This window comes from Galleria mellonella, unplaced genomic scaffold, assembly GCF_026898425.1.
Source record: "Galleria mellonella isolate WM207_F2 unplaced genomic scaffold, CSIRO_AGI_GalMel_v1 utg184, whole genome shotgun sequence".
Taxonomy (NCBI): domain Eukaryota; kingdom Metazoa; phylum Arthropoda; class Insecta; order Lepidoptera; family Pyralidae; genus Galleria; species Galleria mellonella.
This window is the reverse complement of record NW_026442025.1, coordinates 2,778,694-3,006,102: the sequence shown is the minus strand read 5'-3', so window position 1 is coordinate 3,006,102 and position 227,409 is coordinate 2,778,694. Positions and strand designations below refer to the sequence as shown.

The following is a 227,409-nucleotide window of genomic DNA, read 5'->3' as shown; positions in this document are numbered from 1 at the left end:
TATATCTTCCATATACAGATAGCTATCAGATATGATTTTTATGAATTATATGTATTGATTGATTTCGTACCCATACACATGTAATTTTTTTAATAAAATAAAACTACAATTGAAAATATATATATTTTTATTATAAACAATTGTTTTTGCCGGTCTTGGTAATATGACATTACAGAAATAAAACAGGTAGGTAGTGAAACAATTTTCTGATACATAAATTGTATCAAATTGATTTTGAGATTTTTATGTGTATAGACGACGCAATGCAGTTTCATAAATTTTATTAAGTATTCATTTAATCCATATTTACCAGTACTCACATTTTGCAAAAGATTTCTCTTTTTATTGATAGAAACTTCAAATGTACTGACAAAGAAATAAAAAAAAGCGAGACCAAAAACAATGATATTAGAGTGCGTATAATGTTACATAGTGTATTTGACAGTTCTATATTTGTATGAAGTTACAATTAAAAAATAATTGGAATAAAATTCAAATATTTGTTATAATTAAATGTTTTATTATTTTATATTATTTAATGTGCCAGTCTTGTGATGCGGGGCTTTCTTTCTATGTTTCTTCCCTGTTTTATTCATTTTTTGTTTTGGCATTTTTATTCGTTCCTTCATGGCCATCTTCAATCTTATGGCTCGTTTGTTTTTCTTCTTTTCGATTTTCAAATTTTGTCTATGCATCTCTGCTTGAGTTTTTAGTTTGTGGTTACTCCTCATCTTATGTTGACTTCCTTCTTTAGCGGTCAATCCAGTATATTCGTTAACATCATCTTTTGGCCTCCTAACAAATTTTCCAACATTATTTTCCATTTTATTAAATACATTATTATCTTCACCTTTCTTATCAAACTTTCGTTTCTTCATATAACTCTCATCGGGCTGTTCTATTTTTCGCTTCCTGTTTCTACCTTTTTTATTTTCCGTGTCCGTGTTCTTGGCTAATGGATTGTTGGCTATAGATTTTTCTAGACGTTTCTTTCTTGCATTCAAAGCTGTTCGATCTTCAATTGAGAAGGATACAATAGGGCGCTGTGGAAATAATACAAAATTATTTTAAATGTATAGAACAAAATACTTGAAATAAGTCACATAGCTGATTCATTGTCTACCTCTATATGGGTTTATCCAGCTACTTTTTCAATTAGTGTTCAGAAAAGCAATTAAGAGAATAAGGGCCAGTAAAAAGATTTTTTTTTAATGGATGATAATGGAATGGTAACCCACCTGCGCTATCGGTATACGCTGGCGGGGCACCAGTGAGCGATGATTGGTGAAAATAAAAAGGCAGGTCAGTTAGCCAATCGTGACGGATTCAACGATAAATTAGTCAAGATGGTTTTCAGGGGGAACCGCGCGGAGGTCGATCTGATATGGTATGATACCAATGGGGAGTAACCTCTTCATTATTAATAATCCCTTCTCCCCAGTGCAAGAGAATTCAAAAATACAACTCTATAGCAAGTCACCTAGATGGTGTGGTAATGACAGACTATATTTTGCTCTTGTGAAGGGAGAGCAAAGCCCAGCCATGGGATATTAATAGGTCACTATGATAATAAGACTAGCTTATTAACTAAATATTTCTAGTGGCCTTACATTGTTGGCGTCGAATATGTCCGGGTTGTTGTTCAGCTTGCGGAGGCAGGTGAGCGCGTCCTCGTGCCGCGTGAACATCACGAAACCGTAGCCCTTCGATCTGAAATACAAATGTGTCATCAATGTTTCACTCCGATTCATTTCGTTGAATACCTTTTTTTACCAGAGGGAGACTTTGTACAAAAGTCGATTGCTTGGGTACCTCTGTCCCATTCGTGTTTCAACCGTGAAGCAGTTGTGTTTGCATGACTGTGTTTCGGTTTGAAGGATGGGATATGGCGTGAATTTACAGGGTACAGAGGAATAACACCTGAATCCTCAGGAATGGCAACGCATGGGGGGTAACATGGGCGAAACAGTATACTCTGTTATGTCCATGGTACTGCTCATGTCTATAGGCGACGGTTACCACTTTCCATCAGGTGGGCCGTCAGCTTGTTTGCCATTCTAAGTTGTATAAAAAAAAAAAAAAAGAATAATGGCTGTAAGGAGACATAATTACTCGAGACATTTTTCAAGAAGGGAGCGTAAGATATGGGTTAGATTCCTATATCCTTAATGAGATTTTAAATAATTAAATTCATATTAAATATATGCATATATATATAACGAAGCAGAATATAAAATCGATGTAAAGTTTCTATTGAAAATGTTAGAGATAATAAATGGATACAAACAACTTGGAGCCAGGTCTAATGGTATTGCATGGGAAGACTACATTCACCAGTGGACAATAAATATCTGAAACTGTAGAACTTTGCATATAGGCAGAATACCAGTAAATGATGATAGGTGGGAATGAAGGTTACCAGAGGGAGACTTCGTACAAAAGTCGTTTGCTTGGGTACTTCTGTCCCATTCGTGTTTCAACTGTAAAGCAGTTGTGTTTGCATGGCTGTGTTTCTTTTTGAAAGGTGAGATATGGCGTGAATTTACTGGGTACGGAGGAATAACACCTGAGTCCTCAGGAATGGCAACGCATGGGGGGGTATCATGGGTAAAACGGTATACTCTGTTATGTCCATGGTACTGCTCGTGTCTATAGGCGACGGTTACCACTTTCCATCAGGTGGGCCGTCAGCTTGTTTGCCATTCTAAGTTGTATCTAAGTTGTAAAAAAAAAGGTCATCGTAACGAGTTAACCACGATGGTTGCCAGGGAGAACCGTTTGGAATTATTACTAACGGGTGCTTTCCGCTGCGGTCTGGCGCGGCGCGCAGGTCCCGCATGACCCTGGCCTCGGTGAGGGTGGCGCGGCGCCCCGCAGCCTGCACGCACAGCCGCCGCAGCCGCGCGTCGTCGCAGCCGGCCGGCAGGTTCGACACCACCAGCCGGTAGCGAGACACGAATCTGCCGGATACCAATACATGTGTTAATGAACAAGCCATTTGTTCATTTACTGTCATCCAGATGAACCGGTGTCAGATTATAAATATCTCATGCCACGAGTTCTTTTTTATCCATAATATATTCCTTTTTATCCTTAGGATCATTCTTTTTATTCTAATTTCGGAAATTCTTCCGTGAACGCTTAAGCTGTGGAATGAGCTCCGTGGCGTTTTCTCTGGAAACAACAGTATGTGGTTCATCTAAAAGGGTGTATGTATTAAGATTTCTTCTTAGGCAACGAGTACTACACATCACTAATTTTGTAGGCATCCATAGGCTACAGTGACCATTAAAATGGTTGTATGGTTTACCACCTTGGCGGTATAAAAAAAATATACCAGTGCAAAACAAAATGTTAAAACTCTATACTGTTTGTTCCAGTAAGGTAACAGTAGGCTCCTTCTTTTACTGAAAGAGACCTGCCTAGGATATTAATGCATTATTTAATGTCATATAATTTTATTACACAAAAAAAAAACTACTTTAATCATGTCAAAATTTGAAACTTATAAATTTATTAAAAAAATTTTATACTTCATGTAAAATTAATTATCATAAGAATATATTTCACTACATAAAAAATTGGTAAACTCACCTGTTCAGATTTTTCAACATTTGCGTTTTGCTGCGCTCTAACGCGAGCCGCTTCGCCATGTCAGCAGCTGACACGCCCACCGCCGCCTTAGTACCAGCCACCACCACTGTATATAATTTATTTATTTATTTTTACAGCAAAATCAGGGTTAGAGTATACTATTTACATACGGTCTAGGATTATAAAATGAGCTAATAATAAGTTACAAATAGTGGCAACGCATGGGGGGTATCATGGGCGAAACAGTATACTCTGTTATGTCCATAGTGCTGTTCATGTCTATTGACCATAGTTGCCACTTTCAATCAGGTGGGCCGTCAGGTTGTTTGCACTTCTAAGTTGCATACAAAAAATTATAATAATTAGGAATTAAACTTTTTTTTTTATACAACTTAGAATGGCAAACAAGCTGACGGCCCACCTGATGGAAAGTGGTAACCGTCGCCTATAGGCATGAGTAGTACCATGGACATAACAGAGTATACTGTTTCGCCCGTGATACCCCCCATGCGTTGCCATCCCTGAGGACTCAGATGTTATTTCTCTGTACCCAGTAAATTCACACCATATCCCACCTTTCAAACCGAAACACAGCCTTCCAGGGGAAGGATGATGGTAAGAGGTGGTAATTTAAGCATATTCTAAAGTTATTACAAACCTCCTTCTTTAACAAGGTACAAGTTCCTGTTGTCTTTGGGCTGTTTCTTGCTGCCCTTCTGCAGGTTCTCTTTCTTCAGCGCCGGCTTCACCTGCACTACTTGACCTTCCAGGCGGAGCTGGTCTGCGGGGAGAGACAGGAACTTGTCCGCATCTTCCTTATTCTATAATTAATATTTATTTATAGGAAAACCAGGGCTGCACCAGAGCTAGAGTAAACAGATATAGTTTAGGATTACAAACTAAGCCACTAATAAGTTTTCACAAATAGTAACAGGATAGATTAAAGGCACTGTACATGAAGCAACAAAAATGGGAATTAACAATACAGTACAAATCAAACAATATATATATATATATATATATATATATATATATATATATATATATATATATATATATATATATATATATATATATATATATATATATATATATATATATATATAAGGAATGAAAAAATATTAATAATGAATGAATGAAATACAAAGCAAAAATTACATGTAAATAATTGATTAAAATGTGGCCTTCTTAATATAATACATATTCAAGCAGTCTGTCTATAAGTCGGAAAATTATTTACTCAGTTGGTCAATATGAAGGAATGAACATTTATTTGCAAGAAACAAAGTGAATACATATATATATATATATATATATATATATATATATATATATATATATATATATATATATATATATATATATATATATATATATATATATATAGGCATGCAAAGCTTAAAAATACATTGAACATGTGAAAATTTTGAAATAATGAAAGTTGGAACCACAGCATAGCCAGTTGGAGCAGAAACACAAGTAGCACAGCAATATCCATGCAGACTGTGTAGAAAGTCTCCCTCTGTTATTCACTACTACAACTGCTTAACAATTCCAAACAACTAACCGTAAACTTGACAAAGCCAGAGCCCTTGGAATGCTCCGTCATCTTGTCCACGCAGACAAGTGCGTACTGAACGGGGCCGATCCGCTCTGCGAACTGCCTCAGCTGGTCGTTGTCCACAGAAAATGGTATGTTCACCAGGAACACCGTGCATCCGTCCTCGGCGTCGTTCAACTTTGTGCTATAACATTATGGTTACAAAATTTACCAGAGGGAGACTTTGTACAAAAATCGATTACTTGGGTACCTCTGTCCCATTCGTGTTTCTACCGCGAAGCAGTTGTGTTTGCATGGCTGTGTTTCGGTTTGAAGGGTGGGATATGGCGTGAATTTACAGGGTACAGAGGAATAACACCTGAGTCCTCAGGAATGGTAACGCATGGGGGGTATCATGGGCGAAACAGTACACTCTGTTATGTCCATGGTACTGCTCATGTTTATAGGCGACGGTTACCACTTTCCATCAGGTGGGCCGTCAGCTTGTTTGCCATTCTAAGTTGTATAAAAAAAAAAAATATTTCGGATGATTAAATGGATGAACAAGCAGCGTTTTTATAGTTAGTGAAAATTAAGTATTTTCAGTCCAGCAGTTTCAGCAGTCCACAACATAGACTGTAAAAAGAAAATATGTGATACAAACCGTTTCTTAACTGGTTCCATACTAGTTTCACTTTGTTGATCATCCATATCTTGACCATCATCTTGGTCTATTTCTTTATCATCATCATCATCATCCTCGTCATCACTGGCGTCACTTGCATCCGATTCATCATCATTCGATTCGTTACCATCATCTGAACTTTTATCATCTCCATCAGAATCTTCCTCTGTCTCGCCTATAAAAAGACAAATCTGATTTTATTACTTAATAGTAATTCGATCTATATTTACTTGGGAAAAAAAAAATCCATTTCACCAATAGACAACCACTACCTTATATTAATGCCAACGATTCAATTTTTACTAATACAGTTTACAATTGATATACATCCAAAAATCATGGTTGAACAATAGGAGTAAAATTTTTTTAAGGAGTGTTTTTTACGCAACTTAGAATGGCAAACAAAATGACGGTCCACCTTGAAAGTACGATTGAAAGTAGTAACTGTCACCTATAGACATGAGCAGTACCATGGACATAACAGAGTATACTGTTTCGCCCATGATACCCCCCATGCGTTGCCATTCCTGAGGACTCAGGTGTTATTCCTCTGTACCCTGTAAATTCATGCCATATCCCACCCTTCAAACCGAAACATGGCTGCTTCACGGTAAAAACACAAATAGGACAAAGGTGCCCAAGCAAACGACTTTTAAACAAAGTTTCCCCTCTGGTATATATAACATATTTAATATGTACTAAAAACAGATCTCACTTTTGATTTCTTGCTTCAAATCATCATTAGACAGACTCAGTGGTGGTCCACCATCGTCATCCGAGTCTGATTCCTCTTTCTTCACATCATCCTGCATCTCGAGCTGCTGGTTCACTATGTGCTGCATGTACTTGTCTTTAGCTACAGCCCAGTCCACGGAGATGGGTCGACCTAAATGTAAAGAAAGGAAGAAGATATTTTTAGTAATAAGGTTATATGGTTCCATTGCTAGCAATATACCCTATCAGGTTGACCTCCACACAGTTTCCTCTGAAAACTATCACAGATAACGCTAATTACATACTATCTATTCTGGCAACTGCATTTAGATAAGCCTAACTGCAGTTACCAATCCACCTGACAAGGGGAAAAAGGATTGTCAATAATGGTAAAATTAGTTCCCATTGCTACCAATATACCCCATCAGGTCGACCTCCACGCGGTTTTTTTTTATACAACTTAGAATGACAAACAAGCTAACGGCCCACCTGATGGAAAGTGGTAACCGTCGCTTATAGACATGAGCAGTACCATGGACATAACAGAGTATACTGTTTCACCAATGATACCCCCCATGCGTTGCCATTCCTGAGGACTCAGGTGTTATTCCTCTGTATCCTGTAAATTCATGCCATATCCCATACTTTAAACCGAAATTCAGTCATGCAAACACAACTGCTTCACGGTAGAAACACGAATGGGACAGAGATACCTAAGCAATCGACTTTTCCACGCGGTTCCCCCTGGAAACCATCATGACAAAATTATCGTTGAATTTGTCACAATGGGCTAACTAATCTGCCTTTTCATCCTCACCAGTCATCCCTCATTGGTACTCTGCCAGTGTATACCGATAGTGCAGGTGGAGTTATCATTCCATTAAAAACCCACCTGACAGCAACTACTGGCAAAACCTAATAGGAGGAGATCTATATTCAGCAATGGACAGTTAATGGCTGTTATGATGATGATGAAAGGGATAAAAATGTTCACATTTAATAAAAATAGTTACACAAGTTAAAGTAAAAATAACTTACCTAAAAATGGTTTCATATTTGTACTCAACAGTGCCTTCTTTGCCATTGGCACATTCTTGAAATGTACAAAAGCACAGCCGACCAGTTTCCCGTCAGGTTTCTTCAGCAATTTCACCTCTATCAGCGTTCCGTAAGGATCAAAATGTTCTCGCAACAATTCTTCTGTGGCTTTGAAAGACACATTGCGAACAATGAGGCGAGCATTGTTGTTGAGCCTCATTTTGTTTTTTTCTTTTGATAGTTGTGTACTTTCCGGTACTTCCTCTGCAAACATATATGCCCTCAGTCAGATCAACAAAATATGAAGAAGGAAAAGATCATACATGTATAATATACGAATAATCATTTATACATGAGACTCTACTACCAGGTACAAAGATCTAGCGAGGAATGGTGTTTGGCAAAGTTTTTTTTTTTTATTTATTGTGACTTTGGAGAAAGCCATCAGCTAAATTGGTAAAGAGTATATAACCAAGGAAAAGTGGTTTTTTTTTTTGTGATATATTTATGGCTTTGGATGTATCCTTTTATCCCATTTTTAATTTCTATTAGTTTCATTTCAGGGAATGTTTTTATTGAAAAATGTATACAAATTTAATCCATCTTAATGTAATTATAGTGTTTTAATAGTGTGAAGGATAAATTCATAGATAATTGAATATTTATCAGTGTTTTGAAGGATAGATGGCAGGAGGCGGGGTATCTCTTTAATTTTATATAAACTTATTAAGCCATCTAGCAGAACAAGTCTTTGTAAAGCAAAGGCAGGGCGTTCCATAACTATAGGTGGTAAATCTGCATTTTCTGCAGTGCAAAAATCACAGTTTGATGTAGTGCTCAGTTTAATTTTATGTGAAATAGTAGTGATGCGCGAATTTATTAACACAACTACTAATTATCAACTGAATAATTCATTCGAATTATTTTCAAATCATTTGACTGATAATTTTATTTATTTGACTACTAATTTCATCCGACTGCTAAAGGATCACTACCACTGGTAAATATAATCTCATCATTTGTATATGCTTTAAACATTTCCGAACGCAATATCCTTCTACCCTCCATGCCTATCCATATTTCCTATCAAATCTGGGATCACATTGGGGGGTAGATGGACAAAATTACACTATAATCCAACTGCGTGTCGAGCTGATCAAGTTCCGCCAAGATCACAAAAAATCTCCACCAATTGCGAATTAATCAATCAGCCGCGATCTCCGCGCAACATACAGTGGTACTTAAGCAAAATCAACAAAAATGTTAGATATTTAGAAGAGAGAACGAGTATGTGTACCAAAGACTTACACGCGGGGACTACGTGAACCAGGTTTGTCCTTTACCCTTCTTTTTATCCAACAACCACTTATAAGTTATGTGTCACTGATGATTGCTTGGATAAATCCATAGGAAGTAAATACATGAGGTTAGTGTCAATAAATAATCTTTGACAGCTGGTCGACAGATAGTTATGAGGTAACAAACATATAATAAAAATACAACTGAATTGAGTACAAGAAGGGAGAAAAAGGAGTTCTTTTTTAATTCAATTAAAAAGGTAACAGAGATAGTTTGAAATTCCCTAAATGAAATTACTAACCAACTGAAAGTGATTTGTACTGCTATTGAATATCTGTAGCGGCAGATATCTATCAATTATTTGTTTATATTTGCATTACTTAATTTCTTTTAAAACAGACTATAGTTATATACAGAGTGTAAGGGACAGGTTGGCAAAAAATTGAAACTGAGAATTCAGACCACTATTCTGAACTGAAAACTGGAGGAAATTCTTTCTTTATTTCCTTTTTTTTTAAATTTTAAATCATGCATCTAGTGAAATACTATGAAATATAAAAAAACAGCAATACATGTTAAAATCCTATCACGACATGCCCAATCAGATGTGTGAGATCAATGCCACAAGTATACGAAACTACCTACGAAGAAGCACCATTGACTGTGCGGTGCAGATATCACCTGTCTGTACATTGTAAAACTTAAAATACATTGTGCAGTGTAAAAACTAAGAATCTTTATTTATATGGCTAAGGTGAATTTCAGGTAAGATAATAATTTGCCATTTGCTTTAGACCATTCATCTGAATCAGCTGGTTTCATTTTGGTCAAACTGTCTATACAATTTGTATATTAATTAATACATTTTACTAATGACTCACTCCAGCTTTGCATGAGTAGAGAAGTAGAAAATTTCTTTTATAAAGTTAATTTAAATATATATTAAATAAAAGTTTTAAAGCAACACCTACTCTTCACAATAGGTTTTACATCTTCTGATGATGAGCTGTTGAATAATTTCCTTTGTTCCTTTTCATTCGCTTGGCTTGTATACTTGTGCTTTGCAACTGCCCATGACACATTTATGGGACGATCTGCAATAATCAATATACATAGGTATGTATTTTTCTACACAAATTTTAAATGAAAAAGAAAACAATAAATAAATAATAACTATAACATATAATTGTAAAATGTATAAATTGGACATAATTAGTGTACAATTAATTACCTTAGTTTTATACATTTTTCCAATTTGCCTTCAATACCTCACTGAGGAATCTATAGGAAGTTTATACCAGTGTCTAAACTGATCATAGATTCTTTTCATAATATAGATATTAAATAATATAAACTTTTCTAAAGGATGTTCTATTTTCTTTTGGAAATCCTATTACATCTTTGCTAGTATGACTATTTAAATGACAAAACTGCATGGATTTGAATTTTGTATTAATGTGAATTGTATTGTAAATGTAATTATTGTATTTTTTCTTAAATCAATATTATTTTCTATAGTAATTATTATAATTATAGATTGACGTATCATAAGTATCTGTAACAGATGTATATGAATAAAGATGATTGATTGATTGATTGATTAGCATATATTATTATTGTGAAAGTCAGCTCTTGGCCGCCCACAAAAAAAGAATTATACTAAGTTTATTAACTTTGGCAAAGTATTTGGGATGGCGAATAACATAGGCTGTATTTTATTTCAGACAATTTATATCCCAATCATACAAAACAAGTTAAAAATAATTACCTAAAAATGGCTTCTTGTTAGTGGCAGCGATGGCTTTATTAGCCATGGGTACATGTGTGTAATGTACGAAACCACATCCGACCAGTCTGCCATCTGGTTTCCTCAAGAGTTTCACCTCCTCCACTGTGCCATACTGAGAGAAATGTTCCTTCAACAAATCTTCAGTGGCTTTGAAAGATATATTCCTCACGATCAGTCTGGCATTTTGGTTTACACCATCTTTATATTTCGTATTGTCGTTGGCTTCCACTTCCATACTGTCTGGAGCCATTTATAATTATTATAATTATAAAAAACGTGACAAAATAACCTATATCATGTAAACAAACTGGAAAGGAAAAAATGTGACTAAATATATATTTTTAACTTTTTTTAATACTTTTACGTACAATGCAATGAAAATATTCACTTTAAGGAAATGCTACGTAAAATTTCTTAAATATATAAAATTTAATTTATTATGAAAATTGATAAAAATATAAAGTAAATGACACACTTTAGACTCAGCACTGTTCGTATAAGAACGAAATGAGAAGAAACTATGCAACAACTTGTATAAACGCAATGAACTAAATAAAAAAAAATCTATATTAATAATCTTGTAAACTGTTTACACAAAATTTACTTTTATTTAAAATTTTGGTATTGATAGGTACCATAAAAGATTTGCTTTACATAGAAAAATCTTTAATTCAAATCCATGAATTCAGTTTACATAAATTTGTTTTTGTTTGAAGTGACGTTCATCGACAATCGACATAAATTGTCAGACATAAAAAAAGCACTATCCATAATCTTTGGTAGCAGATTTAAGCTTAGATTATGAAGTATATAAATTCTATTTCTAACTTCTATTTTTACTTTAGTTTCAATTATCCTGTTATATATATATATATATATATATATATATATATATATATATATATATATATATATGAATACGTTTATAGTTGCAGTAGTTGTTTCTTCTAAATATTTATTTATTTATTACATCCTCTGGGTGAGCCTTACAGTCTTCCAATACGCTTACCCAGGAAAGCTTGAGTAGTAGCATAACTACTCTAATATAGAGATGCATGCCACAAAAGAAATAAAAAATGTATATAAATTGGAAATGTCAAAGAGAGAAAATATAATAACCTATATGTTAGACGAGATAGAAAATAGAACAATATGTGCTCGAAGCTGTTTTGGTGAGAGTACGAAAAAATATAATTTTAATTATTTTTACGTTTCAAAGTGGAACTAATTTTAAATGAACGTAGTTTGTTAAAATTAACTGTGCTGTACCTAAATATAACATAAATCAGGAAAATAAACTATGAAATTGCACATTTTCCAGTAATTACGCTGTAAATACGTATAATTTTAAACGCAATATTCTAGAACAATTAGAAATATTTTGTACAAGACTTGGTAAAAGAAAGTATCTAATTTAATACAAATAAATTTCTGAACCTACTAAAATCGCGCAGTATAGTGTTACAATTTTATTGTCTCTTTTTGTGATTGTGTTGAGCTGGTAGTGTGGCAGTATGAAGTATGATTACTTTCTACTCACAGACTTAGAATAACGTACTAACACTTTATAATTTAGGAATGGGGACCTTTAGGTCGGATACGGGTCATGAACACGACTGATCTTTATTTTTTTTGGGATTAAAACATTATTGCATGTTTGATTCAAAATTAACAAATTTAATTTCATAATTTTGAACATGTCATCATTTAGGGGGGAAAGGAATTGTTAGTAATGGAGACTAAAAATCCCATTGCTAACAATATACCCAACCAGGTCGACCTCCTCGTGGTCCCCTCTGGAAACTATCATGGTTAATTCTTGATGAATTCATCATGATAGGCTAACTGGCCTGTTTTTATTGGCATCAGTCACCCTTTACTGGTGTTCCGCCAGCGCATCCCGTTACCGTAGGCGGGGTTACCATTTCATTTTCACCCATAAAAAAAAACATGTCATCATTTTACTCATTTCTTGTTACATATAATTTTCTATGATTATATTTAGGCATATTTTTTTTTATTTATACTGTGATTATAGTACGTACTACGTCTATGATTAAAATTAATTTTAGTTTCTAAATATTTCTACAGAGGCGGCACAGGAACCGATAGCGATACATTATTTTTCGGAAAAATTAAAAAAAAAAAAAACATATTTTTGATTGTTTTTGTAATTCGAAGTAAAAAGATTTACATTATAAGTACAAAATATAACAGTATATAAAAGTGCTGTGGGCCTAAAAACAGTGTGTGAATTTCTTTTTTTTTGGACACATTAAAAAAATGAAAGTGTTACTTGGCAAAAAAATTGGTTAATATATAACGTAGTAATTACTTTCTCTATGGGTCATTTATTTATTTATTTATTTAACCGAAAACAACCGTTTATTGCACCGAAAACATAAAAATTTACATAAAAAATACATTTTATATAGATTACAATTGTTAATTATAGAGGTGTAACACCCTGTTTTTATTTTTTCAAATATAAACACGGGAATTTTGTAGTTTTTTTTTTTATTTTTTATTTCTTCCACTTGAATCGTTTCTGTAAATTGGGACACTTCATTACGACATTTAACTACCAGTACCTCCTAATTGACATTTATAAAATAGTTGCAGAGTTTATTTCTAACTGTACTTCCTCTTTTATGTTGTACAGAAAAATACTTTTTACATTAATATATACATTTACAATAAGGGTATTTTACATGTCATCTGTAAAATGTTATCCTTGTTTGGAAATACTGGCGTTTAAACGCAGATTAACCAGATACGTCGCGGCTCGTCTATAACCGAACGCGAGCCTTAGCCGACTGCGGCAGCACGTTGCACATCTCGAGATGGTCGAAGAGAGCGGCCAGGTACTCCTCCTTGTGGTACGTGTAATGTTGCACGTGGGGAGAACGGTCCCAGCACTTCCACGTACACTGAGAATGGAAAAGATTTTTGAATGCAACTTGTTAAATGAACTGATCCGAACGGGGGAGGATGTTTTTTTATTAAAGAATGATCATGGAATGGTAACCCCGCCTGCGCTGATGGTATACGCTGGTGGGGCACCAGTGAGGGATAACAGGTGAGATTAAAAAAACGAGTCGGTTTTGTTTTTGATTGGTGAAAATGAAATGGTAACCCCGCCTGCGCTAACGGGATACGCTGGCGGAGCACCTGTGAAGGGTGATCGAAGAGAATGAAAACAGGCCAGTTAGCCCATCATGATGAATTAATCAGGAATTAACCATGATAGTTTCCAGGGGGAACCGCGAGGAGGTCGACCTGGTTGGGTATATTGCTAGCAATGGGATTCTCAGTTTCCATTACTAACAATCCGTTTCCCCCAAACAAGTCGGTTAGCTCATCATGATTATTATACCTGGAATTCAGCACTATGCTTTCCAGGAGAGACCACGTGGAGGACGACCTGATAGGGTATATTGTAATGGAGGCACTAGTCCTCATTATCAACACTCGCGGAGGGGAGGAATTGTTAGTAATAGGGACTATCAGTTCCATTGCTAGCAATATACCCATATTGCTAGCAATGGAACTCAATGTCAAGTCGACACTTGCACGATACTCGTGGTGCCGCGTAGACAGCCTGGAAATCATTGTATGCTGGTAGCGAAAGGAGGTTACCTATACTTTTTCATCAACTTTAACAAAAAACTCATCCTGCCCCCACAAACATGTACTCTGTGTTCCAAACATTTAGTAAATACAAATATATGAATAGTACCCACTACTTTTTAACTTTATCTATGGCCAAATAACGAACCTTGATACCCAAATTGAGCCAAGACTGGTACACATTACGGTTGCTCCTCTCAGCACCGACCGGGTCGGTCTTTGAGAGAAGGAAGAGCGCAGGCGCACGACACGCGCTTGATATGAATGCGCTCGAACCGTTATTATAGTGCATTGTCGCTGCGTCGTGGAATTTCTTCAGATGGTATCTGTAAGCATTATGGTTTCAAATTATTTGTTTATTACTTGTTAATAGTGACAGCCTAACCAGAGAACGCTTGGCTGCACTCCGAGGATACCAAGGTGAAATCCTAGGTAATACATTTGTTTATTGTTCTTTAAATACATATAGACAGTGTAAAAAGGTGACTTAACACCACTATGATGTATACAACTTTAAAAAGACATCATTTGTTCGTAACATGCATATTATATTGTTATTTTGTAAAATATAAAATGGAAGTGGTAATACGTAATAAATAACTTTTTTTCCCCATTAGACTAATACAGAAAAAAAATAAACAAAATTATGAACGTGAAGGTTGAAATTCCAATCCGGCTCGAAGGACCAATGATAAATCTCAAGGTTAATGATTTCTCAGGGGTATGTATTAACATGTAGTTAACAATTAAAAGATTTATTGTTCAGTAAAGAGTAAAAGTAATAAGTAAATAATTTTACATTTGAATAGCAATTTTATAATTCTGGGGCGCGCAATTCGATTTAACAAAACTTTAGTCGCACACAGCGTTTACAGTTGAATCATGTAGATATATTAAATAAAATTCGATTTAACTTACTCAATATAAACTCTCATGGCGTTTTGCATGAATTTATTGTTGGGAAACACCGCGGCCGGGAAACCGTAGGGTATCTCTGTGACATCAGCAGCCGAGTCCCAGATCTGCGCAGCCACTCGGTCTAGAACGGGCATGTACCTGGGCAGAAGTATTGAAATATTATCTCTATATACCTCAGTCCCTCCTGGAAAACATAGTGGATAATTCTAGACTGATAGCGCAGGTGGAGTTTCCGTTCCATTTTTATCTTAATAAAAAAATCTAAATCCTTTTGAAAAGTGGGCCGAAAACGATCAAATTTTGCAATTTGAAAGCTGGACATACCCGTGTTATAAATTACTAACGTGTTCCACGAAAAATAAACTAATTTGTCAAAAAATTGATTCAACACGAGAGAGAGAAACAACTGCAAATAAAAAAAATACTTTTGTAAAAACGAGACCTTACTTTTCTTTATTCTTCATCGCGTAAACCAGACCCTCGCTCCACACATAAGCGCCGACCGAGAACCCGTGCACCACCAGCGGTTTGTGGCCATTTTCAGATATAAACTTTATGAGATCAGCAGCAATTAGCTGAAATGTTTTGTGAAAATAAAAAAAAAAAAAAAACTAAGTGAAGCTTTCACTAAATGGATGAGCAGCAAAGATGCGGCAGCAGACGAATATTTTTTGAATATATCACTTTATTTCCGATGTAAATTCCGATATAGCTTAACTTCTTTCAAAGCTTTACGTCTTACCAGAAGGAGACTTTGTACAAAAGTCGATTGCTTGGGTACCCAAGCTCTGTCCCATTCGTGTTTCAACCGTGAAGCCGTTGTGTTTGCATGCTTCAGTTTGAAAGGTGGGATATGGCATGAATTTACTGGGTACAGAGAAATAACACCTGAGTCTTCAGGAATGACAACACATGGGGGTATCATGGGCGAAACAGTATACTCTGTTATGCTCATGTCTATAGGCGAAGGTTATCACTTTCCATCAGATGGACCGTCAGCTTGTTTGCCATTCTAAATTGTATAAAAAAAAATTAGTATTTTGTTATTTTGAATGGTTTATAATTACTGAAATCAATAAATTGGTTCTAATTATTAACTATAAACAGCTATTTTATTAAGCTATTGCAAGGTCTGTTTAGTGACTATATTATTTTAATTAAATATAAAATATTTTAATTATGTATTCCACATAATTAGTTAAGATTCATAATAACTTAAACTGCTTGGATCGCCATTATGTCACAGACTATGTAGTACATTGGGCATCTACAATTTAATGATGGAGACTACGCCCTGATTACTCAGTTTTTGTATTATTTCGATTTAAAGATTTCAAGTGTAAAGGACTACAATATGTCTATGTCACAAATATTTATATGCAGAATTAAGCGTGCAATGTTCTTGAAAAACTTTTTTTTTATTTGTGATCAATATTTGTGAACCAACCTGTGAGCCCTTGAGCGGCCAAGTGAGTTGCCACGGTGTGCAGGATACGGAGACCACGTCGAAACCCTGCTCCAGGTACAGCCTGGCGTACTTCGTCACGTGGTTCGGACGCTGCAGCATCCAATTCATGATGACGCATAGTGGTTTATTCGTTTCTTTGTTTAATCTGAATACAAACATGTAGATGAAAAATATATATTTTATTAGGTCATTTTGTGTTATTCAAGTTACTCTGACATACAGATGAAAGAAAAAAGAAAAACTATATCTTCTTCTTTTTCTCAGACATTTGCCATTTTTATGGCCATATCGCCATTTTTATCTCAATTCCCTGGTATCAGTGGGAAATGATAGGATCATCAATACTCTGCATTTTCAACCATTAAAAAAGAAACCTTACTTCATAGTTTTAGGGTCCACGATGAGTTTCGTCTTCTCATTGCTTATGTACTGAATATTCTTGGTGAGGTGTTGAGTATGCGCTTCTCTGGTCGACTGTACAGCTACCAGCGACATCCATGATAATAAAACCTGTCGGACAGTTGAGGTATAAACATTCTATTATATATTCATATCAAAAAAAGATTATATATATATATATATATATATATATATATATATATATATATATATATATATATATATATATATATATTTTTTTTTTTTTAACGAGCTTTATAAATTTACCAATGCACTCACTAAAAACCAAAAATAAAACATTATAATAATGTATTATTTGTAAATAATACAGTAATTTTTTTTTATTATATTATAAAAACAAACATTAGAGATGAAACTCCGCGTAATATAGTAGCGCATGTGGCAGTACAGATAAATAAGTCTAGTTGTGAACTAGCATCTACCTCATTGAGCAGACGTAGTGACTTCGTGAGTGGCGTCTAATCAGCATGATCCAAGATCCACTTTAAATTATTCGTAATTAAACACTAGAAGGAAGGTATTGTTAGTTATGCGGACTACTAGTCCCATTGCTAGCAATATACCCTGTCAGGTCCATGTCCACGTGTTTCTTCTTGGAAACCATCGTGCTGGATTCCTGGTGTATTCATCACGATGGACTGACTGACCTGCCTTTACATCCTCACCTATCATCTCTCACTGGTGCTCTGCCGGCGAATACCGTTAGCGCAGGCAGGGTTACCATTCCTTTATCATAAATTAAAATAAAAAAAACTTACGATTTAAAAAAAGAGTTTTTTAGAAATATATTAATTATATCCTTTATTGAAGACTAGGCAGCATGGTCTCCGACCTTAGCCTGTTCCACAACGGAACAAATGTACTAAAAAAAAATTAGTTATATCCAGATGGATATAGCATAATATGTATGTTCCTGTCTCTTATAAACCATAGACCACGAAATACAAAAATCTAAATGTTAAATCTATAACATAATATACATAAAAAAATATAGGCGAATTTTTGAAATTTCTTACAAAGTGTATTCAAATACATTGTACTTACATTATGATTTCTTGTTGCATTGTTTGCATACGCCACCATAGTTCGTAATGCGGCCATGTTTGTTGTGACCTAAAACTAAAATACGAGTGAGTTAAATTTGAACGTATTAGAATGTTAATAATTTAATTTAAATTATTTATATACCTACTGTTAAAAGTAAAAATATAATTTAAAAGATAGTGTCATACCGGTTAGTAGTTATATTGCACACACACACATATATATATATATATATATATATATATATATATATATATATATATATATATATATATATATATATATCCTTATAGTGTTATCATACTGATATTATTAAATTGTAACTGAACTATGTCTGTACATGGGAGATATATAAAAAAACTTTAATAAGGGGTCTTAATAAGAGCAGTAGAAGCCAAAAATTGTTCTGACAATGTCTGTTTGGTTAGGCATCGCGTAAAAACTACTGCTCGAAATTGTTTTTACACAGTTTTTTAAATAAATAAATAACTTGAATACAGCATTTATAGCTGTGTTCCTGAAGATCTAATTTAAAATCTGGTGAAAGAAGTGCTTTATTTGTTTTTTTTTTATTTTTGAAATCTACATGTATTTACGAAATAGCGGGCAAAAGCTAATATATATATATATATATATATATATATATATATATATATATATATATATATATATATATATATATATAAATGTATGTGTGTACGCTGGTGTTATCATTCAGTTCGACAGAGATAACTCTACTAACGAATCAACAGAAAATCGAATACCTATATGTGACAAAATAATCAACATTAAAACATACATAATATGTATATAGTGAGTCCGCCTTGGTATAAAAATTTTTTTTTTAATATGTCAATAAAGAAAAAAATAAGTAGAGTAAAATATTATATAGCACAACTCACCACATATATTCCTATTTCAACGCCGGTTTTACCAAACTGTCAAGTCTTACGAGGGACCAACCAGGTAAGCAATGTCTATTATTCATGAAATACACAATAACACTACGCACAATCAGGAACAGAATTAAACAATGCTAGTTTATGTACATTTTAAATGTAATTTACGTAATAAAAACAGGTCAACTACACTGTTAAATGCACGAATAAAACGGTTCGTTTGATTCATAAATTAACTACATATCTAGAGACTAAAATGAATAGTGAAATGTGAACGATACAGTAGTGTGTATCGTTTGGCCATTGTAGCGCGCGTAGGTAATAAATATGAACTGGGGAACACGAGTATTGAACGTAGGTCCGTTCCATGCATTGAATTAAAACAGGGACAGCTGTCACGTACAAAGTTGGAGGGAAAACAGAAGGATAATTTTGTTTCGATTAAAGTTAGCTTAGTAGTTTATCAATTGCTAATTGTTATAAAAATAAATTATTCGAATAAAAACCATATTTTATTCTAATATTTTTTATGCGATAGAAAAGAAAAATTGGGGTGAGTAGGGTTTGAAGTCGTATCAAGTACGCCGAAATTAGTGCTGTTATCATTTGAGCTAAAGTCCTAGATTCTCGTCCTTTTAAATTATAATGGTATATCAAAATAAATGTAACAAAACGGAAGAGTTTGTTTGTTTGAACGCGCTAATCTCTGCAACTACTGGTGGAAGATATTGTTAGTAATGAGGTTTTTTTTAATGGGTGATAATGGAATGGTAACCCCATCCGCTCTATCGGTATACACCGGCGGGGCACCAGTGAAGGATGATAGGTGAGGATGAAGGAGGTCAGTTAGCCCATCGTGACGAATCCAACAAGAATTGTTCACGATGGTTTCCAGGGGGAACTACGTGAAAGTCGACCTAATAGGGTATATTGCTAGCAATGGCGCTGTTAAAGTCCATTGCTAACAATCCCTTTCCCCCAGTAATGAGGAGGTTAGTCCCCATTGTTATCAATAAACTCTATCAGGTCCACTTCCACGCGGTTCCCCTTGGAAACTATCGTGATTAATTTATCGTAGAATTCGTCACGATGACGATATCATCTATCACTGGTGCTTCGCCAGTGTATACCGACAGCGCATGCGGAATAGTTATTTCATTATCACCCATTAAAAAAAAAAAAGATACTTTAATACATATGAACTTTGCTATATATTATCAACCATCACGATATGATCATGGGAAAAGCCACGAGATTCAACTAGTTATTGACATATTATTACAGTAAGCAAATATTGAAACTACTCATAAAAACTGATCATGCATATAAGTTCGTCATCATCATCATCATAAAATAAAATAGAGAAGAGAAATGAGAATATCCGCGAAGGAAACAAAATAACCGACAAAATCCGAAGGATAAGCAAGCTGAAGTGGCAATGGCCTAGTCACATAGCTCGAAGAATCGACAACCGATAAGGTTTTTGAGTGGCGACCACGTATGCGCAAATGCAATGTAGGACGACTCCCTAGTAGACGGAGTGACGACCTATAATATATAGTAGGTAGTCAGTGGACGCAGGTGACCCAGGACCGTTTCTTATGGCAGTCTATGGGGAGGTCTATGCTTAGCAAAGGACAGATAACGCTTTTTAGTGCAATTTGATTTTAATATAGAATGGGGTGTCGTAAGACTTCTCGACGAAAGCTATCGAATGCAAACCGCTTGAAAGAATTAATTGTACAGGATGAAATAAAAATCAATTCCATCCCCAGGTATTGCGTAAAGACTTTGCGTCTCTTTGCGTCCTTGATCGCATATCGTCATAGTCGTAGAATACTGACGGATTTGACAAAGATTACATATAAAGATCCGTCAGTATTCTACGACTATGACGATATATCATACGGAGTGTCCAGAGGAATTGTTCGAATTAAAGCTAAAGTTTCATCCCGACCATACGGATGAGTGGCGGTCCTCCATCGTGCGTTTCTGCAGGAGTTTGCTTCCACGCACAATCAAAGTATGAAACCAACTCGCAGCAGTGGTGATTCCGAACAGATAAAAATTATATTTTAATTCCAAAAAAGAAAATTAAAAACGGCAAAAAAAAATGGGGGATAACACGACGTGCACCGTTGTCAAATAATGAAATTTTACAGAAATTTTAACTCACAATACTAAATTACGCTATCGAAATTCGTCTTGTTTACGCATACAATGGTTTTTAGTGTAGCAACACACTACCGAAATAACGTATTCAAAGTAAAAAAGCGTTGTTTGCGTAAACGTATCGAACTGAGATGGCGTAATTTTGAGTAATACAGTGAATGCTCTATATAAGCAACTCATTTGAACCAATTTCAATAAAAAAAAATTATTGGGAAAAGTTTGCTTTTAGGGAAAAAAAGGAGTATAAAAATACTTACCACTTGGAAAATAATTTTACTTATTTTTTTTACTAAGCTGAGTAGAATAAATAAAATATAAAGAATGTTACTTATATTTGATTGCGTAGAAGAGAGTTAAATAAATAAAAAGGCAAATTTATAAAAGACGTTTATTTATCAAAAGTAACTACGTGCATACAATCCTATGTTTAAAAAATGTACATTAAAAACTTGGTTCCGCCCATTATGACCGGTGATAACTAATACAAACAATATATAAGACATTAGTTATTATAAAACATGTATGTAATTAGTGATTTACACTTCAGCGTCATGGGATAACCTGTAATGTTCTAATGTATATGTATTTAAAAAAAAATTAAAAAAAGATACATAACGAACATTTATATATATTGCTACACATGCAATGCGTGTATACAACGCTTTTAAATTCATAACAACATTTAAACGACGTTAAAATAATATATTGGCGTAAAAATATTAGTCGATGTAGTAAAAAATAGGTACTTCAAAAATGCATAAGGCAATGAGTATTGGCATACGGAGTTATAACAATAAATAAGAAAAAAAAATGTGGTACACAGAGTATTTCATCTATGTAACCAAAGTTTTATTGTTTTTGTAATGAATATATATATATATATATATATATATATATATATATATATATATATAAAACCTCTAAAAATTAACAAAATCTATTCACAACTGGCGAATATTTAGTATACCTTATAAAAAAAAAAAAAAAAATTACACTCAAATTGTAAACCTCCCCCACAATTAAAGGTTAACATTTTTTAACATTTGACTACCAAACAAAAAAAAATCAGTACACCATATTTGTAAAATGAGACGAAAGTCTATCGCATGTAGAGCCATTTTTACTGACTTATGTTACTTATATTTATTTAATGTTTCGACCGCATATACCATTATTCATAATATAATATTCTAGTAACTGCACTTATTTATTACCCCTTGGCGGGTTTAAAACTTATTGGACAAAAATATTTTGTTCTTCGATCACGAATGAACAAAATATCGTGTCTACACATCTGCATGTTAATTTTATAGCAAATTATCACATATTTTTTACATTATGAGTACAAAGTAAATACAAAAACATAATATTTATGAGGATTATCTCAATAAAAAAAAAAAAAAACGCAAGTCGCGGTATCTTGCTAATTTTGTAATTTTTTTTATTAATATTTTACATAAGAGCATGGACAAGAAAAATTTTGTCCATGCATAAGACATTTTCAAATTATGTCTGTAGTGGACATAGTAACAACAATTTAATTTTTTTTTAATTGTCAAATAACAATAGACTATTTCTTTCACAACAATTTCAGGATAACTATCGACTAGAGATTTCAATGTTTTTTTTATAAAATATTATGAAAGACAGTCGACAAAATTTAATTAGGATATGGCGAAATTGCATTATAAACGTACATTTACTGTAGCGACACATTCACTAAAATTACGCGATCGAAATTCGACGTGATTACGCAGTTCCGAAAATACGTCGTACTGAGCGTTATGTGCGTAAAAGTATCGAATTTCGATCAAGTAAATTCAGCACAAGTATCGCTTGATACTTGTAAAAAAAAATAAAATAAAAAAAACGACCGCTTGAATAGTAATAATAGCCACTCAATATATTCTATTAAATACATGTTTTTTTTTTTATATATCAATAATTACTCTTTCTTACTAGTTGCGTCTGTGGCTTTGTTATTGATTCGAGTTCGGTTTGAGCTTAGACGCTTCCGTAGAATCCGTGCGTTTCTCGGATATTAGTTATAACTGGAGGCGCGCCTTATCCGACTGCGGCAGCACGTTGCACATCTCGAGATGGTCGTACAGTGCGGCCACGTACTCCTCCTTGTGGTACGTGTAATGCTGCACGTGGGGAGAACGGTCCCAGCACTTCCACGTACACTGGGGAAGGAAAAAATGTTTTAATCGTCTATACAACACTAATTTCGTATATGTAACCGATACGACAACATAACCTTCAAGAAAAGAGTATATTCCGTTTTAAAAGGCCGGCAGCACACCTGCAATGCCGTTGGTGTTATGGGTGACCATGGACGGCGGTAGTTACTTACCATCAGATGAGCCGCAGGCTTGTTTGCACCGTGTTGTAAAAAAAAAAATTCTTTGACAACACGGTTGTTGCGGGAAATTATATTTCAACCCTCTGCACTCCGTTGTCGCCGTATTTGCAACATTAAAATTCTAAAATTAAATCCACTGTCGCGGCTACGGCGATGCGGTTGTGTTACTGACTCGACACCCTTTATAAAACAGTTAAGCAATAAATGTTTTGTTTTATTGCAACGACTCCATTTTTCTTTCACACCACAGGTATGTACTTGGCACTAATATACGAGGTTTGTCCGGAAAGTACGTATAAAAGTTTTTTAAAAATTTTATTTTACAATTATTCAGGTAAATCAATTTTATCCCCTTCAAAGTACTCCCCCTGTGACATAATGCATTTGTGCCAACGCCGTTTCCACTGTGAGAAGGCTCCTTGAAAGTCCTCTGGTTGTAGGTTTCTCAGCTGTCCCGTCGTAGCTTTTTTTATCTCATTTATGTCCCCCAAATGCCGCCCCCGAAGTACCAATTTGGTTTTTGGGAACAAGAAGAAGTCACACGGGGCCAAATCCGGCGAATAGGGGGGGGTGTTCGGTCACCGTAATGGAATTTTTACTCAAAAACTCACGGACAACAAGAGAGGTGTGGGCAGGGGCATTGTCGTGGTGAAGAATCCAACGCCCCTCTCGCGCCAATTCTGGACGAACTCGTGCCACACGAGCTTTGAGGCGTCTGAGCACATCGACGTAGAATTTTCCATCAACTGTCTGGCCTGGAGGGACGAATTCTTGATGGACAATCCCCCGAACATCGAAAAAAACAATCAACATTGTCTTGACATTTGAGCGGGATTTTCTTGATTTTTTTGTTCGTGGTTCCCCGGATGTCTTCCACTCTTTGCTTTCACGGCCATTCTTGCCGAGTTTCGAGAGAAACTTGATTACGACGCGCTGCTCTTCAACGGAAGCGGGCTCCATGCCGACGGGGTTTCGTTAAGAGGTAACTTCACAGATGGCGTGACAAGCCAGTTCGCACCGCACGGCGGTCAGACCAGAACTGAAGCATTGTTAGGGACATAAGGAAGGGGTCCTGCGCTTACCTGGCCTCCCCACTCCTCTTTCTCGCATTCCAGAACACTTTTATACGAACTTTCCGGACAGACCTCGTAGTGCTGCAGTTTTTAGTATCCTTTATGAGATACTATTTTTTAATTTTGTTTGAATACAAATGAAAGGAAATGTTGGAAGGCAAAGAAAGAGATGGGCAGATGACATAATAAAGACAGCAGGAAAAAAACTGGACAAATATTGCTACAGATAAGGAGAAGTGGAAAAAGATGGAGGAGGCTTTTACCCTTGGGGACCACTGAAGTGGATAAAAAGCTATAATAATAATAAATAATGAGATACTAGGCTAGAGTGCAAAGGGAACGCTTTAATAAATAATTAAAAGAATAAAAAAATAATTGATTATACATATAATATGTTTTACAATAGAGGGAGAGGGGAGGGAGACTTTGTACAAAAGTCGTTTGCTTGAGTACCTCTGTCCCATTCGTGTTTTAATCGTAAAGCAGCTGTGTTTGCATAGCTGTGTTTCGGTTTGAAGGGTGGGATATGGCGTGAATTTACAGGGTACAGAGGAATAATATCCAAGTCCTCAGGAATGGCAACGCATGGGGGTATCATGGGCGAAACAGTAAACTCTGTTATGTCCATGGTACTGCTCATGTCTATAGGCGAGGGTTACCACTTTCCATCAGGTGGCCCGTCAGCTTGTTTGCCATTCTAAGTTGTATAAAAAAATCTATGTCGAAGTAAGTGGTTTCTATGTCAACCTGTCTCCTTAACAAACACTTTTTATCTTTCTCTTTTTTGTTTAGTGTTTTCGAACAAATTTACACATTTTGAATATGTACAGCGATGGTAATGTTATTGTAATTTATGTTTGATCAGTACTGTTTCCACCAACCTTGACGCCCAACTTGACCCAGCCGTCGTGAACGATGCGGTTACTCCTCTCAGCGCCGACAGGGTCACTTTTGGACAGGAGGATCAGCGCCGGGGCGCGGCACGGATTCGAGTGGTACAATTGTGATGAACGTATGTAGTGTGAGGTGGCCACGTCATGGAAGGTCCTCAGATGGTATCTGAAAATACAAAGTATTGTTGTTGAAAGGTCATAATCATAATCCACATTTCACTGTTGGGCAATGGATAGAAGTATAAGATTGTAAAAGGAGAATGTGTCATAAGGCATTAACCAGAGGAAGACTTTGTACAGTCATGTGCTTGGTTACCTCTGTCCTATTTGTATTTCTGCTGCGAAGCAATTGTTTGCATGACATATTTCAGTTTGAAAGGTGGGATATGGCAATGAAATTACTGGGTACAGAGGCTAGATGATGTACTCAAAAATGATATCACTCCTATAGTTACCCACTAGTGTTTTTAAATTTATTTACATATTCAAATAAAGATAAGACAAATTTAATTTTTTTTTAAATGTATTATATGGCTTCTTTAAAGCCATTACAAGAGGTATAACACCTTAGTCTTTGGGAATGGTAACAAATGAAGGGTATCGTTGGCGACACATTATACCCTGTTATGTCTATGGTATTTTACATATCTATAGGCGACGGTTGCCACTTTCCATCAGATGAGCCGTCAGTTTATATATATAACATCGTGACACGAAATTCCATTAGGGACTTTGTCCACGGAGATTAAAATTTGTAAATGCTAAAATAATGCATTTCTGTGTTTTTTTAATGGACTAAAAAAGTACGTCCAATATTTTACAGTAACTAACTAATACAAAAGTTTGCAGATTCTAACAGTTACTTTGAGAGGGGAAAGGAATTGTTAGTAATGAGGTCTAACTGATCCATTGCCAGCAATACACCCTATCAGGTCGACCTCCACGCGGTTTCCCGTGGAAACCATGGTTAACTCTAATGGAATTCGTTATGATGGGCTAACTGACCTGCTTTCATTACTACTTATCATTCCTCACTGGTGCCCCGCCAGGGTATACTGTTAGCGGGGTTACCATTCTATTATCACCCATTAAAAAAAAGTTACTTTGATGGTGTCCAAATTGATTAATCTAAAATATACATAAAGACACGACCTAAATATTATATTACTATATCTTACAAGTCCTTGTCATACAAATCAACATACAAATGTACCTCTCAGTAGATAACGTCTCCACACATTCTTATCAGTTGTCAACTATATTTTAAAACCGTAGAAATTTAATATCGAATCCGTCTTTTATATAATTATTTTAATGTTTTGAGATAGAATTGCTACACATTTAATTAACGGGCCAAAAATGAACGAGGTTATCATTTTTTATGTATTTTTTTTAATATATAAGCTAAAGAGGTTTGTTTGAATCGTAGCATTAGGCGTTCCATTGTTTCTGCCTACCCTAATGGGAGACAGGCGTGACAGATATGTATGTGTAAGGTAAAATGTTATCTTATACCCATCTTAAGACTGAGTTCGTTAATTTCCTGTTATATATATATATATATATATATATACCACAGAACAAAGGCTGAAAGTACTTTTTACTAGGTACTACAAAAAAGGAGGAATGTTTTCAGGGGACACGCTTTTTTATATTACTATAATGGCAAACAAGCATACCGGGTGGAAAAGGGATTGTTAACAATGGAGTTTGACAGCCCCATTGCTAGCAATATGCCCTATAAGGTCGACCTCCACGTGGTTCCCTCTGGAAACCATCGTGAACAATTCTTGTTGGATTCGTCTCAATGGGCTAACTGACCTGCTTCATCCTCACCTATCATTGGTGCACCGCCGGTGTATACCGATAGCGCGGGTGGGGTTACCTATTCCATTATCACCAATTAAAAAATAACAAGTATACGGAGGAAGACCCTGTACAAAAGGAGTTTCCTTGGGTACCTTTGTCCCATTCGTGTTTCAACCGTGAAGCCGTTGTGTTTGTATTACTATGTTTCAGTTTGCAGGGTGGGATATGGCGTGAATTTACAGGGTACAGAGGAATAACATCTGAGTCCTCAGGAATGGCAACGCATGGAGGGTATCATGGGCGAAACAGTATACTCTATTATGTCCATGGTACTGCTCATGTCTATAGGTGACGGTTACCACTTTCTATCAGGTGGGCCGTCAGCTTGTTTGGCATTCTAAGTTGTATAAAAAAACATTTCTTTTTTTTTTTACTATTGAGAGGGTCTTGCGATTGATTATAATCTCACTTGATGGAAAGCGATGATATAGTCCAAGATGGGGCTCGCGGGCCCACGAACGACCTATACACATTTGCCTTAAATTGTTGCGGATTATATTTGGATGGAAAAACATAACACATTTTATATTTAGTATAACTGTCGCAATGATCGAGTGCAAAGATCGCGGTCGCCCACACACAAAAATACTAAAAAAAACGCTGCGTTTATATTCTGAATGTCAAGTACATATACCAGTATAATTCTATTATTGGAATTTGGCGTTTTCACACAGTGTAAGGAACACACAGTTGTTCAAAAGGGATTATTAGTAACCGAGTCTAGTCTACTGCTTTTTTAAATGGATGATAATGGAATGGCAACCCCGTCTGCGCTATCGATATACGCTAGCGGGGCACCAGTGAAGGATGATATGTGAGCATGAAAAGGGGGGTCAGTCAGCCTATTGTGATGAATTCACATGGAATTAAGCACTATGATTATATTCAAGAGCAAATTAAAAGAGCATCTTCTGTCCTCATAAATTTATTATGTCTATGTATGTATATGTACCTATTTTGAATGTAAAGAGATATTTTATGTTTATGTATATATGTATATGTATTATTATATACAGATATGTATTTGATTTTATTTATATGAGTTACTTATATATGTATGTCAACATATTTATTATTTTTTAATAGAAACATCTATAATGTTTCCTTCTATTATTGTACGCGCACTGCCCGCTAGTAATTAATGCTCCTATCCACTCAGGGTTTGCTGGAAGAGAACTCTTACAGAGTTAAGCTCGCCTGTTGTACATCTTTATTTTATAAAGGTTGCCTGGAAGAGATTGCTTAGCAATAAGACCGCCTTTTGTACTACACTATACGTATTGAACATTGTTCAACAAATCATGTTATGTTGGTGCAATAAAGTGTTAAATAAATAAATAAATATGTTGTAATTTTTTTTGTGTACAATAAAGAATACATAAATAAATAAAATGATTTCCAGGGAGAACCGTGAAGAAGAATTGACAGGGTATATTGCTAGCAATACACTGCCAAGTCGACTAATACGCGGCCCCCTCTGGAATCTAACGTTAGCCACGTGCTTGATAAATTCGTTACGATAAGCCAAGTGATCTCCTTTCAATTTTCATCTATCATCCCACACTGGTGTTCCGCGAACGTACCAATAGCTTACGTGGGAATAATATATTCCTTTAACATATATTTAAAAAAAGCATTAGTTTATCGCATTTGGCATACATCCGAACAGTGACATGGCAATTCACTACATTTCTTTGTCTAGACGTGTCCGTTACACGACTGGTAATTTTTTTAGTCTGAATTAATATTGTATAAAAATGAAAGTATCTCATTTAGCAGATCGTGCTGATATCATCAAGAATTCACCACGACGAGTTTCCAACGGGGTTTAGGTGAAGTCGACTCGATAGATATTGTTAGCAATGGGGATCGTTAGTCCCCGTTAATTTTTTTATACAACTTAGAATGGCAAACAAGCTGACGGCCCACCTGATGGAAAGTGGTAACCGTCGCCTATAGACATGAGCAGTACCATGGACATAACAGAGTATACTGTTTTACCCATGATACCCCCCATGTGTTATCATTCCTGAGGACTCAGGTGTTATTCATCTGTATCCAGTAAATTCACGCCATATCCCACCCTTCAAACCGAAACACAGCCATGCAAACACAACTGCTTCACGGTTGAAACACGAATGGGACAGAGGTACCCAAGCAATCGACTTTTGTACAAAGTCTCCCTCTGGTAAAAACTTGACTAATACTTACTCCATGTAAGCCTTGAGAGTCTTCTGCATGATTTTGTTCTTAGGGAACACGGCGGGCGGCACTCCAATGGAGATCTCGCTGACATCGGCGGCGGAGTCCCACACCTGAGCTGCAATGCGATTCATCACTGGCGTATACCTAAAATAGAATAAGATCAAAGTTATCATTATTGTTTTTTTTAATATTTATAAATAATTAAAAAAAAAATTGTAAATTTGTCTTTTTGTTATAGTGGACTAACTACTAAAGTTAAATTAACTATTGGCGTATTTAAAGAATAGTCGATAGGCTGTGCTCCAGAATTCTTTGGTGCTCATCTCAGAGTAAGGAGCGTAGCTTTCAGTTATAGACAAAGACAGAACATATGTGTCTTTTTTAAGAGGCCAGAAAAATAATTTGAAAAGAAAAAATAAACAAAACAAAATTCCCTCCTTTTTCACCTATATTAAATAATTTTAAATATGCCAATGAAATCAATGAAAAAAAAAACAGATGGATAAATGCAACTAGGGTAGTTAAAGGTTAACTACTAATAATAAATCGTATATAAAAAATAAAAAAAAAAAAAAAAAAAAAACATTAAAGACATTGAAACATAATACAAGTATTTTAAATAATATCACATAATCTATGTAAATTATTATACAGTGAAACTTGATTAAATGGGACCTGGAAAAGTGAGAAACCTCCATAACTGGAACTCATGCTGAGGTGCCAACACTTTGGCACTGAATTACCTCTGTTAGTAGGACGAAGCAAACCTCTATATTTGGGATTCATTCTTTTTTTTTTATGAGATTTAAAATGACAAACAAGCTGACGGCCCACCTGATGGAAAGTGGTAACCGTCGCCTATAGACATGAGCAGTACCATGGACATAACAGAGTATACTGTTTCGCCCATGATACCCCCCCCCCCCCCCCACCATGTGTTGCCATTCCTGAGGACTGAGGTGTTATTCCTCTGTACCCAGCAAATTCACGCCATATCCCACCCTTCAAACCGAAACACAGCCATGCAATCTTTCGTTTTTACAGTCATAGATACCTCTATAAGTGAGACAGCGAGTAATTTACATATGTGTTGCAGTCAAAATTCTTAACCAGTCAAAACTACTATTGACTAGCAAAATCAGTCCAAAGAACTTTTGACCGTATGTTTTAGTCAACAATACTTTGGACTAAAATAACAGTCAAAAGTACCTAACTTAACCTAACCGCAAATTTGCAGTCAAAACCACTTATGACCAACCCGTTCAGTCAAAAGTACTTTTGGCTAATTTTGCTAGTCAATAGTAATTTTGACTGGTTAAGAGTTTTGACTGCAACATATGCATTAACCTCTGTTACAACATTAATTTATCACCTCTCTACCTTGGACTAGTCTGCATTTAAATTTATTACTTATTCTTATTCAACCCACAAATTCCGGGGGGAAGGGATTGTTAGTAATGGGGTCTAATGAACCCATTGCTAGCAATACACTATCAGGTCGACCTCCACGTGGTTCCCCCTGGAAACCATCGTGAACAATTCTTGTTGAATTCGTCACAATGGGTTAACTGACCTGCTTTACCCTCATCTATTATCCTTCACTGGTGCCCCGCCAGTGTATACCGATGGTGCGGGCGGGGTTACCATTCCATTATCACCCATTAAAAAAAAAACCCTTAAATTCCGCACTTAACGAATTTTGAGCCGCGATGACCTTTAGTTTTAGTTTTGCTTCACTATCATAAAGATGTTCATTTGAAAAATGCCGAAACGGAGGCTCAAATCGTTATCAGTACGTGAAAAACTGAAGTTAATAATCCGTATATGAAAGTGAGAAGACACGCGGTGAAGTCTATTAACGGATGCCTCTGTAAATAAGGCAGATAATAATAATAATTCTTTATTTGGAACAAAAACATTGGTTACAATATTATTGAAAAACGATGATATCCGCAGAAGTATAAAACTGTGTCGCGAATGTCAACGCCCTCCTCCACATTGCAGGATTCCAAAGCAGACATTTAAAACGTATGGTAGCTAGTTACATCAACGAAGACATTTTGTTATATCTAGCAACCAACTACAATACTAATAAACTACAATAATTTATAAATTGATAATTTAAATACAGTAGCCTACATGTTAACTTAAAAAAAGTGTGTGTGTGTGTGTGTGTGTGTGTGTGTGTGTGTGTGTGTGTGTGTGTGTGTGTGTGTGTGTGTGTGTGTGTGTGTGTGTGTGTGTGTGTGTGTGTGTGTGTGTGCGCGCTCGTGCGTGTGTGCGTGTGTGTGCGTGCGTGTGCGTATGCGTGTGCGTGTGTGTGCGTGCGTGCGTGCGTGCGTGCGTGCGTATGCGTGTGCGTGTGCGAGTGCGTGTGTGTGTGTGTGTGTGTTTGTGTGTGTGATATTTATTTATACCTGGATATCTGAGACACTGGGTAAGTGGGATACCTCTATAAGTAAGATAAATCTACTGGTTCCTTAATATCTCACTTAACCAGGTTTCACTGTATTTTACTGAACTAGGCGTTATCTTAAAGTCCTAATCACTGGTTATTTGATTACAACTATTATGTTTAATTTCACTACCATTCGTATGTGTGTAACTGCCAACACTCCAAGATTAATCACCACTATGGCTAACATGGGAGGTTGTTGTACTTCCGTTAGTAAAAATGGTGGTCACTCTTCGAATGTTGGCAGTCACACAAATACTAATGGTAGCGGAATTAAACAAAATAATTCTATTCGAATAACCAAGTATTCTATTATTATCTATTAAGTATGAGCAGTTACAATATCTGTATATTGGCTCAATATCTAATATATAATATTATCCCATTGCTAGCAATATAACCAACCAGGTCGACCTCCACGCGGTTCCCCCTGGAAACTATCATGATTAATTCCTGATGAATTCATCATGATGGGCTAACTGGCCTCTTTTCATTCTCATCGATCACCCTTCATTGGTGCTCCGCCAGCGTATCCCGTTAGCGCAGGTCGGGTTACCATAGTGTTTTCACCCATCAAAAAAAAAAAAAAATTGAAATGAAGAACGCAAACGAAATGAATATACATATACGAATGGTATGGATGATATCGAAATGGGCGATGCCTTTTTTCTATCATCAATGTTCAGACAAACCCAATATATAGGTATCGGGACGGTACCGATATAACTAAAGCTTATTATCTATAGTGGATACTCACAATTCTTTATTCTCCATAGAGTGGCCGATGACCTCGCCCCATATGTACCCTCCCACAGAGAACCCGTGCAGCACCAACGGGTGGCTGTTCACGTTCGTCGACATAAACTTCAGCAGGTCCTTGGCGATTAGCTGCAAAATAACACCTAAGGTAAAGATTATTTTGTAGAAATTCACTATATCGCTTTAATAGCTTCCGTATTCCTTATAATAAACTACAAATCGACTTCGTGTAATTTATTAATTAGACGTTCTGAACTCTCCTAGGAGGGTTTAGGTGGGGGCTTTGTTTGTTCATTTGTTAGTAAGTATTATTTGAACATATCAGACTGTCCCCAAGCGTATAACAAGCGACAGAATACAATACACACTATACTAGCCTTGATAATTATTAATTTTTTAGCTAAATTTTGAATTGGAGCATTATGGCTGGTATGCTCGCAGAAAATAGAGTTAATGATTTCTTTGCTCAGTATTCCACACTGCGTATCTGAGGACCAAGGAATTTATAATAAAATTGTTTTAATTAGTATTTTATTATTTAATTTTTGTATATATTATATAATACTACTCACTATTATATATGGGTTCCTTACATACATGTGCTTATATTACTTGCATACACCCACTCTAACTTGCCTACCTCGCTATGGAATCAAAATTTTTGTTTGTATAAGTAAAATCCTTTATTGGCTGTATTCATAAGAGACTTAGCATGTAAGTTATTTTTTAAGAGCTGTGGATTTTTGTATAAAATAAAATAAAAAATAATGTAAAATTTGTAATTAATTAAAATTAAATATTATAGTAATAATGAATATAAACTATGGATATATATATATATATATATATATATATATATATATATATATATATATATATATATATGTATTATATGAATTAAAAAGATTTATTATTATTATTACATAATGATAAGTTCATAGGAAAGTCACAATACAAACATTGAATTCTATTAATAATTCCAATGTTTTTTTCATGTGTTTTTTTAACAATAAGATCGTATCATGAACTTGAATAGATGCTATGAACACATGAATTATGCTAATAAAATCGAGATCGACAATCTATTTAGGGGCCCGCGGTCAAACGGGGAACTTCTAATTTCGTCGTGTTAGTACATATCTGACAATTACTTTATTAAATTTTCACTAGTATTATTATTTGTATATTTGTTAATAGGGTTTTTTTTTTGAAATCTAACATACTTAATTATAAGCATTTTTAATAGTTTTTTTTATGAAACTACCGCGTAGTTTGAAATGCAATTGCAGCTGAGAAAAACGCGTAACAAATTCAGCTGTTGCTTTTTAAAAAAAAAAATGAGTTTACAAAAAGTTCAGTTATAATAAAATTGTAACATTGTACATGGGAATATTTAAGAAAAATTGATATGTGGGGGTCTTAAACGGTGGCCAAAATAAAATATTTTTTTTAATTTTATCTGTCTGTTTGTATGTTCTGGCATCATTCCTCTGCAGTAAATTGGATGGGGTTTCCACAGTCGTTTCTAAAGCAGCGTTACCGATATCCGATAGTTAAAAGTTACACGAGACTGCTCAAAAAGTAACATTTTAATTGTAAAGCACTGTCATAACCAGCAATCCATGATGCTGTTCACGTCTATAGGAGACGGTCCTCGGCTACTGAACCTGCACTAATACGACACGTCATACTATTGACTAGTTATGTGCATCTGGTCGCGTGCAGAAAATTAACGCTCCAAGGACTCGCACTCGCACAGGCCGTCGTCTGCCGACAATGTACGTAGAGACGACAATTTGTCTCGTGACTTTGAATGTACATATGAACAAAACTATTCATATATCATTCACCAGAAGGAGACTTGGGTACTTTTGTCCCATTCGTGTTTCTACCGTGAAGCAGTTGTGTTTGCATGGCTGTGTTTCGGTTTGAAGGGTGGGATATGGCGTGAATTTAAAGGGTACAGAGGAATAACACCTAAGTCCTCAGGAATGGCAACGCATGGGTGGTATCATGGGCGAAACAGTATACTCTGTTAAGTTAATGGTACTGCTCATGTCTGTAGGCGACGGTTACAACTTTCCATCTGGTGGGCCGTCAGCTTGTTTGCCCTTCTAAGTTGCATAAAAAAAATCTTAAATTGTAATTAAGAAGTACATAGCTTTATACGTTTCCATACCTGGGATCCTTTGACGGGCCACATGAGCTGCCAGGGCGTGCACGACACTGAGAGCACATCGAAGCCCTGCTCAAGATAGAGTTTGGCGTACTTCATCACGTGTTTCTGCCGCGCCAGCAGCCAGTTGATCATCACGCAGAGAGGCTTGTCTGGCAGATTGTCCAGTCTGTTGGGTATTACATACAGGTGTTATAGTACGCATATACAAACACTAGTAACGCATGGGGGTATCATGGGCAAAACAGTATACTCTGTTATGTTCATGGTACTGCTCATGTCTATAGGCGACGGTTACCACTTTCCATCAGTTGGGCCGTCAGCAAACAAGCCATTCTAAGTTGTATAAAAAAAAAAAAAAAACTAGTAACCCAGCCCGGCTTCGCATGGGCAGATAGAATTTTCGACAATAACATATAGCCTATGTTTACATCATTTAAAGAGGAATAATTCTTTCATACATATTTTTTGGGTAACTTGAACCGTTTACGCAGCGCACGCAACGGAAGCCCTCAAATATGAATAATTTTCTCCGTTTTTGCAACATTTTTCACTGATGCTTTGCTCCTATTGGTCATAGCGTGATGTTTTATAGCCTATAGCCTTCCTCGATAAATGCACTAGTCAACACAAAAAAAAAATCAATTCAAACCAGTAGTTCCTGAGATTAGCGCGTTCAAACAAACAAACTCTTAAACCTTATAATATTAGTATAAATTATAATGCAAAACTCGGGTCAAATAATCTAGACCAGTGTTTTTCAAACTTTTCTATGGCGTGATTCTATTAGTATGTAAAAATGTTTTGCGACCTCCTACCCTATCCTAATGCAATTACTTTTTATTATAAATTATTTATTATTGTCGCATACGGGCAAACACAGTGTAGGACGACCCCCACTAGATGGAGTGACGACCTGAAATTTATTGCAGGGAGTCATTGGATGCAGGTGGCTCAGGACCGTTCTTTATGGCAGTCTATGGGGGAGGCTTATGTCCAGCAGTGGACGGATAATGGCTGAAATGACGATGCAGATAAATTATTAAATAATTAATAAGACATAGTATGTATGAATTTATCTATTGTAAAATCTATTGGTACTTAAAAAAAAAAAAAAACTATATTTTATATAATTTGCATGCTAAACATTAGCTGAATATGGAGTAGTCTACTTATTAAATGGTAACTTTGTGTCACCTATTCGAAGGAAATAAAGTATTGTAAGTATCCAACCTTGGTAAAACAGCAGAATATTAATGTAAATAGTGATATTTGAGAACCGAATGTAAAGTATCACACACAAGCCCAAGAGGTTTAAGTGCTACTAAAAATCCAATTTTTTTAATGTATTTATGTATGATAATTAAACAAAAAAAAAATTCTATCCTATATAGGATATTATTATTATCAACGAATTAGCAATGAGGAGGTCCTGCTTAGGGTCAAGGAAAAAAGACAAATTATTAGAACTATTAAGGACAGAAGGGGAAAAATGTTGGGACACTTGATACGACACGACGAACCTATGAATATTATAAGAGAAGGTAAGATAGAAGGAAGGAGGGGGAGAGGGAGACCGAGACATAGTAACATCAGGCAGATCAAGGAAGGAGATGGTGTTGTGTCGTATCAAGAGGTGAAGAGGCTCGCTGAAAATCGTGATTGCCACTCACTATTGAAATTGTAAGTGGCAAGAGCTCTACGGACAAGAGCGCAGTTCTTAAATAGGATAGATATATAGGCAAATACTATATCATATCTTTCTAATCTTGTCCCACCCGATTGTCCTCCATTCACTTTTAGCTTGGTGACTGTAGATGTTGTCAAGAGAACCATTCGTTCATTATCTACTAAAGCTATCGGTAGCGATAATGTGAGCCTTGATATGATCCTTCCCGTGTTGGATGTTATTTTGCCTGCGCTCACTCACATAATTAACTTTTCTCTCATGCATAATGTCTTCCCATCACAATGGAAAAAGGCTTACGTCATACCACTTCCTAAATCTACTAATCCGACTAGCTTTTCCCAGTACCGTCCCATATCTATTCTTCCCATTCTTTCAAAAGTTTTAGAATCTATAGTTCACAGCCAATTATTTAAATTTCTTTCCACCAACAACCTTTTATGCCCCTTTCAATCGGGCTTCCGACCCTCTCATAGCACTACTGGAGCGCTTCTTAATATTACAGAGGACATACGTCGGGCTATGGATAACACGAAATTGACTGCAATTGTTTTGTTGGATTTCAGTAATGCTTTCAATTCGGTTGATTTTGATGTTCTCCTTAGCACCCTTCGTGCAGTCAACGTTTCCACTCCAGTTATCGAATGGTTCTCTTCTTTTCTTTTCGGCCGCCAGCAGTGTGTTAGAACCAATGATGGTTTATCGAACTGGGCTTCATTAACTGCTGGCGTGCCTCAAGGCGGTGTACTTTCCCCTTTATTATTTTCTATCTTTATTAATAATATTTCTCGAGTCATTACTTCTCCCTTCCATCTGTATGCGGATGATCTGCAGTTGTATCGTCACTTTATGCTGTCTGAGGTTACACAGGCAACTTCAGCTCTAAACGATGATCTACTGGCTATTCACTCCTGGGCTAAATCATTTGGTCTTATTGTTAATCCAGCCAAATCTCAAGCTATGATTGTCGGTAGTGGCAGGCTGAGGTGTAAGTTGGAATGGTCTCAGATTCCTCCATTGGTATACGAGGGTACTAAGATATCTTATACTGATAAAGTGAAAAACTTAGGACTTATTATGGATAGTACATTGTCGTGGACCTCTCATATTAATGACATTAGTAGACGGATGTACTTTTCATATCACTCTCTCAAACGTCTCCAATACTTTCTCCCTTTCAATACCAAAATTATGCTTGCACAATCTATTCTTCTTCCCATTCTGGATTATGCCGATGTCTGTTTCTTAGATGTGACCGAGGAGCTGCTAAATAAGCTTGAGCGGTTGCAAAAATTAGCGATAAGGTTTATTTTCAGCTTACGAAAATATGATCATGTCTCGGAATACCGCACTCGTTTAAAGTGGCTCCCAATTAGACATCGTCATGAGACACATGTCCTAGCGGTCCTATATAATATCCTTAATGATCCCAATTCTCCTTCCTACCTTCGTTCCCGGTTCCAATTATTACCTCCTCCTTCCAGACCTAGACGTCTTTGTCTGAACCAGTCCAGGGTACTGAAGCTTCCCAACTGTAAAACCCATTTTATGGGTAACTCATTTGCATATCGTGCTGTACAGCTGTGGAATAAACTTCCCGTGAACATTCAGAATAGCCCGTCTAGCAGTTCCTTCAAAAAAAAAGATTAAAATCATTTTATCTTTCCAATTTAATTTAAATATAAAAATGATTAGAAGACTGTCATCATTGTGTTCTCTTGTATCTGATATTTATATGTTGTATTTAACGTGTGTATGTATGTGTGTATATGTATGTGTATATGTATATATATGTGTATGTGTATGTATGTATATATGTGAATGTATGTGTGTATATATATAATTATTTATAATTTATGTAAATATTTATTTAAATTTCTGTCTTGCACTACTACTGCCCACTCACTACTTCCTATGCCACTGCGTTAGGTTGACTGGAAGAAATCTCTTTTAGAGATAAGTCCGCCTTTGCTAACATTGTTATTAACTTATTGTTGTTACTGTATGTTTTTGTGCAATAAAGAATATATATATATATATATATATATATATATATATATATATATAGATTATATAGGACATGATAATACGACCTTTGATATTATATATCATCGCTTTATCGACACTAAAGTAATTCTCAATTCATAAAACCGAAAACAACAGGTATTATTTCATTTAAAAAAAACATTTCAATAAAGTAAAACTAACTCGCTCGGAAGAGATCGCTTTTAGCGATAAGGTCGCCCATTGTTTTCTCATTGTGATTATTTCTTGTAATTGTTTATATTTATAATAAGTTTACTATTATAATCTTTTCGAGGAGACAATGAAGAGTATCTATCGATCTATCTATTGGATCAAGGTAACATAAAAATCCTATTGTAGCGAACTATTCTGTATCATCATTTCATATATCGTACATATCGTACAATCAATCGATAAGAAATACGACGCACACGTAACTGTATCGACACTAAAGCGAGAGTATTTTTTTTATAAACATGGTTCAGGACTATTTCTTGCGGCAGTCTATGGTTTATAGTCTCGGATCCTGGGATGGGCATCAGACAAATCCAGGGGGCTGCGCCCACCCCAGTATTCTGGTACTATTTACGAACTGCGTACGCCTATGTTATTTTTTATGGATGATAATGGAATGGTAATCCCGGTTGTGATATCGGTATACGCTGGCGGGGCACCAGTGATAGATGATAGGCGAGGATGAAAGTCAGGTCAGTTAGCCCATCTTGATAAATTCCACAAGACGTAACCACGATGGATTCCAGGGGGAACCGATTGGAGGTCGAGCTGAGAAGGTATATTGCTAGCAACGGGGCTGTTGAACCTTCTTAAAACAACTCCTTTCCCTCCAGTACATCTATGTTCAGCAGTGACAAGAATGACGACAGTTTAAAAGAACTCCAAAGTATTGATTCTGGAACAAAGTTTTTTTTCTAAACCTAGTTGAAACACGATTAGCATTACTCAACTTAATTTGTAAATAATGGATAATTATCATATGTTAAACTATCGTTTGTTTTACATGCATAAAAAATAGCAGTCGATACAAGCAGATAACGGGGCCACGATCTGTTGGAAAATACGAGATATAAAACAATAAAAAAGTACTTTTACTTTTTGATGGAGTATCAAAATAAAACATACACCAGAGGGAGACTTTGTACAAAAGTCGATTGCTTGGGTACCTCTGTCCCATTCGTGTTTCTACCGTGAAGCAGTTGTGTTTGCATGGCTGTGTTTCGGTTTGAAGGGTGGTATATGCCGTGAATTTACAGGGTACAGAGGAATAACACCTGAGCCCTCAGGAATGGCAACGCATGGGGGGTATCATGGGCGAAATAGTATACTCTGTTATGTCCATGGTACTGCTCATGTCTATAGGCGACGGTTACCACTTTCCATCAGGTGTCAGCTTGTTTGCCATTCTAAGTCGTATAAAAAAAAATACTAAGAAGATAGAAAAACCAATCAAAAAGATTACTTCTTGATGGAGTATCAAGATAAAATATACACCAGATTTTAGAATCCCTTATTTATTTTATTCATAATCAGATGTATGTATATGATTTAACTTTTTTTTTGTTTAATGTGTGGAAAATCTTGAGTAAGACCGTCCCATCTGCCGGAGGGAGGGCAGCCGGGGTGTATGGGATTCGTACCCACTAAAAACCACACGACGTACCTCGAGGCGCGTATGTTGGATCCCGGGTTCCCGTTTGTACGACTACCGAGTAATGTATATGATTTAACTTAATTTTCTTTTGTCAAGTCTTGTTTTTACAACTTTTCGCTATCTACTTTTTAAGTACAAAGAGATCCACTGAAGAGATAAACCTGAAGCTGATACCTATGACTCTTAACTTTCTAATTAAAATGTCAAGCGAAACATAGTCGAAACCTTTACTGAGACCAAAAAATAAAGCAGTGGTAAATTCTTTTCAACCTGTCTTTTTTAAAAAGCCCTTAATCAAGGAGTAAGTAGCTAATGTAGTCGATTTACTTTTTTTTAAAGCCATATTGTTCTTTATTTTAGACTAGCGGTCCGTCCCCGCGTCGCACGGGTGGACATTTTTAACATTTCCCTTCACTGCTCTGCTCCTATTGATCGTAGCGTGATGAAAAGTATACTATAATCTGCCCAGGAGTACGAACAATAATTGTATCAAGTTTCTTTAAAATCCGTCGGGTAGTTTTTGTTTCTATAACGAACATACAGACAGACAAAATTTTTACTGATTGCATTTTTGGCAACAGTACCGATCACTAATCACCCCCTGATAGTTATTATGGAAATATATTTTATGTACAGAATTGACCTCTCTACAAATTTATTATAAGTATAGGTATCGTATTTAAAATAAAAATTTGTAAGTCGTGATAACATACATTTCTCTGATAGTTTGGATATCACCGGTTTTAGATTTATCGGTCGGTAGTTATTTACTTCATTTTTGTCTCCTTGTTACAAAGGCTTTACTACAGAATATTTTAACATACATATCTGGGTAACATCCTTGTTCAAATGATAAGTTTATCAGGTACGTCAGTACAGGAGTCATTTATGCAAGATTTTATTTCTTTTGTAGATATTTCATCGTTCCCTTTTTTTATTATTTAAAGATTTTGTTTGTTTTTTTTTTTATTTCATATTCCAATATAGATTTCAAATGTATAGAGTTTAAGTATATTAAGCTTTAAGGGTAAAGAGGTTTCTTCAGGGTCGGCAACGCATGCGTAATACCTCTGGTATTGCAGTTGTTCATAAGCTACAGTAACCACTGATCATCAGGTGGGCCGTATGCTTGTTTGCCACCTCAGTGGTATAAAAAAAAAGACTTTCATCAGTTGCGGCATTTACCTGGTGAACTTTCGTCAGAGTTCACACACATATCGATAAACGACGAAATGTTTTGTATTGGATGATTGTATTGAAAGTATTTGAATTTAAAACGAGAAATCATGTTTCCAAGTGGATTTTGTTTTATTACAAACAGTTTTTCGGCAAAACGACACATTGGATCGGGACAAAATTAATACGAGAACAACACGGGAGTATACTCTATCGATTATAGAAAGAATCATGAAAATCGGTTTAGAATTTGTGACGTAACATAAATAGATAAAAAAAATACGACTAATGGAAAACCTTCTTATTTCAGAAGTGATCCACTTAGTAACAAATTAATTTATTAATTAAAAACGAATTACAAACAAGTCCCTACTGGTATAACAGAAATTGCTTTGCGTACTTATGGCTTCGCTGTTATAGGCGAACGAATCCTTACTAATATTACAAACTAGCTTTTATTCGCGACTTTGTCCGCGTGACCCGGATATGTTTACTGAACGGGAGAAGCCTATGTCCTTCTTCACATATATGTGTGGAGTACGTGTTTAATATTAGAAGGACGTGAAATTGACTCTGTTTGTTTGTTACATTATAGCGCTTATTACAGTTTCACCATTCACTTTGATGAAATTTGACGTTTTATATGGGATGGAGAAAGATATAGATTATTTTATTTATATTTTATACTGTTTAATAGAAATATCCCTATCACGCGGACGAAGTCGCGGGTAAAAGCTAGTATGATATAGTTACTGAACGTTTTGTACTAGACAGATCGTTAGATCGTGTGATCCCTCAAACAAAACGTATGAAAAATAAACAACATCATTTTAATATTTTTTTGGGGAGTTCATTTCATGAATGCGGTCATCTATACGGGTAATGAGCCCATAACTTATTATAGATTTAATTAGCAGACACATAAAAAAATATTAAAATACAATTATTTTTCAATTATAATCGATATAACATTAGTAAAACATGATTATAAAGACTAAAAAGAATGACAGAACGACCACATTTTCTAATATAAGACCAGCCTGATGTAATGTCAGTTCAAACAAGTTACCTTTTCATATAAATGATAATTCCACAGATAAACTAATCTTTATTTTTTTTTATGCAACTTAGAATAGTAAACTAGCTAATGTGCCACCTGATGGAATGTGGTAACCATCGCCTATAGACATTAACAGTACCATGCACATAACAGAGCATATTGTTTCGCCTATGATACCTCCCATGCGTTACCATTCCTGAGGACTGAGGTGTTATTCCTCTGTACCCTGTAAATTCACTGCCATATCCCAACCTTCAAACCGAAACACAGCCATGCAAACACAACTGCTTCACGGTAAAAACACGAAGGTGCCCAAGCAAACGACTTTTATACTAAGTATTGAGAAATATAAAATACTTTACTAACATAATTCTCTCAATCCAATTGAGTTACCTACTTGGCCATAGCAACGATCAAAAATATACTAATAAATTATATCAATAACTAGTAAGTACATTTTTTGATTAGACTCGACAAATAACGCCACAACAATAACAGGTCTGAGCGATACTTATGTATGTAATATAACAATAGAGACGTATGATAATCCATGATTTATGACTGATAAACTGCTATATTATCCAAAAAGGGACATGTTATAATAAATTGCGTAGCACCAATTTAGTGCTTTTCTTTTTCTATATACAAAATGTTTTTGTTAGTACTAAATGCATAGTTTTTTTTTATACCACGAAGTTGGCAAACGGGCATTCAGCCCGTCGGATTGTAAACGGTCACTGTAGCCTATGGATGCTTGCAACACTAGTGGTGTCACTTGCGCATTGTTGATCTTGAAGAAACCTTAATGTACCCTTTTTGGAGAACTCCAAACTGCAATCTCTAGGGAAAGCCTCGGCAGGTAGCACATTCTATAGCCTGAGCGTTCGCGGGAGAAAATTACTTCGAAGCCGCACTAAATATGACCATTTAGGTTCAAGCGTGTGAGGATGAATTCCCCTGTCGATGACGAAATCAAGTGAAGAAATAAATATTTTTTTCTTTTTAAAGTTATAAAAAGTAGTTCAAAAATTCCATAAGAATATATTATTAGCTGGATCTCGCGAATATGGCCGCGTGAATCAGTACGTAAAGTATCTTATGTGCTGAGTTAGCATATAACTTATCCGTATACCAAATTTTATTCAAATCCGTTCAGTAGTTTTTGTATGAAAACCTTACAACATCCATCCGGGGGAAAGGGATTGTTAGCAATGGAGTTTGACAGCCCCATTGCTAGCAATATGCCTTATTAGGTCGACCTCCACGTGGTTCCCCTGGAAACCATCGTGAACAATTCTTGTTGAATTCGTCACGATGGGCTAACTGATCTACTTCATCCTCACCTATCATCCTTCACTGGTGCCCCGCCGGTGTATACCGATAGCGCGGATAGGGTTACCATTCCATTATCATCCATAAAAAAAAACAACATCCATCGATCCATCAATATTCGCATTTACAATATTAACAGGATCATCATATCAACCTTTAACTGTTCACTGCTGAACATAAGCATCCCCTTGGGGGGGTTTTGCCAGTAGAAGCCACGGTTGCCAGCCAGATTGATAATTGCAGTTAGGCTTTTGAGATGTTTAAGAGGGATGGGCATTCCTCGTCCTCCCTTAGTCACCCCTTACGACACCCACGGGAAAGGAATGGGTGGCCTATTCTATGCCGGGACCATACGAAGATTAATAGAATAATTGTCATTAAAGACTGTAACACTGTATCCCACAATAAAACAGACTTCAATTGTGATAGATTCTATATATAAAATGCTTTCATTTTCAATAAACTGTGTGTTCAAGTGTTCCTTTTTCTACTTCCTTCATCCGTACAAAACTTTATTGGCTGATTAATTATTTGTTCAATTGTCTTACGTGTTTTTTTAACCGACTTCAAAAAGGTGGTTCACAATTCGGCGGTATTTTGTTTTATATTTGTTATCTCTCAACTCTGTCAGTTCTAAATCGAAATTGGAAAATTCTTTTTTTTTTTTAAAGAATATGGTTATTGATTGGTCCTATAGTTTTTGCGTGAAAGTTTAACAAATATCGATGTTTATGATGATTATTAATAATTGGATTGTGTCCCACAAAAAATAACGACACCAATTTTTTTTTATACCACTGAGGTGGCAAACAAGCATACGGCCCACCCGATGGTAAGCGGTTACCGTAGCCTATGAACGCCTGCAATACCAGAGGTATTACGCGCGCGTTGCCGACCCTGAAGAAACCTCTTGAAGAAAACCCCCCTTTTGAAGAACCCCATGCTGTAGTCTCTCGGGAAAACCTCGGCAGGGAGCTCATTCCATAACCTGAGTGAATTGTGACGTAATCAGTTATTTTGATCTAAAAACAATATTAGTAATATTATAACTGATTTTGATAAGACCAATCTGTAAGTAGATATATCCTTCTAGATAAACAAAGAATTTTCCACATCGGTTTAGAACTGACGGATTTATGAGGTAATAAACATAAAAAATAGATACTAAAAACCTCCTTAAAATAACCAAGACTTATGGTCCGTTTGAATAGAATTTAATGAAAATGTTGATATCCAATACTACACAAAACAAAAATTGATTTACGGATTGAATTAGTGAAGGACCGCCACTCATCCAGATGGTTGGGATGGAACTTTAGTTTGTTACAGGTTGTACGGTGGGGAAAATCAACAGCAGGTACTACTCCGAACAATTCTTCAGAGCACTCCCCAAGATAAATTCGGTAGAAAATGCACAGAGATGCAAAATCTCTATGCAGTTTCAGTGGGTCAAGTCGGACAGTAAGGCGTTGACTATCGATAATTCGAGCCGCCCGACTTTGAATGCGGTCTAACAGACGGAGCTGGTACTGTGGCGCTCCTGCCCATAGGTGAGAACAGTATTCCATATGCGGCCTGACTTGATACAACTTCAAGCGGTATTCCGGCGTAAAATACCGTCTCACTCTATTGAACACTCCTAACTTTTTGGAGGCCATCATAGGCTTTTCTTTCAGATTACCGCAAAACTAGACGTCGCTGGATATATCAACGCCAGGGACTTCTAGACTCGATTTATTATCAAGGGAAGTGTCCTGAAAGTGAGGAGATACGACAAACGGCGTCTTTTTTTACGGTGAACGCGAAAACTCGTCTCTTCTTATGGTTGAATTGGGCTCTATTGAAATAGACTATACGTGTAATTGGTCGACAATGATTAGGAGCCCTAAAACCAGTCGAGCACAACAATAAACACACGTAAGACAAACTTGTTATTTTTCAAATTAAAATATAGTGTAGATTCAGCTTATCATTGTATATGGAGGACACATGGTACTGCTGAAATTGTACGTGATGGGAGGCTGTTACGTGGTTGAGATGTTACTCAAACTAGTAGGTGTGTGATGAATTGAAAAAATTAAAACACAGACCTATAATTCCGTAAATAAACAGCATAGATGATTTGTTTACAAAATTATATATATAAGCCTGCAGTAGATTTAAAAATAAATGACAATTTAAAAGTGCTTGTAAACAAGTCTATTTGAATAAAAATGATTTGAATTTAATAATAAGTAATTACTCCAAAAATTGTTTCCTAGTCAGAGTCTGTAATATGCATAACAATCATTGTTGCCATATTGATTTATAATTATAATTGTAACATTGGTACCATATTTTATCTGTAAAAATGAATAATTAATTTCATTGTGATTCGGGCTTTTGGAATTCGGTGTTTGCTTTAACTTTCCATTAACTGTGTGTTCAAGTGTTTCTTTTTCTGCTTCCTTCATCTGTACAAATTTTATTGGCTTATTAATTATTTGTCTTAGGTGTTTTACAACCGACTTCAAAAAGAAGGAGGTTCTTGATTCGGTTGTAAATTTTTTAAGTTTGTTATCTCTTAACCCTGTCAGTTTTAAACCGGTTTGGATTTGAACTCGTTTGCTTCGGCACCTCTGTCTTATTCGTGTTTCTACCGTGAAGCAGTTGTGTTTGCATGGTTGTTTCGGTTTGAAGGGTAGGATATGGCAGTGAATTTATAGGGTACAGAGGAACAACACCTGAGTCCTCAGGGATAGCAATGCATGGGGGGTATTATGAGCGAAACAGTATACTCTATTATGTCCATGGTACTCGTTTGCCATTCTAAGTAACATAAAAAAATCCTTTAAGACGTGCTACGAAATCTAACAATGATTATTGTATTGTATTGTAAAATCTCTATTGTACATAATTTACATTGGACACACTAAAAGATTTAATATACAATGGCGGTCTTATCCCATAGAGGGATCTGTTACAGGCAACCTTTCAGATAATTTTATTGATTTAAGATTTTAAAGACTTTCGGATGAATTCGAAACAGTAGTCGGAAATGGCAAACATAATAAGTTCACAAAATTCGCGTTATGCAGACATTAGATATAAGGAAGAAAGGGATTGTTAGTAATGCGGAATACCAGTACTATTGCTAGCAATATACCCTCTCAGGTCGACCCCTGGAAACCATCGTGCTGAATTCCAGGTCTATTCACCAGGGTGGGTTAACTAATCTGCTTTTTTATTTTCACCTATCATCCCTCACTGGTGCCTTGCCAGCGTATACCGTTAGCACAGGCGGGGTTACCATTCCATTTCTTTTAATGGGTGATAATGGAATGGTAACCCCACTCGTGCTATCGGTATACACCGGCGGGGCACTATTGAAGGATGATAGGTGAGGATGAAGCAGGTCAGTTAGCCCATCGTGATGAATTTAACAAGAATTGTTCACGATGGTTTCCTGGGGGAATCACGTGGAGGTCGACCTAATAGAGCATATTGCTAGCAATAGGGCCGTCAAACTCCATTGCTAACAATCCCTTTCCTCCTGGTTACCATTCCATTGTCATCCATTAAAAAAAAAAGACATCAGATATATAGACATCGTTAAAAAATGACCAGCAGTTCTTTAAAAAATAATGACACAGGTTTTTGTTTGTCGATGTAAATTTTATAGACTTGTACAATTTACACCTGCGCACAGCAGGTATGAATCGCTAATTCCGTGTATAATGATAAACAAACATAATATAACGCATCAAAAATTTCGTAGCGTACGCAGCGAGTATGAATTTATTGTTGCTTTAGACTTAGTAAAAAAATTGTGGTAAAAACCCGTTACTTGTAACGTATGGGGTTCTTCAAAAGGTGGGTAAAGAGGTTTCTTCAGCGTCGGCAACGCGCACGTAATACTCCTGATATTGCAGACGTTCATAGGCTACGGTAACCGCTTATCATCAAGTGAGTCGTATGCTTGTTTGCCATCCCAGTGGTATTAAGAAAAGATTTATATATTAAGTAGTAATGTAGGTTACAAAAAGTTTTCTCACTCACTTCAAGGTTTTAGGGTCCGCGGTGAACTTGACTTTCTCGTTGCTGATGTAGTAGATGTTCTTGGTGATGTCCTTGGTGTGCGCGCCGCGGTCCAGACTCATCATCGCCACCGGGGCGCAGGACAGCAGTGGCCGGTACGGTGACTGCACGAAGAAGAGCGTTACATTACCATCATATGCTATTACTCTTTGCCCGCCTACTTTGTACGCGTGGATTTCAAAGTTAGACAAAATCAATGAAACAGAAGATTTGTACAAAAGTTGTTTGCTTTACCTCTGTGCCATTCATGTTTCAACCGTGAACCGTGAATGAGAAAACAATGGGCAACATTATCGCTAAAAGCGATCTCTTCCAAGCAACCTTTGGATGGAGAGGAGTGATTATAAACAGTTTGATCGGAGGCACGATTAAATTTCTAAAATATAGAGATGTGATACATGTAATAATGTATAATTATATTATTGTAGTATACAAATTTTATAAATAGAACATGCTGAAAAGGGCCAAATTAAAAATATTTACTCGTAACCGCCGAGCGTGTATAAGTTGATGAACGTGGAAGCAACGAAAAAGGTCTGTTTGAACATTTGGCGTCCCTTTGTTTCTACATACGTCAATGGGAGACATATGTGGTTATTATTATTAACTATATTATTACTAGCTGGTTATTTGAAGTTGACAAAAGAGGTTTCTTTGAATTGTTGTATTTTGCGTTTCATTGTTTCTGCCTACCCTAATGGGAGACAGGCGTGACAAATATGTATGTATGTATGTTATTTAATGTTGAGGATGGGTATGAATAACTTGAATACTTCATCTCATTTGTTTTTTATATAGGTTATCAAAGTGGGAAGGCTTTTAACAGATTGACAGATCAATGGAAAAGTGATTAACGCCATCAGTCGTTATGTCCATATCAGCCGTGTATGGACAGTTAGTCCCTTACTAAACATAGACATCTCCCATAAAGGCGCGTTTTTTTATTTGGTTCTTCAAGAAGAAGGATGTGGCAACAGCATAACGAGGAATTAAAAAAAATCTTTTCACAAATTGGCGGCAATATGTTACTTTTTCCTTTTTTCGCGATTTGGAACTTTTAAATAAAAAAAATATAAAAAATTTTTGTAGTGCTATGCTATAAAGAAGCTCTGAGCCAAATTTCAAGTGAATCGATTAAGTAAAATTTGAGATATTATGCATATTATTTTTAAAAAAGTAATTTCGAGAAAATGTGTTTAAAGTTTGGTGATTAAAAGAAGACTTAACTAAACTGAGCACTAAACAATGTAATATTTTAAGAAAATGCATTAAAACGTACACCCAAGTTTCACAAAGTAAATTTTACAGAATAAATATCGTGTACAAAAGATTATTTATAACACGGAGTCCCTTCAGGTAGTAAGATTCTGCCTACTGCCTATTGTTGATATATTCGGTCGGTTGTGAAGCTCGACAAAAAACGGTCTGGTGGCAACAACCATATTTGTCGAGCGTCACAAAATGAGCTGTAACTTAGAAAATTATTAAAATTTCGCCAAATCCTCTTAGGAACATTTTTTTAACTCAAAGGATTAAATTATACATAAAATAAAAAAAAAATAAAAAAAGATTTGTATGAATTCGTAAACCAGAATACCCCCTAGACATAGAGAAGGCATAAGTGGAATGCATAAGATTGTGTTCCATAAAAAAAAAAAAAACTATATTAACTATGGCAAAACTAGTTATTTCGATTTATAAACTAAACTTACTAAACGTTATTGATAAAATTGACTAGGGGACCAATCTGTAAGTATATGATTTCAGATAAAAAAAAAAAACTAAATCCGTTTACACTGGACGGACTTGTGACGTAACAAACATAAATAACATACATATAGAGAACTTCTTTGCGATGTCGGTTTAAAACAAAAACTAAAACTCATTTTATATTTAGATTCATTCATTTATTATAATGTATTCATGTAAGTACATAACAATGTTATTATGTACCTATAGTAAGTACATGAACCCTGTTTGGATGTAGCAAAATTTTATTGATAGGTAGCTAATATACATGCATTAATGTCAATTTAGTTGTTAGATTATATTTAATTATTTTACACCGCCAGATTGGAAGAGGACTGGTCTTTAAATATTATTTATTGATAATATTATAATAATGACCTTATTTCAAATGCAAATAATTCATTTTAGGACAAAGCATTCTATTTGCAATGAAGTGTATAGGCATAAAGTCATCCGCCATAGCCACTGTTTTGTATTTTTAGAATTGCCACTGCATACAAATATGCTAATTGATGGATTGCAGTTCCGTCGATAAATAATCATGATCGTTAGGGGGGAAAGGGATTGTTAATAATGGAGACTGAGAATCCCATTGCTAGCAATATACCCAACCAGGTCGACCTCATCGCGGTTCCCCCTGGAAACTATCATGGTTAATTCCTGATGAATTCATCATGATGGGCTAACTGGCCTGTTTTCATTCTCATCTATCACCCGTCACTGGTGCTCCGCCAGCGTATCCCGTTAGCGCAGGCGGGGCTACCATACCATTATCACTCATAAAAAAAAAAAAAATCATATTCGTTATGGTTTAATATAATAAATACATTGGCAGAATGAAACAATACCCTAGTATTAAAAAAAAAAAGTATATACCTTTTTTTTAATACAAAGACATCGTTTCATTATACCAATATATTTATTATATTAAACTACAAGAAACTTCCAATTATACAAATAAAACCGGAGTCCAGACAAAGCATAAATACATATACAACAGATATTGTACTATACTGTATTTATTTATAAATTTATCTGGCAGAGTGGTAATAACCGTACTCAATGTCGGCACGAGGTCATGGTCATTTAATTGGACATTAGTCGTTTTTCACCTCCATATGTTTTTTATAGCTCTAAAAATTTCTACATATAACAGATTCCTTTATTTTTATCTCTTTTATACAACTTAGAATGGCAAACAAACTGACGGCCCACCTGATGGAAAGTGGTAACCGTCGCCTATAGACATGAGCAGTACCATGGACATAACAGAGTATACTGTTTCGCCCATGATACCCCCCATGCGTTGCCATTCCTGAGGACTCAGGTGTTATTCCTCTGTACCCTGTAAATTCACGTCATATCCCACCCTTCAAACAGAAACACAACTATGCAATCACAACTGCTTCACGATAGAAACATGAATGGGACAGAGGTACCAAAGCAATCGACTTTTGTACAAAGTCTCCTTCAGGTGACCTCCCTTCTTTATTCTTACGTATGTTAATTAATAGAAAGGAAATAGATCAGTTGGCTGATCGTGGCGAATTTAACAATAATTAACCAAAATGGTTACCAGGTGTAACCGCGCGGAGGCCGACCAAGTATTCTATATTGCTAACAATCCTCATTACTTCTACCTCTTACCCCGATCCAGGAGGGCCCAGTTCCATAACAAAGACACATACATACTCTAAACTAAGTCGTTAATTGTCTACTGCTGAACATAGGTCTCCCGTTAAGGGGGCGTTTTGCCAGTAGTTGCCACGCCTGGCAGGCCGGTTGGCAAATGCAGTTAGGCTTTAGTGATGTATCAAGAGGGACTTTGCCATTCAATATTCGACCTCTTACTATATTCCTTAATCGCCTGTTACGACACCTACAGGAAAGGAAGGGGTGGCCCATTCTATGCCGGGACCACACGCCACATGGCAAATGTTACAAAATTCATGTTTTTACGAAATTATCACAGATAAAATATTCGATATATGGTCACATATTATATATATTATTATAGATATTTGAGATTTGATGTTAAAACTGCATGTGCAGTTGTGGTACCTGTTTAAGTAAATACCTGTCTGAGATAGAGAAGGATACAGTATAACAGATAAGCAACGGAACGCTCAATAAACAGGAATCCGGTACAAAGTCCATTGCAAATTTGTAATACATTTATTCAAAAATGACTTGTACACATTAGAAGCGTACAGTACATTTTAGCTTGTTGCGGGATTAAAATGTATTTACTAACTGGCATTTGGTCCGCTACTTCGTACGTGTGGATTGCAGTTGTAGGAAAATCAACAAAATAAACTTGTATATGGAGGAGGAGCAATGCCCTACCTTTAAATGGAAGGACCCAAGAATATTATGGCTTCTGCCCTACCAAAAAGTTCTTTTGCCCTACCTTAGCTTCTGCCCTACCAAAAAGTTCTTTTGCCCTACCTTAAACTGGGTCTTGCTACGGCCCTGGCGTATTATGATCAAACATAGATATTTATATTAGACCTACAGGAACACAACAGAACAAAACTGCATACAATTTGGCGCAGTAGTTTTTGAATGATATCGGAAAAAAATATATACATGCAAAATTTCTAAAACTTATTGTTTTGGCTTCTATTGTTCTTATTAAGGCTCCTCATATCAATTTGTCTTCATCTATCTCTCATGTACAGACTTTGTCTACTTACAATTTTATTATAGTAAGATAAGATGGACAAACATTATTTAATGTTTGCCTATTAGTAAATAGATAAGTAAATAATTTAATATTTTATTTCACAAATAATAATACATAGAAATAAATATTTAGTTCAATTGCGACGAACACTAGTAAGATATTAGTGTTTTTTTTTTTGGATGGGTGAAAATGGAATGGTAACTTTGCGCTAACGGGATACACTGGCGGAGCACCAGTGAATAGCGATAGATGAGAATGAAAACAGGCCAGTTAGCCCATCACGACGATTCAATTCACAAGGAATTAACCATGATAGTTTCCAGGGAGAAACGTGAGGAGGTTGACCTGGCTGGGTATATTGCTAGCAATAGGATTCTCAGTCTCCATTACTAACAATCCCTTTCGCCCCAGATATTAGTGTTGGGAATTAGTAGTACTTAGGATTTAAAAAAAGTAACGAATATCGATTTAGACTGAATAAACGAACGACAAAAAGCAGCCGAAAGTATCTTAGATTATGATTACCATAATCAACTTGCAGCCTTGATTATAAAAACAGGTTATTAGAAACTGCTATCCGCAGTTTGACTGTTTTGCTGTTTTACCTACTAATATTCAAGGAGAAAATGCCATCGAAAGTGGCAAATAGGCATACAGCCCATCTGATGGTGAACGATTACTGTAGACTACAAACTTTTTCATTTATAACAGTATATTTGATTTTATAACCGGATGTTGAAAGTTGGTCTGTTGTTACTAGTTTTTTTTTTTTTTATATTATTACAACGACAACACCTTTAAAGTGTTATCGACGGTCAAGGGTATCTTGCTGGAGATAGAAACATTAGCTTATACGTCATAATTATCTTACGACGTATAATTACCTAGTAGTTTTTTTAATGGGATGATAATAAAATGGCAGCCTCGTCTTGCTATTGGCTTACGCTGTCGCGGACCAGACAAGGATGGTAGCTGAAGATGAAGTCAAGCTTATTCGCTCACTGAACTGCGAGGGTTTCCAGTGTACCGGGTGGAAGCTGATAGGGTATATTGCTAAAAATGCGAACTCTATTTCCTAAAACTAAGAATCTTTCTCTCTATTTACAAACGGTCACAATTTGTCGAATTCGTTTAGCGATGAAGTAAGAATGTATGAAGCATTGTTCTGTAACCACTCCCATACATCCGGAGGGGAAGGGATTTTTAGTAACAGGGAGGTTACTCGTCATTGTTAGCAATATAGGGTATATTGCTCAGGTTGTCTTTCACACCATCATCATGGACACCCTGACAACCATCGTGGTTAATTCCTAGTATATTCGCTACAATGGGCTAACTGACCTGATTTCATTCTCACCTATTACCACTCACAGTTAAGTATAGATTCTTTACGTTAACATGGCATGCCCCTCCAACTTTTTACTTCAATATACCAGTAGCAATCCGGCCGGAGGAGCATTATATACCGCGATCAAATCTAGTAAATATTTTTACACACACATTTTTAATTCTTTGGATTATGGAGAGACGTGAGATATTATTGTAGACGATCTATACTACCCAGCGTACTTATAGCAATAATACAAGAGGAGGGGAAACGTGGAGGGATTGTTAGTAATGCGGACTACCAGTCCCATTGCTAGCAATGCACCCTGTCAGGGCGATCTCCACGTGGTCCTTCCTGGAAACTATTGTACTGAATTCCAGGTGTATTCTTTTTTTTTTTTGATGAGTGAAAATGGTATGGTAACCCCGCCTGCGTTAACGGAATACGCTAGCGGAGTACCAGTGAAGTGGGATAGATAAGAATGAAAACAAGTCAGTTAGCTCATCATGATGATTTCATCAGGAATTAACCATGATAGTTTCCAGGGAGAACCGCGAGGAGGTCGACCTGGTTGGGTATATTGCTAGCAATGGGATTCTCAGTCTCCATTAGTAACAATCCCTTTCCCCCCTATTCCAGGTGTATTCGTCACGATGGGCCAACTTACTTGCTTTTTCATTCTCACCTACCATCCATCACTGGCGCACCGCCAGCGTATACCGTTAGCGCAAGCGGGATTACCATTCCATTATTATATATTAAAAAAAGTACAGGAGGATACCATTCTATTTTCGTCTCATTAAAAGGAAGCAAGAATACAATCTGATATCAGTCTCCCTTCACCCACACGATATCCCGTTCTAAATTAAAAATATTTTATCATGATGGAAGTCGCCAATTGTCGTAAAAAAAAAGCAAGTCATTTTCTTACTATAGATTTAACCACACATTTAGCGATCCATTTTTATAAATATTCATAAACTAGGTGTCGCTCGCGGCTTTGCAAGGGTGGTGTCGTGCTTTCTTTTAATTTTAAATTACAAAAAAAAATTTCTTAGTGATTTCTTACATTATAAAATAAACGTATGTTCCAAATTTCAGCTTTCTAGACTTAGGTGTTTTGGCTGTGTGTTGATAGTCACATTAAGAATAGTATCTGCTATTTATAGAGATCAGACAGTTGGCAATTTAGTAATATAATAGTATATAAAATAAATAATAAAAAAAAGATTTATTGCAGATATAAATATACAGTCATGGGCTACAGTGATTTCAAAGTGAAATATATAAGTTGTGCCCAGCACATCAGTGTCTAAACTAGGCCTAGCCTGTATCTTAGACACTAATGCCTTCAATTAGGTACATATTTTTGTGCAGTTGTACAATAGTACAAAATTCAGTAAACAACATGTTTTATATTATTAAAATAGGGTATTTTTTTTATACCACTGAGTTGGTAAACAAGCATACGGCCCACCTGATGGTAAGTGGTTACTGTAGATGTAAGTACATAGGTATCTTTAAAATAAATGATAATATAATAAATAATAATCTTTAAAATAAATTATAATATAATAAATAATAATTTTTAAATAAAAAATAATAATTAGTAATAAATGTTATTTAAATATAAAAATCATACTCCAATAATTTATAGTATGAATAAAAAACTTTGCAATTTCTAAACCCACACATGCTGCGAGCAGTGTTATAATCAGTTACACTACCAGTTTACCAGGCATCCATATTGAAGGGAAAAATTTATTTCGAGGAAATAAAATTTAATAATATTTCTAAATGAAGTTGCTTCACTTACATTTCTATTATTTTTCACACCAACTTTGGCATTGTTGACCGTCAAGGCCACCACCGTTTTGAACACACCCATCATGGATATGCACCTGCAACATATATCACCTTGTTAAAATGACGTTTTTTTATGGTATCATAATAAAAATTCTAATGAACTTAATATGCACATGTCTGTTTAATAATATTTATTGATTCATATAATGAATGAAATTTAAAACTAAAGAGAGTACAGAAAGAAAATTCTTGTTTTCTTAATTTAAATGGCTAAGAAAATTAAAAAATATTTATACATACACTTACTGCCACACTCGATGAAGTTAATTAAATTGAAATTAATGAGATATTAGTTAATGATAATTAATTAATTGTTAATCGATATGATAATGTAAAATCTATAATAAGTTGCACATGTCTACCATTAGAAAAAGTAACTATTGTAGCCCTAGGCATTGAACACTGACTGACAATGAATGAGAAGAGATTTTTAATTACTGGATTTTTTTGGATTGATTTAATATTATTATTGCTGATTTTTTCTCACATGAAAGTACATATGAAATTAAGACTTACTATTCTACAACTATGGCTCACTAAAAAGCAGATACAAAATATATCAAAAATATTTGTTAATTTCTATGAGGAAATATTATAAAAAAGATGATAAAAAAGTCTTCTGTAATTAAGCATGTCAAATATGCTTAATTACAGAAGACTGTGTTTATAAAAGAAAATACGAAAGTAGCAAAGCAAAATTTAATGCAAAATTTAGGAAGCATAAAACAAAGGCACTTGAACAATGTAGCATCATAAGCAGAGGATCATTTTATAATTATATCCATAAAATTGAAATACCTAAATACTAATTAACCTAATGATGTCTTATGGACTCAATTGGATGAAATATGTTAGCATTGAAAAGAATGGTATGTACAGGTCAATAAAGTTTTTTATTAATCTTTAAGTCTTTACTTTTAAATATTTAAAAAAAAATATATATCCTAGTCAATAGATATCCTTAGATGTGGGTGGTACTCTAAGTAAAGAGTAGATAGACTTCTATTAAATTTGAATATAAACTTAGATTAAACTGACCTTAAGTGATAGTTTCTACAAATCTAAAAATTTGTAAAGAAATAAGATAAAATTAAACAAATTCATTTATATTTATTGTATAAGTAGTCCATTAAGAATATCCACTGACCGATTAAATAATTGTATTTGTATTGCTATGCAAGTTTAAACGCGAAATGCGACAAATTTATATTTTTTTTTATTTAGTTACGCAAGTACATTTTGTTTAAATAATTTAATTAGGCATAGCTAAAACGTTCTTATACAAGCAGTGTACCCGAAAGCCGTCATTTCTATACGTTCTACAAAAATTAAAGGTCTATAATTTAGTTACAGAACAATAACTTACCCGCTTATAAACTGACGAAATAATCAGTATTCAATATTATCGTTTATTGTCTCACAAAGAAGTTTACATTAACAGTAACACGTTTATTTCGTATAATATTTAGAATGAACTGCCGTCACTGATTGCACGCACAGTATACAAAAACTACTTATTAATATAGTTCAATGATACGATTGGTTGATACGGCTCTTGGTTTCTCAACATATATCGCCCACGCACCGTTCACGTGAAACTATAACCACAGCAAAGTTAAAGTTAGCACTTAGTAGTAGCAAAAAATTTGAAGAAGCAATAAGCTACGGGAGACAAAAAAAAATATTGACGCGAATAAATGAGTAAAAATTTAATTCAATTTCCTAACAAATAAATTACAATGAACGAAGTCAAATGAAAGGAAGAAAAAATGTTATGATTTTGGTGTCAATTGTCAAACGAAAAATCTCTATTGTCAAAAAAACTAAGGCAAATTTCAAACTGTCAAATGGATACTTTCTTTTTAATATTAGCAAAGGGCTAGTGTAACCCATTATGATATACTAACAAAAAGAAAAATAAAAACAAATATAATAAAACATTACATTATATGTATTAGTAGTCAAATATTAGGTGGGTAGTATTTTTTGATAATTACTTGCTCAATCGTAGAAAGAGAATTCCAATACTATGTAAGCATCCTATTGCAATTCTCTTTTATCTATGTGGTCAGTGCTCTCAAGTAGTGACTTTGACGTGGTTTTGAATTTTGACAGTAAAATGTTTATTTTTGACAATGACATTACCTAATATAGATAATAACCTAACTTGTTAATATTTTTATCTTTACTGATTCAAAAATAAATACAATAAAATTAATTACTACACTGACTTTTCATAATAATTAGATATTTTCATGAAATGGATAATAATGAAGGCAAAGAATTTTCCGAGATCGGTATAAAGTCATGGCTTATAAAACAACTGCACACCCTTGGTAAGAATCATAACCTTATTTCTGTATTTGTATTAATGATTTTATTTATTATAACGTTTCTTTTATTCTAATGTACAATCGCAAATATTTACAAATTCTTATAAACTTTTTCTTTTAGTTGGTAGAGATAATTAAATGCTTAATGTCCTTTATCCTTATATATATTCCTTGTTTTTTAATCAAGCATAAACAATACAATGTCGTGTCTATGTTCGTGTGTGAATCATTGGCATAGAATGGGCTACATTTTCCTTTCCCATGGGTGTCATAAAAGGCCACAAAGGGCACTTAATGGTCGAGGGATGGCATCTCTTTTGATACATCACCAAAGCTTAACTGCAGTTGCTAACTTGCTCGTCAAGCTTGGCAACTATAGACAAAACCCCTCTTAGGGGCCCATGTCTAGCAGCAGACATAGGCCTCCCCACTAAGATGATAGACATGTGATTCTACTAGTTTGTTTTTATTTAAAATTGTATGATTAATGGAAGTTGATAATCTATTTAATTATATCTTTAGTACTTCCAATACAAGCTCTGCTTAATTTGAGATTGATAGTGCTGTGTTTTTATTTATAATTGAACAATTTATTTAAAATATTTTTTTTTGTTCTGTTAAACTGTTTTGTTTGTTTAGGTATTAGGACTCCTACACCTATCCAAAAGGGCTGTTTAAGTAATATATTGGCAGGCAATGATTGCATTGGTGCAGCGAAGACAGGTTCTGGAAAAACATTTGCATTCGCTTTACCTATACTGCAGCATTTGGCAGAGGATCCTTATGGCATTTTTGCTTTGGTTCTCACACCTACTCATGAGTTGGCTTATCAGGTATTGAACATTTAGTAAAGTCCTTTACAAATTTTTTTATTCTATAGAGAAACCCCTATTTGTATTTTCACATGTATCCTTATGTTTTTTATGTATATGAGTGTGGTTAGTCTAACCTCTTGAGAAGCTTCCTTGTAGGAAGTTAGTAATATATAGCAGTATATATATTTTAAATAACAATATCTATATATTGGCACAATTATAGATATATTGAATATCAGTTCTCCAATATGTAATGAAGAACACTATTGAAATTAATATATATTTGACCAGTATGGGTGATACTGAAATGTATAAGAACTTTTTTCCATTATCAATCTGTAAAGGAAATTGATATATAGATATTGGATCTGTATTTGATACAGATCTGTGTTATATATTATATTTAGTTTTCTATATAGTATATTTATTTTATTATACAATATGTTTACAAAACTAACTGAAGTAGTTCAATAATTTTTTATTAGGCTTGGAATAATTATCAAGATGGTTTACTTCATGGAAAGTTGGAAGTGTCACCTATAAATGGGAACAGCAACAGATACCTATGTGTTGTCACTTTTGAGAATTAAGATTTGCTTTTTTTACTCTATAATTCTCATATATCATTCTTCAATCCAAAATATCCACACAAGTGTGGCAGGTAGGAGAGATATCTATGTAGATAATTTTTATACAAACTTTTCCTTGTGTAAAATTCTAGTTCTGTAGTAGGTATCTTACAATAGACATGTCCTATGAAGCTAATTATAATCTAGATGTACTGAAGCCTCAACAAAAATTAGAATTTTGAAACAAAACTTCTTTTAGATAGCAGACCAATTCAGCATCCTGGGCCAACCATTGAAACTCCGAGTGTGCATTGTGACAGGAGGATCTGATCAACTCGAGGAGTCCTTGAAGTTAGCAAATAAGCCCCATATTGTAGTGGCTATGCCAGGGCGACTGGCCGATCATATAACTGGCTGTGATACATTCTCATTGAGGAAAGTGAAGTATTTGGTGCTGGATGAAGCTGACAGGTAACAGTTGCTTTGGATCCGTTCATTTGCATCATTATGGTGTTTATTTATTTGGGATATAAACATATAGATGTACAGTCAATAGCAAAAATAGCTGATAAAATCAGAAAGCCAAAATTAAATTTTATGTAGGTAGTTGATAGTTTAAATAGGTATGTTTTTGACATCTTGGTTTACATTATTGTTAAAAAAAATTGGAGATCCCTACGATTTTCGTATCTCCAATTTTTTTCAAATAATATAAATCCTATATTATTCACTGATAATGTAGCTTTTTATAAGTGAATTATTTTTTAAATTGGTTGAATTGATCTGTGTTTAGAACATTAGAAACAAACACATGAACAATTAAATCCTTTTTTATAGTATTAGTATAGATATACGTAACCATTTTAATTTAATTCAATTTAAGAAACAGATTAATTATCCAAAAATGAAATGAAAATTGTCACAATATTGTACACCACTCTATCCATTGACATTGATGCTCCATTCCACTTTGGGTTTGCTGGAAGAGAACCCTTTTAAAGTTAAGCTTGCTTTGTACATTTAATTATCTCTCATATTTATGTATAATTAGTGTATATAATAGAGTAAAATAAAAAAAAATAAAATTAAAAAAAAAAATTAATTTCTAGGCTGTTTAGTGAATCATTTCAAGATGACCTGGAGACCATTTTCAATGCTTTACCACAAAAGAGACAAAACCTTTTGTTTTCTGCTACAATTACAGAGGATGTGAAAGAGTCAAAAATACTTCCATTGAACAAAGATGTAAGTAAAATTTATTTTATCATTATCATATCAGTCTAAGGGGGGGGGGGGGGTTTGCTAGTAGTTGCCACAGTTAGTAGAGGTTGGCAAACATAGTTAGGCTTTTAGTGAAGTTTTAAAAGGGATGTTGTTGCCCATCTCTTGATTATTAGGTTCCCTTAGTTGCTTGTTGCAACATCCACGGAAAAGGATATAATGTAAAATAAAAAATATTATAAATATACATTTAAATATAAAATATGGAATTTGTATGTTTTAACATATTGATTTTGATTTGCAATATGCATCTAAAAATTGAAATGGGACTAACACAAATTAAATCCTATTAATTTATAATATGATGGAAAGTGGTAACCGTCGCCTATAGACATGAGCAGTACCATGGACATAACAGAGTATACTGTTCCGCCCATGATACCCCCCATGTATTGCCATTCCTGAGGACTCAGGTGTTATTCCTCTGTACCCAGTAAATTCACGCCATATCCCACCCTTCACACCGCAACAGCCATACAAACACAACTGCTTGAAAGTAGAAACACGAATGGGACCGAGGTACCCAAGTAATCGACTTTTGTACAAAGTCTTCCTCTGGTATAAAATATTCATTGACAACTTTCGTCTTTTGTACGTTGCTCAAAAACACGGTGTTCTCTTTCTCTCTAACGACTGCTTACTTATTAAGATGCTTTACAAAATCTTCAGAAACTTCACATTTGGCGGGAGATTGACGACCAATTGACAGTGTCGACGCTTGATCAACGCTACGTGGTGTGTCCAGCGTACGCCCGCGACGTGTACCTCGTGCAGACCTTGCGCAAGTACAGGGAAACGAAACCTAGTTCACATATTATAGTATTCACTGATACTAAGAAGTGAGTTCTGAGTATCATCATATTTTGTCCTTGTTCCACAATTATTTTTGGGCTTAGTGTAGTATGGTTTTCTCTTTCATTCATTTTGTTTCCTATCTCGATATTCTTGCATCGTTTACATAAAATTTGGAGCGGTAAACAAGCTGATGGTCTACCTGAGAGGGAGCAGTAACAGCCTATAGACATGAACAGCGCCATGGATATAATAGAGCCTACTGGGAAGTCTATGATACTCCAAAGATTTTCATACTATTTCAAGTTCGAAATTTTTTGTCGTTTATCAAGCTATATTTTTTTGGGAAAATGTTCAGTTTAGTGGAAGAACACTCCATAATTATATGATGAGGATTATGATGCAAAATGATTTCGATTTCACCCTCACTTTTTTTTTCTTGTATGTGACTAACGCGAGAGTAGTAGTAGTAGAGAGAATGCACGTAATATACATACATACATACGGTAATTTAAGATTGTGTTCTAGAAAAAATCGACTTTAGTTGTGGCAAAACTATTTTGATTTAAAAACTACCGAACCGATTTAAATAATATCTTTTTTATGCAACTTAGAATGGCAAACAAGTTGACGGCCCACCTGATGGAAAGTGGTAACCGTCGCCTATAAACATGAGCAGTACCATGGATATAACAGAGTATGATTCCTGATACAAGATACATGATGTTACCCCCCGTGCGTTGTCATTTCTGAGGATATTCAAATTTCAATAAGAAAATTTAAATAAAAAATGTAAAATTCCTATGGAACCAACATGGTAGCATATCCTTTTAGATAAAAAAAGAAAATTTCCCAAATTAGTTTATAACTGACATAGTGAGGACTTAATAAACATAAAAAAAGTACAACCAAATTGAAACTCCTTCTTTTTAAAGTTGGTTGAATATTGTTTTTGTGTGTATATTATGGTGTATTCTGTAAATTAATTGGAAAACATCTTTCTGAACTAGCTTAATTAATCTTACAGAGAATGCCAAGTGCTGTCCATGATGCTGAACGCCATCAGCATGGACAATGTGTGCCTACATGGCTTCATGCGGCAAAAGGAGCGCGTGGCGGCGCTCACGCAGTTCAGGAGCAACCTTAAGTGCACGCTGGTCGCGACCAACGTGGCCGCCAGGGGCCTCGACATACCCACTGTGGATCTGGTGATCAATCACAAGCTGCCGCTGGAGCCCAAGGAGTATATTCACAGGTATACTAAATGCAAGTTCTTTATTTTTTTTTATACAACTTAGAATGGCAAACAAGCTGACGGCCCACCTGATGGAAAATGGTAACCGTCGTCTATAGACATGAGCAGTGCCATGGACATAAGTTCTTTATTTAAGAACATTCTTAATTTTGGCTTGACAAAGTGTTGTAATATCATAGATATTTGTCAATTTTCAAGAAGAATTTCATAGTTTTTAATATTTCTGATTGATTATTAAAAAGAATACTACAAATCTATTTTTAGCGGATTTAAAAGAAGAAGGTTCTCAATTCGGTTGTATGTTTTTTTTTCTTTTTATGTTTGTTACCTCATAACTCCGTCAGTTTTAAACTGATTTGGAAAATTCTTTTTTTATTTGTAAGGACATACAGATTGCTCTCAGAATTTTTTTTTATAAAAATCGAGTTGTTTAGTTTTGAATCAAAATAACTGGTTTTACAACATAATATAACTGGTTTCTGTGGAATACAATTATGTTATAATTAGAATGTTTTGTCACTGTTTTTCAAGTTGAGAAATTAGTGCAAAAGAAAGAGACAAAACACTTCAATAGTTAAAATAGGCTTACAAGAGGTTTGATGTATTTATGAATAAAGTGCTAATTGTTTAGTGCTTATTTCTTCTGTCTAATAACCTGTAATGTAATTATTTCCCCATATATTGATTGTTATTATCGTGTTATTTGTAACAATTTATAATAATTATATATACGCACATTTTATATTTATATGTATATTTTTATAAAATATATTTTTGCGTGTACACACATATAAATGCTCAATCTAATTGTATATTATGCATGTATTTATATGTATATGTTTGCATCTATATATGTTAGTCGAACACACCAGAGGGAGACTTTGTACAAAAGTCGATTGCTTGGGTACCTCTGTCCCATTCGTGTTTCTACCGTGAAGCAGTTGTGTTTGCATGGCTGTGTTTCGGTCAGGGTACAGAGGAATAACACCTGAGTCCTCAGGAATGGCAACGCATGGGGGGTATCATGGGTGAAACAGTGTACTTTTGTATGTCCATGGTACTGCTCATGTCTATAGGCGACGGTTACCACTTTCCATCAGGTGGGTTGTTTGTCTTGTTTGCTATTCTAAGTTGTATAAAAAAAAACATAATATACCATACCATAAATCGTTTTTCTGAAATACATGATACAGGCTTGCATGCCTAGCGTGTAATTTGTAGAGTTAATCATCCATGTAAAAGTGTTTTGTCAAATAAATATTCATTCAATTTTCATATAAATATAGGGTGGGGCGAACAGCGCGTGCCGGCCGAAGCGGTATGGCTATATCTCTCATCACTCCGTACGACATACTGCGGCTCGGCGAGATCGAAGCTGAAATCAAGACGAAACTCACAGAATACAAGATCGATGGTAACTAAGGACATTGACAATATTTAAATATAATTAACATTTTACATACTTATAACCGTGTGGCTCCGGGGGGAAAGGGATTGTTAGTAATGGAGACTGAGAATCCCATTGCTAGCAATATACCCAACCAGGTCGACCTCTTTGCGGTTCTCCCTGGAAACTGTCATGGTTAATTCCTGATGAATTCATCATGATAGGCTAACTGGCCTGTTTTCATTCTCATCTATCACCCTTCACTGGTGCTCCGCAAGCGTATACCATTAGCGCAGGCGGGGTTACCATACCATTTTCACCCATAAAAAAACCGTGTGGTCCAGGTATAGAATGTACCATCTCTTTCTTTCCCGTGGGTGTCGTAAGAGACGACTATGGGAGCGTAATGGTCGAGGGATCGGTAGCAGTGTCACTCTTAAAATATCACCAAATCCTAACTGCGGTTGCCAATCTGCATCCGTTGCTAATCCACCTGTCAAGAGTGGCAACTACTGGCAAAACCCCCTAATAAGGGGAGGCCTGTATGTGCAGTGGGCTGTTTTTTTATGGGTGAAAATGGTATGGTAACCCTGCCTGTGCTACGCTGGATACGCTGGCGGAGCACCAGTGAAGGGTGGTAGATGAGAATGAAAACAGGCCAGTTAGCCCATCATGATGAATTCATCAGGAATTAAACATGATAGTTTCCAGGGGGAACCCCGCGAGGAGGTCGACCTAGTTGGGTATATTGCTAGCAATGGGATTCTCAGTCTCCATTACTAACAATCCCTTTCCTTCCCACAGGGGATACTAACTCGAGGACTAGGTGATAGGATTGTACGGCATTTATTTAATTTCATAATTCCCTTTATGTTTACAGATGATGAAGCGGTGAAGGTGTTCACCACAGTGAGCGTGACCCGCCGCGAGCAGGAGGCGCAGCTGGACAACGAGGAGTTTGAACAGCGCAAGAAGAACTACCGCATCAAGCGATGGATACAAGCGGGCGTTGACCCCGATGTGATGGAGGAGGGGTGAGATTCCAATACAATTGTAAATAGATCCCACCGAGCATATCGCACAGCGCCATCTAGTCAGAAACTAAGCAGAACTATTGCTATGGGTACTAGACAATTGATAGAAAGCCATTTTTCTCCGGAATCGTCAGTTATAAACAGATTTGGAAAATTTTTTTCTATCTGATAGGATATATTTAAATATTGGTCTCATAGAAATTTTATCAAAATTGGTCTAGTAGTTTAGGTATTAGATCGAGATAACTGGTTTTGTCACAACTGGTTTGTTTTTTGTTTTTAAATTATAAAAGCTCCTATTACATTCAATTATCATAATCTTGGGTCCTCAGGAATGGCAACGCTTGGGGAGTATCATGGGCGAAACAGTATACTCTGTTATGTCCATGGTACTGCTCATGTCTATAGGCGACGGTTACCACTTTCCATCAGGTGGGCCGTCAGCTTGTTTGCCATTCATTTAATTATTTGCACTTTATTGTACCATTTATAAATAAATACAGTATATTTTAATGAGATGTGATACAAAAAGGTGCCCATAAGTATCATATAAAAATATTCAAAAAAATTTCAACAGTTTGGAAGAAATGCGTCGGAAACGTATTAAAGCAGCTAAGAAGGCTAAATTGGCTAGAATAAAGCAGATTCAATCTAAAATGAAGGAGGATACGGAACAGAGAGACAACCGGTTGCAACAGAGCGAGACGGAAGATGGCGATATTGATGCATCAATAAAGGATGGAATGAAAAAAGTCAATAAAAGTTTAATGAAGAAAGATGACAGATTCAAGAATGTGATAGGAAAGATAAGTAAAATAAAGAGGAAAGCGAATACTGTTAAAGAAATAAAGACAGAAAACATGCCAAGAAAGAAAAAGAGGAAAAATGTTACAGTTAATTAGGTTTTATTAAATATTTATAGATTAAAAAAAAAGTAGTTTTTTTTAGTGCTACGACAACTAGATAACTGATATACTTATTTCTTTTTGTTAAATATAAAAATTTTTTTACAACATACGTGCATACATCTTACCACAGACTAAATAGTCGGGGGGGGGGGGAGATTGTTAGCAATAGGGCTGCCATTGCTAGGAATATACCTTACCAGGTCGACCTTCCATCATGGTTGATTCTTGTGGAATTTATCACGAGGAGTTAACTGATCCGCTTCCATCCTATCCATCTTCCACTGGTGCCTCGCCAGTGTATATCGATACCGCGGGTGGGGTTGCCATTCTATTTTCGCCCATAAAAAAATAGAGATACTACGTATTTTTGCTTAAAAAAAAATTCAGTCTTACTCAAACATATATACATATAAATACAAAAATAAACATTTATTCAAGTGGGCTATGAATTCGCGACCTTTGTACGTCTGCCACTGTTTATATAAGTACTTACTATAATTTACAGCAACGAGTGGAAAAATGAAACACCAATATTAAGGTTGATAATAATTTATTATTATACATTGTAAAATTACAAATAAATACAACAATAATATTTTGTTTATTACAATATAAGCAAATTTTGTCGATGGCAAATAATTTGGCACAAATTTAGCCGAGAAGCTGATTTGGGTTCGCTCTTAATCTGCTTCACTCGTGTGATTATCTTGAATAGTGTAAATTTTAATTGAGATCTTTTTATATGTAATATTAGATACTACTTTACACTTGATATTTGCTCTAAATATTTTACTCTGTAAACATTACAAGTGATAAAAATATTGTTATCATATATAGCTTAACAAATGTATGCACGGTATAGCTGGGGAGTGAGAGAGAGGTTGGGTTGTAAATGGGACTGTTTATTATTTTACCGGTGAAACAGAATGTTATTACCAAAGAAACGGGATGAAAAACAATGTCAAAATAGTATTAATATGCTCAAAACTTTTTATTTATTAGTGGCATAATGGGCAACACTAAAACCACAAAAATTAGTTTGGGGGGAAAGGGATTGTTAGCAATGGAGTTTGACAGCCCCATTGCTAGCAATATGCCCTACTAGGTCGACCTCCACGTGGTTCCCCCTGGAAACCATCGTGAACAATTCTTGTTGAATTCGTCACGATGGGCCAACTGATCTGCTTCATCCTCACCTATCATTCTTTACTGGTGCCCCGCCGGTGTATACCGATAGCGCATATTACTATTCTATTATCACCCATTAAAAAAAATTAAAAAAAATACCATAAAAATTATATAAAAAAAATCCACGTTTCTTTTGGAATAATATTCAATTACACTGCTAGAACACACCTTTTAAAAAGACGCTAATGAATCTGTCTACACTTATTTGTTACACAGTAAATAATTATTTTTCTTTTTCATTATTTGTTTACATTTCTCTTAAAATATCTTTTATAAACAGATAGAGAAGTAAAAGTGAGTTATTAACATCAAGTCAAAGCCAATGAAGTAACTTCACTCCAGCTAATTCAAGATAGTCACACAGTAACGACGCTGTTACAATTAACTTTAAGCCATTATCCAATAGATTTCGTCTACATCCGATAAGCAGGTGAGTCTACGTACCAATGCTAGCTTTACTATCACTACGTGCCAAAACATAGACCTGTGAAGACGAGAGATCTTCCATCAAACATATACATAGTGTATAAAATTGCAGATAATTTACTACAAGTTACATACATGTATAAAAGATTATTTTTGCTTGTTTCGAAGTCATAACCACCATCAAAATACATGTCTTATTTTATACCACGAAAATGGTAAACAAGCATATAGTCCGTCTGATGGTAAATGGTCACTGAAGCCTATTAACGCCTGCAACACTAGGGGTGTCACGTATTGCCGATTCTGAAAGAAAACTTAATACTTCCTTTTTAGAAAAATGCCATACCGTAGTTTCTAGATAAAACTTCGGCAGCGAGTTCATTTCTCGAGCGTTCGCGAGAGGAAACCCCTCTGAATGCGCATTCTGTGACCATTTACATTCTAGCGTATAAGAATGAATTGTCCTACCAATCAATGGCGAGCAATGCCATAATAAAAGGTGGCCGATCATATTTCACGACATGTATTTTGATGGACACTGTGATTAAACTTGTTACAGACTCTTATATAGTTATACAACGAAACTAGAGCCCTATAAAGTACGCCGAAGGTTGTCCCTCGTCATGTAGACCCTAAATTAAACTATACAGAACTGGGTGGCCGCAAACATAGCACCTCTAGGAAACTTATAGAATATAAATCAATACATAAACAATAAGCGATTTACATTAATATCACAATTTTTTCTTAATAGGGAGCAATGTTTATGTTATTGCACCAATCAAAAAAAAAAAACTTACATTGTTTTCATATCTGTGAACATCTGCTAAAAGCTTATAAAAATACTTGCATGCATTCGATACGTTATAAACGAGGGTAAGACCATAACATATAGCAACCCAGTATTTGGTGTCAACTATACACTTGTCTCTGATTTCTACAATCGGCTAAACGAATTCTTTAAACTATCGTTTATGCTCACTTTTATACTTTAACCGAGCAGTAAGTACTATATATTTGTCTCAACTTCGTGTACAATATAGTATATCTTATGTATGTGTAAGTATATTTGTTATTTATATATATTTACATACATATCTGCCACGAATGTCTCCCATTAGGGTAAGCAGAAACAATGGAACGCCAAATGCTTAAGTTTGCTTATATAAATATATATAAGTATTCGTTTATATATGTAATTTTAGTATGTATGTATATCAATAATTAGTAGTACCGCATTCGAGTATTCTGACACTTCCCTAAGGTTAAATGGGAGAGTATGCTTATAATGAATAAATAAATATACCCCCCCAAAGAAATTCAATTAATAGTAAGTAAAGCGATACAAGATTTGATCAACAACTTGCTAATAACACGACGATGAACGATGACGCGAACTTTTGGCCAATTTTAATAACAATAAAAATGTATTTGCCTGTTAATATTGCATTTTCAATTAACTTGGCTGTTTCGTCAAGGCGACGCCATGCAAATATACAATGTCTGTTACCATTCAAAAATTAATATTGAAAATAGTTCAGATAATAACTAAAAATTTAGTTATAATATGAAATAATAATTAAATTTGATCGAGTATTTTGAAATAGTTCTACAGTTAAGGAAATCTTTCATGTCGCAAAACTCTTTGTTGTTCAATACGATTGTTGCTAAATATGTTAAGCGTCATTTGTTACGCTTAATTTTTTTGCTGGTTACTTGATAAGGATTATTTTGTTTAATTCTTTTTTTTTTTATATAACTTAGAATGGCAAACAAGCTGACGGTCCACCTGATGGAAAGTGGTAACCGTCGCCTATAAACATGAGCAGTACCATGGACATAACAGAGTATACTGTTTCACCAATGATACCCCCCATGCGTTGCCATTCCTGAGGACTCAGATGTTATTCCTCTGTACCCTGTAAATTGACGCCATATCCCATCCTTCAAACCGAAACACAGCTATGCAAACACAACTGCTTCACGGTTGAAACACGAATGGGACAGAGGTACCCGAATATGGCGTGAATTTACTGGGTACAGAAGAATAACATCTGAGTCGTCAGGAATGGCAACGCATGGGGGGTATCATTGGCGAAACAGTATACTCTGTTACGTCCATGGTACTGCTCATGTCTATAGGCGACGGTTACCACTTTCCATTAGGTGGACCGTCAGCTTGTTTGCCATTCTAAGTTGTATAAAAAAAATATAGTAAACACTTTTCATCGTCGACCCGAGTCCCTTGTTGTAAATATTATTGCGTAGTGAATGCTTATGGCTAACTTAATCTAATAGTCGCGGTAAAGTCGAATCGTACTATTTGTTGAATATGTCTAGAGACATAAACAACATACTGGCCACCGAGTACTATATAGTTGGTAATAAAGATTTTACGCTGCCTTCAGATACAAAATGCATTGCGGACTCCTCTGGGCACTTATATACTGCATGGGTATATAAGATTATTTTACGGAGATTTATTTTGGGAAAATTATTTTTATCTATGAAATACATGATATAAAACAACGCTCGAAAGGATACTTGGCATCAAAACTCTAAAACGGAAATAATCTCTTTACTAGAAAGATATTGGTAGGCGTGATTGCTTTGTAAGCGAATTTAAATATTATTGTTATATATATATATATATATATATATATATATATATATATATATATATATATATATATATATATATATATATATATATATATATATATATATATATATATATTATATATTTAGATATATGTTTTGTATATTGTTAACATTAATGATTAAATATAAAAAACATGTTAATGTGGAATCTATAAAAAAATAAAGAGACAAAGTACATTGCTTTAAGCAAATTTAGGATATTATATTTTTCTAAATACGAGTCGTACTTGACTAGAACACAGGAATTCTAGTCTGAGATTATTTCAAATGATATTGAAAAATAATGATATACTTTTCAAACTGTATAATGAACAATATATGCGAAATTGTTCTGAAGTCAGCGTAAAAACCATTTTTTAAAAAGTTTACGCGCAACATTTGCACTTAACACTTTTTTTTATATTTATAAATAAATTGGCTAACAAGCATACGATCCGCCCGATGGTGAGCTGTTGTAAAAACGGTCGTATCGCTAGAAGTAATCTTTCAGTAAGACTATCTTTGGTCAGAAGCGACAACCGGTGGTATGTGTGTAGCGATATGGTATACAAATTTAATTCAGAAATATAGATTAATCGAAGCGATAAACCGCTCCGTGATTACGTTTTATGATGTTAAAATTTTGGGTCGCATTACCCAATATGATAGTATTGTTTAGTGTATTCCAATATACGCAATCTGTCGAAATAAATTATTTACCTTTAAAGCAAGAACAACTCTGGATCGTGGGCCCTTAACGCCATAAGGCTTTTATACAAAGTCCGGTTGAGTGCAAATGTTGCATGCAACAAAAATGGAGGACAGGCAATCAGAAATATTCAAACCTTCATTAAGTCATTGTAAGATTCGATAATTTTGATTGCTCGCCTATCTAAATCGTCTATACAGTAACAATGTAATTTAACTACAATATAATATGTAATGGAATAACAATTTTAAACTAAATGTTTGGTGTTGCCAATCGTTAAAAAAATCCATTGTGAGCAAACGAAATATAAATGTCAAATAATTAAAAATATCAATTGTAGGTATTACAACTCATGGTTTCAGTTATATTATAATTTTGAACAGCTCCCTAGACAATGTAGACTTCCAATATCGTGAAAGTAAATATATCTAGTTTTGTTATAGCTTTGGTCAAAATGTGTCAATTCTAATTTGAACTTTTGTACTTGCAATATTGCTAACAAAAATATACTTTGTTTAGAGAGGCAGCTACTGATTAGGGTAAATTTGATTAAGAGCCCTTATTGCTAAAAATAGGGAATCTTACACAGAGCTCCGAAAGATGGCGCCATTAGAAATCTACTGACAAAGACTGACTTTACAAAACAATTTTATAACGACAAAAAACAAAAAGTTTTTATATATATATTTTTTTTTAATAATTTAATTTTCCGCCCAAAAGTAGAGACAAAGATTGTTTATAGCACAGTAGCGCCCTCATCGGAATAAATTGGCAATAAGCTTCCGTATAGAAACGAAAAAGCATAATGAACTATCTCAGTCATAACACCCTAATGGCAATATTTCAAAATCTCAATGTATCATTTAATAAAATATAATATACGACTCCATTACACCGCGTGAAGACTAATACATTATTAATTTTATTTATATTTAAGTGTAAAATATGTTTAAATATTTTAAAATGCATTTCTCTGTACATAGATAAATGATTTTATACAATAACGCTTTGAAATGTAGTTTATGGATGATAACGAGGCTGGTAAGCTTACGATATTGAAGTACATGACATTTTACTGTGTTGTTATTTAGGGATATCCATTAATTATGTGAGGACTTTTCTTCAGGAAAGTGGGAGAACATGGTCCAAATATAAGGGTTGCCATTACAGAAATTTGTATTATGTTGGCAATTGTCGGCTTAATAGCTATAACCCTTTTGGACACACTTTGTCTTGTTAAACCCCACCTCTGCCCCTTACGGGAGTTTTACCAATGAATCATCATAAAATTAAGAAAACATGCTACTTCCAGAAGTCTCCAAAAACCCATGGAAGTGATGGGGGGAAAGAGATTGTTAGTAATGGAGTCTAAGAATCCCATTGCTAGTAATATATCCAATCAGGTCGACCTCCTCGCGGTTTTCCCTGGAAACTATCATGGTTAATTTCTTATGAATTTATCATGATGGGCTAACTGGCCTGTTTCCATTCTCATCTATCACCCTTCACTGGTGCTCCGCCAGCGTATACCGTTAGCGCAGGTGGGGTTACCATACCATTTTCACCTAGCAAAAAAAACCCATGAAAGTGTAGTTTGTTTCAAAAGAATTCAATGAAAATATAAACAAATGATTGAGTCAATTAATTGATGCTTCGATTTGTTAGTAAATTCATTTAAAAGGTATTTCTGTTTCTTGTAATTCTATTGAAATAAAGTATAAATAGAAGTGCTTTCTAGTTTGTAAAGATGTATTTCAGACTGCACTAATTGCCAAGAATTTACATCAACAGAATTACTGTAAAGTATTTAAATGAAATCAATTTGTTGCATCAATGTTTCATGCAACAAATGCATGTAACATTTGCTTAGTTCAATAAGTAATACAGTGAAATAATAGGTTTCTTTTTTTCTATACTGGCACGACATATTGACTCTACAGCCACCTGATGGTAAGTGCTTATGAAAATCATCTGTGTGGGCTGCAAGTCCAAATGCAAGATTGCATCTATCCTGCGGCCTATACTATGCTGGCTTATACACTTTTTCACGCCTCTTTTGAAGAAACCCACTTCTACTTGGTAGGATACACAGATCACAGAAGACAATTCCATAATTTGATGGTTTAACAAAGGTAGGGGCTGTAAAATTTTTTGGAATACAAAGTTGACAAAAAATTTTCATTGCCTTCCATCTTTATAGATAAGACAGGGTAAGTTCTTAGTTTTTGGACAGACCCCTCCCCTCTCCACCCACGTATTTTAAGTTCACGTTATAATGGATGCCCCTATACAATTATAATAATTAATGCAGCTGGGCACGAGTTTTTGTTTCCCATAGAAAAGCTTAAATGTATGACCGTACAAAGTTCTTAGTATAATATGAAAATCTGAAACGTAAATGTCATAGTACCTCTAAGCAATATAGGAGTGTAAACCGTCGCTGTACGCCATTAGTGTTGTTATTCTGACATTTGAAGCAGCGAGTTGATCGTGGCGTCTTTGTTGCCGTGGTTCGCCTCCAATACAGACTTTATCACCTCCTTGTCCATACTCGGGAACATTTCTTCGATCTGCCGATGCAAATTTTAATAATATTGAGGTTCATTTGCTAAGAATCTTTTGTCGCGCGCGTGTGGGTACGAGTGCGTGCGTGCGTGTGTGTAAGCGTGAGCGTGCGTGCGTGTGTGGATAAGCATGGATAGTGTGTCTGTGCATGCGCGTGTGCGTGTGAGAGCATACGTGTGCGTGTGCGTTAGCGAGAGCGTGCGCGTGCGTGTGTGTGTGGACAAGAATGGATAGTGGCGTTTTGATATTAATATTAAAAGGTTCTAATTTATTTATCATTTTTGAAATTATGATTCATAAATTCTCTGTACTGTATATTATCTGTAATCTACCCATCTTGTAGATAGAATATGTTCTATCTACAAGATGGGTAGACTATTTTGATAGAAAAAAATCACTGTAATAAAATGACGTATGATGGCCGTGGAGTTTTAGTTTATATGAGTGAAAAATAAGTTCAGTAGGTTACCTGTTGCAGTTGTTCCGCAGTGATAGGTGGTTGTTGCAACGGTTGCTGCTGCGGTTGCTGATGCGGCTGTGGTTGCGGGTACGCTTGTTGCGCGGGGTACATCGGCATCGCCGCGTATCCACCCATGCCCGTGCTGGGCACCACCAGGACTGGGGGGAACGCCGTCACGGGCGCAGGGCCAACCTAGTGTTTGCATATAGTTAGTTTTATGATATTTATATAGGCGAAGTTACCATTCCATTTTTTTCCCAAAAAACCCTTTGACCTGAAGTAGGCATCATATAGCATACTACATACATAAGTTCCTACACAGTTCTGCATAGGACGGAATAAGAATACCAATTATGCTAACCAGGATATTTCTAGAATAGATTTTGCCCAAAATACTTTATATCAACCGCATTACCGACCAGAATGGTATTAGTTGCTCATATATCGCAAGACTACTAGTGGGACGTTAATAGAACTTATGAACTCCGTAGACGGTCAAGCGATTTGGCTCAAACACTCATTTAATACCGCTTGCATGTTAAAATAAAGCAGCTTACTCTCTAACCTTCGAAAATAGAATACGTAATAAAAAGAAACGGCAATAGATATGATTAATAGAATAGTTGCGCTTAACTCCAGCCGCTTGATCGTCTACGGACCTCATTTTTGATGAAGACACACAAGTAATGTTCCACCACCGAAAATAAAAAAGACAACACAAAAACCATCGTCGAAATTAAGATTTACATACTATTCGCCTTTGCACTACACGTGAGCAAGCAGTCCTGACAATCTGTGAATAGATTTTTCAAGCTGGAGTTGCTAAGAACTTGTACACGTAAACTTTAGATTATATAGATAGAGCATCGAGTCTCAAAAACGGGTCAACTTTTAATTAACTAATTGTTAAATTAGCTGACTCGTTTTTTTTATCAGTGTTCTATATACTTACGCATACAATGTATCTTGACATATTATTTAATAAATAAAATAATTTTTTGCACATTAAAAAATTTTAGAAATAATAATTAAATAATTATATATAATTAAAATAATTAATAAAAAATAAGACAAAATAAATGTAGAAATTATAGAGGAATAACTACTAACTACTTATCACGCAAAATTGTATGAAAAAGTTGACACGCTTTTCTCGAAGCGTTTGTATGGAGACATTCTATCTATATAATCTAAGACGTAAATATAAAAAAACTACTCATATAAAAAAAATTAAAATATAGAAATTGACAATATAAAAGAACTGATAAAGTAACATGAAAGTTTTTTAAATATAAAAAATAACATATAAGTTAGAGCGAGATAGATAGTGATTCACATACACGTTAGGTGACTGTAGACAATTTGTGAAAGTTATAGATAAAAGAAATTCAGATTATTTTTGCATTATGTAATGTAATATAGTTAAAGTAAATTTAATTAGTTTTCATGTGGGTATTAGAATATAACAAGGGCGCGAAACGGACTCCCCACCCCCAGCCTCTGTTCTTGGGGGCCTCTAACATCTCTATTTTCCTCGCCCATAACAATATTCTATATATGTTTATTCAAGTCTAATTTAAATATAACTTGCAAGATTTTAACTAAATAAAACACAAATGAGAACTGTATAAACCGTATTGTAAATTTACATCAATTTCTTAAACTAAAGGCCTTATTTAGCTTTGCTTAACGCCGAGTCCCTGACACTGTTATATTAAGTTTTTTTTTTATACAACTAAGAATGGCAAACAAGCTGACGACCCACCTGATGGAAAGTAGTAACCGTCGCCTATAGACATGAGCAGTACTATGGACATAACAGAGTATGCTGTTCCGCCCATGATACCCCCCATGCGTTGCCATTCCTGAGGACTCAAGTGTTATTCCTCTGTACCCAGTAAATTCACGCCTTATCTCACCCTTCAAACCGAAACACAGCCATGCAAACACAACTGCTTCACGGTTGAAACACGAATGGGACAGAGGTACCCAAGCAATCGACGTTTGTACAAAGTCTCCCTCTGGTGAGTGCTCCTTAAACGTTCATCTCTTTAAATGCATCATTTTAGAACTAAAGTTTTAAACAAGAAATCCATTAAATGTCCTGAGTCGCCTCTTATGGCATATAGGGGAAAGGAAGGGATGGTTCTTTCTATGCCGGGACCATACGGCACTTGTATACTCACAGTGTAACTCAGTACGAGATTGATCATGCCCTCCATGCCGTCTCCTTGTTTACCATTGAGTGGAAACCAATCTTCGTGTGTCTCGCCCTGTAATTGTCAAATCCACGTTACCAGTGAAGTAATTATTATCTTGTTGTATTACCTGTCCACTGCTGGACATAGCCTCCCCCATAAGGGGGTTTTGCTAGTAGTTACCATGATTGGCAGGTGGGTCAACAACTTTTTTATGCTACTTAGAATGGCAAACAAGCTGACGGCCCACCTGATGGAAAGTGGTATATATATGAGCCGTCACTTATAGTATGAGCAGTACCATGGACATAAAAGAGTATACTGTTTCGCCCATGCGTTGCCATTCCTGAGGACTCGAGGTGTGATTCCTCTGTACCCAGTAAATTCACTGCCATATCCCACCCTTCAAACCGAAACACAGTCATGCAAACACAGCTGCTTCACGGTAAAAAACACTAATGGGACAGAGGCGCTTAAGCAAACGACTTTTGTACAAAGTCTGCCGTTTGTATTTCATAGAGCTTAGTGTATATTTATTGTATGCTCGTTCGAATTCAGTGCATGCGCCAGTGCACCAGTTGACCTCATTTCACAGAAAAACCCTTGCATTGAATGGTTAAATGCGGTTTTCACTGTTGTGTTCATGAAAATCTAACTTAATTAATGAATGAATGAATGAGTATACTTTATTTGCATTATACAATATAGGAAATAAACAAGACAATTTACAAACACAACGATACAATTGTATAAGTACAGTAAGGCGGTCTTATTGCTGAGAGCAATCTTTTCAAGACAACCTTAAGGGAATGGACTAATTGTTGTACAAGTAGGTATAATAATGCTTTATAATTTAAAAAGCATCTTTTGCAAATTAAAAATAATATAATATCTGATTAATGTTTTATCTTTATAAGCCATATATGTTTGTAGGAAGCTTTGTCTTTTTACGAATAAGGAGGTAAATGTAGAAATATATACGTACATTGAGCACCGCCGGTGGTATGGTGATGTGGGCCCACGCTATCAACTCGTCCATTGTGAAGGAGCACTCGTCGAAGATTTCCAGGTATATGGAATTAACTCCGGGTGGTAACAGACTGCAAATTGTTATTATTATATATAAGATAAAACTAAAAACTGTTGCTTCCTACCGCCACATACTGGCGCCTATGTAATTCTCCCCATCACCCGAAGGCTGTACTGCCTTTATTTTTATGTTACTAGTATCAAGTAATTATGTTTAAATAGCTGTTTCAGTATCTCTGTCCCATTCGTGTTTCAACCGTAAAGCAGTTGTGTTTGCATAGCTGTGTTTCGGTTTGAAGGGTGGGATATGGCGTGAATTTACTGGGTACAGAGGAATAACACCTGAGTCCTCAGGAATGGCAACGCATGGGGGTACCATGGACGAAACAGTATACTCTGTTATGTCCATGGTACTGCTCATGTCTATAGGCGACGGTTACCACTTTCCATCAGGTGGACCGTCAGCTTGTTTGCCATTACAAGTTGTATAAATATATATAGTATATGTTATATATGTGTAAGTATATTTGTTATTTATATATATTTATTCGTTTATATATATAATTTAAGTATGTATGCATATCAATAATTACTAGTACCGCGTAATTACTAATAGTGACTGAGGGAGAATGCTTTTAGCATTAAGTCCACCATGTACACATATATGTACTAATGAATAAATAAATAAATAGGCGACAGATGCTATTACAACTTGCATAAAATAAACCTATGAATATATTTCCATACACAACTGACGAGTCATACAATTGATGAATCAACACTAACTTATAACAATAGGCATTACGATAAGAGATATCACTAATGTCTCATTTTTATCAGTGACCGTTCCTAAAAACAAAGTTATCTAGTACTCACAACTAATATTTGATAAGTATTTTAATTTATCATAATTATGGAGCCATAACTATGTTTATGCGTACGGTACAATAAAATTGTTGGTTTACTAAGAAATTTAATTATTGTTAATTTAGTACTGCACGTACTAGGTCAATGTATCGCCCCATCAGAGGGAGACTTTGTACAAAAGTCGTTTGCTTGGGTACCTCTGTCCCATTCGTGTTTCTACCGTGAAGCAGTTGTGTTTGCATGGCTGTGTTTCGGTTTGAAGGGTGGGATATGGCGTGAATTTACTGGGTACAGAGGAATAACACCTGAGTCCTCAGGAAAGGCAGCGCATGGGGGGTATCATGGGCGAAACAGAATACTCTGTTATGTCCATGGTACTGCTCATGTCTATAGGCGACGGTTACCATTTTCCATCAGGTGGGCCATCAGCTTGTTTGCCATTCTAAGTTGTATAAAAAAAGAAAAAAAACGACTCCCAACAATTATCATCACTTCAAACTTTGATTGCTTATTTTTAAACAAAGATCTACTATGAAATATAGATAAAAAAATCTTTATTCTTTGTTGTACACAAACATAACGTTAAGGACAATTAATTTTCAACGTAATGTACATAGGCGATCTTTATCGTTTCTTCCAAAAGATTGCAGTAATCTTTATCATCATATCAGCCGATAACTGCCCACTGTTGAACACAGGCCACCCCCTAAGGAGAGTTTTGCCAATAGTAACCACACTCGGCAAGTGGATTGGCAACTGTAGTTAGCCTTTGGTTATTAGGCTTATGTAATAAGCCTAACTGCGGTTGCCAATCCGCCTACCGAGTGTCACAACTGTTGGAAAACCCCCCAAGGGGAGGCTTATTTTCAGCAGTGGACAGTAAAAGGCTGATATGATAATGACGATGTATGTTTTTATGATATATGTATATTTGTATATACATACATACATACATATCTGTCACGCCTGTCTCCCATTAGGGTAGGCAGAAACAATGGAACGCCAAATGCTTCGATTCAAACAAACCTCTTTCGTTTCTTCCACATTCATCAATCTTGTCATACACGCTCGTCGGTTACGGGTACTTGTATATGTAAACAATATTTGTTTAATGTACTCATGTATGTATATTTATATAATCATAATGCGCAGTAATTTTCCATTGTATATATCATATAATTTGTAAGTCAATATGGATACGTCTGTAACTGTTTAACTATAAAAATTTTGAAATTTTCACCAGCTAATTACATTTCTGTTTTGCCAAAGGTTGACTGCGAGATAATGCTATATAGTATTAAGTCCGCCTTTTTTACCAAACATATTTTTGTAATGTGGTCAATAAAGAATAAATTAATAAATATAAGTAATATATACTCAAAAAATCATTACACGTTTATCGTTTTTTTTTTCTGATGGGCGAAAATGGTATGGTAACCCCGCCTGCGCTAATGGGATACGCTGGCTGAACACCAGTGAAGGGTGATAGATGAGAATGAAAACAGGCCAGTTAGCCCATCATGATGAATTCATCAGGAATTAACCATGATAGTTTCCAGGGGGAACCGCGAGGAAGTCGACCTGGGTATATTTCTAGCAATAGGATTCTCAGTCTCCATTACTAACAATCCCTTTCCCCCCATACCTTTATCGTTGAATCTCGAATCAAAGTAAGAAGATGCAATTGCAGTTGTACCCATTTGCATTTTGTTAAGAGAAGGACTGGCTGAGAGCCAGCGCTGTACAGCTGTACACATTGCACTAGGACACTCATAGCATCAGCTGATCCGGTTCCTTTTTAACCGACTTTAAAAAAGGAGGAGGTTTCTCAATTCGACCGTATATATGTTTTTGCCTATTAAGAGACACTTCTTATATGTATGTATTTTCTTTTGTAATTGTGTTTTTCTGGCAATAAATATTTTCTTTCCTATTCTATTCTAAATACTCACCAGTGCACAACTTTATTCCACCTTGGCGTCTTCCCACCGCTGGGGTCAGTGTGGGTCTCGTATATACAGTGTCCAACTCGCATCCGTACGTATGGATCCATTCTGGTGAGTCCTATAATGAATTACATGATATCAGGTATATATATATAGCGAAACTACGAACATAGTTCTCTCCTTAACCGAGTGACTTTTCGTGATAGAAATGAAGAAATTCATAGAAGAAACAAAGTGAATTATATATATATTTTTATACAACTTAGAATGGCAAACAAGCTGACGGTCCACCTGATGGAAACTGGTAACCGTCTCCTATAGACATGAGCAGTACCATGGACATAACAGAGTATACTGTTTCGCCCATGATACCCCCCATACGTTGCCATCGACGCGGTACGGGTTGATCTTTTCTTATCGGGATAAAAAGTAACCTAATAATATCTCAAGTAGGTTGTTGCAAAAAATACACAATAATAAAACCTCATTAAAATCGGTTACGCGGTTTAGAAAATTAGTGTAAATGTACGTCGTGACATGACATTTTCAGCCGACTTCAAAAAGACAGAGGTTCTCAAATCGGCGATATTTATTTTTACGTTTGTTAATTCATAACTCCGTTATTGTAAAGTAGAATATATTTACAGATTGGTACTATAGAAATTATCAAAATACGTTCAGTTTATAAATCAAAATAACTGGATTATACCACGATTGAAGTCAGTTTTCTTCTAGCACATAAACTTAAATTGTGTATGTACATTATGTACATAAATTATTTACTTATTAATATTTTTGTTAAGTGCCAGTAAGTAATATTGTACAAAGCTAAAATAATTGCGTGCCACAATCTCCTTGTGTTCCTGCCGTTAAACAGTTGTACTTGCATTGCTGTATTTCAATTTAATGGATGAAATATGGTAATGACGTTTTCATTACGAAGGCATAACAATTTTGTCCTCGGTAATAGCAACACATTATGGGTACCACGGGAAAAAGGGTATTTTGTGACATCAATGGTGTTGTTCTATGCCTATAGACAGTCAGCTTAATTGGGGGGAAAGAGATTGTTAGTAATGGAAACTAAGAATCCCATTGCTAGCAATATACCCAACCAGGTCGACCTCCTCGCAGTTCCTCCTGAAAACTATCATGGTTAATTCCTGATGAATTCATCATGGTGGGCTGACTGGCCTGTTTTCATTCTCATCGATCACCCTTCACTGGTGCTCCGCCAGCTTATCCCGTAAGCGCAGGCGGGGTTACCATACCATTTTTACACAATAAAAAAAAACTGACTTGCCTTATCATTCTCACCTATCATCCCTCACTGGTGCTCCGTCAGCGTATCCCGTTAGCGCAGGCGGGGTTACCATACCATTTTCACCCATAAAAAAAAGTCAGCTTAATTGCTTATCAGCAAAAAATAAACTGTTTAAAAAATGTAAATTCCGGTACAAATACCAGAACTTAGCATTTCATAGCAGACCTACACATATTGGACTAACTTATTCGTGGGTAATACCATTCGTGGAGATGTTTTTTTAATGAGCGACAATGAAATGGTGACCTCGCCTGCGCTAACGGTATACTGTGGCGAGGCACCAGTGAGGGATAATAGGTGAGAATGAAAAGGCACGCCAGTTAATTTATCGTGATAAATTCACCTGGATCAGCACAATGGTTTCCAGACAGGGCCACGTGGAGGTCGACATTACTAACAACCCCCCCCCCCATATTTGACGAATTCCACTAGAATTAACTACAATGGTTTCCAGGGGAAACCACGTGGAGATCAACCTGACAGGGTATATTGCTAGCAATGTAATGGGTCAGTTAGACCCCATTACTAATAATATTGGAGGGAGACTTTGTACAAAAGTCGATTGCTTGGGTACCTCTGTCCCATTCGTGTTTCAACCGTGAAGCAGTTGTGTTTGCATGGCTGGGTTTCGGTTTGAAGGGTGGGATATGGCGTGAATTTACAGGATACAGAGGAATAACACCTGAGTCCTCAGGAATGGCAACGCATGGGGGGTATCATGGGCGAAACAGTATACTCTGTTATGTCCATGGTACTGCTCATGTCTATAGGCGACGGTTACCACTTTCCATCAGGTGGGCCGTCAGCTTGTTTGCCATTCTAAGTTGTATGAAAAAAAAATCCCTTTCCCCCAATTCGTGGAGGTCGTCACACTCACCATAGTTTTTAACTAGTTTCGCTTGCGCTATTGTGATGCTTAATCTCGCCGTGTAAGGCGTCCCGACGCCAGGCAGTTGCTGTAAATAAATAATAAACCAATTTTATGTATACTTACATTAATCATCGCCACTCATGTTCACGGGTCGTAATTCCCACACGCATACAATATGCATTAGTATGTTAACACCATTACACTGGTATCTACATTTTACTTGGCATAATTAGAAAATAACCTTAGCATGTCTTCTATCGAATTTAAAAATTTACATACATACATCTGTATATCTGGCATGGTTGTCTCCCAATAGGGTAAGCAAAAACAATGGAACGCGCCAAATGCTTCGATATAAACCTCTTTCGCTTTAAAAGTTTAACAGACAAAAACAAAAATATAATAAACACGTAATAAAAAAAACTTTATTACACGATAAACATACATTTGTACATAATACACATTTGGAATTTATTAATAAAAACTATATACAGTTAAAGTGCTATATTCGCGGTGTATGCGTTTCGTAAATATGCCGCGAATACAGAAACCGTGAATATAGAAAGCCGAACCACTTATACAGCGGTGACAGCATTTGACAACATACTTTAGGCATAGTTGTAATAAGGTGTGTTTTACTTTTTTATTAGTCTATGTGCCGACGTTATACCGAATCCATTTTAATAATATGTACCGATTAGATCCGGAAATAAAAAAAATGTTTAGCCGCGAATATAGGTATCGGGTCGCAATATTTTATTCCGCGAATAGTGAAAATGAAGCGTGAATGAAGCACTTATTGTATCTAAATATATTTTTTTAAATAAAGCAAAGCATAAGAGTATATTATTTTTTAAACTTATAATAATTTTTGACGACTTCTATAAAATGATTGTGTATATATATATATATATATATACATACTACTATAGTGTATATATATATATATATACTATACTGGTGAAAAAAAAAAATAAAGAACTTAAAAAATGGGTATGGTTACATACTGCAGTGCCAGATAGTTGCTGCTGCAATGCAAGAGCAGCCTGGTAATCAGCATCAACTGTCTCTGTTGCACCGTCAGTACGAAGGAAGCCTGCTGGGAGTGGTCCAAGCAGTACCTGTAAATAAGATAATATTTTTGTAATGGCCCATTGGTAAATGTCAAAAAAAAAAACTTTTTAGTGGTCCACTCCTCCTCAGAGAGTATTAAAATGGAGATCTTCAAAAACATGAATATATAGAAAATATACAATAAATGTGTCACAGATTAAGTAATTAAATAACCCTGGTACTACATGATAATAATGAATTAATAATTAGTATACTTTTTTTTAATTATAGATAATTTTCATATAATAAAATTGTAACTGGACCATGTATGCAAATGAAAGATATTTAAGAAAAATCAATAAGAAGGGTCTTATAAATATGGGGTCTTTATAAAATCAATAGATGCCAAAACAATAATTTGTAGAAAAATTTTTGTTTGTGTTTGTACTAGTGTCATTCAAAAACTATAATACCTAATTGGTTACAGTTTTGTTCCTGGTTTAACTTAAAATCTGGTATGTTTCATCTTCAAGAAGTTGGTCAATTTAATTAGTAACATATAAAAGAACATAAGCAATGAATGCAGATACATAATGATGAAGATGATTGACATGACTAAGCATATAACTATGACTTTGCAATACTAATAAGTTCTAAAACAAACAATGTCGCATCATAATAAAAAGTATATAAAATAATATGCATTAAAAGCAAGACTGTTTTTGTATGTTTGTTTGTTTATAATAGATTAACACAAAAACTACTCAACTGATTTTCAATATTTTTACTTATAGAAAGCTACATTGTCAGTAAGTAAAATAGGCTATATATTATTTACAAAATAATGCAGCCCACAGTATCAAAAACTTGACTATTAAAGCCAATATAAATTACTAATTTATCTTTGTCTGTCTACCCATGCAAAGTTGGAGTGGATCCCTAGTCTTAACAAAATGACTTATTGCTTTTTGTATTTCTGTGAACTGGAATTGCAATAGATATATACATATATTATCAAAATGTATATACATCAACATTACATTGGCATATTGATTAGTATTGTTTTTATAAATTACAATTAAAACTGTTTCAAAATATTATAAAAAAAAAAATCAGTAATCAAAGGACAAAGCATGACCGAAGTAATATATTGACAATGTATCTAGACATTATATTTTTAAAATTCCCCTATGTTTGATTATAAATATTTACTAGCAAATAAAAATGATTATTTGCAAAAGTTGTTAAAATAAATTGTACATTTTTGAATTAATACTAAAAATAAATTGTAATGGACGAACCATGTAAAGCACTCAACAATTTCTTTAACTTGCAGCAGCATGTAATATATGCTTTATTTTTATAATAATATAATATTTTTTTAAAATAATTTTTTTGGAAGTTTTATCTATATATGTGAAGTCGGGTTGGATCTCTAACAATAAGAGTGAGTTAGAGTATATGCACCTCCACTTTTTATTCTCAAATTTGATGATTAATAATGTAAATCCCTATAGAAATAATTCATAAGTACTTTTACAATTGCAATTCGCAAATATGAGAAAACAGCTACTGTATCTAAGGTAAAGGAAACGCTTTAGTTTTATCACAATAAAATATTTTAATTAGGTATATATTGGTTAAACTTAAATTAATATAAATTATGTATTTTAATGATAATTATAAGACTTTCATATCGAAAATGAAACCGGTCACGTTCTGTAGGTGTTCATAGACAGGTAAGGGGAATACATCACAACAAGCATGAATCACTAAACTTGTCTAAGTATACCGCAAATGGTTTTATTTAGATAATAACTCACCCTACGACGGCGCTCCTCATTTCTATCATCAGACAATGTTGAAGTCATAGCTATTTATTTAAACACTTTACAATATACTTCAAATTAAATGTTTCTAGAATGAGGTATATTATTGAATATATAAATCAAATCACCGTCAACAGAGAATGTATATTATGAGGTTTGTACGCGAACAAAACAATGAAAAGCAAGAATGACTTTTTGTAGTTAACTTGTGACTGATTGATTGACAATTAATTGTCCAACTGCATGCCAAAAGCATGACGTAGTAATATAGATTGAGGATAATACCAAAAAACACTACATGGCGCTACAAAAAGAATATTTAGCATTAATAACAAATTAAACCAAAAATTTTATCCGCAGCTTCTATTTCAATGAAAAAATTTAACAGAGGCGCCAAGCTGGTATGTCAAGGCCGATAGCGGTTGTTTGATTATTCTGCTTTAGCATCTGTGGTTCGCAAATTCAAAACTTGTCTGCTCTCATAGATTATGGATAGTTCTTTTTTTTTTTATTTCTAAATGTACACTTTCCTACGTGTCATTATATATATATCTGGTACTAGCTTAATCTATGTTACATGTTGTCAAAATTAAATGTCAAATCAAACTTCAAAGCAAGTTTTGCTTTGATTTCTTTCTATCTGTTGATGTTGATAATTTTTGCTGTTTTCTGAATCTTGTTAATGTTTTTATTGGTTCATTCAATTATTTTCCTATTCTATGCTCTAGTACCTAAAACTTCTTTTTGTTAATAATCCTAAAGTGTTATAATTTAAGAGACATATGCGAACTTGAAGTGATTTGGTTATTTTATCGATTTGTGTCTGCTTTTACCTGTTTTTGCTATGGATATCATCAAAACTCCTAAGGTATGTATAAATTACTAATTATCACATTTTAAAATATTGATCAAATGCTAATATTGTACAAGAAAATTTTACAGAAATTAGTTTCCACCTACCTCGACAAATTTTTTTGGAAAGTATACGGCACGTGTATTGTTCTTTTTTCGCAAATATTTCGTACTACTTTCAAAAGAACTTAACTAACTTAATTTGCTAAATGTTATGAATTTGTATAGTACACAATATTTTTTTATTTCTTAAAATATAATTTTATTTTAAACCTATTACTTATTTCTTTCCTCTAAGTGTGTTTACTACATCTATGCATGCTTATATATATGCAAGTATTGTTGCCAAATAAAATATGCATTAAAAATTAATATGTTGTTATTACATTACTGTTTGATTGAAAACTTCAATATCTAGTTTGTTCTTCAAATTTGTTAAAAAAAAAAAAATGTAAAAGTTATAGCTACTACTCTTTACTAATATATATTATAAATGTAAACATGAGTTTGTGAAATTTAATATACACATACTCTATGGGATGGAGAAGGATATAAGCTACTTATTATCTTTGTTAGGGAATCATGAATGAATAAATGGTTTATTTTTCTCTTTACAAAAGTAGTAAAAAGTAAAATAGATGCTGATGAGGTACAATAAAATGTGTAAGACCACATTTTGTCATTGTGAACCAGCACTCTTTTTGTTTTGTATTTTGACACATTTTTTTACTTAATGTATAAATGGACATACATAAAAAAAATATATGGTGGAACATAGAACCTCTTTTTTTTACAATATGCAAATGTAAAATCCATAAATGATTAGTAATCTAATAAGAGATGAATCTGGTATGGGGTATCTGTTGAGGTAAATATTTTGACATACTTGAGATCACTTGTGATTTTTTTTATATTCACACAATTTCACTACTTACAAGTATATGTTAAAAACAAATGTGGTTTCGCATTTAGTCTCTTGAATGCAAGAGATTTACTGACTCATTCATTTCATATTTGCACAAAGTTATCACATATAAGTACTCCCTATTTGGACAACCACCATATTTGAGAATATTATCAGGTTAGAGACCAGCCATGAAGTTAAAATAACCATCAATTGCAATTGAATAATTATTCTTGAATGGCAAACTATACAGGCAAATATAGTGTAGTTTGTACTCCGAACGAAATGGTGGAATAGCCTGAGTGAATTACTGAGAGCCAATGGATGCAAGTATAGTTTAGGGATGTTCCTGATGGTGGTCTATATTCAGCAGTTGACAGTTAAAGGATGAATTTTGTTTAATATAATTTTACCAGGTGTTATGTGGTTAAATATAACTTAAGAGAGTTTCTCCTCTAACTTTAAGAGTATGCAGTTAAACCAGTATTTATATCTAAGAGTTTGCTCATCAGTAATAATTTGAAATTGTATTATACCAAAAAAAAAATAGACTAAAAATGAGAATCGGTTTATAAAAATGGTATGGTTATGATTAAAAGAGGCTTAGATGTATGTAATATATGCATGTGATTATTTGCATACATAACAATTATATTAACATGAGCATTTTTTATTACATATACATCTTGTGCCAATAGCTTCCATCTTTTTCTTTTCTCCTCTACAAAAAGGTTGTCTGGAAGAGATTGGTTTAATGACTAGACCACTTTTGTACTTTATAAGTGTACCATTTATATATTTTGTATTATTCTTTAAGTGGTGCAATAAAAAGTGAATAAATAAATAAAATCTTTTAATACACAGTCGGTTTAAATATTACTGTTGGAGCACAGTTTTCCTAAGGAAAATAAGATTACTGAAGTTTCTTTGAAGTCAAAGTTCTCAGTCTGAAGTTTTAGCTTTGCATAAATAATTCTTAAACATGTTTTAAGAGCAAAAAGTATCACCCTTTCCAATCCTTAATTCATTCTAATAAAAAAAGGGCTAGGAGAAAGTGAAGCAACAAGACAAATGAATGTATCAATCATATTATCTATGGTTTCCCAATGATGGGCAAAGGCTAATATGTCAAAAATGAAAATGAATGTATCAGAGTTTAAAAAATGTGTGTATAGTTACTCTCCTGACTCTGTACTTAATTTCAATGAAGACAACTTTTCGCGAAATCGCAAATCAAGCTTCTAAATTATAAGGAATCAAATTGAGTACCTTGTATATTTTTTATCGGGTATTGGCTTTTATTTATATAGATTACAAAAGCCTATAAAATCAGGACTACATTTGCAATTTTTGCTGTAACCTAGATGTTCCGGCTTCTCCAGAGGTGCTTGAATTATGTATATATAACTATATAAATATACGACGACTGTTCCTTTACGGATAACAGTCGTGAATATATTATTATTTGCGTATTTTTGTCGTACGGCCACTTAGACACTCTATTTTCCGAATCTAAATAGATTAGAACTATCAACATAAAATTTTTATTTTAGAAATCTAAAATAAAAAAAATATTTTGATAGTTTAGCGAATGCACCATCATGAACCAAAATTGAAGTAGTTTTATCTAAGAATAATAGTGAATTATGAATTAAATTCACTTCACACAATCCTTAGTGCTAAGATTTCGCTGTGGCGTAAAATTGAACTTTTAGGATTAATCTCACTGTTGACTGAAAGAAGATAAATGATAGACGAAAACGAAATAATAATTTAAGGTCTCTCGAATATAATCGAAAGGGTATATTGGGATTTTGCATCGAATAGGAAAGTGCGATTAAGATGTGGAAATTGCTTTTAAAATGTGATTCCCAAATTGTAAATACGCATTAATGTATGTTGCAATGTATATATACAAATAAGTGCATTCGACCGGGACCATATTGATTGACCGAGATAAAGGAGTCCTATGTGCTTCTCTTATATTAAATACTATTATACTTGTACGCGATGCTGACCTTAGAAGGAGGGCTAGGTTCGGCGGCACCCCGAAGAATCCCAAGAGTAGCCAGGAGGAAAGATAAGGATTATTAGTAAGAGATATTAACAATCTCATTCTTATCAATCGCCTTCTGAAAATCACCGTAGTTATTTCCTAATAAATTTCTCAAAGAATGCACGACGACGTGGTATTGATTGTGGTTAAAATGATAGTTTTGATGGGACTGTCTCTCCAATAGAATCTTTCGTCAAATGAAGACTCAGTATCTCAATCGTGGTGGATGAGTTTACTGATAACCCTGCCGACTCACTATTCACCTGACCTTCTTTGCCATTTGGACGCCATCAAGTACTTTGCCAGAGGGCTTGCATGCTACATTTCTTGACAATTAGCTCAGTTGTTAAATATTCTGTTGCTTAAACAATCGACAAACAAACGAACATTGCTTGTTTTTCACTTTCACATCCTATCTTGCTAATAAAATTCTAACTAGATGATGACTGTACATAGAAGATATTTAAATATATTAAATATATATTATAGACAAATTATTCTGGGGGGTCTTAATAAGAGTAATAGAAGCCAAAACGAAAGTTTTTCGAAATTTTGTCTGATGTCCGTATGTTAGTTTCAGCATGACGCAAAATCTACTAAATTGGATGCAGTTTTTATAATTATATTCCTGTAGGTCTAACTTAAAATATATGTTTGATCTTGATACGCCATCTAGATATGACCTATTTTATTGGTTTTTCTACATCTGAAATTTACCCGTACAAAGTAGCGAGAAAAAAGATACTTTGTAATATTAGTAATTAAATTTATAATATTGGTAATTAATAACTGTATCAGAGGTCAACTTTGTACAAATTTGTCCTCTTCGAGCCTCTTCGTACCTCTGTTTATCACTTTAACTGCTAATTCAAATTAGATGTTGCCATTGCTTACATTGTTTCGTTTCCAAGGTTAGGAAATGGCAGTGGAATTACTGCATTCTGTGACTCAAGATTTTCATGTTGCAAGGGCCGGCAATATACGAACGATGCCCCGTATTTCGCAAGCATTCATGGGTTACGCTCTCGTTGCTTAGGATCATATATTGATTGCAGCAATCGTTGTATAAAAAAATGTATCTGACTGAATTGGCTATGAAAGATAGGCTAATTGATGGCGGACTTAAAGAATCTACCAAGGTTTCTCGTGTAACAGTATCCGATCCATATTAATTACAGAAGATGTTCAGCATTAGTGATTTCCAAATACCGATAAGTAACTCCATAATAAATTATATGTACATGTAATAACATAGATTTGGCCGATATTACGTCACAAATGCACGTGTGTTCTTCATTACGAATCGAAGTTTGCCTTTGGAAATAAAACTATCTCTGTCTCCTATATCCCAATTCAGATGCGCTTTCTCACTTTCACGCGCATGCTCACTGAAGGAAAATTCTTGCCCCTTGGCATTTTAAACTGGCACTTAATTGAAGACAATAAAGTGTAACATCGTTCGATGCTCGGGTTTCAGGTTCAAACTTGGGAATATTTCGACGATAAGGTCGAGAATTCGAGACTGTATCAGTCGCGAACGCGACGTCCTCCAGTTTAGGCGTATTTTCAAGTGATAATTTCTGTGGCCCATCGTTTATATGCCGGTCAAATTAATTGGAAAAGTTTTGCTAAATTTGGTCCATCATTCGTTCATTTTTAGGAACAACTGTCAGAGTTTTCATTTATTTTTCGTATAAATTACGTGGTTGTAATTTTGGGAAATTTGGTTATTAAATTATGTTCTGAGTTCCGATACAACTTGAACTTATTTGTAAAGTATTATCAATGACAACTTGAAAGAAGTATTTTTGGAGATGGCGATGACATTAAGTTCGTTGTCACCGTCGAACATGCTCGGCGAGCTCGGTCGCTTAGCAAGTTGGCTGAAAGGCGACTGCCTTGCGCCTGAAGAGTATGCTGGTTTGGCGGTCACCGAAAAGGTGAGAATTATGTCTAATTTCTTTTTTAAGTTTTGAGGCCACACTGCATTCAGTAAATTACTTTTTTTAAGTCACAAAAAGCATAAGTGAAAGATAAAAAGTTTCTTACTTTGATTTTTTTACTTTTTTACCGACGAAAAAATCTCCGTTAAGTCAAAGAAAGCGTCTCGGCAGAAAATTTATTTTAGTCTCTTCAATAAAGAATAGCTTTTCTTCAGAGATAACCTGAAATGTCCTCGGGAAAGCGTAGGTACTCCTTTATAGCGTGAGTTCTTAACACATGGATATTTTGTTACACCTAGCATGCTCATTTCACCACTACGTCTCTAATATAGGCCTCATTTTCCATCGCTTCTACCATATTTTTTCATTCATTTGACTGCTGAGTTAACGAGATCATACCTGCAGGAACACGCTCAAATTCTTTAGCTTATTTTCTAACATGTCTGTTGAGTTCCCCCATATGAGAAAATATTCTATTTATGAAGGAACTACTTATTTGTAACTTATATTTTGCTTTTGGATTATTCAAATACTATCTTGAAAATAAAGACCGAATATTCGAATATTAAAATAATCGAATATTAGTTAGACCTATATGTGATAAAGGTGATTGAATATCTATCTATGTATGTTTATCAGTTCGATTACTTATTGATATATGTGTCTATCAATTGTCTTAATAATACTAGCTCTGATTAATTTTAAATTACATGGTGCAATGTGATATCATGGTTGTAATGATCATCTCAGGCAATGATGATCTTCTCTGAAATCTCTGATCTCTGAAATCTGAAAATTGCTCTTTTTATTTTATATTTATTTTAATTATTATTTTCACGTACCCTCAAAAAGCTGAACATCAGTGTTTTGTTCCTTGAACAATGTTCCACGCTGAGCTTCGACCTTTTTGTATTGCAGCAGATCACACATAATAACACAATTTTATAAATCTTATGTTGTTTTATGTATTATCTATTCTTATGAACATGTTGTGTGTGATTAGTAACAAACAAATAAACGATATATATATCTATCTATCTATCTCAGCCATTATCCGCCCACTGCTGAACATAGGCCTTCTTCGTAGACTGTAAAGCGATAAGTCTAGGACTAATTATTATTTAATTATATGCGTTTGTATATTCAGTTATTGATTATATGGACATTAGGTTATAACAAAAATGTACATAGACAGACTTACCCCTTAAAAAGATTTCTTTCAGTCAACTTTAAGAAAAGAGAAATAACAAAGTATTTATAGGACTTCTATATAAAGCATAATATATATGGTGCAAAAAATATATTGAATTTATTTAAATAAATATACTTTTAGAATATCCAACTACAACTAATGGTACAAGATTTTAGATACAAAAGAAGTTTAAAATATTTTTGTGCGCATATTTAAAGCAATTGACAGCATGTATCCAAACGAATAGTTAGGTTCGGCAGGATTTTCTTCTGTCTATCGTATTATTTCTGTCTCTATTGCGTTGTTCGTATATTTCGTAAAACATTTTACTATTGTCCTAATTGCAGAATCATTACATTATGTTTTTTGGGTATTTGCATCTACCCTATAATACTATTCAAATACTGACTATAAATTCAAGTTTTTCATTACCAGATATGTGTTGAAGTTTTAATACTGGCTGTTGACACTGAGGTTTTTTAGAACAATGTATTATTCTTATTTGTTCTATGTCAGATTTTTATAAGACATGTCTCGTATTTTTTTCAATAAACTTATTATTTTATATCTCAAATACATGTTATATCTAAATATATGTTTTATTACCGCATCCTGCTATTTACAACAATATGATCTGTATTAAGATATTATCTATACTAGAGGTGTTGACGTCGTTTTCAATAGAATCATTAATAATGTAAAAATTTACACCCTCTTTTTATTTTAAATTACTCTACTTTTTATTTTAAACTACTCTCTTCGTAACTGTATCCGCCGCTTCACTACATTAATCTTATAACAGACAATATTCTGTTTGATGTTTCTTTCTTGCAACATTTACTCGAATATATCCAAAATCCATTCGCTAAAAATATTTGTTCATTTAGATTAAACTACAATAGCGTAGTAGTCTTTATATGCTTGCAAATATTGGATTTGTCGGGGTTATTCCGTTTGTGTATTATTTATGTATAAAAAATAAAGTATTACTTATTTGGGTCAAATTTCGTCGTCAGCATGTTGAATTTACTTATGTCAAGATTTTACCGTGTGGTTCCGGCATAGAATGAGCCATTCTTTACTTTCCCGCGGGTGTCGTAAGAGACGATGTCAATGGTCGAGGGATGGGCAGCTGCGTCCGTTTTTAAACATCACCAAAGCCTAACTGCGGTTGCTAACCTGCCTGCCAAGTGTGTCAACTACTGGCAAAACTCCTCTTTGGAGGAGTTCTATGTTCAGCAGCGGACAGTTAACGGCTGATATAATAATTATGTCAAATTTATTTTTTTATTTTTCAATGTCGAAAAATTATACAATTATGCGTTGATTAAAAACTGGAGCTATATTGTTTTGAATACATTAATAATAATAATAATAGAAAACATCTCTGAAACCGCGTTATACGCGAACATTTAGGCTGTAGGGTATAAGGGTGAACTCCCTGTCGATGGCGAGCCGTACGATGATAGAAACTGGTCGTAGGCATCATATTAAATAAGTTGAGTCTATAAATGTTGTTGTAAACGTATTGCCAAAATTAATATTTATTAAAGAAAATACAGTAATATCGGCTGACGAAAATCAATGGTAAAGGAAAATATACATCAAAAACTCTAAGTAATGGTATAATGAATAATCTATAACATCTCGAAACTTCTATGATAACCATTATAGATCAAACGATGAGAATCACACATATTCCATAACTCTATAGAATTTTATATACACGTACAGTTTACGCATTGGGAACATGAGCTTTTACTTGCTGGCCAATTAATATAGTATTAGTTCTTCAGAGAACGATTTACAACTATGAATACACAAAAATTCAAAATTAATTTGAGTTTGAATTAATGTCTCGGAGTCAAATTCTCAATTAAGTGCACGGTTAAATTAATTTAAGAATAAGAAGTGCCATGTAATCCCATAAATTGCCTGAACCTGAAACTGGTATAGCCTGGGATGAGGATTGAGGATTTTTGTCTTAAATAAATTAGGAACTTTTGTCCATTCATTAATCCCGTCGTACCTTAATAAATTTTAAAAAGCTACATAATGAGGTTTATTCTAATAAACAAAAGAAAACTCAATAAAGGCTGAGCTTAATAAAGATATTTTAGGCCTTAGTACGTCTATAATACTTTACAATGTATATAAGAAACCAGAGTATTTTGATTCCGAGTTAATGTAAAAAGGTTGAGATGTTGATCAGGGTTTGATCATGGACCTCGAAAGTAATTCATTCTTTTTCTTTTCATCATCTTGCTGTAGTTATATAATATTAAATGATATAACGAAAGAATTGTTTAAAATATTTTCTTTCCCTTTTTTTTCATCTAAAAACTTGCCTTTCTGTTTCCAGTGTAAATATTTATTTTGTTATTCGACGAAACTGTCGTCTTAATTGTATTTCAATATAAAATTCGTTTGAGTCAAACTTAAAATAAACTGTTCCTAAAATGGATGATAGTTGGAAATTCTTCGCTTGTTATTTGATTTGAATTATTTTGTTCAATTCCGCTACCATCACGTGTGTGACTGCCAACACTCGAAGACTGATCACCATTATTATTACCAAGAGCTCCACAACCTTCCATATTAGCCATCTACCTCCGTCACGCACGTTTTGCTACACGTGTTTCATCTTTAAACGAGGCATCTTCAGGCAAATTATTAGGTCGCTGCTCGGAGGCAAGTGTTAACTGTTCGGCAGCCAAATTGCGAAATTTTTTAATAAAAAAGAAATCTATTAATTCAATTTACGTTTAAGACAATAGATCTTCCTTACAAACTGCATAGATAAAGTAAACATATGCCCCTGTCGATATTAGTTACATAGTGCGGTATTATTCCGATCACGGTCCACGTGTAATGCTGCGGAAATTGTGAAACACGACCGTAGCTTCAGCTTTTTCGAAGGTCAGTTTTTACATGTTGGGAATGCAGTATTAAGTTTACTGAATAATTGAAGCCGTGGAGTTGAAATAAAAATATACTTTCGTTAAATGTTTATTATTATTATTAATAAATAAATAAAAAAAAAAACTGCACGTGACTATTAACATTTGAGGATTTTACTTAGTAGACTTTACTTACTTAGTAGAGTAGGCATAGTTGCACGTATAGTAATGATAATGGTATTAAAACAAGTAATTCTAAACAACTAACCAGTTATATGGACTTCGGCAAAATAATACTTAATGAATTAAAAAATATACAACCTTTTAAAATAATCCTTACTGATAATGTAGCATGATAATGATAGCATGTAAAACGAAAAAGTTATAGGTGAACCTTATTAAATAAATAAAATTAAAATTAAATATTATAAATGTTAAAGCTAGTTTATTTGTTACCTTATAACGCCTTAACGACTGAACCAATCACTATAAAGCTTAGTGTGGACGTACTAAATGGGATGGGGAAGGACAGAGGGTAATGTATTCGCGGCCAGTAAATATACCCTGGTTACGTGGACGAAGTCGCGGGTAAAAGCTAGTAGTTTATAATAACAATACGAGTAAATTCTAACAATGCCAAAACCATATATACATCAATCCATCAATTTTTCTACGACACCTTTTCCAGCTGTGGTGAATATGATGATATTTCCTTTCATGTTTGTGTCATATTCATATTGTTTATGTTATGTTTTTGTTTATTTTTTCGATTTTCTTATTTTTGTAAATTTTTTTTTAGAAATTTAACAAATTTTGTTTAACTATTTAGGTATATCAGTAATTAAAAGAATACGTATGTAGCTATCGATCTTAAGTTCTTTGTTTTCTTAATTAAAAACATGTTTTATATAAAGGATCATAACTGATCCATGTTCGTTTGAGTTGGAAGCTATTTTAGGATGTTTCTGACGGAAATATGCTTTTAAATTGCTAAATTTTCAAGATACCGCAAATATTTCGAACTCGCAAGGTCGTTCACTTCGCGTGTTCTCTCGTTTCAGTAGATCAGAGCGACGATTGACATGATTATTTTTACCTTAAGAGTAATGCCCTAGGTAGGTATATTTAAACTGTCGCACGCATTGCAACTTGGATAAATGAAAGTGAGTCTGCCAACTACAACTGACTCTCAGTCCCTTGACGGGGGTCGGAGTAAGTCCGAAGTTGGGATCCGTTACAGACACCCTTATGCATACACCGTAACGGAACCTATCGCCCTGAGTTGACCTGTCGCTGTTCTCTGCAGGTTTGGAACATCTGCATGCGCTTATGCTATTTAGGCTTTGGTGATGTTTAAAGATGGAAGCTGCTGTCTATCCCTCAACCATTAAGTCCCCTTAGTCGCCTCTAATGACACCCATGAGAAAGGAAAGGTGGCCAATTCTATGCCGGAATCATAAGGCGTATGTCTATGTGTTTTATTATTTTATCAGCCGTCAACTATCCACTGCTGAACATGCTGAGCCTTCCACATAAGGGGAGTTTTGAGTAGCTGCCTCACTTGGCAAGCGGGTTAACAATCGCAGTTAGGTTTTGGTGATCTTTTAAGAGAGATGTCTGTATATTTTACAGCTGTTTAATTTTGTCATATTGAATGTTTTTGTGGCGCATATAAAATGTTCTTCTTCGCATTGGGAATCTAAACTACCATCAAAATATATGAGTAGGTACGTACGATCTGTGTTTGTGTTGATTTGATTCAAAGTACGTCTGATTCAATGTGGTCCAGCCAGTGTTAAGGGTCACAAGGGATTCTCATTCATTATTTACGTTTTCATTACACGATATTGCGTTTATAAATGAATGTTCAAAACAACGAGTATTTTTAGAGTAATTTTCTTGATTTTCGAGCAACTTTAAAAAGAATACGCCTTCGCCTATTTCAAATTCATTATGATCATTTTTAATAAAATTAAAGACAAATATTGGTCTGTGCGTTTATTATATTTTTACACAGGAAAGTCACAAGGAAAACATTACTGTTTCTTTTTTGTACAGGGAATCATCAAAGGAGTTTTTATATAAATATTAATAGAACACTTTTAATTATTAGAAATTTTGCTCCCATGTTTTATTTTTCTTATAGTGAAATAAATCTTGAACACGCATAGACTGAAATGGATCCAGCTTTTTCATAACGATACTTTGTTTTACATTTTTATAAAGAAATTAAAGAAAATATGTCATCTCATTTAGCGATAAGACCGCCCATTGTTTTCTCCGTGCCCTCTATTTCTTGTAATTTTTGTTTCTGCAAAATTTTAGACTGTGGTCTTTTGAAAAGAATAATAAAGAGTACTCTTTTAGGTGTTTATACATATTATGAAAACAACGAATAAGAATCCTTGAAAAAAATAATAACTGGACATGCGAATATTACTATATAGAATGAATGATGAGAATGAATTTAGATCACTTGGCGCGTCTTGGCAAATTCATTACAAATTGACTGTGATGATCTCAAGGGGAACAGAAGTAGATGGAGACATTGCGAAGACCTCAATTGCGAAAGAGGGCCTCATCGACGATCCACTATCATTGTAAAAACCACGACCACTCTGTCGATGAATCGACGAAGAGTGTACGACTGAAGAGAGAGATCTCAAGGGGACCGCGTAGAGGTTGACTTGACAGGATATTTGACAAGTAGTGGGAACTAGTGACCTCATTACTTAACAGAGTAACTTAACTTTCCCCTGAGTAGGGGATAGAGATTGTTAATAATAGGATCTAACTGCTCCATTGCTAGCAATAAACTCTATTAGGTCGACCTCTAAGCGGTTTCTTCTGGAAACCACTGTGGTTAATTCTTGTAAAATTAGGCACGACGGGCTGGTTTGCTTAATTGACTTTCATCCTTGCTTATTATTTCTCACTGCTGCTTCTCTAGTGTATACCGATAATGCAGGCTTGCCATTCCATTTTGACACATAAAAACAGGTACGAGATAAAAAATAACGGATATGTTTAGTACAGAAAGATCACATCATTATCATCGGGACCGTGATAAGTGGTGTGATATGTGCCCACCTATGCCCACCAGTGGGTGGACGTGGGCTGACTGAATAGATAACAAGTGACACCTAATCTATGATAAAATATGACACCGCCGTGTGTTAAAGCGACAAGTTTTGCTGGTGACGTCACAGAAACTTGAGTTGGCGGCCCAGCGCTGTCTCCCAGCTCATTAAACTGGAAACATATTTTACATAATGTCGTCTACTTATAGGCTGTTCGGTATATCCTTATTATAAAATTGTATCTAGACAATATCTGTACATGGAGATATTTAAGAAATATGAACCCTCTGACCGGGCATCTCGCGATTTCCGTGTGTAGTATCTACTAGTTTAGTTTTACGCATACTGCGATTTCGACGTTATCCTGCGATTTTTGTTTTGGTAGATTGATATTGTTTCTCAGAATCTCGCTAGATGGCTAAATATTCGTTATTTGTTGATAAAGCGATGTGTTCTGTTGTGAAAAAAAATACGCGGTCAGAGAGTTAATATGAGTGGTCTTTTGGCAAAGGTCACTTGCCAAACGTGGCAAAATCCTTCAAAGGGGAGGCCTATATTCAGCAGTGCACAGTTATTAATGGTTTTATCATCAATTTGAGGAGTTTTAATAAGACCGATACAAGTTAAAACAATATTTTTTTGAATTTTTGTCTGCTTGTAAGTTTTATTTCGAATAGCGCAAAAACAACTACACCAAATTGGATACGGTCTTCACAGTTGTACCCCTAAAGGTCTGACTATAATTCTGGTGTATGTTTTATCTTATACGCCGACGAAGAGTAGCGGACAAAAACTAGTATAATCTAAAATATGTACACATTTACATACCTATCTGCGACCTTTAAAATTGTCGCTTTTTCCAGCTTTGTGCTACGGTATCGTTACTTAATTCTTTTTGAACAAGTCCTTTATTTAATTTATAGGTAGACAGACGTACTGACATCGTCAGCATAACAATAGGAGCCTACAAAGTCCTATATTTAGGTAAAGTTACATTTTCCAATATTACATATTGGTTTTGAGTTATATTACTTCCAGGCGAGTACGCTCTACTTTGATCCTGTTTTAATCCTCAATAGTTGTAACATATTACATACGATGTCTATCTACCTACTTTTTAATCTAGTCTGAAATTAAAGATGTTTTTAATTCAATGGAATTTTCTGGATAATTATATAATTATGAATCTATATAATTATTTTTGTAATCGATAATCTTTGTGGGTTTTCTAAATCCTTGACGACTGTATTAGATTTTTTTTTATTAAAAAAAGAGGGTATTCACAATTTTCCTAATATATGAATTCTTTTGTATACCATACCATACCATATGCGTTTATTGTCCACTGCTGAACACAGGCCTCCCTCTAATGCTGGGGTTTTTCTAGAAGTTGCCACGCTTGAGGCGCATTGGCAACCGCAATTAGGCTTTGAAGATGTTTTAAGAGGGCTGCCTATCCATTGACCGACCATTAAGTTCCCTTAGACTCTTCCACGATACAGTAATTCTTTTGTACATTCCGCGATATTTACACCAATTCAGCGATGGTTTTTGGAGATTTTTTTGCATAAAACAATGATGAACTGAAAACCTTTTAGGAAGTCTTTTGAAAATAAACATAGACGTACATTTGTACGACTTTATTTTTGTCTCTTTGTTAATGTCCTTAAACGCCATTGTTTAAGGACGCACGATTTCTCATTCTCTCGATATCAAAGAATATTCTAGATTAAATCGGCCGTCTTGAAGCCGAAGGCTGACGTTATCGAGAGATCCATTACAAGAAATGGGCTTTATAATGTCTAAGTGTCATAATTATAAAATTGCAAAGAGTCATAACTTGTAGAATTACTTTCTTTTTAATCGATTCTAAAAGAGCAGGAGGTTGTATTCGGTTGTATTTTTTTATGTTTGTTACCTAAAAAATCCATCAGTTATAAACTGATTTGAAACATTGTTTTTTTTTATATGAAAATATATACTTCCCGATTGGTTCCATAGAAATTTTATCAAAAATCGATACAGTACTTTGATTTCTAAATCGGAATAACTGATTTTATCACGGTTGAAGTCTATATTATTTTGCAGAATAAAATCTACTTGTATATATATTTTTTTTATACAACTTAGAATGGCAAACAAGCTGACGGCCCACCTGATGGAAAGTGGTAACCGTCACTCGTATAGACATGAGCAGTACCATGGACATAACAGAGCATACTGTTTCGCCCATGATACCGCCCATGCATTGCCATTCTTGAGGACTCAGGTGTTATTTCTCCGTACCCAGTAAATTCACGCCATATCCCACCTTTCAAACCTAAACACAGCCATGCAAACACAACTGCTTTACGGTTGAAACACGAATGGGACAGAGGTACCCAAGCAATCGACTTTTGTACAAAGTCTCCCTCTAACTAACTGATCCGGCAGACGTTATTGGATTCCTTACCAACCGGATCTTTTCATTTTTATCGGAATAAATATTATCCTGTCTCTTAATTAGAAGCAATCAATATTTAATTATTTCCAAACTCCAATTATCTTTTTGCTTTACTTCGTACCTGCGCAAATTCACTATCACTACATAGAATAAAACAAAGTCGCTATCGCTGTCTGTCTGTCCCTATGTATGCTTAAATCTTTAAAACTACGCAACGGATTTTGAAGCCGGGTTTTCTTAAATAGAGTGATTCAAGAGGAAGGTTTATATGTATAATATAGTAGAGGAACACTGATAATTTTAGAGGTTTCTAATGTAATGTCGTAATGTAATAGGGGGTCGGCGGCGCTATTTAGTATCAGCATTACTGATAATTACACCCGTGCGAAGCTGGGGCGGGGCGCTAGTTTCGAATAAAACAAACGCCATATTTTAAGTTTCACCTTCAGACATTCAACTGTTAAAATCGCATCTAATTTAGTGCAGTAGTTTTTGGGTGATATCGTAACAAATATGAAAACAAACATAAATTTTATAATTATTGTTTTGCCTTCTATTGCTTTTATCAAGTACCCTCATTTTAATTTTTATTACTAACTATATACTAACTTTTACCCGTGAGTACGTCCACGTGACCGGGATATGGTCACTGACTATAAAAAGTAGTATATGTCCCCCATCCCATATAGCACGTGTATACGTATAGTGATTGATTAAACCATTAACGCGTTAAGAGGTAACAAACAAACTCACTTTCATATTTATAAAATTAATAAGGATTAGTAAGGATTCTTCTATGTGTTGAATGAATAAATGAGTATAATTTATTTGCATTAAACAATATAGAGAATAAGAAAAACAGTAAATAAAGGTAATGATACAGTTGTATAAGTACAGTAAGGCGGTCTTATTGCTGAGAGCAATCTTTTGCAGACATCTTTAAACTCAGACGATGTCTAGTTACAATTTTATTAGTATGTATACATTTGGATGTTATAAATGGCGAACTAAGTGACAATGTTACCAGATATAAAAAGAAAATTAGCAGTAAATCCCTATATCGGACCGCTAGACACTTTGCAAATCAAAGTAATCCTAAACACAAACATTTTGTTTTTTCATTGTCCAAAGGGAAATCCTGAATAACCAAAACGACAAAAGCAATTTCGAAGATAAACATTGAAGTAGGGGTGGGTAATACAATAGCAACATCTATATATTGTAATTACAATATCTATGTATATGTTGCCCCAATAACGGATATTTAGGCATTGGCAATATCGGTATCGCCGATATCTATATCGTCATAGTCGTAGAATACTGACAGATCTGACAAATATTACATATATAAATCCGTCAGTATTCTACGACTATGACGATATATTAACTTCCACTTGTCATTGATGTCATCGAAATCCGATTTCTATATTTATTTCAATCGGATTCTTCATTTCGGTATTTTATATTGGATAACAGATATTTGACGTATACGTTATTGGACCAATATAAACATATTGTATTCAAAATATATAGATATTCTTATATATTCAATATCGGTTGTCTGTACTGATATTATAAAGAGGAAAGACTCGATTGTTTGTTTGTAATGGATAAATTCTAAAATTTTTTGACCGATTTTAAAAATTCTTTCATATATTAATATATAAAGTTATAAACGAGTATCATAGGAGATATTATTATGTTAAAAATGTTAAGGATTCCTTCTAAAATATAATAAGTTTCTAGGATTAAGTTATGGAATTAATTACCTATTGTCATTAGAAGTACAAAATCCATCGAGGCTTTCAATCTACAAGTGAAAGATTATTTTTCTCTATTTGATTGGTCTTCATTTGATGAATTGACATTCTTTATTTATGTATGTATTTATATAATTATTTATTTTATGTTGTTTTCCTTGTGTCTATAATTATTAATATATGTCCTGGTATTAGGTACATATTTAACATATATGTATGGGATTATATATAATTAATTAATATATATATAAATATATAACAATAATTGTATATATTTTATATATTTCTTTTTATTTGCAAAAGATATTTCTTAAATTATACAGTACTATCATACCTACTTGTACAACAATTAGTCCATTACCCCAAGGTTGTCTTGAAAAGATTGCTCTCAGCAATAAGACCGTCTTACTGTACTTATATAATTGTATCGTTATATTTGTTAATTGTCTTGTTTATTTATTTATAAGGCAAATAAAGTATACTCATTCATTCAACAAGGTAACCCAAGGTATCAAGGATTTTGCCTATAAAATTGTAATACTTATTCAACTAAATAGTTTTATAGTCAAAATTGATTTTGTACATGTACATTTCTCTTTTATAAGGGTGTGGTCCTGACATAGAATAGACCACCTCTTCCTTTCCCATGGGTGTTGTAAGAGGCGACTAAGGGTGGGCGAGGAATGGGCAGCAGTGTCCGTCTTAAAACATCTCCAAAGCCTAACTGCGGTAAAACTCCTCAAAGGAGAGGTTTATGTTCAGCAGTGGACATTTAAAGGATAATATAATGAAGTAATGATATTCCTCTTTAAATTATTTAAATTTAGAAGTTTTGACGAAAATGTTAAAAGAATGAATTACGCGCAATGTGAGTAAACAGCCATACGCTTTTGTTATTATTTTCTTTTAGTTCAAATAAAGTACTAATTTAAAATATTAATTTATCTTTCTATCTTACCCGTGCGAAGCCGGGATGGATCGCTGGTCCAATATATAATATCGAATTCTTTTCAATTCAATATTATACATTATAACCAAAAGAAGTGAATACGAGGGTCTAACTGAAAGTCCTAAGAAAATCAAAAACTGATTAAATTAGCAAGTTTTTACCTTTATTTTATTTCTTCAAAATAGTGTCCATTCACATTAAGTTCATGATAACGTTACACAGACTTTTAATTTGCCGCCAAACCGAAACAAGTGACAAACGAATAAATTATATACTCAATATTATTCGTAAGGAGTTCCATTTTCAAAATTTTACCATTTTTTTTATTATATATTGCTTTCAAGTACATAATACTCAATCAATCTTCTTTTCGTCAATCAATCAGTCAATCTTTTTTTCCGTCATCGATATCCAGAGACACCCAATATATAGATATGGCGGCGGTATCGATATCACCTGCACTGAAGTATCGTGTTATTGCATTGTAATATCAACAAAGCCGCCATTATTCTCTCTATACGAATTATTTTATGAGGAAAAAGACGTTGATTGAGATTCAATTAGGAGATACCTTGATTAATTAAAGGTCCTCAAACAAATCATTTCGTGTGAATTACCACTCGGGTAACAAAGTTGTTTTCGATGTCATTCGTTTCCTTGATTCGAATTCACTTCGTAAATACTTTTTGTTTTTATGCTTTTGTTGTATGCTTTTGTTGAGTTTAGATTCGACGGTGTTTTTTTGTTTTTTCAGAACGGTAAATCGAAGTAATATAGTATTTACCAAGAACGTTGTCAACTCGCTTAAAAAAGAAAGGAGTTTCAATTCTGTTGAATTTTTTGTTATGTTTGTTGTATATATGTAAGTCTATTAGTTGTAAACCGATTTGGAAAATTCTTTTAAAGGATATATTTACAGTTTTTTTTTAATGGATGATAATGGAATGGTAACCTCACCCGCGCTATCGGTATACACTGGCGGGGCTCCAGTGAGAGATGATACTCGTAGGTTAGGATGAAGCAGGTCAGTTACCCTATCATGACGAATTCAACAAGAATTGTTCACGATGGTTTCCAGGGGGAAACACGTGGAGGTGGACCTAATAAGACATATTGCTAGCAATGGGGCTGTCCAAACTCCATTGCTAACAATCCCTTTCCCACTTTATTTACAGATTGGTCCCATATTTTATATATACTCGTATTGATTCAGAAGTTTAGTTTTGAATTCCAAATATCTGTTTTCTTCATAATATCTTAATCAAGTTTTTTGTAATGGGTACTTACACACATGTAGCGAGAAGTACATTAGGTTTAAAATATTAGTATTTAGAATGCAAAAACATGTACTTGCATATTTATTTATATATTATATACATATATTATATTACATGTATTTTGCTACTCAACGAGCAGAATGAGGAAAGAAATGTTAGCTCCATTCAGCTAAAATATAATTAAATGTTATTTTTTAATAGTGACAAAATGAATTAATAAATTAATTACAAAATCGTTTCGGAATAGACGAAGATATTGTGTGATATACACACACAAAAATGTAGACGAATTAAGAGCGTTTTTTATTTGGAAATCAGTCGATGTTATTGTATTCTGTCTCTCTCACTACACAAAAAAAGCTCTCGCTTCGTCCAAATTTACCTTTTAACAGTTGAACCAGCCATAACATTAGTGAACTTTTATTCGGGAAACGACTTTCCCCGAATAATATGGGGGTAAAAGTGAGTTTGTTTGTTACTCTTTGACGGCTCAACGGCTCAATCGGTCCCTCAAAAGTTGGCATGAGATACTTGGTATACCAAATGATGTTGACTACATTTTAAGCGAAACGAAAAAGCAGATTCTAAATTCGTTTTAATCTACCATATATTATTTACTTACAATCTAAGTATGTACTGTGTGGAATCAATTGTCAAATGTATGTATGGCGCAAAAAGGCTCCATGTATTTGATTAATTATTTTTTGTTGGTTTTGTAACTAGAAGGACAAAGTTTTTATAAAAAATCACATGGAAAAGTGAAAAAACTTCGTTAAAATCTCCATATAAAAGTGTGAGTCAGTAAGTGAGGAAGATTTGGTATCATTTCCTTCATAAGTACACCCGTACGAAGCTGGGTCGTGTAACTAGTATTATATAAATATTTATGTTACTTGATATGTTAGCTAATTCTGAACATCCTGTTTATTATGAACACACTTCTTTTTCTTATTATGAACACGTAAAACCTGACAACTAAAGATATTAAAACATTCCTATCCTGCAAATTTCAATTTTATTTTATTATTATTAGATTTTAAAATTCAATCGAGATACACATCATATAGAAATTTTAACCATTACAACAAAGCACTTGTGCTTCACAAACAGTCAATGTAAAAGTTTTATAATATGATATGGTAGGGCAGAAAACTGAAAGCTATTCAGTTTACTTTGGCAGTTTAGTTTGCCCTACATTGTTTGTCTGACAGGTGAAGACTGTTAAGTTTCTAAAAGTTTGGTTTAGGCTCTTAGGATCCATTTTGTTTTTGTTATAACATATACATAACTTACCTAATGTTTGTATAACTATAATGTTGTGACTCTAAGTTTACATTACCAGATTATATATTTGTATTATATATATATATATATATATATATATATATATATATATATATATATATATATATATTAATCAATCGATATAATCTAATTATTTCCAATTATTAAATAGTTTTACATGGTGTGTACGAATTTGTTTATGATAAATTTGTTAATTTATTGTACAATAAATTAGTAACTTTAAAAAATAACTATAATTTGCATGCTTAATATTAGTTGAATATGGAACTGTCTACTTATCAAATAATAACTATGTATACCTATTTAAAGCAAATAAAGTATTCTGTTCTATTATGAAATTTTCTAGCTATTTGTTTTTCTAAATAAAATAATTAAAATAACTGTTTTTCTGCAAAGTTAAACCAGCACAAGTAGAATATTCCCTTAAATGATGTTGTAATTTCGTCGTACGTACGTTAGAACCTTTTACACATAATGATTAGATATACAATATAAACAATTCCACGGACCTCTGTCAAAAACATTTTAATTAGGTCCTAAAATTTAGGAGAAGAAAACAAGGCTTTCCGATGGAGTAAGCGATGCTAAAACAGCGCGTAGCATAGTGATTATTTCTATCTATTGATGTCGCTTACAACGACGACGCGTCTCGTCGAGTTTATTACACCATTTTCTAATAAATATTTTTACAATTAACTGACCTACTGCGGACTCCTCATACACATGTTTCGGACCCCTGAAGGGTCCGTGGATCCCACTGTAAGAAACCCTATATTTTTTTGTTAATGGATTATAATGGAATGGTAATCCCGCTTGCGCTGTCGATATACACCGGCGGGGCACCAGTTAGGGATGATAAGTGAAAATGAAAGAGCAGGTCAGTTAGCCTATCGTGATAAATACAACTGGAATTCAGCACAATGGTTTTCAGGGGGACCATGTGGAGGTTGACGTCATGGGGTATATTGCTAGTAATGGGACTGGTAGTCCGCATGACTAACAGCTCCTCCCCTCCCCCCGAAACCCGAAGATTAGAGAAACACTTGTACTCTTTCACAAATTATTATATTTTCAGGGCAATTGCCTGGGGGGTAGAGATTGTTAATAATGAATTCTAACAGCTCTATTATTAGCAATATAACCTATCAGGTCGACCTCCACGCGGTTCTCTCTGGAAAATAAAGTGTTTAATTTCTTGTTGAATTCTTCACGATGGGCCAATCATGATGGATGACCTCCTTTAATCCTCACCTATCATCTATCACTGGTGCCCGTCGGCATATACCAATAGCGCAGGCGGGGTCAGAGGTTACCGTTCCATTTTCACCCATTAAAAAAAAAGGGCAATTGCCTTGTTTAATACTCTTCACAGTACCAGGTGTTTTTCTAATAATATTGATAAGTCTGTGTACTCTTTCCCCACTTGTTCAATAAAAGAGTATATATATATTTTTTTTATACAACTTAGAATGGCAAACAAGCTGACGGCCCACCTGATGGAAAGTGGTAACCGTCGCCTATAGACATGAGCAGTACCATGGACATAACAGAGTTTACTGTTTCGCCCATGATACCCCCATGCGTTGCCATTCCTGAGGACTCGGGTGTTATTCCTCTGTACCCAGTAAATTGACGCCATATCCCACCCTTCAAACCGAAACACAGCTATGCAAACAACTGCTTCACGGTTGAAACACGAATGGGACAGAGGTGACCCAAGCAATCGACTTTTGTACAAAGTCTCCCTACATTACCACCTGTTTGTTTAGGGCATAACGTTGGTTTTCATTCATTTTATATTTCTCTTTGTGTTTGTACGTCTACAATTAAGTTGTGGTTGGAATATTTAGACCGTATTATCATTTAGTCTGACCCTATTTGAACGTTGTGGGCGACCGGAGCCAAATTCTCTTGGCTTACATCTGTATAGCACTCGCTTTTTGGGGCGAGAAATGCGGAACTCTCATTGAATCGACGTATTATTCCGTACTAGGGTTTCTACTTAAGTTATAACAAAATAAAAGGAGCTTTGCAATTTTTTTGTAGGTATTTTATATTGATATTTCTTTGACAATGGAAGTTTCGCCCTTTGCCGTATGCTTGGTAGAACGTGTTTCATTCACTATAATAGCGAGAGTTTTTTTCTAGTATATATTATATATATATTGCTGTGTAGTATGTATAGGGCCACCCCTTCCTTTCCCTTGGGTGTCGTAAGAGGTGACTAAGGGAACTTAACGGTGGAGGGATGGACAGCAGCGTCTCTCTTAAAACATCACCAAAGCTTGACTGCGTATTTTAAGTCCTGAACACCTAAGACTAATGATGATACACATAACTACTATAATATTGTTATTCTAAATTTAATTTAGTTGATTGTAAGTATTAGCGATGTCATGTGCATTTTATTAGTGAAATTCTGTAATTGCCTTGTTGACTTTACTATTTTTTTTTATTATAAACTTTTCTAGCCTTTTCTTTCATAAAAAAAATAAATAAATAAATAACACAATAGATTTTTTAGCCTTTTAGAGGAGTTTTTCTAAACGAGGCATCATTAGGGAATTAATTGATACAGGCTCGGTCGCATATTGATGGCTGATAGGGAAGGTCATCTAATACTACGCTTGATGCACTCAATGATTGGCACGCATATCATTAGTATTTGGTACCGGAATTAAAGTAACAGTATTCAAGTAACCAGACATTTATCTTAATATTTGATCGGATTATCAATGTACATTGTTTCTAAACTAATTGATACAAATTGCGAATGTTGTGGCATTATACAACACGTGTACAATATTTAGTCCTCAAAATACAAGTCTGGTCTAGTTTGGGGACTGATGGTAATGCAGACATTTCCTCGTTGAATATAAATTGTAAAAATTGTAAATTGTACCTTATGCAACTGTATCTTTCTTGAATAAATATTATTATTATTATTATATTTTATTTTAAATGTAACTTAATTACGGCCCACTTGATAGAAACAGTATTCGTCGTGGCGATTTTAAATATGAGAAAAAGTAAGGACGTCACACAGTGTCGTCCATGGTATCCTTCATGCGTTGCCATTTTTGAGCACTAAAAGGTGGTATACTTCCGTGCTAATCCATGTAATTTTACGGGCATATCTTATCTTTCTAACCGGAGTGTTATTAGTAATGGTGTCTAACAGCCATTGCTAGCTATATAGAATTAGGTCGACCTCCACGAGGTTCCCCTGGAAACGGTGATTAATTCTTGAGTACGTCGCAAGGGCCTAATTGATTTGCTTTTATTTTCACCTATCATCATTCACTAGTGCTCCGCCAGCGTATGATAATATAAAAAAAAACCCTTCAAATCAATACACAGCCATAAAAGTGCCAAATTAATATTTTTAGATATTATTTCAAATTATTTAAACAAGTCATGAAATTTTCCTTTTTTTTATTATAATTTTGAAACCCCAATAAAAGGTCCTTGGACTAAAAAAAACTCACCCCGGCAGCGTACGTGAGCGGCCCTAAAAACCGGGATTTCACATAGTATGTGATATTTTTATTCAGGGTATTTTCCTCACGTTATAAATAGAAATAGTTATTAAGGACGGAAATACATTAAAAAAAATTATAATAATAGTAAGGAGGTGTAGAAAAATACTTTCAGATATATTTCTTTAATTATATGTTATTAGATGTTTTCCTCGGGATTTCTTTCATTAGTTGGGATAAAAATATTATATGTGCTAAAGTATGCTATGTGCTAAAGGATATGTTTTTTTTTTAAATGGATGTAAATGGAATAGCAACCCTGCACAGCGTTATCAATATACACTGGCGGGGCACCAGTGTGGGATGATAGATGAGGATGAAAGCAGGCCAGTTAGCCAATCGTGACGAATTCCACAAGAACCAACCAAAACCATGATGGTTTCCAAGGAGAACCGCGTAGAGCTTGACCTGGTAGGGTATATCGCTATTGACTTACTTTGTACGTCTCTTGACAAATAGAATTTTTATTATTATTAATTTATCCTTTAACCATCCACTGTTACCATAAAAGGGACCCCCCTTTTAAAGTTTAGGGGTTGTCAGTAGTTGTCGTGCTTGATAGGCAGATTGGCGACCGCAGTTAGGTTTTAGAGATGATTTAAGAGGTGCTATCCATCCCTCGCCCTCCCTTGGTCGCCTTTTACGACACCCACGGGAAAAGAAGAGGTGACCTGTTCTATGCCAAGACCACACGGCCAACAATTATAACAAAATAATGAATTAATTCTGTAACTTCATAAAAAAGTAATTATCTTTTACCTTCACGAGTACCCATAAAGTTTCCAACCTACGAATGAACTCCAATATTTTTATTGTAAATTAATCGTTAATGTTATGTTTATTTTTATATCCTTTGAGCCTGTTTAATATTTTCACGGCACTCAGGCGATGTGTACTTTGACATTTTATTAAGAAACATAATGTCAAATAGGTGAGTGTCTAGCTAAAATTGGATAAAGCCAACTTGTGGTAAATTGTGTAGGTATACTTACAAATATCTTGCGTAATAACTATGTAGTTAATATCGCTAATTTGATGGTGTAATTTCTAATTATAATCATTATGTTAACCAAAATTAATCCTATCTATATATTATGTGTAACCAATCTAATCCGTTTATTCCACTAATATTATAAACTAAATAACCCAGTGTACTTTGTACCGCTTAACACTCTAAAATAAGGGGTAAGGAATTGTTAGTAATATGGTCTAATAGTCTCATTGCTAACATTATATCCTATCAGGTCGATCTCCTCGCGGTTCCCCCTGGAAACTATCATGGTTAATTCCTGATGAATTCATCATGATGGGCTAACTGGCCTGTTTTCATTCTCATCTATCACCCTTCACTGGTGTTCCGCAAGCGTATACCGTTAGCGCAGGCCACTACCATACCTTTTTCACCCATAAAAAAATAACCACTAAAATAAGGGGTAAGGAATTGTTAGTAATATGGTCTAATAGTCTCATTGCTAACAATATATCCTATCAGGTCGACCTCCACGCGATTACCCCTGGAAACCGTCGTGGTTAATTCTTGTGGAATTCGTCACGATGGGCTAACTGACCTGCCTTTTCATTCTCACCTGCCATCCCTCACTGGTGCCCTGCCAGTATATACCGTTAGCGTGGGCGGAGTAACCATTCCATTATCATCTATTAAAATGCTCTAAAATATATTTTTGCGTTGCCATTCCTGAGTAATTTCACTGCCATATCCCACCCTTCAAACCGAAACAGCCATACAAACGCAACTGCTTCACGGTAGACACACGAATTCCCATTCGTGTTTCAGAGATTCAGAGGTGTCCAAGCAAACCGACTTTTGTACAAAGTCTTCCTCTAGTTTGTTCGTTTTTTACCTTTTGGCGACGTAATGCTTATAATCAATTGACATTAAATTTGGCATATATGTACAATTACGAATGGAGAAAGTCGTAGGCTACTCATTCCGTAGGCTATTCATCCCGGTCAATAAATAATTTCCATACGGACGAAGTCGTGCGTAAAAGATAGTTCATCATAATGTCTAAAACCTTGTTATACTTATAATTTTTTTGTAAGTAATGAAAATATTAATTGACATTTCTATCTAGATTTATGTCGTCGGGGCGAGATATTTTATCTTGAAAGATGAATGCGGCTCCCTTTACCTTATTACGTTTATGCTAAATTAAATCAAAGCTGTGTTAATTAAAGTCTCATAAATCATTTTGTAATAGCCTTGGTGAAATGTACTAATGGCACAGATTAAAATAAATGAATAGTACAAATCATAATAATTGGGAGTACGCTAACAAACTCCTGACCTGAATTGAAATGATATGCAGCATCTGAACGTATTCCATTCCATTTTATTTTTAAAAATTCTACACATATGAACGACGAGTAATAAATCGAATAAAGGATTTATTTAATAGAATCTTGACCTTGTCAAGTCTAGACTACCTATCTGTCTTCAGTCTAGACCATCTATTGTGCTCGAGAAATTTCTGGAAATTTGCCCAACATTCTGTCAATAGTAAATGTTGAATATTCTTTTTTATACGTTATATAAGGATTATGTTTATTATGTTTCTTGGTTTAGTATGTTACTGGGTTAGTTTAAATAAAAAATATACCTCTATCCTTGGTACTAGCGAAGATTTTGGCGTCCTTATCTAATACAGTATTAATAAGTATAACAAAACATCGCATAAAAGATATGGCTGTGCCATAAAAGATATTATTATGGACGTGTAAAACGTCAGAACTGATTTGCTCGCTGCCTGATGAATCATAAAAAGTTATGGCCATCGTTCGATGATCTAGAAAAATATCAAAACATAATAATCGTAATACTGTTGACTTTGTAATGTAATTATTTCAGTTGGCATTATTCATGTTTTAATGTCGGGAATGCTCGACCGGTTTCGAACTTAAAGGAGCTTATTCATGAGCGCGACTAGCGCGCTGTTTGTTACTCACAATAGTTATTATTTATTTATTATTTATCCAGTAATCATGCGTTTATCTCCTTACCTTGAGCATGAATGAACTTTTTAATGCAACATGAGATGGTAAAAAAGAGTTGATCCGCAAAAAATAGAGGCTTTAACAATAGGACCATCCCTTACTAAAAGCACTAGTGAGGGATGAAAGGTTAACGTATACTGATAATGCTGCGGGGTTGCCATTCCATTGTTATATATTTAAAAAATCAGTCAAGTGCGAGTGCGAACTTGTGCAATGAAGTTTCCGTACACAATCATAAAGTTTCATTTTTTTTTTGTAAAATAATTACTAATTTACGGTTTTCGGATTTTCTCCTTTACTTGTGTTATATGACATTCCTTTCTGCCAAATTTCATGATTCTAGGTCAGGGGAATCTAAACCTATAAGAGGTACCCTATAGGTTTAGATTCCCTTTGCGAATGTCAAAATATGCAATATAAATGGAACACAAACGGCTGTATCTTTTGATTGCGTCGATTTAGAAGATTGATTTTTTTATTGCTTTAAGAGATTGCAGCCGTGAGTATATGATATTAATTTCAGCTTGATACCTTCACGCGTTTTTAAGGAAAAGAGTCTTGACAGACGGATGGACGGACGGACAACGAAGTGATCCAATAAGGGTTCTGTTTTTTTCTTTGGAGATACGGATCTTTAAAAAGAACTTTTAAGCATTCGTAAAATATCTCTAAAGAAATAAAGATATACTTGTATTCTGAATGGCGTTTCATATGAATTTTATAGCACAGTTGAGCGACTGTTATTCGTACACGTCTACATTCTGTTCAATAAACATGATTATCTGAAGTGGCATGCTAAAACAGGTCATTTCATAAATGTTTACTATTGACTTATCGCCATTAGACCTAATCGATCGACGTTTACGTGCCGAGAGCCGAGACATCCGATATATGAAATATAGTAAACAATGTTTACTATATTTCATGTTTAGTGATTCATATTCGAGGCCGGCCTTATCATACCGGGCGCTCCTGGGCAATATACTGATGGTATCCCGTGCATCCTTTGACGACGAAAACCAGGTTGTCAGGAATCCAAGCCTTACTTCTAAGTTCGATTTCGAGGCGATTTTTATTCATTCTATCCCGTCCATCCAATTTAGACTTCATTTCGGCGATTCCTATCGGACCTTGTTGGCGCCCCCTCAAATTCTCTATTTTGTTGCAACTTAGAATGACAAACAAGCTGACGGTCCACCTGATGGAAAGTGGTAACCGTCGCCTATAGACATGAGCAGTACCATGGACATAACAGAGTATACTGTTTCGCCCATGATACTTATGATTAATACATAGCATACTTTATGTATCTACTGAATAATGCGGGGAAAGTCACTGGAAACAGCAAGTATTATAAATAAAGTAAAGAAATACCGACTTTAGTTGTGACAAAACTAAATCTTTTGATCTAAAAACTAAATTACTGAATCGATTTTGATAATATTTTTATGGAACCAATCTCTATATATATCCTTTCAGATAAAAAAAGAATTTTCTATATCGGTTTAGAACTGACGGAGTTATTAGGTAACAACATTAAGAAATATAACCCAATAAAGAAATTCTTTCTTTTTGAATTCGGTTGAAGAGATATATAGACAAATTGAGAACTACCTCGCTCAAAGTGATTACTTCATGTTTCAAGGGCTTATAAAATCGTTATTAGGTAAAATTCGTCAGAGTAATTCTTTGATGTAGAAAATTGACGTAGGCCTAGAAACTTGATACCAGGGAGTGCCAGCCACACACGAGAAAAAAACAAACTCTTTTATCTTACTCTTGAAAATGGAACACAGCTTGCGAGTAAACTAAACTGCTTGGCGGTTGAAATATCTAGGACAAGGTAGGTATGCATAACTTTATACGCTCTCGCTTTGGTAAATCGTTAAATTGTAAGCGAAGTTGTTATAGATGACTTTATACAAGGTCTCCCGCTGGTATATAGTTAAATTTCAAGCCAAGTTTGTACGGAACGACGTCAAATGCACTCGATTGTTCTACTTATACAATAGGGCGTTATGTGGTGTGCTAGTGTGCTACCAATACCTTCGAATGTCGATTTTAATCTTCACTGGCCTGCTGGCCTGATAGTTGCTCTGTTCTAAGTGCAAAGTTCACATTTCTACTTACCCTCTTATTCATAAAAACGTCAAACCACTCAAATCTATTTTATCTATTGAATTGTTTAATCTTTCTCTCTTAAACTAAATTTTCAATTCGAAAGAAAGTAAGGAAACAGTGTAATAGTTAGATTTGTAGAAGATTTTAGTTTCTATAAATAGGGAGTGCATGTTTATATGGTATATCTTCCATCAGCAAGGCCGTCAGCTTGCTTGTCATTGTAAGTTGCATGAAAAACTTTCCACACAAGGAAGTTGTTAATTCGACTGAATCTTATTTGATTTAAAAATTATGTGAGGGGTCATAATAAGACTTATTTGCCAAAGCAATAATTTATAGAAATTTTGTCTGTCTATCTGCCTGCACATTTGTTCCGGCATCACGTAAAAATTGCTACACTAAATTGGATGCGGTTTCCACAGTATTCCTGAAGGTCTAACTTAAAATATGTTGTATGTTTCATCCACATCATGCATTATCTAGAAGTGGCATATTACATTGGTTTCCCTACTTCTGAAGTAGCGGACAAAAGATCGTTTTTTTATGACTTTATGAGTTAGATGTCTAAACAACATCCTATCGTTCATCGGTGTACTGTACTGTGTCTGTTCAGGATTAAAGTAGCTTTTACGGAGCAAAACATACCTGTCGTACAAAGCCTTTTAGCTTTTGGGATTTAAAGATGTGGAAATGAAAGATTCAATCGGGGAGTGGGCAGACAACCCTCGTTAAGTGGATAGTATTCCCTCGACCGCGTAAATTCAATTATCCACTGAGAAATAGGCAAATGGGTATCTTACCCATGAAGATCAACAAATTGAACTGAAAAAGGGAACTCTGCTGAAAGGACTAATATTAGCAAAGGGAGAAATCTTAGCTTATAATTAGGATTCTTTTAAAAATGACCTCAGCTTGAAAAAGTTCTCTTTCAGAGATAAGCCCACTCGTTTTCTCTAAATTGATAACCATGCTGCTCTGTAGGTTTTTTATATAAGTGAAATAATCTATCTATATCTATTTATAATAAATCTGTAGAGAGGTCAATTCTGTACATGAAATATATTTCCAAAATAACTATCAGGCTAAAGTCTCCCTCTGGTAAATTTATACAACGTGAAATAGCAAACAAACTGACCACCAAGGAAGGCCACCTTGTAGGTAGTAACTTGAACTACCATATAAGAATAAAGACTAGATTAGTATTTGTTCTTATATCTGAACATTACAAAATACCAGAGGGATACTTTGTACAAAACTCGATTGCTTGGGTACCTCTGTCTCATTCGTGTTTCTACCGTGAAGCAGTTGTGTTTGCATAGCTGTGTTTCGGTTTGAAGGGTGGGTATGGCGTGAATTTACTGGGTACAGAGGAATAACATCTGAGTCCTCAGAAATGGCAACGCATGAAGGGTATCATGGGCGAAACAGTATTCTTTGTTATGTCCATGGTACTGCTAATGTCTATAGGTGACGGTTACCACTTTCCATCAGGGGGGCCGTCAGCTTGATTGCCATTTTAAGTTGTATAAAAAAAAATACACTGTGATATTCATGGTACCATCGTTGTTTACCATTCCTGAGAATTGAGAATTATTGTCTTCATATTCTATGATTTTATTGGCATATCCTTTCAAACTATAAAAGCTACGTAACCACAGATGCTTGGCGGCAGAATTACTTGTGAGATAGAGACACTCAAGCAGACGACTTTTCTACAAAATCTCGTTCTGTTTTGAACTGACTTTTAATATATGAAGATCTTGACTTAAAAATATTTAATAATTTTATTTACTATGAATAGTAAAATTATATCTTATATCTAACTTTGACCTTTATATTGTTACAGGTAAATGGCGGAAAGAAAATTGCGCAGAAATTCAATCCGTGCATGAGAATATTAGGAAGGTAGTTAGGTACCTATTATATGATATGCACGAGCTAATGGGATATTCATGTAAGTTGTATGAGGTCGAAAATGTTTTTGACTATTACTAATTTCCTCGAATGTAGAATCTATGAATAGGTACTTGGCCTAGAAGTATCGTGGACCTTTTCACAAATTTCTTGCTGTCTTTGATTCTGTGTTAAGAAAGCCGAAATTGTTAAGACATTGAAAAATATGCCTTCCGACAATTTGATCTGATGGGATTTGAATCTACATCAGCTTTTGATTTTTGTAGTTTGGGCATCACAAAATAATTGAGACCTAATTGGGGGTAAAACTCTATCATATTATTTTTATTATATATATTGCAGATAGAATTATCAAAATTGGTACTGAATTGACGACGAAATCGAAAGAGTATCTTTCTATGTCTTTGTATGTACAAAGAAATATATACTCTTTATTGTTTCCTCCAAAAGATTCCATTAGAAACATTATAAATATAAACAATTACAAGAAAAGATTACATTGAGAAAATAATGGGCGGCTTTATCGCAAAGAACAGTCTTTTCCGGGCAACCTTTGAATGGAGAAGAGTAATTAAAAACAGTTTGAAATAGAGATTAATTGATATTCCATTCTTTTAGAAAATTTATTAAAAAGTACAAATGCAGTGACGTCAGCGTTGCCATATGCAATGTTTTACCCAAATTTCAAAAATTTATTACCAAAGCAATACGATATTTTTCCCATTTGTCCAATTACAAATTTGTGTCGGGTTTCACTACGATATATCACGTAACCACTACAAAAATCACGAAAAGAAAACGTTATTTTCTATGACACCTTCAGAACCTCGTTGGTTTTATTCTATGAATTTATATACTGCTATATACGATTTACAAATATTAAAACTGCTAAAAACATCATCCAAATTTTTTTACATCCATTTTGTTTGTCTCCAAACATTTCACCAACACAAATTTTACCCGAAATTGCTAAAACTACATAATCTGGCAACACAGAATGGTATATCTTGTTATTCAACAAACACAATTGTTATCGTTGACAGACTCAATAGCTTCACATTATCATCGCGCTTGTTGATATCGTGCTTCAGAATTTAATACAACTCCTACAATGTAATGTAGTCGCTTCTAAATTATGCGTTACTGTACGCTTGAGAAAATTTTCTAATACGTTTCTATAGCGAGAGTCTTTATATGATACACATGTGAGGATATATTTCTTTTCTTATTAGTAAACTTATCTTTTATCAGTGGAAGACCTTGTACAAAGTTGTTTGTATGGGATCTTTTGTCTTGCTTCGTTCATCCGTCATACTTATGAAAGGCTGTTGCTTTGACTTGCCACTGACATGAACATTGTCGGTTATCACTGAATAAATGATTGATTAAATATTTTATTATCGACAGGAAAAAGTAAAAGTATCTAAAATTTCAATCCACCCATTTGAATTTTTCTTCCATAAATCCAATCTCAATCTTAATAGAAATTGTATGAGGTCAACACGAATACATAAAAATAATCATCAGAGAAACACATTCGAATTGAGAACCTTTATTTCGCTTCGGTATTACCCTATTCAACAATCTTCTTATTCTTGAAATCTACTGAAAATAGTAATTTTGGACAGTGGTATTTCTCATCCGTTCTTCTCGACAAAGAATGGTAAAGTTATGGAAATAAGTTAAGAATAGTTTGTTGATTTTCTAGTTTCTACTTCAGTACGGTCAACATCATCACAATCCAAATTGTGCTAAAGAATTCAAATATATTTGGAAGTGGTTTGTTGATGTTCTTCTACTACAAGATTTAATAAATCTCAAGCTCGGCCCAGTTACGTGAGTTGAATGCTTAGAGTCTTCGACGTAGTCGTCTAGAGGACTTAATAACTAAGGTTAGGAATACTTTATTAACATTCCATATTTGTCCCCGGAATGCCAGTTTCACTGGAACGAGTTTTGAGTTATTTCAGGTTCATGTCAAGTTTGTTAATAAATTTATTTAAATATTTCAAAAATGTCGTGTTGAATAACAATTTTCAGTGTAAAGCTGAGTATTCGCTGTCAGTCCATTTAGTATAACTCCGATTGTCTGAAGATAGATGGGAGCCATTAATTAAGGCCAGTCACAGTTTTATGATAACAGTCGCTTTTATAATTTACTGTAGTATTGCATGATATCGTACGATTTTACCGTCACCATATAATAGTGTAATGGAAAAAAATCTTTATTAAAATAAATTTGATCACTCGTAGGTACTTTTGAATTGACAATTCAAAAGTATCGAAATCTTGTTACCTCTTGAGAAGAACCCTTAAATTATAAATTTACAAATTTAATTAGATTCAATGATAAATAAATTCTTGTACAGATCCTTGAATTAATCCTTACAAGCAACACCTACCAGCTAATTTTCGTGACGGTATCAATGGCACGTGGAGCACGATACGAATATATCGTAAACTTTAGTGACGGTAAAATCGTAAGATCTCTTGTTATACCACGATAAATTACTTTTGTAATGCCTCTAATGGCTTTTATTTCTCAATCAACGGGCTCGCATACAAATACAACAGACATCCAATCGAATTCATGTAATCTACATCTACATGGATTAGGATGGAAGCTCGTAGAATCACGGGAAGCGCAACGAGGTCGTAGCGCTTGGATTTGGCGCTCGATGTACAAATGGACTGGAGTTGTGGATTATAGTGAACATCTAATATCTATGGATTTAGGAAATTTTCACCACATCAAAATCACGGGTGGCGCAGCGTGATCATAGCGCTTGGCTTTAGCACTCGGTGTACAAATGGAGTGCTTCACTCCATTTTGGATTTATATATTTTCATTTGTATGTAACAAGTGAATTAGATTTCTTTTTAGAATTACTGATATAAATCTAGAAAAAGAAATATTTATATTAAAATTAAATTGGAGTTAGTTATGCAGAAAATAATCACATTTCCTGGAATATCCACATGGCTTGTTTTCTACATAATTAGCTCCAATTATAAACAGGAAAACATACAGAAACAGAATATAATACGACCATATTGTTATTTACTAACATATTTTTTTATTTTATCATATTATTAGATTTTTCTCGCGACTAATTCCACGACACCAAGACAAAATAGGCTTTGTCCTTCTTCATTCCGTATATGAGTAGTACTTTTTTTATACGGCTTAGAATGGCTTAAGCTTATAGCCCAGCTAATGGAAAGTGGTAACCGTAGCCTAGACATGGACATCACAGTGCATACTGTCACGCCCATGATACCCTTCATGTGTTACCATTCCTGAAGACTAAGTTGTTATGGCACTGAACTTTGTGATTTCACTTCCTTTCACACTCTTCAAACTGAAACACAGCCATGCAAACACAACCATTTCAAGACAGATAAACTATTAAGACAGATATACCCCAAGCAAAAACTTTTGTACTCTCTCCCTCTGGGACATATATGCCAAAATTAATGATAATTGAGTTAAGCTATTGAGGTGCTAGAAAACAAAAAACTAAGTTTTATATTTACGATATCAGTAAGGGTAGGGATTTTCTTTTCATTAAATTTCATAAAATATATGATAACTGTAAGCTATACTGAGAGTTTTCTTCACTTTTCTAACTTTTCTTTGTATTCACAGCTAATTTGATGAATAAAAACTATTTTTCTCCTCAAAAATGTAAAAGTTACATAATAATATGTACATAAAAAAAATCATAATTATAAAGAGCAAGTTAAAAGGCAGGAATGGGCGGTTTTATCGCCAAATAGCGGTCTCTTCCAGCCATCCCTAGGATGGAGAGAAATAATTAAAGTTGCGTCTGGTCAAGACGTAACAATAAAAATGATAAGACTAAAAAAAGGGGCTAAAGATAAATTTAAACATGCAATGTTACATTTTCACATATTCACCGATATAACGTCTGCTTCTGAGCAGATTTTTTGATGAGTACTCACCCTAATGAGAAGGCTATGCTTATGTAGAAATTCATTTGCAACTCCAGTCAGTCCCTTTGTCCGGCCCGCTTTTAGACCTTGCTTTGTTGAGTATTTGTGGGTATGTTACAAATGAATGCCATTGTTCAAAAGCCGGCGAGTTTCATTGTAAGCAATAATCGTCGGTTCCCTTTCTAATTTAAATCTAAAGTTGGAGGATTCTGAACATTTTTGTTAATGAAAAATGATGGCAATATTTCTATGTGGTGCAACTCGTGCAACATTGTCCAGTCTATATACGAGTATATAGTATATCCAGGGCTGGGCAGTATTACAATTATTTGTAGATAAAAAGAAAATGTAATTAGTAATTCGTATATCATATTCCTGACACTGAGGTACTTTGTAGTTATTATTCCAAACACTTCATCTTAAGATTTTATCATCATTGGTTTACCTTTTTTCTTTTGAGTTCAGTAAATGTCAGTCAAGAAAATATCATGTTCATGAAAGGAAATTTTTCTTTTACTAATTAATAGGTTAGGCTGGATTAGTTTTCTTCGAAATGTAATTATCTTAATATATCGGTGTCTCTTTGTCATGATGCTGGTTCACGCTGATCTTCGCAACCGCTCAACTAATTTAATGAGATTTTGTAAATGTATGTTGTTCGCTACATCTTGAAAGATAGGGACTTTTTCTCGATAAGAAAACATGAACCCGGTAAGTGGCGGTAGGTACAAAACAATTATTTTTCGTGTCAGCTCGCAATAAAAATACCCTTACTTATAATACAGAAATAGTCAATTCATTGTAAAAGAAAAGCTGACCCTGTCTATTAATAGGAAATCTAAAAGGAAATCTAAAATATTAAAAGGAGTCCTATCTTTCAATTTCTCAAATAATTACGAAAGCAAAAATCTTAATATAAATCAAGCTTGTCTCTGAAAGAAATTCCTGCAAAAGGTATTTGAATATATTGTAAAGTTTATTTCGGTTTGAAGGGTGGAATATGGCGTGAATTTACTTATTTTATATATATTGAATACACTAATTATCATGGGCAAAACAGTATACTCTGTTATGTCCATGGTACTGCTCATGACTATAGGCGACGGTTACCACTTTCCATTAATTTAAAATTAATCATTAATTTAATTATTGCAGAACCACAAGTTTCCAATAATAGAACTTGTTCCATTTAATTAACCATATATCGGCAAATATCCGGGCTTAATTTATATTTGGCGTGTTTGACTTCCATCAAACTAATACGGATTTAGCTTCCACTCTATTGATATCAAATCGTCGGGTTGTTTGGAGTTAAATGCTTTGTCGTTGTTTTACTTTGTGAGTTACGCATACAGTTGATTCGATTTAGGAATTATTTTTAGAATATCGACCGATGGCAGTTCAGGGCATCGTTGCGGTCTGTGTATCCAAAGATTTGGTGCTAAACTTTTGAAGTAACATTGATTTGGGTGATTAAAAATAATGATGATACTTAGTACATGCTACACACCGGCTCGTCTGCCATATTCTCTACGGTGTACAGGTACAAGCCTCGAGCTACTTGCTCATTCATCATCGTCATCATTTTATTGTTACAAGTTTCATAAGTACATTATATCATCATTTTGGCCATTAACTGTTCACTGTTTAACATAGACCTCCCCCATAAACTGCTACAAGGAACGGTTTATCCGTTGACTCCTTGTAGTGCATTTGAGGTCGTCACTCCATCTAGTGAGGGGTTTGGCTTATTTGCTCATTGTCTGGGCAATATTGCGGTGACATGCTGCGTAGTTCGATTTGTGCCAGGGGGCTAAGCCTGCGCTATTGAAATAGTGCCGGCTAGGATAATCTTGCTACGTGGCTTTGACTTTCTTAAAAGCACAGTGTTAAAAGGTCTACAGGAACTGCAATTCGTCTACTGTTGCGTGTGCTTTTGGACGGCGGTAGTCACTTATCATCAGGTGAGCCAGTACGCCTGTTTGTCCCCTGTGTTTTAAAATATAGATCCCAATGTGTACCTATATGTCGAAGTATGATAGTGAACTGATTTTATACACAAAATAATGGTAAATAAAAGTTATTTCCCGTGGTTCCCGTGTGGTCCCGGCGTAACTGGCATAGACCACCCGGTCGTAAGAGGTGACTAAGGGAGTATGAGGAGTGGGTAGCAGCGTTCTTCTTAAAATATTTTCAAAGCATAATTGCGGTTGCTAATCCGCCTGCCAAATGTGGCAACTACTGGTAAAACCTTCCTAAGGGGAGGCTCATGTTCAGCAGTGGAAAAAGCTGATATGATGATGATGATAAGCTATTTATTATTACACTAGCTTTGAATAGGAACTTTGTCTGCTTGACATGTTCATTGATCAGGATAAAAGTACCCTATGTCCTTCTCCAGCCCGGTTAGCAGCTGTATACCAAATTTCGTAGTGATTGGTTAAGCCGTTAAGGTGCTAGGAGGTAACAAACAAATAAACAAACTCATTTTCACAGAGGGGAAAGGGATTGTTAGCAATGGAGTTTGATAGCCCCATTGCTAGCAATATGCCCTGTTAAGTCGACCTCCACGTGGTTCCCCCTGGAAACCATCGTAAATAATTCTTGTTGAATTCGTCACGATGGGCTAACTGACCTGCTTCATCCTCACTTATCATCCTTCACTGGTGCCCCGCCGGTGTATACCGATAGCGCGTGTGGGGTTACTATTCCATTATCACCCATAAAAAAATAACTCATTTTCACATTTATAATATTAGTAAGGATTCTTAACGGTCGATGCAAAAGAGGGTTGTGTTATTAATTGGTGATAAAAATACAATACTTCAAAAACTCAAAATATTAGGTATTTTTGCAGATAGAACAATAAATTATTATTCTTATCCAAAATTAGAATAAAACTGGATCAATGGAGTCGGGGGTGTGATAAAGTACCCATAAAATAAATGTCAATTTCAATATTGGATGCTATAAGCCCAAAGGATGACTGTTAGAAAATGGAATTGAAAAAAATACATTACGCGGGACCTGCGTGTCACGACACTTAACATTTGAACGAAGGTTATTTTAGGATTCCGCATTCAAATTAAAAAACAAGTGAACTTTTTTTAGAAATAAAAAAAACTTCAATTGTGACAAATATCAATCACATTTGCATGCTATTCTGTAAATGGCTAAATAGGCTCGACACTTCGTCTATCTATACTTATAATAAATCTGTAGAGAGGTCAATTTTGTACATGAAATATATTTCCAAAATAACTATCATGGGGTGATTAGTGATCGATACTGATGCCAAAAATGCAATCAGTAAAATTTTTGTCTGTCTGTCTGTATGCTCGTTATAGAAATAAAAACTACTCGACGGATTTTAACGAAACTTGCTACAATAGTTCTTTATACTGCTGGGCAGGTTATAGTATACTTTTCATCACGCTACGATCAATAGGAGCAGAGCAGTGAAGGGAAATGTTAAAAATGTTCATCTGTGCGACGCCGGGACGAGTCGCTAGTATAACATAAGACCACCAATACCTACACTATTTAATGCAAATAAATTTATTATTATTTTTATTATTAAAAAAAAAGTTATTTTGATGTAAAAACGTAAAGTAATACAATTTTGATAAAATTGTATTATGTATATTTTAAATAAAAAAAAATTCAAATCGTGTCATACTATGATAGAGTTCTGGGGTAATAAACATAAAAAAATACTACTTAATTAAAAACTTCCTGTTTTAATATCGGTTGAAAAGGATTTCGGCGTGCTGAGGTCGTATTACGAACTCTTATTTCCACGCAGATTACGGCGTAAATTGAACTGCCTTGCTAATTCATATTATGAACCCTACAAACCAGCCAGTCAACGGTCACGTGACAGTTGAACGACTGGTCTGCCCGTTTGTTTGTACAATTTTTGTAGGTAATTCCAATCACCGATACGTCGAATAAGATAGTAGGGGATTCATTCATCTTTAGGTAGTGGAAATTTGACAAATTTCCACGAAGTGTTTCATGTTATCGAACTGTGTTTAAGGAGCAAAATGCTCGTCTTATTTACATGTTCCCAGAGAAATGTAACCTCCCTTGTATAAGATATTATTTGCTTTGAGTAACCCGCCGAGTTTAATAGGCCTCTCGCGTTGAAGGCATAATATTAATGGAATAATACATTTACATCGGCGGTTTATAAAAGACAAATCCTATTATGATTCTTAAACAGTAGGGTTTTAAGCCATCTACGCTATTTAGGTCAATGATTGAATACCTAAATTGAAATTAATTTTAGTTGCATTTATTAGAATGACATATCGATCCAGGCGTTCTTTTTTATGTTCCCACTAACGATATCGCGCAGCTTCGTCTGTAGTATTATTGTGATGTTCTTCTTCTTTTCATTTAAGAGTTTCCTCTTGTCGGTGCAACTAATTCATGTATCTTCCTCCAGCCAGCTCTATCCCAGGCCATATCCTTTATCTCCATATACGACATGACGCCTAGTGTGTCCTTTATCTGTCCCATGTAGTTAATCCTCGGTTTTCCTCTTCCTATTTTGCCCTCTATCTTTCCTTCTACTATACTCTTAAAAAAATCGTCATGTCGTATAAGGTGGCCCAGCATTTTGCCTCTTCTATTCTTTATTATTTCAATCAATGTTTTCTTCTCGTTCACTCTTTTTAGGACTTCCTCGTTCGTTAGTTATTGTGATGTTAAGTAACCTATAATGCTCATCAAGACATGAGCTATAAAATGCAAAAAAGAATTTTTCAAATCCGACCAGTGGTTTTAGACATTAGCGCGCTCAAACAAACTCTTCTGCTTTATATAGTTAAGAATTTATATTTTTTTTAATTAGGCTCTTTTATAATATCTCGAACTGGAAATTATAGAGAGACTAGGAGTCCTGTAAAGGCAGCTCCTACAAGCTCTTTGCTGTTTTTAGGCTTCTGTGCCAAAAAGGTACAAAGGAACTTTTATACTTTGCCTTTGTCCGTCCATCTATTACAGTGCTATATCTTAGTAAATACTTATGCTATTGATTTGAAATTTGGGATAGTTTTACGTATTTTTGGCCCACACATATTGCAATGGAGATATTTAAAAAAAAATTGTTTTCTTTTGCTTGGGGGTCCTAAATGGGTACTTAAAATATCAATAGGCATCTATTAATTCAAGTGGGATATCATGTGTTGTATCAGCCTTTAACTGTCCACTGCTGAACATAGCCTACCTAATAAGAGGTAGGGGGGGGGAGGGTTATTTATTTATAGGATTACCAACATAAGATACAGCTAAACATTTTAATACAATACACTGATAGATTAGATCTTACTGTTCTTACATTTATGTATAGGCAACCACAGCATGCCTTGTGTTTGATAAACATTAAAATATAATTAAATTATTAAATTGTTATGAATAAAGATATTAACAATATGAATAATAATATAATATAAATAATGGAAATTGTATTTAACTTATTATAAATTATAAATAAACATAATGTAATAGCGAAGTACATCAACAGTTTAATTTGACCATGAATACAGAGTGACTATTGTTGTGGATATCAAGTTCAGGCTTGGTTTTTACAATATCGTTATACAGACGCGTTATGCGGACGATAGGTGCTTGCCAGTAGTTGCTACGTTTGGCAGGCAAGTTGGCACCATAAGCTTTCTTACTCGCCTTTTACGATATCCATGGAAAAGGAAGGAGTGGTCTATTCTATGCCGGGACCTACATGGCGAATATCGTATGAAAGGGTTTAAATTGTATATTTTCAAATTGATTTTTATGTGAAAAAAAAAAGCATTCGATCGCTTTAGCATCGTAGATCATTAAGTTAAAAATCTGAAATAATTACAGTTTATAAAGGTATATGTGAATACAGGAAAAATAGTACAATGTTTCTAATTACTACAGTTTTAAAGAAATTATAAAAAAGCCAAAAACAAACTTAATTATGCCGTCGGGTTTTTAGCCACAGACATGGCCTAATATAAAAAAAATCTAATTTGAATAACAATAATAATAATTATCAGATATATTAGAATATTATAATATAAAAGTATATAAGAAATATAATAAGATAATTTTATTTAAAAACAAACCTATTTATATACTATTTTATGTACGGAACCTTCGCCGAGTGAGTTCAACTCACACTAGACCGTTCTATTTTAATGTGTGTATATGTGGTATATTTACATTTTTTCCAATATAAGTGTATGTCATCAGCCAACAAATTATTATTAAATAAAGCTAGTATTTATATTAGGTTTATTTTATTATGTACCTTATTAAGATACACTCAGTGTTTTATTATGACTCAGGGATAAACCCGCAATTTGTGCCTTCAGCGACACGACAATATCCTCCTTCATTATCTTCCCATTTCTAGGTATAAATAAGCTGGTACTATATATAGTTATCGTATTTAAATTTAATATATTTCTGAACATTTATTTAAAACTAGCTTTTACACGCGACTTCGACCTCGTGACCGGGATATGTTCACGGATTGGGGTTTTTTTTTGATGGGTGATAATGGAATGGTTACCCCGCCTGCGCTATCGGTATACGCTGGCGGAGCAGCAGTGAGGGTGAAACCAGGCCAGTTAGCCCATTGTGACGAATTTCACAGGAATTAACCACGATGGTTCCCCAATTACTAACAATATATTCACGTGGTGGATATATTGTTAGTAATGGGGCTGTCAAACTCCATTGCTAACAATCCCTTTCCCCACGGATTGGGTTAAAAATAAGCCTATGATCTTCTCTATGTAATATAGTAGTGTAGTATTCTACCGTGAAGCAGTTGTGGTAACATGACTGTGTTTCGGTTTGAAGGGTGGGATATTGCAGTGAATTTACAGGGTACAGAGGAACAACACCTGAGTCCTCAGGAATGGCAACGCATGGGGGTTATCATGGGCGAAACATAGTACTCTGTTATGTCCATGATACTGTTCATGTCGATGGTTACTACTTTTCATCAGGTGAGCCGTCAGCTTGTTTGCCATTTTAAGTTGCATAAAAAAGAAAATGTAAAAGCCATGGAGACACAAAGATGTAACAAACAAACAAATGTCCTTAATAATATTATAAATGTAAAAGTGAGTTATTATTATATATATTTGCTTTATATTATATATTCGATAATTAATATTGTTATTAACTTAAATATTATGTTTATACATACATATAAGCTTTGTATTTGTGTTGAGTAATTAAAATCGCCCACATTGTTATAGTCAGCCATCTTGTTGTAGTCATATCAGCTAACAGAGAGACTTGGAGTTTCATTGTTCTTGGTAATAAATTAATAATTTCACGTGTCATACAGGTAATCTACACTATCTACACTAATATTATAAAGAGGAAAGATTTGTATTTTTGTGTGTATGTTTGTAATGAATAAACTCAAAAACTACTTTGCCGATTTGAAAAATTCTTTCACTGTTGGAAAGCTACACTCTTCCCGAGTAACATAGGCTATATTTATTGTTAAAAAAAATTATGGATCTGTACTAAAACTTTAGTAACGTAACTCAAGGTGTAAAAAAATGCTATAAAATATCTTTTGTGGCGTGCGCTGCGGAAACTATTGGTGATAGAACAAAAGTATGTTCTACAATATTGAAGAAAATATCAATAGCTACAAAAAACTTAGCGGAACTATATGTCCAACTATTATCGTTATGTCACAATAATCACTTTTTTTATGTTGTAAAATGTCAACCCATGCGAAGCCGGGACGGGCCGCTAATACATATATATTTTGCTCAGCAAAAAATTCGACTTCAACTTTCTTGGTTACGATTGGAAATATTGCATGTAGACTTATTATTTCAGGCGTTAAGTGTTCACTGTTGGACATAGGTGTTCCCCATAATGGGAGTTAGCCAATAGTCGCCACGCTTATATAGTAACAGCTCTTTATTCTCGGGGTATACGTTTCGTAAAAATGTCTCGAATATAGAAACTGTGAATATAGAAAGCCTGTGAATATAGAAAACTGTGAATATAGAAGTACTTATATACATACAACGGTGACAGCATTTGATAACATACTGATTAAACGTAGTTGTGTGGGTCTGTTTTAATTTTTTATAAGTCCATTTGCCGACGCATTTACAAAGTATACAGAATCCTTTTTATTAATATATTATACCGATTAGATCCGCGAACAAAGAAATTGAAATGGCTATTGAAAGAAATGCATTAATAGGTTGATGCCTATTAGCCCTTCTTTGCATGAATTTATTTGTGAAACAAATCAAAGTAATATTTAAATATATTTGTAATTAATGTTCAAAATTAAAGAAGAAATGGTTAAAAAATTTTTTTTTAGCATGACAGCTATGTTTTTAGTTCTGTAATGGACATTAAAAAGGTGTCCAAACGCGATCAACTTCGTTCTTTTATATAATTGTTGGGCATTCAATGTTATGATGGAAATATCCACTATTATGCAAAGAAGGGTTAATGCAAGCGTTTGATAACATTGATGTGAACGTACCAGTAAAGTTTCCTCGACGCGTTACACAAAATAATTCGCCTCTAATTAAAGATTTTATCCCACAAAGTAAAAAACCGATTTCAATTGTGATAAAACCAGATACTTTGATTTAAAAAGTACAGAAACAATTTTGATAAATGAGATTAATCTGTAATTATAATCGTTGAAAAGAAAATAAATTTCCAAATCGGTATCAAACTGACGACGATATGAGGTAACAAACATAAAATAAAAATACAAGTGAATCGAGAACTTTCTTCTTTTTGAAGTCGGTTGAAACTGAATATTTCAGCACTTGTAAGTTAATCTGAAAGAGAATTATTTTCTTTGCAATTCTCTAATTATAATGAAAGGGGAAGATTTATAACCCGATTCTATTTGATTTAATTTATGAGAAGTTTCTGTTAATATCTCTGCCGAAGCTTTCCCTAGAGGCTACGCTATGGGGTACTTCAAAAAGAGCGTACTAAGGTTCTTAAGGGTCTGCAACGCGCGCTTGACGAGGGAAAAGGGATTGTTAGTAATGGGGTCAAACAGCCCCATTACTAGCCTACTACCCTTGTCAGGTCGATCTCCACGTGGTCCCTCCTGGAAACCATCGTGGCTAATTCTAGTTGAATTCGTCAGAATGGGCTAACTGACTTGCTTTTGTCCTCATCAGTCATCTATCACTGGTGCCCCGCTAGTGTATACCGATAGTGTAGACGGGGTTTCCATACAATTATCACCCATAAAAAAAAAATAACGCGCGCTTGACACTCCTGATGTTATAGGTGTCTATAGGCTGCGGTAAATCAGATTAATATCAGACGGGCCGTATGCTTGTTTGCCATCACAGTAGTATAATAAAAGAAGTCAATTATAAGTTAGCTAACGAAATTATTGTTCGTATGTTACGTGATATTGTATTCGACAATTCTGAAATGATTTGTGCACTTTTTTTTTATTGTAAAACATTACTCCCGTGTTGGTCCGTAAAAAAGTTGTCAAGATCGAAGTATATTTACGTTGAATAAAATCCAAAATTAGAACTAAGCGTTTTGAGAAAAGCTTTTACAAAGGCGTGATAGGTCAATATGTTTCAACAGAAATTACCCCATTAAAATAAGGGTGACACCAAAGTTCAGAACTTCAACAGCTATATTTCAAATGTTAGATGTGAAGTCAGATTTGAGTATGTTACATTAACCGAGATTGGGACGGGGATTTAGTTGAGGGACCGCTGAAATTTTCATAAAATGCGCACATGTTAAACGATACGAAATTTTAATGGCGTGTCTTCTACATGTCTATTTCGGGACGTAACTTATTAAGTATTTATGTAGTTCGGCCGACATTTAATTTGCAATTCTCCAAAATGCCGATCTACATGTTCTTTCACGTATAAACTTTATATAGTATACAAAATGTTTCTACCCGCCGTCTGTATGCTTAGATCTTTCAAACTACGCAACGGATTTTAACATGGTTTTTATCAATAGATAGAGTGATTCAAGAAGACGGTTTATACGTATAGTTTAATATTGCATTAATTTATTTAAATATGATACGTGTTCGAAATGTCAGAAAAATCAAGTCGACTAAGAGTTTTCATTGAAAATGCTGAGATGTAACAAAATAATGTACTCTTATGATGGAAATGTTGTTTTTTTATTAGGACCTCAAAAATTCAGCGATGACATTCTGTATTATACAGATGGCTTTATGATTATTTTAATGTTTAAAAAAATTATGCAAATGATGTGGAGTTTGGAAAACTATTTAATGGTCACTCCACATTGAAAGTACATTGTTTCTACATTTCACCATACACGTGTGAAGTAGAGTCCCGTGTGGTCGCGCCATAGAATAGGCCACCTCTTCCGTGGGTGTGGTAAGAGGCGACTAAGGGAGGGCGAGGGATGGGCAGCAGCGTCCCTCTCAAAACATCTCTAAAGCCTAACTGTGATTACCAACTTACCTACAAAGTGTGGCAACTACTGGCAAAACCCCTTCAAGGGGGAGGCTTATGTTCAGCAGTGGACAGTTAAAAATTGATATGATGATCATGATGATGATGATGAAGTCAGAGCGGGGTTTTTAAAAGCTTTTCATGATTTAGATGACATTGCGAACATAATTTTAATTTACTTTTTAAAGACGTAATTAATAGATGGAAGTAAATTCCTTTGTATATTTTTGTTTCAATATTACGTCGCCGATTCAGAAACGATTATCATAATGATTTGTGCAATCGATACGGATTACTCCCGTGTTTGTTCCACATTAATTTTGTATTAATGGAAGCTGCAGTTTCTTTTGCAGAGTAAAAAATTGAATGTAGCAAATCAAAATCTGCTTAAAGATTAGTTATCGCTATTCAAATTCTTTAAAGTCTCTGCAAAAAATCTCGGCGCTCATCTCTATGTTTTGGCATTAATTATAATTAAATTTGTTCCGATTTTTTGCAGAGAAGAATGTAAGAATTTAGTTAGTGATTATTCATTTGATGTATCGTCTCTTCGTTGGTCTGCATGCCTAGAAAGTGCGTATAGGTTTGCTTTATAATTGCTTCTCAACTGAAAGAAAACTGTTACACAATAGATGCACTTTTTGTGTCTGATGAGACTGATGATGGGCAAAGAAGAAAATAATACAATATGTTGTCACGAATTCATCAGGTAATTCATCCTTATACGCTAGATAGAACCTAAGTGTTTGCCTACAGTGTGGTTTCAGAGGATTTTCCTCCCGCAAATGCCCAGGCTGTGGAATGAATTTCCTTCCGAGGTTTTTCCTATAAATTACGTTATGAAATTGTTCAAAAAGGGTATATTAAAGTTTGTTCAGGATCGGCAACGCGCACATTATACTCCTAATGTCTCAGGCGTCCGTAGGCTACAGTGACCGTTTACTATCAGACAGGTTATAAGTTTATATACTACCTTCGTGGTATAAAAAAAACATAAGACATGAAAGGGCACCTTTTATATTTCACATATTATATTTCTTGTGATCTCTATGTGATTGTTTATCTTTATAAGCAAACTTTACAATTTTCCATCGATAGCCGTCAAATTTTTAACCATACCAATTGAATAAAAAAATATAATATTGTTAATATTTCGAAATAACTTCCTTGCAATAAAATTAATGGTAGTTAGATAAACAGCAATAATGGCTTTGGGACACGGAATAATCTGGTTTAAGGACCTTCGTAAGGTCAACCAACCGTGACCTCAGGGGTTTTAGTTATCCAATACATTTAGCTTTAGAGGGTAGAGGAACTACTTAGACGAAAATTGGGTACATTAATTTACGTTATAATACTAAGTCCGTATATGTTAATAGTTTGTTTTGTCCTAAATTCAGGATTACATTGTTATTTGTACAAATTTCTTTGCAAAGATAAATTAAAAATACTTTGTGTCTGAGAATTGGAATCTAGCTAATTCCAGCCAGGCAATTTATTCATAATTGAATGTTTTACTGATGGAAAACTAATCAAATTGAACATATAATAAGGTCCTTTTGTCGTCTATTTAATGTAATCTCGATTTGATCCCAATTTGATTGCGTCCGAAGTCATTCCGCTTTGACGCGTGTAATTTAAATTTCCAAACTAACTACGGTGTAAATACTGTTAACAAGCTAATTTAGTAGGTAAACTTGTCCCTTACCACATACGTTATGCAGTGTAATCGAATAACTCTACTAAATCTTAAAGAATATAAAGTATTACTTATTTAGTATGGCTTTAGTATAAATATTATTTTGATAGTAATATTCGACCTCATTTGTGATTAATTGCAAAGAAACAGACATTTAAATGACACGAGCACGTTATATTTTGATTGAATGTTGTCAATTTTAATTTGAATATAATATTTATATAAAGTATTATAATATTTTAATTCCAATGTTAAGTCGAGAAAAGGGCATTAATTTAAAATGTAACTATGATAAATCTATAAAAAAGATGAAACTAGTTGCAGAAGGTAGTTGCGCTAATGATGATGCTGCTGTTGCCGCTCTCCCTGAGCAGTGGGTGCCTAGACGTAGTGGACCAATGCTCACTAAATACCTGAAGGAAAGAGAAAAAACACATGAAAAAATTCTTGCAGAAATGAATGACAGCGCATCTAAAATTAACAATGGAATTAATTCTGAACTTCAAATTATTGCTGAAACACTTTTGGCTCATATACAAAAAAATCAAGTTGATATTAATAGTGTAGTTGTACAGTCCAGTACGGGCGTAATTCCTTTATCTACTGAAGCAAGAAATGATGCTTTGAAGCAGGTAAATCATTTTTATTTTACTCGCGTAGAAGATATAGTTACTTTTCATCGAGAAGCATTGGTATTGGAAAGACGAAGAGCAGATGGCTTAAGGGAACTTTTACGCGAACACTTTCAACGCCTCGTATCTATTGGTCACATGCCACCAAAAGACTTGTTACATGACTTCGATCAGCGTATATATGAGATAAATCAACAGTTATTAAGTAATTCAAGAGCATACGTAGAACTAGAAGCACTACTACGAGCACAAATGGATGAAAATATTATACGTACGAGATCTAGTCTAAACCAATTTTGTTTTGGTATTACAAAGATTCATCGAAGACATAGTGCACTGCTTTCACCGCTAGAAGAAAAACAAATTATACAACGTCCCACAACAGCTTCCATCCAAAAAACATACGAATCTTCTTACTACCCTTAATTGGAAAAATAATGAAAGATGCTTGCGAGATCGATATTTGTGTAGCTCGAATGCTTGAAGCGTATCAAAATGCTGTTATGAAAGTTTTTGGCAGATTTTCCGGTAAGTTGCAGGAATTGCATAAACGTTTAGGATGCTATGATTACATTGAACGTCAACCTCTTGTATCAGAAATAACAGATTTGCATCAGATTATAGAAAAAGAATTATGTAAATTGTCTAGTTATATCTGTAATAAAACAATAACAAATGAGGTTATGGAGATAGCTCGAGATGACACTATAAACATGCATCGAAGTTTATGTTCTTTAGGAGATAGCCTTAGAGACACATATATAATTTTACACGATGTTGGTCATTTATGGGATGTTCACATGCTACGATCTGGTTTAGTGCAAAAATTGACAATAGCAGCAGTTGAAGATCTATTAACAAGTAATGATGCTGTACAATTGTCAAATGAAGTTTCCTTTAATGTGACGTTGGAACAATTACGAAGTATTTCCGACCATGATAAATTAAAAGAACTATACGATACTTCTGTTTTGATGCTCGAACGTACAGCCGACATGTACATGCATCATAATGAAACTGAACTGAAGCGATTGGAAGAATTTATGAAATTCTCCTCGTCTATGGCTACAACTTTGATATCCGAATTTCATTATTTTTTGGAAAAACATCCTAAAATTTCTGTTCAATCGATAGGTAGCGCGACGAGTCAACGGAGTATGTCATCGGCAAGATACACCCCAAGTAATATAATAAAGCCATTATCTCGTGCTATATTCCAAACAGAATTACAATTGCAATCATTAAAAAACTGGAGGAATGGCTTCCTTGAGTCATTTGAAAGTAATGTAGCTGCTGTGCCTGATGAAATAGCTCATCAAGCTCACTTGTGGATTGAAGAAAAAGCAGTTTCGTTACATACACGCTATACATCAAAGATGGTTTCTCACAGCATTCGATCAGAACGTTTGAAAGCCGCTCGAGATATGCGTCTAGCAGAACTACGTCAACACGAGTCTCGTCTTGATTCTCATCTGGGTGCCATTTATGATTTGGTTAATAGTTTACCTACGGTCGTGTCTCAATATTTGACATTAGATTCGCCTGAACTATATCCGTTCTGTAAATGGATAGACAGTTTGCAGGTAAATATAAATAAACTTTTAACTTGCGATAATCTAGATCCCGAAACGAAGAGGTTAAAAATGCTAAGCTATGCAGCACGACTTACAAAACATCGTAAACTTTTTGAGGAATCCTTGTATTTAGCTATAGAGGCATGTAAACAGCAAGCGGAGTACCGCGTACAGGAAGCTCGCATTTCAAACGTTCGGTTCTTATCTCAAATAAAGTTGTTTTCTGAAGGTGGTCTCTATTCGGCTCAGGAAGCGATGAGAGCTAGTACTTCCTTGATGAAAGGAGCTGATGCATTAGAATTATGTATGTCTCATACTATTGATGCGTTGAACCATCGTCGATCACAGTTGCTTAACCTTGCAGATCATCGGTTATTGCCTTTGCAGAAAATGGTAGACGATGTGGTTAAAATTGGTAAAAGAGTACAAGATAAGTGTAAAGTGCCACCTGGGAAGAAAAAATAAACCATGCGAATATGACATTATGAAACCGTACAGTGCTCGTAAGTAATTAGTGTGGTATATAAAGTATGTTCAAAAATATACGTTAGAAGTTTTGCAAGTAGAGAAAGTTTTATTGTTTCTTGGACAAATATAAATGGTTTCTAAAAATAAAGTTTTTATAAAGTACCTAACAAAAATATATTTATGGTAACAGTTTGTCTCAAGTTTTTGTTCTTATCTACTTCGCAATTTATATATCAGTTGCTATTGTTTATCTACAAAGAATCATCGTATTTTAAAGTCTGTTAAAAAATACAATTTATTAGTTAATTTTATTTTATTTATCACTGTAATGTCTCTTCAATCTTGATAAAGTGGTTGGGGTTTTCATGACGACAAATAGTGGCGAAAGAAACTTAATTGTGAATGAAGTTCGTTTAGCAATAGAGGTGCCACAAATCCTTGTAATTTTATGTAGGAATTCTGAATTTTTACCAAAGAATACTAGAAATTTTTGAGCCTAATTTAGAGCCAAAACCTCATACATTAACTTAACACGAAGTCACGTACATCTGCAACATCTATATAAATCCATATCAGTGGTTTAAGTCAATAGATTCCACATATACCAATAAATAAATAAAGCTCAACCATGCAATAAAAGACAATACGGGGGCGTTAAATCTATCTCAGCCGACACCCGCAGTTTACTGCCGCTTCTGTTCTCAGGAGATTGCTCGAGATATATTACAGATTAACCTCGGATCGACTTCAATTGTCCGACTGATTGAAGCAGTTCGCTGCTGTTGCTCGTTTTTTGATCAATTTGCTAATATTGCTTTACGAATACGTAAAGGTTGTTTCCATAGTCGTAGCCATTTCGCTCGTATTTTAACAACGCGCAAACCTGTGTTCATGCTATATTTTGTTTTTAATTATTTTAGAATTACTATTAATACAAATTATTCTGTTTGTAAGTTCTCAGTATTCGGAATAAGCGAGTGAATGCATGTTTCTCAATCTGATTATATATTTTTTTCTTTTTATTTTTTTTATATCACAAAGATGGCAAACCATTTTATGGTAAACGGTTACTGTAGCATATGGACGCCTGCAATACTAGAGGTCACGTGCGCGTTGCCAACCCTGAAGAAACATTAATATACTCTTTTTGAAAAACCCCATATTGTAGTCTTTAAAGATTAAACAAAAAAGTTCTAAACAAGATTATTTATTTATATTAGTGCGGCGATAATAAGAGCCTTTTAATAGGAGTTTTTTTAATGGGTGATAATGCAATAGTAACCCCACCCCGCCTGTGCTAACGGTATACGCTGGCGGGGCATTAGTGATAGATGATAGATGACGATGAAAGCAGGTCAGTTAGCCCATCGTGAAGAATTCCACGAGAAGTACCAGGTTTCCAGGGGGAACCACGTGGAGGTCGACTTGATTAGTAACATTGCTAGCATTGGGGCTGTTAGACCCCATCGCTAACAATCCCCCCCCCCCTTTAATAGGAGTCATTACGATGTAACTAATGCGTGTGTAACTTAAGGGTAAACATATTTGTTTATCCACGATGATTATTTTTGTCAGGGACAGAACTACTGGAACTCACTCGAAATTCACCACGATGGTAGAAACTCACGCTGTCACAAGTTTTTATGCGTTTATTAGTAAACTAGCGGCCCGTCCCGGCTACGCACGGGTGGACATTATGGTGAAAGAATTTTTGAAATCTTTTTTTTTATACAACTTAGTATGGCAAACAAGCTGACGGCCCACCTGATGGAAAGTGGTAACCGTCGCCTATAGACATGAGCAGTACCATGGACATAACAGGGTATACTGTTTCGTCCATGATACCCCCCATGCGTTGCCATTCCTGAGGACTCGGATGTTATTCCTCTGTATCCTGTAAATTCACGCAATATCCCACCCTTTAAACCGAAACACAGGCATGCAAACACAACTGCTTCACGGTAAAAACCCGAATGGGACAGAGGAATCCAAGCAATCGACTTTTGTACAAAGTCCCCCTCTTTTGTGGATACCCTCGTTTCAGATTCTATCACGCAAAGGGACTCCAAGCATTGCCCTCTCCATAGCTCTAGCTTGTATATAGTGCATAGTAACTTGAAGCTTTTGCATACGAACTAATACGGGTAAATATGCGGCCTCCAAATAAACAAACGTGGTTAAGAAAGGTCATATTCACATATAGATAGATAATATATGAGGATTTTTAACTAGGCAGATAACATAATTATATCAGATTATGCAAAATGTCGCTTAGGGTCCTAACCAAACAAATGAAACCCAAAAGTAATTTCAAGCCTGTATATTACATGGGCCTTTTGTCTTTTTTTAGCAGCCTTACATTTTGTTGCGCGCATAAATATGAATATATACGAATTTATATTAATATTACCCTCCGGGGTAAAGGTTGTTTACAATTGTACTATCAATATTTATTCTCTTTGCCATCTTTATGTTTGAACGTACAAAATAAAATGGGAGTTCATTGATGCCTTTGAAATTGTTTAAATTCAAAAATCGATAGATTCTTTAGCGCATTGTATCGTTGTGTGGATATTGAAATTTATTTTTATTTATTTATTTATTCATTAGTACAAATATGTGCACATGTCGGACTTAATGCTAAAAGCATTCTCTCCCAGTTAACCATAGGGAAGTGTCAGAATATTCGAATACGGTACTAGTAATTATTCATATACATTTTTTCACTAATATTATTATTTGATGTCTAAAGAAATTTATTTTGACACAAAACAGATACAGAATCGAAAACCTCTTGTCTCTCTAAATTAAAGGGAAATTAATCTATCCATAGGGAAATTAATCTTTTTGTAATATGCATAAAAAACATATAACGCCGACCCCAAATAAATTGGGATAAGAGTAGGAAGATGATGATTAATCTATCCATAGATACTTTATATTTACCACGTGCATAAGATAGGACGAGACATTAACATTCGGTGTCTTATTCTTTCTCGTGCGTACGCTAGCGAAAGCGTGTCTATTGAAAGATTCATTTGTCCCTTATCTGTGGAGGCTGATGTTAGTTAATATATGATCGTTTATCACTTTAACTTACCGAAGTATGGCAGCGTCGCAATTATCTGTCAATTTTCAAAAACATTGGAATGAAAGAAATAATCAGTGTCCGGCCGAAACAGGTTTTACAGCCGAAACCGAAACCGAACTTTCGGCCTTGGTCTCAGTTTCGGCCGAAACCGAAACTTACTGAAACATATTTAAAATTTCTCTTCTACACTGAAATCTAGTGTATTTTTTACATAATTATTTACACAAACACACAGATAGTTAAAATAATAAACACTAATTAAAGTATATAACAAATATATATATTTATATGTAAAAACATGTTAACATTATGACTTTCTTGGAAGTAAACTTAAAAAATAACTTTCAGTTAGACACACACACAACACAAATACATGCACAAAGTTTCGGCGTGGCCGAAAGCTTCGGCAAATTTTTGGCCAAAACCGAAACTAAGGCCGAAAGTAAAATGTCTGGCCCAAACTAGCCGAAACCGAAAGTTAGGTCGGACACTAGAAATAATTTATTCAAATAATCATACGATTCGCACAGAAGCATACAAAACAAGAATAAAATAAATAAAAAGAAATAAAATAATAGTACACAAAATAAAAAGCTTCTACCGTTTTCTGCTCAATTGTATTCTAAATTTAAAAATGTACAAGTATGTGCAAATGTGTACTCGTGTGCGTGTGTCGCAATGTTCTGTATAATAGGTCCGTGCTCAGCAAATTGCTACAGCGCTTAAAGCGCTACAGCGCTGTTTTTCACGTTTTTGAACATTTTCCACGTTTTTGACTGATTATATAAAAAGTGTTCTGTTAGCGAACTAAAACGTTAACCGTGCAATAATAGTCTTATAAAGCAGTCACTAAAAGTTTACATTTTAGTGACAAAAATGTATTTGAAAAATTGCAAAGCATAATAAATACAATGGTTTTAGTTGTAGATTTATATACAAAGAATTTTATGATTTAAATTTTAGTGCAGTGCGCTTTTTAAATGATCAGTCGAAAACTTTAATAATTATTCAATTATTTTTGAAAATTGATAAATAATTGCCATGTACAATGCCATACTTCGTTTTGCGAAAAAAAATATCTAATAGCAAAGCCATATTATATATTTATCGTCAATTAATATCAACCGGGATTATGACCAAAATCGCTCAAATTTAATATGAATAAAATTCCGATACGTTCCCATGGCATTTGCTAAAAATACTAACATCCTACGGGAATAATCGATGGATTTGATTCAAAGTTATGCAATTACGTTTGTACGTATCGCGTTTTATTATAGGGCCCAAGTGTTCCATCCGAGATTTTATGACTTGCTGTTTCTTATTACTAGGGGAACCCTTTTACTTCGCTCGTTCTCGTCGGTTACTGTCGAATTATTAACCTATTCAAAAGTATACAGGGTGTAACTGAAACGATTGGCATCCTCTCAAGAAGGTGTAATCCGTTCCGCAATTATTATTTTTTTCTCTAAAAAAATCCAAGTGTTCCATCCGATATTTTATGACTTGCTGTTTCTTATTACTAGAGGAACCCTTTTACATCGCTCATTCTCGTTGGTTTCTGTTGAATTATTAACCTATTCAGAAGTATACAGGGTGTAACTGAAACGATTGGCATCTTTTCAAGAAATTCTAATCCGTTTTACTAATTTTTTTTTTCTAAAGACATGTACTCGTAGGTTGCAAAATGGCACAATGGCAACAATTTTTGAATTTTCCATTCTCACTTGACAGCAGAACGGGTCGTCATATGGTATGAGCGGCTCAAAATTTATTGAGTCTATTATTCTTAGAATTATTTTTAGATTTAAATTGCACTCTGAATAGGTATTTATTAGTTGTAACTCACGGGTTTGCTCTCGTGAATTTAGATAAAAAGTATCTCATTCATTAATCCATGATATGGACAATGTATGACCTGTGTAGGTACATACATATGTATCAATAGTTAATTTTAAACTTTCGTCTTGTATACAGATGTTTTAAATACACTATTGGAACAGGCAAATACCTATATACCTGTTTATTGCCGACATTTATTGTATCTGTATCTTATGTTGGTGATCCTATAAATAAATATTTACCTGCAAAATTTTTTCATTGCGTTAAGACCCGATAGTATAAAAACAAATATTCAGTCAGTCTAGCTATGTGGTTTAGCTGTTCAAGCGCCCAACTTTTTTTTTATACTACTTAGAATGGCAAACAAGCTGACAACCCACCTGATGGAAAGTGGTAACCGTCGCCTATACACATGAGCAGTACCATGAACATAACAGAGTATACTGTTTCGCCCATGATACCCCCATGCGTTGCCATTCCTGAGGACTCAAGTGTTATTCCTCTGTACCCAGTAAATTCACGCCATATTCTACCCTTCAAACCGAAACACAGCCATGCAAACACAACTGCTTCACGGTTGAAACACGAATAGGACAGAGGTACCCAAGCAATCGACTTTTGTATAAAGTCTCCCTCTGGCTAATTAGTTTTGACACTAGGTGTCTATCATCAACTTTTTTTATATTATTCTTTTTCACTAAAATCTCTTAACCCCCAAATGAATGTACCGATTATAATTTGATTCTCTTTAGCCCACTAACTCGGGGTAAACAGAACGTTAAAATTTGATATTTATTCGTTTTAAATTGACACGAAAAGAGTTTTATTTTCAAAGATACCATAATAATTTAAGATTTTGTTGCTAAATAAAATTAACGAGTTGAATCACAATCGTTTCAAATTACTTTGAAACTAACAAATGTTGCCGATTGTGAAAGGAATGAAAATCGGTGCAAAGTAGGCGTAGATATTTCGTAAAGTACAAAAGAAAATACAATCAAGTCGAGATTCTCCATCTTTTTGAAGTAGCGAAAATATCTTAAAGATGTTTCTTAGAATTATTTAGTACGTCCTAAATTCCAAAATATTCAAAGCAGGAATTTATTGTACACCGAAGTTGTTTACTGTCCGTCAAATATTCGAAATTGTACCAAGAAGATGTTTTTGCGAGACCACCTCTATTGTTATTCTTAAAAAATACCTATCCTATTGAATAAATGTACAAAAAAAAAATGTTTAATTCTTAGTGAATTTATAAGGAAAATGTTTATCATAAAAGAAGTACAACGATTTTTTGTTTTTTTTTTTTATTGTTAAATAAAAAATATTGTACGAAAGTATTAGTCTATGACTACAAAAGTCATTTGCTTAAGTAGGTACATTTTTACTACACATGTTTCTGCTATCAAGTTGCTATGCTTGTATGGTTGTGTTTTGGTTTAGAAGGTGGTATATGGCAGTGAAATTACATGATACAGGTATATAACAGGTTAATCCTCAGCCTGTCAAGGCATACGGAGTACTGTGGGTGTCTTGTGTATTCTGATGTATCTATAGAGTTATTCATGTCTACAGGCTATTGTAATCATTATCATTTTCCATCAGGTGAGCCCGCAGCTTGTTTGCTATTGCAGTTAGTTCTATTGAAGCGGACCTTTGGGGTTACTCTTGAAATAAATTCCAATAAATCGATATTAAAATTAAGACGTGTCGCACTCTAGAATTGCAACACTGGTTTCTTTTACAACACAGAGCTCAAATATACGGTTCACCTGATGATAAGTGACTACCGCCACCCATGATCGCCCACAACACCAACAATATTGCAGGTGTGCTGCCGGGCTTTTAAAAAGGAATATGCTCTTTTCTTGAAGGTAACGAAGTAATTGTTGGAGATAAAAATTGTTCGAAATTAGCGAATAAATTATATCGTGTAACATACATACAAAAATGCCGTTGAATTAAAGTTTTAAAATTTTTCTCCTCTTTGAAGTTTCTTAAACCTACAAATTTATGCGTTATCTAAGTTATTTTATAAGTTTATACTTATTATTTATAAGTTACTTAGACTTCGAAAAGAACGAGATTCTCAATTCGGTTGTATGTTTTTTTGTTACTTTTTGTTTTGCCACAATTGAAGTCGGTTTTTTTGTGAAACACAATTTATTCAAGTAAGTCAAATAATGCGACCTCGCCTACGCGGCATCTAGTTTATTTTATTTCATTCCCGCGGGAACTTCGGAACGCTCTTTCTAAATGGATGCCTACGGTCTACATGTCATAAGGAAATATCTTATTTCTCTCATAACTTGGCATAAAATAAAGGTGTTTTATCCTTTTACTGTTATAAATGTGAAAGTTTGTATGGATGTTTCTTACTCTCTCACGCAAAAACTGAAGAACGAATTTGAAATTAATTTGGTATACAAACAGGTTATATGTTAATATATCGGATACTTCATATATTGATGGTCAGCCATGGGATGCAATTAGTTCTTACTAATTAATTAAATATTTATTACTGATTAAGGAACCGTTCCGTGAATGAATATTTGAACGATAAAGTTATCTATAATGATAAGGAATGTGACTGTTTTGGTGTGTTTTTTTTTTAATGGGTGACAATGGTATGGTAACCCTGTCTGCACTATCACTATCGTAACCCCACCCGTGCTATCGGTATACACTGGCGGGGCATCAGTGAGAGATGACTGATGAGGATGAAAACAGGTCAGTTAGCCCATCCTGACGAATTCAACTAGAATTAATCACTATAGTTTCCAGGGGGAACCACGTGGAAGTCGACCTGACAGGGTATATTGCTAGTAATGAGGCTGTTTGACCCCATTGCTAACAATCCTTTTCCCCCCTGTTTTGGTGTGTTGTAATTACTTGTTTTTTTTTTTTTTAAATTACCATTTGACAGGATATTGCTAAGCAATAAGATCGTCTTTTGTGCTACTCTATACTTATCGAAAATTGTTCAACAAATCCTGTAATGTTGGTGCAATAAGGTGTTAAATAAATAGATAAATAAATATTATTTTTTTTATTTATAATAGTCCGTTATTTATAATAATAAATTATTTATAATTATATAAAATATATAACAGTCGTTAACTGTCCACTTCTGAACATAGATCTAAGAAGAAGTTTTTGCCAGTAGTTGCCACGCTTGGTAAGCGGATTAGCATTCGCAGTTAAGCTTTAGTAATGTTTTAAGAGGGATGCTGTTACCTATCCTTCGATCATTAAGTTCCCTTAGTCGCCTCTTACGAAACCCACGGGAGAGGAAGTTTATTAATTATTTAACTATTATTATAATGTGTTTAATTGGCTTGTGAAAGTACCCATGAGGGTCTAATTACAAAATAAATATTTGAATTTGAATATTTGAAATGTGAAAGTGAGTTTATTACCTCTTCGTTCCTTAACGGTTCGACCAATCGTGAAAAAACTTGATGTACATATATTATTTGGAATGGAGAAGAATATAGGGCATAGACATTTTAATTGGTCAATCAAAGTCGCATGTAAAAGCTAGTGATATAGTATAATACAGAATTGTCATAAATTGTTTTACTTTTTTTTTTTATACTACGAGTACTTAGAATGGCAAACAAGCTGACGGTCCACCTGATGGAAAGTGGTAACCGTCGCCTATAGACATGAGCAGTACCATGGACATAACAGAGTATACTGTTTCGCCCATGATACTCCCCATGTGTTGCCATTCCTGAGGACTCAGGTGTTATTCCTCTGTACCCAGTAAATTCACGCCATATCTCACCCTTCAAACCGAAACATAGCCATGCAAACACAACTGCTTCACGGTAGAAACATACTATATACTATATAAATATACTGTTTACTTAACGAAATCGTCAATTCTGTGCTTTTCCAATATTTGGGACTGACTTATTATATTTTTATTACAAAAGTTTTCGGGTGCGAAGAGGTTCTAGAATTTTTTATTTTATTTGTCATTCCACTCTTTTTTTTTATTTATTTTTCTTTCGGAACGACTTCTAAGAGGATCTTATTTCGTCTGTATATTTCTTTTTGATTCAAATTGATTCTGAATCTATTTGGATAATTCTGTTTAGGTATGTTAAGTTTTTTTTCAGAGTCGGCAACGCGCACGTGATACCTTTAGTGTTATACATAGACTACAGTGACTGTTTACCATCAGATGAGCTGTATGCTTGTTTCTCTTTTTTTTTTTTTTGTTATAACGATCGAGGCGACCATTTTTATTTCCTGTCTAAAATACTCTTCTTTACGTAGCAAACTATAGTTAAAGTTTCGAATTCATATTTTATAGACACATTTGATGAAAAATATAGTATTTAGTTTCTAAGATATCTCGTATATAAGTGTGTTCTATTCGTTTTATAATAAGGATAGATTATTAATCAATTTCAAATTTGTTGAATAATAACTATCATGAGTCATACTGTATTGTAATTATTAATGTCGGCTTTACTCACGATTTAAATTCGTGTTTGTGTGCATGTGCCTGCCTACCTGAGTGCATGCGAACGTGCGAGCGTGCGTGCAAGCGTGCGTGCGTGCGTGCGTGCGGACAAGCGAGCGTGTGTGTGCGTGCACGTGTATGTGCTTACTCGCGACATGAACCGCGCTCATGAATAAGGGGTCCTATTGAGTTCGAAATTGGTCAGGCCGACATAAATAATTGCAACTTTAATTTTGTCACTATCAAAGGAGCTGTTTTGCAGAACAAAATATAATGTCACACGTCACATCATAATATATTTCACGCGGGCTGCGGTGAAAATGTCACGGGCCCGAGTCAGACTTTATTTATTCGATGATTTATTATCATAAATGCTACATGAACCTTTCGTGGCTCTAATACTTTTAAGTCCTTAAAGCTCAGAGTTGAAAATCCAGGTTATATAGCATGTTGTAAAGAGAGAGAGAATATGCTTTATTCGCACCGTACATGTTATGTTAGATGTACCTATTACTTTATGTGCCTTAGTAACTAGCGAAACGCACCGGTTTCCACGGCTTTTTTTTTAGATAAAATACAGTACATATTACCCGCTGATAATGAAGTTTTCTATAGATGTATGAATTTTCAAAATCTATTTAAATACAAATTTAAAAAAGTTTGTTTACATATGTAATATATAATAAATAATATTTATTTGATGTTTTTGTGCATTATAGGTTTTTGTATTTTATGCATGTAAAGTTATTAATTCACTCTTGCGCCACCTACCCACATCTACATGTTTCCAACCAATGGTTGTCTGTAAGAGATTGCGCTAGCAATAAGACCACCTTTTGTACCTTTATGTATATATTTTAATCTGTACTTTTGCTACTATAATTCACTTGAATTGTTTATATGTCATTGGTTAAGACAGCCCTCTATGTCGAGGCTGTTTAGACGTCGAAGAAACGGCTGCTCACGTAATCCTGGAATGTGAGGCTGTGGCCCACCAACGTTTAGAAATCCTCGGAGCGGTGAGGTCGCTCCGTGAGGTCTTTGAAGAACCCAGGAAGCTTCTGCGCTTCTGGGCGGAGCTACGTTGGTCTTGGTTGGTCTACTAGCCACGACTCATACGCACAACGGCCCAAATGAGAGGCTAAGCGCGGAAAATAGAGTGTTTTTCACATTCATATTCACATTATGTCATTGATTATTTTTGTTTTTAGTGCAATAAAGATTTAATAAATAAATAATAGTAATATATTTGTATACCTAATATTATACATATTTATATATATTGTGTATAATATAGTATATATCATATATGTGTAAGTATATTTGTTATTTATATATATTTATTCGTTTATATATGTAATTTTAGTATGTATGTATATCAATAATTACTAGTACCGCATTCGAGTATTCTGACATTTCCTTATGGTTGACTGGGAGAGAATGCTTTTAGCATTAAGTCCGCCATGTAAACAGTTGTACTAATGAATAAATAAATAAATAAATAAAAATATAAAAGTTAGTTTGTATAAAAGGGAGCTTCCCTTACTTCGACCATTAAGTTCCCATAGTAAGTGGTGGCCCATTCTGTGTCGAGACCACACGGCACAGTAGAAAGTACTAATAGATATTCTATGGTGTTACTAAATTCAATATTAACTTAAAGTATGATAGTAGATCCCACTATACTCCTAGGTACATGTCTCGTGTAAGCACCTGACCCGCATTCTCGTAACAGTAGCCGTGAATAGAGGACGCCACTTTACTAATTAGTTTAGTGCTCGTTATTGATAAATTAACGGCGTAACTACCGTAGGTATTAGCTTACTCTTCTCTAATGAGACTAAGGAGAGTTGTTTGGATTGCGTAAGTGGACGATATTCGATATGTTATTATTATCATTATTATTTATTATACACAAAAATTACATTGTTATAATTTATATTAAATGAAGATGTACAACAGGCGACTCTAAGAGTTCTCTACCAGCAAACCTTGAGTGAAAAGTAATGTATATATATATATATATACGAGGTCTGTCCGGAAAGTTCGTATAAAAGTGTTCTGGAATGCGAGAAAGAGGAGTGGGGAGGCCAGGTAAGCGCAGGACCCCTTCCTTATGTCCCTAACAATGCTTCAGTTCTGGTCTGACCGCCGTGCGGTGCGAACTGGCTTGTCACGCCATCTGTGAAGTTACCTCTTAACGAAACCCCGTCGGCATGGAGCCCGCTTCCGTTGAAGAGCAGCGCGTCGTAATCAAGTTTCTCTCGAAACTCGGCAAGAATGGCCGTGAAAGCAAAGAGTGGAAGACATCCGGGGAACCACGAACAAAAAAATCAAGAAAATCCCGCTCAAATGTCAAGACAATGTTGATTGTTTTTTTCGATGTTCGGGGGATTGTCCATCAAGAATTCGTCCCTCCAGGCCAGACAGTTGATGGAAAATTCTACGTCGATGTGCTCAGACGCCTCAAAGCTCGTGTGGCACGAGTTCGTCCAGAATTGGCGCGAGAGGGGCGTTGGATTCTTCACCACGACAATGCCCCTGCCCACACCTCTCTTGTTGTCCGTGAGTTTTTGAGTAAAAATTCCATTACGGTGACCGAACACCCCCCTATTCGCCGGATTTGGCCCCGTGTGACTTCTTCTTGTTCCCAAAAACCAAATTGGTACTTCGGGGGCGGCATTTGGGGGACATAAATGAGATAAAAAAAGCTACGACGGGGCAGCTGAGAAACCTACAACCAGAGGACTTTCAAGGAGCCTTCTCACAGTGGAAACGGCGTTGGCACAAGTGCATTATGTCACAGGGGGAGTACTTTGAAGGGGATAAAATTGATTTACCTGAATAATTGTAAAATAAAATTTTTAAAAAACTTTTATACGTACTTTCCGGACAAACCTCGTATATATATATATATATATATATATATATATATATATATATATATATATATACATATACTGTTTCCATTTATTGTACGTACGGCCCGCTGGTAATTAATACTCCTTTTCACTCAAGGTTTGCTGGATATTATTATTAACTTTTTTATTATATATATATATATATATAACATTAATTGACTTCCAGTGGGAATGAACATTTTTTTTTTTCAAATAAACGTGACAACGATAAATGAAAAAAAATTATAATAAATTATTCAGAAAGTGGCGCTGTATGTATGTGATTTCATCATTAGTTTCCCTAAACAGTTCCGAGGGAAAATCAAGTTTTAGATCCTATTCACGCAAAGCGACTTTTAATTTATTGCGCCACGGGAGTCATTTGTTGGCATATTAAAATGACTTGCCAATGTATCAATTAATTTTAGCGTTTTCCTTATATTTTATGAAATAACTGAATCCATTTCCATGCAAATTGGGTAATCATTTTAACACCGAAGCCATGACGTGGAGTTTCCATCATTTCTTTTGCATTGTTCTTCTAAAAAGAAAATAAACGACTTGCTCCAAGTCTTATAATCACGTTTCTAAAGTATGAATATTTAAGATAAGCGCTGTGGGACGTTATATTTGAAGGCATATTTCTATCTTAGGTACTTTTAAACTGCTGTATTTTATAGAATAAGATTATTTTGTATTGAAGTTAACTTAATTACAAGCATTTTTGAATAGTCATGTTTTTATTATTCTACCGCCAATATATAATAATATGGAAATACAATATATAAATACATATGTAATACAAAATATATGTAGATGTATGTTTTGATTTTTTTTTACCATTGAGAGGGTCCTGTGATTGATTATCTCACCTGATGGAAAGCGATGATATAGTCCAAGATGGGGCTCACGGGCCCACGAACAACCTATACACATTTGCCTTAGATTGTTGCGGATTATATTTAGATGGAAAAAGAAGCAGGCCGTGCGCATTATGATGGAAGAGGCGAAGTGCTTCATGTACGTATAAATGGTACGTCGTAGACATACCATGCATGCGATCGGATGGAGCGAGAATCTCCACCCCGAAGGTTCTTGCTCCGTCTGGTCGTCCGATGTCGAAATGATGAAGGAGAATATTTTTTGTGATACTTAGAATGGCAAACAAACTGACGGCCCACTTGATGGAAAGTGGTAACTGTGATCTACACTGCGTACACCTCATATCTTGCCATTCCTGTGGATTATAATGTTATTCTTTCAGATCCTGTAATTTCACTGCTATATCTATCCCACCCTACACACTAAAACACATGCAAACGCAGTTGCTTCATGTCACATCACGTTTTTTTTTTATAAAATCTAAATATTTGCATGACTACATCGCTTAAGGCAATTAAATAAGTGCCTAAATAGTACAACGTGGCTTTTGTAATAATTTTAAGTCTGTTTAATGCAAATAAACTAATTCAATTTCATTTCACACTCATAAAATGTAAAAAAAATAATGAGATATTTTAGTGGGAACATTCTACTATTTTTGCGGTGTTATATATTTTAATTAGACTACGAAATGTAATAAACATTTGCAATTTAGCAAAAGTTGCAATCTCCTGTAAAATGTCATTAAGCTCGGCGCGCCGTCCGCCCTTGTTATAAACTAAATACCGGCTGATCCTGCTTCGCTGTAATAATAAACGATGGTCATATAAATTATGATGAAAATAACAAATAATAATAAGATAACAAACTATTCTCCTCTCTCATCACCAATCATGGGAAAAAGACCACATTATTACTTACCAGAGGGAGACTGTACAAAAGTCGATTGCTTCGGTACCTCTGTCCAATTCGTGTTTCTACCGTGAAGCAGTTGTTTTTGCATGGCTGTGTTTCGGTTTGAAGGGTGGGATATGGCGTGAATTTACAGAGTAGAGGAATAACATCTGAGTCCTCAGGAATGGTAACGCATGGGAGGTATCATGGGCGAAACAGTATACTCTGTTATGTCCATGGTACTGCTCATGTCTATAGGCAACGGTTACCACTTTCCATCAGGTGAGCCGTCAGCTTGTTTGCCATTCTAAGATGTATAAAAAAAAAAATATTGTTAGAGGTTCTGCTTTATAATGAACTGCCAATTAATTTAAGTGAATGGGTTAGTCCTTTTCAATCGTTTGACAGTATAATGTAATTATATAAATGTGTATAAAAATAAACCTTAAAAATGTATATAAACTTATAGCTTTATCGTTAGGGATAAACAAAATAATACTCCCCAAGAGAGAGGCTTACGTTCATCAGTGGACAGTTAAAGGCTGATATAGTTAGTATCGTCATACTCGTAGTCGTAGAATACTGACGGATCTGACGAAGATTACATATAAAGATCCGTCAGTATTCTACGACTATGACGATATGATGACAATAATATTGCGTTTCTCATAAAATAGTGAGCTAAATTTGGAACCCGAAAACGCTCCATACCTACAATACATAGGTACCTACTTGTATTAAATCCCATTGTGAATCGTCTGGAAATCACCAACGTATTCCCATAAAGGCCCCTTTGTTCGTGCGAGCAATTTCTGAAATGATCCTCCAGACTTTATATTTCTAAAACCCTTTGAGTGTTTGGACAATGAAAAATTCACAAGATGGTTTAATACCTACTTCTGTTGCAAAAAAGAAGTGGATGTTGACATTGGAGTCACTGGTGCTCATATCATGTGTGCCTAAAGATGCTTGTTTTTGGGGGGAAAGGGATTTCTAGCAATGGAGTTTGACAGCCCCATTGCTAGCAATATGCCCCATCAGGTCGACCTCCACGTGGTTCCCCTGGAAACCATCGTGAACAATTCTTGTTGACTTCGTCACGATGGGCTAACTGACCTGTTTCATCCTCATCTATCATCCTTAAATGGTGCCCCGCCGGTGTATACCGTTAGCGCGGATGGGGTTACCATTCCATTATCACCCATTAAAAAAAAACTATGGGCGGCGATAGTCACCATCAGGTGAGCCGCATGCTCGTTTGCTTCCTGTGTTGTAAACAAATGGAGTCACTGGTGCTCATGTCATGTATGCCTAAAGATGCTTGTTTACCACTAGCTGAGGCCCGCGACTTTGTCCGCGTGGTATTTGTTATTCCCGTTTAGTATGTGATGCATGACGATGGAATCGTGTTGTTGTAATTTATTATTTCATGAACGCTACTATCGATATAAAAATCTTGACAATTTTTCGTGGCTTTACCCGCGTGCTTAACTTATTACATACTTACAGGATACTTTATATACTGAGATATAAAGTATTCTGTAAGTATGTAATAAGTTAGGATATAGTCTACCTATTTATCTAATTTCGATCAAATCTTTTCAACCGATTTAGCGTGACTGAACAACAAACAACAACATTGTTAGTGATTTTCAAATTTACCATATAATAATAGTAGGATTTTCAAGTAAATTAATTTTTTACATACATACATATCTGTCACGCCTGTCTCTCTTTAGGGTAGGCAGAAACAATGGAACGCCAAATGCTTCGATTCAAACAAACCTCTTTCGCTTCTTCCACATTCATCAATCTTTTCATACACGCTCGCCGGTTACGGGTACTTTTTAGTCTTTAACTTAATTTAAATTAATTTTTTAGTCCTTAAAATTATATAGAAATAACAGTTTAGATATATTACACAGACTTGAGCGATATTTAATACACATATAGACTAAATCCTGGACTGATACGAGGATCCTGGACCGTACCTCCAAAGGGAAAAAACAGAACCCTTATAGGATCACTTCGTTGTCCGTCCGTCCGTCCATCTGTTAAGAACCTTTTTATTTGCAGTTATTTCACAAATAAAAAGATTAAACTTGATGATTTTGTACAGAACCCTCGTTGCGCGAGTCCGTCTCGCAGTTGACCGGCTTTTTTTTTTAATTCTATGTCACGCAGGCAAAGTTGCGAGTTACAGGTGGTATAAATTTAATATCCATTTTTTAGCTGTTACATTACATAAATAAGCGAAAAACGTCTGCTTTTTAATCATGACATTTAGTTTAAAAAAATAACACTGTTATATTTTACTGCCTTATATCACTTTTAATGTGTGTGTGTGACTGCCAACACTCGAAGATTGACCACCACTATTACTACTGGAAATTCCACAACCTTTTATATAAGCCGTTACTCTCCGACTGCCATTTCGTCCACGCACGTTTTGCAACACGTATTTCACATCTAAATGAGGCGTCTTGAAGCCAGTTATTAGTTCGCTGCTCAGAGTCTAATGTCAACCATTCGGCACCCAATCTGCGAATAACATATGACTAACATAACACCTTGTTTTTTTATATAATTTCCAAAAGGAACAGGTTCGTTTTGTTTGTATTTTTTTTTTAGTAAATTAGGATTTCTAAACCGATATTAAAGATTAGTTTTGTAATCGACAGGATTTTACCTCAATTACCTTTGATTACTTTAATCGTGATAAAATTAATACTGTCTTTTGGAAAGAAAATATACTCGTTTTTGTAGTAGCTACTAATGACTAAACCCCCAATTAACACGATACAAAATGAGCCATGAATGTGAATTGCCAATAAATTGAGTTCTTTCCTCAGTGGAGGGCTGCGTTACGAGTATATTGGCTATTCAAATACTTATACACGCTACACTGCCTTCTACGTTACCCCCTAAATCCCAAGGGAAAGGGGGATTCGGGTAAAGTGAGGGAGCGGTCCTGTGTAATGAAGCTTTTATCAAAACGCGATTAGATTTTTTTTACAACACAGGGGGCAAACGAGCATGCGGCTCACCTGATGGTAAGTGACTACCGCCACCCATGGTCACCCACAAAACTAAAGGCATTGCAGGTGTGCTGCCGGCTTTTTAAAAAGGAATATGCTCTTTAGATGATTAGATGCTAAGAGTTTAATACCACCCTCGCACAAATAGAAATTTCGGGATAGTATACTGTGCAGACATAGCAATAACGATATGGGGAGGGAGGAAACGATTGTTATTAATGAGGATTAATAGCCCCATTGCTAGCAATATACCCTGCCAGGTTAACCTCCTCGCGGTTCTCCCTGGAAACCATCATGATTGTTTTATTGTTAGATTCGTTACGGTGGGTTAACTAATCTGCTTCATTCTCCCGATGGCGCAATTCCATTATCAACCATTAAAAAAATTATATTATTTTAATACACAAGACTTATTACACTGGTTTCTGTTTTATATTGGTTATCTGGTTTCAAACGAAGCAGATCTTGTATTGTGGGTACTTAAATACCTTTTTTTTTAATATGTGTCGTTGTCTATATCATCTCTCATACAGTCTATTCTGGTTTTTTAATGTTTTTTTTTTTATTGCTATTTTGAATGGCAAACAAGCTGACAGCCCAAAACTCGACTAAAGACTTGTATTTTTAGGTCTTCCTCTGTCTTTATAGCCATCTACATTTATACTTAATAATTTACTTAAAACATATTTTTCATCCCTACGCATCACGCATAGATACAAATGTTCGAGAGGGGGAATGGTTTGTTAGTGATGGGGAGGTTAGTTCCCATCGCTATAAATATACCTTATCAGGTCGACCTCCACGCAGTGTCCCCTGGAAACCATCGTGACTAATTTATCGTTGAATTCGTCACGATGAGCTAACTGACCTATATTTTGATCCTCACCAATCATTGCGGGGCACCAGTGGCCCCGCCAGCGTATACCGATAGCGCAGGCGGGCTTACCATTCCATTATCATCCATAAAAAAAAAAAACAAATGTGCGGGAATCGAACTCGCAACCATGGGAATGAGAAGCAGTGTAATCAACAGCTACGCCAGCAAGTTTGCCTATCGTTTTTCCTTGTACACCAAACACGTACATACCATTGATAGATCGTAAATTCTTATTTGATGGCTCACGCACTGTTTTCTTTGTCGCGGAAATAACAATAATAAAAGATTTTATTTATTTATTTATATGCTTTTGTACATTCGCTTATAGTATAGATATTAGGTTATAGCAAAAATGTACACAGGCGAACTTGTCCCTTAAAGGGATTTCTTCCAATCGACCAAATATTGGTATACTATTATATGATTTAGAGCATTCTACTTGTTTTTCATCCGACTTCAAAAAGAAGGTTTTTTTATGCAACTTATAATGGCAAACAAACTGACGGCCGATCTGATGGAAAGTGGTAACCGTCGCCTATAGACATAAGCAGTACCATGGACATAACAGAGTATACTGTTTCACCCATGATACCCCACATGCGTTGCCTTTCCTGAGGACTCAGATGTTATTCCTCTGTACCCTGTAAAGTCACTGCCATATCGCACCCTTTAAATCGAAACACAGCCATGCAAACACAACTGCTTCACAGTAGAAACACGAATGGGACAGAGGATGTCCAAGCAAACGACTTTTGTACAAAGTCTGGTGTAGGTCTGGCATTTTCAATTCATCATTATAACTCTGTCAGTTGTAAATAGATTAATTAAGAGTGTGTTCCATAAAAAAAAAACCGACATCAAAATGTTGTGGCAAAATTTGTTATTTTAATTTGAAAACTGAATTGAATAGTATTTAAAAAAAAATCTATGGGACCAGTCTGTAAGTATATCTTTTTAGATAAATAAAAAAAGAATTTTCCAAATCATTTTGAAGTCGGTTGAAAATATTTGCTATTTTTATATTTTAATATATCGAGTCTCTATTTTTATTTTTTCCATTATAACTTGATTGCTGGACACGTCGCCTTTGTATGGGAAGACACGAGGAATATACATTTTTTATTGTTTTTCGATCTTTGTTTCTTTGAAAAATGTATTCTGAATCACTAGTAATATACTACTTTAAAATACGAGTGTCTTCAACATGTAGATATTTAATCAGTTACCCTACTCATAGTGACTTCCAAACAAGGAAAAACTTATAAAAAATTTTAAAGACAGTTTTAGTCTCTGATAATACTCGACTTTTTTTTTAATGATTACAGTATAATTTCGTTGCCACGCCTACTAATATTATAAATGTGAAGGTTTGTAAAGGTGTTTTTATAACTTCATCATCATCATATCAGCCGTTAACTGTCCACTGCAAAACATAGACCTCCCCCAAAAGGAAGGTTTTACCAGTAGTTGCCACGCTTGGCAGTCGAGCTGGCAACTGCAGTAAGGCTTTGGTAATGTTTTAAAAGGAATCTTACTGGCCATTGAGTTTCCTTAGTCACCTCTTACGATACTTAAGGGAAGGGAAGGGATGGGTTGGCCCTTTCTATGTCTGGACCACATGTGACAGACAGTGATTTATTACGTAATCATGCTAAAATGGCTGAATGGATTTAAAGGAAATTTGGTGATATATAGATGGGTTAAATCCTAACTTAACACGTAGAATACTTTATATACACAGTATGCAAGTAATTAATACATGAGACAGATATATTTAGACTTTGTACAAAATCCCCCTCTAGGTTGTTATAATGTCCCAGTGTTGCTAATTCTTATGGTAATATATGACATAGGTTATACGTTTGTCGGTTTATCGCGTCGCGGTGCGTTTCCACCGGAATGGAAGCGGCGTCCGTATCGCTCCTCCTTCGACCTTGACTTAGCGTGTGGTGTAAGTTAGCAGCATAGCGTTTTTACATGTTTTCATTTACATTTCTTTGTATTTAAATTTTCCCGTACATAATATCCAATCCACTTTTTATCGATTAACAGGCGTCCGATTATTTTCTTTGCCACTGTACTTGCAACTGCCGTCATAAAAATAACCAAAATGTGTGATACATTCTGGTTGTAAAAATAAATTCTTAGAGACTTTCTTGTTTAGAATTCGAATAGAGAATTGTATATACGTTATACTTAGGATGAGTTGATAACCGAAACAAGTTATAATGTTTATATTGGAATCGAACCACTAGCACGCGAGGCAATGTTTTAATTCACTACACCATCAAAACCATATACGAGTATAAATATCTATATCCGTCATGATGGAAAACGATCTTTTCCTGATTGGCCTGGGTCTTGGATGTTTATCTATATATGTATCTATTATAAATATAGTATCGTTGAGTTAGTATCCCATAACACAAGTCTCGAACACACTATGGGTCTAGCTCAATCTGTGTGATTTTGTCCGTATATATTTATTTATTTATTTATTATATCGTTCTTTTTAGTTTTATCTTATCTACATTCAAGATCTTTTGTGAGTACAATATCCGCGATTATTCGACAACGATGATTCGTATTGTGTAACATTTTTTATTTATTTATTAAAGAGAATCGTCTTGTCGGAGCAACTGATTCATGTATTATTTTCTAGCCAATCGTATATTCCAAGCCAAATCTTTGATCTCCCTATACGATGTCTAATGTTTTTTTTTTCATAGGATGGTATGTATCATTTCCTTAAAAAATACTGCAGACAAGCATTATCTGAATGAACACTAACTGGTCAAAAAACTTTTTTTATGCAACTTACGAATACCAAAGAAGCTGATAGTTTACCTGATGGAAAGTGGTAATCATCGTCTATACATGTGAAAGACACCAAAGGCGACCCATAATATACTGTGACGCCCGTCGTACATGCGTTTCCATTAATTTAATATTACAAATATAACTCGTAATTCGCTTATTTTATTGAACTATTTATTATCTTGTGGAAGTCCATATCACTGGTTATTTGATTAGAATTATCTTGTTTAATTCCGCTACCATTAGTATGTGTGTGAAGTTAAATATTTTACTGAACTAGGTTAGGTTATTACTTCTGGTAGTAATAGTGACTTCGAGTGTTAGCAGTCAGAAACGTACTAATGGTAGTGGAATTAAACAAAATAATTCAAATCGAAGAACTAGTTATTCGCTTATTGTTTACACTCAAGTATGAAAGCCAGACATTTGTCTGTGTCAGGTGGGGGCGGAGAGCGCGCAGCTTATAGCCCACAACAATTTGCTTTGTTCAACGTCACCTTAATATTACCATTGAAATTAAATGATTTAATCTTTACTTTATTAAGTCGAGATCTCGGAAATTTCTAATTGCCCTTTGATAACAGTTTAAAATAGCGTTTCCCAGTAAACAGTCCGTGGGAGAAATGGGCTATTTACGTGTACGTTGGGACCGAGACGATGCGTCGGCCCGATTTATACTTGATTGTGATAAGAAAATTTTTCTCTGCAATGCCAAAAGCTATTGTAAGCGTGATATTAACGCACTGGTGAACGACGATTTGTAGACATTAACATAAGTGTACAGACGCAACATATATGGAGACTATTTGGTCGATTAAATAATTTGTTACTATTTAATGGCCATGTGGTCCTGGCGTAGTATGTGCCACCCCTCCCTTTCCTGTGGGTGTCGTAAGAGGCTAAAGGAACTTAATGGTCGAGGGATGAGTAGCAGCGTCCCACTTTAAAAATCACCAAAAGCCAAATTGGGGTTGCCAACCGGCCTGTCAGGGGGGAAGGGATTGCTAGTAATGGAGACTGAGAATCCCATTGCTAGCAATATACCCAACCAGGTCGACCGTCTCGCGGTTCTCCCTGGAAACTATCATGGTTAATTCCTGATGAATTCATCATGATGGGCTAACTGGCCTGTTTTCATTCTCATCTATCACCCTTCACTGGTGCTCCGCCAGCGTATCCCGTTAGCGCAGGCGGGGGTTACCATACCATTTTCACCCATCAAAAAAAAACCGGTTTGTCAAGCGTTACAATTATTGGCTAAACGCCTCTTTTGGGGGAGGCTATGTCCAGCAGTGGATAGTTAACGGCTGATACAATACAAAAAAAAAGAAAATTATCAAACATGCCCACAAAAAATAAGAAGAATCGAAAACTCATTATTTTTGTAGTTACTTAACCAGATGTGAGATTTTTTTTTCTTTAAATCTATATGATTTCTCTTTCTTTTCCACCCAATCACAAACTTGTAAAAAAAAAGCGCTTCCGCACGTATACTAGATTTACCTTCTTTGTCTTGTTTCATCTTTTGTTTTGTTAGTTTAAATCATACATTTTATATAACGCCACATACCAAAACTGCCAAAAGATTTATCCAAATTTCTCCGAACCCATTTCTCCCAAAATTGTAAGATTTTAATTTTTTCAAAATTTCGCGATCTCTAACATTTTTACCCAAAATTGCGAAAGTAATACCCAATCTTGCAACGCTATTAAAAACATTAAAGATATATTCTTTACGTAACATTAGCCTTTAAGAAAAGAAAACGCTTCATTACGACTACTTTAATATTCATAGACAAGAAACAAGTATTTTTTTAATGCTTGTCTAATGTTTACATATTAGTACGGAACCTTTGTTCTTCTAATGTCAAAAGTGCTTTTGAATTATCAATTCTGTGAATTTAAAAGTTCCTTTTATTCTTATAAAACATGGCATTATATCTCTCTTGTATAATTTTTCTAACAATATAAATGTTAAAGTTTGTAAAAGTGTTTTGATGTTTTGTAGCTGGCAACTTTGCCCGAGCGTATTTTTTTTTTTTTATATTCTTTTTTTACGTTTTATTTGATATATTTTTTATTCTTTTTTTTTACGGTTGTCAGAAAATATAATTTGTGTCGTTTCATTGTTCGTTCGGCACATGTTTTTTATTTTATAGTATTCAAACGGTTAAACGGATTTGTGTGAAATTTGGTACACAGATGGATCATAACCTAGATTTATACCAGGATAATTTGTATCCTTATTCACGCGAATCAATCCCTAGAATACAGCAATTAGTCATTTATTAAAAAAACAATGTACATTGTGTCTAAAGCTGTGTACGATCGTAAAAAATCATACAAAATAATCGTACCCTTGCTAACAATTTGTTAAACTAAGCGCTGTATCCTTTGTTCAAGTGCAATAAAGAATGTATATAAATTAGAATTAAATTAATTTGAATATTAGAACTATTGAATAATAATAATAAATATATTTTACAAAATAACAATGTCAACTTCATACATAATATATGCGTCAAATTTCTTTTTTTAATTCCAGTATTTACGTTAATCAGTAGTACAAAAGTCATCAACAGAGTAATAGCTTTTTTCCAGTAACTCAAGAAAAAAGCTATTACTCTGTAGTCTATAGTAGTTTAATTGTAAAAGAATTTGTTGTTAGAATTGTATAAAAACACATGTAACATATACACAAAAAAATCCACCAAAAACCTTCCATTTTTTTTGTAGTACATTATAATTTAGCTAATTTCAAACTTTACATACAGGGGATTGTTAGTAATAGGGTCTAATTGACCCATTGCTAGCAATACACCCTATCAGGTCGGCCTCCACGCGGTTCCCCCTGGAAACCGTCGTGGTTAATTCTAGTGGAATTCGTCACGATTGGCTAACTGACCTGCGGGTCTATCATGAAATGAAATTCCGAAATTTCGGACTCAATTTCGTGTTTTTGTTTATACCAAAATCGGACCAATAAATGGAATTTAATATTTCGTTTATCATACATCCTATCATAAAAGTCCAAAGGAACAATATTTTAACATTTTTAATATTTCCAAACGGCATGTATTATGTAATTTTAATATCAAATTTGTGTTTCGTTTGGCTCCGAAATTTCGGAAAACACTTCATGGTAGGCCCTCTGCTTTCATCGTCACCTATCATCCCTCACTGGTGCCCCGTCAGCGTATACCGATAGCGCGGGCGGAGATACAATTTCATTATCGCTTATTAAAAAAATTTTGCATACAAATTATCTTGTAAGCCATTGTATACTTAGGGCAGAAATACGAGGACCACGTAACATATTCAGGAAAGTATCGTCGAACTGAGAATCTTATTCTTTTGTCAAGTCGGTATAAATGGAAGCCGATATCTTAGAATAAAAAGGCAAGCGATTACGTAATAAAATAACAACTAACAAATCATCGTCTGAAATTGGTTTAACCCTTATAAAGGTAAAAATGGGCTCTCTACGGTACGTGTTACTCATATTTGAACGCTCCGATGTGACTGCAGTAGTGGTGACGCGTGTATATCGGAACAGTCCAAAAGTTAAGGTTATGGAATGAGCTCCCTGCCGAGGTTTTCCCAAGAGAGTACAACATGGGGTTCTTCAAAAGGGGGGTAAAGAGGTTTCTTCAGGGTCGGCAACGCACGCGTGATGCCTCTGGTATTGCAGTTGTTCATAGGCTACGGTAACCGCTTACCATCAGGTGGGCCGAATGCTTGTTTGCCACCTCAGTGGTATAAAAAAAATATATATGGAGTTTTTTTTTTTTATAAAGGATGTTAATAGAATAGTAGCCTGCGCTAACGGTATACGCTGGCGAGGCGAGTTTACCTGGAAACCATCGTACTAAATTCCAGGTGTGGGCTCATTCCATCACAATGGGCTAACTGACCTGCCTTTTTATTCTCACCTATCATTCCTCACTGGTTACCATTCCATTATCATTCATAAATAGGGGCTAGTCACGCGGACAAAGTCTCGGGTAAAACCTAGTGTTTATAAAAGTCTCTTTTAACCAACATAATACCCGAAAGTATGCCAACTATGCGTCCAACAGTGAAACTCGTCATGTACTTACCAACAAAGTTAGCGTTCCGATCCGACATTGTTGCTTTGTTTCCCATTTCGCAAATGTAACAGGAATGCCGAATGCTGTGCAGTTGCCAGAATGTTCAATGAAGTTTCAATTTATATTAATTATACTGGTTTAATATTATATTAGGTACAATACCGGCATTATACACCCCATGTCACAGGCGCGTCCGGTCATGTACGCAATATGTTATTAGTAAAGAGATCTAAAGCACAAGTCATACTGAGACCTATCCTGAGAGAAATTCATTTACTTAAGCTCCCTTAGATTAATATTTATTAATTAATTATTGTATTTTTATTTTAGTTGGGAAACAAACAATTTCTCATTACACTTAGTATATATATATATATATATATATATATATATATATATATATATATATATATATATATATATATATATATATATATATATATATATATATATATATATATATATAATATAACAAATACCCACTCAGTATTTAACGTAAAAAGCAAAAATACCATATGACAGTAGTAATAAGCAAGGCAATGTGACAGAGATAAGGGAATTAAGCAACTATAGATACATAACACTTCTCTAAGATATTTCCTATAGGCAAAGATCTTACAGTTTAACAAATCTATATAAGTACTAGTAAATTTAATATTATAATTATTGCAAGGTCTGAACAAAAATGTATCACCAGTATATTAGTACTTATATTATAAATGTGAAAGTGGTTTGTTTGCTTGTTATTTCTTAGGGTTCCAATACCATCAGCCGTTAACTATCCACTGAAATGAAATTAAATGAAATTAAATGAAATTTATTAGCTAGAAACATTGTAGAAAAGGTGTTGCATTTGTGAAGTTTATAAGATGTCCATTATGTTTCGCCACATCAAATGGCATGCAAATATTAATTATTGAATTTATCCATTGGCCATTTTATACAGGTACATTATATATTTAATTTTCAATTACATATACAATAAATCACTATTAGTACTGTATTTAACGTGCCATATATACAGTTTGTGATAATCGCAGTTCGTCATATAAGTATTTTGTCATAATCACAGTTATGTTTATTCATGTATGTATATAAGCTTAGTATATAGCATATGCACGAGCATATGCCGTGTCGGCTCCGGCATAGATTGGGCCACTCCTTCCTTTCCTGTGGGTGTTGTAAGAGGCGACTAAGGGAGCTTGTAGTGGAGGGATCCGTAGCGTCCCTCATAAAACATCTGTAAAAGCCTAACTGCGGTTACCAACCCGCCTGCCAAGCGTGGCAACTACTGGCAAAACTCCCCTTATGAGGAAGGCTTATGTTCAACAGTGAACATTAAAGGGCTGAAATTATAATAAATATAGCATTCGGGTCTCTCTGTCTACCCCACATGACTTAGCGTGCAGTTAGTAAGAATAACGAATATTTGGATAAATTAAGCAATAAAAGTATTCCTTACTTTTAAGCTTCAGGCAATTTTTGTTTGGCAAAACGAATCGATGGCTATTCGACCCTAGTGAAAAATTATTTCCACCTGTACGTTTTACGGCCACATTTATCACGCCATTGGGGGAGACATGCGATCCCCTATTTTGCGAATGTGGGTGAATTTTGAACCTTTCATTTAACCTGGGTGATTGTTACTCAATCACGCTCAAACAGCTGAACGAATTATAATGCATTGTTTTGTTTTCAAAAGTTCTTTATTTATCATAAGTTATTACAAATATAATAAATTCCAGTGTACGTAAGCCTAGAATTTACAATCGGCCGTAATCGCCTTCAAACATTTAAAATAGAGATTCAAGTATCTATAATTCTACACAACATAAAAAACTTACATTACATGATGTAACTTATTAATTATAATCATAAAATAAACACAAAATGCACATATTTGTAAATTATGCATTATAACAAAAATAATTCAATTAATTTTGGGAGGGTAGTTTGAACCCAAATAGTACCAAGTTGGTAACATTAATATTAGTTATTACTATTAGCAAGCGGCAGGTAATCATGCAGGCAATCATGACTGTCGAGAGCTGTGCGAACAATAGAAATAGAAATGGTGCGTGCCATCTTAATTCTTACTTCAGTATGCAAAAAGAGTGATTACGGTGTGTAATTATAATGCATTAATCTATACTTTATGTCTATTTTTATGTTAATTCATAGGGGCAACTAACAAATGACACCTATTATATAATAAATGGAAGTAGAAGTCTTGGTGAAAATACGAGTACATATTTATTTATTTATACTTTATTGTACACAGTAATAATACTCAAAGAAATATGACAGTGGAAAGCAAATTTACAAAGATGAGCTTCGCTCTGCAAGAGGTCTTTTCTATAAAGTCTCCCTCTGGTATCTTTCTATAAGTGAAAGAAATAAAAAAAATAACCCTTTTTTGCATGATTTTTTTATTAGTGAAATAAATCAAGGTGATAATTCATGTTTAAAATTAAAGGAAAATTGTTAAAACAAAATTTGACAGCTATGTTTTGTTTTTTACAATGGACATTAAAAAGGTATCCATACACGATCAACTTAAAGTGAACTTGGTTTTTTATATAATTTTTGGGCATTCAATGTTATGATGGAAATTTCCACCATTATCCAAAGAAGGGTTAAGTCTTTCCTCTTTATCATACGGATAATATGGGCCAATATTGTTATAATCGATTGGGAGTCGGTGGACGCCGGTTGCACGGGATTATTTATGGCAATGCTATATGGTTATACTAGCGGCCCGTCCCGGTGTTGTACAGATGGATATTTTTACATTTTAAAAAGTGGCCATTAAGGCTGCACACGCGACGGAAGTCTAAAAATGGAATAACTTCTCCCGTTTTCCCAACATTTCCCTTCACTGCTCTGCTCCTATTGATCGTAGCGTGATGAAAAGTATACTATAACCTGCCCAAGAATATGAAGAATAATTGTACCAAGTTTCGTTAAAATCCGTCGAGTAGTTTTTGTTTCTATAACAAACATACAGACAGACAGACAAAAATTTTACTGATTGCATTTTTGGCATCAGTATCGATCACTAATCACCCCCTGATAGTTATTTTGGAAATATATTTCATGTACAGAATTGACCTCCCTACAGATTTATTATAAGTATAGATAATAGAGCGCCACCTACCCTTTGTCTTTTTTCTCAATGTCCTCTACTCAAAGGTTGTTTGGAAGAGATTGCTTAGCTTTTTGTGTCACTTCTTATTAAAATTTACTGTATTCATAATAAATAAATTTTCTATTGTTTCAGTTGGAGAATGTACAGTTATTGGACAAGTACAACTTACGGAACCCATCGAAAGGCACACTGTACTTCGCTACCACCCACCTTATATTCGTCGATCATGAGATGCGCAAGGAGACATGGGTGAGTATATAGTATGAAAAGATCTCAAATTTCCATAAGAGTGTGCGCGTTTTCCATTTTTCTATTTGTAAATAATTGTAGCATGTGTTTTTATCGAACTTATTAATATCACAGTATAAGTAATATTACTATTTGCTTTCATCATCATCATCATCTCAGCCATTTTCCGTCCACTGTTGTACATAGGCCTCCCCCACAGACTGCCATAAAGAATGGTCCTGAGCCACCCGCATCTACCAACTCCCTGCAATCCATTTGAGGTTGATGACCTCCATGTAGTACAGGGTCGTCCTACATTCCATTTGCTCGTACGGGGTCGCCACTCAAAAATCTTTTTTTCCATCAATTGTCGGTTCTTCGAGCTATGTTACTAATACTATTAGCTTTACTACTAGTTAATATTATAAATGTGTTTGTTGGGGGGAAAGGGATTGTTAGCAATGGAGTTTGACAGCCCCTGGAAACCATCGTGAACAATTCTTGTTGAATTCGTCACGATGGGCCAACTGACCTGCTTCATCCTCACCTATCATCCTTCACTGGTGCTCCGCCGGCGTATCCCGATAGCGCAGGCAGGGTTACCATTCCATTATCACCCATTAAAAAAAAATTATAAATGGGAAAGTGTTTTTGTTTTGTTTGTTTGATATCTCTCAACGTGTTAACGTTTAATTCAATAATTATGAAGTTTGGTGTAAACGTAATATTTGAGATGGAGAAGGACTTAGACTACTATATATTCCGGTCAGTCGACATCATGTCTTAGTCACGTGCACAAAGATACGGTAAATAACAAGTTCTTAGAAGTCTGTGGTCTACAAAATCCGTGGTGTCTAAGAAGTAATAAAAATACTTTCATATTTATAAGTTAGGTTAAAGAAGGTAAAAGTATAATATATATATATTTTTTATACTCTTAGAATGGCAAACAAGCCCACCTGATGGAAAGTAATAACCGTCGCCTATAGGCATGAGTAGTACCATGGACATAACAGAGTATACTGTTTCGCCCATGATACCCCCCATGCGTTGCTATTCCTGAGGACTCAGGTGTTATTCCTCTGTACCCAGTAAATTCACGCCATATCCCACCCATCAAACCGAAATACAGCCATGTAAACAACTGCTTCACGGTAGAGACAGGAATGGGACAGAGGTACCCAAGCAATCGACTTTTGTACAAAGTCTCCCTCTGGTAATTGGTCCACTGTGATGAATTCATCAAGTTTTTTTAATGAATGATAATGGAATGGTTACCTCGCCTGTGCTAACGGTATACGCTGGAGGGGCACCAGTGAGGGATGATAGGTGACGATAACAGCAGGTCAGTTAGCCCATCAAGACCAATTTTACTGGAATTAGTCATGATAGTTTCCAGGGGTTAGCGCGTGGAGGTCGACCTGATAAAATGTATTGCTAATTATAGGAAAATTAGACCTCATTACTAACAATTCTTTTCCCCCTGAAAAGGCAGGTCAGTTAGCCCATCGTGATGAATACACCTGGAATCCAGTACGATGGTTTCCAGAGGAGATCACGTGGAAGTCAACCTGCAGGGTACATTGCTAGCATTGAAACTAGTAGTCCGCATTACTAACGATCCCTTCCCCCCAAATATAAGTATATGTAAAACGTATATTATATAACATCGAATGCTGATATTTGTTGACAGATATCAAAAACAGTCCCTCACTACTTGTCGAAAGTAGGTCAAGGGTAAAACTGACATCTTGGGATCTAAAGGTCAGATAGTACGGTCAAAGGGATATCGGTAAATGTACTCGTAATTACTCTTTCAACTTAGATCTGTACGCGTCATTTAAAGTTTCACACACGCAGATTTATCTCTTCTCTCGATCGAAATATGGTACATTTTAATAATAAAAATTGTAATTTTATGAAAATCTTATTTTTTTATATGTCGTGTGATCCCGGTGTAGAATAGGCCACCCCTTCCTTTCCCGTGGGTGTCGTAAGAGGCGATTAAGGGAGGGCGAGAGATGAACAAGGCTTATTTTCAGCAGTGGGTAGCTAAAGGCTGATGCGAGTACAAAAAATCTAATGATTAATTTAATATAAAATCGCATCTGACAACCCTGCGAGTGACTTACCGAAGTGTCTTGTTTTTATCATCTGCTCGGTACTCTAAATTTCTCCAATCAATCTCAATAAGTCCCGAGGCGGATTCTCTGTTAACAATCGAATATTTTCATTGTTGTGTACATTTTTAGCAATACAATAAATATGAGTTTTTTTTTTTTTTTTGTTATTGCGCAGTATTCCCGTTTATATAGTAAACAACGTAACAATACTTCTAAATAAATATTATTTACCTACGTTCTATGAGATCCATAATAGCTTTCTTATAAGTATGTATAGTCGTATTTACTTTTTTTATTTATGACATCCAACTGGTGAAGAAGGAAGGAAATTAATTATTTTCATGTATATATATATGTATACCTACGTATGTTCCCGTATTAGCAGGAGGCTTTGTCTGCCTGAAACAATATATAATGTGTTAAGATGTAACATACCCATGCATATGTGTGTGTTAGGATGCAACTGCGGTTGCCAATTCGCCTGCCAAGCGTAGCAACTACTGGCAAACCCCCCAAGGGGAGGCTTATGTTCAGCAATGGACAGTTAAAGGCTGATATGATGATGATGGTAAAAATGTATTTGATTCAGATTTTATGTATGGTTTTTATAACCCATCACCTTCATCATATTACAATGTATTTTTTATACAACTTAGAATGGCAAACAAGCTGACGGCCCACCTGATGGAAAGTGGTAACCGTCGCCTATAGACATGAGCAGTACCATGGACATAACAGAGTATACTGTTTCGCCCATGATGCCCCCCATGCGTTGCCATTCCTGAGGACTCAGGTGTTATTCCTCTGTACACAGTAAACTCACGCCATATTCCACCCTTCAAACCGAAACACAGCCATGCAAACACAACTGCTTCACGGTTGAAACACGAATGGGACAGAGGTACCCAAGCAATCGACTTTTGTACAAAGTCTCTCTCTGGTGTAAATTAATATAGGCTAAAGTATCTACGTTAACTGAGTAATTAAACTTGTTTACCGTAATATATTAATTGATGTTATTAATTTAATTATAGCTAATAAATATTTAATTAAGACACGTGGCTTACAAGGGTCTGTGACAGGCATTCACATTTTTGTTAGGGAAACCTTTTCCAATTACCGAGTACTGAAATTGGGAGCTAACTTTACAAAGTTTCGTCTCACTCTAAATCTTAATTTTAATTGGAGATTTTATATCAATTAAGTAAGTACATGGAATATTATTTTACTTTTTAAATTTTTTTATATGAAGCGTTTTCTTTCTCTCGGGATAATTAATACAGCGCTGTGATTTTGACATCATTTTCCCTTCCCCGTGGCTATAGTAAGAGCGCTTGCTACGCGTTTGCCAACCAGCTTGCCAAGGGTGGCGATTATTACCGAATTTATCATGGGGAGTATTCTAAGGAATTGTTCGGATTGATATTTGCTGTTGATTTTCACCACCGTACAAACCGCCACAAACTAAAGTTTCATCCCAATCATCTGGACGAGTGGCGGTCTTCCACCGTGCGTTTTTCAAGGCACTTTCTCCCACGCACAACCATTCTTTGGAATCAACTTCCAGCAGCAGTATTTCCGAACCGATACGACAACATAACCTTCAAGAAAAGAGCGAAACAGTATATTCCTTTTTTAAAGGCCGGCAGCACACCTGCAATGCCGCTGGTGTTGTGGGTGATTATGGGCGGCGGTTGTCACTTACCATTAGGTGAGCCGCATGCCAACACAGAGGGTAAACGACTTTTTTTTAAAAGACCTCTTTGTATGGGGAAGGTCTATGCTCAGCAGTGGGCAGTTAATAGCTGATATGATAAAGATAATGTGGTCTTAGCGCAATCAATTCCAAATCACAATAGACTATTAGATCTATATATATATATATATATATATATATATATATATATATATATATATATATATATATATATGTATTTGTAACTGGAATTTAATAAACTTACTGTGTTTGTCGTTCTGACATTTATTTCGACATCATCCGGAAGGCTATTTCAGGGTGAGTAAGGCGCTGAGGTATCAGCGTCCCACCTCTCACTGCAGGCCACAACTCTTTCTACTATTAGATCTATACTGATCCTTACTAAATGTAAAATTGAGTTTGATCACTTGTTACCTCTTTGTGCCTTAAGAATTTGGTATACACATATTATTTGGAATGAAGAAGTACATAGGTTACTATTTATCTTTCCATATATTTAAAAATAAGTCCTGTCTTTTGTGACATTGTCACTTGTCTGTTCTAGATACTGCTAATGCACATCTCATCAGTGGAGCGGCTGCCGATCACGACGACTGGCTCTCCGCTGCTCGTGCGGACGAAGACCTTCCAGTCGGTGTTCTTCGTGATCCCCCGCGAGAGGGACTGCCACGAAATGCACCAGACTCTATTGCGACTCAGCCAGCCAGGTGAGAGCATTTGGAAGTGCTACAACTATTTACTATATTAGGAAAAATAGAGGGTAAAAGAGGAAGGGAAAAATCGAGAAATAACTACATGGGTCAGATAAAGGAAACACTAGGTGTCATGTCATATAAGAAGGTCAAAGATATGGTCTGGAATAGAGCTGGCTGGAAGAAAATGTATATTTATGCATTAGTTACAAGAAGAAACTTAAATGAAAAGAAGACATCTATTACTACTTTCAGGCCAACCTTCACCTTGTTCTCTTTGGAATCTATCATGATTAATTCCTGGTGACTTTTTCAGTGCCTACTGAACAGACTTCATCCTCACCTACAAATTATCTTTTATAGAAAAAAAAAAACTACTACTATTTGCATGTTATTTTAATGGATGAGAATTGAATGGTAATTGTTCTGCGATATTGGTGTACGCTGGTAAGGCACCAGTAAGAGATGGGATAGATGAGAATGAAACCAGGACATATAGACAAGTGGGCCCGCGAATCTATCGTTGAAATCGTCATCGCTAACGAGTCCTTGAGATAGAAAGAGAGCAACGTCAGATGTCTCATTCTCTCTCATAGACTCGATTTCAATAACGATTCTATCGATTGATTCGTTTACCATTTGCCTAGAAGGGTTGGTCAGTTAGTCTATTGTGATGAATTCATCAAAATAAATAAAGTTCAATCACATTTAATTTGTTATTTCAGTACACATTGACGAGTTGTACTGTTTCCACTACAAGTCCACGCCGGACGAGCTACCCAAATCGGCCGGCTGGAATTTCTTCGACATCCAGACCGAATATCAAAGAATGAACGTTCCAAACGAACACTGGGTGCTGTGCACAGCGAACAGAGATTACGAGGTGAGAATTGTTTATATAATAAAAATTTTTTCCTTGGTATCATACTAGTTTTTTTCCTTTCTTTCCAGAAAGGAATAAAACTAGTATGATACCAATATGGAATAATACCTTTCGATTAAGAAAGTTTCCTCAAAATTAATTCATAATTGGAGATTTAAAAAAGTATCGCCTTAAATGATCATAATTTTCTTGACCTTATAAATATAGGTAATGCAAACCAAGACCCCAAACTCAAATTTGTAGTCTGCGTTATATATTTTTCTCTTTTATTAACTGTTTTTTGCATTCATTTTAGTATTCACTTCTTTTCTGGCCATATCATCTATCACACTGTCCATCCAATTCAGTTTAGGTCTTCTGTTCTTGTTATTTTATCCCATGCCTTATTACATCCACGTCCATACTTATTACTTTTTTTTAAATATTCTCCTCCTTAATGTTGTCACTTGATTGTACCACAACAACCACAATTCTTCTCTATCACTCGCTATCACTCTAACAATCCCTTCAAACTTTTGATATACTTTTGATTTATATCTCTGCTGTATGTGATAGTCTTAGATTATATAGATAGAGTATCGAGTCTCAAAAACGGGTCAACTTTTTGTCAGCTAATTATCAAATTAGCTGATTCCTTTTTTTTATCAGTATTCCATTTACTAACGCATATAATGTATTTTGACGTATCGATATTTAATTATTTAATAAAAAAAAATGAGTTTTTACGTATTAAAAAGATGCAAGAATTGTAAAACAAGATAAATATAGAAATTGTAAAAAGAAACACTCATAACTGTTCATCACTCGAAATTATATGAAAAAGTTGACCCGTTTTTCTCGAAGCATTATTATGTAGACACTCTATCTATATAGTATAAAGCGATATTATTACTGAAGTCTCATTTTGAACGGCATACAACAGTTGTGCGATACGTACCCGAGCGAGATCTACGTACCAGCGAAGGCATCCACAGCTGTGCTCCTCGGCAGCGCCAGCTTCAGATCGAGGGGTCGTCTCCCAGCCTTGGCCTACCTGCACCATAACAAAGCAGCCATAGCGCGCTGCAGTCAACCGCTGAGCGGATTCTCTGCTAGGTACATCTCCATCATCATAGATAATCCACATCATCATCATATCAGCCTTTAACTGTTCACTGCTGAATATAAACTTCCCTCTTGGGGGGTTTTGCCAGTAGTTGCCACACTTGGCAGGTGGGTTGGCAACCGCAGTCAGGCTTTAGAGATGTTTAAAGAGGGCCATTGCTGCCTATCCCTCGCCCTCTTTTGGTCGATATTTACGATACCAACGCGAAATATATGGCCTATGCTATGTCGGGACCACACGGCAACCTACAGTAATCCTACAGCTGAACTTGAGTTTTCACTAGAAGGATACTATACACAAACTTTCTCTGCTTGCATTCTTCTGCGCCATTTGTGTTGAAGAAACACTAACTGTGCCCTGAAATGACTCTGCTTGCTGTGTGAAGATGTGACGATTTAAAATGTGAAAGTTAAAAATAAATAAATAAATATATATATATTAAATACCAGAGGGAGACTTTGTACAAAAATCGATTGCTTGGGTACCTCTGTCCCATTCGTGTTTCCACCGTGAAGCAGTTATTTGCATGGCTGTGTTTCGGTTTGAAGGGTGGGTTATGGCGTGAATTTACAGGGTACAGAGGAATAACACCTGAGTCCTCAGGAATGGCAACGTATGGGGAGTATCATGGGCGAAACAGTGTACTCTGTTATTTTCATGGTACTGCTCATGTCTATAGGCGACGGTTACCACTTTCCATCAGGTGGGCCGTCATCTTGTTTGCCATTCTAAGTTGTATAAAAAAAAATTATTAGGTACTTTGTTGATTATGTTGATGTTTTTAGGATTAATTGTAATGAATTAAATTGACGTAAAATATTTATTATTATAATTGTTAATATTAAAAATTATAATTTAAAAGTCATCATGTAAGCGCTTTACACATTATATAACAATAAATTAATAATAATATTAAAATAATTAAATTTTATTTTGGACTTTTTTGGTCCATTAAATATTTATTAGTACCAATATTCTTAAAACTAATGTTAGTAAATTTACGTACACAATACACACACACACACACACACACACACACACACACACACACGCACGCACGCACGCACGCACGCACGCACGCACGCACGCACGCACGCACACGCACATAATATATTAAATAGTATACAGATAATCACCGCTGCACAATTCCATTGGAAATTGCGCAGCAGTGATTAACGTACACACAGTGCAGTCTGCTTGCTATCATACTCATAACTGTACCTGAAACTGAAGATTGGGATGAGGCAATAATATTATGAGGTACGGAAATATCACCATCTCAAAGCAACACAAGGGGGGGGGGGGGGTGGTACCATGGGTATCGGTCATATTTTAAGATGTCCACTGTTGTTGCAACCGTTGTTGTTTATCTCTGTAGAAAATGATTACTATTTTCCATCGGGTAAGCCATTATGTCATGTAAAGAATACATACATATTTTGATATTATTTTTCACAGATGCATGGAGGATGAACAGATGCTTGACTTAATCCGACGTGCCAATCCTAATTGTGGTTACATGTACGTTGTGGACACTAGGCCCAGGGTAAGGTTGCATATTTTTTTATATTTTACCCACTGAACGTCATTATTCATTATTCTTTATACATCACTTTGAGATAAATAACGTAAGAAATTTAATTCCTCTTGATGTGATTATTTATAAACAAATATGCTTGATTTCCAAGGATGGCCACTCTAGATCCTTTCGGTTTTTTTTTAATGGGGGAAAATGGAATGAACACGCGCTCGCGCTATCGGTATACGCTGGCGGGGTACCAGTGAGAGATGATAGGTGACGATGAAGGCAGATCAGTCGGCCCATTCGACAAGAATTAACAACAATCGTTTCTAGGTGGAACCGCGTGGAGGTCGACCTGATAGGGTATAATGCTAGCAATGGAGCTGTTAGAACCCATTACAAACAATCCCTTTTCCCCCAAACTTTTCGGTTATCACTTCTGATCCTTCGAACTACCAGTGCAATTACTATAGCTATATACCTTATCAGACCAACCTCCACGTGACCCCTCTTAGAAACCATCGTGCTGGATACCCGACGTATTCATCACGATGGGCTAATTGGCTTGCCTCTCACTCTCACTTGCCGTTTACCTTAGGCGGTGTTCCATCCATTCCATCATCATCCATTAAAAAGAATCCTGCGATAGAAGTGGACCTCACAGAAGAAGAAGTGATAGTACGGATAAAAGATGTAGCATAATTTCTCCTACGCTGACTCTTTGTTGAATTTGGAAGTTAATTCCGCGATTTCCGATTTTTGTTCAGGTGCTAATGTTAGCTTGCATTCCTTCGATTTTTGCCTACATAATTTATAATAGACGTCCTGCTGTTATTATTATGCTTTTTGTCCAGATAAACGCGATGGTGAACCGAGCGGCTGGCAAGGGCTATGAGAACGAGGCGTTTTATGAGAACATCAAGTTTCAGTTCATGGGCATCGGCAATATCCACGTGATGAGGAAGAGCCTCCAGAAGCTCGTCGAGAGTATGCATCGTTTGGTGTTTCATTTATTTTATTTTACTGTGAATTGTAAAAAAATTGCTTATTAGACAATTAGGGTTTCTTCTTTATTATATATATATTACTATATTACTTCATGGTAATTGTTTATCTTCATGTCAGGTTGATGTTGAGAAAAATTACTGCAAAAAGTCTATCGTTACACTCTGATAACTCATCAGGTGGGGCGTCAGCTTATTTGCTATTCCGACTTGTTTTTTTTTATACCACGAAAGTACCAAACAAGCATACAGCCTGTCTGATGGTAAACAGTCACTGTAGCCTATGGACGCCTGCAACACTAGGGGTGTCACGTGCGCGTTGTCCGACCCTGAAGAAACCTTAATATTATACCCTGTTTGAAAAATCACATATTTCAGTCTCTAGGGAATACCTCGGCAGGGAGCTTATTTCTGAACGTTCGCGAGAGAAAATCCCTTTGAAATCGTATTGTCGTATAGAAATATTTTTGTGAAAATTTATTAATTTAATTAAAAATTTATTACTTAAAAAGAATAAATTAAACTCACTTTGTTACTAATTTGTTATTATTACTGTATATTTTAGTGCAATAAAGAATATATATATATATATATATATATATATATATATATATATATATATATATATATATATATATATATATATATATATATATATATATATATAAATGTAAATTTGTTTCAGCATGCGAGCAAAACACACCAACTATGTCGTCATTTCTTAGTGGCCTCGAATCATCCGGTTGGCTCAAACATATCAAGTAGGTATCTTAAATGATTTTGTTATCACTCAGATCCGAAAATTTACGGAAAATGTTCATATTCTAAATTGGCCCGACCGAGAATCGAACCCAAGACCTACTGGTACGTGCTGATGTCTTCAACAGATCGTTAAAGGGTCAATTCATTCATATAAACATGCTTGAATTAATTGATTTTAATAGCGAATAGTTACAAAAATATAAATTTACATAAAAGCCGTTACTTTGATCCACTTGAAATTTTGAAAAAGGCGTCCGTTGACACATACAGCAAGTTTTTGTTCCCTTTTCGAAACGAGACGGACCAATCCTGGGGCACATCCGGTGTTGCTATCATTCGCTTCTTACTGTACGCGACACCTACCAAGTGCTATGAAATTTCATATTTTCTTTTATTTATTTAGGGATTATTAGTAATAGGGTTAACAACCTCATTGCTAGCAATATACCTTATCAGGTCGACCTTTACGTGGCTCGCTCTGGAAACCATATGGTTAATTCGTGGTTAATTCTTGATGAATTTGTCATGATGGCCTAATTGACTTGCTTTTATTCTCACCTATCACCCTTCACTAATGCTTCGCTAGCGTAAGCCGAGTTACTATTCCGTTATCGTCCATAAAAGAAGTCCTCAGTACTAACAATTCCTTTCCGGGGGGAAAGGAACCCATTTCTAGCAATACACCCTATTAGGTCGACCTCCACGCGGTTCTCCCTGGGGACAAAAGTGATTAATTTTTGTTTAATTTTTCACTATGGGCCAACTGACCTGCCTACCTCTCATCTTTCACTGGTGCCCCGCTCGCATACACCGATAGCGCAGGCGTGATTACCATTCCATCTTCACCTATTAAAAAAAATTGCTTGCCCCCTAAAGGTCGATACTGGACACGTCGTGGTGGATAGCGTCTGCGATCGAGGGCGGCGTGAGCGTGTGCGTGCACTGCAGCGACGGCTGGGACCGCACCGCGCAGGTGTGCTCGCTGGCTGCACTCTGCCTCGAGCCGCACTACCGCACCATCAACGGCTACCAGGTGCGCCCAGTCGCGCCTCACTTTACAGGGTACAGAGGAATAACACCTGAGCCCTCGGGAACGGCAACGCATGGGGGGGTATCATGGGCGAAACAGTATACTCTGTTATGTCCATGGTACTGTTCATGTCTATAGGCGACGGTTACCACTTTACATCAGGTGGGCCGTCAGCTTGTTTGCCATTCTATGTTGTATTTTATTAATATATTTCTATGTTATTAATATATTGGCAGGCGCTAATAGAAAAGGACTGGCTGTCATTCGGGCACAAGTTCACGGCTCGGTGCGGTCACATCGCGTGCGACGGCCGCGAGCGCTCGCCCGTCTTCACGCAGCTGCTCGACTGCACCTGGCAGCTGCTGCGCCAGCGGCCCGAGGTACGCACCTGATCAGCATCTCCAGCAGCTTCCACCCTCAAAGGAAGGGGGGAGATGAGATTGTTAGTTATGGAGATTAGCAACCCCATTGCTAGCAATATACTCTCTCAGTTCGGCCACCTCGTGGCTTCCTGTAAACCATCATGCTTAATACTAAAAATAATATTTTTTTATTACAGATAATTAGTATCCATTTTTGTTAGTAACAATTTTAATTATGTTAGCAGAAAAAAATACAAAACAAATAATTTTATGGCCCATATAATAATTTAGATCCACAATGAAAGGATCGGGTTATCGTATTTATTACATAATGCTAAGTGAATTCGTCTGACTATATAGATATGGAAAATGATAATGGTATAGTAATGGGGGGAAAGGCATTGTTAGTAATGGAGACTGAGAATCCCATTGCTAGCAATATACGCAACCAGATCGACCTCCTCGCGGTTTTCCCTGGAAACTATCATGGTTAATTCCTGACGAATTCATCATGACGGGCTAACTGGTCTGTTTTCATTCTTATGTATCACCCTTGTGCTGGTGCTCCGCCAGCTTATCCCGTTAGCGCAGGCGGAGTTACCATACCATTTTCACCTATCAAAAAACAAAAACAAAAATGGTATAGTAGCCCTGCCTGCGCTAACGGTGCTGGGGGAGAAAGGAATTGTTAGTAATGGGGTCTAACAGCCCCACTTTTATTTATTATCACTATTATTAGGTCGACTTCCACGCGGTTCCACTTGGAAAATATTGTAGTTTAATTCTTGTGAGATTTGTCACGATGGGCCAACTGACCTGACTATATCCTTATTTATCATCCCTCACTAGTGCCCTGCCAGTGTATACCGATATCTAGGGCGAGGTTATAATTCCATTTTCATCCATTAAAAAAACGGTATATACGTGAGGATGTAAAGGCAAGTCAGTATTTTTTTTTATACAACTTAGAATGGCAAACAAGTTGACGGCCCACCTAATGGAAAGTGGTAACCGTCGCCTATAGACATGAATAGTACCATGGACATAACAGAGTATACTGTTTCGCCCATGATACCCCCCATGCGTTGTCATTCCTGAGGACTCAGGTGTTATTCCTCTGTACCCAGTAAATTCACGCCACGCCAGTAAATTCACGGGTGGGATACCACCCTTCAAACCGAAACACAGCTATGCAAACACAACTGCTTCACGGTTGACCCACTGGGATGAATTTATTAAGAATTAACCACCATGGTTTCCAAGGTGACCGCGTGGAGGTCGACCTGACATTGCTAATAATGAGGCCGCCAGTCCCCATTACTTAGCAACATTAGCAATTTTTTTCCCTTTATTTTTACGTTTAAAACACAATACGGGAGAAAGTCAATTGTATTCTAATATTAATCGCACTATATGTTTATTTGCGTATGCGCAGGCGTTCCAGTTTAATGAGAGGTTCCTACTAACTCTCCACGATCACGCGCATGCGTGCCAGTACGGGACCTTCATCGGAAACTGCCAAAAGGACCGGCGAGATCTCAGGTAACTTCATTTAATTCATTGTTTTGTACTAAAAAGATGTATAGAAATATTATTTGAAACTAGCGATTTGAGCCGGCTGCGCACGAGTTGACAGAATTTTCGAAAATCAATACGTAATATTTTATACGTAATAAAAAAGTTTCAGCCAATTTAACTGATCGGTTATTTTATAGCATTTTATATATGTATCTTTAGATTGATATAACTTTTTTTATTTATGAACCGATTGAATAAAAATACTAAATGTTATGTGAAGCAAACCGCAACGCTTTAGTGAAAACTGCTTTCAAATCGGCTAAGCTGTTTCTGAGATTAGCGTGCACAAACGTAAACAGATAAAAATTCTAAAAATTATCGTTTTGTTTTTATTGCGTTCATAAAGCCTCCCCCCCCCCCCCTATAATAGTTTTTCTTTAATATCAGCGACCAGTTACGATTTTATTATATGAATGAAAGGACACTATGGAATTTTCAAGGTTATAACAAAATAAAATTATACAGCTAAAGATAAAACTTAATATTATCTAGTTAAAATTAAACATACTGTTAAATTAAACATGTTTTCAAACTTTTACATTTATAATATTTTTTAATGGACGATAATGGTATGGTGGTCTCGCCTGTGCAATTGGTTAACACTGGCGGACCAGTGAAGAGAGATAGATGAGGATAAAAGGTCAGTTTGGCCATTGTGACGAATTCCACAAGAATTAACCAAGATGTTTACCAGGGGGAACCGCGTAGAGGTCGACCGGAAAGGGTATATTATAGTATACTACTAGCAATGGTGCTGATCCTTTTACTAACAATCCCTTCCTCCATTTATAATATTAATAGGATAAGAAAATTTGTAAAGATGTTTGAATACTTTATCTACTAATTCACGTGAGCAAAGCCGCAGAAAATAATTAGTAATAATATATAATCTAATTCCCAGGTTGTCTGAACGCACATTTTCTCTGTGGGGATACATGGCGAACCATCTCAACGAATACAAGAATCCACTGTACAACCCGAAGGCCCATCCAGACGTGCTTAAACCGGACTTAAGTGCGCAGAGCATAAGGTATAATTTCGTAGGAATGTTTCTACAGAGATAGAGGGAGACTTTGTACAAAAGTCGATTGCTTGGGTACCTCTGTCCCATTCGTGTTTCTACCGTGAAGCAGTTGTGTTTGCATGGCTGTGTTTCGGTATGAAGGGTGGAATATGGCGTGAATTTACAGGGTACAGAGAAATAACATCTGAGTCCTTAGGAATGGCAACGCATGGGAGGTATCATGGGCGAAAACTCTGTTATGCCATGGCACCGCTCATGTCTATTGGCGACGGTTACCACTGTCCATCAGGTGGGCCGTCAGCTTGTTTGCCATTCTAAGTTGTATAAAAAAAATACTGATGCTATCTCCTCTGCCTTCTGGAAGGTTCTGGCGCGGCATGTACTGCCGGCACGAGAGTGGCGTGCACCCTCGCGAGCCGCTGGGCGACCTGCTGCCCGCCGCCGTCGAGCACTGCTCCGCGCTCGACCACCACATCAACTACCTCACCAAGGTACTTGCTTCCACCTCCAGATATCTACATAATAATAGTAATAACTTTATTTCCTTAAACAAAATTAGCCTGTAGTACAATATAACTATGACTCCACACTAGGCAAAGCCTGTCTCGTGGAAATCAAAGCTAAAAATTTAACAGTTATAGTGCGGCGAACAGGGTTAATTTATGCCACCGTATTGTCGTGGACACCGTTAGTTTACAATCTATCTCACCAGATGCCTTCATACACATTGCAATTTTTTATCTACTTTTGCGTAAATAGAGTTGCCATATGCACATTTATTCTTTAGTAGTTAATTTTAAAGTTTGGCGTTGTTTACACATATTTTAAATACACAATCAGGACTTAACGCAAATGAAAAAGTTTTTACATGTAAATAGTACCTACATACCTGCTTCTTTATTGCCGACATCTCGACGTAAATTGCCCCATATTTACCTGTGAAAGCTTTTACATCGCGTTATGTCCCGATTGTGTGTTTAAAATATTCTTCAGTATATAGGAAAAATTATACTATGTGGTTAAAAAAATTTAAATAGATACAAAAATAAAAAAAGATATAAGATTATTAAGCATATATTTGAAAGAGCAAGCTAAATAGTACATAAAGATTTGTAATTTAATTGTTATTTATTTGTTATAATAATAAATTGAAAGCATTTTTTTTAATTACTAAATTAAAAAATTAAAAAAAAAATACTAATTACTATTTTTTTTCTTTTAAATCCCACGCAGATAATTGTAACTATTTATATGTTCATTCCGCAGAGAATAACCACGTTCAAGAATCTTCTATCAGGCAAAAAGGCTGAGAAGAGTAAAGACACAACAGTGGTGAACTACCAGAACGGGAATGTGAACTCTGTTGAAATAGAGACAAAGACTGAGGCGTTGCAGATAGACAACAAGTTAGTTTTATTATTATTTTTTATACCACTGAAGTGGCAAACAAGCCCACGCGATGGTTAGCGGTTACCGTAGCCTATGAACGTCTGCAATATCAGGGCGCATGCGCGTTGCCGAACATGAAAAAACCTCTTTACCTATCTTTTGAAAAACTCTATGTTGTAGTCTCTTGGGAAGACTTAGTGTTACATATTTTCGAAAAATATTATAGCATCGAGAGACCAACTGAGTAGGCAATTGTTCGATTCATAGACCGTTTGAATATATATTGTATTAATAAGAAGGCCACATTTTAATCAAGTATTTTTCATATTTAATTTTTAGTTTGTATTTAATTCTTGTCTGTTAATTAATGTTTCAACCGTGAAGCAGTTGTGTTTGCATGGCTGTGTTTCGGTTTGAAGGGTGGGATATGGCGTGAATTTACTGGGTACAGAGGAATAACACCTGAGTCCTCAGGAATGGTAACGCATGGGGGGTATCATGGGCGAAACAGTATACTCTGTTATGTCCATGGTACTGCTCATGTCTATAGGCGACGGTTACCACTTTCCATCAGGTGGGGCGTCAGCTTGTTTGCCATTCTAAGTTGTATAAAAAAAATCATTTTTTTTTGTTAATACCTGTTTTTATTTCTTCGTGATAACCTATTAGTGGATTAGTTTGTAATCCATCTAAACTGTATTTATTTACTCTAGCGTAGACCTGGTTTTCCTGTAATATTATACATACATTACAAAAATACGTGTGTTCATCTGTAAATTGTGAGCCAACTAACCTGTCTTTATCTTCGGCTATTTTCTCTAATACCTCGAGAGCATACGGATAGCGCTGGTGATTTTTTATTGCGTGAAAATGGAATGGTAACCCCGGTGAGCGATGAGAGATGAGAATGAAAGCAGATCAGTGGGCTCATCGTGATGTATTTAGCGGGAATTAACTACGATGTTTTCTAGGTGAAATCACGTGGAGCTCAACCTGTATTATTAGCATCGGCCGTTATTAATATTTTTTGCAGTTGAGGTGCACAACGGTTCCGAGCAGCGATCTATTAATTTGCCTGTAGATATCTCGTTTAGTGGTGAAACACGTGTCGCAGAACGTGCGTGGACGAAATAGTAGTTGGAAATTTACCAGAGGGAGACTTTGTACAAAAGTCGATTGCTTGGGTACCTCTGTCCCATTCGTGTTTCAACCGTAAAGCAGCTGTGTTTGCATGTCTGTGTTTCGGTTTGAAGGGTGGGATATGGCGTGAATTTACTGGGTACAGAGGAATAACATCTGAGTCCTCAGGAATGGCAACGCATGGGGTGTATCATGGGCGAAACAGTATACTCTGTTATGTTCATAGTACTGCTCATGTCTATAGGCGACGGTTACCACTTTCCATCAGGTGGACCGCCAGCTTGTTTGCCATTCTAAGTAATATAAAAAAAAAAAAAAAAGATTTATGTAGAATTTCTGGCGAGTGTTAGCAGTCGCACATATAGTAACGGTATCAGAATTGAACAATATAATTCTAATTGCATAACTATTGTTTGTATTTCAGATTACTGTACGAGTCTGGCGGCACTCTGTCGGAGCTGGAGTGCGCTAACCACGACCACCCTCTAAAGGAAGACGTCGCCGTGCCACGCAAACCGAACAAGATACCACTCATCACAGAGGTACAGCTTTTTTTTAATGGGTGACAACGGAAAGTTAACCCCGCCTACGCTAACGGTATGCGCTGGCGGGGCACCAGTGAGAGATGATAAGTGAGTATTAAAGCAGGTCAGTCACGCGTGAATTTACAGGGTACAGAGGAATAACACCTGAGTCCTCAGGAATGGCAACGCATGAGGGGGTATCATGGGCGAAACAGTATACTCTGTTATGTCCATGGTACTGCTAATGTCTATAGGCGACGGTTACCACTTTCCATCAGGTGGGCCGTCAGCTTGTTTGCCATTCTAAGTTGTATAAAAAAAAATTAGGTCATCGCGATCAATTCCGCAAGAATGAACCAAGTTGGTTTCCAGAAGGAACCGCTATCCTATCCACTTAACAACTCTCACTTGTGCCCCGCCAGCATATACCGACAGTGGAGGTGGGGTTACTATTCCATTATTACCCATTTCAAAAATAAAGTTGACAAATATTTCCCTCTACGTTTACGCCAAGCTTCTTAAGGGGTACCTTTATATAATATACAGGGTGTACGGGTCAAGGTTGCAAAAACTGAAAGAGTGGATTCTGACCATTATTCTGAACTGAAAACCAGTGGAAATTCTTTTTTTTCCTGATTTTTTTCCATTTAGAATCAAGTAATCTATGATATTGTCATAATATAAAAAAAAAAAAATACTTTTTAGTGAAGAACTATGAAATATCAAATAAATAACAATGTAATATACGTATTAAAAATCTACCATGATGCCTGGAATCAACTGTGCACGCTACAAGCGTACGAAAACTACCTACGAAATAGCATCGACCGCACGATACCTACGTGTTTTCGCGTTGCGTGGATCGTAAAATTCCAAATACATTGCGCGGCGTCAAAACTAAGAATCATTAATTATATATTATATAGCTGTGGTGCATTTCCGGTGAGAAATTGATCTTCTGTCTTATTCAGTCCATTCATCTGAATCGGCTGTTTTTGTTTTGGCCAACCTGTACCTTCCACTCTGTATATGTATTTTAGTAATACAGTGGTACCTCGATAAACGAGTACCCTAATATACGAGTGTTTTGAGATATGAGCCGTTGAGCGAGCGATATTTTGCTTTGAGATGAGAGCAAGATTTGAAATACGACAAATTGTGCACTACCACGCTACACACGACCCCAACATGCGGGGTGGATGTTGGTGTCCAACAGTTCCTCCCACTTCAGACTAACTAACAAAAACAACAGTGGTTGGAACTGTTGATGGGAGTACGAATTAATGGCATTTCAATTAATTTCAATGGGGGAAATTACGGAACAAGCTAAACGAGGTATGTCGAGGTACCACTGTATATCTATTAATTCGTAGCGCGCGGACGAAATAATTCCGGTGAGCCTGCCGGAGTTGGAGCGAGAGGTGAACACGGTGGCGCTCGACTGGAAGAGCATCAAGAGCGTCACCGAATGCAGCTGCTCCACGCCACTCGACCACTTCAGTAGGAAGGTAATTATATAAATAAATATTCAATTAGAAGTGGCATTAATGTAATTTTAATAATAATAAATACGTTGGTGCCTCTGCGCGTGATTAGGTTTGCGCCTGAGCGCATCCCTACCGCCCCAACTCTCCAATCCTCACGACATACCGACTCTCCGTCCCCCGACGTGGGTCGAAGTGCGGTGGCCTAAGCCGCAGTCCATTAGAAGGAGCTGACGCCTATCGTCGCTCCCCTCTCGTGAGCTTGAAATGCCCGTGTGCACTCGCCGCTCCACACGCGCCCGGTGAAGCTGTAAAGGCCATTTGTGGCTAACAGCAAAAACGATTAGAAAAAAAGCGTTAGCACGCGGTCTGCGCAACGGATTTGACAAGCGACGGATTGCAAAAGATTAACTAGCAACGGTAAATAGATCCCATACGTTCTCACGCAGCAATCTGTAAACTCTAGACATGGAAATTATTGCTACGTTTAATACATTATCATTTCGTGAAATTATATTTTTTTTATTCATGGATATATCAGAGACAAATCACAAAAAGTGATTTTCATTCAAAATGTCTTAATGTCACACTGGCTACTATTTGCTAAAAGTGAAATATAAATTATGATTTTTATGATAAGAAATGATAAAGTCTCTATTCGCTCGCTCTGTATGACCGTCTGATGAGATATCATTTCACTGCTAACTGACCGTAGCCAATGACTCACAAATAAATCTGAACGCAGCGACTATCTGCGATTTCATTTAGTATGATTTATAGCGAATTAGCTAGAGCGACGTATGATTTGGCGTAGCATATGAAATTTCAGTGAGAGCCGTTTGGTCCCGGTGTAAAATGAGCCACTCCTTCTTTGCCATGTTCCCCTGCTAAGCGTGGCAGCTACTGGCAACCCCGTCCTTTGTGGGGGAAACCTATGTTCAGCAGTGGATGGTTAACGGCTAATATCACAATGACGATGATAAGAAATTTCACTCGTGCCATGCGAAATATTCCAAGCGTCGCAATGGTGGTGTTATCGTGAAGTGCGTCCTCCGCAGCACCACTGCTGGGGCTGCGGCGCGGCGGTGTGCACGCGCTGCGTGGCGCGGCGCGCGCCGCTGGCGGCGCTGGCGTCGCCGCGAGCCGCCCCGCTGTGCGGCGCGTGCGCAGCCTGCACGCCGGCCGCCACGCCCGCTGCCACGCCCGTCGTCACGCCCGCCACGCTCGCCCCGGATCTACGCGCGCATACTGGTAATTTTTAAACGTTACTGACGTTCTTCTTCTGGGAGAAGGGATTATTAGTAATGGAGATTACCTATTTGTATTGTTACCACAGTTTATACAAAAATCGTTTGTTTGGGTACCTTGTCCCATTCGTGTTTCTACCGTGAAACAGTTGTGATTACATGGCTATATTTCAGTTTGAAGGGTAGGATGTGGCAGTGAATTTACAGGGTACAGAGGAATAACATCCGAGTCCTCAGGAAAGGATTAGCAAAATATTGTATTTTTTGTCTTGCTACTACAGTTATTAATTAGTATAGGAGACAATTTTTTTAACCGTCTTCAAATAATTCAAGGTTGTGTCCCATAAAAAAAATCCACTTCAATTGTGACGGTACCAGTTATTATGGTTTAAATAAGTAAACTACTGAACCGATTTTGATTAAATTTCTATGAAACCAACCTGTAAGTATATATCGTTTCTGATAAAAAGAGTATTTTCCAAATCGGTTTATAACTAACAGCGTTGTGAGGTAACAAACATAAACAATATACAGCCTAATTGTGAACCTCCTTTTTTTAAAAGTCGGTTGAAAAAGAAGATTCTTAATTCCATTGTATTCTATTCTTTATATATTTTTCTTTCTTTCTTTTATACAACTTAGAATGGTGAACAAGCTGACGCAAGGATAACAGTCGCCTATAGACATGAGCAGTACCATGGACATAACAGAGTATATACTGTTTCGCCCATGATATGCCCCCCATGCGTTGCCATTCCTGAGGATTCAGGTGTTATTCCTTTGTACTCTTACCTAACTTTGTCATTTATAAAACTACTAGGATTTTTTTATCGGCAAGGATATGTGTACATTTATACAATTTTAGATTAGTGCCTTAAAAATTTTACTAAAATTGTTATTTTTTCTTTTTTGTATGTTTGTCTAAATATTTTTGACAGCAATTAAACATTTCCTTTCAGACATCGTGACATCGGCAAATTAGAAATTAAAGTGGAGAAGTCGAATATGATCTTACCAATGTCTTTCAAAGGAGAGTATTCTATGAAAATAGTGTTAAATAAAAAAAAATATAGTCAAAATAGTGTTCACGTAAATGTCATGTCAGGAAAATAAGGAAGTTATTGGCGATTATAAGACGCAGTTCAAACAGAATGAATCAAGTCTAAGGAAACATGCACATAACACCGTGGCGCCAACTCTGAATTGATATGGAGCTAAGGGTGTTGTCACACGCATATTCTTTATTAATTTCGTGCCTATGTAAACCATATTTCTCTACATATATTCTTACACGGGGGGGGGGGGGAGGGCAGTAATATCGTGTGATGCTTATGCACGTTTGTGTGAAATCTATGCAACCAGTTCATTGGATTTGAGAGCTAAGTCGTTTATGATTTATTAATATAAATATTCTGGACAATCATTTTATAAATAGTTTTAATATACTCTTTTTTTTTTATTATATTGATACTTAATGGTTCCATAGATTTATTTTTTAGTTACAATAATATAAAGGCAGTGCCGAGTCTCTTAAATGACGTAAAGTAATTACATGCTTTGTGGCTGCAAAGTTCTCTGCCCATTACATTGTATAATACCTTCCCTCTTTAACAACGTTTTCGCTAGCGAGTCCATGAGATAGAATGAGATGGCGATATGTGGTGTCTTATTCTGTTTTATTTGAACTCCAACCGAAATGATTCTATCTATATATATTAGTTTATTCCTTGCCCTCTTGACAAGCGAAAAATAGAATGAAATAGCAACGTCGGATGTCTCATTCCAACTCATGGACTCGCGATGTCGATTCCATCGAAGAATTCGCTTGCCATTTGTCTAGAGGCCCTTGTATAGGGGGTTAAAGAGCGTTCACACAGATAATTCAGATATCGCAAGGCTAGGAATAAAAATAAAAAAATATTACAGTGTAGTGTAGTGAGGTAAGTTAAAGCTAAAAGCGCGGTGACAATTGTTCCAATTTTGTCTTTCTCGTCAAGTCCATGTAGGCTAAGATCACAGGGCCGACACATTTATATTATTTTATTAAAGCGAAGTATCTTTTGTGGATGTGTACAACAGCAGGCAAGAACAAGTGAGCTGAGGTTGAAAAAGGTACAAAGATGTTGCTACAGTTCGTTAAAATATTAATTTAGTTTTTTTTTTATATGTTCAGTAGGACGGTATTTTTTTTATGGTTGAAAATGGTATGGTAACCCCGCCTGCGCTAACGGGATACGCTGGCCGAGCACCAGTGACGGATGATCGGTGAGAATGAAAACAGGCCAGTTAGCACATGATGATGAATTCATCAGGAATTAACCATGATAGTTTCCAGGGGGAACCGCGAGGAGGTCGACCTGGTTGGGTATATTGCTAGCAATGGGATTCTCAGTCCCCATTACTAACAATCCCTTACCCCCCCCCCCCCCCCCCCCAGGTACCCAGTAGGACGGTATTAGAAATAAATATTTAGGTACTATAACCGGACTATCTACAGGTTATTGTTTTCAAACGCCTTAATGCTCAATAAATAGTCATTTAAAATTGGTTTATATATAGAGGAGCAACATTTTTGTACTTTTACAACTAGTTAATTATCTGCTTAATAATTGACGCTCAGTTTATGCCCATTTGTTCTTATCTATATGATATACACCCATCCAGCAATTTTAGTTTTTAAAAAAATATGGGTTTAACGGCCCTGGAGTCTTGCTGTAATGGGCGTGCATGTACAAAAAATAAATCGATGTCTCCAATAATAGATTGTATTATATTACTTTTTAGAATATGTATAATGTACCTATGTAAGAGGCATAATTTCTTATCCATAATAATTATAAGTGATATATTACAATTTCTCGATGTAAATAATTGTACTGTTCAGTAGAATATAATATGTAATTACTGTTATAAAATAATTAAATGAAAAATGTAAAATAATTTAATTATATATATATACATGGACATAGTACTATCTTGTTTTAATACCTGTCACTATTACAACCTTTGTTTTTAAAAAAAAGTATGAGTGTTTGAAAGTGTTGCCATTTGAATGACTAATGTTAATAATTGCGTTTACAGTCCCTTTAAGATATTTAATTATATATTAAATTAACATTGACGAGGTACTTGTAAATATATTATTTTAAATGATTAATCTTTCTAATTATTTTAATGTAATTTTAAAATTTTATTTCTAGCAACACATGCCCCTAGGCGATTTGACATAATTTTAAGCGTTTTGTTTCTCAAAAGTGACATGTATTTTAACTCCTTCGTGGCAAATGTATGTAACAGAGCGATTATGTTATCCTGTTACACAGTTTTACGCTAATTGAATTGTTACCGTTTTATTATCAGTAAGTAATCGAATAACGAGCGAGTCCAAGTCACTAACGACCAATTATGATAAACGACAGCATTTCAAAAAGAATTTTTCGAATTTTTCATAATAAACTTCGCATGCAAAATGTTTTATCGTACGGGAATTTTGTTTGCTCTTATTTATACAGTACTCTGTACCGAGCCAAAGAATAAAATAGAAAGACAAAGGATGATGGGTGTAGATACTGTACATGATATTAAGATCGATAAAGATACAATAATTAATCGTAATTTGAAATTGGAAAGGAAAAATCGCGCCAAAAATTGTGAGTATTATTTATTTCCAAAGTATAGGTATTTTATTGTAATAGTTTCATATTTATTAACTATTCAATGCTAGCCGTGTAGATACTGGCATAGAATAGGCCACCCCTTTTGCCGTGGGTGTCGTAAGAGGCGTCTAAAGGAGCTCATGACCAAGGGATGGTTTGTATAGCGTCTCTCTTCAAACATCAAAAGCCAAACTGCAGTTGCCAATCCGCCTGCCAAGCATGACAACTACTAGCAAAGCTCTCCGTATGGACGAGGCCATGCTCAGCAGTGGGCGGTTGGTACAAAAACTATGTAATATTACTATCGTTGAAAATTACGTAAGTATACATTATATTTTAACAATAAGACTAACCGGATTTACGTATATTTTAATCGAGAATTAAACACAAGTAAATCTGAAATATTACGTATATTTCAGATTTACTTGTGTTTTATTAGTTAATTCAGTTAGTGTTATAGTTAAAATATTCAACATTTAACAAGAGGATACATGTAACAGAAACAAGATCCATTTGATGGGAAATGAGGTGAGGTGTTGGTTGGTGCCTTGCCGGTGTATACCGATAGCGTAGCGTGGGGTTACCATTCCATTATCACCCATTAAAAAAAATATCTCCCTCTGTATGAAGTTACCGGTACTGACATGTATGCACGATTTGATTATAATGATTTTGCAGCGAATCCTAAAAACGAAGAAGGTGAACCGGACTGGTCATACCGCACCATCCCAAATGAGATGAGCGCTCACGTGGAACAATTCAAACGCAATATGACCGACTGTTTGAAGGAAGTGCAGGCAAAGGACAAAAGACCAGTGACACGTTTGTCACCAAATAAAGAATCACCAGTCCACGGTGAATGTCTAATAGCGTGCGTGTTGAAACGGAATGATGTAATTGTAAATGGAAAGATTAACAAAGGTTTGTTCGATATCAATTTAGCGGTTTTAGTTTAGGTTTAGATAGTTACATGTCATCATATAGCCTAGTTGGGCTATATGCTTGTTTAGTTTGTAGAGTCCAGTGAAAACCCTTATAGCCTGAGCCAGATTAGAAACGGGATAGGGATTTGTTAGTAATGTACCTATAATACCGTTAGTCTCTTCTCTTGGTTAAACACTGGGGAATATTTGTTAGTTTTTATTCTGAATCAATTTCAATAACTTTTTTAGGAAAGGGTTTAAATATTATTCTTTTGATTCAATTAATTTTAATTAATATTAAATGCTAATTATTTGCATCATTATACTTGCAGCAAATTTGATATCATTAGTGAGTAAATTTTATGCAAAAGATACAAAGCTTATGAAGAAACTTGAAAAGAATTTGGATCGTTGTATAGAAATGAGCATTCATAATCGAGACGAGTGCACTATGGCATCACAGTTAAATATTTGTACAAATGAAATTATGGTTAATAATAAACATAACATTATTTTAAATTATTGAAATATTAAATATTATTGACGAATACAAACACCATTATGCTTTGAGTTATATTTTCTTGTCGTATATAAATATAAAAAGATCTCTATTATAAGAATAAACAACAAGAACATAGAAATAAATGTAATGGTATTATTTTAAAGTTATTATATTACATTGAAAAATAAAGCAGCTTTTAGTTGTGTTGACGAAATCACTGAACCGTGTATGGAGCTTTAAAGACAATAAAATGTAAACAGGATATTATATTTATTTTTTAATTTACCTAACAATCTGTCAAACATCTAGATTCTCAAGTTTGTATAAAAACCTATGTTTGTTTGGTATTCTGTCTATGCGTCAACGTTAGTAACATCAATAGACATATTATGTGGTTATACTAGTGTGCGGATTTGTAAATCTGTGCACGTGACAGATTGAAATTTATATGGAATTCATAAAAAAAAAAAAAAGATAAAATGCACACATTTGATAGAATTTTTATTTTAATTCGTAGACTTTATTTTGATTAAATTCGATATGTTTTTCCTTAAATTCTTGTACAAAATAATTTTCATTGTTCTGTAATATTGTATTTAAAGTGATAAATCCTTGAACCGTATGAAAAATATTTAACTCTGTGGTTCTTTTTTCTAATTTATGTTATATCCAAGTACAGCAAACTTAATTCTAACTGACTACATTAATTTAAAATTAATTTTACTACAAAAGGTAAAAATCATTGGAAATTGTTATGTTCATATTCCTGCCAAATCAGCTTTGAGTATATATCGCGCAAATTTATGTCCTATAGGTTATTTCGCTCTTACATACCGGTTATGTTATTTTCTCTTTTTTCACCGGTACTCTGTATACTGATATACTTCATAATCTAAGGCAACATCAGATAGTAAAATCTGTGCAGTCCATTTTTTGTGTATTTTCTTTAATCTGTGCAGTCAATCAATCCCAATCTCAGTCATCATTCTTTTTATTGCATTTATATCTTTAACTTTTTTCAATTTTTGTTTGTTTTTTGATAGTTCACTTTCAAATTAATTAAATTATAACTAAGTGGATATCCAAAAAGTAATAATAGTCGTCTTTAATTGTAGTATCGTGGTCCTGATTCATTGATTATTTATTCTACATATATTGTGTCATGGTTTGGATTCTGTTGATTTTGTTGTATCATCATCATCGTACAAATTAATAACATATCTATTGTCTATTGCTGAACATAGTTGTTCCTTATATTTCATCATAGTTTGTATTTTTTGTTAATAAGTATTTCGGATAGTTAGCATGCTTGATAAGAGGTTACTCCCACAGTATTTCTATAGAAATACAGGCTTACCTGTTGTCAGAGGGGATTCCACAGTCTATTTTCTCTTGTATGCATCATTATAATTGTAAAAGTTTGGAGTTTTTCTTGTGTTAGACCCTGGTTTAATTTTGGAATAGAAGTATTTCTGTACCTAACCTTTATACAAGAAGGAGGTTAGGCTGTGATCAGTGTTAACAAGTCATTCTTATATTCAGTGACATAAAAAAAATAATTGTAATTATGATTATAGTTTTGTTACTATTTTTTTAAAAATTCAAGAAGTAAAAATTATGAGAGGATATTGATTTTTTTTAATTGTAATTTTGATGGTCATCCTGCTGACTGGTATCCTGCATTGATTTTTATATTCAAAGAGTATTATTTCAAGTCGTCAATAAATATTTTGGTTAGTGGATACCCTGAGGGGTGGTTTTGACAGCTTTGCATAGTAGTACTTTATATGTTAACAGTCCTGCATATGGTTTTTACATTTTTTATAACTAATTCATTAAAAATCAACTGATTACATGTGCTCATATAGTATGCATATCATGCATATATAGTATCTAAGAATAAAATAAAGAATTAACATGTGGTTATACCTCATATTTAATGAATAACCAAATTAAATTTAAACTGAAATAAAAAGTCCTAGAAATTTATGTATTACTCTGCTACATTCAGGACACTATGTATTTTTTTTTTTTTTTTTTTCTGAATGTGTTTGCTGTTGGCCGTGTGTGGCCTTTACAGCTTCACCGGACGCGAATGCAGGGGCGAGTGCTGATGGCACTCCAAGCCCGCGAGAGGGGAGCGACAGAGGTGTCGACTCTTTCTTATGGACTGTCAGGACACTATGATTGAAGGGCATTTTCAAATGTAATATAGAGTTGTTTTGTCTCTTTGCGTCCATTTAGTGCAGTTGGCAAGTTTGACGGCGATAATAAAAATGTCCCAGCACTGAAGTAATTTCTATGAATAATTTGTGTAATGTATTCATTATATAGTTTATTTTAAGATTAACTTTCAGTTTCATTAAAAACATCTTGTGTTCTCATTTTAAATAGATAAACTTCAGAATTAGGTGTTTTACCCACTTTACATCTACAAAATCCAAATTGCGTTCAACCTTGGACCATTTAGCGTCCAGCAGATTAGAAAAGGAATATAGGAGTGCTATTTTTAAGAATTTGTAGAGAAAGATTGTATTTTAACAATTTCTTTATTTAAGATTATAAATATTAAAAAATCAACATTATTATCATTAATAAAATAAAAATAATTCTTCTTAACATTGGTAGAACTTAAAATTAGCTAAGTAATAGGCAAATAATGATTGCAACTTAAAGAATAATCAGTAATCTGTTAATTTTACCCTGAAATCACAAGGTATTATTATTGCTAAAGGTCAGCCTTGATTATAATAAGTTTTTGGCTATATTAAAGCAACGAAACTATATAACAATTTTGTCTAATCATACAACTACAAGAATTATTGAATCAATAAATTATCAGAGAAGGTATGATTATTGTTAACCGTTCATAAAATAAGATGTTACAAATTGAAATTAATAGACCAGCAATGGTTATTAATGGACTGTATGAAGTTATTACGATGATGGTATGTAAATAATGAACACAAGAGGATAATGAAGGTGGAGACCACTGATTTGAAACTTTGTAGTTGGCAGGATTCGGTTCTGGCTTTAGGCTTTCCAGAACTTTTGGCTCATTCGAATTTACCCTCAGATCAGGACGATCTCCACTCACTAAGCCTATTGGTTATGTGTTATATAATTAAAAGTGATACGAAATGATATATATTAATTTGTACGATAATCGGAACAATATATGTACGCGCGCCATAATATTCGAAAACGAGAATGACGATAACGAATTCGTTTTCTACCGACACATTCGATAACAAATAGACAAGACTATTTTTTTCTTCTTTACGATATTGTTGCTAGGCGAAATTTATTAAAGGCACAATTCTTAACAATTATTATAGCCTTAGGATTTTAATTAATAACATAGATTACATTCAAAAGATTTATCTTTGGCCTCTAAATAACTTAATCCTTCAAATCGCGTGCATTTTAGATGATACCATCTAATACTCTTGTCACAGCCTATGTTTTTCTCGTCTTCTACATCTGAAATCAGTATATCGTCACATTTAGAACATTTCACTCGCTCCACGACTGGTAAATTTTCTTTCTCAAATTCCTCATTAAACATTTCCTGTGTGACTTCTTGTATCTTCTTTTTAGACCAGTTTTACGAACCGTTTGAGAATGTTTTAAAGTCTTTTCTGGTCTTGTTTTTTAGTTGTTTTAACTTTCTATTTCGTATTACTTCCTGCTCCTCTTTTTGGTCCGCTCTTCATAATATTTTCTCTATGTAGCAGAAGATATGGATTCTGGAGTTCTTTGATTATTTTTTCGTGTTTTGTTAGAAATTTCAGATAGCATCAGGTGGTCTTTAAATGGATCAGGGTATCTTTTGTGTTGCTGCTGAAGCTGGTTATAGAAACTCTGTAGGTAAAAAGGATGGTAGCGATATAGTTGATGCTGATGATGAAGTTAAAGGCAGTTCTGGAGTTAGTTTCTTGATGAGAGTTTCTTTTTAAACACTTAATATGGTTGGAGTTGATTCAATATCTTCTATTGGTAGAATTAGAACGTTGTCTAAGGACATCGTCAGTAATTGCCAGAAAGATGTAACGTCGAAAGGGACAAGTTAGGGAACGAATCGTTTTTGTTTGTGTCAAGAGTTGAATAATTATCTGGATATACTGTAATTTTAATATATATGTAAAAAAGTTGTGATATTCAAATGTAATGTTCGTCTTTGGGACAAAATGGTTATTGAAAAGTTCTATAATTTTTTTGTATGTAATGGTTTCTTCACAGTGGCGGATTAAAGGTCCAGAGCGCCCTAGGCAATCACTTTATCGGCGCCCCTGTACCGGCCATAAATGGCCATCATAATATTATAAATTTTAACTACTTGTTTTGCAATTACGATGACGTTGTATCATCAAACCCTAGACTTTAGAAGACCAGGACCCTTGTACTTACGCTAATGCGTGAATGAAATATGACGTTATAACAGATGATGGTGTGTTATGAATATATCACTAGAGAACGTCCCGCGATTTCACCCGCGTATAGTAGTGTAGTGTAGCTTTCTACAGGTGAAAGAATTTTTGATTTCGGTCTAGTAGTTTTTGAGTTTATTGGTTATAAACAAACAATCGAATAGTGGTAGAGCACAGCTGCACTGCAGCTCATAACTGGCCGGATCTAATGGGGAAGTACAACATCTTTGCAGAAGACTGGCGTGAAACAACGGGGTGAATAACCTTGTTGTGTTTAGTCCAGTGAGTAAGCGTTCCGGTGGCCTAACTTTGCAACACACGCAAGTCAATAGTACAACATAGACAAAAACTTTCCCTGTGCTTGGACAGTAAATAAGCCATTTTCTTGGACGTTTTTCTCTATTTAACAATTTCCGTTCAAACATTGTTTTTGTCAAAAAACGTGAGACTTTATCTTCATACTCTTACTCAATGAAAAATCTACGTTTATATTTTGATTGAAACCATTTAGTGCAATATATTCTTGTGTTTCGTTGTTGATACTCCACTGGGCTGGGTCACAATCCACGATAATTATTGTATTTTACGACTGCTGCCCACGCCATCTACTGCTAACGAAGTAGATGGCGTGGGCACGAACAAATCTTGTGGCTGTATAGAACTAGAACTAGTAGAAGTAATTATATTGTATGCAATACATTAATTATTTTACAATCATACAATAAAATAGTCAATGAATTTGAAAATAAAATAAAGCATGTCAATCAACAGTCACAAACTAATTCATGGTCACCATTAGGATATATAAAAAAAAATAGGTCAATATAAAAAAAAATGTCAAAGAGCAAAGAATTCATTCATATTGTAAAAAGCATTTTCAAGTAGCCATTTTTTTAATAATAATTTGTATTAGGAGTACAAATAAGTTTCCGCCGTTTTTTAACACAAATTAAATATTTATTATAGAAGAACGGTAATATAGATTTATATAAAATATTGCCCATCACTTGCAACCACTTTTTCCCATCTCTCAGGCAGCATTCGAATTCCACGTCTGAAGAACTCCTTGTCTTTTGAGGCTATCCACGAATCAACCCAATTTTTGGTATCCTCATAAGATGTAAACCGCTGCGTCGTCAGAGCATGTGCCATGGACCGAAACAGGTGATAATCGGACGGTGCAATGTCTGGTGAATACGGCGGGTGGGGTAACACTTCCCAATCAAGTGTTTCCAAGTACTTTTTTACGGGAGCCGCAACATGTGGACGAGCATTGTCATGCAGAAGAATAATTTTTTCGTGTCTAGAATAGTATTGAGGGCGTTTTTCTTTCAGAGCTCGGCTCAATCTCATCAATTGTGTTCGATAGAGGGCTCCAGTAATTGTTTCGCTCGGATTAAGCAACTCATAATACACTACACCTAGCTGATCCCACCAAATACACAGCATAAGTTTTTTTCCGTGAATATTCGGTTTTGCTGTTGATGTTGACGCGTGGCCAGGTAATCCCCATGATTTTTTTCTTTTTGGATTGTCATAATGTATCCACTTCTCATCACCAGTTACGATACGATGTAAAAAACCCTTTTTTTTATGTCTAGCTAGCAGCATTTCACTTAAGCATAATCGGCGTTCAATATCTCTCGGCTTTAATTCGTACGGAACCCAATTTCCTTGTTTATGAATCATTCCTAATGATTTTAAACGATGTGAGACTGCTTGCTGAGTGACTTCTAATGTTAGAGCAAGTTCTTTTTGTGTTTGAGATGAATCCTCCTCCAATAATTCCTCCAATTCTGCATCCTCGTAAATTTTTGGCCTTCCACTGCGATCTTTGTCTTCTACGTCGAAATCACCGTTTTTAAACTTTTGAAACCACTCTCGACACGTTCTCTCACTCAAAGCACCCTCACCATATGCTTCTACGAGCAATTGATGCGCCTTAGCAGCAGATTTCTTTAAATTAAAGAAGTAAATTAATATTTCCCGCAAATGACGCTTATTTGGCTCAAATTTTGACATTTTCAAGTTATAAAAATTATATTTTACCAATATCAAATCAATAATATTAATAGGTTATGTTGGTCTTGAATGTCGAAACTATTTTTTAAGCCGGTTATCATCTGCGAAAGCTAACCGAAACTCCGTGCCGCGCCATCCACAATAAAACGGCGGAAACTTATTTGTACTCCTAATATTAGGCACTTCTTTTAGATTATTTGGCAAATGATTATATATTTTTATAGCCATTATATAACTATTTTTCTTATATATCATTGAGTTAGTTTGCGGTAAACATAAATGATCATATCGTCTCATTGGTACATTTCTAAGACGGACGTGGGGTGGTGAGTGATGTGGTGGTGAATGGTGGGGTGGTGAGGCGGACTTACTTGGTGTGCCCCCCTTTTGTGTGTGGTATTCGGTTTTTCCCTGTATCTCGGAAATTTCCAGGATAAATTGATCAAGAAAAACTTCCAGAGGCTAAGCCTTGATTGAACATAATTTTGTCGATACATTTTTGTAGGTCACAGATCTCCCGGGGGAGAAAACCACACTTTTCCACTAACACTGTTCGACACTTTTAGGTTATATTTGGCTTTGGGTTGATAGAAGGTGATACCGCACGCAATCCGAATGTTTGATGATACCCAATTTCGAGGGGTATAAAAACGCACTGTCCAGTGTTTCGGTACGTCTCTAGTTCCTCTATAATGACATGATCCTTAGGTTCGCCTTATTTTTGACGCAATACCGTCATAGTATAGTACGAGGTCTGCCTCGTTTTGTTTTTTCCAGAATATTATTATCTTAATTTTCATTCAAATCCGACAATTCAAAAGGGGCTGTATTTTGTTCAATGAAAGTTTCTGCTATCTCCATCTTGTAACAGCGTAATTGTAATATATCTTTTTATTGGCACCTTTGCTTCTTTGTTGTTTTTTTTTGGGCTGTACCCATGAATTATAGCAAAATTTTGCATATGAGAGTAAATAGTCCGATAGTCCAATTTTTTGTTCGAGCTCTCAAAGGATATATAGCTACCTGTCTGTCTGCTAAATCACGACGTCAGGACTATTGACATTCACATATTCCTTGTCCTTTTTGTTATATCGCTTACTAAGATCTGGCTCTTAATTTGCAAATAGTGATGACAAAAATAAAACAGGTTTGCTGTCGTACTACATATGCCATATTATTATCACTTCTTAGTAAGACTTGACTGTTGAAAGTAATTTTGTTCTAGTAATAGAATTTCTGACCTCATACTAGAACAAAATCTATCTCATAGGAACGATAGAGATCAAAGGTGATGATAATGAAGACGACGAATCGCTGCTTTTTATAGCTTTTTCGTAAGAGATTCGTAGACTTTTATATTTTAGACATTTATATTATGTCAATGAATCAAGAAAGAAAACAGTTGAAAGAGATATTTAAACTTACATTTCAAATATTCTAGTGATACGTGATTAGTAAGAATAGAGAAAATATTGCAAAACAAAGCAATCTCAACTATCTACGTTGGTGTATAGGGAGCCATTTTATCTGGGATCTGTATAAAGATACAGTGGGTTGCCAAATTAATAGGGACAGTCACGAAATATTGGTTTTTTGTAAAATATTGGTCCATAATTAATTCAAAACGTCACTTTAGGCTATGATTATATTTAATAATATTAGATACATATCTTTAATGAATTTAGAATACAATAATTTAATATTTAAACAACTTGAAAATGTAAACAAGTATAATAAGTACTATGATGGGAAATTATCAATATTTTGTCACATTTCCTTTTGCTTCTATCAGTGCTTGAATCCGCCTCGGCATACTTTTGATACACTGTTTAGCACTTTCTTTTATTTTGGGATTGTGATGCCAAACATTTATTAACTTTTCAACCAGTTTTTCTTTGGTAGTTATCATTTGGTAGTTTAGAAACATACCTAAAAAAAATAGAAATTTATTCATAATTTTTATAAATATGATTTTATATAACACAAACAAAATTGACATTAGAACTGACCTTATTCCAGTCTTCAACAGTCTTCAGGCGGTGCTCACGAGCCCAAGCAAGCCGTTTCTTCTTCATCGCCTTTGTCAATCGTGGTTTCTTAACTGGACGATGACCTGTCAGGCCTTCCTCTGCCAACCTTCGCTGTACAGTTCTTTTAGAAACAGGTATTCCATATTCCTGTACCATCTGAGTTAAGAATCCAACAGTTTTCTTTCTGTTTTGCAAACAGATATCCCGAATTTTCCTATCAGAACGTGCTGTTGTGATACGTTTTCTGCCACATTTGCCTTTTCTTTTGGGCGAAAGTGGCCGATTCTGGTCTAAATTGACCTTTATTTTATTGACAGCAGACTTAGATACGCCGGCCAGTTCTGCTATCTTTCTCTGAGAATGACTTGTGGTTAGGAGAAGAGTTTTAATCTCAGATTTTTTTCTCGGAGACAAATCTACCCCTCGACCCATAGCCAAAGCTGTAAAAATATATAAAAATAAAAATTGTTCTAAAATCTGCCTCAAAATACTTTAATTTTAATAATAGTAAAATAGTACTTACTTGCAGGTAATAATTATTTCACAAAACCACAAATGAACTGTTCAAAAGAATTATTTACGTGTTTCACTTTTACACGTGTGGACGACTGTGTGTCTCTCTCGTTATTAAAATATATTTATAAAATAAATAAATCTCTCATCACTTGAAATTCACTTTAAATTTGAGTTACAGAGATACTGATAACATAAAAACATATTTCAAACACACTTATACCACTTAAAAACGCAATCAGGGGCACTTGAGGAACAAAAATTATAAAAAATGTGACTGTCCCTATTAATTTGGCAACCCACTGTATGTGGTCAGATAACATACGTCAGCATAATCAATAATGGGAAAAATAAACAATTAAGAGGACAAAATGCCGATAACTCGCGGTTTATACGGACAGTTAGTTGTCGTCCACGAAGGTAAGACGTGAATCAATCTAGAACTTGATCAGATTGTCACACAGCAATAATTTTTTGTGCAGAATGTGTGCTTCTGAATATATTTTAAAACAGAGACAAGTATATTTTTGACTTGTATTTTTAAAGTTTTCATAAATTTAGCTCCGAGTATCTTTTGTGAAAACCATATATCCAATCTTTCCCAGCCATTTTATTGTCTTCCCACTTTGTTGGATATTTCTGTTATATTTAAATAAAACTTATTCAATTGCTTTATACTTACAGTGTAAATTTACCATACCCACTGGTTTAATTGTGGAGCCTTAAATGGCCTCTCAACTTTGGTTATATTTCCGAAGTTCAATATTACTTCCTAGTGACTTATATATATTTAATGGCATTATACTCACATCTGCCCCTATATCTAATCTATAGTTTACATACCTGTTCTCTATTAAAAAGGTCCTCTGTCCAGTCTGTCTTTTTATTACCTTTTACCTAGTGTCTTGTTATACTGCAACAATACAATTTAGAATTAGAGTCACTGTCACAATTATAATCGACATTTTGTACCTTTTTCTTCACATTACAACTAACTGTAAAGTGATCTTAATTCAGATTATCCGAAGGCTGGACACTCCCTTTGCCCGTGGTTTCTCTTACAGTGTCTACAATTAAATTGTTCTTCTTGATGATTCCTCCTTGAAACTACGCATCTTGGCATCTTGGGCCTTGTTTTGCAAGTTCTGGATCAGCTTTAGCAATTTTTATTTGAGATTTAACTACTAATGGTGAGAAATCGATAGTATTTTCGGTTGTTTGAGGCTGAGGATTTTCTTTTTGTAATTCAAGTAGTTTTCGTTGAGCCTCTATTATTTGGATTCTAAGAGATTCTTCTTGGCTGATTTGTGCTTCTTTATTTTCATCAGCGTCATTAGATTTAATGGGTGTCCAGATATTACCTGTGCGCCACACGTGATACACACGTGGCACAAGGGCGCACTACGACTTTCTGTACGACGAAATTGTTGAAAATATTACTTACCGAGAGAAAAATATCAGCTTTTGTATATGTGTTAATTTGTCAGAATGCAAAAACGTACTGACCAATACACCGCCCGCGCTGAATGAGTCCCCTTCATTCCCCACAACAAACAACAACATGGTCTTCTCTTGCCCGCCGGATGATGTGTGGGTGGGTGAGGTAGGGGCCTTGGGGCGTATCCCATTACCCCGGCTTCTACTCCGGAAGCGACGACCTCCGGGTCGCTGGGTTTACAGCTAGCATACACTGTTGGTCTGTGTATGCCGGCGTGGCCTTCATTGGAGTGAAGTTGATACACTTCACACTTGCGACAGAGAGCGCTACTATCGAAAAGAACTAACTTCACGCTGTTAAGACGTCAGAATGTACATGCGTAGTCTCAAGGTGGATCAAGCCTTTAGGCTCGAACACCTAAATATTTAAATTTTATAATACCTATTTTCTACTCTTTTATCTTAGATCTTAGATATTGAAACTTGTCTCTAGGTAGAGCTTTTGTTAATATATCAGCATATTGCTCTCTTGTACATACATACTTTAAATCAATTTCTTTATCTAAATATTTCTCTTTAATGAAATTATATTTTTCATCAATATGTTTACAACGTTTATGATAATTTTCATTTTTTATTAAGTAAATAGCACTTTGGTTATCTATATTAAGACACATTGAATCTTGATGTAACAAATCAATGTCAATTATAGAACTGCAGAATTGCAGAGCAGGCTGCCATAAACTCCGCTTAATACACATTTTTCACTTGCTAAATTTAAAACTTCCAAGTTCTAATGAGTAGTGTAGATATCTAGAATTAGTAAAACTGATTTCGTTTTTTATATAAATATTTGTAGCCAGTTGTTAAAAGTATTGTTAATTATCCAGCCACAATCAGAGCACCAAGCTTGAGAGTCGTTGGGGGCTCCGTCCAAAAGGCGTTTATTCCCATTTTTTTTTTCCAAATATAAAACAAGGTGGACTGAAGCGACCCGTAGCATTACAAGTACAGATCATTGTAGTAAGTTGCCCTTTTTCTGCTGTAGCAAAAACCCCTACTTGCCTTTTGTAGAAATTACTTGAGGAGGTTTTGAAGCCTTGAATCATATTGTAAATGTCGTCTGGTCTTATCAGAAACTGATTTTGAGAAATAACATTCCATAAATTGTCATAGAAGCGAACCACCTGAATCCAATTAAAAGCAGAGTAACGAGCTAAGGCTGTGTTCCGGCATTTGGTATGTTAGTTTGGGGTGTCTTTTTATAAAACCTCCCAGCATTTTCACACCTAAAAGGATTAGGAATGTTATTTAATTTCGCCACATCACAAGTTAATTTCTGAAGACTATATATTTTGTATGGCCATAAAAAAGCGCGTCTCGTTCAAGGTCACAAATTTTCTGCTTAAGCTACTTTCTTTTCTGATAGGAGCTGAAAAGAGCTGAGTGGAGAAAGACTGAAACCTACATAGTTTTTTAGAAGCGTTACCTTTTTTGATGTGGCCATGTAACATCCCGATTATTATTCTCATTCTTACTTTTTCCTCATTCATAGTTTTCTATATTTTATTTTTACTTTATTGTACACAAAAATTACATAGTTAAAGTCTCTAATTAAATGAAGATATTAGCTTAGCTTTAGTATCAGGCGAGCTTAATTCTGTAAGAGTTCTTTTTTAGGAAATCTTGAGTGGAAAAGAGCATTAATTACCAACGGGCAGTGTGCATACAATGAGAAGTGGAAACAGTATAGTACTAGTACTTACTTATTACAATTCAAAATGCACACACATGTACCCATATATATTATAGGGGGCGAGCTAGTCGGTGGAGTAATTTTATTTCCCACCGCGCTCTAAGCAGTTATATTGGAGGCGCAAAATACATATAATGTTGTAAAACATTAGATGTGCTTTGCACGCTAAAATAACTTGTCTTTATAATAAAAAAAAAACTGCTCATAAAATGAATATGTACTTTAATTGAAGGACGCCATGACGGAAAAGCTTAATTAAATTTTTCAATATTGCCAACCTTAGGTATAATTTCTAATATACTAAAATACCCTCCCTTTACAAGTTCAAACATTGAGGTGCTCGCCTCTGTCTTTCAGAACGCCTCAATATTTGACTTGAATGAGAACTTTCAAAAGAATTACTAGCACAAGTTACTTCTTCATTTTGATTAGTATCAATTTCAGAGGCTATATTACTATTATTACAAATGTTATCTGTTACCTCTGAAACTGGATCAATTACAATTGTGTCTGAATTATCATTATCATTACCATTTTTGTCATAATTATTATAAATAGATTCATAAGAATCATTAATATATTTTTGCCACACTTTCACTTACATTTTCCTTCTGATTCTGAGACAAAGAACTTATTTGATATAAATGACGTTTCCAAATTAAATTCTCTTCTAAAACTTTACATAAATATGTTCTATTTTTACCTATGAGTAAGATTGTTTACTATTAAATTTATTTGTAATTTTATTCACTGACACTAAATCACTTTGTTGAAATGATAATTCCTTATTTAAAGCTATCTCCAATAAATACTTGAGTATCTTTTGTTACAGGTCTTTTCTCTCACATAATATATCTTGTATCGGCCCTGGTAACATCCCCGCAATAAATTTGTCCTTGACATACTCTTTTATTCCTTTTTCAAAATTGCACTCTGTTGCCGCTTCCTTGACACGAGCAAACCAGTTCGATGATGACTCACCCTCCGCCTGCCGTAAATTGTAAAACTATTCTTTTTCTAAAATGTGCAACTCTTGGCTGGAACCTTAATTTTAAAACTTCTTCAATTTTCACTTTATCTATTTCTCTCTCTCTCTAAATCTCTTTCTACTAATAATAAATCCTCTACATATAAGTCTTCTTTCATATACAAGCAGTAGTCATTTTCTGATCGCTTGAAATCATATTCCATCATAGCATCTGTGAATCGTTTGTACTAATATTTTGACGATTTTCTCAAACCATACAAAGATCTTTCTAATTTCAATACATATTTGCTATCTAGCATGTCATATCCTTGAGGTGGTTTTAGGTATACTTCCTCATCTATTCTTCGATTAAAATGCTTTGTTGCATAGTTATATACTGTTTAAATTTGTCAATTTGATTTGTGTTTCAATAAATATACCATTACAAAGTGTGTACAATCATCTATAAAGGTTACATAATATTTATATCCATCCCATGTTTGAGGTGTCATCGGATCACATACATAACTGTGTACAAGGCTTAATGGTTTAGCAGCCCTATGTCCTTTGTTTTCAAATGGTAATCTTGTCATACGTCCTATTATACAACATTCACACAAAACATTTTCAATCCCTGTTCCTTTCACATCTGACAATCCATATACCATACCTGTGTTAATAAATAGTTTTAAATTTTCCATTATAAATGTGCAAAACATCTATACCGTAACTCGACTTCTTTATTTTTCTTATTTGAATAATTACAAGTATTTCTCAAATTAAATTCAACTGAAAATAATGAACCTTCTGATAGCCAATAATAGTTAATATTTTTTTTTGGATTATAAATCCGTACATAGTAAACATTTTCTATAGTGTGACAATGAATTATTCCATTATTTACAGTTTCTGTTTTAATATTATCAATACATATCGCTTTTAAACTTACATTATTTTTGGCAGCACATATACTCTTTGGGTTTTTAATTAAATATATCCATCATTAAATAATTTAATATCATTAGTTAAGTGATCCGAACAACTATAATCTATGTACCATTTATTTTTAATAATATTGGAATTATTCATTGTATTTGAACTTATATTACAAACAAAAGCATTACCTGGGGAATTATAACTTGCCATAAAGGTTCTATATTGTTCATTTTTTGTTGAGTGTATCTGCCATGGCCTTGATGATGATAACCACTTCGTTCTTCTAGGGGAAAGGGATTGTTAGTAATGGAGACTGAGAACCCCATTAAGATTTTAAGCTCTGTAAATATGTTTTCAATTTCTGAAAGGTGGTTTTGTAATTTATTTAAATAATTAAATAAAATTTTAATTTCATTGTATTTTAAATCACTTAATTTCTTTTTTAAAAACACTACTTCTTGTATTCCTTTTCATAAAGTTTTCCTCTAATCTTTTGATCATATGAAACGCTGTATCCTCTTCCCTAATACGAGTATATTCAATACATGAATCTGCCACCGCACCGACAATTATGCTTTTTGCAGGTCTTCCGATTTTTTCTTGGATACTAGCAAAACGTAGCTTACAAACAGCATCTATACAATCTTGCTCATTTAATATAACCTTTAATCTATAAAGCCACGTGTTGAAATTTATTCCATCCAATTGCTTTAGCGTGTTTAATACATACTTTTATTGTGAAGCGGTAATTTTTTGTTCCTCGTGTCGCGTTCTGCATGCGCAATGGAAGCGCGCCAATAAAATGTGTATTTTTAATAATGAAAATACTGTTTTTCTTTATAACCGTTTCTTTAATTATTTTCTTACATGTTATTTTCTAATATAATATATTTTTTTTTATTCCCAGACATTTAATTATTTTACAGCAAATACAAAGCTCCAATTAAAGACAATTAACCATAAAGCTTACTTATTTTTTTCACAGGGACAAGACCATAGATAAAATACATAAAGTTTGAGTCTATTCTTTTTTACCTCAACAGAGTTTTACAGTTTTACCAATGCCCTCACTAAAAATTAAAAAATCAAACATTATAATAATACAATATTGAAATAAAAATCTAATTATGTTATATAAAGTAAATATTAAAAATGCATTTTTGCGTAATTTGTTACCGCTCTGCGAAACTCTGTGGCAGTACAGTGAAATAAGTCCAGATTGGAACCCGATTACTGTTATCCCTCTACTGCCATAGCTTTATCCACGTTTAATTTGGGAGGATTTTGAGTATTATATACTGAACAGAAAAAGTCCGCAAATAATTGTGCACACTCCTGTTCAGGCACCGGTTGATCATTGTGTAAGATATTATTTATTTTTATTATTACGCTTTGATTTTATATACAACCAAAATGCCGATGGATTTATGGATGTTAACTTCCATATTCTTTGTCTTTTCTTTTATTGTTTCTTCTTTGAAACCACTCATTAAATTGCGTATTTGGTGACCAGTTAGTAGCTGTCATAAAGTAATTAAACTGACTTTCCGGAACGGTTATTACAGAAGAAGTATAATAATCGTGTTTTAGTTTGAGCTTTTAAACCGAATATGGTGCATTCTCCGTTTTTCTTGGTCATATATGTTTGTACTGTTTCCGGAGATATGTCACTTTTCAAAGACCAGATGTGAATTTTCCTTCGTTTTTCCACGGCACGCAGGGCATCATCCGCTTCTGCAGTACCACGATTAGCAGTTCTCCTATATTTTCTATAATGACTAAGGATATCTATTGCATTCAGTCACTAACCTTGCTTGCAGAAAGATTCTATTTATCTTGCAGTTGAAAGACAGAAGGAAACTAATGAACAGCAGTCAACAATAACATTTAATCAGTATTTAATATTTTATATATTTTTTTTAGGTAGGATTTGTAAAGACAGAAAGATAGATGTCAGATAAACTAAAACTCAAACGTCACAAAGTTTCTAAATTATGCAAACAAAAAAGAGTCTTAGTATTATATTGACGTAAAAATTGTTGGCGCGGTTAAAAGGAGGTAGCGGAATGAATTGCTACACTACTCCCCCTTCGAGCCCGCAACTAAGGGCGACAGTTAACTGTGAAACGCACTGCACGACCACTTCTGGTACTACGTACTGCATTTTCTTGCGCCAAGGTCCCGCTCATGCCCAGAAATCGTCGTAAATCTCTCGTAGTTTTTGGTACTGGAAATTATTGGATAGCTTGCATTTTTGAATCTAATGGTTGTATTCCAGCTAAAGAGACAGTATATCCTAGAAATGTTACTGTAGGTTTTCCAAAAACGCATTTTGAAGTGTTTAACAATACACCGTATTTAAGGGGTTATATACAGTTAATGGGTCGAAAAAAAGCGAATTTTTAGGAATTTTTTTTGAGAAGCCGTTAAAATTTATTGATTCCAAAAGTTTACATACTTATTATGGTATTATTCAACAACATTTTAGTGCTTATTATTAGTAAAAATATTTCTCTGGAGAAGAGCTACAGCCGATCTCCAGGAGGTCCTCTAAAAAAAGACGTCTTGCGGTGACCACTCTATCTCTGAACTGGATCATCTGAAATTAAAAAAATAAAAAGATTTAGTTAAAGTAATGTTAAATTCAATTATTAATCGATGGAATAAGCAAAAAAAAATTTTTTGTCAAAATGGCGCCTTCTCAAAAAAAAAAGTCGATTTTTCACCAAAATTTCAACTTTAAATTGTTTATAAAAAATCGAAGTTTTTATTGGAAAAATAAAAGCTTCGATTAATAACTGAAAAATATATTTAAGAAGCTTGTATCAAAATTTTAGACGAATCGGAGAAACCGTTTTCGAGTTACAGTGGTCACCGACTTTGAAAACACCATTTCGAGAAAAACGCGTTTAAAGTTTTGAGTGCACTTTACATGGGATAAAAAATTTTTTTTTTCAACTTACATGGTGTCATCTATTCCAGGCCCATATAAGAGACCTTCTGCTGATTCATTAGCTTCCAATAACTCGAGCTGATGTTGTCTGCGAGCCATTCTTCCATCTCGGGTGCTATCGCGCGCTCTGCGGTCGGAGATGTTCACGCGCTGCTCATCTTCTTTTTCGGCATATAAATGTGCGTTGGGTCCAAGTGTAATTCCTATTGCATTCATATAATATAATAATGAAGCCATTCCTTCATTAAAGACGCCAGCAGCTATGTATGCAGCGGTTTCTACAGTTTTCGAGCCTGCCGGAACAATTTTGGGAGAGATTTTCCAAATCAGTTGATTATAACTCTCGTTGTTGTTTTGGTTAAAACCACCGACACATCTTTCCAATAAACTTTTATTGCTGAGGTCTATAAAAATCGGACGTATAGCTTCAGCAACATCATCAGGTAGTGGCTCATAATCATGTTCGAAAGTAGATACTTCATTGGCAGCAGCAGCCCTCTGCCAGCTGCACCATGAGTCTGGTCCACTCGGACAGTTGTCGTGCTGAGGTTTTTGTTCAGATGAACAATAGTGATAATATGTGGCCCAGATAGCATTATACATTTTCTCAATGGAATCACAATTTCTACGTATTGCTAAGCCATAGTAAACTGTTAACTTATCGATCATCTTTCCAGTGAGTTTTCCTTTTCCACCGAGAGTTTTCTTTTGTATTTTTTTTCCTTTCGCATTCTCAACAGTCTCAACATTTTTTTTTACACAATCTCGAAGTCTCGTACCCATTCGTTTCTGTACATGTCCAATACATTCTTTCTTTACAACTTCCTCATCACCATAAGGTTTAACTTTTAAAATTCCCGAGTACGTTTTGGAATCACCGTCTCCGATATAATTTTTATAGATGACTCCGAGTTTTTCCAATGAACGTTTGAACATTTCAACGACTGAATCAACTTCCATTTTCCCTGAGGAACCACCATGATTTGCAGTGCAAGTATTTTTATGTTCTTCGTACCATTCATTATACTCTTCTGTATCAAGTTTCTTCTTCCAAGTTTCATACAGTTTACAGTAGGCACTTTTAACAACTATATCTATTATTTTACCTGAATAATATCCAATCAAAGAGGTCACACCGTACAAGGAAGTATACCCTCGCTTTTTCCATGTGCCATCACCAGATACAGTTAATTCTGTTGAATGTTCGTTACCTTGATTATCGGAAGTCAAATTTTTCTCTTCGGTACAAGCCTGTGCAAAAAGTTTTTCAGTGGCTATTTTTACACTGGAGTGAATGTTATTTATTATCAAATCATAAGTTGGCTGTGATATAAAAGCTCGCATGTCCATTAATCCACAAAATTTTGCTGCACCTTTCAATCCTAATCCGAGAACTCTCATGACAAATAAAAATCGTCGATTTATTTCATAAGAATGCGTGACGAACGGACTAGAATTTACGCTACGGTCGGCACACTTATCACACAGCACAACTATTTGAAAACCAAGTCCTCGTTCAGAAGTTGTTTGAAACTTGACATCTCCGTCACAGACTTTACACTTTACATATTCAGCAATTGCTGCAAAAACAGTAATGAAGTTTAGTATGCGATACTCAACAGACGGATCAAGTGTGACGGAGATTTCCTCTTGCTCTTTAAATTTTTTCGCCGAGGCACTGAAACTTCTTTCATCTGTTTCAGCTGTTTTTGGGTTGAAAACATTTTTACGTTTTTTTACTCTCGACTTACGTACATTATGAGATTTTCTCATTATTCGGGAAGACTTCATTTTCACTGGAAATTACACACAAAAAAATAAACGATCTCACAAGTTTACAGCTTGGCTTGGCTCCGTATACTGACTACCACTCTTAAATATGTTCCACTTTAGGGTCGAAAAAATATAAACTCACTTTTCAGGTATAAAATAAAATAATCACACTGTTGATTTACACATCTAAACACTTTAGAAGGGGAATGCTTACAATAGACAGATGCATGAAAGGGACAGCGCTCAGGTAGTCGATGCCGCTCCGGCCTTATACTCCCAAGCGCTCCGAGACGTCGTTACAAATATGCGTGTAACTTCGAAAATATTTGCCGGATCGATTTGAAATTTCTTGTGTGTATTCTTGAATATATGTAGAATCAGAAAATAAAATAAAAAAAAAAATCGATTTTTTGAAAAAATTAACTGTATATAACCCCTTAAATAAACGTTCAAAGAGGGTTCTGAGATGCTCTTGATGTTCGGAACAGTCCTTGCTGGAAACGAGGATATCATCCAAATACTCGTAACAGAAATCAAGACCACGAAGCACTTCATCCATAAAGCGCTAAAATATTTGCGCTGCATTTCTAAGCCCAAAAGTCATGAACGGAAATTCATACAAGCCAAAAGGTGTGGTCCAAGATAAAAGCGATGGAGTCTTCGTCAGAAACATACCGAGTGGGAGTACGTGTTGCACCGTTTAATCCAGAAGACATTTTGGTTTGCTCAAACTGAAGCGCATTTTATTCTTTCAAACATCACCAAAGATGATACTAAGTTCTATTTTGTGTTGGCCCAACTTGAATCACAGTATGCTGCAGAAGTTAGAGACATATTGATATCCCCTCCGGAAACCGAAAATATGAAAAATTGTTGGCGCGGTTAAAAGGAGGTAGCGAAATGAATCGCTACACTTTCTATTACGTACCGTTGTCCAGTTCGCTTCCGCTTGTACGCTATCGCTCGTCGGCGGTGCCGCATTCCCACATCCAACAGTTGTATTGCTGATTCCAGCAGGGGAGGACACTTGTACTGGTGGGGGTAGATGTGTTGACACCGAGGTAGATATGACGTCAGAATTGTTACCACACTCACTTGATAGAATTTTGGAGTGACGGTCGACTAGACGGACGTATGTTGACTAAATAGGCGACGTGCTGAAGATGGGCCAAATTAAAAGTACCCGTAGGGCGTGTATGAAAAGATCGATGAATGTGGAAGAAGCGAAAGAGGTTTGTTTGAATCGAAGCATTTGGCGTTCCATTGTTTCTGTTTACCCTAATGGGAGACAGGCGTGACAGATATAATATGTATATATCAACATGAATTCTGGAAGGTGTGCCCTGTGCAAAAAAATTTTTTTTTTGCAATCATATTAATAAATGTTACATAAAATACAGATTAGTTTTTATATCGTATATAAGTAGTACCGACTAGGGGAATAGTAGTCCAAAGGAAATTCTAAACAGCTTCTACTTCAAAACCAAACGTCTTCTTCAGCTTGGTCGCCAAGCTTCAAAACCAAACGTCAATCAAATTACGTGCTGTTGATGTAAATAAATCGGTCACTATCGAAATCAATGCAAAAACGTAAATAAAAATTCACCAAACTACATAGGAAGTGCACGGTATGAAACTAATACATTTAGTACCGTATTTTTACTGTACCTGGATGTGGGAAAATTCTAAAAACAAAAAGAATTAAGAAAAAGACCTTTAATGAAGGACAACCAAATTTTATTAATACTAAAATAGTTGTTATAACTTCTGATGGACATATATTACCGAAAAGAGTATTTAATAAAACATAAATACTATTTATGTTTTATACTTCATTAACCGTAGATTTGTATATTTACTCCAATTATTATAACTGCTCTAGATTTGGATATGTTAAGATGCAATGTAGTTCAAATCCAAGATGTTTTAAATGCAGGTAAAATCATACAGTGCGATAAATGTGAAACAGACGAGGACAAAATATCTTGTACAATCGTTCACATTCAGATATTAGTGTCCTAAATTCACACGTCAGAAAGCGATTAAGGAAAAAACGACCCATAGTTGTGTTTCTTATGTTGAAGCATCTAAATTTTATCCTGTAAATTCTAAACTGTATTCAGATGTATTACGAGTAACATTATCATTTCCGTCCAGTAAACCTCCTTTTCAATAATTTTTCCTTAAAGAGAAATCACGATATGATTAAGATATGATGGTTCTGTCCATAAAGTCATAGTTAAGGAATATAATATTCCTGCTCCTTCTAATGATTGAGCATTGTCACAAAATAATATTTATAATAATCAATACGCCACCGATATTATTCTCATGCTTATTAAAGTCTTATCTCAATCATAAATGATACAAACAACTTTCTCACCGTTCAACGATGCCACTTGTAATGTGCTATCTTAATTAATAATTCTTTACTAATGGACTGCAAAGTCCAAATAATACAATGGACCTGTCGTAGCGTAACAACACTAAATTAGGTTTATTTTACTTGGATAAGAAGTATAGTCCTTTTGTTATAGCTTTTCAAGAGACTTTGCCTTAAAGCTACCTTAAGCCTTAGCCTGGGTATCCTTTTCAGATCCCATCGTCGTACTAAATGACCTAGGTGCAGCATGTGGAATGACCGTGCATATTTTGGAATTGGATACAATTTTCCGGGGATTTTTCCATGGATATTTTTATAGTAAATACAATTTAAGCAATTTTTTATATATTTAATAACTTTTTTTTGCATGAGGAAACCAAAATTAAGTTTAATCCTTTCTAATGTTTTATCCACCGCAAAATGTCCTATATTGTCATGGTTAGCTCTGATTATTTGCCAAACGTAGCTCTTAGGTACTAACCATTGCCTACCATACTCTGTTCTTCGATACACTTTATTACCAATTAGCTCATATTGATTAAAAATTTGTTTATTAGCTTCGGTGTCTCCTGACAATAATATTTCTCTAATGCTACATATACTTGGATCCTGTAACTAAACGGATAATAATCAATCTCCTTTCGTTATAGACATGACATTATTAGAATCGATAGGAATATTCTTTACTACTGGATTACGATTTAGTACATCCACATGTTGCGTGTGGGTTCCTGGTCTATGCATTATCTCGAAATTGAACTCTTGTGTTTGTAACATCCACCTTTCTATACGCGGTATAATCTCTTTTTTACTTAAGATATGTCTGACTGCGTTACAGTCAGTGATAGTTTTAAATTGAGTCCCTGTTTTGGTGTTCTTCTTGACCTTCCATTTTATACTTAATAAAACTTGTGTAACACCAGCAATATATCTATTTTCATTATATTCATATACAACTCAACGACTCTCTTCTATAGTACATTTTGACAATCATCGACAAAACTCTTACCACAGATAACAACGTCCATAAACAGTCCCTAATAAGTAATGGCGAAATTTTTGTAAGCCTGTCACGACTACTAAGAGTTCAAGTTTAAATGAAAGGTATTTCTTTTTTTCGTTACTTGTTTGTCGACTATACAATAGACTGGTTTTTCGCCATTATCAGTAACTTGAACCATTATGCAACCTACGCCCTCACGGCTTGCATCCGTATATTGGTAAATTAGGATTAAAAATTTTCAAAACAGCGTTATCAATCAAAGCTTTTTTAATTTCATTTACAGCTTGTTCTTGTCGAGGCCCTCATTGCCAGACTGCATTTTTCTTTAATAAACATGTCAATAGGCTACATAAAATTGCGCAATTTTTGATAAACTTTCGAAAGTAAATTAATAATCCTAAAAACTGGCGCACCTGGTGAATGGTTTAAGTGTAAGAAAATTATTGTCTTCAGTTTTTTTGCATTCGGTAAGACCCCGGCTTCAGAAATGTGATTTTACTTTGCAAAAAAAAAAAAAACACTTGTCCAAGTTGTTAAGCAATTACTTTGAAGGATATCGAATATTTTTTCTAAACAGGCGATATTCTCTTTTAAGGTTTCAGTCGCGACAAGTATGTTATCCATGTACCAAATTACCCTAAATTGTATTCATTAATCTCTGAAAAACAGTTGGCCCATGGCTTAAACCAAACGGCATTCTTAAAAATTGAAAGTGACCATCCGGTGTTGTATGGGCGAAAAACTAAAAGTCCAAGGGGTCGGCAGAGAGGGCGATTAACAATGACTTTCCTAGACCGGTGTGCCGTTCGCAACAACTTAAATTAATCGTATCTCTTTGATGTGCTGGTTCACCTGCCTCCTGGGCTTGCTGTCTTTCTCCACGGCGCAGCTAAGGATCCTCACGGGCTCCAGAGCACGCACAAATGTTGTATTTGAATAGGGTGGCGTGATGTCGGGTTCTTCACATGTCCATGACACACATATCAGTTTTTCTATTAATAGTAACTTAGTCTTATTATGAAATATAACAAGTTGCACACAAAACCACGTCGTAGCAAACTATGAATTTCACTTATATGTCCTTTATTATAAAATAAATACACAAAACAGAGCGTATGCTGCTAACAACCCATCATCACTTTTCGCGCCAACGCCATATTGCTTTTTTTTTTCTTTTTATCAATCTGAACATAGTTGCGCTCAGGTGCGATGCGACAGCACTCCCTCGTGTGGTAAAACGACCTTCAAGCCGTGCGATGCAACTGGTATCGGATTATCATCATTAAACTAGCCCAAACAGGTGTAATAAATGCAGTTTTATAAATAGAATCGGATTTAATGGGTATTTAGTGATACTCGCTTTTTAAATCTAAGGATGTAAAAAATTTGCAGCCTTGCTGTCTGTTAATCAAGTCCTCAATCATCGGCATGGGGTATTTTTCTTTAACAGTGATTTTATTTAATTGACGATAATCGACGACTTATCCACTAATGTTGCGGGACTCGCATACGCTGAATTACTATGTCTAATGATTTCATTTTTAAGCAAATCGTCTGTAATTTCACGTGTGGTTTTCTTTTCGGATTTAGACATTCTATATGGACGATAACATACTGGTTTGAAAAAAGTAAGTTCTATTTTTAATTCTACGCTATTTGTTTCTCCTAAGGTGGACAAATCATCCGAAACACAATGAATCAATTTTGAAATTACTGAGTTTAAAATAGTTTTGTATTCATAAGATATTTGACTAATATTCGAATTGATATTAAGTACCATATACCTAATGTTTTTGTTGGTTTAAATATCAAACGATCCTCAATACGAGAATACATTATAGAACTGTCTTCAGTAAAGTTACGTCCTATTAAAATGCTACATCCCATTAGTGTATCAATAACATAGATTACTATAGTTATTTTTACGGTATCAACATTTAATGTAACCGCCTTAGAGACTTAAATAGATATGTTAGAAGTAAACCCTACTAAATTAATTGGAGTGTTTAAGGTAAATGTTTTCAAATTATGGTACTAGACCATCTCACTGGTTATTAAAGAACAATCGCCACCCATATTAAAGAAAGTTTTACATTCACAATTATTAATTAATATTGTCTTATAATATTTTCTTTTATTTATTTCAAGTAAACAGTTACATAGACAATACATATTCTTAGTGCCGCAAAAATGCTTTGCAGTTTGTCTGCAGATTTGCGCTCTTGTACATACAGCTTTATAAACAATTATGAACTTATATCCTAATTTTATATACTCAATTTATATCTTTATACATACTTACACGTACATATACACACATATGCATATATACACATATATAAAAATAAATATATACATACACACACATGCATGTACTAATGTGTACTCATACCACCATTTGCCATCCACTTGCTTTATTTAAAGTGTGTGCTGTCCTCAATCATCACATTTATTCATATATATCATTAACATTATGGACATTTGTTTTCTTTTCTGTTTTTACTTCTACATCTGTTTCACTTTTAGGTTTGAATATAGTTTTATATGCTTTTTCTAAGTGTCCTTTTTTTTTGTATGTCGAGCAACTCTCATTATCATATATCATAATACATCATTATCTTTAACGGTACATTTATTTTTTTATGGTCTATTTCACCACAACGATAGCCAGTAATTTTATTTAAACCAATTGTATTATTAGTGGGATGTTGGATTCTTATAATGTCGGATTTATTGTCTAAAGTAGATTGTGTATTTGGTTCTTGTATTCTTAAGGCTCTTATAATTGGTTTTTGAGTAATATTTTTATCCGGAACAGAAGAGATTGTATATGTTTTGCCATGTAAAAAGGAAGTTAACTCATCACAGTAACGAAAACTGCCCACGTCGGCCGCAGGATCCATATTTGGATCTCCTATTGACCCTACAATAATACATATCACACTCACTGATTACTGAACAGTAATTGTAACCTATTTATTTTACTTTTGTGAGTAAAATAAAGTCTCAGTAAAAACAAGATTAATATGCGATTTTCTAGGAATCATACTCACGAAGTGCGTTTACCACTCGGGTCATTTGTGTGCCAGTGAAGTCTGTCAACAGTTGCCTGAAGGCGTAGAACAACTGGCTAGAGATATATACAACTTTTTTAAACACAGTGATAATCGGCTATTTGATTTTCGTAGCTTTCAGTCGTTTACTGCAGTGCAGCCTGTATTGGCTTGGTAATATATGACAAAGACTTGTTTTATACTTATTGGTTTAATTATAGTAATCGATATTAATACAATGGTGACGACATATATATTGAGAGAGGACGCGACAATAGCATTTTAGTTGGGGTAATATCACAGGTTATATCCGATTTATTTATATTCTGCTCCTCATCCTGGAGAGACAGATATACTTAATCTTCTTTCTCAGTAGAAGCTGGAAAAAAAAATAACCAGAAAAAACCTTAAGGTTTTCCATCAATTATATATCTGTTTGTAAAGAATTATTGTATATTCACATTTGACACTGATATCAAGTTATAAAGTAAATCACAACGTATACAGACGGGTGTACTCGTATCCATAAAAAAGATTTTTGCCAAGCCAGAATTTGAAAAAAGTAATTGTAACAATATATATAATATACATACTCGTTTATAGGGTAGAAATATAATAATAAACTACAATTTTGTACAACAATACATCTATAATGATTCTACTAACAACTGATATTGGTTCCATATTGATACTGCAAAGCGAAGGCTGCCTTTTTGGGAGAATAAAAAATATTGTATTTAATCTAAATCTACACACACACATAGTCTAAATTCAACTTTAGTTCACAAACGTTCGTCAATAAATGCGAGTTTGTTATAACTTAACATGGCGCATGACAATTTTGAAAAGTATCATTGGTGGGGATAGTAGGGATGAGACAATATACATCCGTGTATAGTAACGATGCATCGTTTAGAACCGATCTATTATTAAAACTTCATTCTAATATAATATATTCGATATTATTTACATAAACTTAATTAAATTTATTTTTTAGAGGAAAGTCACCAAAAATAGAATACCAATTTTGTTTTAGGGATATAGAAAAAATACCTTATATAAATTAAAACAGTTTAATGCTATTACTAATCAGTCATACATTTGTATGTTTAGGATCAGTGCCGGTTTTAGTACTACCAGCGCCCTGGGCGAGATTTCTACGGCGCCCCCTAACTGCAATTCAAACCCATACGAAAAAAGGCGAAGGATAATAATGAAATAACCATTTATGAAAAGAAATAAACATTTATTAAAAAAACTAATAAAATTTTACTTTTCTAGCCTTTCTATCGGCGAACTCTTTTATTAAGTTATCAAAGTCGATGTTTTCAGCAATTTCATTTTCGATTGACAAAGTTGCCAAGTTTGTCAATCTAGATTGAGATATTGTCGATCGCAGATACGTTTTTATTAGCTTAAGCTTAGAAAAACTCCTCTCTCCACTAGCAACCGTTACGGGAATAGTTAATAATATTCGTAATGCTATCCAAACATTTGGATATAGTTCTTGTAAGTTGCGGTCTTTGATAAAATTTAAAACAAAAACAGGAGTAACCACTTTCTGATCAGGCAAAAACGATTTCAGACTTACGAGTTCTATAATCCTAAATTAGGATATGTATATGATGATGAGGTATGTGGTGGATATGTCAGTAAATAAATTAAAGTCCGACTTACTATTTGTAAAATGTTTTAGTACATCCATACAATATTCACAAATCACATAAACACAGAAGAAGAAAGATTGTACGAGCACAGATATATATATATTACAAGATTAAGGACACAAATAAAGATAATAATTAGCGACTATATATACATGAAATAAGCGGAAGCGATATTTAAATATTATAACGACTGTCCAGCAAAGCGATAGTTCTCGACTGATCTATGCGTTCGAGCAGACCGCGCGGCCACCGTCACGAGTTAAAATAGATCGAGCGGCAACGCTACTCGACTGCACGTTTTCATTACATCTGTACGATTTTAGACCAGCCGGTACGATTTACCGTGTGTAAGATATATAAATAAATATATGTGAATTAATATTTGTAAATAAATAAACAAAATAAAATTTATATTAAATATGTAAGTCGTCTACAGTATGTAATAATTAACAGCTTTTAATCAAATATATCAGTTATCAAATTAAAATTTAAAACAAATACCAAAATCACAAATGAGTAACCAAATATGGAATAAGTATTTATTCATGGAAAAAAGTCTTGTATAGAACATACATTCTGCATCAGCAGAGTCAGGAGATACTTGGTCCATCAACTCATCATGTTCACTGCCTTCATCAAACTGGATAACGTCATGTTCCTCAGAGTCTTCTTCTTCACAATCATTCTTATTTTTCTTCGTTTGTTTGTTTCTTCTCGCAGTTTTCGTCTTGACTAATTTACTTTCTTTTTCTTGTTTCTTCATATTGTTATTTACTAAACAATTTTTGTAGGATGAAGATGTTATGACTGCTGCTACAGCAGCTTTTCTTTCTCTGTTAGATGTATTTCTTCTTTTCTCTGGCACTGGACTTATGGTATACGGAGACACCAGACCCAAACTGCTGCGATTAAGCCCGGAAATCGAGGGTATAGGTTCAGGTTCAGGTTGTACATTAGCAGTTGTTTCTGGTTAACCGTCTCTTACAGCATTTTGTTGCGCAGCAATAAAGTTACACATTACTGAACATATTTTTATTTAAAGGCCATAATCTAGTGACTTTGAACCCGTTGGCTGCAATTTCGCCTGTTTGTACTTTCAAATAGGATTTGCTAAACAGCTCCATAATATCATATGGACTTAGAGGTTTGTTGTTGTTTCTAATCCACATGCGTATTTCCTCACTGTAATATGTTTTTAATGATCTCATGAAAGTCTTGTGTAACGGCTGCAATTTGTGAGTCGTATGTGGAGGTAACGAAACTATGTCCACGTTATTTGCCCTAGCAATGTCTATTATATCGATATTGTGAGTATGACTATAGTGTCGATACAGCTCCCAATAAAACTTTGTTACAGTCTGCAATTACAAATTTGATATAGGCTTCCTTGTTCTTGTATTTGAACATTAACTTTACATAACCATGTGGCTGTACTTTAGTGCCGTCAAACCCGTCCAGGACCATTCCAGCTGGTCTTTTTAAATACAAAGATCTATTGTCTATTTTATCATACAAACTTTTAGGATATACACTGACTTCAGCGCCTGTGTCTAACCGACATTCTATGTTTATTCCTCCAATATTATTTATTTTAGTCCATTTTTGAGTACTCTTCTTTTTGTTAAAATTTACTGTTCCACAAAACCGATTATCATCTTCTTCATCATCCTCACTCTCTTTTGTCTTAATGTAATTAATTTTTCTTTTAGATTTACTGCAGGCTACTGCAAAGTGATTTGGTATACCACAATTTAGACAATTTTAACCAAATGCAGGACATTGTCTTGGCCCATGCAAGGTCTTATAGCGCATACAGTGAAAGCTATCCGATTGAGGTCTAGACGTTTGATACTTAGCTCTTTTTAAAACTCACTTTGTTTATTTCGCTGTTAGGCCCTTCCTCTACTCGCTCCACTTGGTTGGTAATTATCTGTACCTGCTCCCGGCTTTGTTCCCCAGCTCGACAAATGTTGACTGTTTTCTCCAGTGTTAGGGCATCCATACGTAATAAGGATTCTTGTAGGCTTTTATCTCGTAAACCTGTTATTATTTTGTCGCGCAGCAGTTGGTCCTATAAGTTGTCTATAATTTGTTAAGAATTGGTCACAGCTCTCACGTTCTTCTTGTATTTTTTACTGAATAAGTACCTCTCAAAAATTTCGTTTGTTCTTGGGCTGACATACGATTCAATTTAAAATTTCCTCATAAGTACTATCCGAGCGAATGTCTGGCAGATTCGACAATATTTTCACTGCGTCTATGCCCAATGCGTTGCGTAATATCGCTATTTTTACTTTATCTGGCATTTCATCCCTGCCCGTCGAAATTAAGTAATCAATAAACATCGTTTTCCAAACTTTAAATTCATGTGCGGTATTTTTTCCTTGCAGGCCAAAATTCAGTGGGAACTTCGCGACCTCCATATTTGATGTTTTAATTTAGCTATTTTTAATTTATTTGTAAATTCCACGTGTATCTTAATGGCTGAATCACTTTTATAATTTATTTTTTGCGACTGCGCCATGTTCAATAAAACTTCATATTGTAACATTTCCTATTAATAATAAGTTGTTATTTTTGAATACTCTGACTTTGCCATTAGAGAAAGATACCATTAAGCCACAACTTTCCATTTTTTAAACATAAAACAAATTAATTCGCAAATCAAGCGCATAATATACAATAAACGTCCAACTCCATAATTAGATACTCCTCGTCCTCTTCTATAAGCATTCATGTTGCTGTTCGACTTTTAAACTTGATTATTCTGATACATTTTACAGTTATATTGTTTGTGACCAGGTCGTCCACACTTGAAACAATTGAACGCTGAAGGAAACTGTTCATTGTCCACCTGTTTTTTACCTTTTATCCTTTTTTCGTCCTCATCTAGTAGCCTATCCTTGACGAAATTTATTTTTAACTGCGGGCATGGTCTCTAATGTTGTTATTACCACATCACATGATTTGGGCATGGATAGTTGTGAAGGGTTCGTTAGATAGAACAATTGTAATAGATAGGTATTCTGAGATCATAAATACTATTACTTGGTCTATGTTAGTGATGTAACTTATCTTGGTAAATTTAGTTATAGTTTCCATGACTACTGTCCTTGTTGATTTTGAGACATAGAAAATAAAGTTGTTTAAATTTTATCTCTTTTTAATTATTAAGTTAAACGCTTCAGAGTGCATGAATGATCTTATAATCCACTGCGTCTACCTTTGCGAAGTTCTAAACTTCAGGTTATGGGCCCAGAATACATAAGTTACAATGAGTCATCATGCATATGTTGAACCGTTGAAAAGAGAAAATTACGACACATGGCGAATTCACGCAAAAGCACTTTTATTGAAAATAGGCCTATGGGATTATGTCTCAGAAAAAATAAAGAAACCGATATGCGAAGGTGAAGATCTAGATAAATATTTAGAAAAAGATGCATTAGCATTAGCTGAATTGTTTCTTATAATTTCACCAAGTGAACTGAAACAAGTGAAGAATTGTACAACTAGCAAAGAAGCATGGGACGTACTCGAGAGTATTTATTATAGCAAAGGTCCTGCAAGAAAGGCAACTCTTTTAAAAGAATTAATACTAAGAAAAATGAAAGATGGCGATAATATAGTGGATCATCTAAATAAATTCATGGATATTGTTGATAAATTAGGGGAAATGGATATAAATATCAATAAAGATCTACTTAGTATAATGTTGTTATATAGTTTGCCGCAATCATTCGAAAATTTTCGAATTGCTATAGAATCCAGGGATGACCTACCAGATCCAGATAATTTAAGAGTTAAAATTATCGAAGAAGCAGAAGCAAGAAAAAAACATGGCTAGTACAAGTGACCAAAACTATGAACAAGAAGTACTATACAGTAAACAGTATCGAAAAAATAAGAAAATGAGTATAGAATGTTATAAATGTCACAGGAAAGGACATAAAGCTAAGGAATGCCGATCAAAAGTCTATAACAAAAGAAATATGAACCTATATTGTGCAGAAGAGACATGTCTGAATACAAATAATAATAAAGAAAAACTAGATAGTTGGTGTTTAGATAGTGGTTGTACGTCACATATGACACACGAAATACAAAGATTTCGCAATATAGAAAAAGGAGACAATAAATCTATAAAATTAGCTTCAGAAAATTGTACAGCTCAAATTGAAGGCCGTGGTACAGCAAAACTTAATATAAAGGAACAACCAGACTTACAACTGACAGAAGCATTATATATACCAACTTTAACTACAAATTTAATATCAGTAGGAAAATTAACGGATAAAGGAGCAACAGTCCTGTTTCAAAGGAATAGCGCAACTGTCATGCGAAATGGTACTATTCTATTGAAGGCTTTCAGAAATGAGGATGGATTATACTATGTGAAAGAAAATAACAAAGAAAATGTTAATTACTGCAAAACAACCAATATGCTGGAATGGCATAGAAAACTAGCTCATCTGAACGAGGGGCAAATGAAAATAGCTCTTAATAAAAGGAATATAAACGGTCTGGAATTTGATAAAAATGACACAATTCGAGACTGCGAAGTTTGTGTTAAAGGTAAGGCAACAAAACTACCATTTAAAATATCTAAAAATGAGGAACGAACAAATGAGAGACTACAAATTGTGCATACTGATGTATGTGGTCCTATGAGACAACCATCAAAGAAAGGTTCCAAGTACTTCATCACTTTCACTGATGATTACTCAAGATATACAAGAATATATATTATGAAAACTAAGGATGAAGCTCTATCAAAATTTAGAGAATATAAAAATGAGGTTGAAAGATTTACTAAGCAAAAGATAATATATTTACAAAGTGATAATGGGACAGAGTATATAAATCACGAATTTGACAAGTACTTAAAAGATAATGGCATTAAAAGAAGACTGTCAGCACCGTACACGCCAGAGCAAAATGGATTGGCAGAAAGAAAAAATCGGACTTTACTTGATAAAGCTACGTGTATGCTGATAGACGCTAATATGACAGAAGATTTTTGGGCAGAAGCAGTTAACACAGCTAATTATCTGGCAAACCGTAGTCCTTGTAGCAGCATTGATAATGCGACTCCATTTGAAAAATGGGTAAATAGAATTCCATCTGTAAGACATTTACATATTTTTGGATCTAAGGCATTTGTTCTAAATAAAGGAAAAAGAAACGGAAAATTTGAATCTAGAGCAACTGTAGGAATATTTGTAGGATATTCAGAAAATCACAAAGCTTATCGAATATTCAACCCAAATTCTGAAAAAATACTTATTAGCAGAGATGTTAAAGTACTAAATAAAATGTTTAATGAAAATAAAAACAAAGACGAACAGAAACAATTAATTCCCAAAGAAGAAGATTTAAAAGATTTGAATAGACATGAATTTTATGAATCAGAACAAGAAACGAAAGTTGATGAACCTGTAGAAACAGGAAATGAAGTATCAACTGATCATGAAATTGAAACCACTACTTCCAGTGATGAAAAGCGACAAAGAAAACCACCAGCATGGCATCAGGATTATGAAATGGATGTAGAACAAATATTTTTCTGTGAAATAAATAAGAATAGTGATGAATGGGAAGAAGCAATAATAAGCGAAATAGAATCTCATCTTAAAAATAATACCTGGAAAGTTGTACATATAAACGAGAGTAAAAATGTAATTGATAGCAAAATGATTCTTAAATATAAATACAATGAACTAGGAGAAATAGATAGGAGAAAGGCGAGATTAGTAGCACGTGGTTTTAATCAAAAAGAAGGAATTGATTATACCGAAACGTTTGCACCAGTAGCGAAGTTAAGTACAGTGAGACTATTAATTGCGCATGCAATGGAAAATGATATGAAATTATGTCAATTAGATGTGTGCACCGCGTTTTTAAACGGTGATATAGACGAACAAATATATATGAAGAAGCCGAAAAACCTTGATAAATATTTAAATATTATTATATTAAATGGAAAAGATAAAGAATTGGTAAGAAAAGCAAAAGAAATGCTAGAAGATATAAACAAATACAAAAATGAGGGAATTTGTAAATTAAATAAAGCTATATATGGATTAAAACAGGCAGGAAGGCAATGGTTTTTAAAATTACATAAAAAATTGTTGGAAATTGGTTTTAGAAATGCTACAGCAGATCCTTGTCTGTATATTTTGGAGAAAGAAAAAGAAAAACTTTTTGCAAATATTTATGTTGATGATTTGATACTAGGATACAAATCAGATAAATTACTGAAAGAAGTAAAATTGCAATTACAACAGGCATTTGATTTGAGAGATATGGGTTCTCTACATCATTGCTTGGGCATACGATTCACCCATGTAGGGGGAGAGATGATTTTATCTCAAGAAAATTATATTGAAAATTTAATAGAAAAGTTCAACATGGGAGAATGTAAGCCTGTATCTACACCAATGGAAATAGGTTTAAAATTAGAGAAAAATGAGAATGAAGAAGAAAAGAATGACTATCCATATCAAAAACTTATTGGATCGTTGATGTATCTGGCAATAGCAACAAGACCGGATATAATGTTTGCAGTGAGTTATTTAAGTCAATACAATAATTGTTATGGTAAAAATCACTGGCAAGCAGCTAAAAGAATAATTCGTTATCTGAAGGGGACGAAAAGCGTTTGTATAAGATACAAGAAATCTGGAATGCCTCTTATTGGTATGACCGATGCAGATTGGGCAGCGTGCACTGTTGATCGTCGTTCTTACACTGGTTATATTTTTAAATATGGTGGCGGTCTAATTAGCTACGAAACAAAGAAACAGAGAGTAGTAGCTTTATCAACTGCAGAAGCCGAGTATATGGCAATGACGGAAGCAGCGAAGGAAGCTCTACACCTAAAACACTTGTTAGAAGACATTGGAGTATTTCAAGAGAGTGTTACGATCTATAATGATAATCTGGCCGCACAGAAATTAGCTAATAATTTGATAACTGGAAAGAGATCAAAACACATCAGTATAAGAGAACATTTTATAAGAGATTGCATACAAAAGAAATTAGTGGCCATTAAGTATAAGGACACAGAAAATATGGAAGCAGATCTTCTGACCAAAGCATTACCACAACCAAGGTTATTAAAACTGCTCAAGAAGATAGGAGTCACTCAAACTTGTGCTTAGGGTTCAAGTTCGTCGTGAGGGGGAGTGTAATAGATAGGTATTCTGAGATCATAAATACTATTACTTGGTCTATGTTAGTGATGTAACTTATCTTGGTAAATTTAGTTATAGTTTCCATGACTACTGTCCTTGTTGATTTTGAGACATAGAAAATAAAGTTGTTTAAATTTTATCTCTTTTTAATTATTAAGTTAAACGCTTCAGAGTGCATGAATGATCTTATAATCCACTGCGTCTACCTTTGCGAAGTTCTAAACTTCAACAATAAAATAGAAAATACTGAATAAAGATATATTATATTTTTTCCCTAGTACAATAATAGTGATGTTTTAAAAATGACGTTCTCTAATAACAAAATATTCATTGACAGAAAAAGAAAATAATAAAAAAAGAAATTCTATTTTCAAAAGTAACATTAATAAAACCTCTACAGATAGTAATATGTAGTTAAATTTTTCTTCTTCTATTAAATCTGATCCTGCATTTCCCAATTGAGTAAATATTTCTTCTAGTTGAGTGAGGTGAGTTTGCAATTTCACCTTATCATTATATTTTGTATCTGACAACTGTCTACGTAAAAACATGCGGCTTCGAGTATTTTTTTTTCATAAAATTATCCTCTAAATTCTTTATCATGCAATACGCCGTATCGATGTCTTTTATATATTCGACGTGACTATCTGCGACCGTACTTATAATAATGCTTTTCGCTCGTGTTTCTTTTTTCTTATTACACACTGGAAAATGTCGGCTCTAATATGGCGTCGACGCAATCATGTTCTAGATGAACATGATTGCGTCGACGCCATACGGCTTTCAATCGATAAAACCATGTATTATAATTATCTCCTTCGAACTGTTTGATATTATAATTATACTCCTTACTTGAAGCCATTTTTCTTTATAATTAATTCTGCATGTACATAACTTACTTCATGGAACGCGTGGCGTCGATACCTATCTTGTTTGGCGCTGCACAGTGGAAGCGTGCTTTTGATATTTTTATTAATATTTGATATAATGAAGCATGAGCACTTGCGCCAAGCAATAAAAACCACGTATATAAATCTACTTATAATTTTATTATCTTTATATTTTACAACAATTTCCTCAGCCATATAGCTTACATTTTTCACACACACCAAAGACAATCATCCAGCGCCCTCTGGCCTATTCAACCGTAACTACTCTCTTTTTTGTCTATGTCTAATGTTGCATTATTAAAAATAATAATTGTGGAGGCTGGAGACACAAAACAATTAAACTCGACAAACTTATCAATAAAATCCCAAGTTTTTTATTTATTATTTAATAAATAAATAAATGAAAAACTTGGGAGTTCTGAACAGAATGCAACGATACTCTTCACCGGAGCAGTGCCTCTATTATATAAAGCACAGGTAAAGTCGTGTGTGAAATTACTCTTACCGGATCTCGATGTTCTGAGTTGTTCGTAACGTGGAAGATGCCGAGCTGAGCAAAACTCTATAATTGTAATGTACAAATAAATACTATAACGATGGAAAATTACGTATTGCAGTTAATAGTAAACAAAGAATATTGCTGGATGATGATGTGTCACGAGATTGTTGGTTCAACAAACCAAATTCTAGTAATAGTAAATTTCGTGGTACAAATTATATAAACAACGCGCCCGATAATTTAAACTCCAAAGGACGTCGGTCGATCCCAGGACAACCAATTAAAATCAGACCGAGTAATGTCGATTAATACTGGTAGTTCAACGTATGTTAACTTAAAAGTAAAAGAATTAAAGAAGAAAGAAATTTTTTAATAGATACTGATGCTGAAGTCACCTTAATAAAAAATAAGGCTTTAAAAGAAAGCACAATGATTTATGAAGATTAAAAATTACAATTAAGCGGTATAGATAATGATGCGAATCCTACAGAAACTATAGGCTATACATACTTAACGATTTACTTAGGAGAAAAAAGAAGAAGAAGAGAGAATTACTAATTGTATCACTTTAAGGGATTAACCCTTTATACTAATAATACCGATACTGAAAGAGATGTTGAATTAGAAGACATATCCTCTACAGAAGATTCGGTTTTAACACCACTAAGAAGGAGCAGAAGAATTGTTCAATTAAAAGTAAATTTTAAATTGTTAAAATAAAATATAGATTATATTTACCAAAATATATTTATTATTGATTATTATAATGGAATCATGTTAATTTGTAGGTTTAATGTTTATACTATATAATGATTAACTAACATAGAAATAAGAATAATTGTTTGTTAAAATTCGTTTAATGATTTTGTATCGAATGATGTTTAAATAAAAAGTGTACACACAATTTAAAAGACAACGTATTTCTTAATGGGGGAGGATTGTAATGTACAGATAAATACTACAACGATGGGAAATTACGTATTGCAGTTAATAGTAAACAAAGAATATTGTTGGATGATAAATAAGTCATTAGAATGTAGCATAATTAAATAGAGTGATTACAGCTTTGTTCTCATCAGAACATTGGACGTTTGCTATTGATTAAATAACGTGTAAACTTTGGATATTTATTTAATGGTCACCATGCTAACATAATGTTTGTAGTCATATATAAGGACCTCCCATCCTTAAGAAGTTCAGTTGTTCTACAATTGTCGAGCTGTTCAGTAGATATTATCATAGTGAATTTCATACTCTTCATTAAAACTTATAAATATTCTTTGGCGATCTTTTTTTTGACGACCCGAACATTAAACAAATACGTAGAGATGTAGCCTCCCTCAATGTAGCTTCTACAGTTTTTTCCAAAAGATCTACATTCTCTTATTCCTTACATATATTCTCCTTCCCATTTCTGATATCGCACTATGACCATGTGGATGGTCAGCGACTGCATCTTTGCAAATTATACCCGTACGTTCGAATACAAATAAGTTTGCAAACTCTTACAAACTGTACCTTAACACTAACACATAAACGCAACACGAAGGGGGAAGGGGGGAGAGAGGGACTAATGATGAAATGTATATTGCTAGCAATATACCCTCTACTATCAGGTCGACCTCGACGTGGTCCCCCTGGAAACCATCGTGATGAATTCCAGGCGTATTTATCACGATGGGCTAACTGACCTGATTTTTTATCCTCACTTATCTTTCATTTACCACCAGAATATACCGTTAGCGCGGATGGGGTTGCCATTTCATTATCATTTATTAAAACTATGTGGCCTTTACCGTGACTCGTTTTCCTTGTCTTATAACCTTAAAATCACTTAGTGGGTAAGCTTAGTACGGTTAGCCGTTGAGAGTAGAACATTCTATTTTCGGTTGATCGTATTCATGAACCATATTTTTTTTATGGGTGAAAATGGTATGGCAACCCCGCCTGCGCTAACAGGATACGCTGGCGGAGCACCAGTGAAGGGTGATAGATGAGAATGAAAACAGGCCAGTTAGCCCATCATGATGAATTCATCAAGAATTAACCATGATAGTTTCCAGGGAGAATTGCGAGGAGGTCGATCTGGTTGGGTATATTGCTAGCAATGGGATTCTCAGTCTCCATTACTAACAATCCCTTTCCCCCTCATGAATTATATTATCTCTGTATACACTCAGAATGGCGTGGTCACATGTCGTAAAGAGAAAAACGGTATAAAAACTATCTTTAATCCAAATCACAAATTTCAATACAAGAATACCGTAATACAATTCTGTTCATTCATTCATTCACATTACAATAGGTTAGAATCACCTGAAAACCATCGTGATTTCTTTTTATACCACTGAGGTGGCAAACAAGCATACGGCCCACCTGATGGTAAGTGGTTACCGTAGCCTATGAACACCAGCAATACCAGAGGTATTGCAGGTGCGTTGCCGACCCTGAAGAAACCTCTTTACCCCCCTTTTGAAGAACCCCATGCTGTAGTCTCTTGGGAAAACCTCGGCAGGGAGCTCATTCCACAACCTGAGTGTTCGTGGGAGGAAACATCTCTGAAACCGCACAGTACGCGACCATTGAGGCTGTAGGACATGAGGATGAACTCCCTGTCGAAGGCGAGGCATCATATTGAACAATTACTCTGAGCACAATCCATTGTAAAGGCAGTAGAGCACGCAGAGTGCGGTAAAATCTCTCCTAAGACTTAAGGATTCGATACCGCTTGTGAACTTGGGATCATCGACAATGATTATAATTTCAATACATCTTTATGAAAAGTTAATGAAGTACTGTTGAAATTTTCATAGAAAAACGCACTAAATGAAATTAATAACAAATCGAAACTTTTCAATTATTTATTTGTTTTTCGTAAGGTTGGATTCATTATTTTTTTATTTCCATTTTCATTAAAATACAATAATACTATAAGTCTTGGTAAATTCATCATATTGGGCTAGATGACTTGACTTCATCCTCACTTATCATTACTCAGCATCTCGCCAGCGTATACCGATAGTGTTGGCTTGTTTACCATTCCGTTTTTTATTCCATAAAATACGTACATACATACATATCTGTCACGCCTGTCTCCCATTAGGGTAGGCCGAAATAATGGAACGCCAAATGCTTCCATAAAATACATGATTCAATTTTATTGAGTACCGCTGTCTGTATGTTTGTTAATTCAATCACATATAAACGAATGTCTGAATTTGAATAAGATTTGGTACAGAAATCATTACCACATATTCATATTAGTATTTATATAATAGAGCGCCACCTACCCTTTGTCTTTTTCTCAATGTCCTCTACCCAAAGGTTGTCTGGAAGAGATTACTTAGCGATAAGGCCGTCTCTTGTATCACTTCTCATTAATATTTACTGTCATTATATTATTTTTTTACTTGGTAAAAACAAGTGTAATAAATAAATAAATAAATAATACACATGATTTTATTTAACACGTTTTTAATGTAAACTGCAAATAAAATACGACAATGGTCTTATATAAAATATGTATATAACATAATCTTGTTCATACTAACATAACAAAGAAGGAAAGATTTGACTGTTTGTGTATGTAATGAATAAACTTATAAATTCTTCAACCAATTAAAAAAAATCTTTCACTTATACAAAGCTACATTATCAGTCAATAACATAGGCCAGTGTTTTTCAATCTTTTTCATGACGCGACCCCCTTATTATGTAAAAATATCTTGCGACTCCCTTAATATGTAAAAA

The 227,409-nt window shown here is 34.9% G+C and overlaps 7 protein-coding genes across 12 annotated transcripts; 3 read left to right on the top strand and 4 right to left on the bottom strand.

Annotated features, from left to right (window-relative positions):
* Positions 1–499: 499 nt before the first annotated feature.
* Positions 500–11,148, bottom strand: LOC113512026 (RNA-binding protein 28). 3 transcript variants are annotated; one of them, XM_052893872.1, is made up of 12 exons: positions 11,048–11,148; positions 10,639–10,966; positions 9,842–9,964; positions 7,572–7,835; positions 6,535–6,705; positions 5,799–5,994; positions 5,162–5,339; positions 4,253–4,415; positions 3,595–3,700; positions 2,796–2,960; positions 1,611–1,710; positions 500–1,043 (listed from the first exon to the last, which is right to left on the bottom strand). In XM_052893872.1, exons 2-12 carry the CDS (start codon positions 10,907–10,909, stop codon positions 522–524), a joined length of 2,259 nt encoding a protein of 752 aa, XP_052749832.1. In that variant the 5' UTR covers positions 10,910–10,966; positions 11,048–11,148; the 3' UTR covers positions 500–521. The 3 variants fall into 3 exon arrangements, with proteins under 3 accessions (XP_052749832.1, XP_052749833.1, XP_026751578.2); XM_052893873.1 differs by having other exon boundaries at positions 10,639–10,899; positions 11,028–11,124; XM_026895777.3 differs by having other exon boundaries at positions 10,639–11,128.
* Positions 11,149–12,814: 1,666 nt separating this feature from the next.
* On the bottom strand, positions 12,815–19,406 carry LOC128199942 (uncharacterized). 2 transcript variants are annotated; one of them, XM_031909241.2, is made up of 8 exons: positions 19,042–19,406; positions 18,140–18,208; positions 17,055–17,185; positions 16,655–16,820; positions 15,655–15,782; positions 15,208–15,345; positions 14,438–14,615; positions 12,815–13,589 (listed from the first exon to the last, which is right to left on the bottom strand). In XM_031909241.2, the coding sequence occupies exons 2-8, from the start codon at positions 18,194–18,196 to the stop codon at positions 13,449–13,451; spliced, it is 939 nt and encodes a 312-aa protein (XP_031765101.2). In that variant the 5' UTR covers positions 18,197–18,208; positions 19,042–19,406; the 3' UTR covers positions 12,815–13,448. The 2 variants fall into 2 exon arrangements, with proteins under 2 accessions (XP_031765101.2, XP_026751583.2); XM_026895782.3 differs by having other exon boundaries at positions 18,140–18,214; positions 19,042–19,404.
* A 2,178-nt stretch (positions 19,407–21,584) lies between these two features.
* On the bottom strand, positions 21,585–57,450 carry LOC113512027 (uncharacterized). The gene is made up of 8 exons (XM_031909240.2): positions 57,026–57,450; positions 55,610–55,694; positions 47,993–48,135; positions 35,009–35,174; positions 32,828–32,958; positions 29,622–29,759; positions 25,530–25,707; positions 21,585–23,396 (listed from the first exon to the last, which is right to left on the bottom strand). The coding sequence occupies exons 2-8, from the start codon at positions 55,682–55,684 to the stop codon at positions 23,256–23,258; spliced, it is 972 nt and encodes a 323-aa protein (XP_031765100.2). The 5' UTR covers positions 55,685–55,694; positions 57,026–57,450; the 3' UTR covers positions 21,585–23,255.
* A 335-nt stretch (positions 57,451–57,785) lies between these two features.
* LOC113512193 (probable ATP-dependent RNA helicase Dbp45A) lies at positions 57,786–66,050 on the top strand. Its single transcript, XM_026895995.3, has 9 exons — positions 57,786–57,995; positions 58,632–58,825; positions 59,636–59,847; positions 60,486–60,621; positions 61,327–61,496; positions 62,477–62,704; positions 63,991–64,118; positions 64,972–65,125; positions 65,703–66,050. Exons 1-9 carry the CDS (start codon positions 57,920–57,922, stop codon positions 66,025–66,027), a joined length of 1,623 nt encoding a protein of 540 aa, XP_026751796.1. The 5' UTR covers positions 57,786–57,919; the 3' UTR covers positions 66,028–66,050.
* Positions 66,051–66,566: 516 nt separating this feature from the next.
* Positions 66,567–85,345, bottom strand: LOC113512022 (toll-interacting protein B-like). Of its 2 annotated transcripts, XM_026895773.3 has the most exons (9): positions 85,133–85,345; positions 83,264–83,377; positions 82,263–82,341; positions 80,068–80,179; positions 77,205–77,319; positions 76,208–76,294; positions 74,773–74,814; positions 74,031–74,213; positions 66,567–73,566 (listed from the first exon to the last, which is right to left on the bottom strand). In XM_026895773.3, exons 1-9 carry the CDS (start codon positions 85,178–85,180, stop codon positions 73,456–73,458), a joined length of 891 nt encoding a protein of 296 aa, XP_026751574.1. In that variant the 5' UTR covers positions 85,181–85,345; the 3' UTR covers positions 66,567–73,455. The 2 variants fall into 2 exon arrangements, with proteins under 2 accessions (XP_026751574.1, XP_026751575.1); XM_026895774.3 differs by lacking the exon at positions 74,773–74,814 and having other exon boundaries at positions 85,133–85,342.
* Positions 85,346–85,729: 384 nt separating this feature from the next.
* Positions 85,730–186,041, top strand: LOC113512066 (myotubularin-related protein 6). Of its 2 annotated transcripts, none has more exons than XM_026895838.3 (18): positions 85,730–86,006; positions 163,389–163,505; positions 167,869–168,031; positions 168,742–168,899; positions 169,822–169,994; positions 171,463–171,550; positions 172,381–172,513; positions 173,216–173,291; positions 174,169–174,325; positions 174,559–174,702; positions 176,120–176,226; positions 177,164–177,292; positions 177,651–177,777; positions 178,553–178,692; positions 180,240–180,357; positions 181,713–181,847; positions 182,882–183,074; positions 184,030–186,041. In XM_026895838.3, the coding sequence occupies exons 1-18, from the start codon at positions 85,983–85,985 to the stop codon at positions 184,050–184,052; spliced, it is 2,205 nt and encodes a 734-aa protein (XP_026751639.1). In that variant the 5' UTR covers positions 85,730–85,982; the 3' UTR covers positions 184,053–186,041. The 2 variants fall into 2 exon arrangements, with proteins under 2 accessions (XP_026751639.1, XP_031764952.1); XM_031909092.2 differs by lacking the exon at positions 85,730–86,006 and adding an exon at positions 90,489–90,890.
* Positions 186,042–186,149: 108 nt separating this feature from the next.
* On the top strand, positions 186,150–188,519 carry LOC113512109 (uncharacterized). Its single transcript, XM_026895890.3, has 3 exons — positions 186,150–186,720; positions 187,405–187,647; positions 187,982–188,519. The coding sequence occupies exons 1-3, from the start codon at positions 186,540–186,542 to the stop codon at positions 188,173–188,175; spliced, it is 618 nt and encodes a 205-aa protein (XP_026751691.1). The 5' UTR covers positions 186,150–186,539; the 3' UTR covers positions 188,176–188,519.
* The last annotated feature ends 38,890 nt before the right edge of the window (positions 188,520–227,409 follow it).

What these genes read in the sequence shown, in the direction of transcription:
- LOC113512026 (XM_052893872.1), bottom strand. Translation starts at nt 10,909, where the DNA reads ATGGCTCCAGACAGTATGGAAGTGGAAGCCAACGACAATACGAAATAT. An exon ending in AAATATGAAACCATTTTTAG is followed by an intron (nt 6,706 to 7,571) that starts GTAAGTTATTTT and finishes CTTTACATTTAG; the next exon opens with GTCGACCCATCTCCGTGGAC. An exon ending in ATGTTGAAAAATCTGAACAG is followed by an intron (nt 2,961 to 3,594) that starts GTGAGTTTACCA and finishes GGTATCCGGCAG; the next exon opens with ATTCGTGTCTCGCTACCGGC.
- LOC128199942 (XM_031909241.2), bottom strand. Translation starts at nt 18,196, where the DNA reads ATGGCCGCATTACGAACTATGGTGGCGTATGCAAACAATGCAACAAGA. An exon ending in GCGATGAAGAATAAAGAAAA is followed by an intron (nt 15,346 to 15,654) that starts GTAAGGTCTCGT and finishes ACTTCTGCCCAG; the next exon opens with GTACATGCCCGTTCTAGACC. An exon ending in GGCTCAATTTGGGTATCAAG is followed by an intron (nt 13,590 to 14,437) that starts GTTCGTTATTTG and finishes TTCCATTCTCAG; the next exon opens with TGTACGTGGAAGTGCTGGGA.
- LOC113512027 (XM_031909240.2), bottom strand. Translation starts at nt 55,684, where the DNA reads ATGATGGGTGTGTTCAAAACGGTGGTGGCCTTGACGGTCAACAATGCC. An exon ending in GCGGACCCTAAAACCTTGAA is followed by an intron (nt 35,175 to 47,992) that starts GTGAGTGAGAAA and finishes AATACCCAACAG; the next exon opens with ACTGGACAATCTGCCAGACA. An exon ending in GGGTCAAGTTGGGCGTCAAG is followed by an intron (nt 23,397 to 25,529) that starts GTTGGTGGAAAC and finishes TTCCTTCCCCAG; the next exon opens with TGTACGTGGAAGTGCTGGGA.
- LOC113512193 (XM_026895995.3), top strand. Translation starts at nt 57,920, where the DNA reads ATGGATAATAATGAAGGCAAAGAATTTTCCGAGATCGGTATAAAGTCA. An exon ending in TACTTCCATTGAACAAAGAT is followed by an intron (nt 60,622 to 61,326) that starts GTAAGTAAAATT and finishes CAAAATCTTCAG; the next exon opens with AAACTTCACATTTGGCGGGA. An exon ending in CCCAAGGAGTATATTCACAG is followed by an intron (nt 62,705 to 63,990) that starts GTATACTAAATG and finishes ATATAAATATAG; the next exon opens with GGTGGGGCGAACAGCGCGTG.
- LOC113512022 (XM_026895773.3), bottom strand. Translation starts at nt 85,180, where the DNA reads ATGACTTCAACATTGTCTGATGATAGAAATGAGGAGCGCCGTCGTAGG. An exon ending in GAAACTAGTTAAAAACTATG is followed by an intron (nt 80,180 to 82,262) that starts GTGAGTGTGACG and finishes AATTCATTATAG; the next exon opens with GACTCACCAGAATGGATCCA. An exon ending in TACCACCGGCGGTGCTCAAT is followed by an intron (nt 76,295 to 77,204) that starts GTACGTATATAT and finishes TGACAATTACAG; the next exon opens with GGCGAGACACACGAAGATTG.
- LOC113512066 (XM_031909092.2), top strand. Translation starts at nt 90,765, where the DNA reads ATGGCGATGACATTAAGTTCGTTGTCACCGTCGAACATGCTCGGCGAG. An exon ending in CAGCGAACAGAGATTACGAG is followed by an intron (nt 168,900 to 169,821) that starts GTGAGAATTGTT and finishes GGCATACAACAG; the next exon opens with TTGTGCGATACGTACCCGAG. An exon ending in TTAAGTGCGCAGAGCATAAG is followed by an intron (nt 177,293 to 177,650) that starts GTATAATTTCGT and finishes GCCTTCTGGAAG; the next exon opens with GTTCTGGCGCGGCATGTACT.
- LOC113512109 (XM_026895890.3), top strand. Translation starts at nt 186,540, where the DNA reads ATGTTTTATCGTACGGGAATTTTGTTTGCTCTTATTTATACAGTACTC. An exon ending in GAAAAATCGCGCCAAAAATT is followed by an intron (nt 186,721 to 187,404) that starts GTGAGTATTATT and finishes ATGATTTTGCAG; the next exon opens with CGAATCCTAAAAACGAAGAA. An exon ending in AAATGGAAAGATTAACAAAG is followed by an intron (nt 187,648 to 187,981) that starts GTTTGTTCGATA and finishes TTATACTTGCAG; the next exon opens with CAAATTTGATATCATTAGTG.